Source organism: Camelus bactrianus, chromosome 3, assembly GCF_048773025.1.
Source record: "Camelus bactrianus isolate YW-2024 breed Bactrian camel chromosome 3, ASM4877302v1, whole genome shotgun sequence".
Taxonomy (NCBI): domain Eukaryota; kingdom Metazoa; phylum Chordata; class Mammalia; order Artiodactyla; family Camelidae; genus Camelus; species Camelus bactrianus.
The window spans coordinates 49657977-49946334 of NC_133541.1; the positions used below are offsets into that span (position 1 = coordinate 49657977).

Here is a 288358-nt window from a genome sequence, read left to right on the forward strand (position 1 = left end):
AAAAATAACATACATTTTCTGGACCTAAGTGAAAAAAAAAAAACCTAATTGATGACAGTTTGTTCTTGAAACACTATTTTTAAAAAGCATATCAAGGCAAATATCATCCAGTGCAGTTGCAAGGGTAGAAACAAGATTTTATTTCATCACCTTTGAATCTGATGAGTTTGGCCCAGTCTGGTTGCTTCCCTGAAAACAGTTCATCAGAATTTAGTGGTCTTTCTTAAAGATTTGACAGAGAACATTGCAGTCATGTCTACAGGCTGATTTGGTTGTCTGTTTCCTTCTGCCTGCAAAAGGACTGTTTTTTAGTACAATGACCAGATGTCCTGTTTAGGGTGGGACAGGTCTAGATTTTGATTAGAATCTGAGTTTTTGGACAATTATATTTCTTGCATGTTTCAGAACTGATGGTGAGGAGAGAAAAAACTTTTTAAAATAATAAGATATATGGGATTCTTATTAGTTAGCATTCATATCCATTTGGAACACTTGGGTTAGAGTGACAGTAACCAAAGAAGGGACTTCTATTTTTTTTTTTTTAAATGGCACTGGGTATTGAAGCCAGGATCTAATGCATGTTAAGCACACACTCTACCACTTAGCTATACCTTCACCCATAGAATGGACTTCTTTATGGTCTGATATTAATCATTTAAAAAAACGTTTAAAAAAACATAAAAAAAAAGCTCTTGGTGGATGAGTTTAATTTCACCCTTAACCACTTATCTTCTTTTGACCTCTTCTGTTGCTTACCTTCCTTCATAGCATTTTGTCTATGCCTCTGTTAACAGTACTGTAGTTTACCACTGTCAGTAAGTTTACCACAGGTTAACAGTAGTTTACCCTAACTAGTTTTGTGACTTTGGCAACTTAATCTCCAAGGATATATCTTCTCATTTGTAAAATCAGGATAATAATTGTAGTGACCTCGTAGGGGTTGACATGAGGATTCTGTGAGATGTTACATGAAAGGTACTCTTACCATGCAGAACTAAGATTGCACACACACAGTTATAGTTCTTTTCCAATTAACTGATCAAGAGCCTATTAGACTTTTTAGCTGGAAATCTAGAAACACTCTCTTGAAGTTCTTATTTTGCTCCAGATCTCATGTCCTTTCCTCTATTCAAGGACCACTTTTCCATAATTATCTCCCCTTTCCCTTCTCAGGCTCATCCCCTCTGGCACCCAAACATGACTTACTACTATCCTGCTTAATGCTCCTTCCGTTTCATCCCTTGCTCCCTTCAATATCTGCCTATTTCCCTGCTCCCTTTCACAGTAAATCTTCTTAAACGAGTTGCCTGTACTTGCTGTCTTTACTTTCCCTTCTCTTTTCAACCCACTCCAATCAGGTTTACGTCTCAACACTTGCTAAGGCTGCCTCCATCCTGCTAAATCCAATGGCATTTCTCATATTTATCATCCATTGACCAGTTCTTAAAACATTCTCTTGGCTTCAATGTCATCCTTTTTTGCTAGAGCTGCTTCTATTTTACTACTCTTTTAAAATTTCCAATATTAACTCATCCACTTCTCCTGAGCTGTAAGTGTAGAAGGGCCTCCAGACCTTCTTGTTCAACTCATTCCTCTCTCTTCCCCTCTCCCTTTCTACGTGATTTCATCATCTCATCTGTTTATGTTGATGACCCTCAAATTTATGTCTTAAATCCAACCTCTGTCTTCAGCTTCTAAATCATATATCCAATTGCCCAATAGACGTTTCCACTTGGATTTCCGATAGGCATTTTAAAGCTAATGTGTCCAAAACCACACCCTTGAGTCCTCCTTTTCTCCAAATCAGCTGCTCCCCACATCTTTTCCATCTCCATGGCACCATTATACGCATAGTTACTCAAGCACAGCTCCTAGGACTATCTTAAATTTCTTTCTTCCTTTCACACTCCTTATCCAATCCATTGGCAAATTCTGTCAGCTTTGCATTCAAAATAGATCTTGAGCCTGATCACTCTTACCACTTCCACTGCTGTCACTTTCTTCTCTTGCCAGGGCTATTATATCTATCTATTAAGTGGCCTCCCAATTACCGCCCTTCCTGCCTTTGCACAGAGCAGTCAATGTGCTCTTTTAAAATATAAATCAGATCATATCTCTCTTGTTTTAAAATCCTCCATTGGCTTCCTATGCCACTTAGATGACAACCAGCCTCTCTGCCCTCTGCATCCCTCTCTGACCTCCTTTCTGAACTTCTCTCAGTTTATCACTGCATTCCAACTACACTGCCCTCCTTCCATTTATTTTAACAAATCAAGCTCATTGCTAACTCTGGGCCTGTGCACCGTCTGATTCTTCAACGTGGACCTCTCTGCAGATGTTTGAGTAACTGGTCCTTTGATTCATTCAGGTCTCTGATCAAATGTCACTTCTTCAGAGAGGCCACTGTATGTAAAGAAGTCTCTTCTCCCCACCACAGTCTGTCTCAATTATACTTCACAGCTTGTGTCACTATCCAAAAGGATCTCACTTATTTACATTCTTATGGTTACTCTTCCTACACTAAGTGCCATGAGAGCAGCAAAGTTATTTGTTTCGTTCACTAGTATATCCCCAGTGTTTAGAAGAGGACTTATTTTAATATAGATGTTACATAAGTGTTTGTTACATAAATGGATGGGTAGGGTTCCCTGCTTCTCCCCATTTGACCAAGAAACTCAAGGACCTATGCTCCTTACTGGTACATTGTGTTGTTACTGATACCTGATGCTACATAGTGTGCATGAAGTGCTGTTCCAGTGGTGACTGAGATCTCTGTTCAGGCTTCTGTGAGTCTGTAAGGGAGACCAAGCTCACTCCCTCTATTCTCAGCTTAGCTAAAGGTGCCTCTTTCGTTGGGTTCCTATGGTTACAATTCCTAGTTTTCTGTTCTTCTAGTTGCTTTACACAGCTGCCTCCTAGCTAGCTGGTCCCAGAAGCTCTGAGTTTCAGAATTTACTCTGGACTCTCTTTCTCCCAAGGACCCCAAAAGAGCTCATGGAGAAAAATCCCTGTGAGTCCAGGCTATTTCCTGTCACTTTCCTTGTTAAGAAAAAAAGGAAAGGAAAAGGAAAGAAAGAAAGGAGAGAGAGAGAGAGGAAAAATTACAGATTGAATTTCTTTGGTTATTCTTCTGAACAGTGATTTGTTTATTTATTCATTAAAAAATGTTAATTTGTCGCCAGCCATATACCAGGCACTCTTCTGGGCACATTATTTTGTAATTGTCATCATCTCTATTGTCTTTATCATGAGTCTGTATTAGATTGTTCACTTCTTAAGAACAGAGAGACTTTCATTGTATTAAGTGCTCAGTAATTGTCTATTGCCTGAATAAATGAAAGACAGGAGACAATTAATGAAAGACTTAAGGAAAATTTGGCCAAGTTACATTCATATTCAAATGAAGACAAAGAACAGTGATTACTCTTTAAATTATATTATTACATTAAAACAAGTTTCAAATGTTCAATAATTGCCATACTCTTACCACCCTAACACATAGACATTTTTCTATGTTCTCTTTTTTAATTAAAAATTTTTTATTTTATTGAAGAATATTTAATTTACAATGTTGTGTTAATTCCTGGTGTAGAGCATAGTAATTCAGTTAAACATATATAACTTTTTCATATTCTTTTTCATTATAGGTCATTACAAGGTATTGAATATAGTTCTCTGAGCTATACAGTAGGAACTTGCTCATGTTTTCTTTTGATTTTTGTCCATTTACATGCATACTTTCACATATTTATAATTTTAATGTATTTTCTGTGTCATCTTCTGCATTTCTGCTTATCATTAATGACAAACATTTTTGTATATTTTTACATTATCATCAACTTTCTGACTGTCTGTATTTTAATAGTTTCTCTTTCCGTATTTTTGAAACCCCTTTTGGGTTCCCTGTGGTCACAAGCACTACAAACCCCTGAACAACGTATCAGGTGTTCTGTGCTTCTTTCATAGACAGCAAGGTAAGAGAGTTCCTAGGAAAGTACATCTCACCCTGGAGGAAGAGATGATGTCACACCAAGGAGCAGGCAGTGAATTCCAGGTGCACTCAGGAGAGAGAAAAGGTGTGCCTAAGAAGCTGTTTGAACTGAGAAGAGTGTGCAGAGGGTGATATTTAGCTCTGTTCTGCAATCTGATTAACATGTTTCTACCTCCTGGCCCTTGTATAGCAGCCTGTCTAAATACCATCTGCCAAGCTTTTGCTTTTCTTTCTGTTTTGCATAAAGCTTTTGCTTTCAATATGCTGCTGTTGAGTAGGGGAAAGTGAGAGACCATCAGATTTCAGGGATGTGCCTGTTCCTCTTCTGCCTTTTAATGGAGCTTAGCTTTTTTGCCACTTGTTATTTTCAAGTACAGGATGAGTACAGAGGACTATTGCATCTGACACAGGATGCTGCCCCTTGAAAAAATCAGCAGGAAACAGGAGAGGGGTTTTTGTTGTTGTTGTTTTGTAGCTTTCCCCTGCCACTCTCATCTTGGAAACAAGCAGAAGTTCATTTGCAAAATTATTTTGAAAATAAATGAAAAAATGTGTTTTACTTTATAGCCATCTCTTCTGGAATAGAACTAGTTTTAAATGATGTAATGAAGAATTGGCCCTTGAAACTAAATGTTGATTAATGTGCTATGAGCTGTGAATCCGGTATTGAAAATGGGAGATCAAACTAAGGAATGAAAAGGGGGAAGTTCTCTGGGTGCCTTGCCCTCAAATTGTAGAGATATTTTGTAAGCCAGAGAATTTAAATTTAGGTCATTTTGTGTTAATTTCTCCTCTTTTATTTGCTACCACTTATTAAGTTATGTTTAAACAGTTTAAATGCGCTTTGAGCTGTTAAGAAACAAAAATCCAACTGAGTAAAGACCTAATTGCTTTTATTCAAAGATTCATGCATTCAGCATCCCATCCAACAGAATATAAGGGTGCTCTCAGGAGCTGTACCAAATGGAAGGCTTTTATAAGTAGAAAGAGGGTGGGATAAAGAAATTAAAAGAACAGATTATTTCAGACCAGGCCACCTTCCATTAGGGGAAGATGGAGGGTCTCAGGCTGATTACCTCACTAATGCTGACCAGGAAATTCCAGACTGACTGGTGTAAAATTCCACTCCTGGGAAAGGATGAAACTGTGATTAGTTAGGTATTAAATCTTGGTGGGGATTAGCATAACAATTCTACTTTTGGGCCTGTTACTTCTTTCTAACAATTCCCCCCTTTTGATCAAACTCTTGACCTAATGGAGAGATGTGACCAAAACTTAAGGCATTAGTACCACTCTCAGCCACTGCTCTATAGTTCTCAACGCTTTCCTTGATCCCATTTTTTTGCTGAATCTGTGTGGTATTCACAGGTTGCACTTCTAGCTCATATTATTTAAGTCAATCACTCTCTTTATTTCTTTTTCCATGTTCCAATCTTAGGGAGCTCATTTGCTTAGAGATCATTTGCTTGGTAGTTAGCAGCTATGAGCATACATTTACAGCTCTTGAAAGAACAATGCACCAGAGAGATTATTATGAGCAGGATCATCCCTAATGTCTACTCTAGACTTTGGAGCCATGGCCTTCAAGACTGAAACCAATCAAAATCAAATCAGTCAAAGAAAGACCACTTGATGGAGTCACCTTTTAAAGCCAGCTGCTTGTGATCTGATGTAACTGAGTTTCAACTTCCCCAGAAGTGTGAATCCAGGTGCAGTGGGTGGTATTGGCCACAGCACAGATACCTCCCTTGTTCAGCTAAAAGATAATCAAGGGCTATCCTGTTATCAAGAACAACTTTGGTCAGATTGTCTGTCTTTTTTGTGCATCTGTTCCTTTTGCAGTAGACTCTGCAATATTTTCAAGAGTTAAGGGGGCGTTCCTGATTATAACCTCATTTGTATTCTCTTTTACCCAGGGGAGAAAAGCCCTGCCAAAAGAAATGAACCCTAAATCATGAATGCCTTCTCCTAACTCCTTTCAAATTTGATAATGTAAATTCAGAGAAGTTGTCCAATGAGGTCTCAGTTTGTTTGTAGACAGGGCACAGTTAGATAACCTAAGAGGCATTGCCTGGTTATGTGCCAGCCTTCTAGGTGTTCACAGGCTCAAGGAGAATGATAACCACCACAGACAAAGTTAAATTCTATTGGGGCACAAACCACTCCCACTAAGGTGGTACTGTTAATGGACTTATTTGCAGAGATTGCTGCATTTTCCTATTCAAGCCAGGGATCAGTTAGGTTTTTTCCTAGCCTGAAATAAAAAGTTGTTCTAGATTCCAGAGGTCACCTCGCCTTAGCAATGGCCTGGGAGGTAGGGGTGATATCAGTATTTTTCCAGGCCAATGCCACTGTAAAGGAAAGAGAAGGAAGAAGAGAAATTTTCATATTTAGTTAAAGTATGAAATCTTGATCTAGCATCTTGAGTGGAAGCAGTTTACATTGATGTCAGCTACTTCTTTCCTTGTCAGTTTGATATGGAGGTCTCTGGCATTTATACAAGACCAGATATTAGGGGGAGCCTTCTTCTGCTATAAGGTGTATATCCAAAGTTCAAATCCTTAATGTTTGGCTGACATTTGGGTAGTTAAGAGGGCCTGATATAGTCCTTTCCAGGGAAATCTGAAGGCAGTCTTTGCTCTTAGGGATTTCAAATCAGAAGGGTGGAAGAAAATTGGAAATGTTAGTTTGGAGAGTTGTAGCCAGATATTTGACGAAACTAGAATTCAGTTTGCAGATATATAGCAAAATGTCCTAGACAATTAACAGGATTAGAATCTAATATTTGCAAAGATGTGCACATAATTTTTTCTCTCTGCAATTACTCTTATTTTTTTTTTTACCAAAGATAATCAGTGTAAAACTAACTTACTTGCATTAAGTTTGGCCTGATTATTTAATAAGTGTAGCAAGAATAGTGATTGACCACATAAGCTCTTTTTAAGACTGCTTTGCTCGAACCTTTTATCTCAGATTGAACTCTGAAAAGCCTCTGAGGCTAGGAAGCCAAACCAAGGACTAGCATCAGATTTTACCTTCAATACCATTTCAGTTAAAATCTTGGTAATAGAGCCAATGTTTATAATTGCATCCTGTTACAAGGAAAATAAATTCTTATTGAACTTATACAAATAACTATTGGAAGGATCAGGTAGGGAAAAAGTAAATAATTCCATCTTTGTTGACAATGGTATATTTTACTAAATTGCTGTAGGTCATATATAGCTTAAGCAAAAAAGTCTTCTTCAATCTGGAAAAACAAAACATTAAAGAACCAGCCTAGCGTGAAACAACAATTCAGATAAATTATTGTCATCCTCCTCAATTCATTCCCTCCCATGTTATTAATTCTTGTTCTGCTTGAATTCAGTTTTTCCACGAGTTTTGGAAATTCTTACCCAGTTCAGTTTCAGGACCTTAAAGTTACCGGAAACCTGTACTTGTGAAAAGTCCTTTTTCATGAATCTCCTTGAAGATGAAGTACTTTTGCAGGAACACTTTTGCAAAAGCATCTGAGCAAAACAATAACTGTAAATGACAAAGACTTAAAAATGTCATTGTTGGAGTTCATTTGATAAAGAAATATAGTTATTTTTGTGAGGTACAACATTTTAAAATAACAACCAGAATTATGATAACATTATACCAGGACATATCAGACTTCCAGGAACTTCACAGTTTCTGGAACACTTATAACATACACCCAAACAGACAACATAAAGACAGCTAAGTGTTACTTCTCATTTGACAGTGCTTCCCATGTAATTTAACATATTAAGTAAGTTTAACTAGTTTATCATCTTCCTTTTTATAATGAGAGAGAACAAATCTTTTAAGATCTTCCAGGGGAATCTCTGGAAAAACCCAAAGTTAGTTCGAGGTCAAAAAGACTTTATCTAGAATTTGATTTGGGGAAGTTCATCAAAAATATCAAAAGGTTTTAAAAACACCTGACTAAATAGGATCACAGATCATCATGAAACAACACTTAATTATCTATTTGACCAAAGTAACGATAAAAGATTTCACAGGTAAATACAAAAAATTACACAGTTGTGACCAAAACCAAAGACATGATTCAGCACAGGAGATTATTTTAATAAAACAACAAAACGAAATCTTCACCTTCTGGGTACTTACTTAAAAGAAAAAGAAAAACATTTCATAATATCTTATTATCAAGAGCAGACCAGTAGAACATAAAAACTTTATCCTTTCAGCAGATGAATGAAAATTAAGGTTTAGTTTTATGTACATATACTACTGATTTTAAAGCTTATTTTTTAACACTTATAGTATCAGTCAATTTTAACTAGCTTAATTACACAAGGTAAAAATTCTTTCTTTCTCTCTTCTCAATTTTCTATTTAATTTGTCCTTTATTCTCCCCTTTCCCATTTTGAAATAATCAATTTTTACTTTAGGCCAAATTTAGTTTCTTTTCTCTCAACAAAAGTGCATCTTTATGTCTTACACTTCGTCTTAGCCAAAAGATCCACAACCTACTTTCCTTGCATATAGAGTTGTTTCTCTTATTATTTTTAGTAGCTTTAATTACATATACTAACCAGAATTCTTAACCTTTGGAAAGCTTAATTCCTAATGAAAAGTCAGTAAGCCACTGTGAACTGTCTGTTACCACCATTCTTTAGATTGGCATATTTATGAGAACATTTCATAACTTCTAGAAACATATGCTTCTTCATAGCACAATCTTTCAATAAAGCACAAAACATGTTTACTAATAAACCCAAATACCTTTAGTTTCTCTATATTAAAAAGCCAAAAGTATGTAAATCTGTGGTTAGTAATTAATGTTTCACTATTTCATCTTATTTGGAAATGATCTAGATTTTCAGTGTATTTCCATTATTTAACCTAACTTTGCAAGACTGTAAACTTTTAAGTTACCAAAAACATTTTGGAAACTACTTTTACATACCCATGTTATAAAATATAATTATTGCTAAAAAGTTTATCTATAAACTCTTATCCCACTTACATCTATCTAAATCATTTGCTCCTAACAATTGTTTAGATTACCCACAAAAACTTGATTAGACATTAGACAAAATCAGCCATCATTCTAAGTTATTTTTGCTAGTAAATTTTGCAACAAAGAAAACAAATTTGACTAGGAAATTCAGGTAAAACAAAAGTTGTTCATCTACGTTATATTCAATGTTGGTAACTCTAAAGACTTGCCTGTTTTAATTAAACTAACGAACTTAAACTAGCTTTAATACCAAGTATCTTCCCAGATCACATGAACCTGACATTAATTTAGGCTAGTGTTAATTATATTTCTGAGAGTATAATTTATATAAGCACTTAATTTTCTTTAAGCCAATTAAATATAGAGCTCTTTTACAGATTAATTTTGGCAATACCATCTAGAAGTACAAAATGCCACACATCTACAACACCTATTTATAGACACATAATCATATAGACAGATGCAAACAGAGATCTTATAGCATCATTTAAAAATTTTAGCCATGAGACTGGTATGATAATGTAAGTAGCTATAAAATACCAGTTGCAATAGTTCATCTGCTCAGATGGCTACAGATTTTTCTACTAAAGAGAAGAGAAGACACATGATTTTTCATTCTAAATTCAGATGACCTTCCCCTTACAGTCTTCTTAAGGAGATGGCCTAGATAAGAGTTAATACTTACATCTCAAAGGCAGAGGGAAAGAATGAAAGTTCCCCCCAAAAAGGACTTTGGTTGCCTAAGGCCAATATTTTACAAGCCTTTTGTGATAAGTAGGGGAGGATTTGAGATTATTAAAAAAGATTGGTGGACTTTGAGTTGTTTCAGGAGCCACCCCTCTGGTCGTGCAAAGACTAGATTTGTAAAACAAGGACAGCTGTTTTCAATTCCTCAAAGAATTGGGTTGCCACCTAAGTAAGATGAGAGGACTGTCAACATCCATCCACCTATGTTGGAATGCTTTTCTTTCCCTCTGGGTATGTTTAGCTTTGAGAAGAAGGCCTAAAAAATTCCTATCAGGCTCTGAATATCAGCTTCCAACTTGGCCAGATTTGATTATAGAGTTATTAAATTTTTTCAGAGATCTTATCAGGTTTCGGCTGGGACAACAGTAAATATTTCTGGTGGTATTGAACAACCCCTTGGTTTTAGGAGGCATTCTCAAAGAAGGCACAGAAGATATTACCCCCCAAGATCTTAGAGCCACTCCCAAAGATAGCCAAAAGAAAGACTTAGATAATAACAAAAAAAGAAAATAACAGTTGTCCCTGGGAGAGAAAGGGATAACACGAAATTTTATTTTCCTTTCTCTTCTGGGGTCTACAGAGACTGAGGGAGAGCTAACTCTGGTAAGAATTCTCATCCTTAGCCAGCTTTTGTCAGTTTTCCTAGGATTCCACCTGTAGGCTCCAGTACCTACCAGAATTTGGCAAGGCTTTCCATCAATTTTAAATTTAGTTTTCCCTTGGCTGCTTATCGGAATAACATAGCAATTTACCAGAAAATCCCTTAGAGTCCCAGACAACTTTGGGAAGTGCCCAAATGGGGGCCCTCCCTTAAAGGTCGATATAGGGGTGTTTGTCAGGTCATTAACTTGGCAAACTTTGTGTGTAGTCATGTAGTCTTTTCAGAGTGGAAACACAATTCAGACAGAGAATTACTAGAATGAGTACTCAAAGGAGCATAGAGGGGACAGTAGGAGTTATGTCAGTTTTATAGTTTTTTATTTTAGGTACCTTATAGACCTTTACTTCTTCCTTAGTCTTTTAATGCAGCTATTTTTGGAATCTTAAAGCCTTTTGGAGGCTTCTGCATACCAATTAAATAGGTATCCCATTCTGTTTCTTTGATAATGGGAACCCTTACTTTTAAGTGCACTTTTAAAATGATCTTACCCAATTGGAACATTCCTCACAATAGCGGAAAGAACCTCAGAACATTGCAATTCTAGATTGTAATTCCCTTGAAAGTTAGCAGCAGTTTGGTAGGACTCCAGCCATAGACAGAGTTTAACTCATATTTCTGTCCAGCCATATCCAGTTGCAAATGGGGGTACAACCCACGTCTCTCTCTAGCCATATTTTGGGTCCCCCAACCTGAAGGTTACAAGGTCAAATCCTCAGGAGACAAAATTCTAGGTTGTCTATAAGATTTTGCCAATTTCATAGGTATTTATAGCTTTGAGACTATAGTTCTTGGACATAAAATAAGCAGGTGTGCCAGAAGGTAGCATACTCAACTTGAAACCATGCACTACAAGGTTAACAGAAGCTGATGTCTTAACAGAAATTCTCCAGCATGTCTTACAGAACAGTAGGTAAGGGAACAGCTTGTTAAAAACTCCTATGTTGTAACCTGCCTTTACTGATTAAGCTTACTTTAGTTATTATTTTCTTTCTTTCTTTAATTGTATACCCTCGAAGCTTCACATAGCCTAGGTAATATATTACAAAACTTTTTAACCACCCCTATAGATAATACCTCTGACCTATGGGTCACTATAATAATGTGGCTTAAATTGTTTTCTAGCAACTTGGAGTCAGCTCCTGTTCAGTTCATGCTGACTAAAGCTGATTGGGACCACAGTTTTAGGGAAAACTGAGCCTGTGCAGGTGTCCAATGAATGATCTTTTGATGTCAGAAGGCTGAAAAGCCTACCCTCAAATCATACGAAGCACCTCCATTTTTGAATATGCATCCCATTGAAGCATGTTACCCAGATATGCCTGCCCAGAGTGCTGATTACCTCACCTTTTCCCTGCCTCCAGTCACCTTTCCCCACATCTAAGACCACCTTGCTTCTTTATTCCATAAATATCTCAAGCCCTTTGCCTTCAGGGAGGTGGATCTGAGACTTGTTTTCCTGTCTCCTGCTTGTGAATAAACTCTTTCTCTGCTACAGACTTCCACATCTCAGTGCTAGGCTTGCTGCAAATTGGGCAAATCAGCCTGCTTTGGTAACAAATTCTGGATATAAGGGAAGCCATTTCTTTTAACTAGGACTTTGGGTTTTGTGGAGCCAAACTAATACCTAACAGAGACATGCCTGGGATAGGAAATTGTGGGATGTTTTACAGTGTAACTTGTTGGCACAGAAATTTTCTTGGGGCCTGGTGGGAAGCTTTGTATCAATTGGACTGATCCTGTAGCCAACTTACCCAATCGTGGGAGTACTCTTAATGTGGCCAGCTATATACCATAGTTAAACAGCTTTTAAATGCTCAAACCATAGCCATCAATTTTTTAGACTTTCTGGCTTCCAAGATCCCCATTAGCAATAGCTTTTACTGGACCCAGTCCAGCTCAAGTTGGATCCAGTCCAGTTTTAAAACTGACCCAGTATGATCCCAGCTGGTAACCACCAACAATTCTTGTGGATCTTTGGACTGGGGTAAAGGATTAAACTAGCAGAGGGGCGGAGCATTAACAGCAGACACCCCACCAACCACACCCTCTCCCCCAAAGGAAGGGCTGCAAGCCTGCAAGTGGAGGCCACTACCACCCGAAGTGCACGCAGGCCTAAGTCAGGCACAGAAACCCTCGTACTTCAAAACTCACACAATTTCCAATATCCTTGTCTTACCTCAAAATTCTCAAAGAAATGTGCCATGACTCCATTTGGGGCTTGTTTTTTTTTTTTTTTTTTTTTTTTTTTTTTGACAGAGGTGTAACATATCTGCTAGGGCCAGAGTTTAATGGGGACCAAGAGCATCCCCTAGAAGCCGACATGTGGACAGTAGGTATAATTAGAGAGAGATCCTAAGAGGAAGATGAATCTGGTGGTAGGGTCACCTCAAAATTGAAGGCCAAATCATTTAAGGGGCCCGTTCCCAACAGGAGCTCTCCTGTAACAGCTAATCTTGAATATTATCATTTTGATTTTATTTTTATTACAAAAGGTAGCTTATCCTTTAAGAAATACACTCAAGCCCAAAATAATTCCTTTGAAAAGATTTAAAATAATATGAGAAAAGTAAATCAAGTAGAATTTAAATAATGACATTTTTATAAGCTCTAAGATCTAGTACTAATTAAAAGCATAGAGTTATTGAAAGTCCATAGAGTTATCCAAAGTCCATTCACCCTGAAATTTCAAATAGGCTCAATCATTCATCCATTCTTGCACTGAACAGCTACTGTGTGACTATTAAGTGCCAGGTATTATAGGCAGTGAGAGGACCACTGTCCACTATCTATGCCCATTTTTAATAATTTCAGAATGTGTTTGGATAAACAAGGGCTAAGTGTCTGGGACACAAATACTTTAAGGCATATGAGTGAGGCTATAGGCTCAGAGCTTTATCTTCACTGCGCATCCTTGGAAACCCCACTTGACAGGTCAGAATTTGCCTAATACCATCCACATTCTTCTACTACACCAGCTCATCTGAAGATTGCTCACCTTAATCACTACTTACTACGAAGTCCCACAACTTAAATACTAAGCAATTACAGCACATGATGTTTTGGCCTTGATGAACCTTGTAAATGCCCCAAATCTACAGAATATTTATCTTCATGGCAGGCCTGCCTCTAATATTTATGAGAGCAGAGGTAAGAGTACGAATAGAGGCCAGTGTACCTTGTGTGACTATTTGAATACTATGCTAAATTGTCATACTTGGAACCACAAATTGGAACGCTACAACAAGGAAAATCTGTGGTAGACACCACTGCGTTATGCAAAACAATACTTTGTTATGCAAGAATCTATTGCATTCAAGCTGAAAGGATTCACAAGGTAACTAATTTGTCTTCTCTCTTTCTAAGCACTTCTGCTGCTCAGATTCAGCCTAAATTCCAAAGCAGTCTATCTCTGTTGTGGGCAGCTATAGCACACACAAATTTTCACTGTTTGGAGTTCCACCTTTTGTTTTAAAGATACAGGGCAAGAGATATGAGAAAGCGTTTCCTCAGTGTTCAGCTTCAGATCAGGAGTAGCAGAGACACTCATGTGTTTACTAATAAAGTAATGTGTATGTTTGTGATATGTAAGGTCCTTTAAAGCATGAGGTCCAGAATATGGCCCTCATCTGTCCAGGTGTAAATGGGGTGGTGCTTAGTGATACTCAGAATTTAATGCCAAGCTCATTTGCAGGATGATCTAGATGGCTATATTTTTCTTAAAATTTCTTCAGCATTAAAAAAAAATAGTGCTAGACTAATAATTGGTTAGAGAATTGTGGCAAATTTCTAAGTTTGACTTTCTCCAAAACTAGGTGACTTTTCCCCAAACTAGATAGTTTTATGAAGACTTTTTAAGGAAAGGAAAAAGCAGACATACACAAAAAGAGGGTAATATAGTGAATCACCATGTTTCTATTGCCTAACTCCAAGAATTACCTACTCTCAATCTTGTTTCATCTATACTCCTACTCATTCCCCCCTCCCTTAAGGACTTACTTTAAAACAAATCCTAGATGTTTTATCATTACATCCTCTGTATTTCTAAAAGATATTCTTAAAAAGATACAATCACAATACCATTATCCAGTGATTTCCAACTGAACACTTTACAGTCTCATCCATGTGAAAGGCACTGTGTAGTTTTTACTTTGGGGGATGGAAATAATCTGCTATAAACAGTGGTGTCGTGTTCACCATGTCTGAAGTCATAAGATCTGGGGAGGTGTGACAAGCATGTACAGTCAAAGCTATACTAAATCTATTTGCTGGGCTTGGCTTCAAGAACTGCAGATTTTGGACTTAACTGACCCGGTTTAATTTTTTTCCCCTTAACCTCTGGAAAGCCAGGCGTGGGGAGGGGATTTAGTTTTTGTTATGCCGAGGCGAGTTTAAACTTGTTTCTTTTTCCAAAATGTACAGGTTGCTAAGAGAACCAGGGACTTAAAACGAACAAGTCCTGGAAGACACTTTTTTTTTTTTTTAACTGCCTGGGTTAGGGAGATTCTTTCGTTTCGGGCACGTTCCTGCTGTCGGCAGTCCGGACTGGTTTGCTCCTGGAGTGCTAGAGGGCAGCGGCCTCGGCCTCGGCCTTGGTGCCGGGGTCTCACGCAGCTTCCAGGGCTATCAGGGCGTTTCCTCCTTTTCCGGCTTCGGAAAGTTTTGTTTTGGTTTTTAGCTCCATATCAAGGAAAGGCACCCAGTGGACCAAAGGTTTCTGAGTCTCCTCCAGGTGATAAGAAGCCAAGTCTCCCCCATCTTAAGCTTGTCCGGACCTGGATCCCTTAGAGATCCTCGAAAGCTCAGGGAGCGAGTCTTTTAAGGAGAGCAGACAGCCTGGCTGCTAATTCCATTGTCCCTGGCCCGCTCCTCTCTTGGCTCAGTCCCTGAGCCGGTACGCATCGCACCGCGAAGCGTGCGGGCAGTCTCCCAGGTGAGTGCTCCCAGACCGAGTTCTTCATCATTCCCAAGAGAATACTCATTCTCAACCGCGCCCGTGCTGGGGAGAGAAACCCGACTAAAACCCGGGAATAGGGTCCAGAGCGCATGCGCAACCAAGCAGTGGCGTTGGAGAGTTCGCCGCGCGCGCGCGCGCGCGCGCGGGGCGGCCGCTAGGTGGCGCATGCGCCCTGGAGGGTGCGGGCCGACCTCCGGGACGAAGAAGGCGTCGGCGGCGTCGGCGGCGTTGGCGGCGTCGTGGGGGCCGGGCCGGTGTTTACACGGCGGCGGGAGGGCGCGGACGCGGAACCCGGCGCGGCGGCGGCGGCACGATGGTCATGGCGCATTTCGTTGAGAATTTTTGGGTAAGAGAAGGATGTTGGACACTGTATGGGTTTCGGAGTCCGAGGGTTCTGCTCCTGACCTCGGCCTGCGTGTGCTTCGGGCGGCGGCGGCGGCTCCGCGGGCAGGGCCAGCGTCCTCGGACCGCCGCCTATAGCGTCCCGCCTGGATGAAGCCTGTCGGGCCAGGGGTGGCCGGCCTCCCAGACTCGCAGGCTTGGAGCCCTTGCGGGGGGCGGGGACTGTCAGCGCGGTGCCTTAGCCGGTAGCGGGGACGCCGAGGGGCCGCCCGCCGCCCGCGCTGGGACAAAGCGCCGGGTGGGGCGGGAGACGGGACCCTGCCCCGCAGGAGACTCCCGGAGCCGGGCGCGCTCCTCAGCTGGGACGCGGACGACGGGCCCGCGGCGCGGCCGCCCCCAGCTGCGCGCTGCCGGCGAGTGCCGGCCGGGTCGGGGCGGAGGGGGGCTCTCCTCCTTCCCGCCGGGCAGGCCCCGCCGCCGTTTCCCCACGAATTCCCGTGCGGGTGGGCCGGATCAGCATTTCCTCTCGGCCTCGCAGCTCGGCTCGTTGATCTGCTCCCAGGACTTGCCTCTGGGCCTGTTCACAAAGCGTATAAAAGTTGAATTTAACGTAACAGGACTCCTTCGGCTTAAATGCACCGAGCCTTTCCCTTGTCTCCTGTGCTCCTTCCCCTTCCTCATTCTTTCCACGCGTCTCCTAACTCAGTATTAGTATTAGGTGATTCTGTGAGAATGAGTTCCCAGTCTCCCTGTGGAGTGTTTTTCTGCAGTTATTCTTTGTTGTAATGGGAAGTAGAGTTCAGCCGTGTAGAGAAAAGTAACGAGTTTACTCAGGTGTCTCGGTTGAATCCCATTTATGGCTTGGCAGTTTCAAGTACTAAAATTCCTATTAGTTAAGGTTTAGAAATATTTAAAGGAGTACTCTTTCAGTGAATAAGGAGTGTGCCTTCAATTCTTAATTCTAAGTGTTTCAGGCATGAATTTGCTTAGTAATCAAATCGGTTCATAGTTATTTGTCTTGAATGTTCCTTGTTTTACACAAATACTACACATTAGTTTTTTCTTTAACAGCTTTTTGGAGGTACAAGTTACCTACCATACAATACACCCCCATTTAAATGCAATTCAAGGGTCTTTCATATATTCTTAGAGTTGTGCGAGCCTCACTATGTTTTTAGAATAGTTTTTGTCACCTCAGGAAGAATCCTGGTATCCATTAGCGGACACTACGCATTTCCTTCCTACCTTCGTCTTAGGCAACTAGTCTGTAGATTTCTGCCTATATAGATTTGTCTTTTCTGGATACAATCATATAAATGCGATTGTATATGTGGTCCTTTGTGACTGGCTTCTTTCACTTAGCATGTTTCCAAGGTTTATCCAGGATGTAGCATGCGTCAGTATATCATTCCATTTTATGGCCAAATAGTGTTCCATTGTGGATGTGTGTAGACATGGTCTTCACTTCTTTTGAGAATGGAATTGCTGGATCATATGGTAACTCTTTGTTGAACATTTTGAGGAACAGCCAAACGTTTTCCAAAGTGTTCTAACTATTTTACAATCCCACTAGCAATGTCTGAGGGTTCCAGTTTTTCCATATACTGGACAACACTTGTTATCCGTCTTTTTTTATTGTAGTGGATGGGTGTAAAGTAATATCTCATTGTTTTGATTTGCAGACACATGATTTTGTAAATATTTTCTCCCATTCTGTGGGTTATCTTTTTCACTTTCTTGATGGTGTTCTTTGAAGCACAGAAGTTTTTAATTTTGATGAAGTCTTGAAGTCAAATTTATCTAATTTTTTGTTATGTCTTATGCTTTTGTTGTCATGTCTAAGAAGTGTTTCCTAACCCAAGATTACAAAGGTTTACTTCTATGTTATTTCTGTGGGTTTTGTATGTAGTTTTAGTTCTTACACTTAACCGGTGGTCCATTTGACGTTAACTTTTCTGTATGTTGCCAAGAAGAGGTACAGCTTCATTCTTTTGCATGTGGATAGCTTGTAGTTCCAGGATTATTTGTTGAAAAGGCTGTTCTTCATTGGATAGTCTTGGCATGCTTGTTGAAAATCAGGTGATGATAGATGTTTGAGTTTATTTCTGGATTTTCATTTGATCCCATTGTCTTGTCTTTAAGCTAGTACCACACTGTTTTGATTACTGTATTTTTGTAATAAGTTTGGAATGGAAATGTGAGTGCTCCAAATTTTCTTTTTCAAGATTACTTTGGCTATTCTGGGTCCCTTGATTTTCCATATGAATATTAGGTTTAGCCTATCGATTTTAGACTTTAGGTTTTAGAGTGGCAAGTTATAAAACTTTTATAAGAATCATTTAAAATTTGACATTCTTATAATGTTTTGCATTTTTCTGGATGCGTGAAGGTGTTTTTGAAGTTTGCTAACTTAATTCCAAATTGCACATTAACGTTTTAAAGTTATCTTTTGTTTTTTGTTTATTGAGTTTTGAATATAGCCTTTTTTGGTGTTTTTGGCTATTATGAGTAATACTCCTATAAACATTTTTGTACAGGTTTTTTTGTCCCTTGTTTGTCTCTTTTAGAAGAGGAATGGGAATAAATTTAGATACCTGAAATCTAGAGAAAATCCCAAGTATAATTTATGCTAAGTTTTTGCTTTCACTTCCAGTATTGAGTACAGATAGTTAAAATAGGCTGCAATTTATTTTACTTACAAACCTGATTGGGACTGAAAAGTCTAAATTGAACCTTAAAAAGCTTCAAGGGAGGGCTGAATGAACTGGGAAACTGTAGGAATTAAATAACTCCTCAGAATTTGATAGCTATCTAAGACAACTTAAAAATTTATGTATTTCAGGATCATTTATAAAATAATTTCTTAAAATAGGGAATTTACAATATTATTTTTACTTTTCTCCTGTAATGTTTAAAGTGAGTGTCAAAACAAAATAAAACTTGTCAAAGTGAGGTAATGGGAACCTTTCAAGTTTTAGGTTTCTAACCAAACAAGCTATTTAATTGTTTTTTTCCCTACATATAAAAAGACAAATCTTTTTGTTGTGGCATTTTGTTAGAGGAAAGTTTGAATCATTCAAACTCTCTACAGGCTCTTTTGAAAGCAGTACATCCTGCTTTTTTCTTCATAGTTTTTCTTAACTAAAACTATATGTTATGTTACAAATTCCTTTACTTAATTCTATACTTTGAAGAGAAAAATATATCCAAAACTTCTTACATAGCAGGTGTTTTGTTGCTGATAAGTCAGTTTTTGCCACAAAGTATACTGCCATTGATAATCAAGTTGAAAATGAACAATAAATACCTATTATTTTAGGTATTTTTGCCCTGAAATTTTTCCTTATTTTATTTCTTTTACTATTTAACCAGTACAGAAGTCTCATTCCATTTATCTGTTTATTTCACTGGTATTGTCATGCTTTGCTTTTAAATAAATTCAGAGCACTTGGTTATACAGTTCTTCCTTGATATGCTTTGGGGATTGGTTCCATTTGAGGATACCAAAATCTGCATGATGCCCAAGTCCCTTATATAAAATGATTAGTACTGTATATCCAGAATTTGATCTACCATTACATGGATAAACTCGGAGGATTAAAATATTTTTAAAAATCTGGAATTGCTATTAATAGGACTTTGGAATGCAAAACATTATGATGTTTTTCCTTGGTTATTCATTCTAAATTTAGTATCCTACAAAGAGACTACTAGTCTACTACAACCAGACTACTAGTCTCTTTGTATCCTACAAAGAGACTAGTAACCATAGACACACACACATGCACATATTCTTTGCAGTTAATAATCCATATGAAAATTTTAAAAATATATCTTTAGAAAATTAGTTGAGGTGACCATGGAAACCCAGAATATAGACTTACTTTTTACTAATTCTTGAAATTTCAGAGTATTATAGTTTGGGGTACTTGCTTAGGATATGACCCCATTAGATGATATTCTTAAGCTTTTTAAGTGTTTATATATTTACATGTATACATTAACAGATTTGCAAAATTTACAGGGTTCAGTATTCAAAAGTTGCAAAAGGAAATAAAGTATAAGATCTTCCTCCTTTTATCCACCCATCAGGATCTTCCAAAAGGCAATCACTGTTACCAATTTCTTATGTAGTTTTCCAGAGATAACCTATGTATATATAAGCATATAGCATACACTAAGATAACGTGTTACTGTGTAACTGTTGGCCAGTTAACTATGCCCAAACTATTTCCAACTGCAACAAGCTATGGAAGTGCAAACTGCAGATTCATCTAACTTGGTTCAAGTAGACAACAGATAGATGTTATAAAATTATATTTTAATTTTTTTGGTGGGGGAAGGTTATTAGGTTTATCTGTTTATTTATTTATTTATTTTTAATGGTGGTACTGGGGATTGAACCCAGGACCTCATGCATGTTAAGTGTGCGCTCTACCACTTGAGCTATACCTTCCGCCCTAGTATATAGTGTTTTAGATGGAACCAGATTTTACTGGGAGACTCTTAGAATTTGAGGGGACGTGGAGGGGTGGTATATTTTTACTTTTGCCTTAATCATTGAAATTGAGAAAGTGATACTGATTTAGTCTGTGTAAGTTCAAATTCAGGGGAAGGATTTTAGAACATTGATATGAAATGATAAAAATTTGCTGTTTGGGTTCTTTTCCAGCCCCAGACTAAATCCTAAATGCTCCAGTCCTTTCAGAACTACTTAAATTATTTACACACCCTTCGATAGCTCAGCTGGTAGAGCAGGAAATTACAGAGGTAATTATTTAGGCAAAGGTGTAGGAGAACAGTATGCTTTGTGTCAACCAGCATTTTTGGTTAGCATAAGCCCTTTGGAAGTAGTTTTATTTTGTTTTGTTTTTTGGAGGTAGTTTGTTGAGTCATCGCATAACTCCTGAGATTAACCAGGCTGATTTAATAATTCTGGAACAGTTAACAGAAGCACCCTAAGAAACTTATAGAAATATGGTGATGTGGAGACTTATACAGGGGAAGGGAATAAAGGCTTGTCTTTGAAAAAAATTGGTGTGAAAAAATTAAAGAATACTTGAGTTGAAAGAATTTTAGTAGGTATCTAGTCCACAGAGGTAAGCAAAAAGTGATCAGATGTGAGGAGAAATAAAAACAGCACAACAGTAATGGAAACCTATAATTACAGTTGACCTCTGAACAGTGTGGGGTTTTGGGGTGCTAACCCCTGCACAGTTGAAAATCAGGGTATGACTTGTAGTTTTTATAGTTGGCCCTCCCCATCCACGGTTCCTCTGTAATGGCAACACTGCATCCATGGATTCAACTAACCTGTGGTCATGTAGTGCTGTAGTATTTACTATTGAAAAAAGCCACGTGTAAGTGGACTTGTGCAGTTCAAACCTGTGTTGTACACGGGGTCAACTGTATATCTGTTGGTAAAGAGGCTAGGGAATGTTGCTGGAATGGCCAGAGGCAGAGAGGATTAAATTGGGAAGTGATTAGTGAACTGTGTGATGAAGCTGAGGCACACAATTCCATCAGTTCCATTAGGCACATGCTCCTTGATGAAAATGCAGGAGTGTAAGTTTTGAAATATATGACAAGCATCTTTGCTTGACTTCAGGGAAAAGATAGGAAGGTGCAGGGTAAGTAAAGCAAATTGGTGGTTGGGGCCTTAATTAAGAAGTGTTAGTTTTTGGTTGAAACAACAGCCCATGAAGGTGTTTTTCCTTTTTAATTATAACCATTATTATGTGCTGGTTGAAACATATAAGAAAATAAAAATTATCTATAGCCTTTCTCACTGTCCTCTAAGATTTTCTTTAGAAATATAAAATTCAAAACAGGTTTTACTATGTAGTTCAGTATTTTGGTATTTTCAAATGATACTAATATCAAGCATTTTTCTCACGTGGTTAAGTATTCTTTGAAAATACTTTCAGTGACTGTATAGGTTTCCATGGAATGGCTAAGATGTAATTCTTTTTTAACATTCTCCTTTTGGATATTTAGGTTAGTTCCAATTTTTGTTTTTGCTTTTTCCATTTACGAATTATGAGGACTGGTGATTTAAGTATGTGAACACAGTGCCAGATTAAGAAAGTAGCTTTGTGTCTTTCCAAGCAGATTGAAAAGTTTTTGAGAAAGCTGAAATTGTTGGGGTTTTTTTGAAAATAATGGAAACAACATACATTTACAGAATATTACAGAAAGTTTGAAAAGTATAACAGTGACAAAAAAAAATAGCTCAAAACTGCTTCTGCTGTGTTTGTTGATCTTTTTAGATGGCTTGAAGGACTTAACTAACTGGAGGAACTGAGTTATAATTTAAAAGATTAAGGAGAAGTATTTGAGGGGTGAGAAGGTAATTTTTTTTAAAGTAGTAAGATTTTTTTCCTTCAGTCAGTCAGCAAATGTGTTTGAGTAACTTGAACCGGCACCAAGTGGTTCTGACTGCTGAGTGTGCTCATTATACATTTTAATCAGTGTTTTCTGCTTTAGCAGTATCTTGCCAAGAGCTCTGCGGAGTGGGTTTAGTGATCTTGTATGAGAAGTTTAATATGAGTTTAATATATAAACAGAACATTTATTAGAAGAGATTATAACTTGTGGTTGAATGTCCTGTTTACATATAGAAAAAGTGTGCACTTATTTTACTCTTTTCTTTACAGTTTTCAAGGCAAAAATGGCACTGGAGGGCTATTGTTGCATATTTGTTCAATTCATATAAAAAGTATCTAGAAGAGTCTTCACTAGAGGGGCTATTCTTCAGAGCAAAAAAAAATGTTCAGAACTAGTTAAATGTTTCGTGTTTTCAGAGAAGGCAGGATAAAGTGAGACTATATCAAGCACATGTTAATGCTATATTTTGCAATGACTTGTTTGAGGTTGTCTAATAAATGTCAGAAAGAATAGAGTTAAAGGAGAATGTAGAGAGGTAAGAATTGATGATATTTATTTATTTTTGAGGTAATTTTTAGTTGAGTGGCAGGTTAGGCATGTTATTGCTGTTTATATGACAGTATCTCCTAACCCTTCTCTTCCCTTTCCAAAATTTCTTTTTTTTTTTTACTTAAAAAGGAAACTAGGTAAAGTCAACTTTTAAATTAGTAGCCCGATTATATAGTATACTCTGAATCTTTTGCCTATTTTCCAGCTCTTTGACTTGTCAAAAGTGAAGAATTTCCAGTTTTTATATTTTAGTGTTTAATTTACTGTTGCCCTTAAAAGGTTCTTTGAAGGAGAAGTTCCAAAGCATTAATTAAAATATATGGGATTTATAGCTTTGTGCTTTTCCACTATTCCTTTTTGTGGCTCTTAAAAACCCAGACATATTAACAATTCCATTTTTGTTGAAATTTCATACCATTATTAATAGAGGCGTGCATTTTTTCTTCGAGTGGAAATATATTAGATTGTATTTTGTAGCTATTGGAAATTTTTTAAGTATGAACTTAAGTTATAGGATCAACCAGAAAAAGAGTTGCCAAAATAGATTTGATGACTTATTTAAAACTTTTAACTTGAAATTTCAAGGATATCTCACTTATAGACTCTGTATTACACCAGAAAAAAACCCAACATTTTCAGTGACTTGGTAACCTTACTTACAACTTAGTTATCTTTTCAGCTAAATTTCAGTTTAATTAATAATTTAGATGTAAAACAATATGCATGACATGATCTCATTTTCATATTAAAAATAACATGTATGCAAAAAGGAATCTGAACTGATATATGTATACATCAAGCTGTTAACTGCAGTCATCTTATGTCAATTGCAGTGGTTAGAGGAAACTATAGGTACTGAGAAGTTTGTCTTTTCTTAAAGGACCTGTATGATTCTGGACTTTCAATATTCAAAGGTTGATAAAACTTTTTTTCCCTCTTCATATTAGGAATTACTATAAAAAGATTTTTATGCCTTTGTATATTGGATTACAGCAAGGTTTTATTTGCCTCAGGTCACAATCAGAGGACTTTGTATGAAGATGCTACCTCTTTGCATTGAGATGGATGGAGAAAAGAGCCTCAGTGTAAACTTTCATTGTAATTGTCCTCTTTGGACCAGTAATGGTGTTAGCACCTGTTTCTGTCAGTTAATACTGAAAATGTCCCTGCTAGAATTTATTAAAAATGATCAAAATATTATTCACTTAACTTTTTTAACAACTTTATTGAAATATATTTTGTGTACCTTATAGTTCATGATTTAAACTCTGCAGGTCAGTGGTTTTTGTTAATGTTCACAGATATGTGTGATTATCATCCTAGTCAATTTTAAAACATTTTCATTATCTCAAAAAGAAACCTTGTACCTTTTATCACCCCTTGTCTCATCCCCACCCCACCTCAAGCAACCCATAATCTATCTGTTTTTATAGATATCCCTATTCTGAACTTGAATATGAGTGGAGTCATATAGTATGTGGTCTTTCATGACTGGCTTCTTTTTCTTAGTGTAATGTTTTCAAGGTTCATCAATATAGTAGCATATATTAATACTTCATTCCTTTTATGGCTGAATAATATTCCAGTGCATGGGTGTATCACATTGTTTATCTATTGGTTAGCTGATGGGCATTTGTGTTATTTCTACCTTTTTGTTGTGAGTAATGCTGCTATAAACATTAGTGTACAAAATTTTTTATGGACATATGTATTATCTTAAGTGTTGATTGAACGAATGAATAAGCCAGCAGAAAATAAGCTAATCACAGATGAGTAGATACCTACTCTTAAAAATCTAGCTATTTGAGTTTGGGTTTCTTTTTGTGTTCTAAAATTGTGGTGATGGTGGCACAGCTCTGTAAATATCCTAACTTTTTTTTTGCATTGCACACTTTAAATAGGCAAATTGTATGGTGTGAATTGTATCTCAATAAAATTGTTAAAAAAAGAATAAAAATTTGAGCAGAAGGAAAGAAACTAGCCATTGATAATCAATTTTTTTAATCTACAGTTGGTTGTATACTTGGGAGAAAATTGCATTTTAAAGCTGCTTGTCATGGTAGCTTTTAACTCTAATAACTAACAAAAAACTAATACTTAAAAATCTACTGCATTTTTTTTTACTGCAGTTAAAAAACACTATATTTATTTCATTGTAAGACATATTGTCATTTGTTTAACCATTAGTGTTAATGGATGTTTTTGAGTTGTTTCTGCCTTTTTCACAATTATAAACAGTACTGTAGTGAATACTCTTCCAGAGTTATCTGGGTATATGTGTTTTTGTGGTGTTGATTTCTAAAAGTGGAATTGCTGGATCAAAGGGCATGGATATTTACAGTTTTAGTAAAATACTGAAGACCAGGAAACATCTTTAGTTGTAATCCTATTTTATAATAAAAGTCTGTTGTCGAGTTACTTGTACATTTGTGTATTTGTAGTTAGCCAAGAAAAACCAAGTTCTACCTGCTTGAGTTATCAGAATATGTCAAGAAAAAAATTTTTGTATTGAAAATGATAGGAACATATTCACTTCAATGTCTAGGGTGATAAAATGGATATGCAATTCAGAAATATTTCCTGTTATTTTACTTTTCTTCGAATTAGGACCATCTACTAAAAACATTGATGGCTACTAAAAAATTAATAGAAACTGCATGAGGGTACTTTTAGTTAAAAAAGAAAACTGGGTAATCTCATATGGTGACAATTATAATCAGTTGTGATTGTCGGTTTCAAGAGTGATCTTTCTCCATTTCCCGAGAATTCCCAGTGTTTTGTTCAGGTGAAGACATTGAGCTCCAGTATTGTCTTCTACTGTATTTTTTACATATATATAAATATGTGCATATGTAATACACTGTCTTATCAAAAGCTACAAAGTAACTTTTTGACAAGGTGACAATAAAACCTGGATTCTTGGTTTGACTTTGAAGTTTTTTTTTTTTAAGATACATGTATATTTATTTGTGTGTGTATGTGTTTGTGTGTGTGTGTGTGGAGAGAGAGAGAGAGAGAGCCATGTGAAGTATTAAAATTTTTGCTTAGTTTGTGCCAAAGAAAAAGTTACTGATCAATAAATATTTGTGTTAATAGGTTTGTGAAATTGTTTAAGAAAATAGTGTCTAGAGTCAAACTCATTACATTTTTAGAACTCAGTGAATGAATATCCAGTAGGAAGAAATGACAAATGGATTTGTAATCATGCAGGGTGTTTATGTTTAGTCGTTACTGCTTCTTGAAGCAGACTTTTTCTGTATCACATCCTTATTAGGATGAGTTTTCCTTTTCTTTCCAAGTGAAGGCCTGAGGGATAGGTAGCTAGTACTGTTTCCTAAGGAATATTATATTACTGTCACTGTAGTAATATTATTATATTGAATGGTAAGCAAATTAATAAACCTTACTCCTTCTGTTGGGTCTTTTACATAATATACTGCTTGCATATTTGAATTTCCCAAATAAAGAACTTAGTTCTAGGACTTCTTAATAAGAACTCAGATTTCTGAATGTAATATAACCTTTTCTTGATTGCTTAATGTTTACAGTACTATAACAGTAAAAAAAAATTCTCAGGACATTACTGCCCCGGTTACTAGATGATCTCTAAGTTTTCTTGTCTTCTTTAGGAAAAAAAAAAGAAGATTTTTTCCCTTTCTCTTGTAAGGCTTGTAGTTACTATTTCTTCTAATAGTCTATGTGCCTGTTTGAATGGCCCTTCACTACCAGCTCATTTCTAATTTGAATATGCATAATGAATATGCATAACACATACTGGGAACCTAAGTAACCTGACTTGTTAAGAGTTATGTGCAAATGAGAACTAGTAGGTGTCAGGGGAGAAGTTTGGGGCTTGAGAGCTCCAGACTTTGGAATTTATGGTCCTAGATTGCAGGTTTGTTTTTTTCAAGGTTCATGACTATGTTATGGGAGTTGGTGGGTAGTTTAATCATGCATAGTTTCTGTATTATATTCAAGTATTTGAGTGAATTCCTTGGAGGATTCAGGCCCTTGATTATTTTGTCTGTAATTTTATTTACTAATCTGCATGATGATGTTAATTTTGCTTATGATAGGCTATTGGTAATGGTTACTTCAAGAATATTATTTTGGCTAAAATAAATGTGTGTGAAAAAATCAGAGAAAGTAAAGAACTAAAGTTAGATCATAATTTTTTTCTTTATCTTTAACGTGAACAATTGTAGAAGCTAAATGATGTGTTTGGATTTATAAGAGACTATAGTTTTATATTCTTGATTTATGAAATGGATGTTGAAAATGCTAAGCATGTTATTTATGTTATCTCATTACAAATCTGATGTTTTAATTTGTTGTATGTGTAACAATCTAAGTACTTGCTATATTAGCTGACAAGTTTATTAAGTATCACTTCAGCATAACCGGAAGTTCCTATAATATGTTTCCTGTTTTTGGCAAACTGGAAAAATTAAGTTTCAGATTGCATAACGCTTACGGCATTTCTTTCTGTTTCCAATGAATATATTCAGTTCTTCATTATTTTCACTGAAAAGAAAGAAAAACTGCTAACTGTAAAGAGAGTTGCTGAGCTTAGTTTATGGTCTTTCATTTCACCTATAAAATTTGTATTTCTTTCTTTCTTTTTTTTAACGGAGGTGCTGGGGATTGAACCCAGGACCTTGTGCATCCTAAGCATGCACTCTACTACTGAGCTATTCTCAACCCACTAAAATGGATATTTCTAATGTTTTCTTTGCTACAACTTGCTAATTTAGATTTTATTGGATTAAATTGAAAGATTTTCTAGGATTGTGTAGTAGTCTGGTTTGTTAATTACTCATTAGTTGAGGACTAGCCAATAGACCATTACTTCTTCTGTTAAAACTTTATCTCCTTTTTCACATCTCAAGTTAAGTTTACTGAAAGATTTATATTACTGATTATAAAGTATTTTGTGGTATTCAGTGATTATGTGATTAGTAACGTGCCGTTATTTTAAAGTACAGACTCAGAGTTAAATAATCAAGAATCCCTCAATGCAGGTTGAAGGAATTAACATGGAATTTGGTAGTGCATTTAAAAAGATCCATGTTTATCTTCTCTAAACTATGCTCTGCTTATTTCTTAAAATTTCAGGTGAATTTCTTTAATAATCTACTTATGAATGATTCTAGAGTGTATACATGTGTGTGCTGTGTGCATATGTGTATAATAAATTGTAAACTTTTTTAAAGCATATAGTATTCCTTTAATACAGTTTAAACAATGAGCAGCAATGGTTAAATTGAGGGAAAACAGCTTACTTGAACATTAGAATTGCATGTCAGTTATTCCTAAATTATTTTGATCTCTTTTTGTTAAAATAAGGATCTGTTTAAATTTTAGGGGGAAAAAAATACTGGCTTTGATGTCCTTTACCATAATATGAAATATGGACAGATATCGACAAAAGAACTAGCAGATTTTGTAAGAGAAAGGTATGTATTTTTTAATGTCATTTAACAATTCATTGTTAAGATACATTTCAGAATATAAATAACTGAGAAAATTTTAGTTGGATATGGATAAAAATAATCAAGTACACTTTAAAAAAGTGTACCGTAGTTATGTTTTAAATTAGTGGTGTCTGTCATTTACACACTGAGGGCTGAATTGAATAGTGGCTTTCAGGGGCATTTGATAAACTCCTGGCTTTCAAATTAACATTTGAACATATTATCTATATATTTTTCTTTTAATGTGTTAGCAAGGTGATATAATAGAAAAACTGAGGAATTTTTTAGGATAAAATACTATCTTCTTTTAAACAAGTATATTTTTAAGCGAACATACTAAAATAATTTGAAAAGACTAAGTTTTCTGAACTTGTAGTTAAATTATATATTATTATAACTTTAATTTTTAATAAGTCCAAAGTATATGTTTTTAAATTCTGCTAATTTATAAAACATATTTTTTTAAGACTCTTAGAATATAATAGTCAATTAAAAACTGTCAAAAATCAGTACAATTTGATTTGATTAAAGCAATTTTGTGGCTGGCCCCACTTGGTAATTTTTATGTGAACATATTTAAAATCTTTACCTTGATAATAGGGATACTTTGCCTTTATATACAATCAATACTCCATTCATTCTTTAAGCAATATATATCCCATGTCTGCTGTGTGCCAGGCACTTGTCTGGATTCTGGGAATATGATGGTAAAGATACAGCTTCTGCCTTCATGGAGTTTTTTAACTGGTAGAAATTGGGGAACAAACTATTCTGTGTTAGATTAGTCCTCTTCTGGCTTCCACCTTTCCACTGGAGTTAAAAGGGGTCCATAAGCTCTATTGCTGTGGTTAAAGCTATCCCTCACAGCCTTCCACATCACTGGAAAGAGTAAAAGAGAGGCTCTGGAACTCTGTATCTCCTAGCATGTCCCCTGGTCTCCTTCTCCCTGAATATTTATATCACTACTATAATTATCTATCTTGAGACCAACAGGGCAATTGTCATTATGCCTTTTAACCCTATTTATGTCAGTTACTATAAGAAGTCCAGGACTTCTGGGTCATCCCTTCTTTGCCCAGTATCTAATCCCTTTATGATTCTGTGGGTAGTGAGACACCTCCTTCCACTCCCCCTTCTTTACTTTATTTTTCTTCATAGCACTTAACAATCATCTGATACAAGTGATATTTTACTTTTTTATTTGTTTATCTGTCTCTCCTCACTAGGATATAAACTCCACAAGGGCAGGGATTTTTTTTTGTCTTTGCTTTTTGTTCTTTCTCCTGCACTTGAGATAGTGCTTGGCCCTTAGTAGGCTCTCAGTAAAGACGTTTTGATAGAATGAATTTCTAACTTCACTGTCTTGATCCAAGCTACCATAATTGTTGCCTGGACTGCAACAATTGTTCCTAACTGACCTTTACATACATTCTCTGTACTGTAATTGGAGTGTTTTTTCCACCCAAATGACAGATTAGTTTGCCACTCTTCCTTGTTTAAACCATTTTAAAGACTTCCCCTTGCTCTTAAGATAGGCCTGCATGAACTGACCTCAAATTGCCTCAGGCTTTAGCTCACATCCGACTCCTCCTTATTCTGACTCCTTTTTCCTCTCCTTAGAGATTGGCTATTTTATTGACAGGCTTTTTTTCAGTCCAGATTCTGTACATGCTTATTCCTATTTTTACCTAGTTAATGCCTGCTTATTCTTTAAAGGTTAGCAATGTGGTCACTTCTCCAGGGATTCCTTTCTTAATCTCTCTGACCAGGTCACACTCATCTATTATAATGTCTCTCAACATCATATATCTCTTTGTAGTATTTATAAAATGTTGTAATTATTCATTTTTGTTATTTGTTTCTATGTTCCCCTATAAGGGGAACAATATACAATATTCTGTTGTATCGCAGTGCCTAGCACAGAGCCTGGCATAAGTGGATACTTGTATTGAAGAGTGAAGAAGAAAGAAAAGATAAGATAGACACATAAACATATACTATGCACTAAGGACTTTTCATAAATTATCTCATTTAATTGTCAAAAGTCTAACTCTCATTTTATAGATAAGAAAATTAGGGCCCAGAAAGGTTAAATAACTTCCTAAGTTAGTCATTCAGATTTTCTTTCTCTTATCCCCTCATCTTCTCACTACTTCTATGTTCCTTTCCTTTCTCCTCCCTTTCTCCTTTGCTCCTTTCTTTCCTCTCTTCTTCCCTTGCTTCCTTCCTTCCTCCTTTCCTTCCAAAAGCTTTTTTGAGTATAATTGAGACACAACATACTTCATGTATTTAAAGTATACAATTTGATACATTTCGACATATGCATACACTTGTGAAACCATCACCATAATCAAGAAAGTGAACATACTTGTTAAGTCCTTTGAAATTTCTAATGTCCCTCCCCTCATCATAAGCAGCCACTCATTTGCTTTTGACACTTAAGTTAGTTCTCATTTTCTAGAATTCTGTATAAATGGAACTATATAGTTGTCTGGTGCTTTCACTAAGTATAATATTTTTGAGATTTATCCATGTTGTTGCATATGTCAGTAATTGATTCCTTTTTGCTATTGAACAGTATTCCATTTATGGATATACTGTAATTTGTTTATTCATCTTTCAATGGAAGTTAGTTGTACCTATTTTTTGAACTTGTATTAAGTGTATCAGTTTAATCACATGGTGGGTATTTTTGTCTGACTCCTGTAACTCAGCACTGTTGAGAGATCCTTTTGTATTAAGTTTAGTATAATTTATTTACAGTGCTGTTTAATACTACATTATTTAAATATATCAAATGTGTTTACTACTGTTGGACATTTGGGATGCTTCCAGCTTTTGCTATTACAAGTAATATTGCCTTGAGTATTCTTGCATATGTGTCTCAGTACACACATACACATATTTATATTAGGTATTTACCCTGGAGTAGAATTGCCAGGTCTTAGAGTGTGTGTATGTTCAACTCTAGTAGCGAATGCCAAAGAATTTTCCAAGGTGATTATACCAGTTTACACAAGCAGTAACCTTGTTGGGGAGTTCCAGTTGCTCCATGTCCTCACAACACTTGGTTTTTGTCAGTCCTTTAATTTGAGCAAGTCTGATAAGTGGTTGTGTCTCATTCTAGCTTTAATTTGCATTCTCTGATGCATAATGAAATTGAACATCCTTTTATATGTTTACTGACCATTTGCATCTTCTTTTTTATGAAGTACCTGTTCCTCTTTTGCATTTTTTTTCCTTCCTTTTAAAAAATAAATTGAAGGAATTCTTTATGTATTCTAGGTAAAAACAGTTTGTCAGTTATGTGTTACAAATTTATATAAATGCCCTTGACTTTTATACATTGACTTGCTGTCCAGCAGCCTGGCAGTTCTTGTTTATTCTGTTAGTTTATCTGTAGATTCTTTTAGGTTTTCTGTGTTTATAATCATCTTATGCAAAGGACAGTTTTCTCTCTCCCTTTCCAATCCTTATACCTTTTATTTCTTTTTCTTGACTTACTGCATTGGCTCGTACCTCCAGTGTAATGCTGAATAGAAATGATGATGGCAGGCATCCTTGTCTTGTTTCCAGTCTCACATTTCATTCTCAAATATATTCTAGTTTTTATCCCCAACTATTTATCAGATTATGGAAATTCTTTTTTACATACTATTTTGGTAAGACTTTTGTTTTCCTTTTTTAAAAAGTCCTAAATGGATATTGAAGTTGGTCAGATACTTTTCCTGCATCTATTGAGATGCTGTGTTTTTCTTTTTTTTTTTTTCCCACTTGTTAATCTGAATTACATTGAATTTTGAATGTTAAGCTAACTTCCCATTCCTGGTATAAACCAAACTTGGTGGAGATGTATTTTCATTTTTACATATTAGTAGGTCAGTTAGCTGCTATTTTAGTTAGTATTTTTGCATCTATATTTATGAGTGAGATTGGCGAAAATTTCCTTTCTCTAAATATTCTTAGGTTTGATATCAAGGTTTGCTTGCCTTATAAAATGAGCTTGGGATTATACTCTATTTTTGCATTCTCTGGAACATTTTGTGGGAGATTATAGTTTCTTACGTGTTTTATAAATTTGCTGGTAAAGCCATCTGGGCTTGAAATTGTCTTTGTAGGAAGGTTTTAAATCACATATTTAATTTCTTTAATAGTTGGAGGACTACTCAGAAAATTTTGGCCATCAGTATGTCTTCTTTGGAGAAATGTCTGTTAGATGCCCATTTTTGGATTGGATTGTTTGTTTTTTTGATATTGAACTGTATGATCTGTTTGTATATTTTGGAAATTAATCCCTTGTCAGTCGAATCATTTGTAAATATTTTCTCCCATTCTGTAGGATGTCCTTTCATTTTGTTTATGATTTCCTTTGCTGTGCAAAAGCTTGTAAGTTTGATTAGGTCCCATTTAAAAAAAAAATTTTGCTTTTATTTCTTTTGCCTTGGGAGACTGACCTAAGAAAAGAAAACGTTGCTGCAATTTGTGTCAGAAAACGTTTGCCTGTTTTCTAGGAGTTATATGGTGTCATGTCTTATATTTAATTCTTTAAGATTTGGCCCTTTTTAAAATCACGTTTGTTTTCTTATTGTTGAGTTTTAAGAGTTCTTTGTGTATATGGGATAAAAGTTGTTTTTCTCAGGTGTCTTTTGCAAATAGTTTCTCTCAGTTTGTGGCTTGTCCTTGTATTTTCTTGACATCATCTTTCACAGAGCAGTTTTTAATTTCAGTGAAGTCAGGCTTATCAATGATTTCTTTCATAGATCATGTTTATAGTATTGTATCTAAAAAGACATCCGTACCTAAAGTCATCTAAATTTTCTCCTATATTATTTTCTAGGAGTTTTATACTTTTGTGTTTTACTAGATTAAAAAAATTCTTTGAAGATCATTCCATTATCTACTGTTGAGATGTTACCTGTCAGTCTAATTATTGTTCCTTTGAAGGTAACATTTGGTGGTAGGAAGGGTTTAGCTGCTTTTAAGATTTTGTTTTTGACTTTTAGCAGTTTTACTATGATGTGACTAGGTGTAGGTATCTTTTTATTTATCCTTGTAGGATTTGGGGGGCTACTTGGACCTGTGGTTTGATTGATATCTTTTGTCAGTTTTGGAAAACTGTCCATTGTTATCTCTGCAGATATTTTTTCTGACCCATTCTTATTTTCTTTACTCATTGGTTAGGCTTTTTTTCTTTATCCTTTGTCTTTTATTTCTCTTCTCTCTTTTCTGTTCTTTTGTTTCTCTGAGCTTCTTTTCAGAATAGAGTCTTCTTACCTCTCTGTAATTTACTACTTTTCACTGCAGTGTATTGAATCCATAAACATCATCCATTGAGATACTAATTTTGGTTATTTTATTTTTCAGGTATAGCATTTGTATTTTTTTCAAATTTGCTATGCTTTCCCCCACTTTTAAAAAATGATTTCTAGTTCTCTAGTGAAATTCCTGATTTAATACACTGTCTCCTTGAACGTAATACATAAACTCATAAAGTCTAAGCTTTTATAATCTCAGCCTTTGAAACATCATTAATTTGTTTCTGCTTTGTTTATCTTGTCTTGTTTCCCTATGTGCCTGGTGGTTTTATGAATGTATATAAGACATCCATATAGGATCTAGTATCATGGTTTGAAGAGATATAATTTGCAGTCCCTTTGAGAGCTTGCCTACTTACGGTTCATATTTAACTCCTTATATCCTTACTCTTCAAGTCTTAATTTTAAGGGCTTAAACTTTTACACCCTTTGACTAGTCTGAAACTGGTTTTGTCTCCTTACCTTGTGAGGCTCTGCTTCACTTGTCAGTCTCAGCTGCATCTTCTTGATGCTCCCAAGGGAAAGCTGCCCTACATATCTGACTCTTCTGTGGATATCCTTCTCTTAGATCTTGGCCTGCTGATTCTTAACTCCCTCTTTAGTTCTCTGATGCCTTTTAGTCATACTCCCCACCCCTCCAGCTTTTTCTTATTTTCTCATTTGGAAGGTTTTTGTATCAATTTACTATAACTAGAAATTGAAACATTTTTCCCTTACTGTTAAACTTACTCATTGAGATAGTATTTCTGTATTAACTTTTAAAAATTATCTAAATACTACCCTTGTAATATAGTATATTAAAAAGACACACAAAAGTTTAAAGGAACAGAAAAAAGTCACTGTGCCATCAATAACATCAGTTACTGTTAATAGTTCCTTTTTGTTAAAGAGCTGGTTTTTGTGGGGTTTGGGTTGGGAAAGAGTTTGGAGATAAGCTTAGTTTGAATATTCTAAGTTTGAGGTGATTTAAATATCTAAGTAGAGCTATGCTTGAGGTATTTAGATACTAAACAGATGATTTTGTTCAAGAGCAGTGTGGAGATCTGGATTTGGACATTAAAAACAGAATGTTAGTTGAACCTACAAAGGTAAACGGAAGGCAGTGGTGGTTGTAGGCTGTTCCACTGTTAAGGGTAGCACAAACTGAGAAGGGACAGGGTGATTATGGGAGACGTAATATAGAACTTGACTTTTGTAGTGTGAAGAAGGCCAAGATAGTGTTGTATTTTTCCTTTGTAGGTTATGTGCCTTTGGGAAAACTTTTTTCTATTCCATATTTAATGGCTTTGGTTGAATTTTTTAAGCCTGAAATTCTATATGCTGAATAGCAGTTATATAAAAGCACAGTATTCTAGTGGGAGATACTTGTTTATTAGTGTTTTAGATGTAATCACAAAATAGATTAAGTTCTGAAGCTCAGGGTCTCACACTTGCTAATTATTCATATTTAGTTTTGTGCAGTGACTGTCATCAGTCTCCTATTAAATGTGCATAATAATGAAATCACAATGTTAAAGAATAGTAAAACTATATTAAATACATCAAGGAAATACTAAATACAAGTGACTTTGACACTGAATGACTTTACAGAAAGAGAGTATACAAGAAGCAATACTTTTGTACTTCCTGTTCAAATAACCATTGTACTAAAGATAAAAAATAGGCGTGACTTCACTAAGGTTTTTTTGGTGGTATGAATCATTTTAGTTCTTTATCAGATGAGTTCTTTAATTAAGTAGATGTGCACAGAGGGCATTTAAAGATAGGCCAGAAGTTCATGACCGCATACCTACTTATTTTTAACATATACTTTATGTTATCTTTTTGTTTCTACAGTTTTAATTGTATTTTGATAATTTTGCTATGTATTTGGTCATTTAACAGGAGCTATTATAATATGGAAATTTGATTTAACAGGGCTACAATAGAAGAGGCGTACTCCAGGTCAATGACAAAACTAGCAAAATCCGCAAGCAACTATTCACAACTTGGGTGAGTTAATTTCTTTGAAAAGCTCTTTCAGTGTTGATTTAGGCAAAGTTCTGAGAGTGTTAGGTTCCCATTAAGGATGTAGTAGTTTGTAAATATAATAATATGTAATATATTTATTTAAAATGTGTCTATATATGAATATATTCTTGACTTGATAGAAAATATAATTGAATTTGCTGAATCAGTTAATACAAAGCAAATGAAACTTATTTTTCCCCTTTATTAAACTATACAGTCATTCAGTAGTATAATTTTGAGATTTTAAATGTTACGTGTTGTGCTCATTATATTCTGGTTTTCTCTAACTTTATTTAAATTCTTTTGAACAGTGATCTTTAAAAACTCTTGAACTTTATTGCAATGATTAAAATGCATTGAAAACATTGCTTCTGATTTTATAGACTACTTTTAAATGCTCTTCTTAAAATATGTGCTGAGGAAATGTGTTCTTTGAAAAATGAATGTTAATAATAAGAATGCATTTAAAATGGGGTGTGCTTATAGCCATAACTCTAGGAAGAGTAGTTGTATAATTTGAACAATAACAACTCTGGAAGGCATACTTAATCTGACTTAATTATCTAAAATTGGGGGAGAGGTTATAGTTTAACTAAGATGTTAAAATAATTAGTCTAATTAACATTTATAAAGATTTTTACAGTGATATTCAGTAAGAGATTCCTCTTTTCCTGGCATTCTGATGAATCTATGAATCCCACAAAATTTTATGTAGGATTTTGTGTAGATATTCATGTTTTTCATGAAGATGGTTTATACCAGTTATCAGATTCACATGCCTCAAATTCTGTGATCTCAAAAACTGGTTAATAATGACTATTTTATGAAAGTCTTCTCTAGTGTAGTTGAATGAGTTTAAACAAAAGTCTTCTACAGTTGCTTGCTCCCTCTTGCTTTCCAAGTTGGCCTGTACTCTGTTTTTGGGGTGTGTATCTGCCTTTACTTTAACCTTTACTGTAACCCCCCCTTCTCTCCCTGTTGTACATCTCTCTAAATCTACTTTTACTAAAAAAAAAAAAAAAAAAAAAAAAGTTTTTTCTGTCTTGTGGCTCAGATAAAGGAGAGATGGACGCTTAGTTTATTCTCAGGGTGGTGACACTGCCCATTATGTAAGTGCTGTTGGCCACAGCTAAGAGGATCTTCTGCAGTTCTGTGCACTAGCTAGGAAGGCTGGAGAGCTTCTTCCTTTTTTCCATCTCTGTCCTCACTTTGCTGGCAGCTTCCTGTTTATAACTCTTCCATGTAACTCTAACATGCCTTTTCTAAGACAAATTTTAGAAGGGCCAGAAAGTAACTGAAATAACAGAAGCTAGCTTTAACTAATTGGTCGTGGTTTTAGGAAATTCTACCTTATTTTTAGTTACGAGTTGGGAGAGTGGGAGACAGAAAAAACAGGGATTGACTTCAACTGTGTTTCCCAATAATAAAGTTACTGACAACATTTTTGTCTTTGGATGTGTGCTTCTCATAAATTACAAGTGATATTTTGTTTTTTGTTAGTATCATCAGTTAAGATTATAAAGATTTTAAATATTTATGTTTTTGTTTTCTGATGCATATTTAGGTAAGAAATTGAATTTTATCTTTCCATATTTAGTTCCATTTAAACATATTTTGGATTTGTCAGTTTTCTTTCTTAGTGTTTATTATACATTAATGTGAATTACTTGACCAGAAAAAAGTTGTGTATATCAAACTTTTAAAAATGGAATATTTGGAGGGAAGGGTATAGCTCAGTGGTAGAGCGCATGCTTAGCATTCACGAGGTCCTAGGTTCATTCCCTAGTATCTTCATCAAAAATAAATAAATAAATAACCGAATTACCCCTCTCCCCCAAGTGGAATGATATTTGAAATTCCTTGAAGAAACCTGTATTTAAAGAAATCTTATTTTAAACCCCTTTTCTGTGTAAATAATCCTTGGGTAAAGTAAACTCCTTCTTATCTGCTTTGTGAAATCTAGACTATCATGTATCAGGTATACCTGAAGTGATGTACATGTATTTTGGTGCTAAAGTGAGTGGTTACTTTTCAGGAGTTCTTTTCCAGTTTTTTTTTTAATCTTGAAATTTTCCATCTAACTACTTGCTGGATTTAGTGCTGATTAGATTTTAAGGTGTGAGGTAAGACCTAATCACAACAGTCCTATAAGTATTTTAATTATCCTCTGAACTTTTTTGTTATTGCTTAAAATGATCATTGTCAGTTAGTTTTCCTAATGGGTAGGAAATGCAGTAATTGACACAAAGTACATATTAGGATATGTAATTTCTTTCTCTACCTCTTGTCTTAGTGATAATTGTTGCTGTTTGTTTTTGTTTTATAGAGCAAAGCAAATGAGAAATACTTGAGGAAAACATAGGATAAGATTATCTTTATATCATTCTCTACTGACTAAATTAATTTAAACTAACCATTGGCATGCTAAGTATTATCCAGGATATAATAATGTAGTAATTCTTGGAAGTATTTGAACCTGCTGGAAATACTAAATGCTCAATGTTGAGAAAAACTGGTAGGAAAGTATGTCATACATTCTGTACCAAGAAGCGGGACTCTCTTAGTGTTTTGTTGAAGTACACAGATAAAATCTGAAACAAGATTTCAGATAAAAGGTTTAAAATAATTCTTAAATAAATTTTAATGATGAAGACGCTTAAAAATTATGTGCAAATTTGACTCTTGCATGTTTAAATTCAGAGGAACTTTTATTTTTGATGAAGCATTTTAAATGGAGCACTGAATAGTCTAAAATTGAGATTTGATAATAAGCTAGTTTTAAACAGTAGACAGTGATTAGAAAGGCATCTGATACAAATCTAAATAACCAAATCAATGCAGAAAAATGACACAGTATAATTGAGAGAGGGACATGGCCAGACCTGTAATTTTGACTCATTTCTGTGTATCTGAGGTCTAAAAATATTTTAAATAATTAACCAAGGAACCAAGGATTAAAAAAAAATCAAGGTCAGGCTGTCAGTCATTTAATTTGTGATTTATTTTAATCTTATCTTTTGCCTAATTAAAACTGTTGAATATAACATTATTTCATTGGTTCTATTTTGGAACTTTAACTTTTTTTTCCCTTTTAGTAAATTATTCCCATGTTTTCTTTCCTTTAGAACATTTGCACCAGTGTGGGATGTGTTCAAAACATCTACAGAGAAATTAGCAAATTGCCACTTAGATCTTGTTAGAAAATTACAAGAATTAATAAAAGAAGTTCAGAAGTATGGAGAAGAACAAGTAAAATCGCATAAAAAGGTATCAGTTTTTCCTTGTTAAAGGATTGATTGGTCAGATATTGAATGCTTTGTAGTTCTGTAATTTTGATAAATCATTTCATACCAAACAGACTAAAGAAGAAGTTGCAGGAACTCTGGAAGCTGTTCAAACCATTCAGAGCATAACTCAGGCCCTTCAGAAATCCAAGGAAAATTACAATGCCAAATGTGTAGAACAGGAACGTTTGAAAAAGGAAGGAGCTACACAAAGAGAAACAGAAAAGGTACTCATAATGAAAATATTTCTGTGGTCACAGAGCATTTTCAATTATAAGACTGCATTTCACCTTCAAACACTCAAGAATGATTTCATAATATAGGTAAGGTCACTGTGCCTCTGAGTATTAATGATTTACCTAAGTAAAACAGAAGTAGGTTTGCAAAATGTGTTGTGTATGGTAAATAGGTTGGCAGACAAATAAAAAGGAATGATTTCTTTATGTCAGTAATACATTTATAGGATTTTTTATAAGATAATTGATGAGATACTGCTTGGTATAAGATTTAATAATGAGGTAAACATTTTTTTGAAGCAAGACTGGTTTATTTAGCAAAGCAATAGATACTTGAGGATAAGCTTTAAATACATGTTGTGGGTGATTTATTGCTGACTTTGAGCACATGTATGTAGTGTTGTGGTAAACCACAACCCTTTCCCCCACTCTCATTTTAATTGAAACTAGATTTTTTTTTCCCTTTCAGAACAGTTTAACCATCCACTTCTTTGATGTGGTATATCTCATTTAGGAATCAGCCATAGGGAGTGATAATTTTGAAAGCTTTGTAAAGTATTTGAAATATCCAGTAAAAAAAAAAATTATAACTTTTGCAATTATAGTAATTATAGCAGTGTACAAAATGGGCAAAAACTAGAAGATAATATGGAAAAATCAAAGCAGTTGATGCAATTTAGGGTAATATGTTTCCTTTAACATTTGTGCAATAAATAAAAATTAGGAGGGGGTAAAAGATGAGGCCCAGTAAGCTTATCACTTTAAAACATTCTTCATTCCAGATACAACAATTATGAATAAAATATAAAAGGGGAAGATAAAATAACACAGTCCAAAAAGAAGAATATTATCTTTGTGAACCAGAAAGGAACAGAAACCCAAAGGGGCGTGGAAAGATTGATTATGCAGTTTTGTCAGACTCACAGTCCTAAGTTAGGCAGTGGAATTTAGCTCTTGTGTGGTAAAGGGGACTAAATCTTCCCCACTTGAGATTAGCACAAGGAACTCCACTCACTTTGTGACACTCTAGGTAGCAAAAAAAGACTCTCGGACTGCTAAAGGGCTAAAGCATAATTGGAAGTTGGGGACTTTTGGACACAATTCTGACCAGCAGTCAATCCAAGGAACCAATTCATGACTGTTTTGATCATATCCCCAATGTTCTTTGAGGGAAGTAATTAAAAGCCACCTTTTAAAGACTGATACTAAATTGGGGCCTTGGGGGGCTGGCAGGAGATAAACTGAAAACTCCTTGGAGGGTATTGGTGAGTGTAAAGAATAGAACATAACACATTTCTAAGAGGAATGTTTACCTTGTATTCTGTGGAGTTTTTCAGCAGCGCTGATGGAGGGAGAGAGAGAAGAGAGAGAGGGAAAAATGAGAAACCTCTTATCTGAAATGAGCAAACAATCAAAATTCTAGAGCACATCTTAAGAAATCTAATACAGGTTTCCCCCGCTATCTAGCAGTAGTGTGTTCCTTTGAAATCTTTTGTAAGCCAAATGGCAAAAGCAGAGAAGCAATTACCTGAGAACGTCTTGCTAATGGATGTACAAAGTAAACTGAGATGAAGCACAGATGCTTACAGACACAGTTTAAAACTATGGAGGCTGATCCTGAGATGCTGACTGTGGGTCCCAGGCAGGAGCTTGGTGGTACCACTCTTAACTGCTCTAGGTGCCCGCTGCCTCTATAATGGCTCCTGCAAAATGAATGCTGAATGGATGCTATTTTTGCTTTCTTTTGTAAAAGTGAAAATCTTTGGATTTCTTTTGGTTAGTGAAAACAGGTACTAATGTAATTCTTTTGTAAACGCAAAGTGGTATAAAATAAACTTTTGAAAAGCAGGGGATACCTCCATTAAGGCAGACAGCAATAAAAATTTAATAGTTGGAATAAGAATTCACTCCAGATGAAATTTAGATTTATAAAACATTTGAACAGAAATGTTAATGTGTGTTGACGATGTTCAGAGGTGAACATGAATATAAACTTAAAGAAAATTAAAAGAGGCATTAAACAAGACCTCCTGGGTAGGAAAACAGCTAATTAGGTAAGTTGGCAATGAATATATAGTTATTGAAATTTTTTACAGAAACAATAGAGAAGATGAACTTTAGACTTGATATAGTAAAAGAGTGAATTTGGAAGGTAATACTAAGGGAACTCACCCAGAACATAGTACAGAGAAATAAAGGTTACCAACATTCATCTTCTGTGGATTTCAGAAGAAAAAAAATGGAGAGGAAGGTAACAGGTAATACTGAAGAGTTAACCAATCAGAATTTTTCAGAATTAAAGAAATTCAGGAGTCCTCAGATTAAAAGTATATACTTGATATTAAGCAGGTTAAATAAAGATAAATTCAGACCTAGACACCAGGGAAAAAGAGAATATTAAAAGCTACCAGGTATTTCTTTTTCCTCACATCTCTGAAATCAGCATGCGTCTTCAGTTGATGTTATTATATAATCGCTCTTGGTAAGGTGGCATTTGTGGTGTAGTTTCACTGCATATGTGAACTTGGTTATTATATACCCGGTGGCATGATTGGATAACTGCAACACTTTGATGCTTGAGACCACTTTAAAACCATTTGAGGAAGGAATAGTTCTGATTGTTCTCTGAAAACCTTTTGTTAAGACCTGGTAAGATTAAGAAAATGTGAGCACCAGTACTTGGAAGAAAATCTAGACATAATAGTGGACCAGTTTTACGAAATGCTCTGTTAATAGTGCTCTTGATGACATCAAGGATAATATTATGTGTGGGAAAAAAACAGACCTCAGCAGCCTCTAAATTGGAAGTAATTGAGAAGGGTCAGAATCTGAATATGGAAAAAGATTTGAGAGTATCTCAAACAATTCATTTTGCTTTCCTTTTTATTATGTATCATACAAGAATAAAAATGTACCTCTAAAGTCTAAAAGAGCTCTTTTAATAGTTTAAAATAATTTTAAGTGTTAAGAAAGCATTATTTCATGGTTTAATTGACAGTACTTTTCTATTTTAGTAGTATACAAAATAATGGTGTGTGTTACATTAAGTACTATATTAGAATTAGTAGTAGTCAAAAATGTACATTAAGCATAACTACTAAAAGGAGATGATCTAAAGGGGAAGGGTATAGCTCAGTGGTAGTATGTGTGCTTAGCATGCACGAGGTCCTGGATTCAATCCCCAGAATCTCCACTGAGAATAAAGGAATAAATAAATAAACCTCATGCCCCCCCCCCCCCCAAGAAGATTGTCTAAATCCTCTAAATCAGCAAAAGGAAGAGAAGAGGAAGGGGTGCTTTTTTCTAATTGTTCATCTCAGAAGTACTATCTTTGCTTGTGATACTACATGTGTTAGTGGGTCTCTGATTTATATATATTCAAATCCAAGTCTAAGTAAATAATTTATTTGGTCTGTAATAAGCTTTTTATGAAAATGAATGTAGATTTTTTTTTAAAAACATGGATCTTTGAACCATTTTTCATTTGGTAAACCTGAAAATGTAAATAACTTATTGGCTGTTATGATATAGTATGCTTCTCATCTTCACTCGTAAATCCTTTTATAAAACCATTTAGAAGTTACTTATATTTGTGGACTGTGATGAAGTACTTATTTTATATGTATATATATTTGATTTTACTATAAAAATTATGGACACTTAAACAAATATTTCTGGTAGTATATCAGTAAATTTATTTATAGTGCTAAGGAAATAAATAAAATGTAGGACTTATTTTATTATCAATAGGTAATCCATTAAAGCCAGTCTTTTATTCATGAGAAGAAATACAGCTGTTGCTTTTAGAGCATAATTTCCTCATTCAAGAATAGCTGCTCCAACTTCTCCTTAAATAATGACTTTATAGAAGTGGTCAAGTTTGTTACTACTGGGACATTTAGTTTCTCTAATTCTACCCTAAAAATTTACAGTTTTACTAAGCATATATTCTGTTTAGAAAGTCATGTTTACTTAATTGAATATTGCTGTATGTAGTTTCCTACGAGAGATGTTTGTTGCTTTCAAAAAAGGTAGATGTTCTCAATACAATTATATTCTAAAATGGCCTCTATGGCCTTTTATAGGATATTTTAGTTTTCTTTAAATTAATTTTTGTCATTACTTAAAACACCTTGTGAGTCAATAAACTTTAAAAAAAATTTATTCCTTTATTACTAAATACTACTTTTGTCAGTTTTCCAAGATGCTGCTTTAAGTTGGTATGTAATTTTATTCTCATATATTATTTTCACCTTCAAAGGGTTGGCACTGATATAAAAATATATTAGAACTTATAAAGGATATCTTATTTCTTCTTTTATGCCACCAAATAAGAGAAATGAAATTTTACAGTTTTATGGTATCTAAAAGTATGCTCCAAAAAAGACTTACCAGTTCACAATTCTGAGTTAGATCCAGCTCTTAACCTTTGATATGATGACCATAATTTTATGGTTGGAAATAGTGAACAGATAAGTTTCTATGTTGAATGGCTGGACCAAGATTTATGATGAAAATATTGTGGGATGAAAAAGAAGTTATGAAAATATGCTAGTTTAAAATTCTAAAATTAATATTTCTACTCTTCTTGATTCCGTAAAGATTTGAGTACCAAAACTAGTTCGAGAGAATTCTAGAGACTGAGTATAGGAAGAGGAAATGATGCTTCAGGAACTTCCTTCCATCTCTTAAAGTCCTGTTATTTTAAGTGTAATGAATAATGTTATGAAATAATTACTTTGTTTACATTTTAGAAATCTATCATAGGTCTTCTGTAAGGAGTAATGATCCTCTAGGCAGTCATCTTTTACTTCTGTTAGATTATAAATTCCTTGTAAGTGAGAAACCATTGTATTGTCCACAGTACAGCATATGTTTACTTGGAAAAATAATCATTATAGCAAAACACTGTTTGAATTTTTCCTGTTCATTAATATAATAAAAATTAAAAGTTTATTTTAAATATAGACTATAGACTTAATTCTTGCCTTTTAAAATGGTTTATTCAAACATTTTTTTGATTGTTGGACTACGAATTTGTGTGCCGTAGTAAATAAATATTTTAGTTTCTATCATCTGCCTATCATCATGCCAAATGTTGTGAAGGTAAGTAAGGCTAAATACATATTACCACCTTCTGTCTTTAAGAAGCTTCCTTCTTTTTAGGGAGCCAAGACTTACTGAATAGTACAGAACAAGAAGCTATTAGAGGAGAGTTTTAGTGGTAAGTTTAGAAAGGGAGATACCTTATTTTGTATAGAATGTGTAAAAAGAAAACAGGAAAGATTCCATGAAATAAATTACTTTTAAAATTGTGGACACAGTAGGAGGTATAGCTTGGTGGTAGAGCACGTGCTTGGTGTGCATGGGATCCTGGTTTCAATCCCCAGTGCCTCTGTTCAGGAGGAAAAATGTGCAGACACATAGTTATATTGGAGGGGACTTTACCATTTTTATTAATTTCCTTCCAAATTGCAAATATCTCTAGGAGTGATCACATATCATATCTTTATCAATAGCTGACACATAAATTATAAGGCAGTAGCTTAATAGGCAGCAGAGAAAAACGACAGTGCTAGAATGAAGAATAAGCAAGGAGGAGGGACTACCAGTGGAACTATATCATTTTGCTAGACTGTGTCATTAAAAATCACTCCATGGACTGTGGATTTTTTTTATCACTCTTGTATAGACTGAAAATTATGGTAGCTGGAAAAAGAAATTCTCTTCTTTCAAGTCTCTTGGCATAAATCCTAAAAGAAACCCAGGCAACCATGCCATTAAAATTGATTTTGAAATAAATTCTAGCAAACTTGGTTATCTGGGCTTCCTGTGAAGGTAGTAACTCAAAATATTCATCTCATGAAAGGACTGAGAAGTTAGAGGAAGTTTAGTAACAGTAGTATAAAGTAATGTTGTGTGGCTAGGCAATGGGAAAAGAGTTTAAAAAAAATCCATAGGCGCAAACTAGAAAATCATTATATTATTTTGGACACTTATTGTAGGGATGGCGGGCTCAGTACAACTCTTAGATATGATAAGAGCAAAATATAACAGTAAAATATAATGATGAATGTTCCTGTTGATGTTCCTTTTAAAAACTATTACAATAGCAGATACTATTTATTTTGTAGATTTCACTACAGTCCCTGTCCCAGCACTTATATAAATTCCATTTCATCATTTGCAAAGCTCTAAAAAATAGATGGTATTGTTTCCATTTTAGGAATGAGAGAACCATATAGAACTCAAAGACCAGGTCAACTGGGTAGTAAATGGTAGAGCTAGAATTTGAATCCAGTTTCTTTTGGCTCCAAAACCAGTTTTGATACAAGATAACAGTTTTGATACACTACAAGGGGCATCCTATATTTATTTAAGAAGGCAGGAAAGCATAGAACATATATGTTTAATATAGTATATGAAGTTATATTTTAGAGACAGTAGAGTTGCCTTTTTAGAGAGTAGGACTGTATGTATCTTGCCAATTCCAAATCTCTGGGTAAACCCAACTTCCTGTTTCTAATAATTTTTAGACTCCTGAACATAGGTGGAGATAATTACATATTGGTTCAGGTTGGCTCTGCATAAATTCAGCTTTACTTAGCTCCCAGTGGCTCATAGCAGTACTTCTGCTCATCTAGGTATTACCTGTTGCATTCTTCACAACCATGGTTTGAAGCTCTTTCCATTCTCCTGAAGTTCCCAACCCTGCCCTACTCTTTTTCTCTCTTAGCAGACCATCTCATGAATAAAATGGAGATGTTTGTGTCTTTAAACCTTATAACTTCTCTTTTTTTGATCTTCCTTAAACTCTTACTTACTTTGACATCCCTTCCCTTTCAACTGCCTGTGTCCAAATTGATCAGTCTTTTGGAAATAGTCATGTTTCTTGATAGCCATGTGTCTGCCCCAACCTACAAGTCACACATAATCTTTCCTCTTCTTGAATCTCTCTCTTCCATAGAATTTTTTTTTTTACTTCTTTGCTAGTATCTACCAATTTCTAGTTATTTATGTATAGCTTATACTTCTTTTTTAAAGTCCTTGAGGAAAAGATCCCTATATAATTTATTTTCATATTCCTCACTGCCTAATATTTAACATATTTTTAAGCTTTTATTGAATAAGTAACTTTGTTAAAATTAGAGCTATAATGCAGTAACAATTTTTTAAAAAATAGAAATCTAGAAAAATAGGCAATGATAAAAACAAATGTATAGATTTTCTGGAGCATAATGGAAACTGAAATCAAGGAAAACTGATTTCTTTCAACTTTTTAGCTAGCTTTATAGTCACTGATCAGATATAAAATAGAATATGTTTGTTGTGGGAGGAAGGAAGACTCACAGGTATATAAAGCAGTGTCAAGTATATTCTGAATGGTATTGTCACATTTTTGTTCCTTGAATTCTTAGTAACACTGTACTATTACAATGTGGTTGTGTAATCTTACTGTGAGTTTTAAAATGAGAGTATTTTAACTTTTTAAAGCATGTTCCATCAGAAAGGAGAGGAGAATCAGCATTTAATTTCTGCATTATTGTGTGACCATAACAAAAAATATTACTAAGGAGGACTTGAAAAGAGGTATTAAAGTTAGTTTATATCATCTTCATCTTACCATAGGCCTCATCTCTTAAAATGTATTTAAATTATTTTTTCATATTAACTTATATTAGGAAAGAAAAAACATTTTGTGTAGTTCAGAATGTTTTTCTTTTGTTACAGGCAGCTGTTAAAGCTAAGAAAGCTACAGATACCTATAAACTCTATGTGGAAAAATATGCATTAGCAAAAGCTGATTTTGAACAGAAAATGACAGAAACAGCTCAGGTTGGTATTTTTGAGGCTTTAAATCTAAACTACAGGATATTTCTGTTTACTGATATAAATAGTATAATTTTTCTGTCATAAAATTTTTTAATACTAGAAAATGTTAAAATGCACAACCTCAATGTTTTTACAATGCTGTTTTAAAATTACACATTTTGTTTTGGAGATTGAGGACCAATGATCAATAATTAAAATATCATAAGGGATTATTCAGATAGACTAGAAGAGAATGTTTAAAGAGTACTGAAGGAAATGAAGACACTGGGAGATGGTGAAGACAATACTGATTGTTAGCTTTATGTATGAGTTTTAAAATGGACTTCTACTTAAGAAGAAAATTGGAAGTGACTCAGTGCTGAGGATTTAGCAGTTAACAGAACAAGAATTTCTACTCTTCAGTTTATATTAGCTAAGGCATGGAAGCAACCTAAATGTCCATCCACAGATGAATGGATAAAGAAGATGTTTTATATATGTATGTGTACACCCACCCACCCAGGAATATTACTCAGCCATAAAAAGAATGAAATAATGCCATTTGCAGCAACATGGATGGACGTAGAGGTTATCATACTAAGTTAAATAAGTCAGGCAGAGAAAGACAAATACATGATATTACTTATATGTGGAGTCTAAAAAATGATACAAATGAACTTACTTACAAAGCAAAAACAGACTCACAGAAAGAAAACAAACTTACGGTTAACAAAGGGGAAAGGTAGGGGGAATAAATTAGAAGCTTGGGATTAGCAGATACAAACTTACATATAAAATAAACAGCAAGGTCCACTGTATAGTACAGGAACTACATTCAGTATCTTGTAATAAACTATGATGGAAAATAAAAATAAAAAAGAATCCTTGCTGTCATAGAACTTCCATTTTAGTAAGGGAAGATAGACAATTTAAAAAAAAAGCCTGTCTCTCATAAGCTTGGGATAGATTATATTCAGTGTGATGTTCTTAGAGCCTTAATTAAAGGTGTAGATTTAAGACAGGTGCCTTATATGAATCTTACCTAAAACTTCCACCCCCATCTCTTGTTCTCTTTTCTTACATTGTTTTTCTCCTTAGCGTCTGTCATTATTTAACATACCATGAATTTTATTTACTGTCTCGGCCAGGATAGGATAGGTATGTTGAGGTGACAAAGAACCCCTAGAATCTCAGTTGCTTACAATAGGAAATGATTATTGTTGTCTTGCTATTTGTTCAGCTTGGGTCAGCTGCAGATCTGATGCATTGTCTTCACCCTGGTACTGAGGCTGGTGGAGGAGCTAATTCTTAAAACATTACTGTTTTTTAAAAAAATTTTTATTGAAGTATAGTTGATTTACAACATTGCATTGGTTTCAGGTGTACAGAAAAATGATTCATATATATATATGTAACTGTATGTATACATTCTCTTTCAGATTCTTTTTCAGGTCCTTGTTGTGTATCTATTTTATATATAGTAGTGTGTATTTGTTCATCCCAAACTCCTAATTTATCCCCACTCCCTTCTGCTATGGTAACCGAAGATTTATTTTCTGTCTGTGAGTCTACTTCTGATTTGTAAGCAAGTTTGTTTGAATCTTTTTTTTTTTAGAGTCCACATATAAGTGATATGATAATGATATTTGTCTTTCTCTGACTTACTTCACTTAGTTTGGGTCCATCCATGTTGCTGCAAATGGCATTATTTCATTCTTTTTTACGGCTGAGTATTCCATTTGTGTGTATTTGTGTGTGTGTGTGTGTGTGTATCATCTTCATCCATCTATGGATGGCTATTTAGGTTGCTTCCATGTCTTGGCTATTGAAAACAGTGCTGCTATGAACATTGGGGTGCGTGTATCTTTTCAGATTAGAGTTTTTATCTTTCTTGGTGTATGTCCAACAGTGGGATTGCTGGATCATGTGATAAGTCTGTTTTTAGTTTTGTAAGGAGCCTCCATACTGTTCTCCACAGTGACTGCTCCAGTTTCCATTCCCCAGCAGTATAGGAGGGTCTCCTTTTCGCCACATCCTCTCCAGCATTTATCATTTGTTATTTTTTAATCATGGCCATTCTGACTAGTGTGAGATGATACCTCATTGTAGTTTTAACTTGCATTTCACTAATACTTTGCAATATTAAACATCTTTTCATGTGCCTATTGGCCATCTGTATGTCTTCTTTGGAGAAATGTCTATTTGGGTCTTCTGCTCATTTTTTGATTGTTTTTTGATAATAAGCTTTGTGATCTGTATATTTTGGAAATTAATCCCTTGTTGGTCATATCATTTGCAAATATTTTCTCCCATGTCATACAAAATCCCTTTTCATTTTGTTTATGATTTCCTTTGCTGTGCAAAAGCTTTTAAGTTTAATTAGGTCCCATTTATTTTTGCTTTATTTCCATTACTCTAGGAAACAGAGCCAAAAAAAAAAAATTGCTGCAATTTATGACAAAGAGCTTGTGTTTTCCTCTAGGAGTTTTATAGTATCCAGTCTTACAGTTAGGTCTTTAATCCATTTTGAGTTTATTTTTATATATGGTGATAGAGAATATTCTAATTTCATTCTTTTACATGTAGCTGTGCAGTTTTCCCAGCACTGCTTATTGAAGAGACTGTCTTTTTTCCATTGTATATTCTTACCTCCTTTTTCATAGCTTAATTGACCATGAGTGTATGGGTTTATTTCTAGGCTTCCTATCCTGTTCCATTGATCTGTGTGTCCATTTTTGTGCCAGTACCATAGTGTTTTGATTACTGTAGCTTTGTAGTATAGTCTGAAGTCAGGGAGAATGATTCCTCCAGCTCCATTCTTCTTTCTCAAGATTGTTTTGGTGATTTGGGGGTCTTTTGTGTTTATTTACAAATTCTAAATTTTTTTGTTCCAGTTCTGTGAAAACTGCTGTTGGTAATTTGATAGGGATTGCATTGAATATGTACATTGCCTTGAGTAATATGTCCATTTTAATGATATTAATTCTTCCAATCCAAGAACACAGTATATCTTTCCACCTTTGTCATTTGCAGTTCCTTTTGTCAGTGTCTTACAGTTTTCGGAGTATATCTCTTTTGCCTGCCTGGGTTGGTTTATTCCTAGGTATTTTATTCGTTTTGATGTGATGGTAAATGGGATTGCTTCCTTAATTTCTTTTTCTAAAATTTCGTTGCTAGTGTATAGAAATGCAACAGATTTCTGTATATTATTTTGTATCCTGCAGCTTTACTGAATTCATTGATGAGCTCTAGTAGTTTTCTGGTAGCATCTTTAAGATTTTCTATGTATAGTGTCATGTCACCTGTCAACAGTGATTTTACTTCTTTTCCAATTTGGATTCTTTTTATTTCTTTTTCTTCTCTGATTGCTGTAGGTATGACTTCCAAAACTACGTTGAATAAAAGTGGCAAGAGTAGGCATTCTAGTCTTGTTTCTGACTGTACAGGAAGTGCTTTCAGCCTTTTACCATTCAGTATAATGTTAGCTGTTGGTTTGTCATATATGGCCTTTATTATGTTGAGGTATGTTCTATGTCCACTATCTGGAGAGTTTTTATCATAAGTGGATGCTGAACTTTATCAGAAGCTTTTTTTGCATCTATTGAGATGATCATATGGTTTTTATTTTTCAGTTTGTTAATGTGGTGTATCACATTGATTGATTTGGGGATATTGAAAAATTCTCACATTCCTAGAATAATTCTCACTTGATCATGGAATATGATCTTTTTAATGTTTTGTTGGATTCAACTTGCTAGTATTTTGTTGAGGATTTTTCTTCACGTTCATCAGTGATACTGACCTGTAATTTTCCTTCCTCCCTTTCTTTTTCTTCCTTCCTTTCTTCCTTCCTTCCTTCCTTCCTTCCTTCCTTCCTTCCTTCCTTCCTTCCTTCCTTCCTTCCTTCCTTTCTTTCTTTCTTTCTTTCTTTCTTTCTTTCTTTCTTTCTTTCTTTCTTTCTTTCTCTCTTTCTCTCTTTCTCTCTTTCTCTCTTTCTCTCTTTCTCTCTTTCTCTCTTTCTCTTTCTCTTTCTCTTTCTCTCTTTCTTTCTTCTTCGTCTGGTTTTGGTATCACTGTGATTTTGGCCTCAGAATAAGTTCAAAAATTTCTTCATCTGCAGTTTTTTAGAACATTTTCAGAAGGATGAGTGTTAACTCTTCTCCAGATGTTTGGTAGAATTCACTTGTGAAGCCATCTGGTCCTGGAGTTTTGTTCGTTGGGAGTTTTTTAATAACTGTGATTTGATTTCAGTATTGGTAATTGGTTGGTTCATATTTTCTCTTCTTGGCTGAGTCTTGGGAGATAGTACTTTTCAAAGAATTTGTCCGTTTTTTCTAGGTTGTCCATTTTATTTGCATATAGATGCTCATAGTAGCCTCTTATGATCCTTTGTATTTCTGTGGTGTCAGTTGTATCTTCTCCATTTTCATTTCTGATTTTATTGATCTGGGCCCTCTCCTTTTTTTTCTTGATGAGTCTGGCTCAACGTTTATCAATTTTGTTTATTGTTTCAAAGAACCAAATTTTTTATAAAAAAAAAAAACAAAACACCAAAGGAAAAAAAAATCAAAGAACCAGCTTTTAGTTTCATTGATCTTTTCTGTTTTTTAAAAACCTCTGTTTCATTAATTTCTACTCTGATCTTTATTTCTTTCTTGCTTTCTGCTAACTTTGGGTTTTGTTTGTTCTTTTTTCTCTAGTTGCTTTAGGTGTATGTTTAGGTTGTTTATTTAAGATTTTTGTAGTTTCTGCATGTAAGCTTGTATCACCATAAACTTCTCTCTTAGAACTCCTTTTGCTGTGTCCCATATGTTTTGGATCATGGGGTTTTTGTTTTGATTTCTCACTAGGTATTTTATTTTTTTATTTCTTTTTTGATTTCTTCAGTGATCCATTGGTTATTTAGTAGCATATTGTTTAGCCTCCATGTGTTTGTGTTTTTTGCAGTTTTTCTTGTAGTTGATTTCTCACAGCAGTGTGGTCAGAAAAGATGCTCTTGATATGATTTCAATTTTCTTAAATTTACTGAGGCTTGCTTTGGATCCCGGCATGTGATCTATCCTGAGGAATGTTTCATGTGTGCTTGAAAACAATGTGTATTCCACTGCTTTCAGATGGAATGCTCTATAAATACCAGTTAAGTCCATCTGATCTAATGTGTCATTTAAAGCCTATGTTTCCTTATTGATTTTCTATCTGGATGATCTGTCCATTGATGTTAAGTGGGGTGTTAATGTCCCCCACTATTATTGTGTTACTGTCAGCTTCTCCCTTTACGTCTGTTAGCACATTTGCCTTGTATATAGAGGTGCTCTGATGTTGGGTGCATATATATTTACAATTGTTTTATCTCCTTCATGTATTGATCTCTTGATTATTATGTAGTGTCCTTGTGTCTTGTAACAGTCTTTATTTTAAAATCTATTTTGTCTGATATAAGTATTGCTACTCTGGCTTTCTTTTGATTTCCATTTTCATGGAATACTTTTTTCCATACTCTGTTTCAGTCTCTGTGTGTCTCTAGATCTGAAGTGAGTCACTTGTGGGCAGCAAATATTCAGGTCTTGTTTTTGTATCCATTCAGCCAGTCTAGATCTTTCGGTTGGAGCATTTAGTCCATTTACATTTAAGGTTATTATTGGTATGTTTTTTATTATCATTTTGTTTATTGTTTTGGATTTGTTTTTGTAGGTCTTTTTTTCCTTTTCTTCTTTTGTTCTCTAGTGATTTGGTGACTGTCTTCATTGTTGATGTTTGGATTCCTTTTTCTTTGTGTATCTATGATAGATTTTTGGTTTGTAGCTACCATGAGGTTTTGGTATAGCAGTCTGTATATATACATGATTACTTTTAAGTTGCTGATCTCTTAATTTCAAATGCATTTTAAATACCTTGCATTTGTATTTTCCTCCCCTCATGATTACTGTTTTTGATATATTTTACCTCTATCTTTTTTATGTATCCCTTAACTGCTTATTGTGGATATAGATCGTTTTACTACTTTGATCTTTTAACCTCCATAATAGTTTATGTGTGGATGACTTCTGCCTTTACTGTATGTTTACCTTTACTGGTGAGAATTTCCATTTTATAGTTTTCTTGTTTCTAGTTGTGGCCTTTTCTTTTCTGCTTAGAGAAGTTCCTTTAGCATTCATTGTAGAGGTGGCTTGGTGATGCTGAATTCTTTCAACTTTTGCCCATCTATAAAGCTTTTGATATCTCCATCAAATATTAATGACAGCCTTGCTCGGTAGAGTATTCTCGGTTGTAGGTTTTTCCCTTTCATCATTTTAAATATATTGTGCCATTCCCTTCTGGTCTGCAGAGTTTATGCTGAAAAATCAAGTGACAGTCTAATGGGAGTGCCCGTGTATGTTATTTGTTGCTTTTCTCTTGTTGCTTTTAATATTCACACTTTATTTTTAATTTTTGTCATTTTAATTTCAATGTGTCTTGATTAATTCTGTATGGAACTCTCTGTGCTTCCTGGACTTGAGTAACTGTTTACTTTCTCAGGTTAGGGATGTTTTTACTTACTGTCTATATAGATAAGAGATAGGTGGGGCCAGGTCTTGGTGCTAATGACCCAAGCAAGATGTCAGCCTCTTGGAGAGTTCGTGCAGATGAATACTCCCCATATGTCTGCAACCATATCTGTGTCCCCAGGGTGAGCCACAGCTGCTCCCTGCCTTCCCAGGAGACCCTCCAAGACCAGCAGGTAGGTCTCGCCCATGCTTCTTTGAAATTACTGCTTTTGCCCTTGGTCCCTCTGAGCGTGAGATTTTGTGTGTCTCCTTTAGCAGTGAAATCTTTATTTCCCTCAGTCCTGTGGAGATCCTGCAGTTAAGCCTCGCTGGCCTTCAAAGCCAAGTGCTCTGTGGGCTTGTTTTCCTGGTGCTGAACCCCTAGGCTGGGGAGCCTGATGTGGGTGTCAAGACTCTCACTCCTGTGAAACTGTGTAGTATGATTATTCTTCAGTTTGTGGGTTACCCGCTCTGGGGATATGAGGGTTGATTATACTGCAAATCCACCCTACCTGTCTTGTTGTATTTCCTTCTTTATGTCTTTAGTTATGAAAGCACTTCTCTGGTTGGATCTAATTTTTTTTAATCGATGGTTGTTCTGCAGTTAGTTGTGATTTTGGTGTGTTCATGAGAGGGGTTGAGCTCTGGCTCTTTCTACTCTGCCATCTTGGTCCCCAGCCCAAAACATTATTTTTAGTCATCACATCTGAGGGACTAGTAATGTGGTGAAGCACATTGGGTCTTCTACCCATATTTTTTATTGGCTTTATTCCCCACTAAAATGTAAGTTCTATGAGAATAGTTACTGATTTGTTGACTGCTGTATCTCCTTAGCACTTTAAAACAGTTTCCAGTTCGTGGTAAGCACTCAGTAAATGTGAAGAAGGACTCTATCAATCTGACTATTTAGACTCCAGGGAGTTTTCTCACCTGGAGTTATGAATGATTCACATCTCAGAAACTAAAAGGCTTGCATGCCTGTGTGCAGGCATAATGCATCCATCTTTACTTACCATGTTGTAGGCACTGTGCTAGATGATAGTTGTATACAGTATATATGTAAATAAAACAGAGTTCTCTCTTCTCTAAGTGGAGTGTACAGTATAGAGGAGGGAGGCAGACATTAAATATATGCTTAAATAGAAAGTAATAAATTATTGTAAGTATTACAGAGGGAAAGAACAGGCTTCCATGAGATAGAATAATAGAGGTTACTTAATTTGGATTAGGGAGTTAGAAAAGGCCTTTTTGGAGAAGTGATATCTAAAAGTGGGACTTGAAGAATCAGTAAGAGACTCATTCTAGGGCAAGAGTGTTCCAGGTATTGGGGACCATGAGTATGAAGACCCAGAGGTATAAAAGAGCTGTCACATTCTAGACGGTAAAAAATGCTTACTAAAACTGAGTAAGGAGAGATGGTGGTAAGAAATGGAATTAAAGAGATAGTCAGGGACCAGGCTTTAGTAAGGGTTTACATTTTCTTCTAAGAGCAGTTGGAAGACACTGAATAGCTGTATGCAGGGATATGATCTGATCTGATTTGCATTTTAAAAGAATTCTGGCAGTTTCATGAAGAATGGATTATAGTGAGGCCTAAGGAGAATCAGGAGTCTGGTTTGGAAGGCGGTGTAGTAGTTAGGCAAGAAGGATGTGAAATTCAGTGTGGTGGTCTTGGAGATGGAGAGAACTGAATGCATTTGGAGGTGGCAGGGGTGGGGTGGATGAGGGAATTCTAAGGCAGATGAAGATCTCTTTCAGGTTTTTTCTTGTAAGCCTAGGTGAATAGAGATGAATGGTAATGGCTAGATGAAGAGCTGTTAGTTTGAAGGGTCAGAACTGGATTAGATGTTCAGTTTTGAACATGTTAATTTTAAGCTGCATATACCTAAGTGAAGACATCAAGTAGGCAGTTTTGGAGGATTGAAGTAATCTGGGTTGGGCATAGTGTTCACAGTCCCTTATCTACAATTCTGAATTCCAAAAGCTCTGAAAACCAAGTATTTTTTTTTCCTGTAACTCATTTGGCAGCAAAACTTAACTTGAATTGATGTGAGAATATTTATAGGCTGCCTTTAGACTGAATATACATGTTTTCCTTTAGTGTTTGACAGATACCACTGCAGATCCTGCTGGTAGTATTGTGAGATACATGGTAATATTACCATGTTATCTTTAATTTTAAAAATCCAAAATATTTGAATTCCATAACACTTGGTCCCAAAGATTTTGAATAAAGGATTGGGCCTTTATGAAATAGGGGTTTGTCAGTACACAAAGCCATATGACATTATCTTTGAATACAGTGTGGGGAAGAAAGGGCCCAGCTCAGAGAGTCTCGTGATTGTCAGTTTGGGAGAGGGGAGAGATGCTGAAACTCAAGCAGGAGAAGTCAGAAAGCTGGGAAATGATAATGTTTCAAGATAGATTTTGTTTAGTTTAGCATTAAATGAGCCTCTAACTCTAGTGAGATAAAAAGTTTTCAATTTCTATAGCAACTGAGGTCATTGTAGACTTTAGCAAGTTCCCTTTTAAGTTTTAAATGTTAGAAACACATTTATAGGCAATCATTATTGATGTATTAATTTTTTAACAAAATAGCTTCTATCAGTGAAAATATTTGCCTTTCAGTAATTCAGTTTGAAAAAACAGGAATTAGAGTTTGCTGGAGTCACTGTTTTTTGTTTGTTTATATTACCTTGTAAAAGTATTCTTAAAGAATTTTCAGCCCTCATTTTTCCCTCTCCTTATCCTTTTTTGCTTCCACATTGCTTTTTTTTTTTTTTTTTTTCAAATTGACATTTTAGTTGTTTACCCTGCTATTTCCAAAATGGAAACATTAATTAGTCTGAGCAGATGTTTAACCATGCTGCTTTTAAATAAAGACGATAGTATACTGTGCTAATGTGTGTTCTCTCTTTGGTGCTCTCTCTGTTACAGACGCACAACTGTAGAACAGGTTAATTTTTGTTTCTTAATAGACAATAGACTGTAATTTGGGTTATTTAGAAGTGAAAAGAATTCTTTTACTTCTCTCCTTTTGTTCTAGGCCAAGCAGGTAGACCTAATCCCAGTGAAAAGGGGCCTGTCAATCTAGTGAGAATCAAATTTGGGTGGCAGGACATATATCTACCAGTGGGAAAAGAAATTGAGTCCCTGTGGTGAAAGAATTTAGAATCTACTTGGAGTATTTGTGATTTAAGTTTTTTCATTTGAGTTGACAATAAGCATGATTTTAATTGTACTCTGTGCTTATGTTTTTCACCAGTTAATGACACTTGAAAAACTTGAAACAGTAGGGAGATTTTGTTTACTTTAAATTCTGAAAAAATTCTTGAAGAGTTATACGGCTAGTTCAAGGAAACTTTTGAGATATGCTTAAGCAACACCCTCATATTAAGGAGTATTAGAGTGCTTTTATGTATCTCTAGTGGCTGACAAAATTGTACTTTTTAAAAAAGTTAATGTAACAATACATATGAACACAGTGAATTTGAAATTGCAAGGAGGAAAAATCTGATTTAAGAAAGTTTATTCATTTATATTCAAACATTTGAGATTATATTCCTGTTGCTGAATTGCTCTAAGCTTAGTATTCATTAATTTTGAGGAATTGTGATATTTAGTAGTCCTCCCACCAAAAAAAAAATAAGCACAATTTCAAAATTGCATCTGAATCATGCTTTGAGTTTCTTTGTGGCTTCAAGCTTCAATATTTCTAAGTAATTAAGGATCTTACTTATTCATTGTAGGTATTTTAAAAGAGAAGGAAGGCACACTTTTTTTTGGAATTAGGGGTCATCCAAATGAAATTCAGTGACTGACTAGGCTTTCCTAGATTTGGGTCTGTCTATGAGGAAATATCTTGAGCATGAAACTGCAGAAATTTAAGCTGAGGGTGAATTCTTATAGTATGAACATAAAATATAATCATGCTCCCGCTGAATGTCTCATTTCTTAAGAGTCTTTCAGGAACTTGCAATACTGGTATTCTCATTGGACTTGGTCAGAATCAGTCAAGACAGGCAATTTCTTTTAGCTCTATTATTCCTCATGAATAAAATTGATTTAAGTTTTTGGACTATTGTTATATTATTGCCAAAACTATAATTTCACTATTACTGATTTTTTTTAAAGTTCAGACCCTTTACACAAATATGGATATGATCATTTGGCTTAGTGATTTCTGATCATGTAACTCAGTGCTGAAGAAAACTGGACATTAAATATAGGGTGAGGGAATTTAATTTGATAAACTAACCAGGGAAAAATAACAAACATTAGGCCTGCTCCTTAGAACTGATATAATTTGGCAAGAAAATGGGTAATCAGGTTTGTGCAGCAGAAATGACAAATATATTTTTGTTTGAAAATGACAAGTTCAGCATTTCCCAAATCCTGTTTTGAGGAATATTATTGTTCTTTGAGATATTAATAAGATATTCAGAGAAGAAGAAAAAAAGGGGTTGTGTGGTCAAAGAAATTTGGAAAACATTGGGTTAAGCAGAGTGAAACAAGTTTTGTTACTTTAGTATTTCTCAGTTATTTCAGTTTTTAATATGTTTATTGTGAAGCCAAATCTAGCAGTGGTTTTCTTCCTGGGGAATAAGTATCAGAATAACCTGGGAATTTTTTCCGAACAACATTCTCACCTCGTGGAGGATTTATGTGTTTTATAGATTGAAAATATCCCCCAGGTCATCTGAATCACCCCCACCTTCAGTTGAGAACTGCTGAGATAGAGTATATGTACAGGCTTTCCCAAATTTCTTTGACCACATACTACCTCTTTTGGAGACTGTGTACTAAATAACATTTCAAATGTTAGACATTTTGAGAGTCTGTGGGCTAAATTGTAAAGTCCTAAGAAGTAAACTATAGTTTTAGCTCTGCCGACTAATTGTTTTTAAGTTTTTGAAAAACACTTCTCCTTTGGCTTTTGTGACACTATTCTTTAGTGGGTTTCCTTCTGATTTTCTGACCAAGATTGTAGATTTTAATTTGTAGGATCTTCTAATTCTGAAAAAATTCATATTTGCCTGAGAAATGGCATAACAAAAAGTTAACTTTTTTCAATGCTTTATTTCAGTATGTTTACCAGAGTCATTTGTCTAGAAGCATTGTTAAACATTATATAATAATAGTAACTTGCTAAATTTGGTTAACTGTATTAAGATGACTTCAGAATATATCTGTGTGTGTGTAATTTTTTATATTTGCTACCCAGAAATTTCAAGATATTGAAGAAACTCATCTTATTCACATAAAGGAAATTATAGGATCTTTGTCAAGTGCTATAAAGGAAATTCATTTGCAGATAGGCCAGGTAAGTTTTTACTTTTGTTGAACTGATTCATGAGAATTTTATATTCATTTAAGACTCTTTAAAAATCCAAACTCATAACGTGGTACTGAATTATTTCAGATAAAGAGTGCATTTATGTGTGTTAAATATAAAATAACCTGAATTTTGATTGTTTGCCTATCAAGGATGATAATTTAAATTTAAAAAATTAACTATGCTCAGTCCTCTTTACATTAAAATTCTGAGATTGACAATTTTTGAATATTTCTTTTTTAAAGTTTTACTATTTTAAATTTAGAATAGCAGTTTCAGTAAGTTGTGGAACTTGTGCTTAGAAATTTTCCAAAAATATAAAAGAGGTTTAGTGATGACATTTAGAGTCCATTGAAATACAGTAGAGAAAGATTGTCCCTTACTCCTTGTTACTAAAGATCTAAAACTATTTTCATTGTTATACAAGTTTTATTTATCATAAGATTTATGTCTCTAAAATACTCAAAGATGGAAACAGGGCAGTCCCTTGACTTCTAAGGCCATGAGGCCGTATCTTAAGGGGTTCATGTCCACAGTGGTTTGTAATCACAGATCTACTAACAGTTTAAATGAGGTAACAGAGCCTGTTAGGTAAATGAAAATTTTCAAAGGCACTGGGTCAAAAAACACATATTTTGGTGTAATGATTTTTAACTGTTCTGTGGAAGTTTTGTCTGAAATAGAATAAGAATATTTATGGAAAATTAAAAAACTTATCTATCTCATTTTTAATAGGTCCATGAAGAATTTATAAATAACATGGCTAATACTACAGTTGAAGGCTTGATACAAAAATTTGCTGAGTCTAAGGGCACTGGGAAGGAAAGACCTGGTAAGATGACAAAACTCTACAAAGAAACATACTCAGATTTCCCATCCAGTAACAAATATGTTTGCCTTTAAATTCCAAAATTACAAAATGGAATTTGGGAGATACCTAAAAATCTGTGCAAAATCTCAGATATCATTTACTTTGTGTCTCACGATATATTTGACTTTTGACCTTTAGTAGTTAATAATTTAGCATTAAAGTGGTTATCATAACCATTACTAAATATATTACAATTTATATTTTCAAAAGTTTAGCAACAAAAGGCCTTTTTAATAACAGAAAGAATGGGAGAGAATATTGAGCCCTCAGAGCATTGAGGCCAATGGAGAACCTTTCTTAAAATTTAATAACCTTTTTTTTTTCTCATTCACTTACGTATTCAACAAATATATTTATTGAGTGCTAACAGAATTCCAGGCACTGTTTTAGACACTGGCGATATACCACCGAGTACAGGAATCCTGGTTCCTATTATAAGAACAGATGATGACAGGTTTCCTGAATCTTACTTTTAGTAAGCGTGTTATGATATATCAAACGTAATAAGCAGCCCATTCCCTTCTTCTACTCAGCATACCTACCATCTTCTAGATTTCTTGCATTTATTAGTTACTATACCATCTTCTTGTAAGATATTTGTTTCACTCCACAGGTAAAAATTAACTCAATCCAGTAAATAAGTTAAAATATAGTTTGGAATTCAGGAAAATGAGTAAGTGATTTATAGAGAAGTCTGGGAGCCATCTTTTTTCAGCGCAGTTCACAGAACTAAGACTTAAAACCTAAATCGTCTTCACTTCCTTCTTCCCACATTTCACTGACTTTCAAATTGTATTGATTCAATTATGTTAGTATTTTTTTTTCCCTTGAGACCTTTCCATGCTTTCACTACCCACCTGATTGTATCAGCAGGTTTCTAAATAGTAGAGATGTCTTTTATAGTCTATTTTACATTAATGTTTTGGCTATATAATTATGAACTTATAATTGTATTACTCATAAATCTTTGCCTTTTCATTACAGACAGAATGAAATTTAGATCTGGACTTAGGTTCAAAGCCTTTCGGGATCTGGCCTTGCCCAGTCTTCAGTCTTATTTCCATTATTTCTTTTCTGGCATCCTGCACTGCAGCCAACCTGAACTGCTTGCTGTTTCCTATATATGCCCCCCTTTTGCTCTTGGCACCTAAGTTACCCTTATGTCCTTACTCTAGAAAATGTTAAATCCCACTCTTTTCCTGTCCCACATCTTCCAGTTTTTGCCAAATGAATGAAATCTTAAAGAGCAAGGTCATGTGTTACTTCTACCATCAGAGAACTTTACCTGTACTTTTTTTTTTTTGGCATTGTTGTCTACCTTAAATTTTAGTAATTGTGCTCTTGTGAAGAAAAGTTCTGTATTTGATTCATCTGTTTATCTTCTTAATGTGTTAACACTGCATTTTTTGTTGTAAGAATGAACAGATGGGCATATAATGGTAAGGTTAGGCTATTAAGGAGGTTGGAATGGATGGATTTGCTATTAGAAAAATCTCGGTGAAGGAATAGTAAATAATTATGGTTAAAGGTTAGTGAGTACTTACTTTGTGCCATGTACTGTGCCAGTTGCTTTGCAGGCAAACTTTGATCTTCAGGAACTCTTTGAAATAGGTACTATTGTTCCCATTTTATGGGTGAGGGAAGTATTGAGAGGTTAAATTATTTGCCTAAATTAAGTACAGGGCAGAACACTGAGATTAAATTTTAGGATCTTTGACCCTAAGACCCATGCTTTGGAGAAATTAGAATAAGTGAGTTCACATACGTGGAGAGAATGAGGATACTGAGATACATAACCTATAGGATAGTGAGAAACCCTGAAATTTCTTTTAAAGATTAAATTATAAGTGAAGACCAGTTAAGAGAGGTAAAAACAATTGAAAAAATTTTATCTGGAGTATTTAGAAGTGTTGATAGTAAAGCCAGTGTGTATTGGCTGGTTAAAATCCTTTAGACAGAACCCTAAGTGAGGTTGATAGATTGTACTGTCATCAGTATCCTGTTTGTGACAATATATTGTAGTTTTCCAAAATGTTATCATTGCAGGAAACCAAGCAAAGTGTTTAAGGGATCTTTCTGTACTCTTCTTTTTTTTTTTTTTAAACAACTGTATGCGAATCTACAATTATCTCAAGAGAAAACTCAGTTACTTTCTTATCTATGGTGTAGCACAGTACTTAGCACTGTAGTTTGTGGTCTGTTCTTTACTAGCAGTGAGACTTACAAGCCTCATTGCCCTCATCTATAAAGTAAGGATAATAATAGTACATACTCATGGGGTTGTTGTGAGGTTTACATGAGGTAATGTAGCATTTATTGAGTCCTTTATAAAAGTCATTTTCAAAAATTAATATATTATTGATTAATAGGTAGTTACTATTGGATATTGTTTATTTATAAATTTAAATTTATTGGCCTCAAGATACTCTAAGACATATAGAGAATTTCTGTAACTAAATGGTAAGAGGGAAGCCAAGATTGGTGATGACATGGGCTTTTCCTGGAATTACTAAACCCAGAATTAGGTGACTGTTTCAGGGTGATTGTTGACATTGTGTGTATAGGTGGCCGATTTTCAAAATAAGTGGTCCCAGAACTAACTTGGGGAGGGATGGGAAGGAGTACAGTGGGTGTGGGGGTGGAGTGGAAAGGATGAATATTACTTCTCTAGTTGACTTGCTATGGGTGACTAGTTACAGTTCTTTCATATATATTTGTTCCGTTCATGGGCACTAGAGGGAGCCGATTGCAATGATAAAAACTGTGTTTCTCATGAAAATAACATGGGATTGTATGGAATTCATGGACTTAAAGGATTTTGTTTTCTAAGATGTATTCTAATCTTTGTGTATACTATTTTGCTGTTAACATTTTTTTCTCCTGTTTTGTAAGGGCTCCCTCTGGTGGATGAGTTCCTTTGTAAACTGGTTTTAGTCCTATGAGGTACACATTTTAAAAAGAAAACAAGAGGCTCAGTTCTTTAAAAATTTTTTATAACTAAAAGTTAACCTATTTCTCTTGCAATGAAAAGTGAATGTTTTTTATTTAGTTATCTTTTGAAAGATGTAACCTGTAACTGTACGTCTCCAATTCTCCTATGTAAATCAAACACTTTGAGAGCATTACATTTTTTCCCCTATTCATTGAGGCACTATTTTATACTTCTTATATGTAGTGTCATTTTTTTTATTGAGGTATGATTGACCTATAATATTGTATTAGCTTTTAGGTGTGCTACATAATGATTTGATAAACATATGTATTGTGAAATGATTACCAAAGTGAGTTTAGTTAACATCTGTACGTTTTTTTTCTTGTGATAAGAGCTTTTAAGAATTACAGTTGGCCCACTCTGTCTGAAGATTCTGTACCCATGGATACGAAGGACTGACTGCATTATGCCCTGTAAGGAAGCCTAGTATCTTCGGATTTTGGTATCCGCAGAGGTCTTAGTCTACAACCAGTCATCTTCAGATACTGAGGGATGACTACTTTCTCAGCAACTTTCAAATACATAATATATTATTGTTAACTAAAGTTACCATGCAGTACATTAACATCTAGAGGACATATTTTATCTTATAACTGGAAGTTTGTATGTTTTGACTACCTTTACCCATTTTGCCCATGTGGTTGGGTGGGGGGTGGGCATCTGTTCTCTGTGTATGAGTCCAGTTTTTTTTTAGATTCCACATGTAAGTGGGATCATTCAGTATTTGTCTTTCTCTGTCTTATTTCACTTAGTACAGTGCCCTCAGGGTCCATCCATGTTGTCACAAATGGCAAGATTTCCTTCTTTTTTAAGGCTGAGTATTTCATTGTATGTGTGTGTGTATGTGTGTGTACATATATATATATATACACACATACACACACCACATTTCTTTATCCATTCATCTGTCAGTAGACACTTAGGTTGTTTCCTTTGCTATTGTAAATAAGTAATGCTGCAGTGAACATGGGAGTGCAGATATTTCTTCGAGATAAGGATTTCATTTTCTTCAGATAAATAACTAGAAGTGGAATTCCTAGGTCATATGGTAGTTCTATTTTTAATTTTTTTGAGGAACCTCTATACTGTTTTTGTCATTACATTTTAAGTATAGTACTGCCTTGCTCTTCTGGAATTTGAGTCACTTTAAGGGGATGCTTTGAATATCAAAGCACCTGTGGTCTGAAATGGTCATGAATAAACAGGTGTTTGCTAATTTTGAATATCTTGTTATGGTGTAATGACATTATCCTAGCATTTCTTCCCATTCTCATATGATTTAATTACAAAAGATTAAAATCCATATTTTTTTAAGTTTTCAGTTTTACAGTTATTCTGCTAATATTATTGTATGCTATTTATAATTCATAAAAGTTAAGCAAGTTTCCAAAAATAAGAAACAAGAGGATAAATAACTTAAAAAAATTGGTAGGCTAGTGTGTAATATGTTTAAAAGATTTTGTTGCGAAGCTTATCTATGTTTTCATTATATATATGATAATGCCAGTTTATAGCTTCCATTTGAAGATTTCCAGGGACTATACTGTGTTTAAAGACAAATAGAAAAAGCCCCAGAAAGGTAAACATAAAATATAACCTGTCACAAAGAAAAAGGAAAATGAAATTCTTGTGGTCAGACTACCTAAATGAAATGAATTGATTAGTTTAGATGTTTGGACTATTTTATCTTCTACATTAGGTATATTATTTTAAAGTATAAGGTAAAGCATATAGTTAAAAATTAAAATCTAGTGATCATCTTTCCAGACCCCCCACGGATTTAAAATAATGCCAAACCTATAAATAGAGCCTCCTACCACTCCCACCACAAATTTTTTGTTTTATTATTATTTTTTCTTTTTTTCTCTCTCTATTTTTTATAGAAGTATAGTCAGTTTACAGTATGTCAGTTTCTGGTGTATAGCACAATGCTTCAGTCATACATGAACATACATATATTCATTTTCATATTCTTTTTACCATAAGCTATTACAAGATACCGAATATAGTTCCCTGTGCTATAAAATATGAACTCGTTATCTATTTTATATATATTAGTTAGTATCTGCAAATCTCTAATTGAACTCTTTTTCTTTTTTTTCTTAATAGACTTTATTCTTTTAGAACACTTTCAGGTTCATAACAGAATTGAGCATACAATACAGAGTTTGCACATAGCCCTCCCCACCCACACATATATACTACTCCCCTACCCTCAACATTCCTTATCAGTGTGGCGTATTTGGTACAATCGATGAACCAAAATGGGCACATTATTATCAACCAAAGTCCATAATTTACATTAGGATTCACTCTTGATGTTGTACATTCTATGGGTTTTGACAAATGCATAATGACATGTAGCCACTACTATAGTATTATACAGAATAATTTTATAGTCCTAAAAATCCCTTGTGCTCTGTCTGTTCATCCCGCCCTCCCTCCCTCTCCCCAAACCCCGATCTTTTTATTGTTTCCATAGCTGTGCCTTTTTCAGAATGTGATTTGGCTGGAATCGTACAGTTTTTAGCCTTTTTAGACTGGCTTCTTTCATTTAGTAATATGCCTTTTAAGTTTCTTTCATGGCTTGATCTTTTTTTTTACTGCACAGGTATTTTTAAATTTACATATATGTACTGTTCATTGTTTCTAAGAACATTTAGAGCTTTAGCTTTTTAAACTTACATAGTTAGCAAAGGAATCAAGCCAACCACAAAATAAGAATTAACTCAAAGAGATACATACACCCTGCTATTTACAGCAACATTATTTATAATTGCCAAGATATGGAAGTATCCTAAGTGCATGTCAATAGTTGAATAGATAATGAAGATGCAGTATGTTTATGTATATGTATATGTAGTAGAATACAACTCACCCATTGAAAAAAAAGGGTATTTTGCCAATTGTGGCCCTTCATTTTTTTTTTTTTCCACTTCAAAAATCAGAATTTTACAACTGGCAGAGACATTTCCATTACATCAAAAACAACAAAATACCTAGAAATAAACTTAACCAAGGAGGTTACCTTTACTCTGAAAATGAAAATGACACAAAGAAATGGAAAGATTTCTTGTGCTCTTGGATTGGAAGAATCAACACTATCAAAATGGCTACACTACCCAAAGCAATCCACAGATCCAGTGCAACCCCCATCAAAATGCTCACAACATTCCTCACAGAACTAGAACAAACAATTCCAAAATTTATAAGGAACCACAAAAGACTTCGAACAGCCAAAGCAATCTTTTGTAGGTCTCTCTCTCTCTTTTTTTTTCTTTTTTTTTTCTTTTTCTCTTTCTTCTTTTTTCTTATGGTTTGATGACTAGAGAAGGTCCTTTAACATTTGTTGTAAAGCTGGTTTGGTGGTGCTGAAATCTTTTAGCTTTTGTTTATCTGTGAAGCTTTTGATATCTCCATCAAGTCTGAATGAGAGCCTTGCTGGATAGAGTATTCTTCGTTGTAAGTTTTCCCCTTGCATCACTTTAAATATATTGTGCCACTCCCTTCTGGCCTGTAGAGTTTCTGCTGAAAAATCAGCTGATGACCTGATGGGAGTTCCCTTGTGTGTTATTTGTTGCTGTTCTCTTGCTAGTTTTAGTATTTTCTCCTTATTCTTAATTGTTGTCAATTTGATGAGTATGTGCCTTGGTGTGTTCCTCTTTGGGCTGATTCTATGTGGTACTCTCTGCACTTCCAGGACTTACGTGACTGTTTCCTTTCCCAAGTTGGGGAAGTTTTCGGTTATTATCGCTTCAAAATTTTCTCAGGTCCTTTCTCTCTTCTCTTTCTGGGACTAGTATAATGCGAATATTAGAGCGCTTCATGTTGTCCCAGAGTTCTCTTAAACTATCCTTATTCCTTTTTATTCTTTTTTCTATTTTCTGTTCTGAAGTAGTGATTTCCACTAATATGTCTTCTAGCTCAGTGATCCGTTCTTCTGCCTCAGTCAGTCTATTCTTGGTTCCTTCTAGTGTAGTGTTCATTTCAGTGATTTTATTCTTCAGCTCTGTTTGGGTACTCTTTATATTTTCCAGCTCTTTGCTAAAAACTTCACTCTGTGCATCTATACTCCTCTTGAGTTCTCTGAACATCTTGGCTATCATTACTTTAAACTCTTTCTCAGATAAATTACCTATCTTCTCATCACTTATTTCTTTTTCTGGGATTTTATCCTGTGCCTTGGCCTGGGAGATATTCTTTTGCCACCTCATATCGTCTATCTTTCTATGTGTTTGTAGATTCCTTCCACAGGCTTTGGGATTATTGTTTCTTATGTCTAGTATCTGCCCCTGGTGGATAAGGCTGGACTAGAGGCTTATGCAGGTTTCCTGGCAGGAGGTGCTGGGTGAAGCTTGGTCCTGGATCTCTGGTGGGTAGGGGCTGTGTCTAGAGGCCTTTGTGGCTTAGCAAGTCAGCTGATGGGATGGCTGTGTTCCCACCCTGTATGTTGTTTGGCCTGAGGCTGTTGGGAGGGGCTATGTCTTGGTGCTAATGATCCAATCAAGATGTCAGTCTCCAGGAAAGCTCATGGAGATTAACACTCCCGGAATGTCCACCACCAGCTTGTAAGTCCCCTGAGTGAGCTATAGCTATTCCCTACGTCCCCTGGAGACCCTCCAAATCCAGCAGGCAGGTCTGGCCCAGGTTCCTATGAAATCTCTTCCTCTGTCCTTGGACCTGGTGCATGTGAATTTCCATGTACGCTTCTCAAGCGAATGGAGTCTCTGTTTCCCCCAGTCCCGTGAGACTCCCAGAGCCAAGCTCCCCTGGACTTCAAAACCAGATGTCCTGTGGTCTCCCTCTCTTCCCAATGCCAAGACTCAAGCTGAGGAGCCTCACGTGGGGCTTAGAGCACTCACTCCTGTGGGAGGGCCTCTGTGGCTTAACAAATCTTCAGCTTGTGGGTCGCCCACCTTGGGGGTAGGGGGTCCAAATTACATCACAAGCACGTCCCTCCTACTGTATTGCTGTGGTTCCCTCTTTATGTTTTCAGTTGCAGAAGATCTTTTTTGCTAGGTTCCAGACTTTTTCAGTGGTTGTTTAGCATTCAGTTGTGGTTTCGTTGTAGTCACAAAGAGAGGGAAGCTCGTAGTCCTACCACTCCGCCATCTTGACTGAAACTCCCAAATTTTTTGTTTTAAATCAGAGAAACAGAGTATTATCCAGTGTATAAATATACCACAACTTCTTTATCCAGTCATCTGTTGATGGACATACAGGTTGTTTCCATGTCTTGGCTATTGTAAATAGTGCTGCAGTGAACATTGGGGGGCATGTATCTTTTTGAATGAGAGTTCCCTTGGGATATATGCCCAGGTGTGGGATTGCTGGATCATTGGATAAGTTTATTTTTAGTTTTTTGAGGAATCTCCATATTGTTTTCCATAATGGCTGCATCAAATGGCATTCCCACCAACAGTGTTCCCTTTTTTATACCCTTTCCAGCATTTATCATTTGTGGACTTTTTAATAATGGCCATTCTGACCAGTGTGAGGTGATACCTCATTGTAGTTTTGATTTGCATTTCTCTGATAATTAGTGATATTGAGTATTTTTTTCATGTGCCTGTTGGCCATTTGTATGTCTTCATTGGAGAATTGCTTGTTTAGGTCTTCTGCCCATTTTTGTATTTTTTTTTTTTTAATTAAGTTGTATGAGCTGTTTATATATTCTGGAAATTAAGCCTTTGTCAGTTGCATTATTTGCAAATATTTTCTCCAGTTCTGTAGGTTGTCATTTTGGTTTGCTTATGGTTTCCTTTGCTGTGCAAAAGCTTATATATTTAATTAGATCTCATTTGTTAATTTTTGCTTCTATTTCTGTTGCCTGGGTAAACTGCCCTAGGAGAACATTAGTAAGATTTATTTCAGAGAATGTTTTGCCTATGTTTTCTTCTAGGAGATTTATCATGTCTTGTCTTATATTTAAGTCTTTAAGCCATTTTGAGTTTATTTTTGTGTATGGAGTGAGGGAATGCTCTAACTTCATTGATTTATATGCTGCTATCCAGTTTTCCCAACACTACTTGCTGAAGAGACTGTCTTTTCTTCATTGTATATTCTTGCCTCCTATGTTGAAGATTAATTGACTGTAGATCTGTGGGTTTCTGGGCTCTCTATTCTGTTCCACAGGTGACTGGATAAAGAAGTTACGGTATATTTATACAATGGAATACTACTCAACCATAAAAAGAATATAATAAAGCCATCTGCAGTAACATGGATGGACCTAGAGATCATCATTCTAAATGAAGTAAGCTAGAAAGAGAAAAAAAAATACCATATGATATCACTCATATGTGGAATCTGAAAAAAGAAAAAAAGAGAATACTAACAAACTCATCTATAAAACAGAAACAGACTCACAGACATAGTAAACAATCTTATGGTTACTGGAGGAAAGGGGGTGAGAAGGGATAAATTTGGGAGTTTGAGATTTACAATTGTCAACCACTATATATAAAAATAGATTAAAAAACAAATTTCTTCTGTATAGCACTGGTAACTATATTCAATATCTTCTAATAACCTTTAATGAAAAAATGAAACAAGTATGTGTATGTATATGCATGATTAGGACATTGTGCTATACATCAGAACTCGACACATTGTAACTGACTGTACTTCAATTAAAACAAAACAAAACAAAACAGAGAAGCAGAAAGCAAAATTTAAAATAGCTAAAAAGACCAAAGACCCACAAACCACACCAGATTTGCTGATTTTTTGCGTTTTCTATTCAATAGCAAGTGGGAATGACCAGAGAAAGAGAAAAGAATGTATGATGATTAGTGAAGAGGATAGTGTAGATCAGCACAAATAGCTGAGTAAAGAGGAGAACTCCCAAAGACAGTAACATAGAAAAGCTCCACTTTATGAAGTACACTCCCATCTGTTGTGTCCAAGCCACCTGGACAGAGACATGAACTCCGCCCTGTGGGATGCGTATGCCTCCTGATAGTGATTATCTTGTATATCTTTTAGAGCAGGAGTTTGCAAACTATGGCCATTAAGCCAGATTCAGCCCCCCCCCCCCTTTTGTGAGGCCTACAAGCAAAGAATGATTAGGGGGGAAAAAGCAATATTTTGTGATACATAAAATTATAAAATTAAGCTATCAGTGTCCATGAAAGATTTTTTGAACACACTCACACTTCTTTCTGTATTGTCTATGACTGATTTCATGCTACTACAACAGCAGAGGTCACTAGCTGTGACAGCTCTTCTGGCCCACAGTGTCTAAAATATTTATTACCTGACTTTTCAGAAAACCTTTGCCTACCCTTTTGTTAGAGAATGTACTTCTTGTGTAGTATAGAAGCAGCTTTGCCATAATACTTTAGAATTGGGTAGCTCATAACAATACCTAAATGAGACAGGAGGGAAGGGAACAGAGCACAGCCATTAAAGGAGCACAGCGATTAAGTACAGGACATAAACTGGGTAGAACTAAGATGGTGGAAGATTCAAATCTCAGTAGACCTTGAGCTTCATTATACACTCATTGTAATATATTATCATGCTAAATGGCACTCTCACAGGTTCTGTGACAGTTCCAAGGCTGGCCGCAAAAGGCCAAAAAGTGGGCAGTGGCCCAATCCCTGAGAATCTTTGCTCCTTCCCCAAAGTAGTTGGAAAAATCCTCCAACTTGTTAGCATATGAAGTTACCAAACCCATAAAAACTAACAATCCTGCACTCATGGGTGCTCTCTTTTGCCTTCTGAGACAGCCTGCACTCTGTCTGTAAACTTGCTTTCACTCTGCTATGGCTTGCTCTTGAATTCTTTCCTGCAAAAAGCCAAGAACTCTTACTTGTTGAGGCGCTTCCCAGGGATTCTCCTGTGGAATCCATCCTCTTGTGCCCCATTTCCTGCAACATAATCTTTTTTCAAAAGTTGATTCTGCTGTTCTAGGATTCAGAAATCGTTTAAACTGACATCCTGCACCAGCTACATCTGTAGTCACATTACAGCACAGTAACTGGTTATCATAATAAGAACCCTAATTGTGAAGTAAATATTAAACTGTTTTGAAGTAGGTTTTAAGGAAAGCTTAGTTCACTAATTTGAAATAGCCATTTAAAATGTTCAGTGTATAAGCATTAACAGAATAGAAGTAAAAAAGTAAAATAAGCTAATTATAGTTTTTACATGTCCATAAGTCAGGTTTTTAAAGAGTATATATAGTTTTATTATTCCAGAAACTGTTATTATTTCTATTTTTAATATATATTTCTATATTTAATATATATTTTACAATTTGAAAAGATTTGGCATCTTATATTTCAGAAATGTCATTTATTAAAAAATTTTAACTGTGTTCCATCCGCATACAAGCTTTTCTGTTCAAAATAGAAATAATACATGTCCATAAGTCAGGTTTTCGGTTCTTTTTTTGCCGTGTGTAAAAGAAGTTATCTCAAACCAATTTGAACTTAAAAGGAAATTTATTGGAAAGAAACTGAGGTATCCCAAGGATCCAAAATCAGGAATATAGCCAGGCCACAGGAGAAAATTCAAACCAATAACCACACTAGGTATCATTTTTTTCTTTATTCAATCTCTGCATTTCTACTGCTTAAATTTTTTTATTTTTTGTTTTTTGCAGAATGGTTTTCTTTGTTTCTCCAGGCATGATATAAGATGCTCCTAGTAATTTCTACATATTTTTACTTGTTCCTTAATTGCAAGGCTCAGAATTAACCCAGGTTTTTGTTTTTTTCCTAGACTACAAAGAATCTGGTCTAGGTAATCTTGGTTTGTGGTAATCTGCTTTCTAGTCCAGTCAGTTCTGACTAAGTCATGTGGCTTCTGTAACAGAAGCCAAGAGATTATAGTGAGCAGAGTATAATTCCTGAAGGTTTTATCAGGATCACAGAGAGTGAGATTATGACTCAGACTGGGGATGTGGAGGCAGTGTCAGATTTTGGATGTAGGAGGAGATTATATTTCAGTGCCAAGAATCTGTGTTTGGAGATTTAGAAGATTTTACAGTGACTGAAATTCCATGGTTAAAAACTTATTCCTTTGATTTAAGACCTTGGTCCCTAAATTTGCCTCATCAATGGTTCTTAAGCCTTGGATACATATGAGAATCAACTGTGGAATTTTTTTCCCTTTCCTTTTTATTTCTCTCTCTTAAAAAAAAAAGATGTACAGATGTACAATGCACTATTTGAGAAATTATGATGTCATTGGTGTGGGGTGGGTCCTTGGTACCACTATATTTTAAAACTTGTCTGAGTCTGATGTACAGCCATTGTTGAGAACTTGTAGCATTACATCACTGGATGCTTGTTATAAATGCAGCTTCTCAAACCTTACCCCAGACCTCCTGAATCAGAAGCTGCATTTTAATAAGATCTCCAGGCAGATTGTATGTGCAGTAAAATTGGAGAAGCACTGTCTAGACTTACAGACTATCTGGCAATGGACCCAGGGGTCCCTAGGACTGTAGTTCTCAAACTGATTCTAGGCCCATCCACATCAACTGGGAATTTGTTCAAATATTCTTGAGCACCAACCCAGACCTTCTGTATAGGACACTCTGTGGGTGGGGTCCAGTAATTTGTGGTTTAACAAGCCCTCCAGGTGATTCTGATACATGAAGCATTGCACTAGGAGATTCAACTGGGAGTTGAGATTTGGAACCGCTAGACTGAGGGAATTGTTTCTACAAGCCCTTTATTAAAATAACTAATCCTGAAGTGAAGTAGCATTGCTATTGCAACTTATTTTCAAATAATTTAGCAAGTGAAAAAGAAAAAAATTGTGAGTACTGGTTTGTGTAGAGAGAGTAAGAGAAAGTGAATATAGCAAAAGGTATTATTGTTCTTATCCCCCACATCATTTGTAAAAATGATAAAACTTAGGTTCAAAAAAAGTTAGTAGCTAGTCCAAGGTAATCTGCAACAAGCAAATGGCAAAACCAGAATTTGTGCCTCTGTACCCTTTACACATCATCATAAGCTGGAGTTTGATGCTCTTTTTCGCGTTGTCTTGCCTGGTTCCTCATCCCAGGCACCTAGGAATGTGGCTCTGTTGCATTTCATAGGCCCAGGAGCAAGCTTGAAAATGTCATTGACTCCTATTGTTATGAGTCACCTTCCCCCCACCCTCTTTCCCTTTCTTCCTCCCTCCCTCTTGCTCTTTTCTCTTTTTCTCCCTCTCTCTCCCTCCCTCCCCCTTCCCTCCCTCCTTCTGCCTCCCCTCTCTCCTATTATCACTTTTTGTTAAACTTTGGGGTCTGGACATGTTTGTATGTTTAACTTTGGCTTCTAATTAGAACCAGTGTTCTGTGGTTTCAGTTGGGCATATGCAAAAATATGCTTGATTTGGGAAACTCAGAGACTTCTTATTTGAGTTTTGAGGCCAGTTTATAACTAGGCAGAGTTGCAGATTTGCCCTATTGGTGGCCTAAGATTTAGAATTGATTCCCAAACAATGGAAACTATTAATTAGATATTTCACATTTTTTTATACACTGCCTCTTTCCACAAAATATAGTGACTAAAGATTATTGTTAAATGAATTCTTTCCTCTTGTAACATTTCTTGAAAGTTTTGATAAATTGTTTAGGTTATTGGACTTTTTCTTTTGCTAGCAATAATTTATTCCTGCCCTTATGATTAAAGCATCATGTGTAAGAATTGTTTTGCTTTAGATTGTTGACCTCTTGGAAGTCTGCCTTTAATTTCTTCTGCTTTTAATTGAACTCGTGATGGGATTTTTAGATAATGTGTAAAAGAGCATCAGGAGACAGAGCCAAAATGGTCTTACTTGCTTTTATATAAACTAAATTGCCCTTGTGGCCCAGCATAAAATCTGAGCACTAAGAATAGTTATTTATTTTGACAACAGAATTAATTGAGCCTAAAACAGTTAAAATTCCAGTTGTAGCAAACTATTCTTTCTGACTCTCACTCTGGCTTTGGTACTGTCAGAAAAAGTAACTTGTCTTACGATTAAATAGCAGAATGATGGGCAGTGGACTGCATTTGAGGGAGATGCTGAATAAACTTTGTACTCGTGAAACAGTTCAGAAGTGACATGCTGCAAGGGGGGTCAGAATGTGCATTGATATCCAGCTGAGCTGTCAACTGGCACTGAGCCAGGCACGCAAAGCTTTGCCATGTGAAGCAGCATGCGGAGTGTATGCCATTTGAAAAAGAAAATCTTTCTCATGCATGACTGAATTTTTTTTTAAAGAGTATATATAGTTTTATTATTCCAGAAACTTATTTCTATTTTTAATAGAAAAGCTTATATGCAGATGGAACAGAGTTAAAATTTTTTAATATGTATTTTACAATTTGAGAAGATTTGGCATCTTATATTTCAGAAATGTCATTTTGAATAGCTACTTTTACTGGATATTTTTCTATTTCAAATGGGTTTTAAGGGGATGTTTAAAAAAGATAAAGAGAAGCAATCAAGATACATCTGGTATTGGAAAAGTGTTTTGTGAGAAGAAAATGTAGAATTTTGTGTGAAGGGATTGATGTTTATAGAGTGAAGGGATGCCTTTACAATTTTCACATACATGAAGGCATCCAAAGATCTTAAAAGAGTATATACCGTATTTGCTAAGGTGATTTGTAAAAGTCTTTCTAGATACTACATTGAAAATATTTGTAAGTAATAACACTTCTGGCATTGGTGTTTTATTCTCTGGAATAAGCCTATAGCCTGAATATTAGAAATTCTGTAGTTACTGGGTACAAATGATGTGCTGTGTAACTGTAGGAACATTTTGGATTAACCACATTTCTAGTTGTCTTTTTTTTTTTTTTGACAAGTGGTTATATTCTCTTAAGCTTTTTTTGTATGTAATAAAACTAATAATACTTAATAAGCTGTTAGTAATTTAGGTAGAGATTTTCATTCTTCTTAATTTTTACAGCAAGCAAAAATTTGCTGTTTATCAGATGCACGTACTACTAAAATTCTTTACCTTTACTGATCTTTCAGTTCTCATCTCTTTCTAAACTGTTAATGTAGGCTGTTAAAGAATTCTGAGAAGCAGCTCATCACCCTGTCATTTAATACATTCTTAGCTTCCAGATTTACAGAGAGGAAGTCCTTAAAATGTTAATTGGGCAATTTTCTGACTCCGTAAGAATTTTTTGGATGGAAATAGTGAGTGTATTTTTTTTTTTTCAAGTCTTCTGATATGTGTTGTAAGATTGCCCCAGTAAGGAAGGTATTGCTAATTAATTTATTAGGACCTTGTTTATCAGCTCACTTTTATGACTTTTCTGCTTATCACTAAATGTTAATTTACTCTATGTGAATAGAAACTGGAACTGAAGAAGTAAATCTTCGATTTAGGGGCAAGAAGAAAGACATTTTATTAGCCAATATTTTTTGATGTTCCTACTTGTAGAGAAATCTTTCTTATATATTCGTGGTTTTCTTTCATAATGGAATGATCAGTGAGAACTCTGATCATGAATTTGCACATAGTTATGGTTAAGCTTAACAGCTTATAAGAACCAGTAATGAAATCCTCTATTATCCACTGTTTACTTTGAGCTCTATTTTAAAATTTCTTGATGTAGCAGGCTGTACCAGTTACCCTAAATAAATTAAAAATTATTTCACAAAAATGCTGAACTTGCGTGAATTTATACATTACAAAACAAGGCTAAAATGACAGTTTAGTGGAACATAAATTTTTAGTCTAATATTTAGCTTTGGGTATATTTCAGTAGAAGAGTAATTCATGCTTTTGCTAAATACTTTGATATTTTACACATACGGAATATATATTTTATGGCATTTAAGGCTAGTCTCAGCAGAACTGTCATTTCAGGGCTATTTGAATTGTTTTCCAACTTATTTCCATTTTATCATTGTCTTCCTCTACAGTTGATAACAGTACTGAATTAATTTTTCTGTAAGACTACTCGGCATGGGTGTGTATGTGTGACTTTCTCACTTAAAAACTCTTCCCATTGCCTGCAAACTACAGTTCAAATTCCTTGATCTGCTATACAGTTAGAGAGATCTGGATTATCTAGCATCACCACTTAGTATGTAATTAATTCACTTATTTATTAAGGAAATACTTATGGAAAATCTGTTATTTGCTAGTTCACAGAGGTAAATAAGACGGAGTCCCAAGCTTCCGTCCAAGTAGTATTTTACTGAGTTCGTCCCTCTGTCCTTCCCACAAACACAACCAAGGATTCAGCAACTGCGTCTTACCGTGCTTGTTTTCTTTCAACTATACATACTGTAAGCTCCTTGAAAGCAGAAAGTACATGTTAGATCTCTGTGTCTTCACTTCTGTGGTACCATATATAAAGGGTTTTCAGAAAATTATGATCATGATAATAGGCTAGTGTCAATGTTTTTTCACTGTTAGGCTTATTTGATTTTTTAAATTATTGCTGATACTTTAACACAATCATGTAACACTGGAACACATTTCAGAACAATTAAAAGTAATGGGATCTGATCTAATTGTTTTCTGCCAGCTTTTTTTTTTTTAACTAGTATTTGTTCATACATTTTTTTTAGGCCTTTTTGAATTTGAAGAATGTGACCCTGCTAGTGCAGTTGAGGGTAAGTTGACCAGTTGTAACATGTGGCAACTAGCTAATAGCTTCTGTTTACTGAACAAATAAAGAGGAGCTGCTGTCCAGTGGTGTTAGCATGTCTATAGAGTGATGTAAAAAAAATTTGAGTATGGTTCAAAGACCTGCAGATATTAATGTCTACTTAATAAGCAGTAAGTTTGCCCAAAGGACTATTAGTGTTAGAATACATATATTTTAAAGATTAAATATAACATGTATTTGTTTTCAAATATACATTGAGATTGTTTTCTCCATTGATACCCATCTTTGAACATTCTAATATAAATATGAAGATCATCAACATATATTAATGTATACTGCTTATTCTACAGTGAGTTAACATTTTAATAATTAATAAGGTTATGCATTAATGCTAATGTTATCATTCAAAATAGGTGATGATGTGACTTGGAGAAAGGGTCCACAACCTTTCCTATTATAAATTGATGTTTTTCATAGTATGAAACCCAAGAGACATCCACAATTTTTGTCATGTTTTATGTATCTCACTTTGTAAGCTGCTAGAAATAATTTGGAAGCAGTCTTCTGTTTTTTCCAAGGCCTGTTTAAGAATTTGGAGAAATGGTTTGCTGTTGTGTGTAAGGTTATCAGAGCATCCAGGAGCTCTGGGGCTTAGACTATAGTTCTCACTGTTTGAGAGCAATAATTATTTAAATTCTCTGTACATTAAAATAATTTTTTTTAAAGTTTAAGAGAATTTTAAAAATTCTTTTAAAATGTAGATAATAAATAATACCTACTCCATGAGAATAAAAATGTATTTTGAAAATATTATGCTATACAGATGTATGATTCAGGGAGTTGGTTTTGCATGAAAGCAAGTACATTATTCTAAGACACTTGGATTGTAATCCTGGCTATAGTATTTACTAGATGTATAAAACTGAGTTAAAAAAAAGAAAACCATAATAGCCTGAGTTTCCTCATGTATAAGGTGAGAAGTTAGCTTAGATGTGCTCTGGTTCTCAAAGGGTAAGTAGCAAGGCTTTAAAGCGCTGGATTCTATTAACAATTGATAGCATGACATTTAAAATATAATTTGCCATGCAAAAAGAGGGGGAACTGCCGTATTAGGCAAAACAAAGATGGTATTTGTTAAGGAAATCTGAATAAACTATAACTATAGTTAAAAAAAGATGGTATTCTTCATTTATGGTTTATATTAGAGATAACATGTGGACAATAATGCCATATTGTAAGTTTCCCATGTTATACTATTAATGGATCTGTCATGTTATCTTTTTATTTAAAACAGCGCATTTATATTTTGTGACCCTGTGTACGGGAAACATGATTTGACCTGCAATTGTAACAGAATCTAACGTAGTAAATAATGTACTTTGAAGTTTTAGGAAATCTGCAAATGCTTATTTTGCCTGAGGTGATTTAGGGGAGACTTAGAAGGGGAAGAGAGAATTTCATCTATAAAGTGAATGTTCTATATATAGCCTTTTGGTGAATAACAGGCTTTATTATATTAACATAAGAAAAATCTAAACAGACTATGATTCTAAATTAAATATTAAGGTTCAGCAGTTGATATTTTTATTTCTTTCGTCCAAATTTAGTATCAACAATTATGAGCAAATTGTGTGTCAGGATACCAGATGTATTCATAAGTTTAATATATTTATCAGGAATAGTTATGTTTATATAACAATATACATTTATTTTAAGGTATAAAACCAAGGAAAAGAAAGACTTTTGGTTTGCCAGGCATAATTAAAAAGGAAAAGGATACAGAGTCTGTGTAAGTATATTAAATATTGTCAAAATCCTTTCTGTTGCTATAAATAATTAAGAATAAGGCTTTTGTTATTAATTTGCAAAGAAAAAATCTTTTGCAAATAACTCAAAGTATATATGACTAAAGTATGAAAAATACACACTTTTCTAGAAACATTTGCCAACTTTTCTAGTTTTAGTTTAAAGTATTAACTTTTCTTATTTTAAAATTTCAAGATTAAAGCTTTAGTGTTTTGAAATTGAAACTTTAAAGTTACTTTTATTTTATAAAATGGTAAGGCATATTTTAAAAAATTAAACAAAGATGCAAAGAAAACTAAAACATTTTCTTAGTCTTAATATAAGAAAAAAGCCATGGTCAACAATTTGATGAAGATCCTTCAGGACAACTCTAAGCATATAGGCACACATTGATATATGTATACATAAATGGAAAATCTTAAATGGAGGAAAAAAAGCCCTAACATTTATTAAACATTTACACTAGTTCATCATTTTTAGATGCCAGATGGAGTGTAAATTTCATTTACCTTTTTTTAAAAATAAGAAATTAATATACAAAGAAACATAATTAGCATATAAAGAAATTAAACTAGTATTCGCTAAGTGAAGTTTTCTACCTTGGCTACATATGAGAACTTCTTGGAAAGTTAAAATAAGTATATCTATGCTAGGCCCTGCCTCAGACCAATTAAATGGGATTCTTGGGGCGTGAGTCCCCAGCATATTTTTTGTTTTACTCTAAGCAGCCTATGTGATTCCTGATATACACGCGGGGTTGGGAATCATTGAGCTATGATTAACCAGGGACAAACTGGAATTAAAGGAATTTTTCTTCGCTTAATTATTCGACCCATTTAGATTAGTCAAAAGTCTTGAGTGATTTGTTGACCTAATAACATTGACAGAATATTTGTTTAAAATCCCTATTTCTCTAGCATAATCAGCAAAACTCTCCCGAGATTTAGTATTTTGATGGGCACTCACATTTTTCAATGTAAGAGAACAATTTGTGCTTCGGGTATTCTTGCCTCCTCTCTGGTTATATTCTTGGTATCTGAGTTTCTGAGTTTCTACCATTCTAAATGTCTGTTTCTTACCCCTCCCCTAGTAGTATTTGGTTACAAATTAAGACTGTTTGCAAAGTAATTTATGCATATAGCTATTGTCTCTTCTGCAGATGTTTTTTGAACATTGTGAAGAGGGTATTTTGCTAAGGAGATGGAACCTAGTCTCTTTTTATAATATTGGAAATACATACTGAAATCTAAACAATTGATTTTTTGAAGTAAATTTTTACAGTGTAGCCAGTTTATCTGTTAGTGACTATATTATAAAGAGTTAAAATGTTTTTACAATGTATGGTTTTCACAGCTGTTCATTTAGGGAGCTTATAATATTTTTGTTTATTCCATGTTTTTAAAACAATTTTTCATGACAGTAATTTCCCAGTATGATCATTTAGGCCACTTGGATATTGGAATATTTGACCAATAAGAATACTAGGTCAGAAGACTAATGCTTAAAGCACTGCACCATGATCGTCTTCTTTCAACACTTCCTGGCAGAAAAAAATGTTGAGATTTCACTTTGCTTGAAATGCCCGAGGCTCTTGGCATGCTTCTTCTCATAGCCTGAAGGCTTTAGAAATGCCAGCAGTTGTGGATGAGGGGTCTTGCTCAGAGCATAGTCTTCCTGGGATTTCATCTGCAGGTCTCACACTGTGCACTGTGAAGCAAACAGATGAGTGCTTTACCGCAAAGACTGGAGGGTTCTGGTTTAAGCCAGAGAATTAACAGTTTGGAACTTTTATACTTACTTTAATATTTACATTTTATCTTTAAAAAAAAAGAAGAAAGTAGAAAAGTCTTCTCACATCTTAATTGATTTGATTCTGTACAGGGATTGAACTTATCACTTTTATATTTACATTTTATCTTTAAAAAAAAGAAGAAAGTAGGAAAGTCTTCTCACATCTTAATTGATTTGATTCTGTACAGGGATTGAATTTATTATCATAGTACCTATTTTGGAACATTTCTTCAGAGTATGCATAGGTTTTTTTGATAAAATATTCCTTATAATCTACCAATAATAAGGAAGCTGTTTTTCAAAATTTGCTATTTTAAGTGGATATAAAGACATGTGGGGGTTGCATTCATCCTGTCTCTTTGGTGCTTCCATTTGGATTAAGAACAGTATAGTCATCTCCCTCTTTTTTCACTTTTTCAGTCTATTTCATCCTTTCTTGAACAAAATTCTTTAATTTGTAGATTTTCCTGGTTTGTGCTTAGTCTTTGGATTGATACAGATTACCTGTTTATCCTCTATATTAAGCGCTTTCCCTATATATTTAGTGCCATTTATTATTGTTCATTTGGCTCTTAAGGTATATCTAATGTCTGTGTTTTCAGTTTATTATTAAAGTGGCAAAATCTCACACTATATGCATTAATATCTCAAGCCAAAGACTGTGTAACTAAGCTAGTGCTTTTAAAATATGCACTTTAATTTTTGTTTGTGAATTTGTTTTAGAATGTATACATATAAATTTTTCTAACCTTACTCTTCATGGCTTTAATGTCTTTAATTTTATATGTTTTAGGTCTTTATTTGGCTAGTCGAGAATGTTGGTATTTATGTTTTAGCTTTACATTTAAAGTAATAGTTTTCACTAGATTTTATCCAGATTCTTGTTTGCTTACTAGTTAAATTATAAAATATCAGTGCTCAATTACATATTACATTAGACTAGAAACTATTCTGGCTGAAAGTCTAGCTGCTCATTTAACATTTGGAGAAAGATGGCTTCACTTCCCTATAGGCTAGCTTATGGGAAGGAAACTGAAGTTTAAAAAAATTTTAATTTAAATATGTTATTTACTATTTTTTACCAATAAAAATGTAGATTATTTTTTAAAGCCAGATTTTCTTCTTTGAGGGATTTTTTTTCCCTTTCTCCACCTGAAGGATTAAAAGCCACCAGAAATCCTTGTAGGGCTGACAGCTCCCTTGAGATGATTCTTGTGTATATTCATGGAAAAGAAGTACTTTTGAAAGTAGTTTTTAAAATACTCGTAAGCTGTTTGTTTTATTTTATCTTTTAGTATGGTACAGGGTAATGTCTTTGTGTGAATTTTAAAATCATTTGGTATATTTTAATCTTCATGATTTGATTTATTTAAACTCTAGGAAAATTAGAGAGAAGTTATATTTAAATACCAAAGCCAAAACTTTCAGTTTAGTGTAATTATCAGATAGTTCTAACAGTTGAATATTTCTAATATTTTGTTTATTTTAACAGGGAATGCCCTGATGCAGATTCACTTGTAAGTAGATTTTATTTTGGTATAAACAGTTTAGCTGTTTCCATTAGGAAATACCCAGCATATTTGGGTTGAGCTGTTTACAAACGTTTCCAAGAAAAATACTAACCATGTTATTATAAATTCACTATTAAAATTATTTTAAAAAAATTATTTTACAGATGCATTTTTGGCTTTACATTGCTATAAGCTTTGATACCCTTGGTTTACTAATAATAGAAGGTATTTCTAACTATCTTTGAAAAGTGGGTATTTTACTTTTAAAATTGGAGTGGTGCCATAGAATATTGCTTTTTCTTGGGAAATATGTCAGATTTCAAACCTGCCTACTTTATTTTAAAATGTGGTGCTCTTATTAATTGATTCTTAGATCTGTTAAAATACTGCTTTATCTGTTCATTATATTTGAGTTTTGTTTAGCAGACTGTAGTTTTAGAAAAAAATAGCAACAACCATGGTTAGTACTTTTCTGTGCTTTTTGTTTTGTTTTAAAGAAAGTTTGTTTATATTTCTTTGTTTAAATATATTTCTTTATATGTAATTAAAGAAGACATCAGATGGAGCTCCCTGTGGGTACAGTGGGAGAGTAGATTTACCAAATGATGTAAGTAATGTGTAGACAGACACATTTTTCAAATTGTTCATTAGACACTGCTCATGTTGATAAGTGCAGTAGAGTCAAGCTGGTTCCTTTATTGTTCTTGCTTGCGTTACTGTTGTTTCTTTTGGCCACAACATGTTATGCTCTTTTATAGGATATTGGTGTACCAAAATAAAGAACTAGGTATTCTGTAAAACACTGTGCTTTATGTTACTTAAGATAATACTAGTATTTTTGTTTTATATTTCAGCCTTAAAATAAGAAAATTACTATTTTTTAATAAGTTTATAGTGAAAATAAAGAAATAGACTTCTAATGAGCTCTAGGGTTGAAATCATCAGAGTGTTTTTGGAGTTGTAACATTTACCTGACCACTTGCCTGTTTTGATACCCTTGGTTTACTAATTAATGAAAAAGTCAGCAGATGTGTTTGGCATTTACTTTAGTGATCATCATGCATTTTATTTCTGAATTAATTATTTATAGCATTTATTTGATGATTGTGACATTGAATAAAACTTTTTTTAGTACTTAATGTTTTATTCTGTATACACTCCCTTAAATAAAATATTTTAATTCCTTCAATTCATTGATACTGTTCTATAATAATCAATATTAAACAATTTTGAACGTTAGCCAGTATTTATCTGGAATTAGAAAGGGGTTTTATTTTAATTTGGGGGGGGATAGGAGGTAATTAGGTTTCTTTGTTTATTTGTTTGTTTATTTAATTTATTTAATGGAGGTACTGAAGACTGAACCCAGGACCTTATGCATGCTAAGCAGGCACTCTACCACTGAGCTATAACCTCCCCCAAGAAAGGGCTTTTAAAGAGGGCACAAAATTCTCCTGCCATATAAGGAATGATCGATAAATCTGTTAGAAATGAAAAACTTATAAAATTAGAAAAAATACACCATAGAAGGATTTGAGTCACTAGAGATAAATGAGCAGAGTGTATTTGCAAGACATTTAACAAGGGGCTTATTATTTTCTTCACATTTTTTACACAAATCAGTTTAAAAGATAGGTAAGCATCTCAGCAGGAAAAGGGCATTAGGATAAAAATAGGTAATTTTCATAAGAAGAAATAAAAGTGGTGAATAACTATAAGAAATGTTCAAAATAATAGTCTCATTTTGATGCAAATTAGAATTAAATTACTAAATTCACCCATCATACTGGCGAAAGTTTTGATACACTCATACTGTTGGTAGGAATGTAAATTGGTACAATCTGGCTTATGGATAGTTTGGTAGTATCTCCCCAAGTGAAAAATGCATTTACTTTTTGATCCTGCAATGTTGCTGCTAGGACTTTGCTATTATGGCTTGTATTCATAAACTTTATATATACATACGTGTGTGTGTGTGTGTGTGTGTGTGTGTGTGTGTGTGTGTGTGTGTACTCGCTTGATCAAGATATATACATATATAGAGGGGGAAGAGGAAAGGTTGATAGTTTGTTTCAGCATTGTTCATATTAGCAAAAACTTGGAAACACTGAAGCAGCCATTAAAATGGGGACTGGTTAAATAAATTATTAAACATTTACTTGATGAAGAAATAGATGTTACATAGAGTTAGGTTGCTCTGTGTCTGTTACGGAAAGAAACTAAATAAAAGCACGTATGATGTTTTAAGTAATTGCTTTTTAAAATATATAAATTTATGTGTACTACATGTATTCTCTTTTTTAAAAAGAATGAGTTACAAGACACTGAATTGTGGTTACCTTTGGGGAGAAGGATTACAGTGGTGGTCAGCAGGGAAAGGAAGCTTTTTTTTGTTGCTTCCTTTTATTTATGGCCTGTTATTTATTTATGGCTTATTTAATAACCTTTTTATTTATGGCTAGTCTTGCTATTACTTAAACATCAGTAGGCTACCTTGGTAGAGAAATTACCCATCATTTTCTGTTCCTTTTTCAAAATAGTCTATGTATGTAATTTTAAAAATTAATTTGATGGACTACATCTTTTAAAAGTTGACCAAGGAAGTGTAAATTGTTCTTTTCTTTCAATTTTAGCCAGTTTCCCTACTCCAAACTTAGAGATTGAGAAATATATCATTGACTTGTGAGCTCTATCCCAATGTATTTTTTAAAATTTCTACCACCACTTTCCACCAAAACCACCTTTAAGATTGGTGAGTGAAATTACCTGCTCATTTTTCCTTCATACTGCATTTGACTTAATGCTTTGCTCCAGCAGTGTGGGGGGCCCTAACATAGAAACCATGGATTGAATGGACAAAGGTATAAACAGGTAATGTGTAAGTTTCTTTAATATCAACTTTCTATGAATAGTTCCAGCATTGAAAACCTAGTACACTTTGAAATCATTGTTTTCTTTTTCACACAAAAAAGCGCTTTATTTTGAAATAATTGTCAGTTTACAGAATATTAAAAGGTAGTACAGAGCAGTCCTGTGTACCTTTCTCCTGATGGTAACATCTTGCAAAACCATAATACAGTTTCACAAGTAGGATATTGATACTAATGCAGTCAAACAGAATATTTCCATTAACCAAGGATCTTTCATTTTGATTGCCCTTTTTCAGCCACTTTTGTTTCATTCCCTCCTTCTCCCTGATCTGGCAACCACTAATCTTTTCTCCATTTCTATAATTAAATCATTTCAAGAATGTTATTTAAGTGGAATCATACTGTATGTAAACTTTTGGGATAGGCTTTTTTCACCCAGCACCATTCTCTGGAGATTCTTCAGGTTGTTGCATGTATGAATAGTTCATTCCGTTTTATTGCTGAATAGTATTCCATGATATAGATGTACCAGAGTTTGTTTAACCATTCACCTATTGTGGGACATTTAGTTGTTTCCAATTTTTGGCTGTTAGAAATGTTGTTTTGAACAGTTGTATACAGGTCTTTGTGTGGATATAATGTCTGACACTGGTCATTTTCTTTCTGAAGTCTGTTTTTATCTAATAGTGACTGTCTTTTTTGTTTTTTAAACTAATATTTACATGGTATGTTTTTTCTGTCCTTTTCCTTTCAACCTACCTATGTTTTATATTTGAAGTGAGTTTCTTGTGAGTAGCATATAGTTGGGTCATACTTCCTTAAATTCATTCTGCCAATCTAGATTTTTTTATATTTAGACCATTGATACTTAAAGTGATTATTGACATGTGAGGGTTTAAGTCTGACATCTTATTTTTTGTTTTCTATTTGTTCCTTTCTTTCTTTTTTTTTGAATTTTGGGGTTTTTTTTTCCTCCCTTCCTGTGGATTATTGGAACTTTTTTTAGAATTTCATTTTGATTTATAGTTTTTTGTTTTTTTTTTTTTAAGTGTATCACTTTGTGTATCTTTTTAAGTAGCTGCTGTGGGTCACTCTTCAGTACCTTCAGATAGTTGTTTATTTTGACCGGAGTTTATAGTTGTAATCTACAGGAGATTGATTCAAAAGCAGTTTATTCAGTCTTAACAGAAAACAGCTCAGTATTATTTAAAATTATTACATTGTCCTGTATAAAGTATTGTAAACAAATTTAAAAGTAGTGTCAGTGTCAGTTCCCAGATAGAACCTCTAGGAAACCCAATATCTGGTATGTTTCTAGGGTACTGGGAATAGGAATAAAGTATTTTGAAAAATTTTTTTAATTCTGATTTCTGATGAATCCACATTTGTCAAAGCTTCTTTGTTTTTAAAGTATTTTAAAATTTATTTGCATACTAGCAAGCAACATATAGAACTCAAAGAAAATGCTCTACTTGTAGGGTCATAATTACATCAGTTGTCATCTTTTTATCTATGGAATCTGCTCTTTACCCTATATTAGATTTTTCACTTCTAGGCTTTAATCCAGTCTGTTAAGTCACTGCTGGCTACATTAGACTGTTTTTTCAGCTTGGAGGCTATAGCTGTGTAAACCTTGTGCTGGGCTGTCAGATTAGCGATCCTTCCTATTTCTCTTGCTGAGCTTTAGCAAGTGATTGGAGGAAGAATGGCAAACTGCCAGGAGATGGATAGTGGCTGCCCAATTATATAGAACTAGTAAACCCTGGCATTTCTTGGCAGTCTTTTTTTTTTTTTTTTCTTTCTTTCCCATTTTTAAAACTTACTTGGAAGTAAATTCTAACCTGCAAAAAAATATGAGAATAAAATAGTACAAAGTATATACCTTTAACTTTTTACTACATTTGCTGTAACAGTTGCATTTTCCCTATATATGTGCATGTTTTTATATGTGTATAGTATTTTTTTCTGATCCATTTGAGCATAAATTTTATATTCTATTGTCAAACCACAAAAGCATATTTAGATGTGTCCCTCTCTCCTTTATCCCTTTTGCTCAATTGTCTTCCCTTCTTAGGTAACCAACTTTATTGTGTTCTGATTTATCCTTCCAGCAGTTTTTCTTAATGATAAGCAGATATCTATATGGTTTTTTAATTTCTTACTTAAAAGATAGTATACTATACATGTTCTTTTGTACTTGGTTTTTTTTTCAGTTAGCAGTATTTCCCAGAAGTCACTCCATATCACTTCATGGAAACCTTTCTCATTTTTTTAATAGCTGCATAATACTTCATTTTGTGTATGAGGTTTATTCAACTATGCTTGGACATTTAGTACTTTGCAGTAATTTTGAGTAAAAATATTCTCTGGTAAATAACCTTGTTGCATATGTATTTTTACATTCTTGGGGGTGTATTTTTGGGGTAAATTCCTAGAAACAATTCCTGCATGGATGAGTAAACACATACATATTTTTGTTAGATATTGCTAAATTTCTCTCTGTAGCATTGTACTGTTTTGTACTTATGCCAGCAAAGTGTAAGAGTACATTTCCTCACAGCTTTGCCAACAGAGTATATTTTCAGACTTTTGAATTTTTGCCAGTCTCATGGGTAAGAGATGGTATTTTAGTGTAGTTTAAATTTTCTTGGTAGTCTTTTATTTCTGTTTTTTTGTTCTGTACTTATAATATATATTTCCAGGTACTTAAGCTGTCAGTCCTTTGATATTACCACCTCTCTTCCCTGGACACACACAGCCTTATGCCTTTTTCTTCCACTTTGAAGATTTGGGTGAAAACTTGCTTATCCACAGAACTGCTGGCATGCCTACCCACACACCTATTCTCTTCCTTTCAGTGTTTCTCCTGTTTGTTTTGCAGTGCTTTTCTCTTTCAGATCATCTGAAGCATGGAGTATAATTTGAAGTTGATTAAAAAGATATAATTTTCCCACAGGTTTAATAATTTTGTTAATCTATTGATATCTGATAAATTATAAAGCCCCTCAGTAATAGTTAAGGCTATTTTGCTAACTTTTAAGGTTTTCATAGCTGGAGCTATTGTTATAGTAAAGTTTTTTTTTCTTTCCCCCCAGAACATTCCTGATGTAGATGAAGAGGGCTATAGTATAAAACCAGAAGCAAATCAGAATGATATCCTTTCATCATCTGGATATTCTATGGATTGTGTTGGCATATATGTAGACATTTACAGCAAAATAATCTGTTATTTTATAAAGACTCTTACTCTTCAAATTTTTAATTACAATAAAATTCTTTTGTGTTCTTTATTTGACATGTTATTAATATTAGTAGTTACATTTCTGGTAAAGTCTGTCTTACCTCTTTTTTTTGTTGTTGTTCCTTTTTATAAATATGTGAAAAACTTGTTGTGCATTAAGGTAACTTAAAAACTGAATTCTTTAACTGATACTCACATACCAAAGAGAACCATTTCTACTCATCTAGTGATTCTGATTCTGAAGATGAAGAACCAAAGAAATACCGGATAGAAATCAAACCTATGCATCCAAATAACTCACATCACACAATGGCTTCATTGGATGAATTAAAAGTATCTATAGGAAATATAACGCTCTCCCCAGCAGTATCTGTAAGTAAGAAAATGAGCAAGTCACTTACAATCTTTATACGGAAGCCTTAGTTTGTTTAACGTCATCTGGTTAGTTTTAGAACTAATAAAAAATAAAACATCACTTAGCAATAATTAAGCATGTTGGCTGAGGAAATATTTAATTTATAATTTTTTCAGCTTTATTGAGGTATATCATTTATAATTTTTATACAGGCAAGTGAATTTGTGAATTTTGCTCAGTTTTATTTCCTTTTGAATGTATTTTAAACAAAAATTTAGAAAATCCACTATTTCTGCCATTTGTTGTATCATAAGTAGTGCTGTCTCAGGCAGAATTTTGTGAATGGGCAGTGTTAATCTCTTCCTCATCTAATTTTAAAAGGTTTTCATTCATTTTTTGGGTGAACTTTGTATAAAAGAGAGTTCCATAAAAAAGAATTTAAAGATTAAATTATATCTTTGCATTTTTTTTTGTCTTTCACTGTATTGTTTGTTTTTCCATAGTTTTCATACAAAGAGAGGCACAGATAAGAATTCTTACTGGTTAATTATTCAATTCTGAGATTCTTAATAGCTGTTGAGGGAGAAAAAAATCATAATAGATCTTTCTATTGATGTCATACTCTTAAATTCAGAAATGTTAAACTATGGGAAAAAGTATATCTTAGAATGTCAATTTAGTTTATCTGTACATACTTATCGTAATTGTTTTTAAAACTCTTCTTTTGGGGGGGGGCGGTAATTAGGTTTATTTATTTAATGGAGGTACTGGGGATTGAACCCAGGACCTTGTGCATGCTAAACACATACTCTACCACTGAGCTATACCCTCCCCCCCATTTACTATTTTTTTTAATGGAGGTTCTAGAGATTGAATCCAGGACCTCCTGTATGCTAAGTATGTGCTCTACCACTGAGCCATACCCTCCCCCACCTAAAACTATTCTTGATAATGAAGAATAAAAGTTCACACTATTTTGTATTGTTATGTAATTAAATATTGTAAGTAGTCTATATGTATTTGTTTGGAAAAAATGTTTTTTTCCCTAGTCATGCACTTTTAGAATTTAATTTGAGAACTATTTTTTCCACCAAAAGAGATTTCTGAAGTGAGGTTTTATTCGACCATTACTACTTAGTTTATTAAGATTAATGCCAAGATTAAATTATGGTGTATATATATATGAAGTAGGAAGTTGTGAATCCATTAAAATTTTTTTGTGTAAGAGCATAACTAGTTTAAAATACATACGTAAATAAATAAAAGCCTGGAGGAAATATACATCAAAATGTTAAACATCCATCTTGGGTAGTGAGATAATTGATCGTTTGTGCTCTTCTCTATTTTCAAAAAAACAGTAAACATAATTTTGTACTCAGAAGATAAATAATAATAAAAAATGTAATACTTAAATTGGGTTTGAAAGAGGATCTCACAATTTTATTCCCAGTTTGTTTATCTAGCTTAAGTTCTTTTCCCTCCAAAAGTGTATTTATGTGTTGTTAGGTGTATAGATTTTAGGTATGTTTCAGAAGGGAATAGACGGATGACTAGGGAAATGTGATATTTTAAATTATAAAATGAACACTTTTTCTTTTCTTATTTTTTAACACTATTTTTTCTTTTCCTTTCTATGTACTACTGCTAGAGACACAGCCCAGTAAGTGCAAGATTTTATGTTTTTACCTATTAACTTTAAAAAAAATCATTATGTTTGAACATTGATTTTCACAATATTTGTGTTTTTAAATTAGCAAGCCATGGTATCTTGCTATATAGATAATTAGTATTTTGAAACTTTTTGTTGAATGTTAAAGGTATATGTATTTTTTAAATTATAAGACAAAAAACTACTGAAAGTATTTTCTGTAATCTTTTTATGTAAATACAGTTTACAATTGAGCAGATATATTAAAAATAACTTAAAATTAGTTCTCAGTATTGACATTTTACCAGATATTTTATTACCAAATTATTTGTTTAATGGCACTTATTTTTACATTTCTGTTTTAGGTGCAGATGAATCGGAATTCATCTAGTAAGTCTGATGTTTAAATTGGTTATTTTAAGTCTATTAAAGTTTATCAGGCAATGTGCTAAGCTTGTAGCCTAACATATACAGTTGTAGAAATCGTCTTTTCTCATCATGAGCCTTAATGACAGACTAGAAGGATACTTATTTTACAACAGAAGACAACTTATCTATATTATTTTTTTTTAGTGTTGAGACATACCTTAAACTTTAACATGCTTATTCAGAAGCTACTCTTTGGCTCTGCTGATTTCTGGAAAATGTAGCCATGTATTAAACTGTTTAACTGGCATAACTTCCTCATGACCCAGAACTATAACATCAGTCCCAATGAAAATTCTAGCACAATTACAAAGACCCGTTAAACTCATAACAAATATCAAACTAAAAGTAGGATTTTATTTTTAAAAATAAGTGGTAAGTAGCTTGATAATAAGGTATGTGAGGAAAATGAGTATAAAGGAAGGCTACTGAGTTATGACGATGAGGGAAAAACTCAAAGATGGAGAACACAATAAGCACTTTGAGGCAAAATAACCAACCAAACTGAGTCAAATGAAGGAATGTGGTATGAATGAGTATCAGTGTACACACTGTGGTATTCCTCATAGTTTGTTGCAGTTACCCATGTTGATTTATTAGCCATTGCTTGGTGATGCAAAACATTAAGGTGGAGGGAAAATTGCTTATGAACCAACAGGACTATTGCATTACTGATGCTGTTGCCCTGTGTACCAGTTGCTTTTGATTCATATTAGAAATGCAAAAGGTAGCAAAATAGACTAAGTTGTTGTAAAAATTTTATTTTTCAAAATAGGATGTGTTTCAAGAGTTAATAACTACTTTTGGCCAATAAAATAATCACTAATAATATCATTAGAACTTGAAAAATACCTTCATGATTCTTCAGTTAAAATTCTTAAGTAGTATGTAAGAATTTAAACATTTGTTCTAATTTTATTGCAGCCCATATATTTTTCACAGCAGTTTAATGAATATGATGGTTTAGTTGATTTAAGTCATTTCTTACTAAAGCTATTAGAAGAAATAAAAATTTAGCAGAAATTCAGCTAAATATTCTTAAGCATGGTAGAAAACTTATTAAAGACATGTTCCTTTTCTTTGTAATTGTTTAAATTATATATATATGTTATTAATGCCATATTTTTTAAATTGTTCATGGACTACTATATGTGTAGTATTTCTCTCCATATTAAAATATTTTTATTACTCAGATTATTTTTTTCATAATATTTCAATTTTTTGATCAGATGAAGAATTAACAAAATCGAAGCCATCTGCTGCATCCAATGAGTAAGTTCCACATTAAAAAAAATTTTTTAATAGACTATTTTTTAGAGCAATTTTAGGTTCACAGCTAATTTGAGTGGAAGGTATGGAGATTTTTGCATATACACTTTCCCTCCACATACACCAAACCCCTCCTACACTGTTAGAATCACCCACCAGAATAGCACATTTGTCAAAACTGATGAACCTACATTGACACATCATTATCACCGTTAAGTCCAAGGTTTAGATTAGTGTTCACTCTTGGTGTTGTATAACCTATAAGTTTTGACAAATAGTTAATGACATGTATCCAGCATTATAGTATCATACAGAATAATTTCACTGCCCTAAAAATCCTGTGTCCCTGCCCACTGCAATTTAATTTTTAAAATTTAAATATTAAAAATTTTCTTTTGTCCTTTTTTTCTAGAGAGTTTTATTATCTCTGCAGCTTTAATTCCAGTAGTGTTTTTAATCATCCTTTTTCCTAAGCTGTGAAACATAATGTGGAGTTTTTAGATGTTTTAAATTATTTCTCATTTGATAATATTTCTTTTTATGATAATTAACAAAAAATCCATTCACCTATTTTGGCCTTGATGTCCTCACTACTTCTGAATAAATGATGGTACCCGAAATTCATACACATCTGTATTTCAACTAATTAGTTATTCTCATGGAAATTTTGTTTTCCTTCAGTTTTGTTTGTGACCTTATAAAATAAACTGTATACTTTATGACCCTCAAAATGAAGAAGAATCTCAACTTAGTTGAAAAAAGAGAGGTCTAGAAGACATGTTGCAAGCTCTTCTTAAAAAAAAAAAAATGTGTGTGTGTATAAAGCCAGTGTTGCATGGGTCCTTTTTCACTTCTGTATTTACCAATAAGACTACTTTCTTTTCATGTTTTTTGTATGAGTAAAAATAGACTTAATTAGAGGGATAGTTTAAGATTGAAACTTTTGAAGCTAGGCACTAACTGAGCAGAGTGGTGGTATTCATTTGATTTGTCATTTTTAAAGAGAAGTTTAGTGTTTTAAGACTTTGTTTTGAAGAATCACTTATGCAGTTGTGATTCTAGGTGTTATCATATGACTGTGCTTCCATGTGGGTGCATGCTGAAATACTAGATATATGTTTCTTAGATAACTGTAATGTTTGCATTATAGTGGGCCTGTTTTCTATGATTTTTGAAAAATATTTTAAATAATGGCAGATTGATACATTAATTTTTTTAAAATGGGGATTAATGTTCTTTTATGCTGTAAATATATACAATTTTTATTTGTCAGTCAAATCTCAGTAAAGCTGGATTTAAAAAAAAGAAGTGGTAGCAAAGATCACATGCTCAAGATCCTAGAGATTAGGCATCTTAAAAGGGCTGTGACTAATATGAAAAAGAGAAACATTTATATAAAAGTCTGTATTAAATACAAACTAAAGAGCCAGAAGTTGAATCCTGAGAGTAACTGGGTCCAGTGGATTCCATGAAGTCAGTGGAAGAAAATCTTTGGTTATACATGTTGTTTTTGAAACTAGAGTGCTGATACTCTTAATTTTGTCCATGGTTTTGGTAACCGCTCATAAAAAGGCATAAATGACCCAGACGTTTTGCTAGACCGACTTAGTGGGCCAGGTAGTGGATTGCCTAGGGAAAAACCCCACCTATGCACGATCTACTGCAGTGATCAGACCTTTGAAGTTTATATAGATGGGGCTTAAGCCACCATTTTGTACTTAAAAAGTACTTTAAAAAATTTTTTTACCCTTTTTCTTCACCTATGAAAGTAAGTATGGCCTTTTAAAATTTCTACCTGATTTTCTATCACTTAAGAAATTTTCTGTCCAAGACTGGATGCTAGATGTGAATGAGCAGACCTGACACTACTGTAGAATTAATTAGCTATGCTGCCATAGATAGGCAGGTCATTTAGACTCGGTGCTGCTTTTCATTTGTAAAGCTGAAATTATTTCCATTCTGAGGCCCCCTAAGATTGTTAGAATATGACAAGATTTAATCAGTGGGGATTAATCGTCTCTACTCTCCCTTACCAACCTCACATAATGTTATTGTAGGTTTGCTTATAGCAGTTAATAAATACCAGTTTATGAAATCTGCTAATTAAATTTCTTCACATAGTCAATTGGCAGAATATCTTACTCTTTAATCATATATACTGAGCTGTTATAATTTTTCTATGAAATAAAAATAAGTGACTAGATTTTGTACTAATAAAATACTCGTTTGCGTAAAATCTACTTTTATAATGTTATGGCAGTAAAGGGAACAGTGATTTACTTGCTTGGGACCCCCTGTTTGGACCATCTCTTGATTCATCTTCTTCAGCTTCACTAACTTCATCATCATCAGGTAAATATATATATATGTACTTTTTTTTTTTTAACTGTAAAGGAATGCAGTAGTTACTTTTTTCTAATTCATTTATTCATTACTTGTATGTTGTACTTAATGATCAAAAATTTTTTAACTTGTCCTCTATCATATTGCCAGATCAGAGTGATTTTACACTGTTTTTGTTAACATACCTTAAAGACACCATGGCTTTAAGAATGAAAATTTATCAAACACCAACTTTTTTTCATTTATATATTATATATTTATTTCTAGGTATCATTTATATATCAGTGCCCAAATAATAATTCTTAACATTATTCAACTGCATGTATACATTAATCTAATCAGTCCTATCTTGATGGACACTCAAGTTGCATCTGATTTTCTAGTATTATGAACATCTGTGGATATAATAAATTTTGTGCATTCTCATATCCTTATAATAATTTACCAATGCAAGATTTATGAATCATAAAGTAGGCCCATTGATGCTTATTGCCAAACTGCTCTCCAGAAAGATTTTAGCACTTCCCAAGAAATGCGTGAAAGAACTTGGTGAATGAATTTTAGTTGTTGTTTTTGGCAAGAATATATTAAATTTCTCTTTTCTTCAAAATATTAAAATCCCATCTGTCAAGAATCAAAACATGTTTAATAAAACTGCTTATTTAAAATGAGAAAATAAAATCAGTTTAAGTTGATCTTCAGCCTTCCCTGGGATTTCAGAAATGCCAGTTGGGGTTAAGGGAGTGCTGGAATGGTGGGAAGAGAACTTGAATTGATGGAGTTCCTGCTACATCTCTGCTGAAATCTGCACATTCTGTTTGATTTCACCTCATTAACTGCTATATGGAATCCTTCTTATTGTCTCTATTATATAGATGAAAAATAATAAAGCTCAGAGATGACCAGGAACTTCATATAACTAGGAAATGAAGCATGGACTCAAACCTGGGTCTTACTGATTCTAAAGTCTTTGTTCTATTTATCACACACTGGCAGATTAACAAAATAATAACATAAATACTAATATTTAAAATTGGACTGTTTAGAAACTAAATGTTTTAAAAAGAAATTATAAATGGATTTTAGGCAACCTTACCCTGAAACAATTGGGAATTTTGAAGAGAAAGTATTAGGTGATGTGCACCTAAACTTGTAAAACAGCAAGAAACAGTCACTAGATAATTGAACATATTCTGAAGTGGCATTATAGCCTCTCTCAGTGGGGCTTTGTTACTATTTTGTTTTAGGAAACTAATCTTACTAATAGATTTTGTAAGTAAAATAATTGTACAAGAAAAACTGAAGTTGTAATAACATCTCTTTTTTGTTTAGTGAAAATGTCAGAATAGTGTTTTTGTTTTTAGATTGAAAGGAGTCCTAAGCAGTGTTTTTTAATTTTGTTAATATTCTTTTATGACTTATTTTTTAAATCTTTAATAAGAACTTTCACTTTGTTATCACAGAGTTTTTAGTTATATAGAAATTTCTTCATAACACCCTTTGTTTTTTGCTATTTCCTTCAGCACAGTCTCATTCTTTTCAAAAACATGCCCTTTTCTTGCTCCCTGTCTAAAGAATGTTTTGCCCATATCACTTTCAACCTCAGGTAGAAAATAATACATTTTCATTCAGTTGTCATTTGATGTTTAGTAGGTAGGAAATGATAAAAAATTAACCTTTTGTGTGTTTTAAAATTTATTTTGGTATGCCTTTTAAAACCTTCCTATTTATTCTGAAAAATAATGTAAAATTATTTTTCCCTTCAAAGAATGTTAGTGATGTTGAAAAGACATTCTGCTATGCAGTAATTATGATTATGTCTTCACTTGAGCAGAATATAATTATTGATAAAAACTTATGAATACATTATGATGTTTTATAAGACTGGTTCTAAGTGAAATTGTGAAATAGGTATTTTGTCTTAAATTTTCTTTCACCTCTTTGCAGTGCATCTCTCCCATCTTAACATTATCTACACAGGTACCCATTTTCACATTTTCGCAAGGTGTGGTTTGTCAGATTATTCCCTACTCTCTTCTGTCTCTTTAAGAATCTTAATTCATTAGTGACACCATCTCAGCTAAAGCAGTCTCGAAGAAAATAATTCTAGTTAATAACTGATAAATGTTATATGTTTAAAAAGCATACTTAGAGCTTGGTATAGAAGTAGTTTCAGTTGCTTCTTCCACCATGTAGATACATAAATAAACATTATGTATCATTTACATATAAATAAATTTATATATAATAAAATATTTATATGTAATTTAATGTAAATATGTCACATCTACTTCCTTTTTGATAAAGTGCTAGTATGGACCATCTCTCCTCTACCCGTGGATTAATTGAGCACCTGAGTTCTGTAAAAACCCCACAGGATTATCTTTTGAAAAATATTAGGCTAGTTTTATATATTAACTCCAAAACTGATTAATTCCTCTTACTTCCTAACAGTTTCAACTTTTATTACTAGCCAGACAGGCACTTTGTCGAGTAACGCATGTATACAGCACTATCACTGATACCTTGTCATATCTTTTTAGACTTTTACTGTTAACATTACCTTTTACTCCTCTGGGAAACAGGAATAATACTGGCTTTATATATTTTTGGACCTTAAATATTACTCATCTATATTTTAAGTTTCTTATTTCTCCTATTTATCTTCCTTGGTTAATATAAAGTTGGGTTTCAAGCTCTTTTCCATGTATTAAATTTTTCTAGCTTTGAGTATTAAAGTAACATTAATCTGAAATAAGAATTACTTGGCTATATAGATTTACATTTTATTTCTAGAATTTTTCTGTTACTTCTTGTTTTCAATTGCTTTCCTCTTCTTCTATTGACCTCAGTGAACAGAATACAGCTTTACTTTTCTCTCCCAAACTGACTTGTCTGGGTGTGTAACAATTGAATCTTTACTTGAAACCAGGTCAGATTTTAGGTCTAGAAAACCCATTACCAGACTGTTCCATCAACCCTCTATGTTATCCTGCTGTAACACCACCACCAGCCAGCAAAAGTTTCCTTTTGCTTCATGGTTGTAGTCAGTGGATTTCCTTTACTGATGAACTTGCTAAAATTACTGACTCCAGTGGCACTTATAAGGCTTTCCAGAGATTGCACTATAAAGTTGAAAATACCTTTGGGTTCCTTGATGCTTTGGATGACAGATCTTCTAACAGCTGCATCTCTGAGGATCAAAGTGGCCTTTGCCATACTATTACATATCCTGAAAAACTACTAACAGAAGCAGCTAACAATGCTGCTAATTTCTCTTCTGCATTATCATTACTTCTGGATTCTAGATTAGTCTGTACCTTTGTTCAGGTGAAGAATGCTACAGGAAACATGCTTTGTCCCTTCCCCTTAGGTAATGTCAGAAGGCAGATGTAGATTAGCTCTTATTGCCTATGTTTTTAAACTTTACAAGTCACTTCCTATTTCTTGAAATACTGTATCTAATAGACATTTTTTAGAAGTGAGCTCCACCACCCGCACCACCACCACAAAACACAATTAAGATACTTAAGCCTGTAATCAATTGTAATAATCTCTTTCAGAGGCTCCTAAAAGCAGTACCTAATTGGCATACAGAGATAGATTTATAATTTATAAATTTATTATTAACTTACAATTAATAGATTCATTTGTAAACAGTGATGTTAATAGATACTGTATTAGCTTTTTTCAAAAAGCAAATTCTGATTATTTGAAGGAGCTGAACTTCAACCAGGCTTGATTTGAGTCAATCTAAATGCCATTTGGACAGGCCACATGATCATTAATGAAGCTTCAGGAGTGAATGTCTCTACTATGTTAAACTCTATCACAAGCTTGAAATAAATTGAGTATTGGTCAGTGCTGGTTTCATTGATAGTGAACATATCTTCAAAGGAAATACGTCATGGCTCAGAGAAGTGTTATGGTCCTCAGGTTAGTGCACATTTCTTCCAATGTACAGCTTAAAGCAGGGGTGCAGCATGAAAGAACTGGTGCTGACTGGAAGAAGGATCTAAGCTTGATTTCTTATCAGCTTTTTGATGTTTTCTTCAAGCAGTCTCAACTGTGCTTGCATCCTTTCGCTCTTCATATGATCTGCTTTCTAAATGATTCCTTACCCCCATACATTTACCTTCACTTCTGCGTGTGACTGTTTTTTTTATGTCTTCTCCTGTCACCTCCATGCCCTTTCCTTTCATGCCTCCACTCCTCCACTGCTGCCCAAGCTTACTGTTCTCAGCTTTCCTATTTGCTTCGTCATGTACATGCTTAGGCCTATTCATATATTTTTAACTTTGCACATCTGTAAACTTACAGAGCTTATTGAAATACATTTCTTCCCATCCATATTATAGTCTTCAATCTGAATTATAGCCCCATCTTTTAGAATGGTCCAAAAGGATTTGAAGGTCATTTTAAGAAATTAAAGCTGGTTTAAATGTATTTGCTTCCATTCTTCACACTTGCTTTGATTATGCTAATACATTTGTGACTTTTGATGTATACTTGAATTTCATTAGTTTCTACCATGCTGAGTTATTTTTAATTAGGAATACTGAGGTTAGTATTTCTGATTTATAAAATTGTAAAGTTTGAAAATGGTGTTAAAATATTGAACACTAAATTTATATAGGATTTAGGAAAACTTAAGGTACGATTTTCTGTATTTACCAAAAATTAATTTTAGTGATTTGGGGAAATTTTTTTTGGTAAACCAATGAGGTATTTTTGATTGTCACCAAAAAATGGTACAGTGTGGTTCAACTTAAAAGTGAGATTTCAGATTTAATTAAGGTAATGTTTTATTTAGAGCTCATGTTATTCTGAAGATGTTGCTTCACAGGCTTGGTCTTGCATAACTATAAAGTTAGAAGTATTAGCAATAAACTAAAGATCTTAGACCCTAAACTGGTTTATTTTCACCAGCTAATTTATTAGATTTAATTTTTATGTGCATAAATAATTGAAACAGGAATATAATTTATAGTATGTATGTCAGTTTAACTGAGAATTTAATGATTTTTTTCAGGAATATTATTGGTAGCTTTGAAAAAAGTGTATTTGATAGATTCGCAGCATTTCAATAAATAGCTATAGTTATATTAAAAAAAAAAAACCCTAGAGAAAAAAATGTGACAATGAGTGTGTATATGTCCATGAATAACTGAAAAATTGTGCTGAACACTGGAATTTGACACATTGTAAAAAATAAATCAATAAAAAATGTTAAAAAAAAAAAAAAACCCTGAAAAAAATGAGCTTTGAAACCTAGTCGTTCTATAATAGAATGTTTTTATGTAAGGATTGCTGCATACTAATGATTTTCTTCAAATTCTCTCTTTCCACCCACCAGCCAGGCCCACAACTCCTCTTTCTATAGGCACCATTGTCCCACCTCCAAGGCCTGCTTCCAGACCAAAGCTTACTTCAGGCAAACTCAGTGGGATTAATGAAATAGTATGTACTCAGGTGTTGTTTTTTTTTTTTAATTATAACTGTTTTGATTTAAAATGCAAATGTACAAATGATATTTTTCTATATGCTTCTCAAACTACAGAAAAGTTATCCCAGCTAATACTTTCTTTACTTCCCCATATTATCTTAGTGTTCATACCTGTGGAGCAAAACCATTGTTCAGGAAGAAAGAGCTCTCCTGAGAAAGTTGATAAAAGATAAAAAATACAATTCAGTATCCATTGTTTCATAATTAAATAGCAATTTTCATATAATTCTACTTAAATTCCAATATTGAAGTCAAGTACGCAGGTAGCCCGTTCTTAGGCCTTAGAAGTACACTGCCAGGGGAGTCCTGGTAGGCATCTAGTCCATCTTTATTTTATACATAAGGAATCTGCAGTTCATATCACTTAACTGGCTTGTAAAAGTGCATATTGCTTAAAAAAAAAAAAGGCATTGGTTTTTAAAAGTTGTCAGATAATGAAAATATATTAGTTCTACTCAGAGTCAGACTCTCTCAAGCCAGTCTTCTCTCCTTCAGTCTATTCTGCTTTGCTTCATCTTTTACTTGCCAGTTTAATTGCCACAATTAAATTTCTAAATGTCAGGCCTAATCTTTTTCCCGATATACATCTCCAGTGGTACTCCACAATCCATGTGGTTGAACGTTTTAAGTGAATGTACAAGGCTCTTGATAAAGTTACCTCAGCAATCTGCATTACCAAACTGTCCAGCTTTCTCCTCTTTGCAGCCTAGGTTCCAGCCACTCGAAACTTTCCACTTTTCCCTAAACACATGCTGTTTTATGCATCCATGTCTTCTTATTGTGCTGCTTCTATCTGACATGCCCCTCAGTTTTTATGTAGGAAACTGCTCTCTTTAAGACCCTGCTAGATATCACCACCTAGGTGAAGCCCTCTTTGATTAGTACTCCTCTCCTGTTGGATTTAGTCATTCTCTTCCTTACACCCATATACTTTGCTTATGCTTCTTTTAGTGTGTATATCACCTTGTATACACAGTTGACCCACAGTCGACCTCAGTATCTGTGAGTTCTGCATCCATGGATTCAAATTATTTGGGGGGGGGGAACTCCAGAAATTTCCAAAAAGCAAAACAAATTTGCCACACAACAGCAACTATTTACATAGCATTTACATTGCATGTACAACTATTTACATAGAATTTACATTGTCTTAGGTATTATAAGTAATTTAGAGATGATTCAAAGTACTCTGGAGAATGTGCTTCCTAAAGGTTATATGCAGATACTCTGGATACCAAGGGAGGACTACTTTTGTGTGTGTGTGCTCCCCTCACTAGAGCCTTAGCCAATTTTATATGCTTAATACTTTACTAATGTGTTAATACTTTACATCACGCTTGTCACATGGTTCAGGATAGGAAATGTTTCATAAATAAATGAGAAAGCTAAGAGCACCAAGTGTTGAAACAGTGACATCTTTCTTTGATCTTCTATCCAAGCCGGCTTAGTGGAAGGAAAATGAAAACTCAGTACAAGCTCCCAAGGAGATGGTTATTATTTAAGTAATATGAAAATTACTACATTTTTTTTTTGAAGTATAGCCAGTTACAGTATGTCAGTTTCTGGTTACAGCATTAAAAATTACTACATCTTAATGTGTTTTTTCCTGATTACAAAATCAGTGTGTGATCATGTTGTAAAATTTTGAAAATAGAGAAAACAGAAAACAAAAATTCCTTCTATATATTTCACCATCCAATAATGACCACTGTTAACATTTTTATACATATCCTTTCATTATTTTTTTTTAATGTGTAAGTATTTATCCAGAGTTGGTAAAATGTAGTTATTAAAAGCACAGGCTTGTTAGACACTAATTACCCTAGCACCATTAGACAAGTTTAGAGTCTCAGTTTCCTTATGGGTAAATGAGTATGATAATAGGCTGTTTTGAGACTTAAATGAGTGAATATATGTAAAACACTTAAAGCATTGTCAAGTACAGTGCTCATAAAAGTTAGTTACCATGAATGGTATATATTTTTAAATAAAAGGTCATACCTTATGTATTTTTTAATCTTCACTTGAAAATATTTGGGGAATGTTTTTCTATATCAAATTATTCCATAATTTTCAGACTTCTTTAAAGTGGTAGAATCCTTTGTCAAATAGTCTCAAGTTGTAAGTCTAATTAAGTAAAAATGGGACTTTTATAATTTTTTCACATCATACTTTACTCCCTACCCAAGCCTTGAGAGCCTTTTAGAAACCACCCTCTGAGGGCTTCAGGGAACATCATTTGAAGTGGCTGCAGAGCATAAATGCTGTATCTTCTACCCTGTTATCAGCATTAAATTTTTGAAAGTTTTTAGAAATCTGATTATTTGACATTTAGTTTATTTCCAGGACTTCATTATAAACAATGCCTTAGTGAATATTTTTGTTTCTTTGCAGACACTATTTCCTTAGTAAAAGTTTTAAAAGTAAAATTCATGAACTAAATGGTATACACATTTTTAAGACTCTTAATGATTACTGTTGTAGTGCCCACCAAAAAGGTAGGGCTGATTCGAATTCTCTCCAGCTATATTGGAGTACTCTTCCTTGCATGCTTGTATGTGTATTTTTTGGAGAGAAGGCTCATACCTTTCACTCCATGCGCAAAGGGTCTATAACCACACTCTCCCTACACCTCTACAGAGAAATCCTTATTATTCTAGAGCAGTGGTTCTCAAAGTGTGTTCCCCAGACCAGCAGCATTAGCATCACCTGGGAACTTGGCAGAAACGCAGTTTCTTTGCCCTACCTCAGACAAATCAAATTCTAGAGAGTGGCCCAGCATTTGTGTTTTAACAAGCCCTCAGAGTGACTCTGATGCATGTTAATGTTTAAGAAGTAGTATTCTAAAGTAGTGCTGTCCAATAGAAATAGAAGCAGCATATACTTTAAAATTTTCTAGTACCCACATTAAAAAAAAGTAGAAACAGTAAAATTAATAATTTTACTCAGTATATTAAACGTATTTTAACATATCAATATAAAAATTGGGAGTTTGTATTCTTTTTGTGTATATGCAAAGTCTTCAGAATCCACTGTGTATTTTATACAGCTCAAGTTTGAACTAGCCACAAGTGTTAGTGGTTACTGTACTGGACAGCGCCATTTGAAAGTAAGAGAAAACCACTTGAGAGAAGAGCTGTTTTTGTTTTTTCCTAAAAAATTATGAAATGCACTTTGTAATTATGAATCGTAAAGTGCAACCACTTGATACCGGCCATGAGGCCATGCTGCCACAGGAGAAACAGCCCCAACAGTAGATAAAATTTTTACAAACTTTTAAGTCAGATCAGCTGTTGAATTTAGTATTTGGCCTCATGTACTGCACTACCTCCATCTGTATACATCTGCAGCCACATTTGTATACCTTGCTATATTTTTCCAACCTACTGTACATAATGAGTCATCAAAAGGCCATTCTCTGGAGCTATATTTTAAAAATAGTTGATTTGGGGGGTGTGGGGTTTACTAATTATAAAGCACTTTGGGCAGTATAATCTGATTTTTATAAAAGTACATATCTATACATTTATATTCATGCAATGTAGAGTTGAATAATTTTAATGTGTGAATGCTTCTTATGGAGTCTTTTTGGTTTGTTTTTGCCTTTTGTTTTTCTTGTTCCTCAGATAACTGGGGACAGAAACTATGTTTTTCTGTTCACTGCTTTGTATCTAGTACCCATGACATGACACATATTAGGCACTAAATAAATATTGCATTCACTTAATACTTTTATAAACAGGAAAAGGTTATTTTTAATTAAGCTCAATAGTCCGTATTTTAAAAAGTGAAATAACTCAGGAAGTGTTGCTAACACATTACAGGAACAATTAGGAATTTGGAAGGAAAAAAATCCATTCACCAAAGTAAAAGATAAATGGATTGGAATCATATTTTGTATATTTGTTGTAATTTTTAACTAGAAAATAGGAAGATAGTAGAATTAAGATGTTCTCAAACCTCTGAATGGGGTGAACTTTCTCAATGAGGAAGCATTAACAAGGAATTATGAAAGAAAATGTGGACAGATGTGTAAACGCCGAAAGTAAGGGGCAAGCAACATTTAGGAAGAAAATATTTACATTAAATAAAGAAAAGGGTTAGTGAAAGCTTGGGTAATAAATACTAAGACGTCCCCAGACTCAGTAAGACAAAGCTAATATAGACAATTCATAAAAGGGAAATGCCAATTTTATTTTTATCTATTAAATTAGCTACAAGTTTTAAAATTTTATTTTTTTCCTTCTCCTAAGGCTCATCCATTTATTGCTGGCAAGAATCCAGAGGAATATTTTTTAATAGGCAGTAAAGTGAGTAACCCAAAAGGGAAGCAGTTTTGCAGTGTATATGAGAAGCCTTCATATTGTTTAACTTCTGAGAATGTGTCTTAAGCATACTTCTTGAAATACAGAAAATATTTTACATACCAAGATTCTCTAAACAGCATTATTTTAAAATAGCCTTTTCAGCTTTTAATAAATTCTTGAAAATGACTGACATATGGCATCTCTGTGGGTTGTAAGAAACACAATAAATTTGGTTTAGTATGTTAAAATTAATCTTACTTGATACTTCAGAATCTTTTCTGAGAAGAGGGGAATTGTTTTAGCATTTTGGTACATAATATTTTGTTCTTAAGCCCAGGCCATTCAGCCCACCTGTAACGTCTAGTACCAGCCCACCTCCTGCTGCTCCATTAGCCCGGGCAGAAAGTTCTTCCTCTATCTCGTCTTCTGCTTCATTAAGTGCTGCCAATACTCCAACAGTAGGTAAGTGATTATCATCGATTACATGGGAAAGTTAGCATCCAAAATATGATCAGGCTGAGGCTTTTTTTTTTAATGGGCTAGTGAAGAATTTAACATTAAACATTTTGGTTTTTTGGAAACATACCTGGCATTATCAAACTAGCCACATTTTCCTTTTCTCTTTCACATTGTGTATTATCTGGAGAGAATTTTAACCTTGGTTAGCACTGTTAAGAATGCATTAAATGTATAAACTACTGACCAATATAAATAGTTGAAGGCAAAATACGATGCAGTCCTTTCTACTGTGAATTGATACTTGCATTCCTAAGAAAATTTGTTTTAAAAGCAACTGATTCAATAAAAGGGGTTTTGTGCTTGCAATCAATTTATTTTTTCTATAAGAATTTAAATCATAAAGATTTAAAACTAGATATTAAGGCATAGCTGTGTAAATCTAAACTTCACCAAACAAATTGATTATTTTATATCTAGATTTTGCTCGAGTTTTTTCTGTTATCAGTTTTATTCAATTCTTTACACAAATTCTCACCATTTTTCTTACCCACTGCTAATATAATATACAAAGCACAAAGCCACTTAAACAGAGAAGCTGTATTTCAGGAGCAACAACCTGTCATAAGAATTATAATTGTCCCCATTGCTGCTTCTAAGTAGTAAATAGTTAATCTTTGATAATAAAAATTATTGGTTTGCACTAACTGAGCATAATTCAGCAGTGCAGAAAGTGTGGTCCTTGGACCTGCAGCATCTGTCTGCATCACCTGAGAACTGATTAGAAATGCAGGCCTTATAAGTCAGAAGCTCTGGAGTGAGGCTAGCAGTCTTTGAACAGGCCTTCCAGGCAGTTCTGATGCATGTTAAGTTTGAGCATCACAGCCTTAATTTAGCTGCTTTAATTATACCCAATTTGATTTGTTAGTACACACACAAAGAAACGCATCTTCTGTGTGTAGCCATTGTAAAAATGGCATGAGTAGTATTGGCTAAAATGAGATAAACATGATTTGATTTCTAAATGTCTAAACATGATGTTACTGTCATATACTTTCGTGAACATTACTGGTTTTCCCACCTTTCAACTTTGTGTAAATATATCCAGTAAGTCTTAAAAAACACATGGGTCCTGTTAGAAATCAGGCATGTAGTCTGGGTAAACAAAATTGCTTTAGTCCTTTCCCATTATCTCTAGATTATTTGGAAAGTTTTCTTTTGTGATGGGAACTTTAACTTTGATTGAATTGATAGATACTTGTTTTTAGTTTGGGTCAATGCTGACAATAGGAGACCCACAAGTAGGTGACAGTGATGATACAGGCAGGCAGGATGTAATGTGGATTTTGTACAACAAAGTCTCTTTAAATCTACCTCAAAAGTTCTTTGTTGTGACGTTTATTCAGCTCCCTGTTCAGATTTAAGTTTTTGATTCTTTTTGTTTCTTGAAAGTATTTTCTTTTCCTGCAATATTTTGTTTTATTTAAATGTGATAGAAGATGATAATTTGATTGGGACTCTCTCTGAAATTGAAAAGCACTGTGAAACTTCACAAGGTATTGTATCAAAAGCAAATGTATGTGTTGACTAATGATCCTAAAGTGTATCTAAAATACTTTGTTACCTAATTTTTCTTTTTCCAGCAATGTACAGTATCTCAGAAATAAGAATAACTCTAAGGTTTAACTGTCAATTTTGTACTAATTATGTCCAGTTTCTATACAAGATCCATTGATATCAATGGATAAATTATAAAAATGTACAGTATTTTTGCATTATCTTCCATCTCCCTGCTCTTCTCCCCTCAACATTAAGTATCAATAAATCTTACCTCTAAAGCTATCAGAAGCAGAGTAAAAGTGGTTAGGAAAGAAGAGTATGTCAGTTAAAGAAAAAAAACTATAACACAGAAACCACCAGAGCAAAAGCTGTCATACTAAACCATACATACAGTGATCTGAAGTTAGAGGCACAGAAGTAGAAAATATTTGGGAGTGAGCCCCTCGTTTTTACTCCTGAGTTGAGAGGAATTCCACAGAAATATTCATTGATTGTTACAAAGGAAGTTACCCTATATTTCAGCTTTATCTCTCTGCATTTTCAAAACACATGCAGTGTTTAAATATCAACAATTAAACAAATTAGAATGCATGCTATCCTTATAAAAAAGAATATCCAAGGAATTTATTATTTCTAAGAAATGAGTTATTCTGAATAATACAGTACAAATTTAGACTTTTTTTTTAAGAGACTTAAGTACAGTTTCGTATGTGAAATTTTTTTTTGAAGTATGCGTATGTAATATCTTGGAAACAAAAATGGAAAATAGAAAAGGGGATATGCCAAAATGTTAAGTATGGTAAGTGGATATTTTTTTCTTCTTCCCATGTTTCAATAATGGGCTTAACAGTTTAAAGGGAAACAAATGTCAAGAGTTCGCATTTTATATGCCCAAATTGAATAACAGAAAAGAATAACTCTGTAGGTTTCTTTTGATTTTTAATGTTAAAGCAGTAGCAGACATTAATGTTACCCATAAATGTGTGTAAATACCCATTTGTGTAGGTTAGGGGAGAAGTTTAATTTTATATTTAAGAGAATATAATTTTCTCTAATGAAATATTATATCCTTCATCTTTCTCTGAAAATATGCTTTCCTGAATTTCTAGTGACCCTCTAGAACAGTATATTTTTTAAGTTTATTGAACTAATAGATTTACAGTGAAATTTTCCCAGTGCACAATCGTGTATTTACATAATTGCAATAACATATCCTAGAAACTACTGCCTCTTGATGAAGCTTGTTTTCCACTTAATCATCTCTCACCTGATCAAAACCTGAATCCCTGCCAAGTCATTATTCTCTTCAATCCAGGACCTACTCTGTGTTCAGAGTGATCTTACTAAGTGAAAAACATAATCATGTTTCTCTTAAAAATTTTCAGTGGCTTTTAGTGCCAAAAGGATAAAATTAAAGGTCCTCCATGCCTTGATCTGGGTCGTAAGTACTTCTCCATACTTTTATGTCCTTTCGTCACTACAGCCCATGCCTCACCCACAAAGTATGTTCCCACTTTGCAAAACTACATGTGGTTCCAAAAGGCACCATTTCTTTGACGACTCTTTGGCAAAGTGTCTGACATATACTAGTGGTTAGTAAACAGTTGTGATCTTGTGAATAAATTTTTATATCGAGTTTATTTTCATACGAAATTTTAAGTTGTCTTGAGAGGGTTTACTTTTCCCAGTGGCCTAGAAACAGCAGTTCTGTTTCCATGTGTATTTAATCACTGAGCCCCCCCCCCTTTTTTTTTTTTTTTTTTAACTATGAAGAATCTTCTAAATCAAAATTCTTCAAAATCTTGACTATTACAAAGTCTTCCTGGCCTCTTAAGCTTACAAAAGCTCTTTCTATTTTTAGTATCCCAGGTTTAGTTGTGAAGCCGAGAAGGCTAATACTGATTTTTGTCAGAAGTAGTACTCTAGGTGTCTCAAAAGTAATTCAGTAATTCCCCTATAGGCAGTCATGTCTGAAATGAAAATACCTGATGGCTATGAACCTTGTGTGACATTTACATAACAAAAGCATACATTCAAATTTCAGAGCTATATCTTGACCTAGATTTTTCATTTTTTTCTTTAAGAATGAATAATCATAATTAACTATCCTATTGACTTTTTTTAAACAAAATTTCATCATATATTATATATTAAATGAAATGCTGCACTTTCCAATCAGTAACAGTAATGGTAAGACATAAATGGGAAAAGTACATTTATAAAGAAAAAGAAAGGCAGTGCATTACTTTGAGGGGTTTTTCTGTTATGAAGTAAACCAGATACTTTGTTTAGGTTTTTAAAAAACACACCTGAACACACACATAGATTAAATTTGTTTACATTTTTATTATGCTTTGAAAACATTAATCTGTACATGATTTGACTCTAAAGGTATCTTAGTGAACTTTATGTCAGGAATGTTACGCCAAAATAATCTTACTAGTCATATTTATCAAGGAAAGGTAATATGGGAATATAATACAAGCATTGGACAAAGAAGAGGTAAAAGAATTATAGTAAGAAAGAGCAGTGTATGATTACATTGGAAATAGCTAATGGATAGAAATAGCTTAAATAGAAAAATCCAGTTTAATGACTATAAGTATGTGATTGGTAGAACCTGAAAGAATTTAGTATCTGAATGGTTTTGAAGCCGCATTTTAGTACTTTCAGCTCTTCAAGTGAAGGGCTTTTTCCTTCTGACATTTCCTTAACCCAGCCCTTCTCTGTCATCACATTTAAAACTAAAGTCAGTGTGACATGTTTTCCTGGTTTTTTTCATTTGTCCAGTTTGTTTTATGCTTTATACTTTAACCTCCAGATTTATACTTGGGGCATCTTTGAAACCAGTAATAGAGTCATTTGTGACAAGCTAACATTTTGAATCTACTTGTCTTGGTATTTAATAAATGTCTTTCTATAGGATTTAACAAATGAGTTGTATTTATTCTAGGTGTGTCACGAGGTCCCAGTCCTGTCAGCCTCGGAAATCAGGACACCTTACCTGTGGCAGTCGCCCTTACAGAATCTGTTAATGCCTACTTTAAAGGAGCAGATCCCACCAAGTTAGTTTTTAAAAGATTACATATATGTCTGTGGTGTGTGTGTGTTGTGGGGGGGGGGGGGGATTGGTGGTAAATTTTAAGATTTATATGTTGATTCTCTATAGGTTAGAGCTTTCTATTACTTGTCTGCTTGCTTTTTGCTATCAAATATAGTCATTTAGAGATTGTCTTTCAAATTTAAGAAATCACTGTAATCATCAGTAGTGATGGCTTTTTCTCAGTTTATCTACATTTTTGCCCAGGCTTTATGACCAGTATGACACATCTATTGTTTGACGTATCTGTAGAGCAGGATATGGCAGTTGACCTGGGTGGGGACAGAACTCTGGATCTTGGCCTAAAGTATATCTTTGGTGAAAGTGTGATGTTTGCAAAGAGAGACCTAGAATGCACATTAATGCAGGAGACTCTCAAAGGATTGGTTAACCTTCTTATAAGACATTATATTTGGGTGAAATGATCACCCTTATTTTTCATGTGTAACAGTATTCATCAAATATTTGAATGCTGACTATGTGTAAGACTATTATAAGCTTGCACTGTTGTGAGAGAGTTTTAGTTTTCTCAAGATAATTTAAATTCTGTAGAGAACTTTTGTTTACTTAAGTATTCTCAGCACTTACAACAGTCTTACACATAGTAAGCACTCAGATATTTGATGAATGAATGTATGTTGATGGAATAATGTTACTCATAAAAAGTGAGTATGCCATGAAGAAAATAAACCAGGGTAAGGGGATAGACAGTTACAATAGAGCGCTACTATTTTAGATAGAGTGATCAGAGAAAACTTTCTGAGGTTGATTTAAGCAGATGTTTGAAAGACACTGAGGGAGGACCAAGCCATGCAGATACCTGAGGGAAGAGCATTCCAGCAGGTGTTGTAAAGAATTGAGGTAGAAGCATGCTTGGCATATTTAAGAAACTTCTGAGTGAGGTGGGAAGCCAGTGGAGACTTTTGAGTCGAGGAGGTATGCAGTTACTTACATTTTTGAAGTAGCACTTTGCCTGCTATATGGAGAATAAACTATAATAAATAAGGCGCCAGAGTAGATGCAGAGAGAAAGGATTAACCACTAAGGTCCAGATGCGAGATGATGGTGTGTAAGGGTATTAGCAGAGGAGATGGTGAGTAGTAATGAGATTCTGAAGATATTTTGAAAACAGAGTTGTCAAAATTTGTCAAGAGAGTAGATTGCTAAATTCGAAGTACTTAAGACAACTTAGTGGACATGCTGAGTTGGTAAGTGAGGATATGATTCTGGAATTCGTAGATAGGTCAGGCTAGAAAGAAAATACTTAGTAGTCATTAATTTGTGTGTGATATTTAAAGCTGGGAGCATTAGGGGACAGAGAAGAAATCTGATAAGAACTAAGTCCCTGGCCCCCTTCAGTGTTTAAAAACAGGAAAACGAGAATGATCCAACAATAGAGTCTGGGACAGCATGCAACAAGAGAGATGAGGAGAAGACCAGTAGACTAGTATCCTAGAAACTAAGTGAATAAACCTTTTCATGAAGGAAGGTGTGAAGCTGTCTCTATCTGATGTTGTCAGGTCAAGAAAAATGGATCATTAATGACCTTCACAAGAGCAGTTTTAATGGAGTTGTGATGAAAGCCTGCTTGGAGGGAGCTCAGGAGCAGGAGATGGTGCAAACACAGACAACTGCATTTGGAGAGAGCAAATGTTAGAGCAAAATATCCTAAAATAACTGCCTAAGTGGAAGCAGAGAAATTGGGCTGGTAGCAGGAGAGAGCTGGCAGAATTAGAGGAAGTTTTTTTTAATTAATTTTAGTTTTTGTGTTTTTTTAAGATAATATACATTTCAGCATGTCTGTATGCTAATAGGAAAGATCCAGTATTTATAGAAAAAATTGAATCTGCAGGAAAGGGGACAATTACATGAGTGAAGTCCTTTACTATGTAAGAGATGTGCTTCAGTGCAGAAGGGATAGGATTGGCCTTAGGTGTAGAGACTGATTCTCTGTTGAAATAGGAGGGAAGGCAGAAGGTATGAATGCCTTCTGAGTCAGGGAGATTAGGATTTTACTAGTGAGAGTATGACAAAGTTCTGATTTTATTTTCTCTAAAATTAAAGGAAAGTCATTGGTTGCCAAGGTGGGGAGTGGAGGGGAGGGATTTTGCAGGTTAGAGTTAGACAAGAAAGGAGAAGGTATGCAAAGAGCTAGGGAATGTAGTAGAATTTCCAGGTAATACTAAGGGGTCCCTATTGAGAGTTTTGGCTATATGGTTATGTTTTTCTCTACTCATGTTCAGCTGTATAAGATGTAGGTGAGAAGCTGGGTTTAACCAAGATTGTGTTTAGCCAAGCAAACATAGTGAAGTGAAGGAGAACTAAGGGAGAATTTATGCAAAGGAGTACCTATAATGATGGACCATGAAGTCCCAAGATAGGAGGATGTATGGATTATGAAGGAAGAGTTAGTTAAAAAAAATGGTGGTAGGAACAATGGATTATGGAGGTTTTTGATGAGGTTGGCTGTAGTACTAGACAGAATGAGTTGAAGAAATAGGAAATGACGATTAGAAGAGTGGGGAATCTGAGATTTAAATTATGGAGGGGCTGAAGCATGGCTGAGGTAGGCTGGGAGACAGGATCATTGGAGGAAAGGGACTGAAGAACTGAGTGACCAAAGCATTGAAAGGATATTATCTGTGTGGATAATGAAATCACTAAACATTTATAATAGGTGTAGTGTTGCAGAGACTGACAGTGGGCCAGGAGCTAAAATTTGCAGAAAATGAGAGGGAACATTGAAGATGACTTGAAGGGTTGAGATAATAGTGTAATCTGATGATATGAGTTTCAAAAAGAAGTTGGTGGTTTTCAGAAGGAAGCAGGAATACAGGGCTGTAAGAGGCAGTGAGAAGCAAGGAGGACATCTACCACTGCTACCATCAGGCCAAGTACACTTTGTGGAGTTTGGAGGGAAAAACAGCTGCAGCTACAGGTAGTGGTACCAGGGAAACAGTGTCCTTACGAGGCAGCCAGGGGATGGTTTCAGCAAACAAGTGAAGGAATATTTTCAGTATGCTTGCATTTGTGTTTGGAATTTAATTCTAGGAAAAACTGATATTAGAGGAGTATGTCATTTCACATAGAATCATTTTTAATAATTAAACTGAAAAAATAATTCATCTATAATTATGATAAAAAGGTTATGTATATAAATAAAGCCCTTTTTAAACCAAATATGCTTTAAATGGAGATTAAAATGCCTTATTTAAATGGTTTAAATTTTTCAAAACCCCCACTTTCAGGTGTATTGTGAAGATCACTGGTGACATGACAATATCATTTCCAAGTGGAGTTATTAAAGTCTTCACTAGCAATCCATCTCCAGCTGTGCTCTGCTTCAGGGTGAAAAATATCAGCAGACTAGAGCAAATTCTTCCAAATGCACAACTTGTGTTCAGGTTTGTGTACTTTTGTTTTGAAGGTAAAATTTCTCTTTAAGACATTTTTTCCTTCTTCAAATCAGTAATAATTCAACTTGAAGACAATACCAAAATTATGATTAAATAGGCTTCTGCTGTCTTTTTGTTTTGTTTGTGCTGGTGGTGGTAGTAGTTACTGTTAAGCCCTTCTCTACTGTACATCTCATCTTTTAGGCAACCTTTTGCTGTATTCCATTCTTTATCCTTTAATTTTAGTTTTCCCTCATTTCATCTTTTGGTTAATTTCTACTAGTCTTTCCCACGTCACCAAATTACTACACAGAGGCAGAGGATAAAGATAACTCAAATAAAATAATGAAAATATTTCTTATACATACAGTGATCCATCACAGTGTGATTCTAACACAAAAGATTTTTGGATGAATATGCAAGCTGTTACTGTCTACCTCAAGAAGCTGTCAGAGCAAAATCCAGCTGCTTCTTATTATAATGTAGATGTATTAAAGTATCAGGTGAGTGTTATACCATTATAAAAATCCTTATTAAAATATTAACAAATAGAATCTTGCAGATCATTAAATGAATAATATGTCATGGCCGAATGAAGTTCATTCCAGCAATGCATGGCTGTTTTGAAATAAAAGAAAAATGTTAATAAGCCTATGGAGATTTTGACCAATTTGATCAAATTCACCATCTATTACCGATTAAAATACTGAGTAAATATAAATGTATGAATATGTCCTTAACCTGAAAAGTCCAGCACATTAGTCTTAATAGTGAAACATCTAAAGCATTCAAACTCAGGAATGGCAAAGACACCCTTTATTCCTGTTAGTGTGTATAAGATTTTTCTGGATGTGTTAGTACAGTTAAGACGAGAATAAAATAAATGGTGAGAAATATTGGAAAAGAGGAACAAAAATTATTAATTATAGGTGATATATTTCTAGAAGGCTCAAGAGAATCAACTGAAAAACTGGTAAGAGGGAATTTAGTAAAGTGATCACTTTAAAAATTAATACAAAAATTAACAGCTTTTAAAACAACCAGTTAGGAAAACTAATAGAAAAAATATTCACAAATTTAAAAAAACTAAATTAGAGCTGGAGAGGCTGTCCAAGATGGCAACACAGAGAGATCCTGAACTCACCTTCTTTCATGGACACACCAGATCTACAGCTGCATGTGGAACAGGTCCCTCTGAAAAAGACCTTAAAGTAAAGCTAAACAGCTCCTTCACATCAGCAAACGAGAAAAGGGCCGCACTGAGATGAGGAGTAGGGGCTGAGACAGAGTCTCACTGTAAGCCTCACCCCCAGCATGGCAGCCTAGCGTCTGGATGGAACGCACAAACCCAGACCTTCTCTGGGGAATAAGGGAGTAAAGTCGAGTAAGAAAATTATCAGATAAACAACTTAACTTTACACTTTAAAGGAACTAGAAAAAGAAGAGCAAACAAGGCTGGAAATTAGTAGAAGGGAGGTAATAACAAAGAGCAGAAATAAATAGGGACTGAAAAGATCAATGAAGCTAGGAGCTAGTTCTTTGAAAAGATAAAATTGACAAACTTATGTAGACTCACCAAGAAAAAAAGAAGGCTCAAATAAAATTAGAAATGAAAGAAGAACTGATAAGACTAATATCAGTGAACTACAGAGAATTGTAAGAGACTGCTGTGAACAATTATATGCCAACAAATTGGACAACCTACAATAAATGGATAAATTTCTAGGAACATACAACCAGCTTTCTAATATTGAATCATGAAGTAGTAGAATATCTGAATAGACCAATTACTAGTGAGCAGGGTGAGTCAGCAATCAGAAACCTCCCAACAAACAGAAGTCCATCCTACCAGACATTAAAAGAATACCAGTTCTCAAACTCAAACTCATTCAAAAAAATAGAAAAGGAGGGAACACTTCCAAAGTCATGAGACCAGCATTATTACTCTGATACCAAAACCAGACAAGGACACTACAAGAAAAAATTACTGGCCAATATCCCTGATGAACATAGACACAAAAACCCTTAACAAAATATAAGCAAATCACATTCAATAATACATTGAAAGGCCCATACTCCATGATCAAGTGGGATTTATTCCAGGGATGCAAGGCTTGGTGACATCCAGAAATCAGTCAACATGATATACCACATTAACGAAGATGGAAATCCTATGATCGTCTCATTGGATCCAGGAAAAACATTTGACAAAATTCAACATCCACTTATGATAGAAGCTCCCAACAGGGTGGGTGTAGAGGGGACATACATCAACATAATGTCATTTATGACAAGCCCATAGCTAACATCATGCTCAGTGGTGAAAAGCTTTCAGCTTTTCCTCTAAGATGAGGAATAAGACAAGGATGCCTACTCTCACCACTTTTATTCAACATAGTACTGAAAGTTCTAGCCAGACCAATTAGACAAGAAAAAGAAAAGGCACCCAAATTAGAAAGAAGTAAAATTTTCACTATTTGCAGATGACATATATATGTGGAAAATCTTTAGACTCCCCTACCTCCTCCCCCAAAAACTTAAAGTACTGAATAATAAATGAATAAATGGAATAAAACTGAGTAATAAATGAATTCAGTAATGTTGCAGGATACAAAATACATTAAAAAATCTGTTGTGTTTCTATACAATAGTAATGAACTAGCAGAGAAATAAAAAAAAAAAATCCCATTTACAGTAGCATCAAAAAGAGTAAAATACTTAGGAATAAATTTAACCAAGGAAGTGAAAGACCTGTACACTGAAAACTGTAAGACAGTGATGAAAGAAATTGAAGACACAACTAAATGAAAAAATATTCTTTTCTCATTAATAGAATTAAAATTGTTTAAATGTCCATAGTACCCAAGACAGTCACAGATTTAATGCAATACCTATTAAAATTCCAGTGGCAATTTTGCACAGAAATAAAACTATCCTAAAATTTATATGGAACCACGAAAGACCCCAAATAACTAAAGCAATCTTGAGAAAACAAAGCTAGAAGCATCAAGCTTCCTGATTTCAAACTACATGACACAGGTATAGTAATCAAGACATTATAGTATTGGCAAAAAATAGACAATTGATCAGTGGAACAGAATAGAGAGTTCAGAAGTAAATCCACACATACATGCTCAATTGATTTATGACAAAGGAGCCAATAAATACACATTGGGGAAAAGACAGTCTCTTCAATAAATAGTGTTGGGAAAACTAACCACAATCAAAAGAATGAAGCTAGACTGCTATTTTACACCATACACAAAAATTGACTCAAAATGGATTAAAGACCTGAATGCAAAACCTGAAACCCTAAAATTCGTAGTAGAAAACATAGAAGGTAAGCTGCTTAACATCAACCTTGGTAATGATTTTTTGGATTTGACTCCAGAAGCAAAGACAACAAAAGCAAAAATAAACAAACAGGATCATATCAAACTGAAAAGCTTCTGCACAGCAAAGAACATCATCAACAAAACGCAAAGGCAGTGTACTGAATGGGAGATTATTTGCACATGCTATATCTGATAAGGGGTCGACATCCAAAGTATATAAAGAGTGTACAACTCAATTCCAAAAGAGTCAGATTTTAAAAATGGATGGAGGATCTGAATAGACATTTTTCCAAGAAGACATACAGATGGCTAAAAGGTACATGAAAAGTTGTTCAGCATCACTAATCATCAGGAAATGTGAATCAAAACCACAATAAGCTATCATCTCACACCTGTTAGATGCCTGTTATCAAAAAGACAAGGATGTGGATAAAGGGGAACCCTTGTGTACTGTTGGTGAGAATATAAACTGATGTAACTACTATGGAAACAGTATGGAGGTTCCTCAAAAAGTTAAAAATAGAACTACCATATGATTTCACTTCTGGGTAATTATCCAAAGAAAATGAAAACACTAATTTGAAAAGATACTTGCATCCCCATGTTCATCACAGCATTATTTATAGTAGCCAAGATACAGAACAACTGTAAAAACCTCACCAAGATCTAGGAGGCAACAAAAGACCATTAGGCTCTATTAAAGAAGTTCTTGTTGAACAAGAGTTTGAACATTCTTTCATGCCTGTCCAAAAGAAGAGATGGAAGAAGCAAAAAGCAACTGTAAAATGGACATATATTTATGTACACCTGGGAACCTGTGTCTTGTGTTCAAATTTATTAAAGCTGGATCCTGCAAGTAAAAAAAAAATTGATAAATGAATGGATAAAAATTTCACACACACACACACACACACACACACACACACAAATACTATTCAGTCACGAAAAATGAAATCTTGCTATTTGTGATACTATGGATAGACCTTGAGAACATTATGCTAAGTGAGATGAGATGAGTCAGACGAAGGAAGATAGAGATCACATGATCTCACGTATATGTGGAATCTGAAAATCAAACCAACCGGACCAAGCTCAGAGATACAGAGAACAGTCTACAGCCATACCACCCTGAATGTGCCCGATCTCATCTCATCTTGGAAGCTAAGCAGGGTCGGGCCTGGTTAGTACTTGGATGGAAGAGATACAGAGAACAGACTGGTGATTGCTAGAGGTGCAGGGGGTTAGGGGTGGGTGTTACGTGTGAAAGGGGTCAAGAGTTACAAACTTCCAGTTACAAAGTAAGTAAGTCATGGGGATGTTATGTACAATATGACAATCAAGGTTAATAATACTGTATTACATATTTCAGAGTTGCTAAGAGTATATTTTAAAAGTTCTCATCACAGGAAAAATTTTTGTAGCTATATATGGTGACAGGTAAACTAGACATATTGTGGTGATTATTTCACAATGTATATAAATATCAAATCTGTGCTGTACACCTGAAACTAATATAATGTAATGTCACTTATACTTCACTTCAAAAAAAAAAAAACAAAACTTTTTTTAAAAAAAGATCTGTTACTGCATCCATTCCTGTAGCCACAGTGAACACAAAACAAAAAAATTTTAACTAAGAAGAAACAGCACAATCTCTACTGACTTGAGTATAGTTAGAAAGGCATACTTTATTTAAAAGAAGACTCATGTTGTAATAAAGCTTAGCTGTTTCTAAATTAGCTTATAAATTTAGTGTGATCCTGATCAGAAACTTAGTGGAGGGGTATATGTGTGTCTGGAGACTTGAGAGTAATTTTCAAGTTCTCAGGAAGAGTAAAGCATGGAAAATTAAGTGTTTTAAACAGTAATGTGGATTAATGTTTAGTTTAATGGGAAAACACTATAAGCCAACAGTATTTAAAATAGAGACTGGCACAACAATAGATGGCCAGATGAATGCAATAGATTAGAGCATCCAGAAATAGATCGAAGAATAAATGGAAAATGGATCATATGACAGAGTAACATTTCAAGGCAATGTAGAAATAATGAATTTTTTAATAGATAATATTGGGGCAGCAGGCTAGAGATTTGGGGGAAGATTCAGCTGAATTCCTAACTCATACCTTTAACAAAAACTAAAACCTGCATGTATCAAAGGTTTAATAATAAATGAAGCTGTAAAGATACTAAAATAAAGCATGGTGAATATATTGTATTATCTATAGGAATATATGCACATATGTTGCATATATTTATAATATATATTTATTACATACTTTAATCTTGAAGTGTAGAAGACCTAAGTATAATTAAAAACCCAGAAGCCACACAATAAAATGAGATACTTGAGGCAAAAATAAATACGTGTATATAAGATATTTGGTTAAAACACACAAACCCTTAAAAAGAATCAGTACTTAATCTGAGAGAAAATTATTTGTAATATAAGTTAAACCAAAAGGTTTACTTCAAAAAGCCCGTATAAATTAGTAGCTAAAAGATGAATAACTCAATAGATAGATAACTTACGGAAAGATGCTCCGTGTCAATAGTAATCAGGGTGATGAATATTAAGACAACAATGAGATACCAGTTTTAGCCCACATCAGACTGACAAAAATGAGAAAGATTGTTCTATTAAGAGAGATGTGACCAGTTTTTAATGAGAGTACAAATTAATACAACCTCTTAGAAGGTAAATGCTATTAGATTGTTGAGTAGATGTAACTTTTAATTCAACAATTCCACTTACAGAAATCTGTTCTTCAGAAATCACAAATGGGGGGAAGATAAGGTAGGAAAGGTATTTACTGTATCATTGTTTGGAAACCACCTAATACACATCCACAAAGAGCTTGACTAAATTAATTATTGCAGCCATTTAAAAGAATGAGACAGATCCATGTTAGCATGCCTAGGAAGTTTAGAAGCTTATGTACCATGATGTAGGGAGTAAGGATGCCAAAGGATAAATTTCCCACTTGTGTATTGTTTGAATTTTTAACAGGATAACTATATTAATAGGCTTATGTTTCTAGGAAATAAATACTTTAAAGAATAAAAAAGTGCTGCCACTTAGGTAGACTTAAAATTTATTCCAAGTATTCATTTATCATTCATTCAACAAATATTTACTATTTAGTGCTTGCCAATTGCTGTGAGTAGCATAGGGAGTTAGATAGTAAACTATTAAGTAAATAACGTATGTTGTGGTAAGGTGAAAGGAAAGTCTATAAAGTAAGAAGAGTGAAAATGCAGTTTTCAGTGTAAATTTCAACAGGATGATCAGAGTAGGTCTTACTGAAGTCATTTGAGCAAGGGACTGAAGAACCAGAAGGAACTGCACCACTTTCTGTGGTTTGTGTGATTAAAATTAAACACTTGAGGTTGGAAGTATTCTAACTGCAGACTTGCAGTACTGCATGCAGTTTTTCTAACTTTTAAATCTAAGTTCTTATTTTAAAAAATCTTAGAATTCTGTGTTGAATGTTTTCAAACATTATGTGCATAAATAAGAATCACCTGATAACATGCTGATTTCTTTGTCCTGTACTTTAGCTGTTGAATCAGGTTTCCTGCATTTCGAGTCAGTGGAATGTGCAATTCAAACAAGCACTACAGAAATTTTGATGTACATAGTCCCGGGTCCACATGTTGAGAGTCACGCTTATGCCTTTGAGATGAGCCTGCTTCACTCTGCTTAGCAATAGACAGCTCCCGCATTATTATTTTTGAATGTGTGAGCTTTTGTTCAACTGTATGTCATTAACATGACTTGTTTACTTTTTGGGTCAAAGGCAATTGTTTGTTTTTTCCCTCTCTTTAAAGGTATCATCAAATGGTATTCAGTCCACTCCTCTAAATCTTGCAACATATTGGAAATGTAGTGCTGGCACCACAGATGTTAGAGTGGATTATAAGTACAACCCAGAAGCTATGGTGGCACCAAGTGTACTTTCCAACATACAGGTGGTGGTACCAGTGGATGGAGGAGTCACAAACATGCAGTCCCTTCCCCCTGCAATATGGTAAACTAAGTAGATTTCTGAATTCCTGCTGAGTTTCTGTTATAATCCATGAGTTTAAAAACCTAAATTCTGAAAGTTGTATTACACATTAGAAAAGTTTTAGTGCATTTTCCCAGAGAAACCATGTTATAAAATGTACTGTTCATTTTTAGCCAAGCTACAGGAAGTAGCCTTAATCCAAAATAAACAAAACTAGTTTTGCTGTGAGCACCCAGACTTGAATGATTCAATACAACTTTACCCTTAGGCAAAGCACATAACTTCTTTAAACCTTTTTTCATTTAAAAAATACAGGGTTAAATATAGAATCAGATAGGAAAACCTATCTGATTAGGTATTAGTTACCCTCATCTCTTAACTACCTCTCTTGTTCCCTCTATTTTTTTTTTAACATTTTTTTATTGAGTAATAGTCATTTTACAATGTTGTGTCAAATTCCACTGTAGAGCACAATTTTTCAGTTATACATGAACATACACACACTCATTGTCACACATTTTTTTTTCGCTGTGAGCTACCACAAGATCTTGTATATATTTCCCTCTATTAAAATTAGTATGGGGGGAGGGTATACCTCAAGTAGAGAGCACATGCTTAACATGCACAAGGTCCTAGATTCAATCCCCAGTACCACCTCTAAAAATAAATAAACCTAAATTACCTCCCCCTTCCCAAAATAAAAATAATTTAGTATAATAAATAAATTTTTTTAATTAAAACAATATTAGTATAGACTCTAACCACTACATTTACTTCACCATTTAATAATAAAACTGTGTTTTCCTTGATTAATGAAGGTACTGGGCCACCTACATGTTGTTTTCATTTCTGTGACCAGTAGAAATGAGAAGTTATGTAATTTGGAAAATATCCATTCATTAAGAAAGATACAGTATTTATTTATATTATTCATAATCACATTTTCACCAAGATACTGTTCAGAGTACATTTAGCACTATAGTTGTTCTAGTGAAATATTTAAGATGTATTTATTGAGTGCTCATCTGTGTATAAGGTACTAGACACATTATCTGAAGATATTTGTACTTACAGGAATGCAGAACAGATGAAAGCCTTTTGGAAACTCTCTGGTATTTCAGAAAAATCAGAAAATGGAGGTAAGTGTGTGCCTCCATTTTGTTTATAATGTGGTATCACTGAAAATGGTTTTTTAGGAACATTTATGGAAAACTTTCTCCTGGAATTTCATGCCTTCAGTTCTAGAATTGACCACTAGGTGGAAGTTAATACCTTAAAATAAGTGGACTAGTTGAGATTCAGAACACATTTTTTTCCTTCTAGATTGAATATGCTTTCTCTGTGAGAAAAATATTGTTTTGCTCTAACTTTATAAATATTACGTAAATGCTCCTTATGTTCACATGCTAACTTTAAGAGAAAATACCTAGTTAAGTAAATTTATAGAAGTCAAAGTCTAGATAACCTGATAATTGAAACTGATAACTAATTGAAACTAACACACTCTTTAGCTCATTTTGTTAATGGGGTCCTCCTGGCCTCCTGGAAATTATGCAGAAGCTTCCAGGCTTTAAAAAAAAAAAAACCTTGCTTATTCTCTCTTAAGAGAACCTTTCCTTGGTCATTTCCCCTTATTAAAACTAACCATCAACAGCCTTCAGTTCTATGATCATTATTTTAAAGAGAAGCAAGTTAATTGTCTCCTCCTACCTTGTCTGCATCTGTTCGGGTTCACAATGCAAAGAAAAAGTCTCTGCAAGTTGATCACTCCTAGCATTATATCTATCCCATAGCTCAATTTAGAATATAATTCCCAGGACAGTCAAGTCTGTAATATTTTCTTCGCATTTTGCTCTTCATCAAAAGAGATTTCTCCTGCCCTCTTTTGAATGCCTAATTAATCTCCAGTAACGTTTCTAATTAAGTAGCTATTTTGGCTTTTCAAGTTTTGCTCAGCTTTTTTCCACTGAACATTTTAAGCATAATGTGATCAAAATGTACGATGTATCCTCAGTAGTTTTTCTCATAGGTATTTCTACGTAAAGGACCAGGAACATACCTACACTGCCCATTCATACCTGCTGTGCTGAATCAGACTTTTACTATTAGCGAACCACACCTTGGATGAAATAACTTAGCTAATCTCTGGTCCCTTTGTTGCTGTTTGGTACTTAAAGGTTGCCTGTTTCCAAGGTGGCAAACTGTACTGACTTTTACTTTAGCTGTATGGCTGTGGGAGACAAAACTGAAACTCCTAGTTAAAACTGAGAGTAAACCAGAAATCTACTTGAATTGAGGGTTCATAACCAGTTAGCAAGGCAGAAAGGGTGTATTTCCCCCTATTTAATGAAACAATACTACTGTCAGTGTTTACCAAGAAGGGAATTTGTTCTTTGAAAAATAAGATACAAATTTTCTAACCAGAGTTTAATAGTTTCCCTCTGCTATTCAGGTATCAAGAGTGTCTGTGTGAGGAAATGGGAAAATCTTATAAATGTGGTTCTGCTTTAGTCAGTCAGCTTTTTGAAAGAAATATCCAAATTAGAATATTGTGAAATAGAAAGCTGTTTCTCTTTTGGCTTTATGCACAGAAGAGGGACAGGAAATAATTCTAAAGCTTAAGGATTGCAAAAGTGGCTCCTCTTGGCCTGTGATGGAACTTTCACAGAGTGGAATAGCTTATCAAGAACCATAAAAGTTTAAGGAGGGCTTGGACAGGGGTTAAGAATTAGACAACAGATTCATCTTCCCAATTGACCTCTGCCATCAGGCACAGCAGTGTAGGGTGGGTTAGTGTTATATTTTCTTCCAGATTTCTCTCTGTAGTGTGCATCTTCTGTATGGGGACTTACAGATTGTCACTCCCACTACCCAGCAATTCTGTCTCTTTTCCCCAGCCAGAAACCCGGGAACCCTCCCAGGCTCCTCTTCCTTTTCACCCCTTGGTTTCAACTCCTAAGTATGTTTCAAATTCATTCCCTTCTTTCCTTTCCCTTAGCCTAGTTCAGATCCCCTTTTACTGTCACCTCGAATCCTAATCTATTTTACTGACCTTCAGGTGGTTTCCCTACCTTGCATCTTGTACCTCTCTGCCCTTCTAAGACACTTGTCTGAAATGTTTTGTCTTCCTTGTCTTTGGTGGCTCCCTATAGTTATTTCTTATCATGGTTTGTAAAGATATTTAGAGTGTGTTCCTTGCTACCACTTAGTGTCTTCTGCCACTCTCTTCCACTTGTGTCCTGTTCTCCAGCTCTCCTAGATGCAGTTCCCTTTAAATGCATCATGCTCTCTTAGGTCTGAGATACACACCATCATCCCCACCACCATTTTATGTGCTTTTGTGCCCATAGCTCCTGACAGTTTTTATGGCATTTATCACATTCATAATTTTTTGATTTACTATTTCTGCCAAGCTGTTAGACTGATGTATGTTGAATAAATGGTTATATTGGAAAGAAAGCCCTTCAGAAATATGTGGCATGATGTTAGACCAGGTAGTTTTAAAAAGAAAGGTGAATACAAAATGGTAATGTTGATACAGCTCTTCCCAATTTTAGCTGTCTGTCCTCCTTTACCCTCTTCTGCCCCATGATAATGGTAGTCAGCCTCATTTCCTTTTGACTTTTTCCCACTCATCCCTTCCAGAGCTTCCTTTTGAGCTGCGCTCAGACTTTACTTGTTTTTTGACTCCAGCATGCATATAACATAGGAATCTCTATAGTAAGCACCTCTGAAGATTGCTATTAAGTCAAAGAGAAGCATGGATTAAGATTATTGACTTAGCAAATTCAGATTCAATGAATAAAGACTTATTTGGAAACCAGGTGATGATTTGTTTACTGTACATGTTTCATGAATTTGGCGTAAGACTGACACAGTTTAGCTTACTTGTTCAGTTGACTTTTTTGGTATGAAATATATGTTACTCTGTGTAAGTTCTTTGTTCTTTTCCTTGCAGGTGCTGGGTCCCTCAGAGCAAAATTTGATCTTTCAGAAGGACCCAGTAAACCCACAACACTTGCAGTGCAATTCCTCAGCGAGGGAAATACCCTCTCAGGAGTAGATATTGAACTTGTAGGCACTGGCTATAGGCTTTCCTTAGTAAAGAAGCGGTTTGCCACGGGTAAGTTGGGAGATTTCAAGCTTTTTAATGTACATGGGAAACATTTGCATTCTGACAGTTCCTAAACGACTGTCAAGCAGTTTATAGTCTAAAGACATGGAAATTTTTTCCTTGACCTTTGGTACTAGGTGCCAGGTAGACACACCTGGGAGAGAGAGTATTCATGGTCAGTATAGCTGAACACCTGTGATCTGATTCTAATGTATTGTAAACAGCAGATGGGAACTGGGTTCTGTATCTATAACCACAGTGAAAATGTCCTCCTTTGAGTTCATTTGAAATTATAATTGCAAAGGTCTGCTTGGTGTTTTTTAGGACGATACCTGGCGGATTGTTGATGGACCCTGGAAAGTGGTTGGCTCAAGGGAGTAGTACAAACCTGCCATTCTGCATTATCTGTTCTTTCCAGACACTATTCGAACTCGTATTATGTCTTTGAGAGCTGACTACAAACATTAAATTGCACTTTTGAAGTGAGTCATTGAAAGAAATAGCACTGAAATAATTTTCAACGCTGTAAATGATCAACTTCAATATTCAGGAAGCACATTTATTCAGATTCTCAGTAAAATGAAGTTTTTATAGGCTGAAATTTTAAATTTAAATTATCTTCAGTGTCTGTGTTGAAAAAGGGGTTATAGTGTATCAGGCCTAAAATTTTAGGAGAGCAAGCACAAAGTAATTTAGCTTTCCATAAGTTTTTAGAGTCAGAGATAGCTTTGAAATTTTGTAAGTTTGATATTGAATGAATACAAACAGAACGTGAATTCTAAGTTTTGGATAATGTTAATTTAGAACACTCAATCAAATTGAGTTATGTGCCATAAAGTAATCAGATCAGAGTCCAAGCTGTATGCAAAAATTTATAATTTGATTCTCATAAATGTATTAATAAAGTGTAAATGTTATTTTATGATTTTTTTAAATCCTTAAGTGCAATGTGTTTTAAAATAAGCTTGCAAAAGACAGCAGAGTGATTTACTTCTGCAGTTAACTTTATAGAAGTTGTGATTGTTTTGATGAATTAATGCTGTAGATTTAATTTATTTTTATATGGGTTGCATAATGTGTGCCTTTTAAAACAATAACAAAACCCAGAAATGTGCCTATCCAGTTTGTGTTCATTAATGTGCCTCACTTTTTCTCACAGTCTGGATCTTCTATTCAGAATCATAGAGTGGGCAAACATATTTACAAGATAATTGCAATTTTTAAAAATATCTTTTGCTGCAGTTGGGAAGGGAATTCAGAATAACTAAAGGATAATTTATACTTAAGAACCCTGGCTCACTTCTTTAGTGATACACTGTAGCCACTAGAGAAATGTTAACTAATGGCATATGTTTACAGGGGAAGAAATTACCTTCAGATATTCCACTTTAACCTGATCAAAAAGTTCTGAAAAACTGTAATGGTAAATTGGTAACTGGTATTTTAACTCTCAATTTAACACTTCCCTTCACTCTGATAATTGTTAAAAATATTTACTGAATGTGTTGTGAGCACGAATTTTGTAGTAGTTTGAGAGGAACACACTTTAGAAAAGATTAGTTTTGGCATTTTCAACAACTGGAGAAATTACCAATTTGTATTTTTTTTGTTCCTATTTAATTGCTACCTGGTAAAAGTAGAGAAATTGAAATGATGGATTGGGTTAAACATTTCTTAAATAAACTACTAATTTTTAATAGTAAAAAAACCTAACTTTATAGCAAATCCTGATTAATTGAAGGAATTAAGTATTTTGGACAAAGTTTAATAATTTACAAATGGGGATTTTATTTATAAGTACCAATGTCTTGCATTTTGCATAGAATAAACTGTTGTAGATGATAATTTATATAAAACCACTAATTGTTCTGTTAAGCTTTACAGAAAATAAAACCCCTACTACTAGACATTTATGTAACATCTTGCTATACTAAATACAGCAGAAAATCTACTCATTAGCAATATATATATATATATATACACATATATATATATATAAAAAACACAATGTGCTTTTTAATATATTCAGTGTTAGCCCAGTTCTAAATTTAGGTTTGACTAAAGCAGTACATAAAACAATTTGCTAAAATGTTCATCTTTACTAAATAGTGGGCAGAATTATAATTTCTAACTTACATTGTGCTCTTTTAAATGCCAATTACAGTCCCTTACTGGAATCTTAACTGTAACTGCTTTGCAGTCAGGCTGCTTTTATTGGGCAGTTAATATTTTATTATTGGAATTCAGACACCATTATACTCACCATGTTTGCTTTTAATCAAGTATTACCTAAAAATGTACAAATTAGTGAAGTGGTTAAAGTTCTGCACTTTCTTAATTACCACAGTCTTCATACCAAGTGTTAATACATAAATTTGTTTGGGTGCAGGTTACAATTTTAAAGCCATATGAGTTTATATTGATTTTTTTCATTTAAAAATCCACTAATGGTGTAAAAAAAGACCAATAGATTTTCAATGGGAAATGTATTTAGCAAGCTGGTTCTTGCTTATGTATAGTGATAAACTTTGTAGTTGCCTCTTTAACCAAGAATTTGAAAACACAGAAGAACTCTAACAAATGTGCGTTTTTAAGAATTTGTTATTTACTATTTGAGTTGTAATTAGAACACTGCAAATCTTACAAAATTTTGTAAATATTTTTGATTTTTTCATAAAATGTAAATTTTACATGAAAGTTGTACCCTTAATAAACATGTAATATATAATTTATCAGTTGGTTTGTATGTTTCTCTACTCTTCTTAATAGTAATAATACCTATGTCTTAGTAAAAATACGTATGTCTTAGACATTAGGAAGAGGCAAGCTAGGTAAGTAATAATTGGTTTTGAACTTTGTATCACCATTTAAATAGGCATATGGATTGATCTCTTATTAGCTTTAATTGATCACATAGGAAAACTTCATTCGGAGTACAACCCCAAAATGTAGAAATTGTTTAATAAGGGATTATTTTTTCTTTCTGAGTATGTTTAAATTGATGTTAAGCTTCAGCAAAGACTTTCCTCCTGACAGTTGCTTAGGAACAAAATCTTAACAATTTTAAAGCTATATTCTTCCAAGGAACTAGTCAGGAACATCAAGCCTCTCGAAAACCAGCGGATTTAGAAAAGAGCAAAGAAAGAAACTGAAAAAAGATTTTCATCCAATTTCAAAATATTGAAAATTTTGCCAAATTTGTGTCATTTAAATACGATCTCAGGAGCTTACTACTATAAAACAGTATATTGCTCACATCACAGTTCTAAGGAGATTAGAGGAAGAGCTCTGCACCAAACAGTAATTCAGGGACATAGGCTCCCTCTATTTTTGTGATTCTGCTCAAAATCTCCATTTAGCCAGTGAACAGGGAAAGAGAGAAAATGGGAGTTTATGGGCCAGGCCCAGAATTGGCATCATCACTTCGGTTCACATTCCATTAGTCAGAACTTGATGTGTGTTTCCAACTAACTACAAGGAAAGATGGGAAATATAGTGTGGTTGTGTGCTTAGGAGGAAAAGAAAACATGCTTAGATAAACACAGTAATCCTCTGCCATGAACCCACCCCTTCTCCATTTTGTTAACTTTCTTTATTCCTTTCTCCTAAATGTGCTTTTAATGGTGTCTGTGGCTCTCAGTACTAAAGTTTTGTTTCATCATCTCTTCCTGTATGTAGATATTTTATCCCGGTTTTTTCCCCCTATTTTAAATATATCTGATAATTTCCATATTTCCTCTAGTCATAAATGATACTTACGGTCATTTATGATCATTCAGAAACCATTGCTTAGCATGCAATGTTTTGTCTGTCAGTAATATTTTTAACTGCAACTAACAAAGCAAAACTAGGAATGGTTTAAACAAAGACAAGTTTTTTTCATATCACAAAGTCTGCAAGTTTATCTGTGGCTGGTATTGGTCAGAACAAGTGATTCTCTTGATCTTTTCCTTATGGTTACAACCTGGCTGCCACAGTGCCATACTGTATGTTTACATCCAAAGCTGGGAGAGGGAGCAGTTTGAGCTTTTTGCCAGGAGAGTAAAAGCTTTTTCCAGAAGCTTTCCCAGCACATTTCTGCTTACTTGCTATTGGCCAGAATTGTGTAAGAGGCAGAGAAAGCAAATAGCATTTATTTTTAAAGTGAGTAAAGGAGAAGGGGTTGGGAATGGCTGAAGGTGAGATGGCCAACGGGTCAGCCACAGAATTTCTGACTAGTATGTGCGTATTTCCTTATAGCATATTACCAATTTAAAAATTGGGGATAAGTGCAGAGATTTATTTAACAATTTTAACCCAGCAATAAGCAGGGTGAACTTGAAAGTATTCTCTATCTTTTTTATCTTTAGGAAGACTGAATCAGTACAACTTTCCTAAAGAGCAGTTTGAGTCCAGAACCTTTAAAAATCTTATGTATCACTTAAACTAGTAATTCATCACTGTTGGGAATTTGTCCTAAGAAAATGAGACAAGTAAGTAAAGATTCATCTATAATTTGAAAAAAATTTGAGAGGATTAGTTAATTGAGTTGATAACTCCCAAACAGTGAAATACTATGTAGGTATTTAAAATAAATCATAATCACTATGGTCATTGATATGGAAATACTGCCATGACATTATTAGATGGCAAAAGGTAATCATTCTTCTTTGTTATTACAGTGCAAACATGTAAAGCAAAAGCTTTGCAAAAATGCATACCAAGTTGTAATTTCTAGGTGATGGGATTTTTACTTTCCACAGAATGTTTAATGTCCACATTTCATTTTTTATGAGTAGATATATTTATAATAAAAACTTTCTATTCTGAAAAATAGTTTTAGAGAGTGCAAGTTGAACTTTATGTTGACATAAACAATGCACAAGGGTCTCTTTACATAAGGACCTTCCCATTTTGATAATGCCTTAATCTTCCACTTGGTCCTACTAATATAACCATTTGTTTTGTATTGCTTATTAACGTATGGAAGTAGGTTTCTGCTCTACTTTTTTTTCTTTTGGTCTCAAAGCTAAATGCCCCTATTTCTTTTGCCTAAGTGGATAAAGGATCAGGATTTTTCTGCCCAAATTAGTATCTTTAAACAAGTATGATCCAGAGGCAGGACAGAGGAAATGTATAAGTATGATGTGGTTAAGGTTGTCTTCTGGGTAGTTTTTGGCAAAATTAAGAGCTTTTTTAATTTCAATAAACTTGATGTTACCACCTCAAAATCACCCCAATAAGTTATGTGGTGTATTAGCTCTAATATTTCTATCCTAATTCTAGCAATTAGCCCAACAGTTCATATATCAAAGCAACAAAGCATAATATTCTGACCCCTAAGCCAATGCTTATTCTGACTACTACTAGTAGCAGACCTACTAACATTAATATGAGTTGGAGGACAACCAGTTAAACACTCATTTCTCATCATTGGCCAACTAGCATCAATCTTATATTTTCTTAGTCTTTTACTTAAGCCACCCACAATCTTAATCAGAAATACTCTAAAAAGAAGACTTGATAGTGTATTTATCACTCTGGTCTTATAAACTAGAAAGAGAAAAACCCGCCTAGAACATCAAGGAAGAAGCACCAACTCTACCATCAGCACCCCAAGCTGAAATTCTCCCTAGACTATTCCTGCAAGTTGCACATAAACAGTAAAATACTATTGTCATGGGCAATGTCAGTATTTAAAAATTCTAGATGATTCCATTGCTGTGTACTTTGTATATTAAATGATCTGCCCTGTTACAATGTATCATTATATATATATACTTGATTGTACATGATACATTCTATACGTATGTAATCATACATTGTTTATCCCATCTGTGTAAATGCAAACTATGAATATTAAATAATACAGAGTGGTTTATCATACATAAAATTCTCTTCCACATGGATAATTCACAAACCAAGAGATATGACTGATATTACATAGAACATATTAATTGTTCATATCCCATTAAGTCAAATCAACTCTAGTCACCACGCTTATGACCAACTACTTCCTTAATACCCAAGCTTTGAGAAATCAGCAGCTCATCCCCAAACATGCCCCTCTTCTTGCTTTGGGCCCATAACATGTGGTGGTTTCTAGAAGTGAACTATATCTGGCATCTGGTTCTTCAGGATCATCTCCCCTAAAAATCTCCTAATCTTTCCTCTTAAATAAGACGTTTTGATGAACTAATTAGCCCATGTGCACACATAACTACGGTGTCATATATTTGGTATTTTTTAATTTGGGGGCATGCTGTGACTGAGCTATGGCCATCTAAGGCTTTAATACATTTAAGCAACTTGTAGCTAAGCCTATATTGCATATTATCTTCCAACATCAACAACCCTAAGTTGTTAGTGTTTACAGTACATAAGAAAATTGACATGTGTATGTGCACACAGCCAATAAAAATTAGCTCAGCAAACTCCCCTTAGCTCCTGTAGACCTCAAATTGTATACATTACCGATCTTGACAAATTCCCAAAACAAGATTAAAATATTGCAGGACATAAAAGCCTACTTTCCCCCATCCTATAATAAATTAAATCTCTAAATCATAAATGAAGACATGTTTCAATCAAGATCCTTATTAACTAAATGAAAATTTCAAACACCCAAAATTCTAACTTTAAACCTATGGAATACAAAAACTCACTCCCCAGTAATTTAAGATACTTCCACTAATACTAGCATGCTACTTAAATTCACAAGACTTTGATGGACAGGGATCTCCCTGTATCTAATTTATTACTATAGCTTAGTAAGTAAAGCAAAGCACTAAAAATGCCTGGAGGAGTTTAGTAACTCCATAAACACATAGGTTTGGTCGCAGTCTTATTAATTCTTACGTTACATATGCAATTATTCTACATCCCAGTGAGAAAGCTCTAGATCACCAATGATTAAAAGGAGCAGGCAGTAAGCACACTAACAAGCTCGTGATGCCCAGATTAACCGCATGCCACAGGAAAACAACAGAAAAATTAAGCCATAAACAAAAGTTTAAGTTTTTACTACGTAAATGCCATACCAGCCACCAAGGTCATATGATTAACCCAAATTAACAAAATTTTCAGTGAAAAGAGTGTTAAAGATACTCATAATTAAGTTTTAATTAGGCTGTAACAAGTTGCAACTAAAATAAAAACAAACTACGGAAATGAATTCAATATTCCTGATTACATGATAACTAAGACTCAAAACTGGGATCCAATACTCCACTAATAGCCCTAAACCCAAATAATTATAACAAAACTATTTTCCAGTGTACCACTAGCAATGGCCTAAAACTCAAAAGACTTGGTGAGGTTTTCTATCCCTCTAGAGGAGCTTTTTCTATAATCTATAAACCCCGATAAACCTCACCCATCCTTGCTAATACAGACTATCGCCATCTTCAGCAAAGCCTAAAAAGCAACCATGGGAAGCACAAACACCCACGTAAAACTATTAGTTCAAGGTGTAGGTTATGGGGTGGAACGAAATGGGCTACGTTTTCTACTTAAAGAATATTAAAACTTACACAAAAGTTATTAAAAACTAAGAAGATTTAGTAGTGTATTAAAAAATAGCTGAACTGAATTAGGCCATGAAGCACACACACACAGATGGTCACCCTCCTCAAATATCAAAACCTACATATACAACTTATAACTATTTAACACGTAAGAGACAGGCCAGTCACAAGGTAAGCACACTGGGAAGAGTGCGTGGGCAGATCAAAGTGCAGCTTAAGAGACTCCAGTTTACATGCATGAGATTTCATCTTAAATGACCACTGTGAACCAGAGCTAGCCCAAACTAATCAAGCTCAATGACAGTATATAAATTAAATATTTAAAAATTAAAGCATAGGAGACAGAGATCAATTTTCATTAGTGCTATATAGAAACTACCACAAGAGAATGGTGAAAGAAATATTTCAAGTATTAAATAGCAAAGTTTACTCCTTTACTTCTCCATAATGATTAACTGGAACAATTTAGGAAAGAGATGTTAAATGGTCCCCAGACCAGATGAAACCTATGAACAGGTTCTAAAGAACAAATTCATCTAAGTAGCAAAACTATGAGATTTGTGGACAGAGGTGAAAAGCCTAATGAGCCTGGCAATGGCTGGCTGTCTAGTACAGAATTTTGGTTCAACTTTACCTAAAAAATAATTCTAACCTAAATTTAAATATTAATCTAAAGAGGTACACCCTTTACATGCAGGATACAGACTTCCTTATAAGAAAGTTAGTATATTAATAATGTCATAGTTATTAATATATTAATAATATCATAGTTGCCCTAAAAAAATTAAGAAAGCATTCAAGCTCAACAGTTTACTTACCTTAATTCCACTAACAAAAACTCCTACCTTAATACTGGATCAATCTATTAATAGAAGGAATACTGTTAATATGAGTAACAAGAATTATTTCTCCACACTTAAGATTATATCAGAATAGATAATCACTGGTAGTTAATATAAATTTAATCTAATAATTATTTATTAAGCCAATTGTTAAACCAACACAGGTGTGCACTTAAGATTTTAAGTAAAAGGGGATGTAGCAAAAGCAGTCCTCATAGGGAAGTCCACAGCAACACAGGCCTTCCACAAAAAAACAAGAACAATCTCAAACAACCTAACTTATTACATAAAAGACTTAGAAAAAGAAGAACAAACAAAACTTAAAGACAGCAGCAGAAAAGAAATAAATATCAGGGAGGAAGTAAATAAAATAGAGATTAAAAAAAAATGAATCGAACTAAGAGCTGGTTTTTTGAAAGAGTAAACAAAATTGACAAACCTCTGCTCAGGCTCACCAAGAAGAGAGAGAGGACACAAATAAACAAAACAGGAAATGAAAGAGACAAAATTATATCCAACACCACATAATACAAAAAAAACCCTAAGAGAATACTATGAACAACTATATAGCAATAAATTGGACAACCTAGAAGAAATGGACAAGTTTCTAGAAACATATAGTCCATTAAAACTGAATCAAGAAGAAATAGGTAATTTGAACAGACCAATCACTAGAAGTGAAATAGAATCAGTAATGAAAAAACGTCCTGCAAACGGAAGTCCAAGACTAGAAAGCTTCACTGGGGAATTCTACCAAACATACAAAGAAGAATTTATACCAATCCTTCTCAAACTTCCAAAAGATTGAAGAGGAGGGAATACTCCCAAACTAATTCTGTGAAGCCACCATCACCCTGATAACAAAACCAGACAGACACTACCAACAAAGAAAATTACAGGCCAATATCTTTGATAAACATAAATGCAAAAATTGTCAATAAAATGTTAACAAACTGAATCCAACAATACATAAAAAAGATTATACCATTATGATCAAGTCGGATTTATACACTATGATCAAGTTGGATTCATCCCAGGGACACAAGGATGGTTCAACATATGCAAATCAATCAATGTGATACACCACATCAGCAGAAGAAAGGACAAAAATCACATGGTCATCTTCATAGATGCAGAAAAAGCATTTGATAAAATTCAACATCCATTCACAATAAAAACTCACCAAAATGTGTATAAGGGGAACATATGTCAGCATAATAAAAGCTATTTATGACAAATACATAGTCAACGTAATACTCAAAGGTGAAAAGTTGAAAGCCTTCCCACTAAAATCTGGCACAAGACAAGGATGCCTAATCTCACCACTTCTATTCAAAATAGTATTGGAAGTCCTAGCCATCAGATAAGAAAAAGAAATAAAAGGAATCCAAATTGGAAGATAAGAGGTAAAACTGTCACTATATGCAGATGACATGATACTACATATAGAAAACCCTAAAGGCTCCACACAAAAACTACTAGAGCTGATAAAAGAATTTGGCAAGGTAACAGGATACAAGATTAACATACAGAAATAAGTTCCATTTCTTTGCACTAACAATTAAATATCAGAAAAAGAAAGTTAAGAAACTATCTCTTTTAAAATCACATTAAAAAAATAAAATACTTAGGAATAAACCTGACCAAGGAGGTGAAAGACTTATATGCTGACAACTACAAAACACTGGTTAAGGAAATTAAAGATGATTTAAAGAAACGGAGGAGGGAGGAAGGGATAAACTGGAAGTTCAAGATTTGCAGATACTGACTGGTATATATAAAATAGATAAACAAGTTTATACTGTATAGCACAGAGAAATATATTCAGTATCTTGTAGTAGCGCACGGTGAAAAAATATGAAAATGAATATACGTATATTCATGTATGACTGAAGAATTGTGCTGTACACCAGCAAGTGACACAACATTGTAAACTGACTATACCTCAATAAAAAAAATAAAGAAATGGGAAGATATCCCATGCTCTTGGATTGGAAGAATTAATATTGTTAAAATGGCCATACTACTTAAAATAATCTACAGATTTAATGCTATCCCTATCAAATTATCCAGGACATTTTTCACAGAACAAGAACAAATAATCCCAAAATTTACACGGAATCACAAAAGACCCAGAATTGCCAAAGCAATACTGAAGAAAAAGAACAATGCTGGAGGAATAACCCTCCCAGACTTCAGACAATACTACAGAGCTACATTAATAAAAACAGTGTCCATCAACAGATGACTTGATAAAGAATACATGCTATATATACACACAATGGAATACTACTCAGCCATGAAAAAGAATAAGATAATGCCATTTGCAACAACATGGATAGACCTGGAGATTGTCATTCTAAGTGAACTAAGCCAAAAAGAGAAAGAAAAATACCATATGATATCACTTATATGTGGAATCTAAAAAAATAACACAAATGAACTTACTTACAAAACAGAAACAGATACGGACATAGGAAACAAAATTGTGGTTATTGAGAGGAAAGGAGTAGGTGGAGGGATAAACTGGGAGTTCTGGATTTGCAGATACTAACTACTACATGTAAAGTAGATAAACAGCAAGGTCCTACCATATAGCACAGGGAATTATATTCAATACCATGTAATAGCCTATAATGAATATGAAAAGGAATATTTACATATATGTATAACTGAATCACCACACTGTACACCAGAAATGAATACAACATTGTAAACTGACTATACTTCAATAAAAAAAATTATTTATTTTAAGTAAAAGGAAATCAGCAAACAAAAACCTTGCCTGTTTGACGAAATTATCACCTCTAGCATTTCTAGTATTAGAGGCATTGACAAATGTTTAAGTAGCCAGCTGTGGTATCCTGACTGTGCAAAGGTAGCAAATCATTTGTTCTTTAAATGAGGACTTGTATGAATGGTCACATGAGTGTTTCATTCTCTCTTAATTAGAGAAACTGACCTTCCTGTGAAGAGGCGGTAATGACAGGGTAAGACGAGAACCTACGGAGATTTAATTTAGTAAAAAAACAAAAACAAAAACAAAACTCCCAATAACCCAAAATTAACAAAACCAAGGGATAACAAAACTTTAAGTGGACTAAAATTTTGGTTGGGGTAACCTCAAAGAATAAAACACGTGATTAAAACCTAGACAACTAGTCAAAATATTTGATCACTTAATGATCCTATAACTTGATCAGCAGAACAAGTTATCCTAGGTAGAACAGCACGATCCTATTCTAGAGTTCACACAAACAGGCTTTATAACCTCATTAGATCAGAACATCCCAAAGGTGTAACCACTATTAATGGTTTGTTTGTTCAACAATTAAAGTCCTATGTGATCTGAGTTCAGACCAGAGTAATCCAGATTGCTTTCAATACATTTCATATTTCTACCAGAATGAAAGTACAAGAGAAATAAGACCTACTTTACAAAAGTGCCTTTAAACAGGGTTTGTTAGGGTGGCAGAGCCTGGTACTTGGCATACAACTTACACGTTTATAGTCAGAGGTTTAACTCCTCTCCTTAACAGTTTGGTTAATACAATTAACCTTCTTTCATTAATTAATCTCATTCCAATTGCTGTAATAATTCCTTATACTAAGCCAATGAAAGGTACTGGGCTATATACAACTCCATAAAGGATCAGACATTGTTGGACCTCATGGCCTGCTCCAACACATTGCCAATGCTGTCCACCTATTTATTAAAGTACCATTATGACCGTTAACACCATCAATATCTGTATTATTGCATCAATCCTAGCCCTTATTTTGGCCCTAAAAATATGAATTCCATTACCCATGCCATACCCATTAATCAACATAAACCTACGCAGACTACATTAGCTGTCTCAAGCCTAGCTGTGTATTCTATTGTCTGGTCAGGATGAACCTCATTCAAAATTTAGATTCAAAATTCAAAAATTGATTGGGTTCCTATGAGCAGTAGCACAAATAGTTTCATATTAAGTAACACTAGCAATCATTCTAAGTCCTATTAATTAATGGATCATTTACACCCTCAACATTAAATAGTCTCAAGAATATAACTAATTTTTCCATCTTGGCCATGGGCCATAATATGATTTATTTCAATCCTAGCAGAAACTAACCAAGCTCCATTCAACCTGACAGAAGGAGAATCAGAACTTGTTTTTCAGGCTTCAGTGTTGAAGCACTGAAAAACATGCAGCAGGCCCATTTGCCCTGTTCTTCCTCGCTGAATATGCTAACATCATTACAGTAAGTGTTTCTTTTTTTTTTTTTTTAACAACAGTTCTATTGCTAGGAGCATTTCACAACCCTTACTTACCAGAACTATACTCAATTATATTGTCAAAACCCTTTTCCTAACCATTTATTCCTGTGAATTCATCCTATCGACAGTTCCAATATGACCAGCTTATACATCTACAAAAAAATTTCCTACTACTAACACTAGCTCTTTGAAAACGACTTGTATCATTACCCAACATGATATCAAGTATCTCACCAAACGTAAGAAACATGTCTGACAAAAGAGTTACTTCGATAGAGTAAATTATGGAGGTTTAAATCCTCCTATTTCTAGTATTATAGGAATTGAATCTACCCCTAAGAATTCAAAGCTTTCTATGCTACCATATTACACCATATTCTATAGTAAGGTCAGCAAAATAAGCTATCAGGCTCACACCCTGAAAATGCTGGTTTATATCCTTCCCATAGTAACAATAAGGGGATTTATTAGTATCATCTTACTATCATTTTAGGAACTATAACTGTTACAATAAGGTCACACTGATTAATAACCTGAAGTGGCTTTGAAATAAACATACTCGCTATTATTCTAATTTTAATAGAAAATTCAACCTGCAAGCCAAAGAAGCATCCACTAAATGTTTTTTGACACAAGCCACCACATCTGTACTTCTTAAAACAGCTATTATTGTTAATCTAATATATTCTGGCCAATAATTACCAAAATGTTTACTCCAACAGCATCCATTATCATAATAGCCCTAGTCATAAAACTTGGACTTTCTCCATTCCATTTTTGAGTGCCTGAATCTCCACTAACATCTGTCCTGATTTTATTAGCATGACAGAAACTTGTACCACTATCAGTTTTATATCAAATTTCATCATTCTTTAACCGAAACATGTTATTAATTATAGCTATTTTATCAATCATACTAGGAGGATGAAGAAGACTCAGCCACACCCAACTATGAAAAAACCATAGCTCACTCATCAACTGGTCACATAGGTTGAGTAACAGCTATTGTCATTCACAATCCAACTATGATAATCCTATGCTTGTATCATAATAACACTTACTACATTTATATTATTTATATACAATCCATCCACCACAGCACTATCACTCTCCTAATTTATGAAATAAACACCCTTAACTGCTAGATTTATTCTCACTGTTTATTATCATTAAGAGGCCTCCTGCCACTTTCAGGTTTTTACCTAAATGAATGATTACTCAAGAAATAACAATAGTATTTTACCAACATTAATAGCGATCATAGTGCTGCTCAATCTACATTTCTCTCTATATATAACATGAAAATAAAACAGCAAAATGAAAACATGAAATGAATAATACTGTTACCACCACTAATTGTAATATCAACATTATTTCTTTCCCTAACATCAGTATTATCAGTACTGGACTTGGAATTTAGGGTATCACAGATCAAGAGCCTTCAAAGCCCTAAGCAAGTATTATTTACTTAATTCCTGAAGATGAGGATTGCAAGAGTTTATCCTACATCAGTTGAATGCAAATCAAACACTTACATTAAACTAAATCCTCACCAGATGTGGTAGGATTTCCTGCCACAGAATTTGAGTTAACAGCTCCATACCCTAGTCAACTGGCTTCCGTCTACTTCTCCCTCCATTCAGGGGAGAAACAGGGGAGAAGCCAGGCAGAATTGAAGCTGCTTCTCTGAATTTGCAATTCAGTATGTTACTCACCACAGGGCTTGGCAAAAAGAGGGCTCAACCTCTGTCTTTAGATTTACAGTCCAATGCTTGCTCAGCCATTTTACTATGTTCAGAAACTGCTAATTATTCTCCACAAACCATAAATCTTATGGATACTTAGCATCTGTATTTTGATGCCTGTGCCAGAACAGAAGGTTCTGCCTTAAGCCTTTTAATCCTGCTGAACTAGGTCTGGAGCTTTACTAGAAGACGCTCACATCTACAGTGCAGTTGTACCACCCATGCGTTTGTAATAATTTTTCACAGTTACATTTATGGTAACTGGAGGATTCAGAAACTGACTGGTTCCACTCATAATTGGAGCACCTGATACAACCTTTCCCCAAGTAAATAATTTAAGTTTTTGACTTCTTCCACCATCATTTCTACTCCTACTTGTGTCATCAATAATTGAAGTAGGTGCTGGGACAGACTAAACAGTCTATCTTACGTTTCACTGGCAATCTAGCCTACGCGGGAGCTTCTGTTGACCTATCCATTTTCCTCCTACATTGAGCGGGTGTATACTCAATTCTAGGTGCTATTAATTTTATTACCACAATTATTAACGTCAAACCTCCAGCTATATCTCAGTACCAACCACTGTTTGTTGGATCCATCCTCATTCTGGCCATACGACTGTCACTTCCAGTTCCAGCCGCCAGAATAACTATATTGTTAATAGACCATGATCTATTAATCTTTCTTCGATACTGCAGGAGGAGGCGATCCAATTTTATATCAACATCTATTCTGATTCTTTGGCCACCCAGGTTTTCATATTCTTATTTTATCTGGCTTTGAGATAATTTCACATATTGTCATACATTATTCAGGAAAAAAACAACCTACGGGGTATTTGGGAATAGTCTGAGCCGTAATATCTATTGGCTTCCCAGGCTTTATCAAATGAGCTCAACACATGTTCACAGTAGTAGATGTTGATGTAAGCGTATTTTATGTCAGTTACTCTAATTGTTGCCATCCCTGTAGGAGTGGAAGTATTTATTTAGTTGACTAGCAACCTTCCATGGAGGCGATATTAAATGATCACCAGCCATATTATGAGCCTTAGGTTTTATTTTCTTATGCACAGGAGGCGGTCTAACAGGAATTGTCCTAGCTAATTCGTCCTCATAGATTTTCACAATCCATACTATGCAGCAGTGCACTTTGGTCACTACGTCTTATCACTGGAGCAGTATTCGTCATTATAAGAGGGTTTGTCCACTGACTTCCATTATTTTTAGTCTACGTACTCAACCTGAGCAAAGATTCACTTTACATTTATAAACGTTAATCTCTTTTTGCAGTATTTTCTTGGCCTTTCAGGAATACCAGAATGTTACTGACTGTCCAGAAGCATACACAACATGAAACACTATCTCATTCATACATACATTCACCATTTCATTAACAGCAGTAATACCAGTGATTTTTATCATTTGACAAGACTTTGCATCTAAACAAGGAATGTTGATAGTGGAATTAATAACTAATTTTTTAAAAGACTGAGAGTTCAACCTTTCCTTAAGGATATGCCTCAATTAGATACATTAACAAGATTCATTACTATTATAATTATAGTACTGTTGATTATATTTCAATTTAAAGTTGCAAAACATTCTTATCTTTCAACTCAGAACTAAAAACAATTAAAGTGCCAAAACATTACACCCTCTGAGAAACAAAATAAAGATGTATTCACCTCTTTCACTATCCAAAACATAATAACCTGTTGTTATTCTAGTATTTTTCCAAGTGTTTTATTTCCCATACCTAATGGACTAATTAATAACCACTTAATTTCTATCCAATGATGACAAATTCAACTTACATCAAAACAAATGATGACCATTTGAAGCGGTTCAACTTTTGCCATCAAGGCGGCACTCGTACTGGGAGAAAAGTGCCAGGACCCTTCCATGTTAAGGGTTCTTGTAAGCGCAGGGCTCCTGAAGTGGGCAGGGACTGGGATTTACTACATGATACACGTGAATTTGGTGAGCCATTAAGCATAATCACGCAGGTAAAGGAAATCCTTAGTACTCGTATCACTTATTTATCGGTTCAACAAACCTACGAGGCCTTCTACCACCTTAACTGACACCTGCTACACAGCTCGCGATAAAGCTAGGAATTGCCATTCCCTTATGAGCAGGAACAGTAATCACTGGCTTCCCCCACAAAACAAGAGCATCTTTAGAGCCCATTTCCTGCTCCAATGGACACACACCCCACTTATTCCTATATTAGCAAATTACTGAAACCAATAGCCTCAGCTGTACAACTCACAGCCAGCACTACTGCTGAACACTTATTAATTCATTTAACTTAAGGAGCAACCTTAGCTTTAATGAGCATTAGCCCTACTATGGCTTTTATCACATTTAATATTTTAATCTTAATTGCTATTCTTGAATTCCCAATAGCTTTAATTGAAGTAAACTTCTACTTGCATGGTAACACTTAATGACCCACCAAACTCATGCACATCATAAAGTCAATCCCAGTCCCACAACCTCCAGGAGCCCTGCACTTAAAGGAACCGTCACCTGGATGGGTCCTGGCGCTTTTCCCCCAGTGCCAGAGCTGCCTTGATGGTGGAAGTTGAGTTGCTCTTGCCACCCGCCTCCCTTCCACATAACTTGACCTTACTTATTCCCAATGACCTCCCCCTTTCCTGAGGGACCTCACTTTCCCCTCTTTCTGGGAGACAAGCCGAGTCTCCTCTTTCTCTCAGGAGTTTGTCCTCCCTGAGGGCGAGAGCAAGGGCTCCCTTGCTGCTTTTTGCTTACCTCTGGCTGCCTCCTCCATCCACGTTCCCATCTCTCCTGGTTCGTCCTGACGTCCACCTCCATCACCGTGGGTGACCTCTGGACTGTTTCCATTTTGTCTAGGCTTCGTCGTGATGAGCTCAGACGAGCACTGATTCCTCTGGCTCCCAGTTTCCTCGTGAGTAGAAGAAACGGCAGGTCAAGGTGGACCCATGGTATCAAACTGTGTTCTGAGGGACAAGGTCTGTTTTACACGCTGGGCCTTCCTGGTAGTCCATATTCTAGACTGAGCTTGAGTAAAGAGTCTGGGGCTGAAAAAAGACTTTCTGGTCCTCAGCTCCAGGGCCCTTCCTGCTCCAGGGCCCTTCCTGCCCCAGCGCTCAGTCAGACCGCGGCAGAGTCGGCGTTAGGATTTCTCCATAGCCTCTGCTCCTTCTGCTCCCAGTCTGCGTGACCGGGGCCCCCTGTGCCTTGCCTGCCGCGGGCTCACGTCGTCAGCCGACAGCACCGCGGCCCAAGCACGGGTCAGCACGGCCGCCCTGGCAAGGCCTCTGATCCAGCGAGTGTTTTTCCGCCGCGTGGGCTCCGGCCGCTCCTCCCACACCAGCAAGCGTGCTCCTCTCCCCGGCCTCAGGGGAGGCCCACAAGGAGAGTGACCAGATCACCCTATCTTCCAGATGAGGAAACTGAGGCACAGAAAGATTAAACAATTTGCCTGGCTCCCGCTCAGGGACAGGTTGAGACGCGAGGCCTCTGGGCCCCACCCACGTTCCTCTTTTATTGGCCCGCGAGAGAAACAAGTCCCGCGAGATTAGCTGATGCTCGTCAGCTGGTATCAGACGTAACGGCTTTCACAGGGGAAAACCCTTCTCTCCTCAATTGAAAATGCGAGTAAGATCTTAGCAGGTTAAGATGCAGCTGAGGAGAGCAGGCCCCCCTGGGATAAGCGTCTCCCAGCTCGGGTGGAGAGAGAACGTCTGAAATTAAACTCATTTGCTTGTATAAACGGCTCCTTCTCTATGCCGGGGTCAAGAAAGGTATTTTCCCGCCCCGTCATCTTCAGTGTGCGTGCTCTCTGCTGAGCGTGAGTTTCAGCGTCCCCAAGCCCCACCTCCCCCTAAACTCACACACCCCAGAGCAACCTCCACAAGTCCCAGAAATGTCCTTCCGGAATCCAATCTGAAGAAGTTGTGAGGACCACACTGCCCCATTTTTAAGTCCCTCCTAGGAAAGGGAGTCCACGGCCTCCCTCAGTGACTCCCTCTGCGGCCCTTCTTTGGCCTGCCAAGTCCGCTAAGGTCCGAGCAGGAGAGAGATGGCAGGAGGCTCCGGTCAGACTAGCTCTCCCTTCCTCCATTCAGTCTTAGGCATCCTTCTCCCAATAGGAAGGAGGAAGATACACAAGACGCATTGGTTTGGTCTTCAAAGAATTCAAATCAGATAGGGGAAGGGGGTGGGCAGGATCCCACGCTGTAGCGTAACATTTGTTATTTCACTTTATAAGGTTGGATTATTTATCTTTGTAAACCAGCTTAAATCTTTTTTGAACTATACTGTGTGTGAATAAATCAAACTGTAAGAGTGCGTATGCGTGTGTGGCCGGCAGGGTTGTTTGGTTCCTCATGGCGTCTCTTCTGAGTGTCAGCAACATCTCATCACTAGTCTCTCTGCTGCCGGACGCCTCCTCCACTTTCAACCTGTATTACAAGCTATGACCTGCTAATTCCCCGCCCAGAATCTTTCAATGGTTCTCCTTTGCCTATAGAATTGAGTAAAAGCATCACAATCCGGCAGTGAAGGATCTCCAAAGTATCATCCTTCTGAATTTTGCGAAGTAAATTTCTCTCACATCATGCAGTCCTTTACCCTAATTAATTCCAAAGCACTCTTCAGACCTCTAGCTTTTGTCCATCACGTTCTCTGAGTCCATCTGGGATGCCTGCCTCTCTCCCTCTCCTCCATCCCTGATATTCAAAATCCTATTCATCCCAGGAGATTTCTACTTCACAACAAATGCTGCCCTTTTCTCCCCCTTCAAAATTGTCCCCAAATAGTGACAACGACAATGAGAAACAGAAATGCAAACTACCCCTTTGACAAAGCTAGAGGGCATTTGTAACTGAAAATGATAAAACATAACAAAGAGCTCCCAGGGCAATGACAGCCAAACAGAGGATGAGAATATCTGAGTCGTCCTGTCGGCTGAAATGAGGGAAGGCTAAGTTTGTTTTCTTTGTGAATCTGTTTCTTAGTGCTAGAGGCACCTGAAAAACAGCAAATGCCGTGAGAGGCTTTCTCTGAGCAACCCTTGTCTATCTGAAGACAGATCTTCCAAAAGGAGCTCAACTGCCATCAATCCCTCTTCCCAGGGGGAAGTTTCATCAACCAGGGAAGGTTGACCCAAAAGTTCACATAAGACCCTTGACAAATTTTGCCACAAACTATCATACCTCCATCTGTTCTTCTAAGGGTTCATCCATCTTTCCTAAAAATCATTTACTCTCCCCTAAGAGGCTGCTATTCCCCCCACGCATTTCTCTATTAATATGGTATTTGAGCCTGAATTCTAGGCCACCTGGAGGACTTACTCATTTTCCCCGGGTGTCTCCCATGTACCCACCCATGAGGTATCCATGTTAGTAAACTTCAGTTTGTTTTTCTCTTGTTAAAGCTCTTTTATTACAGGGTTTCAGCCAAGTACTCAGAAGAGTAGAGGGAAAATTATCTTCCTCTCCTACATCTTGCTGAAGGATTAAGGTGGTTCTGGCTTAGGCCTTGGCAAGAAATATCTAGGGTCCTCAAAGAAGAACTCGTCACAAGGGAAGGGAGCCTAGAATGATGACTTGGGTCCAATGACAGGGCAAAGTCAAGTGAAGGAAGACCTGGCATTGTTACAACCAAAGGCTAGGTCTTGAAGCCCCTGATCAGGCTAGAAGCCATTCTGCTTTAGGAACCAAGAACTTCAGAATAAATCCAAGAGCTGTAACCCTGGGACCCCACACCAGGGGCATCCAAGGTGGAGCATGTTCGGCCAAGGGTTTACCTGTGGTTGTCTTCCCTTGAAGAACCCTGCTGGCTGGGCAGGGACTTGGACCACTGAGAGTGTCATCAGAGCAGAGCAAAAGGCTCCCTGGGCCTTGGGCCACCTGCTGAAATAGTCACTGGCAAGTAAATCTAGGAGCAAAAGGGGGTTTGGGTTGTTAGGGTTGCCAGACACAGCTGAGGGCCCTTGGCTTTGGGGACACTGATTTATAGTCACCAGCAGCACTCAGCTCAGAGGTGCAAGCTCAGACAACTGCTGGCAGATGGGGTGACAAAAAGACAAAGGCCTGGAAATTTAGGGCATCAGAAAGAGTGCCACTGACCTGATAGGCCTCAGAATCTGACTAAACAAGAAAGATGTGAAGAAATGAGAAGAATCCGCTGGAGCAGGCGTGGGGTCTGGGTGGGCGTGTAGGACAGTTGTGGCAGGAATGGTCAGGTGAGTGCGATGGAAGGAGATGCTCCAATTCCCGTGAAACAGCAGGAGGAGCTGTTTCAGGTGAACCATGATCCAGGGTGAGCTGGCGGGAGGCGTCCCCTGAGGTGGACAGAGAGGAAGGACCGGAGAGGGAAAGGCCAGGTGTCAGCCATGCAAGGGTCAAAGCATCCAGGATTAAGGCGGGATTTGAAATGGAAGAGAACTGAGCGCCAGGTGGGAAAACCCAAGCTGGACAAGAGGAGATCTGGGAGGTTGGTGATGACAGCGACCGGAAGGGCAGAAGGTGACACAGTGGTTTAAAGAGCAAAGGGTGGGGGAGGAGTGGTTTCAATGGGATAATAAATAACTACGCTTGTGATAAGTGCCCTGAATGAAAAATACCAGGTACTCTGAAAATAACAGGCAGTGTGGGGAACCAGGGCTGATTGAGATGAGGAGGTCTCTGTGGGGAAATGACATTTAATTGGAGAATTAGAGAATGAATGGGAGTTTGATAGCTTGCCCTTGAATGACTCTAAACTGGCATTGAAAAATAGCCACTGCCACCTCCTGTGTGCAGTGAGGAAGGATGCTGTGGGCAGCTCTCCAGGTTCACCCAGGAGGCGGGAGAAGCTTGGTGCTTCAAGCCCAGCTCCACCACTTCCCGGCAAGCAGGAACTGCTCACTAATCTGTGCGTCTGTAAAACGGGGCACGACAACACCAACCTCATCGGCTTATTATGAAATGCAAGTGAGTAAGACGTGTACATCCCTCAGCACACTGAGCAGATTTCATGCAGGGGTTAACTGTTATTATTAATTAGGAGAAAACATTTTGCCCCGAATTGCGCCCAAGCACAAAGTCCCGCAGGTCCTGCTGTATTCATTCAATCCTTTCAATAAACCTGTGAGGTAGGTTAATGAGAAAAGCCCCAAAGAGCAGTTTTCTTTTCCTTCTTTCGGAATCAAGGCTGCCTCAAGCCCTGCATTCTGTGGCTGTGACAAGGGGCCTTTTGTTAAAATCCGGGGCACTTGGGAGGTGGCTTCCTGCCAAACTGCCTTTAATTTGTCAGACACCCAGCTCTCAGGTGTCCAGGTTCTTATTGCTTCACTTTCTAGGCCAGCAGTGGCTGCAGCGGGAGAGGCCAGGGCTCAACTGTGAGACTGTGAGGAGTGACCAGCACCACCTGGGGAGGCTGCACCCACCCACCGGGCCCCCAGCAGGGTGCTGGGGTCCCAACATACAGCATCGCAGCAGTCAGATGGCCTGCTCCCAACTGTCTGGGTTGGGCCATTCGGAGAACCATCTCCAAGTGTCTCAGACAGGTTTCCAAATCTGACCCTAAAACGGGTAAATGACCTGAATGCATAACACCAAAAGGATTCCAGCCCACCCCACATACTAGCAACGGACTGTTCAAATGAGGTAGGAAATACAGTTAAATTTTCCTTGTCTTTTCTTTCTTTTTCTCATTCATTTTCATACTTATTTCATCCGGCTATATTTTTGAAATACCGTAAGCTGATTTGAATCCTTTTTGCAATCATCAGTGGCATCCAGGAAGTGGAGGGCCAGGCCCAAGGGCACAGCACTAGGGCTGAGATGTGCATGTTGACCTGGGAGAGGTCAGGCAGGTAGAACCCTGAACCCTGGCCACTGGCTGGCTAGGGGAGCACCCAGCAGGACCCCTGGCCACTGGCTGGCTAAGGGAGCACCAAGCAGGACCCCACGTATCCCACCAGGGACAGCAGCAAGACGCCTTCCAGCAGCTTGGGTGGCTGCAGACAGTAGTGGAGCAGAGGTAGAACAACAGGGCAGGTAACACAGGGTGACCATCTGGACGGCTAGTTTTTGAGATCATGTGATACACACACGTGAGACGCTGAGAACTAACCTGGAGATAACGCTGCAGGGAGGAGCGGGTTGAGTTGGCAGTAGTTCAATCCATTGCAAACTGCGCCCTGGAGGTCAGATCAGCCTCCCTGCCGTGTGCCAGAAACTTATTCTTCCAGACATCCTTTGAGGTAGGTCTGCTTATTCCCACATTACACATGAGGACACTGAGACACAGAAAAGTTGTTTACTTGCTCAAAGTCACACAGTTAGTAAGTGGCAAAGCCGAGACCTGAACTGAGGTCTGACTCATCCCCTTTTTATATGCTGGGGAGGAATAATTCATTCCTTGGGACCCAGTGAGCTGCAGGTGTTTGATGGAGCCGACGCCAGGAGACAGGAGACCACTACATTTCTGTAAAATTCTTCCTGTCAACACACTGGTCTCCTCTAGTCTGCTGCCCAGATGCTGCCACCACTGTTGATGGAGTCTCTTTCCCTTGACTGAGTGGGGGCTTCTGTGGGTAAGACTAAATAGCAAAGCTTCACATTCATTCTCTTTGAAACAATTCCTTGTGTTCCATACCCCTGGCTCCGTTAACCATTCAAGATGAGCTGTTATCAACTATGCAAAATCAACAGCACCATCTCTGGCAATAAAATGGCTCGGCAATGAATCTGTCTTTGCACTGGGGGTCAGCTAAGGGTCCAAATCGAAACCCTCAACTCAAGCTTGCCAAATTAGTCAATTTCCCCCAGACATAGTTCTCAGGCCCCTGGGTCTACGTCCAACATTGGGGTAAGGGAGGAGGAAAATGCACCAGGAATGTTGGCCTCCCGACTGCAGCATCCTTTGCAGGGTTAGGCAGCTGGAGAGGGGCCAGCTTGGTTTATAGGTGTCACTGGGAGTCCTGGGAATATTGGTTGAAACACAGACAAGACAAAGCACTTGAGGGCTAATTTCTGTACACCAACCCCAGGGGAGGCTCAGGAAATGTCAGGAACTGGAAGAGAGAAAGGCATGCTTCTGGGTGTTGAGGTTAATTTGAGGCAGGACCAGAGAGCAACCAAAAGAGAAAAGAGAAACTAAAAGCTGGCAGACTCAAATGATTGTCTTTGTGCAGTCTTGTGAATCCTGAAAAATGGCGATACTGAATTCTACAATCCAACCCAAGCCAATCACTTATCCTGAGCTGCTTCTCTGGGTTGGCAGTGCCCTGAAGAGTGTCCTGCATCAGTCTGCTCCTTGCTTTCTGTCTGCTTGGAACCCTCAGGAGCCACATACACACGTGTAACTTCCAGAGGACAGGCCCAGCCCTCTTGATTTTGTAATAAATATTGCCGACAGACCATATGAAATTATTTCTTCCAGAAGTCTGGAACTCCAGGCCTATATATTCCATTGCCTACTCAGCTTCTCCACCCAGATATCTAACGGACATCTCAAAGTTAACATGCCCCAAACCCAACTCTGAAGCTTCCCCCTCAAACTTGTCCTGCCTTCAGTCTTCTTGGTCAATGCCAGAACTATCTTTCTAGTCCCTCAGGGCCAAAAAACCACATCTAGTCCATGAAAAACCCTGTTAACTCTACCTTTGAGATATATGAGAGTTCATCTTTCACCACCTCCAAGCATAAGCCATGGTCATCTCTCTCCTGGGTTATTATAATAGCCCCTATATAGCGTCTTCATCTCCACCCTTCCTCCTCCTCTGGCTATTCTCATCCAGAAGTCTCTGTTTTCTTTTTAAAAATAAATCAGAGCACATCACATTCAGCTAAAAAAAAACCCTCCAAAGGCTTCTCGTCTTACTCAAAGCACTTACAACAGCCCACCAAGCCCTACACAGTGTGGTGATGTGGCAAACCCACACCTTTTCTCTCTGACCTCCTCCCCTTCCTCTCCTCCTTGCTCACTTGCTGCAGCCATCGACACTGGCTTCTCATTCTTCCCTGATTATGCTATGCCTGCTCCTACCGCAGGGCCTTTGCACTTGCTATTTTCTCTGCTTGAAGTACTCTTCCCTTCTTCCCCAAAATATCACCACAGTTCTCTGTGATAGTTTTAAAAATATGTTCACAAATTCTTTGATATTCCCTCCTTCAAGAGGGGGAGCCTAATCCCCCTCTCCTTGACTTAGTGACTCTATTCAAAGGAATAAAAGCAGAAGTGATGGTACAGGACTGAAGAGACTACATAAAGGGCACTGAAGTTTCCTTGGGATCTTCTGCTCTCTCTGGGATCACTCACCTGGCGGAAGTCAGCTGCGATGTCTTGAGGACACTCAAGTGGCTCTTTGGAGAGGTTCACATGGTAAGAAACTGAGGCCTCCTGCCAACAGCCATTTGGGAGACACTTCAGCGCCAGTCAGGCCTTCAGATGATGTAGTCCCAGCAAACTGCTCAACTGCAGCCTCATGAGAGATCCTGGGTCAAAACCACCCCTACTAAGCTGCTCCCAGATTCCTGACCCTCAGAAACTGTACGAGATTAAATTTTCATTGTTTAAAGCTCTACCTTCTGGGATAATTTTTTTCTTTTTTTTTTTAAACATTGTTTGCTTTAAAAAATTTTTTTCTTACTCTTTTTAGGGGGTTATTAGGTTTATTTATTTATTTTTTAATAGAGGTACTGAGGATTGAACCCAGGACCCCATGCATGCTAGGCATGCACTCTACCACTGAGCTATACCCTCTCCCCTGGGATAATTTCTTATGCAATAATAAATAACCAATATGCTTGCTTTCTTATTCCCCTCATGTTTTTGCTGCAATGCCACTTTCTCAGCGATGCATTCCTTATCTACCCTATTGAACTTGGAATCTTCCAGGACTCCCTAGTCCTTATCTGTGATTTTTTTTTCTCCATAGCACTGTTAACCTTCTAATACTCTGTATAATTTACACATTTCTTTTATTGCCCTTCTCATTAAAATATAAGTTCCATGAGGCAAAGGATTTTGTCTTTTGTTTACTGGCACTTGGTTGGCACTCAATAAATATTTGCTGAATGAATAAACGAATGTGTTCCTCAGCTTCATCCCCCGATATTCACTTCCTGAATTCAAGGTTCATCCATTTTTTAAGCTTCTTCTGGTGCTATTTTTCTAAGGATTCAGTCTGGGCTTATCTTTTTCCACTACCCCACAGGCTGGAAAAGGCCACTTGACTTTCGATAATGACAAGGTCATCCATTCTCTTTCCTAAGAACCAGTCTGCTACAAAGACTGCACCCTGAAGGCTGGTGGTTATGTCTTTCATACTTGACTGATGATCAGTTTCCAAGGAGTTTAATTTAGTCAAACAGGCTCCAAAAGACACAAACAGTCCAAGTAGCAGACATCCCAAGTGGAGGCTAATCTGATTGTCCTTGGTGCCAGTACATTCAAGTCTGTCATGTGTGGCCAGCCTGCAGTCATGTGGCACCGGAGGGGCAGCTGTATCAACAGGCCCCTTGCAAGTCCACACACGTCGTGGCCAGAGATTGAGTTTCATATAAGGGAGGAGGAAAGAATGCGTAGGGAAAGGAGGAGGAAGCCCCCTTGTCAGCAGGCCTGTGTTGGGATGCAAAGCCTATAGTCAGGGCTACGTTCTTAGAAAGCCACTTGCCCGCTGCTGTTGTGTAATCACTGCTGGTTATTTGTTTGTTAGCTGGGTGTGCTCTGAGGCCCTTCCAGCAGGTGGTATATCCTGACACGTTGACCAGGATAGCTCTACCCGGACATAGATTGCTGCAATGTCCTTGGGTTACAGTGTCTGTAGTGTTATAATGATCAAAAAGCCACATAATTAAAAGCCATTTTCTGAGTTTGTGGCATTGAATGTCCTCTGGGTGACAGGCATATCCAAGAGGAAGAGGCAGGACGTCTGATTTAGGCCCTTGCTCCACATTAACCAGCTGTGGAGGTGACTTTACATCTTTGGGCTGTGATTTCCTCAACTGAAAAATTATCTTTTTAGCTCCCCTATTGCCTTCTGACTGCAGCCTGCTCTGAGTTGCTGGAGACACACAGCCAAGGACAACAGGCTGTATGTAGGTAAAGCAGGTAACACAGAACCTAGCCCAGAACAAGGGGTGGTGATATTCAAGAAAGTAATATTCAGTGGTCCTCCTCTGGCCACTGGGGCAAGTGGCCCAGAAAATCCCTCGGGTTGGGCCCTAATTAGTCTGCCTCCCTGGTGCAGTCTTGTCTCACCCATCCTGCCCTCCAGCCCTCAGATCCCAGGTCACCACCTTTCCCTCTTTGAGAGTCTCCTCACCTATGTTATCAGCTAAGCCTACTCATTCTTTACCACAGTGAGAACTGGGAACAACTTGCTGTATTAGGTATCCGAGGTGTTCGCACTTTCAAAAGGTTAATGCAATTGGTGTTAACTCTTGCCTGGGTTTCTGGCGAAGTGGACACGCCGCCAGGGAGAAGTGGCAGGGATGGGGAAGGTCCCAGGGTTGACGGTGCTCTGGTGTTTTGGCTGAGCCCTTGACTCACCTTCCATAGCGCCCTGACCTCTGGTGTGGAAACTGGCACAGTTGGATCCATGTCACGTGTCACGGGGCAGGTTACAAATAGCAGGGAGATTAGCAAACCCATCCCGAAACTCCTGGTTCAAGGGCAGGGAAAGTTACCAGTTTAATTCCGGCAAATCATTAGCAACTGAGAACCGGGAAGAGGGTTCGATGGCAACGCACGGCTGCGAGCATACATGTGAGTGCCGTAGGGACGGAGCTGGCCCCGCACGGGGTCTGCCCAGGGCCTGCCTCAGTCTCAGAGCTAGGACTTCGTGCCCGAACGGCTCGGGCATGGGAGCCCCCTGTCTCACACTCTAATGGAGCGCACCTTTCTATAACCTGGTGTCTCCGTAACCTGTTCCTGGGGGAGCCCGCGGCGAGGGGCTTGCTCCAGTGACCCCAGTCAAGGTCTCCGGAGGGACAGGAGGGCCACAGGCTCCCGGGTAGATCTATCCTACAGGGCGCAGCGGCGGGAAAGCGGAGGCCCCAGTTTAAACGCTCGGGAGGCGGCCACGCCGGAGAAGGGCAGCATTGCCCTTTCCCCCACACCCTGACCCCCAATTCTGATCTCGGCCACGAAGGGAAACAGCTCCCTTCCCGCCGGCCGGATCTCGACCGTCGCCGCGCGAATTGGGACAGACAGGGCCGCGGGCCAGGGAGGCGGCGGGGGTGCCCATTTTCCCAGATTCCTCGCGCTCACGGTCACGGGCGTGGAAGCAGCCGGGTCCACTCGCCCGGGCCCGAGGCAGCCCCTCGCTCTCCACCCTGGCGCCGGGCGCGCCTCTGGTCCCCGAAGGGCAGCACCCGGCAGCGGCCAGCTCCCGCCAGTCAGGCCTGCCCTGCCCGCGCCCCGCGCCACCTCGCCCTCCCCGCACTGCCTCCTCTATAAACACCGCGCGGCCCGCCCTCCGCGCCCGGACACGCAGGTGGGAGTGCGCGGTGCGGGCCGCGGGCAGAGGCAGGCGCTGCGCTCTGCCGGGTGTCCACGGCCCGCGCTGCCTGCCGAGCGCCGACCCCGAGCCCCGCGCCAGGCTTCCGCCCGCACAGTCAGCGCTCGCAGGACAGAGCCTCAGGTAAGCGCTCCTGGCCCCGCGCTCCTCCGCACCCCGGGAGCCCGAGCTCTGCGGGCGCTGCCGTTTAGGGTCCAGGCTGGGTGCGAGGAGCGGCGCATCTCGGAGGACCCGCGCTAAACCTGCGCGGACAGGAGCGGCGCGCGAGCTCCTCCGGGCTGGTGTGGCCCTCAGGCTCTCTAAACTCACAAAGCTCTCTTCCATGAAGGACTTTGCGTCTCTTTGCGTCGATCCCCCAAAGCACAAAGCTTTGGACGTCGTAAGATGCTGCTGATTTGGAAATGTCCTTTGGGAAACAGTGTTGGGGAGGCGGATTTGTCTTTGGAGAAATTAAGTGTTGGTTGGTATTTGGAAAAGGTTTAGTTTCCTATTAGTGCAGATGGCTGTGTGTGTGTGTGTGTGTGTGTGTGTGAGAGAGAGAGAGAGTAAGAGAGTGAGAGAGAGAGAGAGAGGGAGAGGGAGAGGGAGAGAACCCACATACTATTTTGAAGGGGGATTAACACCTATGCTAGGTGTTTAGTCCACTAGTCCATGGCAGGGAAGCTACAAATCCAGTTTTAGGCTTTACTAGTAATTGGGAATTTGCCTTAAGGCAGTTGAAGGCTTGTGACTCAAGGCAAAGTAAAAAGCACCAGGAATACAATGTATTCCAGATAGGACTTTGTAGCAGAGTCACCTTTCACCCATATCTGCAGACCAGCAAAAGGTATTACAGGGTTCCAACTTTTTTTTTTTTTAACATTTTTTAAACATAACTTTGTTTGCCTCAGCTTAATTGTATCTTCATAAATACAGCTCATCCAAGTTTAAAGTGAAAGCTTGTTTTCCACCTATATTTCCCTCTTTCTCCAACTTTGTACTTTTTTCTGGGAAAAGTTTAAAACCAGCTGTTTCCTTTGTTTACCTAAACTGACCCTTCTTGGACATGAGTTTGTCAAGATGGCTTTGGCTTTCGTGCCTCAATCTTGAGCACCTTCATGTGACGCAAGTGGCACAAAACACTTCATAAGTTTTCTTTCCTGGAGGAAGTGAAAATGTTCTTCACACCTGAGTTGTCTTTCTGAGTGCCCCAACTTGAAGGGTCCTGGGAAAATATTCCATTCATTAGCATAAGACAAGATAACTGGATAATAAAGTCAGTTTGTGTAGACAAGTTTTTACCCACTGCTCGGGGTACATGTAGTATATGATACCCTTGAAGTACAGGGCTTGGATGGTCTTGTGGAAGGTGCTTTCCCATTTGGTTTCCTGCATACTCTTCTTTCAAAGGCGAGTTCTGTTGTTGTTTAGTGTTTTGTAACTGGTGATTTTATCGGCTGCTTATTTTTAACTGAGCCTAAACCTTTTTGGGGAAGTGGGTGGCAATACAGAGGAGGGTGAGCAAGAGGCCACCTGCCCACCTAGGGGACAAGGCTCCACCTGACCCGCTGTGCCAGACCTCCCTGCGTCATCCCAGGCCCAAGCAGCCCAGCCACCAGATTTCAGGGCAGCCCTAATGTGTGCCTGTCTGAGAACTCAAGAATCACATTTTGACAGAATTAACTTTAAATCCACCAAACGCACGGTGTTCCTGAACCGCCTTTCCGTTCAGCTGAAACTGCTGAACTTGGGTCTCCCGTAGATGCAGCCGTAGAATAAGGCACGGAATGGAAAGTTGCCGTCTAAAACAGGAAATGGAAAGTTAGTTACTGAACGAAAATTTACCAACTTGGAAATGCTCAGAGCAGCTGTGATGAAATGTGGGGTGTCTGTAAATCAGAAATAATCCCTATGGTTCTTCCCTCACTCGCCATTGTTTTTTGGGGGGAGGGGGGTTGCTGGGGAAGTGAGTTTGTAAGACTCGTAACAGGGAAAGTCACACCCAGTTACTTTTGTTGTATGGGTTTTGATTTTTCAGTATACTCTTAGGTGCCTGGTAATTGCATTTCCTCTTCTTGCATATCTTTATAAAATTACATATTCAGGCGTTTCTGAATGCCAGTTCTTCTGACTCATGGACCAGCTCATTGTTCTACAGGGCATCGGTTGCATAAAGTTCTATTCCCTGTGATTTCATCCTAGTGTGATTTCTGAAAAAGAACAGGGTGGGTCAGTAACACCTGTGACCACCTTAATTTGGTGTTGGTTATGTTTGCAGAGCTGCTGAAACAACTGGAAGGAAGGAACACACCCTGCCCACTCCTGGGGAAGGGGCCTTTTCTGGCCATGTCTCCTGCAGCGGCTGCCGAGCCAGATGGGTTCCAGCGAGCCAGGAATGTCAGCAAGCTTATATTCTTCCTTTTTGTCATTGGCGCCATCCTGCTGTGTGTGGGAGTCCTGCTCTCCATCTTTGGGTTCCAGGCATGCCAATACGACACCCCCACCAACTGCAGCATGATACTGAAGGTCGCGGGGCCCGTGTGTGCCGTCACTGGGCTTGGGGCCGTGATCCTGGCCCGCTCCCGGGCACGACTTCAGCGCAGTGAGGCGCGCCTGCGAGGCAACCAGGGGGACTCAGACCGAGCCTTCCTCTGTGGGGAGAGCCGCCAGTTTGTCCAGTGCCTCATCTTTGGGTTCCTCTTCCTGACAAGTGGCATGCTTATCAGCATACTGGGCATTTGGGTCCCTGGGTGTGGCTCAGACTGGGCGTCGGAACCACTGAATGAGACAGACGCTGATGACGCGGAGGCCGAGATCTGTGGATTCCTGTCCCTGCAGATCTTGGGACCGTTGATAGTACTAGTGGGACTGTGCTTCTTCGTGGTTGCCCACATTAAGAAGAGAAACAACTTGAACGTGGGCCAGGATGCCTTGGAAAGGGAAGAGAGACAGACCCAGAACGTGGAGGCTGTCCACGTCACTGTAGGTGGGTGGCTGTCATTGCTCTGCTTGTTCATATCACAGTGGCTGTTGTGTCAAGGCTTCACCGAGCTGCTCTCAGATCTGGCCTAGCTTCTCTTCTCCTTTCTTTTTCTCTGTCTCTCTCTCCCTCACACACATACAGACATGGTGCTGCTGCTGTTCTTAGCCCCACAAGAATCCTTGAGCACATCATTTCCTCCCAGCAATTCCTTATTATCTTGCAAAAGCACTGGGATTCTAAGTTTTGACCTTGACTGAGATCACAGAGCAAATAGAGAGGAAAGTGAGAGGAACCTCGATGGTAGCCTGGCAGCCTTCTGTCACCTAAGAGACCCCTGTTATTCTCACAGTGAACACTTATGACACTTCTGGTTTTTGGAAATATGGGTTCTTCTCCTTGGCTGTCCTTGACTGGCCATCCTTGGAAGCCCTCAACCTCTCCTGGACTTACTACATGTATCTGTAAAGTGAGCTCTGCATTTCTAAGATTCCTTCCAGCACTAACATTCTAGGATTCTGAGTCTGTCCCAAATCCATTGGTCTTCCATGTTTTGAAGGAGTCTTCTGCACTGTTTTCCACATTGTTCTTCACTTTCTGTAATTTCACCCCTGACTTCAGGGTTGGGGCAAAGTTTAGAAGCAGTGGCATAGACAAAGATGAAATGTGACAGCACCTGTCACTTCTTTACCCCATGGAATGCCTAGGGATTCCCTTTGGGTCCCCCCAGGGTTCTACAGAAGAGCTGCATCACCATTTCCCAGAGTCAGCCCCACCCCCTGCCTACCCCACAGAACAACGTCAGTAGCTTTGGCCTCAGCTCCACAGCATCAAAGGAAAACCCCGTTGCTGCTCATTTTTGCCAATCACTGTTTTATTTCCGTCTCCTACATTTGAAAGGATAAAGCTCGAAAACTTAACATCTAATAGGCTGGGTAAAGAGGATTACAGAGCAGAAACCATGGTGGAAACAGGGAAGGAGGGTGGCGAGTGAGATGTTTCTCATGGGCGGGGCTGTCTGTCCGGCTGGCAGTACTCACCGCGGGGATTCCCTGGTCTGTGGGACTTCATAGCATTGGCCTCAAAGAGGAAGGGCAGATGTATTTACAGACAATCCTTGTGTTCAGCCAGGGTTGAAGCTCCCAGCGTACTTATTTATGCATTTATATACTTATGATGACAACACCAACACTGGGTGCATATTAATAATGCCTAACACGTATACAGGGCTTATTCTTGGGCCAAATACACATCTTCATGCTTTAGCGTGTGCTCTACAAGAGCCTGTTGTGTGAAATTCATTCACGCTTACAACATCTCACTGAGGCTGATACTCTTAGTGTCTCCATGTTAAAGACGAAGAATCTGAGGCATGGGGTTACCCAGCAATTTGCCCAAGGTCACAAACTAGCAAGTGGCAGAGCCAGGATCCTGACAGGAGGCAGTGGGCATGCATACTCTACAGCCCTCGCGTAGCGCCCTCCCTGGGCACTTGCTGTAATTCTGTTTCTACTGGTTTCATCCCCGACCGAGTGTCCTGGAGAGCTGTTACATGACAAAAGTGCTTGCCCAGTGTTATAGATGTTCTCCGTCCTCTCAAGAAACACAGTGAGATGCAAGTAAATGCACTCCTGAGGTGCTTACAGTCTTCCATTTAGCTGGAAGCATTTCAAGGTGTGCCCTTTGAGTTTACTATTGGGGAGTTTTGGGACCCAGCTTCCCTCCTGGTGGCTGAAATTGGGGGTGGGTAGCAGGGAGCAGGGCTGCTGGTTCCAGGATGCAGTGACTCCTGGGTGGTTCTGTGCTGATGTTGGCACTGCGTAGTTTAGAATCTCCTCCACCTAACCCTTTAAGTCCTATGAAATTGGTGAAAATCTCCTTCTTTTCTCTCCTTTGATATTGTAGAATAGAGTTTAAATTTTTAGAAATCATGTCTTTTAGCAAACTGATAAGACTCCAGACATTGTCTATCAATGGTCAGTTCTGTCTTATGAGGGAAACCAGGGTGACAGGAGGCAGTTCTTGGCTAAGTGCCAGAATCCAGCTCTTCTCAGAGTGGAAAACAATAGATAATCCAAGATGCATGATGCCCGCATTGTGGGCACATCTAGTGCTAGACCCTGGAAGCATGAGCAGATGCATGAGCCAGCCCTCTGCTGTGGGGTGTGTATGGTCAGCTCAGAGAAGACATCAAGTCCTTCAGGACTTAGTGAAAGGGAAACCCCTGGTGGGAGGGGGCTTCTTTCTGAGGAGAGCAGGAGGGCTGGGAGCTGACTGGGCAAAGGGATGGATGAGCCTCGGAGAAAACTGGAGGCCAGAACACTTCCTTGTGTGTGTTTGGTAGGTGATCGGCCTGCTTTAGAGGCTTATTCTCAGATCCTTTGTTCTACAATGTGTAATTGAAGTGAACGCTCAACCGACCTTCCTCTGACCTACCAAGGCCTTCTGAAACAATTCAATGAGAATCCCAAGACAACCACTATGCTTTTTCACGCTTAGGTTAGCGATGTATATTTTAAGCTCTAACTGCGGTCTCCTTGCAGAAAGAGAGATGGAGTTAATGCATTTTCTGCAGGGCTAAGTTACCTCTGGGGAGGTGGCTGAGGCGACAAGGTGGAGAGTGGAACTACTGGCCAGATGGCCAGTTGGGAATATTTCTTCAGACATGCAAATAGGTACCACTTGCTGGTGGGTGTGTAGAAAGCCCCTCTAAGGACGTGCTACACCTGAGAGAGCTTGCTCCATGCTTAGCACTGTCTTAATCCCGCACACATCCTGCCTGCTCTCTGAGGTGGGTACAGTTCCGGCAATTTCCAGATGTGGTTGCGGAGGCCGAGAAAAGGTGAATAACCTGTTGAGGGCCGTGCTGGGGTGGTGACTGGCAAATGGAACCCTGGTAGCTGTAGACAGCCCTGCAGCTCCCTAGGTAAGCGTGAGCTCTGCCACCAGTACGAACCAGTCTCCTCCCTGCCGGGAAATGAAGTCCTCTTTCCTCCTTCACTTTTCCTGAGCTGCCATTTGATACTGCCAACTCATCAGAGGTCACCTTCGACCTCTTTGTAATGCGGCTGCCACATGTCTAGGAGTTTATGGGCATGTGGTGCATCCAGCATTGGAATCAGGATACAAATTAGAGCTTGCATCTGGTCCCCAGTTCTCCTCTCCGAAACACAGGGATGTGTTCTGGAGTGAACAGTAGCAACAGAAATGCAACAAACAAACAAAAAACCAAAAAAAAAAAAAAAAAAAAAAAAAAAACTCTAGCTCTTCTTTGAGTTTGCCGTGCTTTTGTAAAGCTTGGAAGAAATGTTGGTAGATAAAAACACTCTGCAAGAGCGTAAACCACAGCTCTGGAAAGAGAGATGACAGGCTGTTTTGCAGCTGTACTGTCATTTGTTCAGAGGCTGAAACTGTATTTGAGGAACAAAGGCACTTTACCCAAGAGCTAGCTTTGAAAGAATTAACATTGTAAGTTGAAAACAAAAAAAAACTTTATAGCAGTAGACATCATGGGGAGGTAAGGAACAATATTAACAAACGCTTCACAGAAATGCTTTAGCTCAGACTCGCTATGAAATATAGCCCTACTATTTTTTTTAAATGTGGTAAAATATACATAACATACCATTTACCAATTCAAACATTTTTACCTGTATAGTGGCATTAAGCACATACACTACGTTGTACAACCATCACTGCTATCCATTTCAGGAAGTATTTCGTTCTCCCCAACAGACACGCTGCCCTCATTAAACACAGACTCTGACTGCTCTCACCTCCAGCCCCTGGCAACCTCTACTCTCCATCTCTGTAAATCCGATAGCCCCCGCTTTTTTTTTACTTCTGGAGTTAACACCTTTTCTAGAGATGGGCCAAATATCCAATTAATTTCTTTGGCTCTTGCTCAGTTGCTTGCATGTATCACTCCTCTGTCTTCAACAGAATGTTGTGTTCCCTCAGGTGATGCGGTGATCATATTCCCACCCCCGCCTCCGCCTTACTTCCCTGAGTCTTCAGCTTCTACAGCTGCTCGAAGTCCTGGGGCTGACAGCTTGCTTCCAAATGAAAACCCACCTTCATATTACAGTATTTTCAACTATGGGTAAGACTTTCTGTTTGAACTTCAAGAGTAGGAACACTTAACCATCTCAGGCCTACACCTATATTCAGGCCAAATCAGCTCTAAGGCTGTGGTATCCAGGTGTGAGTGTCTTCTTTGCAGACATGATGCCAGAATTATTGCCTTAATATTAATAGTAACTTTTGGAAACTTTGGGCAGCACCTAAGTTAAAAATGATAAGAGTGGTGATGCCAGGTTAACATGAAGCCTTCTCCGGGCATCTTTATGTGCTCCTGGCAGGGCTGATCCTCAAAATGCCGAACAACCTGTCAGCCAGCCCAAGCTCTGGAGCAGAACTTGGGAGGCTCCTGCTAAGTTAGGCTTTGCTGCTTCAGATTGTGGGGAGGTGTGTGGGTCCCAGGGGACCTCCTGCTGGTTCAGAGGGTTTCAGTATCTACTGGAGGTACTTGAGTAACTGGCTAGAATCAGCCTGCACCCTGAATTAACCATACCGGGCGTCTCCCTTCAATGTTAAGTTGCTCCCTGAGCCTCAGAGCCTTCTCAGATCGGCTGAAGAGAAATATGAGATTCACACCCTTATCCTCCATACTCCCCACGTGCCACAAATGAGGAGGCATACCTGGGGTCAGATTACACCGTGTGACTCTAAGTGCTTCTCCTTCCGGCAGAGGGATGCCACAGCAATGGGATCCATACAGCAGTCAGCACAGCTTGTGATGGGGAAAGCCTCGGGGTGGCTAGACTAGTTAGGAGGCCAACTCTCACAAATGGATGGAAGTCACAGGAGCTGGGGGCTGTGGTGGTTAGAAAGGGAGGTGTGGGTAAGGGAATCTGGAAAGGATGATGAGTGAGGAGGGCAGAAATCACGATGTTAAGTGTGAGTGGCATGGACAGTGGAATGTTCCTGACAGAGGAGTGGAGACAGGAGCTCCATGTAAGTGGGGAGAAGATGGTGAGCTAGCTCGCGGTGGAGGGCTGGCAGGGTGTGGGCCTTTGAGGCAGACCGGATAGGCTCGGTCTTGGGAGGGAGATGAGGTGCTGGAGATGGAACGGCAAAGAGGTTGCTGAAACCAGGAGGGCAAGGCGGCAAAGACTTGTGGAGAATCCACAGAAGGGAAGGCTGGATAAGGAGTACAGGGACCAGCAGGGCTGGAAAAGGCTCTGTACCTTCCCAAATGGGAAACCAAGATGCAGGAAGAGAAGGAAGGATGGCTGGAAAATCTCACAGGGCAAAGTGAGAGGGATGAGCAGGACTCAGTGAAAATTGACTTTCACAACACTGAGATATACGTACATTTTCAAAAGCAGTGAGAAGCAGGACCCGAGAGCTACCTTGAGCGTTGGGGGACAGGTGCTGCCTTACCTGGTCATTCATGTCTTAAGGCACATGTTCTTGTGCTTCAAACTGGGTAGTGAGCTGGAGATCCGACCAGGGATGAACGCAAGTGTTGTCCTGCACGGATGAAGAGGAGGTTAGGGTCTGGACATTTGTAGAATTCTGTTAGTGAATTTGTGTATTTTTTTCTGCAATGATGAACTTCCCAGAGCTTTAAAACAAATGTCTATTACTACTCCTATTACTATTTACTATTACTAAAACTACTCCTACTGCTGCTACTATGCCAGGGTCTGTCTGGCTTTTCATACATGACCTCATATAATTCTCATGGCCACTTAGAATGTAGGCACTGTTGTCATCCCCATTTTACAGATAAGGAAACTTAGGTTAAATAAGTTGCTCAAGACCACACAGCTAGAAAGCAGCAGAGTGGAAATTCAGATGCTGGTCTGCTCTTTGCAAGAGCCCAGTCTGTTAACCAGTATGCCTTCTTGCCTCCCTTCATGTTTGTGGCTTAATGATTTAATTTTCTATTTGCATAAGTGGGTCCACCTTATGTTAGCAGTCTCAGAAGATGAAATAGCAGAGAAGAGTAACTGTGTGTGTGCATGTTCTTTTCGGAAGGCATCTATATGTTTGTACTCTACGTATTTTCAGTGACAAGGAAGGTGACAACAAGAGTGAGACTCTTAATGTTACAATCAGCTCTGAGGACAGTAAGAGGCGAGAAATCAAAACATATTTCTAAAAAATGGAATATGGAAGAAATTACTCTTTAGACCCTTGCAGATGCTTCTAGATGCATCTAATTAAACACCTGGAAAAAACCTGGTACTTAAGGCACGTGACTGACTCCCTCTGTCCCCTTTCACATTCTCTCCTTCTTCATAGGACCCCAACTCCTGAGAGCCAAGGCGTGGCCTCCGAGAGAGACTGCGCAACTGTATACACTATTTCTGGGACCGCCTCATCCTCGGAGACCTTACACGCTCCACATCTCTCATCTGAACTGCCTCCCAGATATGAAGAAAAAGAATCTGCTGCCACCCTCTCTGTGTCTCCATCTTCTGAGCCTTCCTCACCATGAACCATGGACTCCAGTTCAATTTTATATAGAATCAATCACTATTTTATTTAATTTGTTTTTTTTTTTAATAAAAAATACAACAGCATCACTCTGTCCTGATTTCCTGGTCTGGCATCAACATCAGTAACAAAGCTTCTGGATTAAGCTGTTAGGACTTCTGACCACGGAAGAGGCAGAGAGCCTCCAGCCCTGAACTTGAGCTGGTTCTCACTGAGACCCGCTACTCTGGGAGGTCAGTGGGATCTTTCATATTGGTGGAGGAGGAAACAAAGGCACAGAGAGGCTAATTAACTTATTCAAGGTCACACTGCCTCTGAATGGTGAGGTTGGGTTTTGAACCCATCTAGCTGGTTTCTGAAAACCAGGTGCATGTTTCTACCCTGTGCTGTCAAAGGCCAACCCAAAGCAGTGGTTAATGTTTAGCTGGGTCCATTGGGTTTCCAATGTTAATTGCTTCTGAGGCAGAGAAACCAGATTGCTCTCCTAATTTCTTTATTATAATTTCTTCTTCCTCTTCTTCCCTTTCCTTTCCCTCTCCTTCTTCCTCATCTTCCTATTCCTTTTTTCTTTTTTTCATTTTGAAAGAAGGTAGTTAGGGTAATTAGGTAATTTACACTGGGGCAGTTACCAGCAAGCATACTGATATCCTAAAGCTTTCTTATAGTGACATGACATTTTTGGAGAAGAAATTTCTTGGGACACTTTGATAACCAGATTCCCTTGGAAAGGTTCAGGAAGGATGTGCCTTTCTGTATTATAAGGTGCCCAGCTTCTGGACCACCAACTCTTATTCTTATAAGGCTACTGCTGAACAGGAACATTCATACAGTTGGGTACAATCAAAATTATTTATTTACTTCTAGATATAAACCTTAAAAAATAATCACTAAGTATTATCAGTTCTACCTGGGAAAAACTGATTTTTAGAATCTGACACCTGTAGGAACTTAGCATTTTTGGTAACAAAATTTGATGTAGCAAAAATGTGAAATCTTTATGCCTTTTACACAAGCCATAATCCTCATAAAAAAAAAATCAGTATTATCCAGCATTTAACTGCTTGAAAACAGAATTTAAGGGCGTTAATACCCCAATAGTTTAACCAAAGTAATGACTGATTTCATGGGAATTGCTCCTGCAGTAAATCACGGGTAACAGTCTATACCAGAAGTACCCATCTATTTCTAAATGGGACATTTATTGGATTGAACTGCTCTTAAAATTCAAGCTTTTTTTTTTTTTTTTCCTGGAAGGTTAATTATTCACATTTTAAAATCAGGACAAATTTTAAATGAAGTGGATTATTGCCACTTCCTTCTGCTGTTACTTGTTTAGTGGATTATTGCCACTTCCTTCTGCTGTTACTTGTTTAAAATGATTAAGCTGAAACTTCAAGGTAGAATTAGTTTTAAACACTTATAAGTTGTCATATATAATCAAGAGCTTTTTTAAGGGCTCAAAGTTAGGGTTTGTAACTGTGCATTTTACTTTTATATGCTAGTAAATTTAAATGGCAGTTAAAAATGCTTACGTATAAGTTTGCCCTTCTGGTTGGGGAAGTCTGCTCTACCTCCACCAGTCTCCATGGTATTCAGCCAACTGGGAACTGACGAAATGAGTTGTTTACTGCAGGACTGAATCACAGGCAGCAGAGCTGGGACGAATCATTTAGTCATAGGGAGAAGCATCCTTTGCCTAGCAAGGTTTTGGCAGACGATGACAGTTTCTGAAAACCCACGTGGTGGAACATTACTCATTTTCTTTATGTGTTAACTTTTTTTTTTAATTGAGGTGAAATTCATATAATATAAAATGAACCATTTAAGGTGAACAATTCAGTGGCATCTAGTACATTCACAATGTTGTATAGCCACCACCACTATCTAATTCCAAAATACTTTCATCATCCCCAAATAAAACCCTATACCCAGTAAACAATCACTCCCCACTCCCTCTCAAACCCCTCCATGGCATCCACCAGTCTGCTTCTGTCTCTGTAGATTTACCTTTTCTGGATATTTCATTTAAGTGGGATCATACAATATGTGAACTTTTGTGTCTGCCTTCTTTCATTTAGCACGCTGTTTTCAAGATTCATCCACATCGCAATATGTATCAGTACTTCATTCCTTTTAGGAGCTAAATTCCATTTCATTGTGTATATATATGCCTCAGTTTATTTATGATGGACATGTGGGTTGCGCCCGCCTTCTGGATGTTGTGAATAGCGCAGCTATGAAAATTCATGTACAAATATTTGTAAGAGTACCTGCTTTCAATTCTTTTGGTTCTATACCTAGGGATGAAATTCTGGATCATATGTGAACTTTGTGTTTAAATTTTTGAGGACACTGTTCCACAGAGGTTGCACATTTTGACATCCCCACCAGCAAAGTACAAAAGTTCAATTCTTTCACATTCTCACCAGCACTTTGTTTTTTCTGTTATTTTTATTATTATTATATTATTACTACTATTATTGTCATCTTAGTATGAAGTATTTCACTATGGTTTTGACTTCAACTTCCCTAATGACTAATAATGTTGAGCATTTTTTCATGTGTTGTGTTTGAACACCAGACATTATCAGGAGCATGAGAAATCTTCATCCAGACTTTCCTCCTACGTTGTTGGGAGCTTTGATGACCCATCTTACAGAAAATAGTGATGAGGTCTGCAACTTCAGGTGGGACTACCCACCCAGGCTGCCTCTACACTATGAAAACCCCTTCTTTTGAGTTCTTTGCCCTCCTTTGGGACCCATTAAGTGGACTAATCCAATCAACAAATACTACTGAAACTGAAGCAATTTTTGACTAAGTTCCCTCTGGGACTTCTACAAGCTATAGAGGCGTGCGGCAGGCCAACAAAGCAGTTTTCAGAGGATGAAAGTTGAAGGGGAGGCAAATCCATCCAGTTTCTACCCGAGAGGTTGGAGTTGGGTGAGGAGAGGGGGAGGAAGAGTTAAGGTGGCCTCTGTGACAACTTGTGTGATGTGACTGTTGGCCATAAGTAGTGGACTGAGGCCAAGTGAGTGGCGGGTCTTTCCTGAAGGGGGTCAATATTCCAGGGCAGGACATAGGAAAGCAATGGATCCAGAGATAAGAAGTAAACCTCAGATGGTCGCCTTAGGTGGGCAGAAGAGAGATGGCGGTCCGGTTGGATCTGTAAGGATCCACAATCTGCAAGAACCAAGATGATTGCTGAAAAAATTAAATTCCTAAGTCCCATTTCAGACTGGTCCCATGAATCAACATCTCTGGAGGGTAAAGTTTATCATCTGGAAATCTGTCCCCTGTGGGGACAACAGAGAGAAACTGCAGAGGCAACACTCTGCAGGCTAGATTGTCTGGGGTTAGGAGCTCCTTGTTTGTGACTTCAAGGCCTTCTGGAGAGTCCTGTTTACACACCCCAGCCTGTGCTAAGGGTCCTGGAGGGGAAGGATGTGGGTTCAGAGTCATCTCCCAGTGCTGACTGGAGCTTCACACAGTCTTCCTGCCCCAGCCTTCTAGGCAACCTGCAGGTGATTCCTGAGGGAGCCCCCAGGGAGTGGGGACACAAAGGGTCACCTGCCCTTTCCTCCTGTATTCCCAGACTGGGGGGCCTTGGACTCATTAAGGAAGGCATAGTTTTATCTTTGCTTCTTTGTGTTGGAAGCGGTCAAGACTGCTACTTGTCTACAACTGGGAGCATCAGTAACATTTATTAAGATGAGGCAGAGTGGAGGAAAACACTAGCTGGGCTGAAATGGAAAAAGCTTGAGATTGTCTAAGTGGGCTGTTGTATGAAAACTGCCTCGGCCAGGGCTCCTTCCTCTCAGTGCCTCCCAGCCCCTGATGGACTGGTCAGTGTGGGGGCTGAGCTCAGCCAGCTGCCACCTTGGACACAGGAAACCCTGATCCCTGAGCCCCTGGTGCAGAAGCTTCCCCAAAGGAAAGAGAAGTCAGGAAGCACACTGCGGGGGTGGTGAGTGTGCTGGAGGGGTGAAATGTCCTCTAACTGTTGGTGGGGAACCATGCATGGCTGGTCTGCTTCATGCCATGAGCCCTCCTGGGACCCTGCATACCTGGGATTCCTGGAGTATCATGCCTGCTGCCACTAACCCAAGTACCCCAACAGGAACAAACTGGAGGGCTTGGATGCAGCTTTCGTGAATAAGGAATGCTTTGTGGGGTGGGAGGAGATTCCAGCTGAGTGAAGCATGTGACTGCTTGGAAATGCTGTCTGCGCCTTACTTCACCCAGCTGGGTGCTCTGGCCCAGGCTGAGTGGGGCCAAGGCTGGGAGTGCAAAGTGACTTCATGTCCTCCCTCCCAGAAGAGGCAGAGTGGCAGACAAAACCTGATGATGAAGGGAGTTGGGCAGTGACTTAACTGCTCGGTGTGTTCTCCCGGAGCCAGCTCAGACCTGAAGGGATGGATGTTGGGCTGGGTGGTTTGGTGGGAGTGGATGAGCCACCAGGGCTGTCATGTGCCAAAAAATCACTCACAGCACATTTCCTTCAAGGCTTTTGAATGAGCAAGGGAATCCCACCTACAGGTGCTGAGCAGACCAAATGGCTCATTTATTAGGGATTTTCACCAAGGAGGAGGGCTGGTTTTTCCATGAGATTGAGGGACTGGGACCCAGCATGATGGAGAATTCTGGGGAAGGCTGGGCCAGTCCCTACAGGGGCTGCAGTGCTTCCTCAAACTCAGGGTCCTCCTGGTGGCCCAGACCCCATGGAGGGAGGAGTCATTTTACCAGCTGTCAAGACTCCTAGGCCCCACCAAACACACTCTGCCTTCCTTCAGGGCCTTAGGTGCTAAGTTGCCACCAAGATTTCCTTGTTCAGGCCCTGAAGCTCTGCTCCTCCCTTGCCCTGCTGCTCTCTCAGCCCTTTTTGTCCGGCTGTAACTTTCCCATAGGAAACTTTGCCTGCAGGGTTGGGATGGGCACACAGTTCTACTGGGGCCAGGCCGGGCTGAACTGCTTCCCTGCTGCATCTCCCCGACTCCTCCCTGCCGCTCTGTGAAAAGTAAGTTATTATCAATCCCATGGGTTGAATCGGCTGAGCCCGATGTGACTCACGAGGCCTGTGTCCTTCATGGCTGTGCACTGGGGCGAGACCTTTGCGTCTGGTTAGATGTGGCCGTGGGCGGGTCACTGCTCTGCTCCCGTCCTGGCCCGCCTCTGGGGTGCCCTTCAGCCCTGGAAAAGAGCTAGAATTGTGGCCCAGCTCCTATAAGGGTCTCCTCCTTCCATAGTAGGTTGCTGGCTTTGGAATTCTTTCTCCCTCTCAATTACAATTCAATATTAAAACTACTGACTAAAGTCAAAGATTTTGTGAAGTTTTAAAATCCTTAAAATAGATCTTGATGCAAATCTTCCTTGATGCAAGCAAAGTAACTTTTCACTTGTACCTCCTTGAGAGATACAAAACACAAAATCAAACCAACAAGGAAACATTGCAGTACTGTACTTTGCTCTCTTACCCCCAAAACTTACTCTGGACCAAAAAATATTGGTGATCCCTTCAATTTTAAACTTTCTTCACTGGTCCTATCGAGTTGACTAGAGTATTTTGGCACCAAAGCAATGTTTTACTATTTTTCAAAATCATGGCCAGTCAGCTGGTTTCATTAGAACATGGTGTTAATGAAACAAAGGCGCCAGTTTTGATACCCACATGTGCTCCTGCCTCTACGTTGAGAAAAGCTGTTCCCCAGCCAGAAGTGGGGCTGCCTAGCTGCCTTCCATTCAGACGAATTCTCAAAAGAACGCTCTGTGGGTAGGAAGGGGCAATGGCGTCATCTCCAGACATAGTTCATGCAGGGGGTGGGAGCCCCAAATCCTGATTTTTTAGAGGCCTGGGACAGGTTTCTGCCTGGAGTTTCACTGTGAGGTCAGCACCAGTCGAGAAGATACATGTGTCCAACAGAAAAGGGTGCAACCCCTGCGCAGTGGTGTTCTCAAGCTGGCTACCTCAAATGGAGTGGCAGATGGGGCTCACTGGCACCATCCCAGAAGTGGTTCTAAAGCTATGTGTGATGTCCTTGAGTTATTGATTGCCTATTGCTGCATAACAAACTATCCCCAAACAAATAAACATGTTATTTGTTTTTATCTCACATGTTTCTGTGGCTTGGAAAATCAGAAGCAGCTCAGTTGGGTCGTTCTGGCTTAAGGTCTCTGATGAGATTGTGGTCAAGATGTCAGCCAGGGTGGCAGTCTTCTGGCTTGGCTTGATGGGGGCTGGAGACCTCCCTTCTCCATGAGTGAGATGGTCACTCACAGGGCTGGCAAGTTGATGCTGGTTGTTGGCAGGAGGCCTCAGCTGCTTTCCATGGGGACAGCCAGCCATAGGGCTGCTGGAGCGTCTTCACAACATGATGCCTGGCTTCCCTCAGGGCAAGAGACTGAGGAGAAAGCAAGGGGAAAGCTGCAGTGCTTTTCAGAATTTGGTCTTAAAGTCATATATTATCAATTCCACCACATTCTATTTGTCAGCAGTGAATCACTGAGCCTGGCCCGCACTCAAGGGGCAAGGATTTAACTTCGACCTTTTGAAGGGAGGTGCCTCAAAGACTTTGTGGTATAGTTCAAAATCACCGCAGAGGCCAGGATGCTTCTCCTCTTACAACTGAAGGACTGCCTGACCGCTGGGCTGTCCTGTATGTCTACCTTTCCAGCAAATCAGAGGAAGATGCAGCCTCCTCCCAGGTGGATGACTTCTCTCCTTAGGAATTGACTTTCATCACAACCTGCTTTCCTTTGGCCTGTTTTAATAATGCAACTGATTAAAACGCAGATTTCTGGACTTTGCCAAGAGATTCTACTTCATTGGGTCTGAAGGGCTGGTGAATCTGTATTTTTAAACTATTTCACATGAAGAGAGCCCTCTGGCTCTGCCCTAGAAAGAAAGAGTGAGGCACTGTACTTTTCTGTCTCCCAGTCACTCAGAGCAGGCTGGACCACATCACTGTATCCCTCAGAGCTCTTAGCATTGTACATGACAGAGAGTGCATCAGAGAATCTTGATGGATGGATGATGGATGGTGAGTGAATGAATTCATCAGTGATTGAATTGCAGTTGCACTGACTTCTTTGATGATGCTTTTTCAAAAGTTAATATTCTCAACATGACCTATGACATTATTCTTGCCCCAAAATATTTAATCTGACTCTCATGAAGCCTCCTGACCTAATTAACCATTTACAGAAAATATAGAGGATGAAGGAATGTTTTATACTATAGTTTGTGAAAATAACTAGATAAACCTAGAATTTGGGGAATTCAATAAGATGACTGGCTTGGACTCTTGAAAAAGCCTATGTCATGAGGGAAGAATGGGTAGAGGTACTATTCTAGATCAAAGGTTGCCAAACTATGACCAGCAGGTCAGTTGTCTACTTTTGTAAAGAAAATTTATTGGAACACAGTCCTGCTTATGAGCTTATGGATTGTCTATGGCTGCTTTTGTGCTACAGTGACATAGTTGAGTGATTGCAACAGAAACATTGTGGCCTGGAAACCTGAAATATTTACTATCTTGCCCTTGAGAAAAAGTTTAGATCCCTGTTCTAAATTAAAAGAGACTAATGACTCTTCTGTTTCCATTGATGACAGAGTAAGTAGTACTGGCCAGCCATTCTGCCGTACACAACTAGAACACTAGATAAAGTATATGGAATAACTGTTTTCAGACATGAAATAATTGGCAGCACAGGGCTGGACTCTGAGGGAAAGGAAACAGACAAGGTAAGCCCTACAATTACCCAGGATCTCTACCAGAGGCATTTGCTGAATCCCCACCACGGAAGGGGATGCAAACAGAACACAGAGTTCTCACTGAGCTGACGAGATAGACATTGAACGGGGATAAGGGGTGGGAGGGTGGGGCTGAGGCAACTGGAATTTGCAGTGTAGAACATTTTAGAGGAAGAAACTCCACAGAGAAGGAGTTCTAGGCCATGGGGTTCCCTTCGAGTCTTTGACTAAATACTAAATTGTGCACATGTAGGGGGAGACAACAAAAATTGGGTTAAAAAAACAACTCTCTGGGGCAGAAAGGCTACCAGGTTGCTATAAACATAACTCCTGGATCCCACCAAGTTGGGAGGTGCTTGAGTTTTGACCAACCAGAATAGAAAGGCCTCAATGAACATGGAAAGTTTTGAGTGTCTACCACAAAGGCCACACCTCAGGACTAGGCCTAACCCACTCTAGCTAAACTGCCTCAACAAAGCTTACAAATAAATCTTTAAAGAATCAAGTTAATCCACATATAAATTAACTGCCTGTGACAAAAAACTCAACAATCTTTAAAGGAAGACAACATAGGTGCCTTTGACTTTTGTTCCCAAGGTTACTAAGAGTTTGCATCATGAATGGATTTTGAATTTTATAAAATGCTAGCATCACACTTTCTGGTAAAAGACTATTTCCCCCTAAAATCAAAGACGAGGAAGGAAGTTCTCTTTCACCATTTCTATTCAACATTTTGCTGTGGTCCTAGCCAGTGTAAAAAAGCAAGGGGGAGAAAAGAAACAATTTATACAAGTTAATAATAAACAAACAAACAAATAACCCAATCCAAAAGGGATACACATTGTAAAGGAAGAAGTAAAACATGGTTGTCACCATAGAAATTCTACAAAAAAGCTTCTAAGACCAAAAAGTGAATCTAGCAAGTACGCAGAACACAAGGTCAATATACAGAAATCAATGTATGTCTGTATTCAGTACAAAGAATTGGAAAATGAAATACTATTTATAATATAAAAAATCAATGTTTTCATAGACAAAACATTCTCTGACATAAATCTTAGCAATGTTCTCCTAGAGCAATCTACCCAGGCAATAGAAATAAAAGCAAAAACTAATAAATGGGACCTAATTTAACCTATAAGCTTTTGCACAGCAAAGGAAACCATAAGCAAAACAAAATGACAACCTATGAAATGGGAGAAAATATTTGCAAATGATGTGACCAACAAAGGCTTAATTTCTAGAATATATAAACAATTTATACAAGTTAATAATAAACAAACAAACAAATAACCCAATCCAAAAGTGGGCAGAAGATCTAAACAAGCAATTCTCCAGTGAAGACATACAAATGGCCAATAGGCACATGAAAACATGCTCAATATCACTAATTATCAGAGAAATGCAAATCAAAACTACAGTGAGGTATCACCTCACAACAGTCAGAATGGCCATCATTAAAAACAGTTCACGAACAATAAATGCTGGAGAGGGTGTGGAGAAAAGGGAACCCTCCTACACTGGTGGTGGGAATGCACTTTGGTGCAGTCATTATGGATAACAGTATGGAGATTCCTCAAAAAACTAAAAATAGACTTGCTATATGATCCAACAATCCCACTGCTGGGCATATATCATGAGAGAGCTCTCATTTGAAAAGATACATGCACCCCAATGTTCACAGCAGCACTATATACAATAGCCAAGACATAGAAACAACTTAAATGTCCAACAACAGATGACTAGATAAAAAAGTTGTGGTGTATGTATACAATGGAATATTACTCAGCTGTTAATAAGAATAAAATAATGCCATCTGCAGCAACATGGATGGACCTACATGGATGGACCTAGAGATCATCATTCTAAGTGAAGTAAGCCAGAAGGAGAAAGAAGAATATCATAACATAAGTGGAATCTAAAAAAAAAAAAGAAATAAAAAAATACTATGAACTCATCTACAAAACAGAAACAGAGTTGCAGACATAGCATACAATTTTATGGTTACCAGGGAAAGGGGGTGGGAAAGGATAAATTTGGGAGTTTGAGATTTGCAGATGTTAGTCACTATACATAAAAATAGATTAAAAAAAAAAACAGGTTTCTTCTTTATAGCACAGGTAACTATATTCAATATCTTGTAATAACCTTTAATGAAAAAGAATATGAAAACAAATATATGTATATATATATGCATGCCTGGGACATTGTGCTGTACACCAGAAATTGACACATTATAACTGACTATACTACAATTAAAATTTTTTAAATTAATGTTTTCAGATAAATTTATATATAAATATACAAACTGTGCACTGAAAACTACAAAAGACTGTTGAAAGAAATTAAATAGTATCCAAATGAATCGATAGATTTACTATGGTCATGGATTGGAAGAATCAGTATTGTTTAAATGTCAGTTCTCCCCAACAGATTTATAGATTCTATACAATCCCAATCAAAATCTCAAAAGACATTTTTAAAAATAGAAAATGGGAAGTTTACTATAAAATTTATATGAAAATGTAAAGAACCAGAAGACTCAAAATAATTTTGAAAAAGAACAAATTTGAAAGACTTACACACTGAATTCAAGACCTACTATAAAGCTATTGTTACCAAAACATTGTGATATTATTACAGGATACACAAAGAACTAGAATAGAGTCCAAGAAGCAGACCCATACATATATGGTCAACTGATTTTTTTTTTTTTTGGCAAAGGTGTCAAGGTAATTAAATAGGAAAAAACAATCTTTTCAACAAATGGTGCTAGAACAACTGATTACATGTAGGAAAAAAATAACAACTCCTAGCTCACACTATATTTAAAAATTAGCTCTAAATGGATTCTAGGCCTACGTGTAAAAGCTAAAACTAAAAAACTTCTAGACTAAAACATAGAACAATCTTGGGGCAGTCAAAGATTTCTCAGATAGCATACATAAAAGCATCAATCTTAAAAGAAAATATTGATAAGCTGGATTGCATCAAAATTGAAAACTTCTCTTCAAAAGACACCATTAAAAAATTTTTAAAAGTCAGTGATTGGAAGAAAACATTTGTAATACATAAACCTGGCAAAGAACTCATAAATAGTCAATAATAAAAAGACAATCTAATTTTTAAAAGGGCAAATATTTGAACAGAGACATCACAAAAGAATATATACATATTATATATATTATATATATGCAATGAACATATGAAAAGATGTAAAACATCTCTAGCCATGAGGGACTTGCAAATTAAAACCACACTGAGGTATCACTACACACCCAGCAAAATGGTAAAAAGTAGAAAGACATAGTATTAAGCACTGGTGAGGATGTGGAGAAACTTGAGTGCACATATATTTCTGGTAAGTGTAAAATGTTATAAACACTTTGGAAAACAGTTTGGCAGTTTCTTATAAATATACACTTACTATATGGTCCAGCAATTTTACATCTAGATTTTTACCCAAGAGAAATGAAAACATATGTCCACAAAGTTATGTGTGAATGTTCACAGTAGCTTGAATAACAATCGCTTAAAACTGGAAACAATCCAGGTGTTCATCATTAGGTGAATGGCTAAACCAACTGGTATATTCATACAGTGGAATATTACTCAGCGATAAGAAGGAACAAACTACTCATATATGCAACAAGATAAATGAATCTCAAAAATAAGCTGAGCAAAAGAAGCCAGACACAAAAGACATAAACTATATTAGATTTACTAAGTTCTCGACCAGGCAACGCTATCTACAGTGATAAAAATAAGCTCAGTGGTTGCCTGAGGCAAGGGGTAAAGGCATGACTGACTGCAAAGGTGGCATGAGGGAACATTTTCTACACTTTGATTTTGGTGCTTGTTGTAAGGTTATACATATATTTTAAAACTCATCAAACTGTACATTTTAAATGGATGTATTAAAATTGAATGTTAATTTTACTTCAGTAAAAAAAAAATTTTTTTTAACAGACTAAAGAGAAATAGTAACAAAATCCAATGAATCCCAAGTGGATCCTGACTTGGTGAAAACAAAGCTATAAAGATAATCTTAGGGTAACTGGGAAGTTTTGAACATGGCCTGGCTATTAGATAATATTACAGAATGATCGTTAATAGCCTTAAGTGTGATAATGTTACCGTGATTGGGTAAAAAAAAAAAATCGGTGTTTATTCTTAGGAGATGCATGCTGAAGAATTTAGGATTGAAATGTTCTGATGTCTGCAACTTACTTTCTTTCAAATGGTTCAATAAGAACAAAAGTATGTACACAAATAACACAGAGAAATGAAACAAATCTGGCAGGCATTATTACTACTTGTTGAAGAAGATGAAGGGTACATGGAGTTTCATTGTACTTTCAACTTTTCTGACTTTCCCAACAACTTTCAATAGTAACAAGTTGTTATTATTATTACTTGGGGAAGAAAAGTTAATGTTGAGGTGTTATGGCTTGCCCCAAAGTCTACAGAGTCTTCTTTAGAGAAGGATGCTTATGAAGACACACAGCTAGAATTGTAATTTTCTCCAAATTGTTCTAAGTACTTGTTTTTGAACAGAATCCCAGAAACAAAGAGCATCATGAATACCTGACTGCAGCTCTGCTGGCTTTCTGGCTTCCCTGGCAGCTTCCTGTGGCTTAAAGGGAGGGTCTCAAAACATGTTGTGTCAGGGACACCCGGGCTGGGGCCACTTCTCCGCTGCTGTTGGTAGACGAAAGGTGAATGGTTAACTAGTTGTCCACCCCTGCACTTTTGAACTGCTCTCAGGAAGCCTGCACAGGCAGTCCCTGGCTGAATCTGCCAGCCAAACTGCTCTCACAGCACCGGCAGAGGAAAAACAAGGTGCAGGTGGCCCTGTATGCTAAACAGTGAAAACCAGATTTACACGGGTGCCTTACAAAAGGCTACATATGCCTTACAAAAGCTACATTTTTGCATAAAAATATCTCTCCTCAGACCTCAAACTCCTTGGTACCCTGAGACAGTGCCCAGAGCCTGGGGCAGGTGAGGTCTGGGAGCTGGCGAGGGAAGGGGAGGAAATCCGGAAGCTCTTCCTTGGGAAGGGGTACCTTTAGCAAGTAGGGGGCGGAGCCAGGGAAGGGAGAAGTCTGATGGGGGAAACGTGCGGTAAACGTGAGAGAGGTTACAGGACCGTCTCTGAGGTTAAGGGCAAAAAAACAGTGCACTGGATCACCTGTTGGGTGGGCTTGGGGAATGACGGCCAAATTAATTACCCCGGATAGGGGTAGGGGCTGAGTTGGAGGGCTAAGGGATCGCACAGGAGGGGAGGAAATGGAGGCACAAGGTGCGAATGATTTTTCAAGAAGTTGAGTGCAACATTGTGACAGCTGTGGTAGAGGGCGTGAGGGAGGGTGGAGAGGGCTTTAGTGTCTGGAGACCTGAGTGTGCCCAGAAAGGCTGGGACAGAGGAGGCAGGATAGTTAAGAGGGAAGAGGGTGAGATCATAACCCACATGGAGGGCAGTTTAGCAAGAAGAGACTCCTTTGAGACCGAGGGAAAGAGAGGGTAAAGATACATTGTCATCCAGCCAGTTTACCCACTACACATTCTACTTTCACATCTTTAGAAATAAGAGTGACTATAGTTAATAATGCTGTACTGCATATTTGGAAGTTGCTAACAGAGTGAATCTTAAAAGTTCTCATCACAAGAAAAAAAAATTGTAACTATGTATGGTGACAGATGTTAACTAGACTTATTGTGGTGATCATTTTGCAATATATGCAAATATCAAATCATTACGTTGGGCACCTGAAACTAACATACTATTCTATGTCAATTACACCTCAATTTAAAAAAACAGAAAAATAAACTTCATTTTATGTGTAGATGTAGATCTAGTTAATCACAGTTAATCCAGGAAGAAAGTCAGAAGGGAAAGAGGGGAATAAAAAAGATAATTGGGAGTCTGAGATGATGAAGAAAATCAAGTCAAGAAGTAACTGGAAAAAAAAAAAGTAACTGAAAGGCATGGAAAAAGTAACAAGGCAGAGAAAGATACAAAGAAAGATCACATAAAAACCCACCAAGAGGGGGCCAGTCGGTCATGCACACAGAACCCTCTAAAAGCAGCAGCCTGGGAGTGTCCCTCTAAGTGCATCATTGATTTCCAGAGGATAACACCCCCCATATTTTATTCCATCTTGGAGCAGAGTTTGTGGTTACATGTTAAGTCCTCCCTGCTGTAATATATACTCCTTGACCACAGGAACCAGGTCTTACTCCACACTGTATTTATATCATGGCTGGTTAATAAATGTTGTTACACAAGAAACTGGGTGAATAAATGAATATGGGATAACCCTTTCTCTTTACATGGAGAGGTCTGGCAGCCAGTATCAGTACTGCACAGTACTAGAAAGAATGTATTCTGACACTAGTAAGCCAACCACAAAAAAATCACACATGGATTTCAATCCACAGTAGCCTACTGTTATTTACTTTCCCCAGAAGTCTGCCCTTAGTTGGGATCCCCAGAAAAAGCCTTGGGGAAGGTTCTTGTCCTTGTGGTATGTTAAGGAAATGCTCTCAAGAGAAAAGGAATGAGGAGAGGAGAAGGGGATGTTGGGGGACACTAAGCAAGAACGCAGTTCTTAGCTGGAGACCACGGCAAGCCTGATTTCACAGCGCACTGTAGCATAACCTCTGTCATTGTATTAGTCCTCCGTAAAGTAAGGAGGCTGGCCTTTTGTACCCCCACATCAGCATGACTTTGGCTGGGACTTCCCTCTGTGTGGGCGGGGGGCGTGGAGGGGAGTGTAATCCTTTGGGAGAGAAGGCTCCCACTGACCGAGGGCAATTCTCCAGACTGGGAACAGCTGTGAGCTGTCAGCAGCCTACATTCACAGCAGCTAGAGGGTAGGTGTCCACGCTTGGCTAAGGAAATGCGGGCCAGGATTTTAAATCCACCTAGAGTTCATTCCTGATGGTCTCCAGGAGGTCTCCTCCCTTAGTCTTCTACTCTCCTTCCCTTTCTCCTTCTTGACTAGCCCTGAAGGGTCCTGGTTCCAACCAGCTGGCACCATGACTGATGCCACTTAAAGGGCCACAGGGAATTCATGCAGCTGGTGGTCCCTTACAGCTCAGGTCAAGTTCTGTGGAGAGGCATGCCCACAAAGAAACATTTAGTCTACTAATACAGTTCACTTTTCACCATGTATCCTTGGAGTGTCCTTCAGCCGAAAGAGCTCTTCCCACTAGTGGTGAGGAGGAGGGGGAATGCAGGGAACAGAGGAAATCAACAACCTCTTACTGCCACCCATGTAAAGACACTACTTTAGAATTTTCCCTGCTTGGTAAAAGAGAGATCATTCCTGCAGCTTTGTGACACTAGGCAGGGTTTAATCTAAGCTGCTATAACAAGCAGACCCCGAGGTTGCTGAGCAAGACAGATGTGTATTTTTCTTTCACAACACAGCCTGGAGGCAGGTAGCTGAGGGCTGGAGAGGTGGCTCTGCCCCATGAGGTTGCCCAGGTACCCGGGATCAGGGATGAACATCAGTCTGTGTTGTTGCATGGCCACCCCTGACATGCAGCTTCACTGCATAGTCTGCGATGGCTGCCCCAGCCCTTGTTGTCATGTCTGCACTGCAGCCAGGGGACGAGGGAAAGCCTTCATTCATGTATTTATTTTTCATTTATTCCTTTGTTCATTGATTCATTGATTCATCATTCATGTTGTGGTAAAATACACATAACAAAACTTATTTTGACCACTTTTAAGTGTACAGTTTAGTGGCACTAAGTCCATTCACATTATTGTGCAGCCATCACCACCATCCATCTCTAGAACTTTGCCCATTTCTATTAGTGGCATAGATCATGTCCACTCACCTCCCTTTAGCCTGAAATTCGTCACATGGCAACACCTGCTGGAAGGGAGCTTGAAATCAGCATATCCTCTACTGAGACAATGATGTGCTCACATGAAACTCGAAACTTCCTTTGTAAAGGAAAAATGTGCGGCCCTAACAGCCCCATTCTATTTCATCCTCCAAGAGGCTCTGCTCCTCTGCCTGTTCATGCAGTCTTGTGTTTGGTCTACTGTCTCTTTGCTCTTCATGTGTCTGCTAGCATCAGGGCTGGCTGTCTGGGGTCTGGTGCCTAGAAGACACAGCTGCTTTAAATTCCTGGTGGTGGGCCATGCATAAGAACTTAGCATATACTGTTATGTTCCCGAAAGGTTGTGAGTCTAGATCAATTTCTGTAAATAAAAATAATTTCCTTTAACTTATTTGAAATACTTGCATTTATAAGGAATGATTTTGTGAATCATTTGGTAAAACAAATAATTATTTGTAACAGATTGGCCACTGCCTACTCTGTCTTTCATGTAAATGTGGAGTCATTTTCCTGGCTTGGTGTGGGGCTACCTACTGCATTTGGTTATGTTCTTCCAGTCCTGCTGTGGTAGCCGTGGTTCTGAGGCGAGATCAGGCCACTGGTTTTATTACCTCTTCAAGGTCAGCTGATCCTGGTATCTACCGCTGTATGAAAATCATCCCCAAACTCAGTGGCTTAAAGTAACAACAGTCAGGGTCCCTCATGTGGTTGTAATCATATGCTAGCTAGAGCTGGAAGAGAGAAGGGATGAGGCCACTGGGGGCTGGCCAGGCACTGGTCTCTCTCTTCACGTAGTCTCAGGACCTCTGTGTGTGCTTTCTCCATGTGGAACTGCTTGGGCTTCCTCACAGCATGGCTGCCACTGGCAATAAGACAGCTCATGTGGTGGCCAAAGGCTTCCAGCACAAGTGCTCCAGTGAACAGCGTGGAAGTTGTGTTTGATGACCTAGCCTTGGAGGGCACATGGTGATGCTTCCACCAGACTCTCTGAGACAGTCACAAAAGCCCAGCAGTTTCAAGAGCAGGGGACCAGATCCCATCTCTTAATCAGAGTAGAGTCAAAATAACAAGGAAGGAGGAGAAGGAGAAATAGAAAATGCTGTCACAGCTATCTTTGGGAAGAACAATCTGCTACACCAACTTTGGCTGACTAAGAGCTCTGTGAGCTCCAGAAGATGTGAGGTGGGGAATAGGAAGTCACTTCTGGGTTTCCCAACTTGAAATTTCTAAGTGTGCTGGATTTTGCTTATTTCTTTTTAGTTTGGAAGATAAGCAGCATTGGTCTGGAGAGAACTGGCTTTATTACAAAAGGGAAGAGTCATCTGCTCTAGTCCTCTCCTTGGCAATGAAAGCAGAAGCAGCAGCAACAGCAAACAGAAGCATCTGGAAAGAGTCTCTGCAAGGATCTGAAATTGGCCACGGTGGTTTTCAAGGAAAAACCTACTGAAAGTCAGTTTTCCTAAAATATACTCGGTGTCCTCTACTTATTCATAGTGTCTGCTCTTGAGATTTATTTACATGTGACCAATATGGCAGCTCCTCAACTCTTCTTGTCCTCTCTTGATGTCATGGCACTTCTATTTCAGCCAATGGCCTCAATCTTTAAGTTTCCCTGATTCTAACTGAGAATCTGATTGCCCATGCTATTGTTTTGAGCCTGGTTACACAGGCCATAAGTCCCTTACTGCTAGAGTGACCAACTTGTCCTAGTTGGCTTAGGAATTTTCTGGTTTTAGCACTGTAAGTTCTGTGTCCTGGGAATCTCCTCAGCCCAGGCAAACCATGATGCTTGGCCACCCTTCCCTCAATCTATGGGAACGTTGCCCTCAGATCAAATGCTCACCTCAAGAGGAGGAGGGCTGGGCCACCTGATGTCCAGCAGGACCACTGTCTTTCAGCAGAGTAGGAAGCTTCCCTGAGGAGGGGGTATGAGTTGGGCCAGCAATAATCAACATCTTTAGTTAAAACTGTAAGAGCAAGAATGACTCACTAGAAGGGGAGGAATGGAGAATTTTAAGTATATGTGCAGCAGTTTGATGTAGTAGAGAGAGCAATAAAGTAGGAGTCAAAATACCTGGTTTCAGCCTTTGAGTGGCAAAAACACTCCAGAGCCCAAGAATTCATCTTTCTGAGCCTCAGTTTCTCCATCTGTAAAATAAAAAGATTAGACAAGGGCTTGTTTCTTTTTATAACTTTTGTTTTGAAACTTCATTCTAGAGGGTTGAATTACTCACACTCCTCAAGACATGGTCTGCTACTACCATCGTCACAGCAAGTTTCTCCCCTCCCCTTTTCTTCTCTCCCTTCCTCTCCTCTCCTCTGCCTTTCCCTCCCCTCCCCTCTTCTTTCTCCCACTTCTCTCCTTCCCCCCTCCCTTCCTGTGTTCTCCATTCCTGCCACTGGTCCCTTTTCTCTCAACAGGCAACCACATCAATATGAAAGACATTTATCTTTGCGTAGGTCTGTAGTTTTATAAGATATGAGTATTGTTTTGTGTATGGATTTTTAACTTACATACATTATATTGTGCTATAGATTTCATTTTATTCTTAACTTTTCTTTTTTTACTCAGCACTATTTAAAAAATATCTCTATGGTGCTGGGTGTTGGTCTCTAAGGCTCCCTCCATGGGGACATTTTACGAACATTGTTTAGTACTGCAGAATGCTGTGTTAGCCAGAATTCTAGCTAACCGGAATCAAGTGATCAGTGGGCTTTCCAGAGTGACAGAAGGGAGAACAAAGTGTCTTTAATCACCCCCAAATTGTACAACTTTGTTCTGCATGAAGGGGACCAAATGGATTAATGTGTAGAGCATATTAACAAGGAATAAATGAAGTGTTAGAAGAGCAGTGGTGACTGCATCTCTGGGCCTCTGCCTTCTGAACTGCCAGGGTTTCCCCAAACCTCCCAGATCCTCTGAGTTCTCACTGTGGGAGCTCACCTCTCCTGTGGGGCTGGTGGGCATTTTCCTAGGGGAGGCGGGCAGAGGAGTTCCTTGGCTCGGGCTCACATTTCACTAGGCACAGAAGAGTAAGGAAGTTTGACTTCAGCCAGAGATCGACCTCAAATCGTGCAGGTATCTGCAAGCTCGAACTCCTCTTTCCTGGGAGAAAAGAACCCGGCTGGCAACCTGCCCCGAGAGTTCCTGTGGTTGTTAGAGGCTATTAGCAGAGCGGTGTCTCGCAGGCTGAGACGCTCTCTTGGTGGCACTGAGGCTCACAGAGCCATGTGGTGCCTGGGAAGAGGCTGCGGGTGGGGAGCAGCTGTGGGGAGCAGCCCCTCATGTCACCGCCTGGAGAATGGATTCCATTTCGGGCAGCAGCGATTCACGCTGGGTGGCCTCTGCCTTTTCTCTCACATCAGCGCCATGGGGAACTACCCAGAAGGTTGAGCAGAGCGTGGTTCCCCTTGGAGGAAACAAGGCCTCTCCTCTCTTCCATGCTTCTGGTTCCACAAGGTCTTAATCTCCACTCCGGCCTCTCAGCCGGCTTGGCAAGATCTCGCGAGGCTTGGCAAGATCTCCCGAGGCTTGGCTGATGCGCACTCGGAAGTCAGGGTGGGACGTGGAGGGGAGGGTGGCTTTGGTTCCCCCAAGTGATACGCTGTCTCACCTAAACTTCATACAGCGGCACATCTTGACTGTTCCAGGCTTAACGATTTCTGCTCCTTTGAAGATACAAAACAAACAAAAACAAAAAAACACAAACTGGCGCGCGCGCGTGCGCGCGCGCACACACACACACACACACACACACAGCAAAGACCTATTGTTTCCAGCCCCTCTCCAAATTTCAGCTAATTCTACATTAAGATATGTGGTTTCCACCTTGTTTTTCAGCTTCCCAGAGAAGATAAATGCAGTCCTAGGATCATGTACATACTTCACCTGTATGTCTTCCTTTGAAGTAATAGGACTTAAGCTGACTCTTAAGAATCAGAGAAGGCTCACCATGGTGGTCAGACCTAGTAGTAGCTAATCCTTAGAGCCCAGGCAATGACTTCAGGACCTCCTGACAATGGCCTGGGTGCTCCAGCCTGACCAGGGGCCCAGCTCCTCAAGTACCCAACGGGGAAGTTTAAAGAAATGTAGCAAGATAAAATAATTGTATCTGGTAGTCGCTAAACTTGCTCTGCTACCTGTTCTTTCCGTATCATCTCACTTGATCCTCGTACCCCCATGAAGTAGGTACTATTTTTAGCCTCTTTCATAAATGAGGAAACTGAGGCTCAGAGAACCTAAGCAGCTGATTCAGTTGCATATTTAGAATTGATGGAGCCAGGATTAGATCTCAGAAAAGACTCCAGGGTGCAGGTTCACTCTCAGCCACTATGCGTGTGTAAGCACACACACACACACACACACACACACACACACCCAACAGTGTATACATATACTCTTTGGTTTATATAGTGTAATCATTTTAATAATATTTACAGAATTATAGATTGTTGGAAGTGGAAGTCATCTTAGAGATGAACCATCTGATCTCTGTCTTTTGATTTCCTCAAAAAAAGAAAGTAGGGACTTGCCTTAGAGAAATAGTTCTTAATTGAGCAAGCATCAGAATTACCCAGTTTGGTGGGAATGTGGTTTGGAGCAGCCATTATGGAAAACAGTATGGAGATTCCTCAAAAAACTAAAAATAGATTTACCATATGATTCAGCAATCCCACTCCTGGGCATATATCTGGAGAAAATTCTAATTTTGAAAAGATACATGCACCCCAATGTTCATAGCAGCACTATTTACAATAGCCAAGACATGGAAGCAACCTAAATGTCCATCGACAGATGAATGGATAAAGAAATGTATGGATTTCTACATTTGAATTGATATATATATATATATGTATACACACACACACACACACATATATACTTGTAGAAATATATATACTTTTTTTGGTAGAAATATATATATTTCTACAAAAGAATGGAGAGAGATATATATGCATATATATATATATATATATATCACAATTTCTTTATATATATATATGGAATACTATATATGTGGTATATATACAATGGAATACTACTCAGCCATAAAAGAGAATAAAATAATGCCATTTGCAGCAACATGGATAGACCTGGAGATTGTCATTCTAAGTTAAGTAAGCCAGAAAAAGAAAGAAAAATACCATATGGTATCACTTATATGTGGAATCTAAAAAAAATGAGACAAATGAACTTATTTACAAAGTAGAAACAGACTTACAGACATAGAAAACAAAACTGTAGTTATGGGGGTGGGGACAGGAGGGGATGGAGGGATAAACTGAGAGTTGGAGATTTTCAGATACTAACTACCATATATAAAATAGACAAACAGCAAGATCCTACTGTATAGCATGGGGAACTATATTTAGTACCTTGTAATATCCTATAATGAAAAAGAATATGAAAAGGAATATATATATATATATATATATATATATATATATATATATATATATATATATACACACACACACATATATGTATAACTGAATCACTATGCTGTACACCAGAAACTAACACAACATTGTAAACTGACATATTTCAATTAAGTAAGTTAAGTAAGTAAGTAATACATAAATAAAAGAATCACCTGGTTAAAATACAGATCTCTTGACCCCAACTCCAGAGCCGCTAATTCAGCAGGTCTAGGGTGGGGCCCCAAATTTGCATTTCTGACAAGGTCCCAGGTGGTGCTGAGGTGCTGGTCCTGGGACAGCACTGTGAGAACCACTGTATGAGAGTAAACTGGACTCCGTAAGGACCATAAGACCCATTGCAGTGTTGCTACTTACACTTTCTTAGCAATGTTCAAGAAACCTAGACAACACACGCCTAGTGGGGTCATTCTTAGCTGAATCACTGGTTCCTAAATAAATCTGTGGCTCCCAGCAATAGAATCAGAATGTGGTAGGGAGAATTCTACAAAAGTCTTACCCTGTAAAAAGAATTCCACACCCCTCACTCCCCAAAACTGTGAATGGGATAACATTCGTGTGATTGTGTTATGTTACATGGCACAGCCCACCTAAAAAGGAATTATCTGGGTATGATTTAATCACACGGGCCTTTCAAAGCAGAGGACTTTCTGTGGCTGTTGCAGCAGAAGAATAAGGCAGAAGGAGGGTGAACAGAAGTCAGAGAGATTTGTAGAAGTGCCTTAGCCACTGTGAAGATGGAAAGGGCCACAAAAGAAGGAAAGTAGTAGAAGCAGAATGTGACTTCCAGCAAGGAACCAGGCCTTACTCCTGCATCTGCACAGGATGGAATTTGCCAGCAGCCTGAAGGAACCTGGAAACAGATTCTTCCCACAACCTCCAGATAAGTCGGGATGTCTGACCTACTATCATATGAGGGTCTTTGTAAGCCTCTAAGTTTGTGGTTGTTATCTCAATAGAAAGTGAATCCATAAATACACAAATTTCTGAGTTTAGAAGGGAGCTACTGCCCCACACAGACCCACCCCATAAGAAGACCCTCAGACCATGAGCTGGGCCCCTGGGAGGCTTAGCTTATTGTTTGCTGAAAATGTCAGTGGCTATGACCTAAATTCCAGCCCCATCAAGGTAACATTCAGTTCAGGCAGAAAAAAAAAATCTAAAGGTTGTCAGAAGAATACCCTGAGAACCGCCTGTCCCGGCGGCCCTAGCAGAGAGCCTGACTCAAGAACTCAGCAGACGGCTAGTCAGCACATGCCTGCCCTTCATGGAAGAGCAGTTTGAAACCAGTGTAGGAAAACAGCTTGTCCCCCTGCGCTGCTACTCGGTCAGATAACATACTTCCCTGTTCCTGAGATTAATCATCTAACAAGATGCCCCTTACTGGAATACTAGGAAGCTCAAGCAAGAGGACAGGATAAATGCACAGAATCTGCACAACAATGCTCCCTGCCCTTCCCCTCCCCCTGCCCCCATACTCTTGTAACAAAGGAAAATACTTGGGGACCATTCTGATTTTCAACATGACTGTGTCTACCTGCGATAGTACAGCTATGATTCAACCACACGTCTTTTGATTGTAAAAGATGAATATAACCATCTGCCCCCACAGACGCAATTCAAGTAAATAAAACAGGTTAGTTAGCAGTAGATAATTCCTGCTATTGAGATTCCCCCAGTACCTCCAACTGACTCACAGACACCTGACACTCATTTAAGTGCAGAGTCATCTCTCAGGACGGAGGTTCTATGTCTGTTCCATCCCAGGCCCTTATTGTGCATCGGTCCTCGCTCCACGAGTCCCTGTTGGGGTGCAGCTGAGTAGCATATGTGGCCTTGCTCGTGTTCCCCAAAGTCTGCAGTTTCGGTCCTGAGGGCAGAGCTGGTTGGGGCATGGCTTCTGCACCCTAGCCATCTCTCTCCATGACAGCTGCCTGCTTTCCATGCTCTAGCTCTAATGACCAGGCATGTCTTGGAGGAGGTACCTGCCTTCTGTGGGACATCAGGACCTGTCTAGATCCTGGATTTCCTAGCAGGATCAGGAGTTTGTGTCCTGACCCTGTTTTCCTCTTCTGGCTCAGTGCAGAGTTGTGCCCGTGGACCAGTTTCTTTGAGAACCCAATCATGCCCTCCAAATCTTTTCTGATTTTGTTAATCTTCTCACGGTTGCGGGATGATGGTGGCAGTGACAGAGTCCTACTGGGCAGAGCAGAGCAACCAGCCTCCATCCTGCTGCTTCTCTGTTCCTCTCCAACCCCCTCTACTCCCCTCCCCCTCCCACAGTGTGCTAGGGGTAGGGGAAGCCACATGGTGTCATTTCTACCCAAATGTTTGGGAAGAAATTCCTTCTGAATTTTGGAAAACTTGAAGGGTTCTGAGACACATATTTGAAAGCAAAACTAGTAGATTGCTGTTTTCCCACGCTGTCCAGGTTCATGGCTTTGTTTTATTTGATTTTGTCTTTTCTGTGCTTTGAGTGGTTGAAATATTTGGGACTTTTTTGTTATTAGAGAACTGGCAGTATTTCATCTATAGTCAAGTCAAAGTGAATGTGGCCCACGCTGCGGCAAAACCAGTTATCCTGCAGGGTCATGGCCTGAGCAGCTAGATTCTTGAAAGAGGAAATTTGTCACTTTACCAAACTTTTTGAAAAAGGCACTTAATCACACACACACAGCTTTCACAAAGCAATTGACTTCCCACCACAATGTGTTCAGTCAAGTGTTTTGTTAAATCTGTGACTGTATTTAGTTTCATTTCCCGTAAGAGTTCTCTGATAAGCTCTGAAAATTGTTTTTGTGGTTTTAGTGTCACTTTTCATTCATCTCTTTGACCTGTAATCATTTCAAAATTACAATTTTTAACTAAGAATGTGGATTGGTGGTTAAAAATCGGAAGTTTGATGTTTAAGTCTGAAAAACAGTGAAAATATACAAGAAACTCAGGGCAAATCAGAACTTGACATTACTGATGACTGCAACAGAGTTCCCCATGTAGGTTCCATCATGAACTTGCCAGTGAAGAAGGATGAGGTTACTAACCAACCATAAGCGAAGGAGTAGACAAATATGCTTGATCTAAAATTGTGGGACATACTTGGATGTCTACATGGACAAAAATTGAAGCAGAAACACAGACAAAACAGTGAAAAGTCTGTTCCCCTGGAAGATTGTATTTTCCAGAGAGTGGCAATAATGTGTGTTATCCCACATGTTCTTCTGCACTGCAACCTTAGCATTCTTCCCCTTGAGAGGAAGAATCTAATTCTCTTCCTTTTGTATCTGGGTTGGCTTGCTTGAGCAACAGAATAAAATGGAAGTGATATTCTGAGACTTCGAAAGCTAGACATAAGACACCTTATGGCTTCCACCGGGGACTCTTGGAACCCTCACTCTTAGGATACTCTCTCTTGAAACCCAGTTGCCATGCTGGGAGAAATCACAAGGAAAGACCACAGGTAGGTGCTCTGGTAGACAACCGCCACTGAATGAACTCCCAGCAACAGCCAGAATAACTCTCAGCCACGTGAGTGAAGCAGCTTGAGCATCCAACTCAGCTGGGCTTATGAATGACTGTAATCCTAGGTGACTACCCAGCAAAACTCAGTCAACCTCCAAAATTGTGTGTTAAGCCACAAAGCTTGGGGGTAGTTTGTTATGTAATTGGAAAATTCTCCCAATTCTCTTTCTCAATTTATTATGTCCTTTCAGTGATATTTTATGCACATTCATTCAATGACAAGTTTACCTCTCTCCCTTTGCAAATGGTAGCACAGTAAATAAATACACTATTCACTTTGCTTTTTTTTTCAATCAACAACATATCTTAGAGATTATCACACCTGTTCATAGAGACCTGCCTTACTCTTAAACAGTGGCAACGTTACCCCGTTATTTATCACCATGACTCATTTATCTAGTCCACTAGGTTTTTCCCCCAAGGATAGTGATTTGTTATCTATTCTGTTAAAATACTCGTTTGTTCAGGTATCTAAAGTATATATATAGGTTATAATCCTATAATTCAATAGAATTCAACTGTATGGACATTCTAAATTTTAATAGACGTTGCCAAATTGCTCCTCTCCAAAAAAAGTTGTATCAAGTTATACTGTCACCGATCAGATTTAAAGTTGACTGTTTTCTTACACTCTTGCCCCAAGAATGCATTACCAAAGTTTAAAATTTGTTTACCCTGGATTCTTACTCAAATTATAAATTTTATTATTGTTGCAAAAAAAATGAACTTAATCCTTGATTTCTATTTGATACCTTGATATCTTTGGTTTAAGAAACTCCCAGCTATAATTGCATCAAACAATTATCTTTGTCAGAATATTAAAAAATAAGTTGTATGGATTTGGGAAATATGAGCTATTAGGTCAAAAGAGAGTTGAAGAATAACGAAGTTCCAGATGATTCCAGTTCTATGAAATATGTAAACTTGTACGAAAAAATAGACTGGAAGCATAGATACAAAGGGTTAATAAGAAGCAAAGTCCATACTAATTAAAAACTGCAGTCAAACCAGCAATAAAACACCATGTGAAATCCTGCAAGATCAGTGTCATGAGTGCTTCAAAAGGAGGTGGCGCTATACTTCAGATGTGGCTGAAAAAAAATTTAGGTCGAAAGAGGCAACCAAACTGAAAAGAGTGCTCATAACAAAACATACATTTTAATGTGCTAAAAAGCCATATTTGAACGATCAATAAGAGACTGAGATTAATTTGAATCAGTAATAATAAAAAAATACCTCCCCCAAAACGGAAGTCCAGGACCGGATGGCTTCATAGGTGATTTCTAGCAAACATTTAGAAAAGAATTAACAGCTTTACTTCTCAAACTATCCCAAAAGTTTGCAGAGGAGGTGTGTCTAAACTCATTCTGCGAGGACAGCATCACTCTGATACCAAAAATATCACAAAAATAAAAGGAAATTAAAGGCCAATATCGCTAATGAACATACATGCAAATATTTTCAACAAAATATTAGCAAACTGAATCCAACAATACGTTAAGAGTACCATACACCCTGATCAAATGAGATTTATCCCAGGGATGCAAGGATTTTTCAATATCCACAAATCAATCAGTGTGATACATCACATTAACAAATTGTAATATAAAAATATTATGATCATCTCAATAGATGCAGAAAAACCTTTTGATAAAATTTATCCTCCAGTTGATAAAAACTCCATGAAATAGGTAGAGGGAACATACCTCCACATATAAGGCCACAGCTAATATCATACTCAACAGTGAAAAGCCGAAAGCATTTCCTGTAAGATCAGGAACAAGACAAGGATGCCCACTCTTGCCACTTATATTCAACATAACATTGGCAGTTCTAACCATAGAAAGCAGTTAAGAAAAGAAATAAAAGGAATCCAAATTCAAAAGGAAGAAGTAAAACTGTCACACTTTGCAGATGACATATTATGCACAGAAAATCCTAAAGACACCACCAAAAAAGTATCAGAGCTCATCAATGAATTTGGTAAAGTTGCAGGACACAAAAATCAATATACAGAAATCTGTTGCATTTCTATATACCAACAACAAACTTACAGAAAGAGAAAATTAGGGTTTACAATTGCATGAAAAAGAATAAAATACCTAGAAATAAATCTAACTAAGGAGGTGAAAGATCTGTACTCAGAACTAAGTATGAGACACTGATGAAATAAACTGAAGACAACACAAACAGAAAAATATTATGGGTCCATGGATTGGAAAAATTAATATTGTTAAAATGACAACACTACTCAAGGCAATCTACATATTCAATTCAATCCCTATCAAAATACCAATGGCATTTTTCACAGATCTAGGACAAATAATTTTAAAACTTGTATGGTAGCACAAAAGACCCCGAATAACCAAAGCAATCTTGAGAAAGAAGTACAGAGGTGAAGGCATCATGCTCCCTAACTTCAGACTATACTACAAAATTACAAAAATCAAAACACTGCAGTACTGGCACAAAAACAGACACACAGATCAATGGAACAGAATAAAAGGCACAGAAATAAACAATACACACTTACGGTCTATTAATTTATGACAAAGGAGGCAAAAATATACAATGGAGAAAAGACAGTCTCTTCAATAAGTGGTGTTGAGAAAACTGAACAGCCACATGTAAATCAATGAAGTTAGAACACTCCCTCACGTCATAAACAAAAATAAACTCAAAATAGTAAATGTAAGACTAAATGTAAGACTAGAAACCTTAATAAAGCTCCTAGAAGGAAACCTAGGCAGAACACTCTTTGACATAAATCACAGCAGTAGTTTTTTAATTTGTCTCCTAAAGCAAAGGAAACAAAAACAAAAATAAAAACAAACAAATGGGACCTAATTAAACTTAAAAGCTTTTGCACAGCAAAGGAAACCATCAACAAAACAGAAAGACAACATACTGCATGGGAGGAAATATTTGCAAATGATATGACTGATAAGGGATTAATATCCAAAATATATAAACAGCTTATACGACTCAATATCAAAAAACAAACAACTCACTTTTTAAAAGGGTAGAAGACCTGAATAGACATTTTTCAAAAGGTCACATGGCCAACAGGCACATGAAAAAATGCTCAACATTGATAACCATCAGAGAAATGAAAATCAAAACCAGAATGAGATATTGCCTCACACCTGTCAGAACGGTTATCATCAAAAAGAACACAGATAACAAATGTTGGCAAAGATGTGGAGAATAAAGAACTCTTGTACACTGTTGGTTGGAAGATAAATTGATACAGCCATTATGGAAAACAGTAGGGAGGTTTCTCAAAAAACTAAAAACAGAATTACCATTTGATCCAGAAATTCCACTCCTAGGTATAAATCTGAAAAAACCAAAAACACTAATTCAAAAAGATACATGTACCCCAATGTTCACAGCAGCATTATTTATAATTGCCAATATATATTTACATACACAGTGGAATATTACTCAGCCATTAAAAAGAATGAAATTTTGTCTTTTGCAACAACATGGATGGACTTGGAGGGTATTATGCTTGGAGAAATAAGTCAGATAGAGAATGACAAGTACTGTATGTTATCACTTATATGTGGAATCTAAAAAATAAAACAAATGAATATAACAAAACAGAAACAGAATCACAGAGAGATCAAACTAATGGTTACCAGTAGGGAGAGGGGAGGGGGAGGGGCAAGACAGGGTAGAGGATTAAGAGGTCTGAACTACTAGGTATAAAGTAAATGAGCTACAAGGATACACTGTATAGGAAAGGGAATCTAGCCGGTGTCTTATAATGATTTTAAATGGAGTATAATCTATAAAATTTTGAATCACTTTGTTGTACACCTGACACTAACATAATATTGTAAATCAACTATACCTAAATAAAAAATACATAAAATAAAAAGAAAGTATAACTTAGCATTTCCTGACCAGTCTTCTCTGAAAGCCATTCCAGTTTTGCACTCATGGGCTGTTGACACGAAGGTGATCTCTCTTCCCTGCTTTTCAGTGTTCCCAGTTGTTTTCTTAATTGCAAGTGAGTGTAGCTGAAGACAGTTTATGCTTCCCATAAACTGAGTGATTTAGAAGAATCATTTTGAGAGCCTAGCTTTTTCTAAATGCCAGGGACTGTTTTAACTGTTAACTCAGGGGTTGAGAGCCTGAAAAGAATGTCAGACCAGTTGATTTAGAATTTTTACAGTTAAAGAGAAAAGCTGGCTCTCCTGGATATCTGGTCTGGCTCCGTGGGGAAAGGGGCAGACCAATCCTACTGTAAGACCACTCCATCCTTGCAGCTCCAGGACACACACAGGGAGATACCTGAGGGGTCACCTGCTTGCTTTCCCATCTGTTTGGCAGTGAAGTTGAAGATCACAAGTCTTGTCCTGTAGCAAGGAGAGGCATTTTGGAGGAGAAGTAAGTCCTCTGGTCTCCCAGAAGCATTTGGGATTAACTTGGAGGAGGGTTTCCAAAGATTCCTGACGATAAGAGACACCTGGGCATTTACTCTCCCTTGGAAATTTTGGTTCTTACTCTCCCTTGGAAATTTTGGTTCTGTTGAGATGAGTTGGGAACTCAGATTTTGCCGTTTAAAAAAAAAAAAATGCCCCAGGTGATTTTTATCATCCGGGAAGTTTGGGAAGCCCTGCCTTAGGGCAAGAGGGCAACTCTTTTCCCAGACCTTGAGCTCACGCCTGCAAAAGGGAGCTGATACAATATTTAACCACTTGTGGAGAGACACCTGTTTGGAGAAAATCTGTCTAGGAAAGAAAGAGGGCTACAGTGACTATAATGTGGAGGAGGCACTTCATGGGGCTGTTCTGAAGTTCTGTAATTACGAATGACAGCTAATGACATTGAAGGGCAAGTTTTCTTCTCTAAATCAGCTTGGGTTTGGTTGCAAAACACAGCAGGCTCGAAAATGCAGCTGCTTGCTTCACTTCGGAAACCAGGGACTGCACTCTCACCACTGGGCAAGGGTCTGAAGTACGTGTCCCTGAGACCCCAGGTCAGACCTTATGCTCTGCCAATGGTGTGGTGCATGGAGAGGCTTCCTAGGCTGTCCTTCCTCTCCTACGGCTGGCATTATTCCCCAGATGTTCAAAGAAAGGGCCCTTGAAGCTGGTCAGGAAAGAAAAGGACCTCAGAGCTTTGCGAGAGTTCCTACGAAAGTTTAAGTGTCATCACAACTAGAGATGCCTGAGGTGCGAAGGAAAACACAGACAGTCATGAAACAGGTATCCGCCTATTTCTAATCGGCTGCCCGGCAGGAAAGCTGGGTTAGATTCTTGAGCATGTGGTGGACATATCAAGGGCCCCTGCACCACCAGAGGCCCTGGAGGTCCTCTGCCTTTCTACAGTCTTGATTTTGGTAGGTTGCAAACAGCCTTAGAACAGTGTCTAAAGCATCTAGAAAAGTGCCACCTAACACAGAAGATGGGGTTTTGAAGGAGCTGAATGAATGAATGTGGATGAGATAGTGCTTGTCATTGAATTGCAAATCTGAGATGTCCAATTATTGACAACATGAGAAAACTTCAGGCTTCATTTCCCAGACCTTTATTCTTCTAAACAAAGTTCAGACCTCTGCATGTTATACTCTGTTAACCACAGAAGCCCAAAGTTCTTCCATAACTAACCTGGACCTGTGATTCCTTTGCTCTGCTCTCAGGAGCTCTCACACTCCCTTTTCCCTCGAGAAGCATGAGGACGATGGAGCAGGGCTGCACCCGTTTGGAGGACTTCCCTCTTAATGTGCTTTCAGTCACTCCTTACACACCCAGTACCGCTGACATCCAGGTGTCGGACGACGACAAGGCAGGGGCCACCTTGCTCTTCTCAGGCATCTTCCTGGGACTGGTGGGGATCACGTTCACCATCATGGGCTGGATCAAATACCAAGGAGTCTCCCACTTTGAATGGACCCAGCTCCTTGGGCCCATCCTGCTGTCGGTGGGGGTGACGTTCATCCTGATTGCTGTGTGCAAGTTCAAAATGCTCTCCTGCCAGTTGTGCAAAGAAAATGAGGAAAGGGTCCTGGACTCGGAGCAGACGGCGGGAGGACAATCGTTCGTTTTCACTGGTATCAACCAACCCATCACCTTCCATGGGGCCACTGTGGTGCAGTATATCCCTCCTCCTTATGGCTCTCAAGAGCCCATTGGGATGAACAGCACCTACCTGCAGCCAGTGGTGAACCCATGTGGTCTCCTACCGTCTGGAGGGTTGGCAGCCGCCATGCCAAGCCCTCCTCAGTACTACACCATCTATCCTCCAGAGAATGCTGCCTTTGTTGACGACCAGGACTACCCTTCCTTTGTGGATGGTGGAAATGACAGGTATGGAGTTTGCAGAGGGGACATTCCCCTTCTACCTGTCGCAGTCACAGTCTATGGCTGTGTTTGGTCTGGAAGGAAGGTGATGAGAGAAGGCAAACCTCTGTGTGGCCCATTGCCAGGATGGTGGCATTGGTTCTGAGAGTGGTGCTGTGGGCTGTAACAAATCTGTGCTTTCTGCCCCCATTTCAGGTCCAGCCCTGATGCTGAGCAGTTGGAAGAGACACAGCTGGGAGATGAGGACTCTGCTTGCTTCTCTCCTCCTCCCTACGAGGAAGTATGCTCCGTCCCTCTCTAGAGACTATGAGGCCAAGGGAACAGCCTTTTAGTATTGTTGCTGACACTAAAGTGTTCTATGCTATGACCTTCAGACGTTAGACAGCAGAGCAGCCCAGGCAGCCTGACAGATACCATTTGGGCCAGGGAAAGGGGAAGTGGGAGGTAGAATCTCTCTGACTGGGAAGAATTAGGCTGGGGTGGGGAAATTCCCTTCCGGTAGAGCTAGAAATCCCCTGCATGTGGTTCAGGATCAGGAATTTCACCTGTTTATCTACCACCCATCCCTTTCCCACTAGAAGGCACTAGTGTCTTAATTGGAACTCCAGCAGCCAAGGGAAAAATCAGTACTGCTGTGACTTTGGGAGTTTCCACTGTGGTGAGAGTAGGGGGTGAGAAGGAAGCAGGGAACGGAAAAAAGAGTCAACCGGAGGTTTCCCAGTGCCTGTTCCCAGGCCCCAAAGGGATTTGCATATTTAAAAGAACTTGCCATCTGGTGTCCCTGGAGGACTCTGGGTATCTTAAAGGCTGCAAATAAATAAATAAGTAAAATGGAATAAAATAAAATAACGTCTCCTATTAGAATAGTATTAGATAGCTAGGTAAAACATACAAAATAAATAGTAATAGGACAACTGTCAATAAGTCCTTACGTTATCACTAAGTCACAGCGACAGTTGGCCGCTGACGTTCTCTTCGGCAAGGCTGAGGCTCGAGGTGGCCACTCCAGGACAGGGCTGGTGCAGGACATGAACTGACTGGGCCCAGTGGCCAACAGAACACAGGCACTTCCCTATGCGCCCACAGATGAGATCTGTTGAATTAGAATAGAGCTGCCATGGAAAATCACAAATCATGGAAACAGTCTTTATCATAAAGATAAGTTCACCTTCTTTATAAAAAAACTTTGGTGCCCTTAATCTCCCTGAATCTGGATTAAATAACCAGAACAGACTCACAGATTTTAGGAGAGACAGGTAAAACCATGGGGGTTTGAAAGGAAATATTTCCCCTAGGCTGCAAAAGTAAGGCTATTCAATTGGTGGCTCATCTCAAAGGAAAATGGGATTTAGCAATCCTTTAAAGTTTTGGTACTGTGTGTGTATTTGGAGTGATTTTTAGTAATTTTTATCAGAAATAACTAGTTTTTCAAGCATATGATTAAAATTAGCTTGGTATATTATTTTGATTTGTATTATACCTTAGGGACAAAATCTCTTTACATGAGAATTCATTTTCAGGTTTAACGATAGAAGGTGATTGAAAAATATGATTCAGTTTACGGAAACTAGCTTTATACTCAATGTATTCATGAAATGCCGGCTTCCTGGCTGAGGCCCATCAGTTTTGGGGAGGAAGTCTGGTGACAGGGACATGGTGGAGCATCACGGTGGCGTGCCCACCAGCAGTGGCTGCACACCTGCTTCCCTCACCCCTTTCCTGCCTCATCCTCACCCACCGCACAACTTTATATTCCTGGATTGGGGTTCCAGTGAGCATCAAGAGTGGCTCAAAAGGGAAAGAGATGTCAGAAAAGGACATTCGAGTGTGAAGATGGGAGGCTAGGACAGCCAGTTAGTCTCAGTGATGCCTGGAGTCTGATATGCAGGGAAGGGGCCTTGGGGGGTTTTAGCTCCAGGAGGCAGAGTCATTTAGCATCAACTGTCCCTGTTCCAAAACAAAGAAAAAGTGCTAACATAGAGGTAATTTATGCTTCTGAAGACTGTGCGTCAGAGCTGACAGCTCAACGTGGGAGGTGGAGCTCAGAAAATAGGAACTCAGCACTGATTTATTGAGCATCTCCTCTGTGTCAAGACCTGGGCATCGAGTGCAGACATAACAGTGAAGAACCAAACCCACAGAAGAGCAGATATGGCTTCCCTGGTGGATCTTCTGGTCTAGAGAGGGAGACAGATACTGACCACTTATTCCCAGATACCCAAGAGGGATCCTGGAGCCAGAAGAGGGATTTGGACTAGTTGGGAGGGTCACCAGGGCTTACTTGGGAAGCTGAAGTCAGGGCCACTACCCTGCTCTACCCCGGGAGCACTGTTACATGGACAGCCGTGCCACTGGACTCTCTGAACCTCTGAGGACTGTGCTGGGAGCTAAAGGACCGGTAGCTGGTGCTAGACAAAGAGGAGGATGGGAGGCCTGGCAAGATCCCAGAGTGGGAGGCGGGGTTAGGACACACCTGGCAGGCTGTGTAAACCTTTTTATTCCACTGCTGCTATAGCCCTTGGAGCTGCCTTCTAGTACCTAGGTACTCATATCCACAAGCTCTCTGGCTTTGAGACAACCCCACCATTCTCTCTTTCTCTCTTAACTTGGGGGTTGCAGGGGCCAACATGACAGGAAGCCCACTGAGTGGCCCCTGGACTCTGACGCCAGGTCTTTGCTGGTCTCTTGGACCAGAGAGGACACACTCCTGGCAGAGTTTCAGGTCTGTTGTCTGGGTATTTGCCTTTTATCATTCTCTCTCTCAGTCTCTTTTCAGGGCTGAATAGAGAACTGTGATGTGGGGATAGTGAGTTGGGGTCTCTGGTCCTGGCTGTGCTACCACCCTGAGATTACTGGTGTGGGATGCGGCCCTGGCTTTCGGCACATGCTCAAAGGTCCAGTGTCCAGGCCAGGACCCATGGGGCATTGTCAAACATCTTATTCTGTGTCTGCAGAGCAATTGGGAAGCCACTGAAATATTTTAATGATGAGGGAGCTGCGATTAGAGTCTGAACACTTGCTAGTTAGGACAAACCAGAGGCTCATAGGCTGTGATATTGACCTTGCTGGTGAAGTCCAGATCTCAGTGACCAGAGTACCAGGAGACATCCGTCTCCTCTACCCACAGTCTTTGCTGGGGTTCTGTGGCTGGGCTCTACACTTAATTCAAAATAAAGCTACAAGGTCTTGTTAAAGGAGACAGATTTCTTAAGAACTTAACGTTAACATCTCTCGGGAGCCAATTTGGGCTGGGCCTTTTGGCTGGAGACATTGATGACAGCTGATGGCCTTGATGGGGCATTCAAGCCCAGGAAAGGAGGCCAAAGCACCAAGGGGAAGAAGCTCTCACAAAGCCCTTACACTCCTTTCTCCTCTTGTGCGGTGTGGCTCTCGTCCACTCCCTCCTGCAGGCCCTGGGAGGTAGGTACCCTGCGGAGATGACAGTCGTCTTCCTTTTTGCTCCATTGAGCCAGGCACAGATCTAAGTTTCAGATGCACCAAGAGGCTCTGCTCCAAAACAGCCCTTTAAATGCTCTCTCCACTTTTTTTTGGAGGGGTGGGGTGGGGTATACGGTGTAAAAATAAACCTCTTGTTTGTGACGAGCTGGCCTTGGGTGTCTGTTTTCAGCTTCTGACCTCTGGGGCTCCTCATCGGCCTTGTTGACTCTTAGGTCAGTGGAGCAGGGCTGAGCTGAAGTCCCACACCTCTGGGCAGCTGGTGTTCCCCCCAAGACAGAAGCGTGCAGATGCCCTCTTACCAACCAAGAGAAGAGAGGTGGGTGCGGCCGAGTTCCCAGCAGTGTCCCCGCCTGCCACACCAGGCACTTCTCCAGAGCCTGCAGCTCACACCTTTTGGCCGTCACCAAGGCCTCTCGCAGAGCCTTCTATATAACCGATGCTCGGTTCCTGTTGAATAACTGTGTGAAATGAATAAACGAAGAACTTTTCGAAGAGATTACCGACAACCACTCTAGTTCAACTTAGCTCTTTTTTTTTTTAATTATGAAAAATTTCAAACCAATACAAGAGTAGAGAGAATAGTATATGAAGCCCTATGTACACTCTATAAAATACAACACCATTATTACACCCCCAAATTTATAATAATTCCTAACATCATCAAATATTTAGTCAAGTGTTCAACTTCCTCAATTTTCTCTATTTATTTTATTTCATTTTTACCTCTTTGTTTGAATCAGGATCCAAATGAAATAAGCTTTTTGCTAAATGCATCCTACATTTCCAGCTCTAATATACTACGTTTTGGCAGGCAGACAGTTGGCAAACTATTCACAGTAGCAGATTTATATTTATTAAATTTCACTTTCCAAACAAAAATGTTTTTCAAGATATTTCACATTATTTCCCTTTCTGTCAGTTACCTGAAACTCTAGGATTCCCCTGGAATTAGAAACTTATTTTTTCTACGTTTAGCATATTATCAGAGATTTTTCTAAACACAGTGCTGGGGAAAAAAATGACATGAAAAGAAAAAGAGATCTTTGAGTGTTTGAGAAATATCCGTTGCATAGTAGTTTCAAGAGTTTCAATAATATCAAAAAACTGATAACCGCCAGCATTTTTGGCTTGGTTGGTGAATCATTTTAGAAAAAAAAAAGTTCTTCCCTCCAGAGACCATAAAAACTCATTTGAACATTTCAAAAGTGAGAACCAGAGTCTCCCTTTTAAGAAATAAAATCTCTTGCACTACTTTAACATATTACCTGGTACAACTGAGCTCTCTGAGGTCACTGACTGTGGGCCTCTTACCAATGAGTTCTCAATTCTCAAATTAAAAATGAATATATTTTCTGGACATGCCTACAACTCTTCCTTTGAAAGTAGATGTGTGTGTGTGTGTGTGTGTGTGAGTTCACCTACACTCTCTTATTATAGAATGTGATTTATGGATTCCTTGCTCACTCACTACTTGTAAATCAACCAGAGTTTTATGTCCCAAGCAGTCAGCAGTTGGTTATAAAATCAACAGAGAGCTGTACTAAATAAACCCTGACTGGATTGCTCTTAAGAATTGATGACATATCAGAAAGTGAAGACAACTCCACGGGAATGATTCTCACCTGCCTCTGGGATACCACAAAGGTCTCAGATATGGGAATTTTATTTGTCTTAAGCTTTTAGGAAGATTAATCACCAGATGAACTGCAAAGGAAATCAGTTTTCTAGGTTCCAGAAGTTTTCTTACAACAAAGAATTTGTCCGCCAGCATAAAACCTACACATGTGTAAATCATAGACACAAATATGTGTGCTGGGGTCTGCGCTTACACACAAGGGGCTGGAAATGAAGCTTATGTGATTTTCCTGTTCTAACCTTCCATTAGTTTAAAAGAACACTTTTTTTTTAAAAGGAGATGTGTATGTCTATACTCTTTTTAAAATATATAGAATATCTCTTGAAGAAGACATAAGAACTGGTAATAATCATTTCCGGGGCAGAGGATGGGAGACATTTTTCACTTTACTTTATGCCCATGAATGATTTTTTTTTTACCAAGTTCATATATTGCCTGTTCAAAAAATTATTTTCAGAGTACAGGAAGAAGAGAAGGAAACGATCTCTCTCCATGTACTTTTACTGTTAACCTCATCTTCTTTAGTCCCAGAGTACATAATTTTCATTGCCGCTGCTGCTTATATATGTAACAGATAAACACACACAAGACACATAGAAACAAATGTGATACGCATACATACATCTTTGTGGACGCAAATGCATTGTAATAGGAATAACACTTCTGCCTGCACACACACACACATAAGGTCTCTGGTAGGGGAAAACAGAACAGTGATTGTGTGTATGAAAGAATTTTCACATAAATATGTTGTTGCTGAAGTCCTCAGCCAGCAAGGTAAACACTGACCAATGTCAATGTAACAGCATCATACAGAGTCATGAATCTGATTCCACATAGTTCTTCCTTTGATGGTTCTTCTCAACCTAGCCTCTACCTTCACACTTGGAAAAAGTGTTCACAGCAGACTGCAATTCACTTACCAAAGAGCCATCACCTTTGGACCTTCAGAGGCGAAACTGAAGTAAACTGATTCCTTATCAGAAGGAGCTACAGGAGTTACCTTTGCACCATTTCCCCCTCCTGGTGGGTGTGGGAGGGAATCACACCCATAGCAGCCGCCCTTTCCCTTCTGCTGTTGGGCTGGGGCTCCTCCCTGAGGCTTGTGGGGCTGGCCTGTTCCCACTTCAGCTAGGAAGGACGCCCTGATCCCTGAACAGGAGCAGCAAAGACATGCTTGGAATTTTTCAGAAGGCAAGCAGATTGCCAAGGGAAAACAAAAAGCTCTGTCTACAAAGCTCAAAGTGGACAGGGTTAGACTAGAGGGTGTCTGTGCCTCATTAGAGGCCCTTGGAAGCCATGGTGGGGGTGACCTTTCTGGTCCCTGTGCTCAAGTGACACCTTGACTGACTTCCCAGCTTACTCTGTGGTCCCCAAAGCCCCATGGCAGGAGGCACTATAGTTACCCACTCACGTATTTGGCAGACATTTTTTCAAAATGGAACAAAGTGAGCCTGTCACTTGCAGGGAAATAACTGACAGGATTTGTTGCCAATGATAACATTCAACCTCTCAAGTGAAAATTAGAATTTCTGAAAACTTATATTTGCCATTGTGAGCTTGACAACTTCTCCAAAAGCAGACTTGCTTTTGAGCTCAGTATTGATATTTTAAAATGTAATTTTTAAAAATTTATATGATGAAACAAGTCACCATTTGAAAGGTCAGCATAACTCAGTGAATGAGTATTTTCCACATGGCCACGACACAATATTACAAAATCATGTGTGGGAAAAGTGCATTCAGTGTGCAGGACAGACCAATGGATTTTAACGTGCTAGAGTACAAAATATTCATTGATATCATTTCAGAGTCCACATCACAACCAGCCTTTGGGAAATTACCATGTGGGTTTTGGTCTCGTAGCCAAGAAGAGTACCCACAACTGTCTGAAAAGCTTTTAAAATGCTTCTATACTTTCCAACTACACATCTGTGTGAGATGAGATTCTCTTCATACAATTCAACCAAAACAACATATGGCAAAGATTCAGTGCAGAAGCAGATATGAGATGTGAGAGTCTGGCTGTCTTCTGCTAAGCCAGGTATTAAAGAAATCTGCAAAAATGGAAAACGATATCATGTCTCACTTTTTTTTTTTTTTTTTTTGCTTTGGAAAAATATGTTAATTAACACAGCAAGGGTTTATAAGTGTAATTGTAATTTTTACATTTAAAAATTTTGAAGGTCCTGGGGCTATTTTAATTTTTTCCCAGCTTTACTGAGGGATAATTCACAAATAAAATTGTAAGATATTTACAATGTATAGTGTGATGATTTGGTATATGTATTATCATTTTTAAATGAATAAAAAAATATTTTATCCTTTTTTGGTTTTAATTTCTAATGTGGTACATGGTAAATACTAAAAGGTATTACATAAACAAAAATTCTTTGAGTTCCTCAATAAATTTTATGGGTATAAAAGGTTTTCAAGATCAAAAAGATTGATAACTGCTGGCCTATATAACATTCAACATACTGGGGGGGTTGGGAGAGGTGGCAGTGTGCCCAGTTCAAAGACTACACTTTCAAGCCTCCTTTGCAGCCAGGTTTGGCCATATGACTAAGTTCTGGCTAACTGGATATAAGCAGAAGTTTTTGGAAGGGGCTTCCTCGAAGACTGCCTAGAGAACAGATAGCTGGGGAAATTCCGTTTCTGACTTTCTGTTTTTCATCCTTGAAGTCTACCGCTTGTGTATGACCCCAGAAGCTTCAGCAGCTACCTTACACCATGAGGTCACCTTGAGGATGCAGGCTACTTGTTGCAAAGATGGAGCAGGAAGATAGAAGAAGGCTAGGCTGCTCATGGCCATGATGCTGCATGACTATTACTTTAGAGTCCTTTTTTTTTTTTTTTTTTAGATTATTAGAGTTCTTTTAAATGAGAGAGAAATAAACTTTGAAATGTTGTTTAAGCCACTATTATTTCAGTTTTTCTGTTATATGTAGCAAAACCTAATTCTGTGACAATGTGCTAAGATCAGCTACAAAAGACCCATTTTTATGGGGATTATATATTTATTTCACAGGTATTTCTAAGATTGGGTTTTATTCCATGTCAACCACTGCCTTAAGGTGTGATGCTGAAAAAGCCTTATTTGGGGTTGGTATTCTAGGCACTCAGAAATTCATTCAGCTCCTTGAGCAATGAACATTGAGGAGCCCATCCTACTGGCAGGCAGTGGGCCAGGCACTGGGGAGCCCTTGTGGTCCCTGGGGGGAACCACCTTACTCCAGGACCCAGCACTGCCCTCACTGCTCTGCTGTGGGCCCCACGTTAGGATAACAGACTATTCTCGGTCTGGAGAGAGAAGCAGACAGCTTGTCACTTAACTGGTATTTCCAGGACATGACTTAAAGTTGTCTTGAATAAATGTCATTGTCACCCACACTCACTGAATCAGAATGTCCCGAATAAACAAAGAGGCTTCTCTCTTCCCTCTCCTTAATTTTGATCGGCTGACATATCCCTGATTAGCCACGTCAGTTGCTGAAGGCTCTCTCCTGCTACATTATCAACATAGTAACTGGCTGGATTTGGAAGACTAGTTGTAGGAGGCCGACAAACCTTGTCCATGGAACCATCTGTAACTAAAATCCTCCAAGCAAAGGCAACTTTCTGTGAAACCTCAATAGTCTCTTCCCTCCTGTTACACAGTCTATCACCATTTATGGGGGGCATCATAGGTGGGGAGTGGATGAAGGAGAGATATACAGAAGCCTTACTCACAAAGGCCAGGAGATTCCAGGAGGGACAGCATCTTTGCAGTAAGCAAATCCCTCCCAGGCTCCTTGGGTTTGGGATGGATTCAGGCCAGACCTGATCACTGCATGGCCTGCTGAGGATTAAACATGATAATATTGTTGATTAAAAACTATAAACTCTAGAGTTAGTTATTAATTCATGCTCCCCTGACAGGGAAAGCAGGTTCAAGTAAAAGCCTTGGCTGAATTAGAAGACTGCCTCTGCCACTTATTGGCTGGGTGACCTCAGGCATAATGCTTAACTTTGCTCAACACAAGAAATAGTTATGTCCATGTTTTTGACTAATGCTGCTCGCTCTAGTAGATGGACTAAAATGGGCAAAAGATGTGCTGACATAATATAAGAGATGACTTTTTAAATTAATTTTACCCTATCCTCAGATATCACTTAGGATTAGATCTGTTTTCATATGACTAAACCCCTCAAATAACTTTAACTTAAAGAAGATAAATTTATTTCTCTCACATACAAAAAATCTGAAGGTAGGTAGTCCAGGACTGATGCCTCCCATCAGTGGCCTATTCTTCTGCCATCTTCATTCAGCACCTGGCTTTCCTCTTCAATTGTCTTGTGATCCCTGATGGCTGCCGAAGCTCCAGCATTATGTCTCTATCCCAGAAGGAAGGATAAAAAGAAAAGATAAAACGACACACCTCATACCTGACTCAACTCTTTTAGAGAAAGCCTTCTTGGAAGTTCCATGTCTTCCACTTCTACCTCTTTGACCAGAATTTGGTCCCGTGGCCATACCATGCTGCAAAGGAGTCAGGGAAATGTAGTTTTTAAAAATTACTGTTGTTCTATTACAAAGGGAAACAAGTAGACTAGATGTTGGGTAAGCAACTAGCAGCCTCTTCCATACTTGGTTCCCTCTCTCTCTCTCTCTCTCTTCAGTTTAGATTCAAATATCTACTCAAGAATTTGGAACTTTTCAGAAAATGTTTGTTTTAAATCCCTCTGCTGAACCAAAAATATTAACTTTGAAATACCAAGCATAAATACACATGCCAGATGCAAGGTTTTAGCCAAAGAAGTTAGACTAGTAATTTTAGAATGACAGATGCACTCATCAGCGGGGGAGCATCAGTGAGTTACAGAGCATCTAAGTTGTAAAATAGGCAAGCCTTTGACTGAACCTCGACCCAAAGGACTTGGCTTGTGTCACATATTTGCCTCATTTCTCCAGGTTTCTGTGGGATTTTTGGTCTCCCCCATCGTCTCATTTGAAGGACATTAGTTGTTATGGAAACAGTGACATTAAATTTCGATGGCAGGATTTGATGCTATTGACATATGCAAAACAAAGTGAGTTTATTCCAGAAGCTGTGACTTAATAAACTCAAATTGTTCAGAGTTTAACTTGCTCCCTGAATTTAGGGTGGTGGGGTGTGGGGTAGGGGTCGGGTAATGTGGGAAGCCAGACACCTCTGGGAGCTGCCACAACTTCTTTGGGACATTAGAGCTATATTTAGTGCAATTAAGTTGCTAATTCAGTAAAAAATTGCACAGTTCCCTTGAGGCCTGGGAGAGTGAAATGCAGCTGCTAACAGTGGCTGATTTATAATCAGGGAATGACCTAGGCACCAGGGGAAATAAGCCAGATTCTTCCGAGGGCCTAAATCACTCTCTCAGCCAGGCGATCAAAACAGCATGCTCACCCTGGGCGGAGCACCGGAGCTGGGCAGCCTCCAAAACCAGGCTTGCAAAATTCCCAGTTTTCAGCGGGATTAGACCCCTGCCTCTACCGCGTCTCTCAGAAGGATGCAGGAAGTGTAAGAGAGCCTTCAAAGGCTCAGAGGTCAGTACCTACGTTCTCCTTAACCTCAATCCCAACCCTCGGGAAAATCAGACTCAAAAGGCAGAAAAGTATGTATTTCATCAGTGATGTCTCCTACTAGCAAGTTCAGGTCATTGAAGATCACGTATGGGAGCGAGCAGGGCCAATCTGAAGTGCGGGTAGGTTGTATACCACATATCCCGAGGGGACGTCATTCACAACATAGTCTGATTCAGGGGTTCTCAAAGATGACTGCATATTAGAATCAACTGAGCAGCTTAAAAAAATCCCAGTGCCCAGATTGCACCACAGACCAATTAAATCAGACTCTGAAGGAGGGAACAAGACATCAATCACCTTTAAGTCCCCCGAGTGATTCCAGTGTGCAGCCAAGTTTACAAACCTGTGTTCTGACTCACGTAGACTTTGATGTGAATGGCTCCTCCTGCAGCTTGCTGGGGACAAACTGCACAGACATATGTCACAGGCCAGGGGGTGGAGAAGTGCAGAGGTGACAGAGGACAGTAGGGAGATGGGTATGTCTTCTGGAAAGAAATAAAAGGAAATCTAGAAATTGGGCCTCAAACCAGCAACCTGTGACTGGGGTGAAAAATGAAGGCCCTGCATGATTTGGGGTTCCTGAATGGCTTACATGATCCCAGATTTCACTTTTAATCTGCCCCAATTCCTGAGCAGCATCTCTTGGATATTTCCTAAGACATGTATTTTATGAAATTAAAACAGCAACCCACATGCAAGTGTCACTTCAGAGTTTGCACAGCACTGTTTCCATACCCGTCATCCTTACCGGGCTGCACACCTCATCCAGACTCTGCCCTGGTTTGTGGAATCGGAGCCTCTTTCCCTCTCAGGTCCTGATGCCATTAGAACCAGGACTGGTGTTCCATTTATGCTTTCTGCTGGGAATTTATTTTCTTTTCGTCTTCTCTGAGTTTTCAGTCCCCGTGGGAAGACTTAGAGGACAAAGTTTAAGGGAGAAACCAGCATTTGTGAGGCTGCCTCATCCTCACTCAACTTCACCCTCGAGCTGAGGCCCCAGGTCAAAGGGCCCTGCCAGCCTCCCCTGCCCTCACTGAAGGCCGGGTGTTTGGACCAAGGGGATCACCCCGTGATACTGTGGGCCTTGTGCACAGGTGAGCGGTGCAGCGGCAAACCCCACTGGGGGGCCAGAGGTCAAGATGAACGTTCTAGGCGCTGAAAGGGAGACAGTGGCCCTGGACGTGTGGTTAAATAGTCGTAAATTTGGCTGAGGGTTCTTCTGGCCTCAGTCCTCCCTCAGCCTTGTCAAAGGCCACAGTCAAGGAGCCTCTGACACTGTCCTGGACGTAGTCCTGGTCCTCAGGTGGTTCTCAAGCTCACCTGCAGCCGCCAGGCCTCTGGCCAGCACACAGGAGAGCACAGGAGTCAAGAGCTGAAGTCTGTAGCCAAAGGCTTGGCCCCTTACTGGCTAGGGGACTCTGAGGACACCCCCGACACTGCCCTGCCTCTGTCTCCCTTAACTGTCCAGGAAGGGTTTGGGCCTCAACGTTGCCATGAGGTTCAGCACAGGCCCAGAGCCCTGGGAGGAGCCCTGTGAGGAGGTGATATCCTGGGCCTGGCCTCCGGGACTATGACTTCACTGCCTTCACCAGGTGAAAGCAGGCAGATGGAGCCTGGCCACACTCCAGGTCTCCCCGGGCCCTGATCTGATGGCTGTGTGTGTTTCATGGCCCTCGTGATAGCTAACACTTTTAGCAGAATGCATTCGAACTCTTATGTTGTGCTTCAGTTTTTTTTCTTTTAGGACACAGAATGGTGTTTAAGAAAGCAGCTTCTGGAGTCAGAACAGACTCATCTCTCTCCATCACTCTGTTATGGCTTTGGCAAGTTCTTGCGCTTCCCAAGTCTCAGTTTCCAGGTCTGCAGGATGGAAGGAAGCAACCCCGCTCTCCAGGTCAGAAGGTTTATTGGGAGAATCAAAGGATATGATGCCTAGAATATAATTAGCACCTGATAAAAAAGAGCTGATATGACTGAGCAGTCTTGTTTACATCTCCCCTCCCCATGGGCACGGTCTAAAGGGTCCTGGGCCCCCCGGTATCCCATGGCAGTTCCTGCCAACTTCACCTCTGCTCAACCCCAAGGATCCCCAGAGAGCCTCATTTTCTCAGAGTTCCCATTCCAAAGTGTCCCTGCCTGATCAAAATTCCTTATCTCCAAAAACAGTTCTTGCTTCCTAAGGCAATACCACTCAAGAAAACATGCTAATAATCATCACTTACCTTAATGTACCCCACGAGGTCCCCTCTCTTTTCTTCCCCACTGCTCCTGCGGGCAGACCACGTCCTGTTTCAGCAGGGCTGGTGTATTCGAAGACACCTTGGACATTTGCTCCCAAGCGTGCCACCCCACCCCCACCCCACCTGGCAGACTGCCCCGCCCAAAACTGAGGGCTTAGGAGGGGGCCTTGCACCAACGGGCAACTCCAAGGCCTAATAATAACTCACCACGGCTGCTGGACTATTTTGTGTTTATTGTTGGCCCCGAGCACCACCTACACCAATTTGGTATCACTGTTTCCATAAACAAATACTAGTCTTCAAGTAGGAGCTGAAAACCCCACAAAAGGCAGCTGAATGAGGCAAACCAGTTCCTTAAACAATGGCGACGATGGTGTGGGGTGGCCACAAGCCCGTGTACTTATGTTCTAGATGACTTCTGTATCTCAGCCACGGCTCCCCTGCTAACGAGGAATGAGGAAGTCTGGCGACTATGAAAACAATACACCACAGCCTCACATATCCTAGGGGAACCTATATTTATACACAGAGACATGACTCTTGCATTAAAAGTTAAGACGTATTAATGCGGTCCTGCATCTGGGGCATGTGTTACTCCTCAACATTTCAAAGAAAGCATTTGGACTGAAGTTCTCTACAGAACTTAGAATAGACCCTGGAGTCCTGCTCTCAGTCACTGTCTGTAGCCCTCATTTGGCACCCAGAATAGGTTCTTCTGCTGGCTGCCTAAATTTTTATGTTCAGGTGTTGAATATAAGCTCCTTAAGGCAGGGGCTCTGTTTTATAACAGAGACTTTCATTCCCCAGAATCCAGCACAAGGTCTTACACACAGAAGTAGGGGTTTATGTTTCCTGATGAACAGGATGACGTAAGACCGCCAGGGAGAGATAAGAATCCACGTGACAGGTAATATTGGAATACATTTAAGAGCATCTTGTTCCTGGACGTCCTAAAAGGACATTAACTCATTCCCACCTTCACATCTCAAAGCGTGGTCCATGGATCAGCAGCGTGACATCATCTGGAGCTCGTGAGAAACGCAGAGTCTCAGGCTCCAGCTCAGACCTGCATTTTAACAAGATTCCTGGGCCACTCATATGCATAATAAAGCCTGAGAAGCCCTGGTTGGTCTACGCTACCTTCATGTGGATGGCTGAGAGCTGTGTTCAAGGAAGACTGTATGTGAGAGTGTGTGTGTGTGAGGGAGAGAGGAGCCAATCGTAACATTTTCTGAGTGCTCAAAAAGAGCCTCAGAGGTAGGTCCTGTCATTATTCTACTTTACTAGCTAGCAAGTTGTGGCAATAGAATCAAATCTACAGAGTGCTAATTCGAAAAGATACAACCCCCCATGTTCATAGTAGCACTATTTACAATTGCCGAGACATGGAAACAACCTAAGTGTCCATTGACAGATGACTGGATAAAGAAGTCGTGGTATCTATACAATGGAATATTACTCAGCCATTAATTCGATGAAATAATGCCATTTGCAGCAACAGAGATGGACCTAGAGATCGTCATACTAAGTTAAGTAAGCCAGAAAGAGAAAGAAAAATACTATAACACTCATATGTGGAATCTAAAAAAATTGACACAAATGAAATTCTTTACAAAACAGAAACAAACTCATAATCATAGAAAACAAACTTATGGTTACTGGAGGGAAAGGAGGCAGGAAGGAATAAATTAAAAGTTCAAGATTTGCAGATACTAACTACTATGTATAAAATAGATAAACAATAAGGTCCTACTGTATAGCCCAGGGAACTATCTCCAATATCTTGTAATAGCCTATAGTGAAAAACAATATGAAAAGGAATATATATAACTGAAACACTATGCTGTACACCAGAAATTAACACAACATTGTAAACTGATTATACTTCAATTAAAAAAAAAACCTACAGAGTGCATGCTCATAAGCTATTATGTTATGTATACTGGTTGCTGTGGAAAACCTGTGGAGTTCACTATTTCAGTAACACCCTGGAAGAATCCCAGCACACTCAGATAGCAGCTTTCTCTCACAGCGCGTATATACACTGACAGGACTTTGGGCAGCCTATATTTTTTACCCTTTAAAACATATTACATGAGTAAAAAGTGCTTACTGCAGAACAATGAGAAAATACAGATAAGGACAAAGAAAGTTAGCACCCAATGACGACAACACAGTTAACAGTTTAATAAATATCCTTCCATGTATCATTCAAGGAATGCATATGAGGGTCTGTATGCATATGTACATGTTCATACACATTTTAACAAAAAAGGAACCAAGCCATATTTTGTGACTTTCTGTTTGAAAATATCTGTTGAACTGTAGCTTTTTCCAGCTCTCACCCTCTTTTCTTCTCTGCACCTGTGTTAATTCCCACCCATCCTTGAAGGATTCACTCAACGTCCATCTCCACCAAGAAGCTTCCCCTGATCACCCAGCCCATGGGTTGCCCATGACAGCTGACACTGCCAGCCTGGCCATCTCCGCCTGTCTGTCGGCATAACCCGCATTCCCAGGTCACGCCAGCTCAGAACAGGATTTGAACGATATTTTCAGAACACAGGGCTTGGCCTCCAGCTCCTACTCAGGGAAGTGCTTCATCCACAGCAAGCTCCTTCCTCTGGGCTCAACGGCTCTCTTGAATATCTCAGGCCCCTTCTGTCCTCTGCCCTGACCCAGCGTGTCTGCCCACCCCATGCCGGCTGCTCCCTGTCTACTATGTTAACCTACCTTCTCCTGGCCACAGCCGACACTCTGCTGGCTGGGTTGAACTAGAATTAACTAGTGCAATTCCCCATAATCTACTGTTTTTTACCTACCTTAATGGCAGCTTCTTGAGGTCCACCCTGATACTCCCTCTCTTGCATTGGATGGGACCAGTCCTCTGTTTAGTTCTGACAGCTGTGTCTATTACCTGGAGCAAAGACTCTTCCCACCTGCCTTACATTTCCTCATTAGGGCACAACGCAAAACAAGCTCTCTCTCAGGTTCCCTCAAGCTTATGGTGAACCAGATATTTCTTTGAACCAGGTTTTCCTTCAGGTGATAGCACCTTCTCCTGGAGAGGCTACCCCAGTGCCCTTGGTGGGGGCTGGACCAAAAGACAGTCTGAGTGACACGCTCTGGGCGGTGCTCAGAATGGTCCCTCTTCACTGACTGCTCACCTGTGCCCCTGGCCTGACTTGGCCCCCAGAGGGGGCCCCATCCTTGTCTGGTCACTGCCTGGGAGTATAACGGTGCCAGTGCCTCCCTAGTGGTTGGCGTTACCATCTCACTAATGCTGCCTCCTGGCCTCACTTGCACCCAGACACCCCAAATTTCTCACTGGGTGTCAGCACGCACCCTTGCTCAGGAGGTTTTGTTATAATTAGCCGCCTCTTTCTCCCTGCTTGCTGGGTAGCACGTGTAGGGTAATACTAGTGGGCTCAGTTGGGTTTTGAATTCTGGCTCCAACACTTGCTGGCTTGCATCAGCTTCCTTTGGTGTCTCACAGTCTCATTTTTCTCACCTGTTACATGGAGATGAGTGCCTGCTTCACTAGGCAGTTTCGAGAGTTAAACAGAATCACTCCCAAGAAACACTTAGAGCAGCGCCTGAAATACAGTAAGCGCTTAAAATCTAGCTTGAAGGCACTGACAACATCTCTCTCCTCTTAGCACTTTGATGCGTGCCTGAATACATACTTGGTGAGTGATTGATGCTACCTATCACAAAACAGAGGGAGCATGTCTGTGTCAATTACAAGGAAAGTAGACTATAGTGAGGGAGGGTGGGGAGCGAAGGCGTGGAGGAGCCTGTGTCATAGGGACACTGCGCCCGGTCTTCTAGCTCCTGGTCGCATCCGTCGCCCCAAACCCCTCATTCCTGAGTACATTTCTGTCCAGCACCTACATACACTCAGGAGACTACAGGGGCTTCTGGAAGCCTCAGGCCAGAGAAGTGTGAATTTCAGAACCTTGGGAAAAAAGTGTCCTCGCTCCTTAAAAAAGTCACATTAAGTCCCAAGAACTGGGAACCAATTGCCGAGACATTCTAAATGTCAGGATCTGATGGCTTCAAAAGTAGATTATTCAGTTCCAAACATATACAAAGACCCCACATTGATGTATAACTTCCGAAGATCTGCACAAATGAAATGCCACAGAACAAGAGGAGCTCTGCCGGGAGAAATGCTCCAAACTGTCAGCACTAGGTGGACTGGGAACAGGCTGGGACGCTTGGGACACACGTGTTACCATTCAGGCCTCTCTGGCGCTTTCAAGCCCTCTCCATTGAAATCCACCCCGAAATGTCCCAGCCCCCTGCAGCTTCACTTCCATCTTGGCTCTCATTTCTATGTGCCACCATGGTTTTCACATTTAATTTTATAATAATACATATTAAGTTTATATTTAGTTCTGTTTTCAGACGTGGGTAACCACCACTTTGGTGAATGATAATTGCTTATAGAAATATAAACGCGTGAGCAAACGCGAGGTGGGCACACTGCGTGGGCACAGAGTGGGTCTGGCCTGTTGGCAACCTCTTTAATCACTCCAACCTTCAGTGAGGACTTTTCCTAATGATGTAATAAGACTTGGAAACTTCTGCTAAGTGCGGATGCAGCGGGCATGCATTTTTGCAGGACCAGCTACATAATTCACACATGAGGGCAAAAATGACAATGTGGGGCTCCTTGTTCAGAAATTGAGAGTTTCAAGATGATGACAGCAGAACATTAAATCAAGTGCAGGGCTCTTCTAAGCGTGAGGCTCTGGGTGACTGCACGAGCCACATGACCACATTGTCCATCAGCCCTGCGCTTCAGGCGACAATATCAAATTCAAGGAATATCACATTCCTCTGTTTCTCCAAAATAAAATTTAGACTCCACCTACACTGTTGGTGGGAGTGCAAATTGGTGAAGCCACTATGAAAAACTGTATGGCAGCTCCTTTAAAAATTAAAAATAGAGTTATCATATGATCCAGCAATCCCACTCCTAGGCACATATCCAGAAAAGATGAAAATTCTAATTTGAAAAGACACATCACCCCAATGTTCATAGCAGCACTATTTCCAATAGCCAAGACATGGAAGCAACCCAGATGCCCATCAATAGACAATTGGTTTAAGAAGATATGATACATATATAATATTGCTCAGCCATTAAAAAAGAACGAACTATTGCCATTGGCAGCAATGTGGATGGACCTAGAGATTATCATACTAAGTGAAGTTAAGTCAGACAGAGAAAGACAAATACTATATGGTTATCACTTATATGTGGAATCTGAAAAATAATACAAATGAATCTATATACAAAACAGAAACAGACTCACAGACACAGGAAACAAACTTAGGGTTCCCAAAGGGGAGAGAAGGCAGGGTGAACAAATTAGGAGCATGAGATTAACAGATACAACTACACATAAAATAGATAAGCAACAAGGACTTAATGTATGACACAGGGAACTATATTCAATATCTTGTAATAATCTATAATGGAAAATAACCTGAAAAAAATATATATACCTGAATCATGTTGCTGTACACCTGAAACTAACACAATATTATAAATCAACTATAGTTCAATTTAAAAAATTTAGCCTCCAAAAAATGAGGGCGCTATAGGAAACCTGGGTTTATGTGGCAGTAAACAATGGCAGGGGATGAGAAGGAGGCTACGCCCTTGGGTGCTGGCAGTGCCTCCTTTCCCGTTGCTCCTTGGGCTACAGGAAGCCACAGCTGACCCCAGTCCTCACAGTCTTCTGGGCCCTCTTGAAGCTAGAGAGGCCCTCACAGCTCACCTCCGTACTGGCCACAGACTTGGCATCTACTAGCTACCAAATCTCTGCCTCTTCATGTTCCCTGACCCTCCCTTCCCCTCTCCAGGTCTGGGAGAAGGGAAAGCAGATGCCTACCTCAGGGGGGGCAGATTTTTTATATTCTCACCATGATTCACCAAGATTGTGGGGAGGCCTGGGCCTTGCACCTTCTGGGTCTTCAAATCCCCATCACCCTTGGCATCCACAGAGGATGTGGGGGAGCCCAGCGGAAGATGGGTAGCAGGTGAGTAGATGGAGTAAATGAAGTGGAGTAAGCGACAACCTTACGGAATGCTGACTCCATTGCCCCCTGTTGCTGAGACCTTAATTTCCCCATCTGTGCAATGGGCAGCAGCACCTGCCTCCCAGAATGGCTGGGACAAGAAAATCAGATGGAGTGTAGATTAAATCCTTCCCCATTGTTAGTTCTCACTTCTCTCTTCCTTTCCTCTCATCTTTTAACCTCAAAGCAACCCCAGGCCAAAGGGAAGGAGATCAAAGGAGCTCTGTCAATTTGGAAAATTACCTCAAGGTGTTCATAACAGACTGTGGAGAGAAGAGGCAGGCAATAAACCAGGATAGCCATTTTCCATTCATGTAATGTCACACACGTTCATTTCCATCAGAAGCATTTGGGAGAATATTCAAAAAAAATTAATGGTGGTTTTCTTTGGATAGTAGGATTTCAGGTATTTTTACCTTGTTCTTCGTACCTTTATGAATTGTTTTATGTATTTATTTATTTATTACAAATGAATATGTCTCAGAAAAAACACTTACAAAGGTCATAAAACACAGCCATCTGGGATAAGAGTAGTTGGTTTAGAAGATCTCTAGAGGTGAAATGCAACATTGTGTTAGGACACAGGGCAAAATTATGAGGATCAAATGTAAGCTTGAAAAATAGCTGCCCTCAGTATAAACTGGTCCAGCCTCTTCAAGAATCATTTGGCAATATCAAGCAGAACTGAAAATGCATATTGCCAACAATTCTGTTTTTTGTCACACTCCCTGGAGAAACACACACATCTGAGCACAGAGAGGCGTGAAAGATACCAACTGCAGCATCGTAAATAATAATGAAAATCTGGAAACGATGCCAATGGCCATCAGCTGAGTCTGTTCGGTCTGCTATAATAGAAATACCTGAAATGGGGTGGCTTATAAACAACAAACATGTATTTCTCACAGTCTGGAGGCGGGGAAGTCCAAGATCATGGCACCTGCTTATCTGGTATCTGCTGGGAGCAGATGATTCACATTCTCTGGCCAGAACTAGTCACAAGTCCCTGCTCACTGCAAGGGGTTCTTTTAAATGAAAATAGAGCTAAATGTATCTTTATGTTGCTACTATTCTTCAAAAGTGGTCCTATGTAGCTTTGTCTAAACATGAGAAATGAGATTCATGGCATGTTTTCAATCAGTTTTTAAAAATGGGTTAAAGGATCTTGTAATAAGTCCTGGGTCTGTTTAGTAAGCTCATTGTTATGCAAAGAAATTACATTCAGAAGCAGGAAACGACTTTATTTGCTTAAGAAATCGGTTCACTATCCCAGACAGTGGCAATGGGCATTTCTGAAACTCCTAGGGACCTGGACCCCTGGGGGAAATAGGCATCTGACTCCACCCTTCCTTCTTCCACATAAGCTTACTTCTGTGTTTATTCCTGCTGTTCTCACAGAGTAAAGTCCATCCCAGCCTGTACATTGCCCCACTTCAGCCTCCACCCAACGTTAAAGATTTCATTTCTGGCTTTGTTTTTTATTATTAATTTTCATATTAACCATAGTTGAACAAATGTTGTTACTAAAACATTTTGCATGTATCTGCAAGGCAGCTTGCCCTGGAGTTGCTGAAATCACTTTTCTGTTTAAAGAACCCACATCTCACATTATGGTGCCATGTTATGGGCAGAGCACACAGCTGGCAAAAGGAGTGCTCCCCTGAATCTGAACACCCTTCAGGTAACAGTGCCAGGAGAGCAGAGGACCCTGCCTGCAGTGTTTGTCTGTTAAGGAACTATCAGGACACTCTTAATGGAAAGAAACGCAGTTGAGATGCCTTATGGGGAAAGTCTCCCTGCCTCCTGCCAGAGGATGAACCAACACTGAGCTTGTGGTCTTCACCCTTCAGACCCCAGGAATTCTGATTCTGTCTGTGGAGCCACCATTGCTCAGTCACCGTCCTGCAAAACCAGAGCTCCTCTTTCTATCTCTCTCCCCCGGTCCCTCGGGCTGCATAATCCTTCCTTCTTGGAATCTGCCCTTCCCTGGCCCTCGTCCAGCCTCTCCTTCTTGCATCTGCCCCTCTGTAATTGTTTCTTGGCCAGTCTGCCAGCCTCCAGTTTCTTGCACACCAAGTCCTCTGCCCTTTGCCTTACTGGGACTCCGGGGACTTCCCTCAAAGCTGCAGCAGCTCCCCCTACAGGACCGAGGAGGAAATTCAGTGGGGGTCCATGGCCTCCAATCCCCTCCAAACCCACACCTCCATTTCCCTCACTTACCCTCTGCAAGGACCTTCAGCCACACCGTGACAGGGTCTATCCCTGGGTGGAGGGTAGGGAGGGTAGGCAGGAGAACCATTTGGCTTAAACTCCATTTTCATTTATGAGCCTCAAGTTTAGACTTCTGAGGTAATCTGCAAAGGAGGTCATGCACAGTCTCCAACAAACTGACATGTTCCTATGCAACTTTATCTTGGGTCCTGTTACTGGACCACACCATGTGGAGAACTGTAAATTAATGTATTTTTTAAAATAAATTCTGTAATTTTTGTAATTGTAATCATAATTGTTTCTATAATTGTAAAGCATAATTATCTAGCATTATGTTTTATGTTAAAATATTTAATTGTTCGATGTAAGCATATTATAAAATGACCACAAAGGTTATCACTCTCTTAAGCATTTCTTTTTTGTATCCTTTTCTTTCTTCCTTCCTTTTTCTGGGGCAGGTGGGGTTGGGATTCATTTCTTAGCATACAGAATCTCTTTTTTTTTTCCCCTTTAATGGCCTGACTTTCCTTGTCTCTGCCCTAGCCTTCTCCCCTCCTCCCCTAAATACCCACCAAGCCTCCCTGCCCAGAACTCTCTCCTTCCTGCCGAGCTCAGGCCAGGCTCCTGCCAGGCTGGGCCTCACCTCCCACCTCTTGGCACTCCTACAGCTCACGATGGTTGATGGTTCAGCTAACTGAGCTGTGGCGTATGGTGCCAGCCCTCGTCTGGGCTTGGCATAAACCACCTTGAACTTCATATTGTCTTTCTTCCTGTGCAGTCTTGTCTTTCCAGCTAAACTGGAAGCAGGGGCTGCATCCCACCCTCACTTCTTGTATCTACAGCTCCCCTCAACGTGCCCTGAAACACTGTCCACCCCATAGTAAGTGCCCCATAAACCCTTCCTCAGGCTGCTGAGGGTCCAGCTTACCTTGCTTGTTTGCAGACTCGTCTTAGGGAATATTCTGTAGGATGGGCATTCTTAAACAGAGGGCCTTGGGCAGGCTTCAAGGGGCTCCACGAACCCTGCAAAACTGTGCAAAATCTGTGTATGTGCTGTTTTTCACTGAGAGGGTTTATAGCTTTAACAGAGTCTTAAAAGGGCCTGTGACCTAAAAAACTTGGTGAACTCCTGCCTTGAGGTGCTTGGGTATCAGCACAGAAATGAACAAAAGAACTCAGTCATCTCGTCCGCAAACTGGGAGTAATGATGGGGGTCTGTGTGGCAGGGTCCTCAGGAAACAGCAATTATTAGCCTCCCTGACCTAGTTCCAGAAATGCCTGGCAGGAAGGAGTCCCCTACCCCCAAGCTGTAGCTCAGGGGTTCCCAAACTTGGGTAGCCAGCAGAATCACCTGAGGAGCTTTAAAAATGCAGATTCCACATATGCCTGTCAGTATCTACAAGTTTTGAACTCCCAGTCTGTCCCTTCCCACCCTCCTCCCCCCTGGCAACCACAAGTTTGTATTCTATGTCTAGGAGTCTGTTTCTGTTTTGTATTTATGTTCATTTGTCTCTTTCTTTCTTTCTTTTTTACTGTATAGCACAGGGAAATATATACAAGATCTTGTGGTAGCTCACAGTGAAAAAGAATGTGACAATGAATATATGTATGTTCATGTATAACTGAAAAATTGTGCTCTACACTGGAAATTGACACAACATTGTAAACTAACTATAACTCAATAAAAATAAAGATAAAAAATAAAAATGCAGATTCTTGCCCTCCATTCCAAGACGCAAGCAAGCCTGGTCTACGGGGAGAAGCAGGAATCCTGCATCTTTATCAAGCCTCCTCCTGGTGCTTCTGAGCAAGGATCGGCCAGGTCTGGGGGTCATCGCTCCTCTGTGCCCCCCAGCCTTGTACCCCAGCCTCCACAAGGAATTCCTGCCCCCGCCTGGCCTCATTCTGGGAAGTACACGTGTTTAAGGAAACTGCCCAAGCCTCTGAGGGAACAGCGGGCTGCAAAATTCTTTCAGAACAAGGAATTAAGTATCTTTATAATTATATCCAGGCCTATGTTTAGGCCATGGCTCATATGGCCTCTTGAACTTCAAATAAATACCTATTTTGTTCCTTGTTTAAACAGGTGTAACCATATCGGTGGATGCTAGATTTATCCAGGCAGGAAGGCAGCTCCCACAGCTGTCAGAAAGCATGCTGCCCCTTCATTCCTCACAGGAGGGAAAGCTAATTATACTGTCATAGAGCGAAATAAATGTACAATGTCTACCCCTGGGCTCACTGAACCACTCAGGGCTGCTCTCTGGTAGTACTCAGGGCCAGCTCGGTTGGCACAAGCTTGGATATGTTAGATGCCACTGCAGTGGGGCGATTCTGGGCTGGTGAGGTCTGCTGTCCCCAAAAAGCCTACACTCTCACACAAACACACCCACCCACATTCATGCACACATGCCCTCATGCCCGTCCTCACACGATGCACACACTCCCGTACACAAATGCACAACTCTCACGTTCTCACAAGCTCTTACACACACGCAGGCACGCACACACTTAACGTATGTACACATACCCTCTCCCTCGCTCCCTCACACACAAGCACAGACACACCCCTCTGATGTCAGACTGCTCCCACCCAAGCAGGAAGAGTTTACTCCCGTGGATTTCAGACTCCTAGTTCTTTGTTCAAAGGCCAGGGACTTTCCTGGTTTTAGCACTTAACATCTCACATATCAGGAACACCCCTCTCCTCTAAAGTCCTGGGCAAAGTGGGATGGCTGGTCACCCTAAGGGTCACCTTCTGCTTTCTCAGCCATGCAGGGTCCTGTGAATGAGATTCCACCTGCTCTTCTGAGAGGGGCACAGGAGTGCTCTGAAGCCCCGGTGCTTACTGACTTGGCAGAGCTGACATGCCCAGACAAGCACTCACCGTGGCGGCAGGAGGCGTCCACACAGCTCAGGTAAAGGATATAACCTGTCTGGTTAGAGGGCCTGCAGTGCCCCTGACTGCACACCAGAATCACCGGGGAGACTCTGACCTGCACGTTGAAGCCCAGGCCTGGCCATACTGAACGTGGTTTACTTGGCTGGGGTGGGGCCCAATGTTAACAGGTTTTTCTAGTTTCTGACGTGGTTTGAACTAGCAGCCAGGATGGAGAATCACTGATTCTGGGCAAAGGGTACGACAGCCAGGTGCCATCCTTACTCCTCCCAAGGGTGTGGGGCTATGAGTAGCTGGGACAGGGCGGAGGTCCTGCCAGGATAGAGAAGCCCTGAATTGCCCGCTCCTGTGCTATGAAATGCACACATTATCCTATAAACTGACACCCAGACGAGTGCATTAACAGAACCTAACACCCAGTGTCACATTAAGACTTCCCACTAGCCAAAGGCTCAACCTCAACCTTATTTGCTTTGCAAGCAGCAGTTTGGACTGTGGCCTGCCACCCACCATGGCAGAAAAAGGCATTTCTCTGACTGTATGAGAGTATTCCTGTAGCTGGAACAGGATGCAGTTGAAAAACAGTGGCTTGTAAACTCCGCTTCAAGAAGGGGCATAAAGATGGGTTGGAGGAAATAGCAAGGAATTAGCTGAAGCAGCGTGTGTATCCCTGTAGGCTCTCCACCTATCGGCCACTGATGTGCGGCCTTGGGGCTGTCACTGTCCTATGCTGAGCCTCAGTTTCCTTCTCTGTAATAAGTGCGTAACAGTACTCACTGCGAAAGGTTCTTGCTGGTCTATCAGTGACTAGCACAGGCCTTGGCTTGGTGTCAGCAGTGAATAAATCACAAACGGAAACAACTGGAGAAAAAAAAAAGTGAATGGGGATGCTGTTTCATTCTTCATGTTGTACCAGAGTGTTCCCGTTAAATCCAAAAGAAGGTATTCTTTTCTCAAGTCACACACACAACTAAGTAAATGGAGAGTACTGATGCTGCTGTAACAAATTACCACAAACTTAGTGGCTTGAAATAATGCAAATTTATAATCTTACAGTTCTAGAAGTCAGAAGTCTGAAATGGGGTTCACTGGACTAAAATTCAGATGTGGGCAGGGCTGCTCCTTCTGGAGGCTCTAGTGGAGGATCTGTTCCCTTGTCTTTTCCATCTTCTAGAGGCTTCCGGCATTCTGTGGCTCTTGGCCTCTTCCTCCATCTTCAAAGCCAGCACTTTAGCATCTTCAAATCTCCCTCCGACTCTGACTCTGACTCTTCAGCCTGCCTCTTTCACTTATGATTACCGTTGTGATTCCAGTGGGCCCATCCAGACAACTCAGGACAATGTCTCCATCGCAAGATCTTTAACTCTATCGCATCTGCAAAGTCCCGTTTGCTATGTAAGGTAAGAGTCACACGGGTTCTGGGGCTTAGGATGTGGACATTTTGGGGAGGCTATTATTCCGCTTACTATATGGGGAGAGCTCTGTCAATTTAAAATTTTTTAACTTCTCTAGGTTTTTCTCCAACCTTTGATAACTGCTCTTGGTTACCTGGTAGCAAATGCTGGCAGAAAGCTAAAACAATTGCTGAACAAATTAAATTAGCATGGCCAGAATATTCAGAAACTGCCAATCAGGGACTTCAATTTAGTTCCCCTTGTGTGTGTGTGTGTGTGTCTGTGTGTGTGTGTGCGTGTGTGAACCTGTTTATGGTAGTTGTGACTTCAAAGTACAGCACATGCCAAAGCAGGGTCAGTTCTTGCTGAATCTGAGGGGACTAATCGGTGACATGGTGTCCTGCAGAGATGACTGCGACTTTGCAGGCACTCTAACCTCTGACAAGTCTGAGGATTGCCCCTGCCAGACTTGGAACTTGACAAGACCACACCTCCCCTGAATTGGGGACCACTGGCAAGCCCAGCCAGGAAGGAAAGACTTGAATTGAATGTGCCGTGAGCTCTTCTTATGTTCTTCAAATGAGCTGAGAACTCAAATCTGGAGTTTGGATAGGAAACTGAAACTCAGTGGGAGGTCTGCGAGGGTGGAGGATAGGGGTGCTTCCAGGCTTTCAAAACACAGAAGAGGTGGTTTTCAGTGGTGCTGGCTGGCTGGGGGAGAAAGGGGGGAGAGGACGGGTGAATACAAAGTAGGAAGGCTTCTGGAAGGGTGGGGCCCAGGGCTGAAGCCTGGGGTTGCTGCCTGAGAGCAGACAGTGACAGGTGATAGCTCTGAACTTCCCTGCACGGCACTCAGGGAAATCCTGGGACCGCCAAGGGGCACAGGGAGGAACCTCGACCCTGGACTGGAAAATGCTTTTCTCAGCCTCTCAGGTAGGGAGGTGCACGAAAGCAGAAGTCCAGCTAAGCCAGAAACCCCCTTTCCCCACAGAAGAGGACCAAGGAGCAGAGTGGTGGGAACCTCGTTCTTCTAATGCAGCAGCAGTGATGTGGGCGACAAGGAATCTGAAGGCGTGAGCCCAGCCAGAGGCAGAATTGGCCAAGTCTGCCAGGCTTTAATTATTTTAGGGTAAGAAATCTGTGCTTTGTAAACACGCCAGACGTCTATGTTTTTGCATATTTTGATTTCCTGTTTGTTTTACTTTTTGTTTATGGTGATGTTGTTTTAGTAAAACACTAAATAGGAAGAGGGTACCAGGGTCCCTGTCCTTGCCCGGAAAGGCCCCGCTGGAGAATCAAGGAATCCTGGTGCAGCCGAGGCCCCTGGTGAGGTGAAGCGTAGAAATGTGACAAATCTCAACCCCAGAAGTGGCTGCTCTTGAATCTCTCGGGGAGTCTTTAATTACCTTTTCCACACGTGGAGTGAGTGAGGGAAATGGTGATTTTAGTGACATGCTGGACAAGGGGACAGAAAGAGCAGGCATTGAAATGGATGACTTAGTCCTGCCCCATCCCACTCACATGGAAGGCTGGACGACAATGCTTTTTAAAGTAGCTTGACCGATAATGCGAAATGCCTCCTGGCTCACCAAAGGGCCGTGGCTGCCCATTTTCCCTTTACCCTCTCTAGCCCTTATACAAACACCAAAATAAATAGAAGGCTACAGTCTTCCCAAAAGAACAGCCTGACATCAATTAACACTAACCTCTGTCAAGTGGCAATCCTCAAAGATGCTCCAAGATGTTTTCAACACGAGGATTTTGATGTGCTCTCTAAATGCATATTCTCATGGCCATTTTCCTGACAAGACAACCTGGCTCAAGATGGTAAATGAGGACACTGGTTAAGTGATCCTGCAAGCAAGGAATAAATCTGTGCACAGAATAAGGTCCAAGGGCCTAGTCCATTAGACAATCAAAATCTCTCAGTCAAGTGTGTAGCAAATGGGTGTCCCAGGACTGGCAACTGACTGATATGTTCCAGAGCTCACATTCCAAGCTATTGTCCAGAGGACATCTCCACTGTTCACATTTGAGGCGGGGGAGGGGAGTGGCAGCAGAGAGAAGGGGCGGGTAATTTATTCAGGAGCTGGAAGCTGAGAAACAGATTTGGTAAGCAAATACTTCAAAGCCCACTAGAGAACTCCCATAAAACACAGACCCTCTGCAGCAACCAGGGAGTGATTTAAATCCACTTGGAATTTCTAGGGGGAAGGAGTAAGACTTATCAACTCTGTTCAGAGCCTCATGAATAATTTCACCTGACACGAGACACTGAACCAGCAGAGATCTGGGATGTACAAAGGAAAATAGGTTTCCAACTAATTTTTGTTACTCAAGTCTTATTCCTAAGTGGGGAAGCGGGGTGGGTGAGGGAAGCCCAGACAGGAAGTTCACCATTTTTAGACACATTATATTTTGTCCTTGGGAAAGAAGCGTTAGATGGGAAACACATTTTCTGGCAGCTGAAACCTGGCTGGCTGGGTTGGCTAAGGGAAAGGCCCCGCACCCACGTACTACCAGGATGTGGAAGTCGTTTGTGACTCCCTCTAGGCTAGTAGAGGCAGCGAAAGGGGCGCCTTAGAATGAAATAAACACCTAAGCCCGGATGTGCAAAGGTGGTGGCTGTCATAGTTCCTTCTGTTGCCCTAAATCCCAGGTTGCACCCCTCCCCCCATCTCCTACCTCCGCACTGCAGACCACCGCCCTCCCGCGATAATCAAGTTATCGTCAACAAGGCGGCCAGCCTGGGCGCTGGGAGAGGGTTTCCCCCGCTTGCCTTCATTGTTCTGGACCGAGGGGGCGTGGGGGGACGGTAACCTGAACCTTCTCGAAGATCCCAGAGGGCCTCGGTTCGGAGGGAATCACCTCTGCCCTCTTCGGAGTGCAGCCTTTCCCGCCCCTCCTAACCGCGGCGCACCCGCGAGCGACCCAGGTGCTCACCGTCAAGGTGGCAGCGGCTGCGACCCCGGCTGGCCCGGGGCGGGGGAGCGGCAGCGCTGCCCTCCCTGCGATGGCCGCAGGGGGGCAGGACAGCGGGACCGAGGACACTGACCCGCCGAAGAGCCGGGCACGCCCGGAGCGCGGGGCTGGCGGGGCACAGCGCAAGCTCCGGGCGGGAGCCCTGGACATGGCCGCGCCCTCCGCCGCTGCCGGAGCCTGCGCGCTGGACGCTCGGGAGCGAGGGCGCTGTGCCCGCGGAGGAGCCCCGCCGCCCCGAGAGCTTGGGCACCATCTCCGCAGCTTTCCAGAGGGAGGCCGCCCTGGGAAGGAAGGTGGCCCGCTGCTCCCCGCATGCCTTCTGTCCTCCGTATCACCTGGCCCTCCCAGCGCCTGGAGACCGGTATTGCCCCCCGTTTTGCAGATACAGAGGCCTGGAGGTGTCGTGAACCTAAAGGACGTAATTGAGACCATAAATCAGTTCTGCTACTCCTGAGCTCTGTGGTACACGAAGTTTAAATTCAGGAGCCCACTTTTTATATCGAATTGGATGAACACCATTGCTTTTCCTGTGTTCTCCGACCGCGGCCCCTCAACGCCAGCTCTTTTATCTCCTAGTACAAACTTTAGCACATTTTCATTATTCCCCCAAGAAGTTCTTGTAAGCCCGGTTCCCTTCATCAGATCGTCCCCATTTCTTTTTCTTCCCGCTTTTAAATTTATTCCTGACGCGTTTAAGCCAAAGCTAGCCAAAAGTTCTAGTCCAGAGAGCTCCGACATAAACGGAAGTGGCCCAGAAAGGAAGGAGGGGGTACAGTAAGTCCATCCAACGTCAAACGGCATCTTTGCAGGTACTGAGTAGGCATTACATTGTTTAATAAAATATTCTTTTTTAAAAAAACTTTATTCTAAAATGACTTGCGTTGATTTCTGTCACGGATGATATTTATTTTGAAATGTCAAATATCCTTAAGGCATGTGTAAAAATTTTACGTTCATGAAAAGTGGACCTGGATTCGAAAGTGAAACGCTACTGCTCTGATGTTAATAAACCATCGAGTTAGAAAAAATAAAAAGCACCAAGAAGGGAAACACCAAGTTGAAGGCCAGTGGGATTTACAAAGTAGTCCTAAAAACAAAATCTTCCTCTTCCTCTTCCTTTCCTCATCCTGTGAGTAAATTGTGTTCGGCTGAGGAGAGCACTTGGCTCAGTCCACCCCTTTGGTGCTTTGAACTGGGAGAGGAATGGCCTGATTACAGTTTGGCTTGTTCATCTTGGGTGAACACACAGATGGTCAAACTGGGCAGAGAGCAATGATCTGAGTGTGGCAGCTTTGTAAAGTAGAAAGGTCCTGCTCCTGGAACCTGTAGCCCAGGACTGCCAGGGCTGGCTGGTGGGTTGCTCCTCTAGGGCAGGGCCCTGGTGCCTTCTAGTTCCTCAGTGTCTGCTTTTCTGGCTTGGCAGTGGCGCAGGACCCTGATTTTCCACTTTGCTTTCTGCTGGCTCTTTTTTCCTGGCTGTTCGGCTGGTTCATTAACATCCCCAGCAGAGGGTAGACAGGAGAACAGGGAGCTTGGAACTCCACGCAGCCTCGCTCTTCTTAATGGTCCTTCTGATGCTGGGCTTGGTGGGGAAAGAGCTGTGCTGTTGGCTAAAATGAGATTTTGGGATTATCTATGGATTTAATCTGGTCTTCTCACATCTCCCACTTCCACATATAATTAGAGGTTACTAGATACATTCAGAAGTTGCATTAGCCTTGAAGAATTCGGAGAAAATCTAAATAGGCTTAAAAACCATCTTGGAGTCCAGAATGTTAAGCTCTATGCTCCAGATAATTAACATTTTTAAGGTCTCCCCTCCTGCTCCCAGAGCTAAAATCTCTCCTAGGTAACAATTTACTGAACACGTTTTAAATATAATGTATTTTGCAGGAAGGGTGAGCTGAGTAGAGAAGCAGTAAGTGCCGTACAGCTGCGTTCAGGGGGAAGGCCAGGCAGCATTGGCGATTTGCAGTTTCTCTTTTCTCCAAAGGTGTATGCTGATCCCGGAGGTCTGAGAAGAGCTTTTATCAGTAACGTGTGGGAGACGCGCAGGTGAGGGTGGTTCACAGAGCGAAGCCCTCCCAGTGAGCGTGGGGAGCAGTGGGTGGTGCTTAGCCAGGGCGCATGGCCCTGCCTTAGTGCTCAGAGGGCTCCCTTCAGAGTGTAGGCAGCTGCATTTCTTTTGATAATTCTCTTCCCAGTGGGAGTCCTACATTAGCACTGACGTGAAAATGGTATCCTATTACTGAGGGATGGTTGAGAATATGATGATAATCTATCTCTTGCTTCTGCAGTATTTGACAGTCTTCAAGGCACTTTTCTATGTGTTCTCTTACTTTATCTTTGTAATAAATGTGAGGCAAGAAGGACAAATATTACCATCTCCATTTCTTTCTGATGAGGAGACTTAGCCATAGTCAGAAAGCTAGTTAAAAAGCAAAACAAAACAAAATCAGAGCACAATTAGAATCCAGGCCTTCTGACACCTCCCCTCCACATACTTAAAGTCCTGTAATAAAGCATCATAGTTTCTTATTCCACTACATTATCACACCTGCTGTATGTTCTTTAAATGTCCACTACACTCCAGCATGCTAATTTCACACTGGTTTAATTATGAAAGTTATACTCATAAAAATTTTTAAGTGTCATTTTTAACACTACATCTCTTTTGGAATACCATTATCGTAATTCTGCCCACTAATTGTATTTCTCCTCTGTATTTATCAGCAAGCAGTTAATCTAGCCGTGTGGACAATTTCCCAAAGTCATTTAAAGTCACTTATAAAATATCATTTAGTATTCACTTTATTCCGTGGATCCTTTTTTCCACCACTAGAGTCCGAATGCATACTGAGATAGTCCTCAAAGAAATGGGTCAAGATCACAATTTACCAAAAAAAAAAAAAATCTCTGGCACAAATAAAATGTTTAGTGTATATAATAACTATAAATTTTTGTCAATATTTTTTAGAATGATTTGTAAAAATTTCTCTGACATACCCCACATATAGTCCAATTCATGTTCAAAAAGACATTTCAGCTTTTTCTATCGCACCATTCACAGTTTAGAAGACTGACTTTGCAGGGGCCTCCCCAAAGTATTTCCTTAAACTTCTGCCAAGCTGAGGGGAGAGGGAGCAGAGATATTACATAAATATCTGCACAAAGTCTTGGATAGAGTTGCACAATGGCCATATATGGTGAAAGGTAGATTTTCCCCTGTGACTGTATTCTTGGAATATGTTAAAAATGCATATGTCTCCATTTCTGCTCCCAAGAAGCTGGTACACAGATGTGCAGTATTGGGGTGGTAGAAACGCTGCTGTCTACAGTTTACGTGATGTCTAATAGGCCTCTAGAATGGGCTTAAAAAGCAGTGTTCAGCATTGGGCGCCTAACCTTCTTTGACGTAATTGCCTTTCTTTGGAGTCACATCTTGAAGGAAAGGATGAAGATTTGAAACGGGAATTAATTTTCTCAACCAGACTTACTATTTTCCCCCTTGCACTTTTAGTAATCCTTTAAACTCCAAAAATTCAGCTAATTATGGATTTCTACCTGAATAATGCTGCCATTCGAGTGGCTGCATGTCACTGTTTCTGGTTTCTGACCCCCTGTCAGGCCAATTCTGCCTGATTTCACTCATGTGCTGCTGCTTTTTATAATCTGAACATTATTTCCACTCAAATGTTCCCGGCTTTGCAGAGGACCTAAGAATTTGAAAGGGAGAAAACCCCTCATAACTACGATTTGGATAATTATCACTTTGAGTTATTCTGATTTTTGCTGCAGAAGGGTTACCCTGAGAGAAACATCTGAAGAAGATTCAAAGTGTTAGTTTAAGACTAAATTTTCTAACTTACATTTTAAAAATAGAGCTTAAGCAGTCTTTCTGGTAATTATAATATAATTTCCCCTTTATTTTCTATGCTCAATAAAGTCTAACTGTTGCAATATATTTTGAAACGTACGTCATTGAGTCTAGGGCATTAAAGAACTTAAAAGGCTTTGAGGGGATTTTTTTTAAAAGATCCAATTTCCTAATATGTAAAATGGAACCAGGAAAGACTCCATGGTGTTTAATATGTTTTTCCCTATCTTCTAAACGCAATAATCTCTAACCACCACTTGATCATTAGAGATTTATATTCATGATAATTTATGTCTACTTTTATCTGGAACTCTTTTTTTTTTTTTTTTTTTAACAGTGTTTGGCAGCCAACTGCTGGTGGAAACTAGAATGTTTCACATTAGTCAGCAGCCCTCTTAAATTATTATTTCTATGAAATAATTTACTGTGGATTACAAATTCTTATATGGCATTTAAAGTTAATGATTAGGCAGAGAGATATATCAAAAAATATGATTAGTCACATATGTACCTGACTTGCATGGTTTTAACACTGCCTGTTTTATAAGAGTTGCTGTTTAAAATGATGTTTTAGGGCTTATACATTTTTCCAATGAAAGACAACACATTTTTAAAGGAAAGGAAAAATAGATGCACACGCTCTTAGAAACTTTCCCTTCTAATTAAACGTCCATAAAATTATTTTCTATTTCATGATGGCCACTTACGGCATAGGAACCGGTGTATGGTCTAAAACTACAAGAACTGACAGAGTGGTAAAGATCTCTTGCAGCATCACTTGAAGTCAAGATGTAGGAATCCTAACAAAACATGAGATTTTTGATGAAAATTGTAATGTCTCGTTTTCGTTGCAAAGAGTTAGTAAAGACCTGATGGGCCCAACAGAAGAAGAAATGAAATGAAACCCAGAGTTCCTCCTTCTAACCTGAGAATGAGCTAGTCCCCAACTCGTTTTCATTCTTCTATATAGTTATGGTTAGGGCTTTTAGATATTTCGTTGTTCAATCTCACTTATCACCCAGGAAAGTAAGACGTCAAAGGATGAAAGATGGGTTACATTTCATTCACATGGGAGCAGCTCCCAGAGTGTATCTTTTGTATCTCAGATATTTCTTTTACTCTTCCCTTCTTCTCTTTTTCTATTTAATAGTGGTTTTCTTACCCCAACTATTTATGAAAGTGGAAAGCCTAGGTCTTCTCCGAGGGTACTAAAAAGCCTTAAAGTGGTTTTAGGACTAGCAGCAACAAGGAACTATTTTCCTTCGTGTTTAAAATAAAGTCATCGTCAACAGCCTACAACCTGCAATAAGCTATTAAAAAAGGAATTTATGGTGGCTGGTTAATATCCTCCTGAAATAATGTTGTTACAAGTCCACCCTTGTCAGTCATCTGCAGGAATCACGTGCTTGATCTCAAACAAAGGGAGGGTCTGGACCCACACGCAGGCTCACGGCAAATTACCCAGGGATGGCCTGGCCTGATAGGCCCTATGCCCTTCGTCACCTTTTCAAAGCAATAGAGTAATAACCACACGTGTATTTTATCCTGAGTGCACTAAAAGGCACCTGTTTGTGATGGGGGATTAGAATTGGGAATTGGAAAAATATTTGCATGGCTGGTAACAGCAAATTATGTGGGAGTGCCCTGGGGGCCCCTGGGGAGAAAGACAGCTGCAGGCATCCTGCACACACTTAAAGCTGCATGTCAACCCTTTTCCTTGTTTTGGATGTTAATGTAAGTCCTCAGTTCTCCCTCTTCCTCTCCTCACCCCGTGAGCACTTTCCTTTGCTGAAGCTGGGTCTGTGTGGCAAGCCCCGTGGGGAGACAGGAAGGGAGAGCATCCTACCTGCTGTGGAGTGTGGTGTGGGTGGGGGAGGTGGAGGGAGCGAGGGGAGGAAGGAACAGAATTCTTCACCAGTGGCTGGATTAGTCTGAGGCTCAGGAACCAGAAGCAGTCAGCTGATGTGATAGGATCACCAAGGTCCACCTTGGAGAGAGACCAATAGACAATGAAGAATGAGATTGTGTGTGGCTGGGGAGGATGTGAAATGGTCAAGGAGGTGAATGAGGAGGAGGGAGGAAGAGGAGGATTAAAGAGGAGGCAAAGGCAAGAAAATGGTTTGATTGGATTCCAAGAACTGAAGATATAAATTTCCACATTCTAAACCTTTATAATATAAATCATCATTCCCTGAAGGCAGTAATAGAATTTCATTGGTAAAATAATGGCTTTCTTTACTTAAAAAAAAAGTATGTTGTGCCTGCAAATGTGAAAAAACAAACAAACAAAACAAAACAAACAAACAAAAAAACCTCTCCAAGGTTTGGGTGAATATTGCTTAATATTCAACGCTAAAGCAAAGAAAATTGGTTTTAAAATTAGAATAAAAATGAGAGACTAAGAACTATCACTTCTTGGACATTAATTTACATAAGCCTACTCTAACATACTGTGCTGTTCATTACTTGTTTTAGAAAGTTATCAGAAGCATATGTTGAGTATGTTTTGAAAGCCGACTTGCTTAGTTCTGTGAAGCAATGTCTGGAGTTAGTGCCTATGGAAAACAGAATAGCACACACATGACTTTAATCCTATTATTTTGGAAACTTGGGAAAGCTTTTGGGATCATCTGAAATGGTTGATTTACTTATTTCGTGTACTTAGACAAACACTAATGATTTTATTTAGGAAAAATATCATGTACATTTAGAAAACTGAAAATCAAAATCTAGAATTAAAATTGTCACCGTAATACAAAGCTCTGAGTTGTAATTGTCTCCATACTAGTGACATCACTTTACCATTCCCTTATAGGACTACCTCTACAGTTTAGCAAGAGCTTTCTAAAACTCGTCTCTAAAGGAAAGTCTAAAATCTACTAAAATATTTTTATAAAAATTTGAAAATGAAAGAACTAATAGAAATAAATATAATGGAACAAGTGGGGAGGGTATAGCTCAGTGGCAGGGTGTGTGACTTACATGCATGGGGTCCTGGGTTCAATCCCCAGGACCTCTAATAAAAATAAATAAATAAGCTTAATTACCCTCCAAAAAATAAATGAAGTTAAAAAATAAAGAAGAATCAAATGCAACAAAACAGTAAGTGCCATCTGCCAAAGTAATGCTAATTTATATTAGTAACCTGCTTAGTTTTTTAATACAAAATGTCAGAGTGGCCACTATCCACTATCATTTATGAAATAATGGCTTGTATAACAGTCCTTGCCCTTCATTTCATCACCCAGTAAGTCCAAAGCTGGAATATTTTCAGCAACATTTATCAAGGGTCACTTTTAAGTGACTGAAACTATCAATGATAGCCTTTTAGTAGACTATCTGCTTTCGGTTAAACTATTGCTATAGAAGTCATCCCTTTTGAAGTACAGTGTATTACATCTGCAACTACGCTCTCAAAATAAAATGTATTTAAGACATAAGGAAAAGAATTTCTTAACTAAGTGTAGAAGAAAAGCACAGAACACTATGTTTATTCTTGTAACATGGTCCTATTCTATGATTATCTGTAAATAGAGTAGAGGTCAAAAGAAGGAAAAATCATTGAAGACTTGTGAGAACTTGTCACTGTACTAGGAAAATAAAATCCAGTCAAAATACAGTTTTCTAAAATAGTTTTCTAATTCGCACTTTGGCTCTCTGTGGTTCTGCAAATACAAATAAATAGAAAGCTAAGTCCTTTATTTCTTCCCAATTTCAAGCTTAGCTACAATACTCCTAAATGAAAACACAGTTTTCTGGTGTTCTTGATGTCAGGACTGGTGAAGAACAGAGATGCAAAGATTCCAGGAAAGACTGGAGGGTGACAGAGGACAGCAGAGGCAATTAGGGGTGTGCTGGAGAGTGTCCCATTGTCTAAGCTTGTCCACACCCTATCCTGACCCTCTCACCACTCTCTGCTAAGAGACCATTTGGGACAAGTGGAGCTGCTAATGCTGGTTCATTATCACATGAACCGCTGACCTAGTGATCACCAATGCTGCTGTTACTCTTTGGTAGCAAAAAAATGCTGAAATGAGCAGTTGTTGAATCACAAAATGTTAGAGCTGGACGGAACATTAAAGTGATCTCTCTGGGTACAGTTTCCGACTAACTGGGGGCTAAAATGGGAAGAGAGTAACTCAACTCTCAATCCACAGCTCTTTAATATGTAAACATCAGAAATTGGCTTAGCCAAAGGATTAGAGATTATAACATATTTTGTAAGATTTATACCTACATATTTCATGGTTATCTATATCATAAATTTGAGTCCATCTCCCTAAAGTCCCAAATTAAACTTGAAGCACTCAGTGGTGCCCAAAGAAATATAATGTGCACCACACAATTTAAAATTGTCTAGTAATCACTTTTTTAAAAGTAAAAAGGAACCAGTGAAATTAATTTAAATAGCAGTGTATTAGTTATTTATTGCTGTGTAACTGACACATTACCCCAAAACTTACCTTAAACTCACCTGTATTATTTTACAGTTGCTATAGGTCAACCCAAGCTGCTTAGCTGGATAGTTCTAGCTCAGGGTTTCTCTTGAGTTTGCAGTCAAGCTGTCGGCCTGGCTACATCTTCTGAACTGACTCGGGCATGATGGTCCACTTCCAAAAATCATGGCTCCCATGGCGGGCAGTTGCTGCTGGCTGTTGACTGAGAAGCCACAGTTCTCTTCCATGTGACCTCTCATCCCCCGGGGTCTCTCTTCTCCATCTGGCATCCTCCCCATGAGAGTCTGTTCTTCCCTGGTGAGTGGGCTCTGAGATAGAAGGGGGGGGGGGGCGGGAAGCAAGCTAGTGAGGGAGAGAAGGAGCCTCTAAGAAAGGTGCTGCAGTCTTTTTGTGATCTCATGTTGGAAGTTACATCCCATCACTCCTGACAAATTCTGTTAGAATTGAACCATTAAGTCCAGCATATGTTCTAGGGGAGGGAATTACACATGGGCATGAATACCAGGAGGCTGGGGTCACAGGGGGTCATCTTCGAGGTAACTACCACAAATATATTTTACCCAGATAGATCTAAAGTATTATTTAACATATAACCAATATAAAATGGTTATTTTACATTCTTCTTTAGTACTAACCTGTGAGAATCCAGTATGTATTTTATGCTTATAGCATCTATCAGTTTGGACAAGCTACGTTCCAAGCAGCAGTGGCCACATGTGACTCATGGCCACTGTAGCCCAGCACACATCTAGATGCTTTGCAGCCACCAAAAGACCCAAAGACCCTAACTAAGGAGATCTTCCATATTAGGAACTTAAATGATTTTAGTCACCTATCACACCTGTTATCAAATGCTTACCATGGTGCCAAATGTGGGGAACCCCAAATCAATAAGTCAGAGTGCCTGCCCTAAAGGAACTCAGCTGGACAAATAAGTTAAATTCCGAATCAAGATCAACCATGCTGGGCCTACCTCAGAGAGCTTTAAGCTGTGATGGGTTCTGGAATTAAACAGACCTCAGTCTCTCCACAGTCCTGGGAAAGGTGAGTGACCCAGAGTCTGTTTGTCTCAGCCAGGGCCTCCAACAATGGCCACACATCATTCACTCTGAGGCCCAACCTGAGGCCAGGTCTCCAGCCCTGAGCTGGAGCCCATATGTTGGCCTGAAATCTGACTTGCCTTGGATATGGAGCAAGTTAAATATTTGTTTAACTCAGTACATTGTACTTTCCACTATTCTCCACAAGCAGGACCTGTAGAGGAAGGAAGATGTAGGGGGTACCTTAACTATTTGAGACTTCTTAGGTGCTTGGAGGGGGCTCTGCAGAAATGCTGCTACATAGCATGGTTGCACCAAGCTTCATATATATGTGACTAAATATATGTAGGGGGGGAAATGTTCATAATTATTTTACCAGCTATAAATGGATTTAGCATCAGGGAGAATTCTTTTTAGTTTATTCTCTGTCCTAATTCTTATAATGCAAATTTCTTTGCTTTTGCAGAATGTACATATGTATTTGACTTGCATCTTTTCTCATAATGTATGTCCTGAAGTGTATTCGTGGTAAGTTATAAGCATCTTGAGAGTATAACGCTACGTACCAGGGCCTACCAGAAGAACTTCCAATCCCCCAGAACAGCACATCAATGCCAGGTGATTCACCTGGCAGTCCAGTTAAAATATTCCAGGCTTCATTTGGGGGAAATGCAAAATACTTTTCATTAGCAGTAGAGGAAAACAGCTTTCTGAGTGGTCTTTCTACCAATGTAAATAGCAGTCACGTATTTTATTTTACATTTTAATTTTTTTCTTCCAGTTTTATTATAATATAATTGACATAAAGCATCATATAAGTTTAAGGTATACAACATAATGATTTGACTTACATATGTCACGAAGTGATTACCACAATAAGTTCCATGAACTTCCATTATTACATAGAGATACAAAATTAAAGAAACAGAAAAAAGTATTTTTTCCTTGTGATGAGAACTCAGGATTTACTCTTTTAACAACTTTCATATATAACAGACAGCAGTGTTAATTATATTTATCATATTGTATTGTATCCCTAGCGCTTATTTATCTTATAACTGGAAGTTTGTACCTTTTGACTGCCTTCATCCAATTCCCTCTCTCCCCAACTCCTACTTGGTAATCACAAATCTGATCTCTTTTTCTATGAGTTTGTTTGTTTGTCTTTGAAGTATAATTGACCTACAAAACTATGTTAGTTCCTGGTACACAACATAGTGATTCAAGATTTCTATATATTTCAAAATGATTACCACAAAGTCTAGTTACCATCTGTTACCATACAAAGATATTACCTAATTATTGAGTATATTCCTCACACTGTACGTTTCATAACTGTGATTCATTTATTTTGCAACTGGAATTTTGTGCTTCTTAATCTCCCTCACCTATTTCTCTCCTCCCCCTACATCCTTCCTATCTGGAAACCACCTATTTGTTCTTTGAATCTATGAGTCTGTTTCTGTTTTGTTATGTGTGTTCATGTGTTTTGTTTTTTAGATTCCACATATAAGTGAAATCATACAGTATTTGTCTTTCTCTGTCTGAATTGTTTCACTTAGTAATACTCTCTAGCTCTGTCCATGTTGTCACAATGGCGTGAGTCCATTCTTTTTATGGCTGAGTAATATTCCATTGTGCATATGTATGTGTATGTATATATTTGTATATATATATATATGTGGGGAGGGATAGATATATAGATATGTCTCATGTCTTCTTTATCCATTCATCTACTGATGGACATTTAGGTTGCTTCCATATCTTGGCTTTTGTAAATAATGCTGCAATGAACATAGGGGTACATATATCTTTTCTAATTAGTGTTTTCATTTTTTTCCCAGTGGAATTGCTGGATTGTATAGTAGTTCTATTTTTAGTTTTTTGAGGCACCTCTGTACTGTTTTCCATAGTGGCTGCACCAATTTACATTACCATCAACAGTGCATGAGGGTTAGTATTCATTTATCTTAAAATTAGAAGATAATCCATGCCTGTCTCAATAGGAAGAAATCAGTTTCATTCAGATGATGTCTGGAAGAATGACCTTGAATACCTTCTTTATTTCTGTCTCTGTAAAATTGTTATTTAGAAAAAATAGAACTGTGTGAAGACAGTTTCAAGTAAAGGACTACAAATAAAATATCCCTCACATGTAAAAGCCCAGCTCCAAATTTTTGTCATATACACATAAAATGTTTCATCAATGTTATAGTAGTTGCATCTTTAAAATAAAATGTCTGTTCCACAGTGTAGACACAATTTTAAAAAAACATCATAACACATCTCATTTCTGTGTCTAATAATGTCATGATTTTGGTTGAGCTGCCATAGGCTAAGGGCTTAACCATACAACCTGGAAAAACATTCAGGAGGTCTGGAACATAGAAAAATTCCCAAAGCTGTTTGGCTGGAATTTGAATAGTGAAATTAAAGCTTCTGTTCTGTGTAAATCTGTCCAGATGTAGTGTTTTATAGCATCAGGCACTGCTCTGGAGCCAAGAACTGACTGTGCCTAAGGGTCCCTCCAAGAGTAGAAGCCCCCATGCCCTGAAGTCAGGTTATATTAGAGAAAGAAATGAATTTTAAACATTCCATTGTAAGTACAATTTATACATGTTATCTTTTCATGTGTGGAGTAGGTACATTCTAGAAACAGAGTCTGATCCTATTTTAGAGGTTCTAAATAAAAACTAAAAGAAAATTGCATTTTACTTGTTGTATAACACAGGGAACTCTATTCAATATCTCGTAGTAACCTATAATGAAAAAGAATATGAAAATGAATATATGTATGCATATGTATGACTGAAACATTATGCTGTACACCAGAATCGACACACTGTAAAGTGACTATACTTCAATCAAAGAAAGAAAGAAAGAAAATAGTATTGTAACTGGCCTTTGAGAAGCACAGCATGTGTGATGTAATACATGACTGTATTTTTGCAGTCTTAGAATGCAAATTTAAGTCCACAGTATACTCTAGCAAATATACACGTATTTAAATATGATTGTATAGATACGCACACATATAATGTGTATAGGAACAATGGTAAAAATATCTATTTCCTCCTTAAAAATTATAGATCTTCGTGTCATTAATTCTAACATAGCCCACAAAATAAATGTTTCATTGCTGTAATAGTGCAGGCAGCTGTGAAGGATGGGGGACATGCAGCTCTTTGGAGAAAGAGGAAGACTCAAAAGTGGATAACACCTTTTAGCTTTTTCCATCCGAACTTGGGTTTGCCTCTTAAAAGGAGAAGCTGAGTCCATCAGCAAAACCTCAACGCCTGAAATCTGTTTTAAAACTGAACTCCCGCCATTTGGCCAGGGCCAGCGACTGCCAGCAATCTCCCTGGACCTTGGGTTCCCAGGAGGATTTGCGTGGCCTGGTACGGCAGAAAGGAGGCCTTGTTATCGGAAGAAAGATCTTGCTTGCTGCCCTCTCCCCCGACCCCGGGGCCCACCTGGCCGAGCGAATCCGGAGACGCGCGTCCTGGGCAGCGGCTGTGAGCCCGCTACGCCCGGCGCCTGCACGGCCGAGGCGGGCGCAGGCCCAGCTTGCGGGCTCGCTGGACCCGCGATCTTGACCTTGCGGGACTCGCAGGGCACAAGCGCACCTCCAGCGGGTCGCGACCCGCGCTGGAAGACCCAGCCCTGGTCTCCCAGCGCTCCCCGGCCGCGGGGCTAAAATCGGAGCGGGGCCCGTCGAAGCGCCGAGGATTCTGGCTGGAGGCGCTCACGCCTGGGTCTCCCCTCTTCGAGGGGGAGCTCCTTAAAAAATTCCCAAGCTCCAGAGGGACATTCGTAAACTATGCCGAGGTTCCTCACCGCCCAAGGGCCGCGTCACGCGGACCCCAAGCCTCGTTGAACCAGCGGGCTTCCAAGCAGGCCTGAGCAGTTTGGACTCGTGGGGCAAACAGATATATTTTTAAAACCCCAAAGCGAATTTACCGCCAAACTCACGAAGCTTAAACTTCTGGGTCCTTCACTTGCACTATCCTTCCAAATCCCTGCGAGGGGCGCTAGCAATTCTGGATTCCGAATCGTGTTCTTTATTTAACGGTACCCCTACCTCCCACCCCCGCCCCGTCCGGTCTAAGCGCAGACACACAACTCCCCGCGGCGGCCCGCCTGCCTCTCGGCCGCCGCTGGCCGGTACCCTCCCTCCCTCCCTCCTGCATCGCGCTCTCTGGTAACCAAGCTGTTTGGGGTGCGGCCCGCTGGCTAACTATGGAGTAACTCTGGAACGCCAAACTGACGTTTTCGGGGCATGGATTCAGACGTATTATGTCATTGTCACACCTCCTTTTTCGGTTTGTCTCGCCTATTTTGAGCCCACCAAGGCAACAGGCAGCGCAAGCAAAAGTGTTATAATTCCGAGGAAGTATAAATTCGATAGTTCTCTTTTCCCCAAGAATCAATTTTTTTTCTTCTTGTATAATAATTTCATCTCTTGGCCAAGGTTCTGAAATTGAATATTAAATTTCATGGCTTTTATATGTTGTCGAAACCAGTGTGGCGTGATGAAATACATGCAGTATTAAATCTCAAAAACAAAACAAAACAAAACCCCAAACCAAAGCCTTCTCTTTAGGGCAGCCTGGTCAAGCAGCTGGAGAGAGAAGAGGGAAGATTTCGGAATCAGGAGAAAGGAGCAGGAAGTTCTCCCTTGCTGTCATCAGAATAGCACCCTCCCCTTCCCCCAAAACAAATAAATAAAGCCGTAATTGCCTCTAAACCTGAGGCCTAACCTGAAAAGTGTGATGTAGTTCGAAAATTTAGATAGCATCACCCATTTCTAGGAAGGAAACTTCGCAAATCAAGGCTTTTAAAAGACGTCCTGACTTTTACACTCCCCAGAGGGAGGTGGGAAAGCTCATCATTTTATGGCATAGAAACACAATACCTTTCCTCATTTAGAATCGTCCCACTATTCTCTGGTCAAGAAAATTATCCGAAGCCTATAATTACAAAAATTTCAAAATCTACTAAAGTTATAAGCTTTATTTTATATTTAATTATCAACAAGCTGAAGGTATTTTAATAAACACTGGCAATTAGAAGGAAAATGAAAATATTCAGCAAATAGCATTTTCTCTATTTCTTGGCAATGTTGCTGTCATTGGATGCCCCCTCACCCTTGCCACGGGGTGAGAGGAAGGACAGAAAAATGTGAGCAAGTACGCGTTTGTCTGGATCTGAACATTTCCATCTTAAATCTCTCTCCAGCATAGTCACGTCTGGTGAACCCAAGCTGGCTTTGCTTGGCCAGGTGAACGTAGGCGACCCCTGTGGGGCCTGTATATAACCCGCTAGTGCTCTAAGGCCACTGTGGAGGACCCAGGTGACTGCAGCAGCCAGGAGATGCCCAGAGATCACTCCAGTCACCTCCTCTAGTCCCAGGCCAACCCAGAAACTTTTCACCTTGAGCTTTATTTAAAGCACACAGTTTTTGCAAGCCGACTCCCAGCAGGCCCCAGCGCGTGTCCTCTAATGCGTGGGGAGGGCCCAGAAGCGGGCGGATCCGTCTGGGCCACAGCTGCAGGGTCAGAGCTCCTCTCGGACTCGGCTTCTTTCTGAAAACTCTTTCCTTGTCGGATGTGGTTTCCCTTTAATTAATCACTCATGCCCTCGTGTCTGCCGCGCCGCTTCCCCACTCTTCCTTCAGTCCCGCATATGATCTGTATTTGGAAGCGGAGCATCTGGGGGTGGCGCATGTGTGGACTCCGCTGGCCGCCGGCCTGCCTGCCGCCATGGAGACCCCAGTTCGTAATACTCTGGGGGACCCGCCTTCTGTAAGATCCACTTGCCGCTACGGACTTTCTAGCCGGTTGGCCACGCAGGCCCCAAGGCTTCGCAGTTCCAGGCCTCGGCCTGGGTGGTCCAGGTGTTGCGGGTGGTCTCGAAGACCGTATTTCCATCAGGTTCTCTCCCTTCTCCACCTTCCTCCCTCTCTTCTCCTCCCCTCGCTTCAGGAGCTGGTATCCAGCTGGCACGAGCCATTTTTTGTCCCCCACCGCCACCCTGCTCCTTCAAAGATCCCTCTAGACCTGGCTTGGTCTTATTGGGCAAGGAAGCTTCCTGGACTACGAAGGACAAACTAGCCAAGTTCCCAGAAACTTCGCCCCTGTTCCCAACACCCCGCCCCGAGATTGTTGGCTGAGGCCTGTTCAGTCCTCCGGAAAGCCCTGGCCCCAAACCCCAACATCAAGCTAGTTTCGGGATTGTGGGCCACGCTGGTGAGCCCTGATGCAACGAGTACATTAAGCTCATTTCCCTAGTTGCGTTTAATTCTCTTGTCACTTCCAAGCTACGAAGGGAGGCCTCCTACGCGGGCTTCAGCTTCAAGGGCTCAGCCGGATGTGGCTGGGACCACCCTGGGATTCGGCTGTCTCCAACTGTGGCGCAGGCCGCCCCAGGCCCAGCGATGTGGGATTGGATATTCATTCCCATCTTGTGAACTTTAGTGCGTCTGAAGAGACCCCTTGGGGCTCCGGGTGCAAATCTGCCTAGAGGAACCACCAGAGCTCTGCTGCACCCGACGCCCTGGGCGGCTCGGGCGCCAAGTCCCTGACCGCCTTCCGCCAACCCGCCGCCGTGAGCTGGGCGCTGGCCTCCGCTTCCCAGCCTCGAGGCCGCAGGCGCCGGGAGGGGAGACAATCCGCTTTTTCCGAGCTCCGGGAAGACTGAGCGCGAAAGCGGGCCCCGCGCGTGGATTCGGTCGGCTCCGGGCCCCGGGGCCTCCGCCCACCCGCGGCCCGGCTCGGCCGCGTTCCCAGCAGCCGGGAGCGCTTCCTCCCTCGGTCACGGATCCAGGCCGCTGGTCCAGCTGTCAAAACAGGGGGTGTCTCTTTCATTCTGGCTCACAAAGTCCCAAAGGGGAACAGGGGGCCTTAATGCTTGTGTTTGGACACAAGCAATTATCCCTAATTATTCTTTTTCTTTTGAGCCTGCCCGTCCCGCCGGCGAGCTCGCCGCGGAACAGGCCCCGTAATCCTCCCCGGTCGGCGGATCGCAGTGGGTTCTGTGCGGCCCGAGGCTCGGGCGCTTTCATGTCACTGCGGGTTTAGAGCTGATTCAAACTCATTGCGATGGGGGAATTAACCCCGGGGCCCGGGCTTTCAGGGGCCTCTGATAAGAGATTATACGTGTTGATGGCAAGCTTTTCTTGGCAAAATGTTTTCAAAGGGCTTGGAGTTGTTAAATCAAAGCGCCATTGAATTGCTCGGGACCGCCCCCTCCCCCTCCTCCTACCCTTCCCCCTCTCCGTCTCTTTTCCCTTCATCCCTCCCGCTCCCCATCGCCGTCCTGGACTGCCCACCGTGAGACGCCCAGCCTTCCTGGAGTTGCAAGTCACTTTCCTTAGTAAGATTTTCCCTCGGTGCCTCATCAAGTGAGGATTGTTTTTGTAGGTGCTCCTGCTGCTGGGCACTTTGGTACCCCCTTCCCTGCCCTCTCTCCCTTCCCCCGTCCCCTCCCACACACAGTTGTTACTAAAGAAAACACATCCAAGATGAAAGACTTTTTTTCCCCCAAACGTACATGTGTTTCGTAGAAAACGGAGGTGACAGGGTGGGATAACAAGGAGTAAAAAGAGGGTAGTTTTCTTGCCTCCCCGCACCCCGCTCCTCAATCAAAGGTCAGCGCAGTCAGAGGGGTAGCCGTAGGGTTAAAAAGTGTTGTGGGCAGAGTTCAGATGTCCCATGAATCTCACGCCCTGCCCTGGGGGCGATCTGGGGCTGCCCAAAGGAAGAAAGCAAGTGTTGGGAAGACTGTGTGGGTGCAGATTCTATACTGTGGAAAGTCTCTTCATTCAGGAAATGGGGGCCAACTTATAAATTATAAAGGCTTATTGGCTACTCTGCTGGGCCCTGCTACAGTGGAGTGGGGAATGCAACATTTAGATGTGGGCTGGAAAGGTCCTACAGGGACCAGATAAACATCTCCCCTTGAAAAAAACAAAACACAACAAGGTATTAAAGAACAAGTGCCAAACATCTAAAACTGTGTCCCTTGTCATCTTCTCCTACCCTGCTCCCTCCAATATATCACATAAACCATACTATATTCACTTCCCACAGCCAGACTTCTTGGCCATCCAGATCCTTCTCCCTCCTCTCCTACCCCTTACCCTGACCCCTACCCCTACCCCTACCCCTGGGCTTCAACCTGCCCTCCACCCATTTGGCTGGTTTGACACCCTGTCTGATCTCTGCCAGGAACCCCTGGGGTAGATGGAACAGAATCCTGTCCTTTACATCTTGGCCAGTGGCTGGGGCCCTGCTGGGAATGGACTGGTAATTGGGAGAGCTGACTGCTTGACTCAATATTCACACCACACACTGAATTGGACCCCATGGCATACCAGCCTAAGCTCACAAGAATTCTGCACTGCATCAAGCCGCTAGGCTATTAGTCCCCCCACCCACTTCCTGTTTAGTTTTTCCTTTCTACTCTAGCTTTGCTAAGACCCAGTGTGCCTGTGCAGAAGCCTGGTTGAGCCTGCCCGAGTTATAACAAAACTTGGTGCCAAGTTGGCATCCATTTGATCTGCTGGCTTCCTGAAGGAAAAACGGGTTCCTTGATTTGTTTTTCTGCTTCTTTCATGGTTAATGAGCTATGGGCCCTGTAGGAAGCAAAATTCAGCTGTGACTTTTTGTTTTACATTGCCATGGACTCGTTGGCCCTGTGTCTCTTCTCCCAGTAGCTGGCTAATATGTAGCTAGCTTTATCTTTTTTAGTTTATATTGTCTGAGGGACACATGGTTTTCATAATCTTAATCTATTTCACTGGTAACATTTTATTTCAATTTGTGACTGCGTTGATACTGAGACACACTCAGACTTCCTTTTCTCTTGCTATTGTCTGGTTTTGGTATCTGTTATACTAAACCCACTCCATTCCAATCCACAAACATTTATTGAGTGCTTCCTATGTTCTAGGCAGTCTCAACAGCAAACAAAATAGATGAAAGAAGCCAAAAATCCCTGCCTTCATGGAGTTTACATTATAGTGGAGAGACAGACAATAAAACATGTAAGAAATAAATGATACAGCATATTGGAAGATGATAAGTGCTATTGTAAAAATAAAGCAAGAATTTAAAAAAGACAATAAAATTTGTTGGAGGAGACATGGAAGAATTCATACACTGTAGGTAGAAATATAAAATGGTCTAGCCACTTTGGAAAACAGTCTGGCAATTACTCAAAAGTTTAAACATGGAGTTACCATATGGTCCAGCAATTCTATTCCTAAGTATATATCCAAGAAAAATGAACACTTATGTCCACACAAAAATGTGTACACAAATGCTTATAGCAGCATTATTCAAAATAGCCCCAAAGTGGAAAAACCCAACTGCCCATCAACAGATGAATGGATAAATGAAATATGATATATTTTATTTGGCCATAAAAATAAATGAAGTACTGATACATGTTACAAGGTGGGTGAAACTTAAAAACTTAATGCTAAGTGAAAGAAGCCAATCACAGAGGATTGCATATTGTATGACTCCATTTATATAAGATGTCAGAAATAGGCAAATCCACAGACACAAAAAGTGGATTAGTGGTTGCCAGGGGCTGAAGGGAGGGAAATTTGAAGGAAATGGGGAATGACTGTAATCAGTACAGGGTGTTTTGGGAGGCAATGAAAATGTCCTAAAATTAATTGCAGCGATTCTGTGAAGATAATAAACACCATTGAATTGTACACTTTAAATGAGTATATTTCATGGTATGTGAATTCTATCTTAAGAAAGCTCATAAGAATAAATCAGGGTATGATGATGGGGAGTGTAGTGGTGGTGGTGGCGTGGTTGCTTGCAATTTTTAGAGAAGACCTGTTTGAGATGCTCTTTGGGCAAAAACTTGGAATGAAGGCATTAGGGCATTACCTATGCAGATATCTGGAGAAGAACATCTCAGGTGGAGGAAACAGTGACAGCACAAGCTCTAAAGTGGGAGCCTGGCTATTCAAGGAACAGAGAGTTGGCTGGTGTGGCTGGAGTGGAGGGATGGAGTAGGAGAGGGGTTGAAGATGAGGTCAGAGGTGAGATGGAAATAAGGGATGGAGGAGGGTGTGTGGGTAGGGTAAGCATTCTCCCTGTAGAGGGCCTGTGGAGGTTTGAACAGAGGAAACACATGAACTTGTTTACTTTTTAAGGGATTTCTGGACAACAGAAGGGGGAGGATGATGCAGGAGACCAGTCAGGAGGCTATTACTGGAGTCCAGGTGAGAGATAGAAGCTCAGAGCAGGGCAGTAGCAGTGGGATAAGTGATAAGTGGTCAGATTTTAGGTATGTTTTGAGGTATAAGCAACAGAATTTCCTGTTGGATATGGAATATTAGGAGAAACAGGGTTTAGACTGTAAGAATGTAGGGTTAAGCTACCAGAATGATGACATCACTAACAACCGAGATGGAAAGACTGGGGTGGAATAGGTTGCTGGGACGTCAGAATTTCAGTATTGGCCATGTTAAGCTTGAGGTGCCTACTGGATATCTAAGTGGAGGTGGCTATTAGGCAGTTGGATATATGAGTCTGGGGCACAGGGGAGAGGTGTGGTCTGGAAAGAGAACATTGGCAATTGTTGCTTATTTACAGCATGTAAAGCTGTGTGACTAAGTGAGAACAATGAAGGGACAAGTATTGGAAGAGAAGAGGACGCCAAAGTCAAGCAGTCAGGAACAAGAGGGAGAACCAGCTGGGGAGACTGAGGAGTGAACAGTGACAGGAGGAAACTGAGAGAGTGAAGTACCCTAGAAGCCAAGTGAAGAAAGGCTAACAGGGAGAAGGGAGTGACCGACCATCTTTAAATGCTGCTGAGACTGGAAAAGGGTGTTTTCAGTGGAGTGGGGCAGGGGAAAACCTGATGGAAATCTCCATTTCAAAGAGAATAGGAGGAAAGGAACAGAAGTAAGTGTAGACAACCCTTTCAAGGAATTTCACCACAATGATGAGCAGAGAAACTGAGTGGAGCTGGTGGGGGTCAGGAGAAAGTTTCTTTTAAGATGGAAGAAATAATCATGTTTATATGCTAATAAAATGATCCAATAGAGAGAGAGAGAGAGAAAGAGAGAAAGAGAGAGAGAGTGCAATTGCTGGAAAGATGTCCTTTACCAGCCCTTCAATCAGAGGAAATGATGTCTAGTTCTGAAATGGAGGGAAGTTCTGATTGTTTTAATTTTCTCACTGAGGTGGAAAGCAAGGTTATCTGTGGGTGAGGACGTGGGGTGAGGTATTGGAAATATGAGAACAAAGGAAAAGGTATGATATAGTCAAGTATGAGAGCAGGAAATAAATGGACTAGGAAATACAGTACGTCTGCCAGGGAGCATTAAAGGGCTCACTTGAGGTTTGTGATCCTGGCTTTAAAATGAATCCTTCATATTGGGCACGTGTTTTTCTTCTGCAGGCTCAGAGTAGGTGGGAAGTTGGATTTAACTACGATCGTGGTTTTGCCAAATGAGTAGGCCTAAGGGGAAAGGGGCAACAGTACTGAGGAATTTCAGCTGGACAAGGTGGGAAGGGAGGAGAGTATCAGGGCAGGAGAGGGAGTGAAAAAGGTGGCAGGACCAGCGGATGGAGGCCCTGGTAGGTCCAAGGGTTTTCAAATTCAGAGTGCTAGAAATAAGGAGCTGGAAAGATATGAGAAGGTGGTTAGAGGTGGTGGTTAGAGGGGACACATGAAATTTAGATTGTGATGGGTTCCAGCCACAGGGGTGAGCAGGTGGAGGACAAGACCACCAGAGTAGAAGAGCTCAAGGAACAGAGTGTTCAAACTATTGGAAGTGTCATCTAAGTGTATACTGGAATCACCAAGAATGAAGATAAGAGAGATCAATAGTGAGGCAGGAGCTAAAATAGTTGAGACACAAGAATGAGGACCCAGAAATCATAGATAAAATAACTTGGGACATTCCCACCTTTCTTTGGAATAGTTTGTATAATACTTGGATTACCAGTTCCTTAAATGACTGGAAGGTTTTTCACTATGAATTCAATTTTTTAATGGCTAATACTCTATTCAGGTTTTTAATTTCATATGTAGCTTGGATAATTTATATTCTTCTGGGATTAATGATCATCTTGTTAAAGTTTTCAAATTTAATGACTTATTGAAAATGATCCTGTAATTTAAAAAAATCTTTAGGTAGGCTCAGTTTCTACATTTGTGCTTTTTTTCTCTTTTTTGATCAGTCTTTAAATCAGTTTGCTTATTTTATTAGTTTTTTTTTTCCAAGAACCTATTATTGACGTTGGTGATTCTTTTTATTTCAAGTGTGACTTATCTTTGATCTATTTCTGCTCTTGTCTTATTATTTCCTTCTTCCTACTTTGGGTTTATTCAGTGGAGGTGCATTAATGGTAAATGATCTCAGACTTTGAGAAGGTCTTTTTTTCACCCTGGCTTTTGACCTAGTGGTTTAGCCAGTGTAGAATTCTAGTTGTCAGTGTTTTGCAGATATTATTCCATTGCCTTCTGGCTTTTGTTGAGAAGTCTGCTAACCTAGCTGCCATTCTTGTATAAATTGTGAAATCTTTTCTTGTGAAAAATTTTCAGCTATTATCTTTTATTAAAAGCATCTTTATTGACATATTATTCACATATCATAAAATTCACCTATTTAAAGTGTACACTTCAGTAGTTCCAGTATATTCACAGAGTTGTGTAACCCTCAACATCCATTATTGTTTTTCTTCCATTCATTTTAAACTCTCTTTCTGGAATTCCTTTTAAACATATATTGGACAGTTCGGGTTTTAGAGGGCCCTTTCCTGCCAATTAAAAGTCAGAATTAATCGAGAGACAGGTAAGGAAATTAGACAGATGGAAATCAAAATCATAGCTTTATTGCTAATAAATGATGTATTGGAGGATGTGGCTTAGATGTGTGACAACCATAGATCTTTCAGAACTAAACCTCAGCATTAGGATGATCCACACCCTTTGCACAGGCAGCACTGAATTACCACATGCCCCCCACACGGAGCTTGTCTTGTGAAATGTGTGGCCAAGAGCCATAGATCAGAAAGCATGTTCTCTGTGGGCAAGCTGGCTCCCAAGAGGAGGGAAGGAGGTAAGGGCCTGCTCTACCCTAAATGCACCAATAAGATAAGTCACTCCAGCAGAAGAAAGCCAAATTGTCACACAGACAGATGTTCCTCTACGTGCACACACATGCAAAGGTACCCAGGCTATTTGTTGGAGCAAACACAATTCTGATAAAACCCAATAAATATAAACAAAAAAACCCTAAAGATATTTTGAAAATGCAAAATTTGGGGAGACAAAATTGAACATTATATGTTGAATACAAAGTACAATACATAAAATATCACATTTACCCCCAATTCAAGGATACTGTAATTTAGGGAAGTTTATGAATATAGTGATATAACTATATATTAATAAAAATCACTAAGAGGGAATGTGATCATTTAATAGAGGTTCACATAAAAACATTAAAAGATAACAGAAAACAGGATACTTTCTTAAGCCAGTATCCAAAATTATGCAAAGATAACTTTAAATGTTCCCTTGAAATAATCCAGAACATGGTTGGCCTTAATAACATTAACATTATTTTGGAAATTTTACATAATACAAGGTGAATAAAAATTTCAAATAACCAGTCAAAATGCAATTTTTTGGAGATGACTGTATAGAAAAGAAAAGACAAAGGAATTAACTGGAAACTGCCTTGGAGTGGAGAGTAAAATAAGAAATATCAATTCTTTCAACTTAATGTGTAGTTTTAACCCAAACCCAGCAAAAATATTCCTTAAAAACTATGACATTTTAATAAAATTGATAAATATTAATGTGTAGGAATATCAAAGACATATTTTGAGAAAGAAGAGCAATGGAGGCTGCCAGCTCTGAAAATATATTTTAAAATGACAGCAATAAAATAGGATTCAAATACTGAAATAACACCAAACATAAGAATTAAGTAGAATATAAAGTCCAGAAATAAATCTTATCATACATAAGAATATGTGATGAAGAAGTTATAAGCAAAGAAAAATAGAATTTAATAAACCCTGCTGGGACAACTGATTATTATATCAGGGGGATTTGTGTGTGTGTGTTCCCACCATACCTCTCCTCCTGGTTTTAACTGTAACTGAAGAATTAAACTAAAAAGAAATACAAATCCCAGAAAAAAATACAAGAAAACATGAAAGAATAGTTCTTCTTTGGAGGGGTGAGCACACTGTATGCTTTGAAGCAACAGAAGAAATCACAGGGGAAACAGTCAACAGATTTAGCTCTATAAAAATACTTTATACTTCTGCAAAAACAAAAATTATTAAAATAAGAAGACATGGGGAAATAGATTTGTAACTAACACACACACACGCCAACCAGAAATAGGGTTAATATATATAATCATACAAAGAGATCCCTTACAGCACAGTAAATAACTTATGGTTTGGTCATACAGTGGAATTCAATTTAGCCATTAAGAAGAAAGAACCAGGCTTGTAGTTTGTCGAAATGGATAAATCTCAGCAATACAATATTGAGCTTAAAAAGAGCAAGTTGCAGAATGCTAAGTTTGGTATACTATCACTCATAAAATTGAAAAACTTGTAACTCAATACTTTGTGTGTATGTGTGTGTCTGTGAGTGTGTATGTGTGTGATGACCAAAGACAAAACAACATGAACAAAAAATTCACAGGAAAGGAAATACACACACAGAAAGATGTATGGCCTCCTTAGTAATCAAATTAAATTTTTAAAAAATGTAATAGGAAAAAATATTGTCCCACTTAGTCCACAGGTTAGTATGATGTTTTAAAGTACTTATACAACATACAGAACCTTAAATTTTCAGAGTAGAAGTTACGGACATCTAGAGCAAGAACTTTAAGCAGTGATTGAGGTTTTTCACTTATCTTTTTCTTGTCTTTACAGTTGACTACAACTCATCTTCACCCCTGAATTTTAGGAGCAAATTTCTCTTTTAAAGAACCTCAAACTTCCTGGAAACAAAGGAGATTTGTGAAAGTAGTTAAGGACAGAGTCTGCCCTAAATATTTCCCAAATAACCAACTCCTTATCCTTAAATGTCCCTCAAATAAAACTTCTAATTCTTAAATATCCACCAAATCCTCCAACTTTTCTCAAAATACTCAAGACAATTCATAATCCTGCAAATCAAATCCAGACTCCGGTGGAAGTCCACCTCCCACCGACCCATGAGTTTGCACGCACACGCACCCCCCCCACCCCGGCATTTTACTTGTGGCTTTTGTTTTTAAGGGCTTGTCAGTCAAGACAGAGCTGTCTCTTGTGAAAGAGCACGCCTCTTCCATATTGGGACATACTCTAACCCCCCAGTGACTGTCATCAACACTCGGCTTTTTCCATTTGTTTTTAAAGCGAATGGTGGGGGGCACCAGTGGAACAGAGATGTTGAAGTGGCAGGAGGCATTTTTATTTTTGTTTTTGTGTTTTCACAAGGGAGCCCTAAGTGTACGGAATTTCTGGCTCCTCTCAGCTCCTAAAGCTATTTCTCTGGGATTCCACTCTTCACCCTCCCACCCCTCCAAGGTGGCGAAAAAGAGAGACAGCAGAGAAAAAGTTACACTTCCTTTGGAATCTAAATATTTGAGTTCATGAGTAAGCAGAGACATGTTTGTGTGACAGTTCTCACCATTCATGCCGCGTAGTGATTTCAAACGAAAATAGAAGAGAAGTTGGCAGTTTGCAGGTTCAAAGATTTCTAACAGAGAACGCCCAGAGCCTGTGTTGATTGAACTGGGGAGGGGTCAGGATCCCAAGAGTAACCACGGAGTTGGCTGGAGTGAAGGTAAGCTGAGCAGAGAGCTCAAAGCAGGTGATTGACTTGGGCAAAACCTTCTCAGTGCAGGTAAGGGGGTGGATGGCTGCAATGCAATAGTAAGGGTCAACTCTTCCACAGGCTGTACCATGTACCAAATAGTATTCCAACCACTTGACATGGCTTTACTCATTTAATCTTCCTAAAAACCTTTGGTGAAGATATCCTTATCCCCCCATTTGCTGTTCAGGACTCCCTGTCATGGTTCAAGCTCATGGAAGTGCATGAGAGCCAGGACAGATGTCTCTCTGAAGACTCTGGAAGTTTCATTTTAAGTCAGGTGACATACACTGACATTTTACTGTCTCATATTCCGGCCCAAAGTCTCCTTTCTTAATAATTTTCGCCCCCCCCCCATGTGAGTGTATTACTAAGGATGCAGAAAATATGACCCCCTTTAGCTTTGTATCTCCACTGACCTCTGTGTCTGAAGCGTCTTTCTGGTTTCATTTGATGCATGATTTTGTTCTTTTCAAACATGATTTTTAAGAAACAGACTTATAAAAACTCAATTCTAGAATTAACCATTAGGCTTTGGTTAGCTCAACAGAACTGAACGATCTATATGCATGCTGAATGAATATATATGTATATACATCACAATATAGTCTGTTAAAAATTCAAACATAAAAATGACTTAGAGTTTAAGTAATATTTAAGTCAAATAATGTTACTTGACCTATTTCCATTTGAGAGAATTTAAAGATATTTTATGATAAATAATCTTAAAGAAGCTTTAGGAGGTTAGAATGGGACCTGCTTGAATCATAAAGAATATTATATTGCTTTAATAAATTTCAGTTACTAGTTTAAACTAAGACTTCATCAGGCTTATTAAGTCTGGGCAAACTTTAGGAAATGTTCTGAAACGATGGTAATGCTATTTTTACTTTCTTCTCACGTCATTGAGGCTGTTTTTAACAGTACAACTAGAGGTTGGAGTGTTACAAGAATTACATTCAAGAAAACTTTGTTTTATTTGGTCCACTTCCCTTTCCCCTCTCCCTCAGCCCCACCCCTGCCCCAGCTCCAGCTGCCTCTTTTACTCAGAGATCTGTCCTGAGATGATTGGACCAAGGAGAGACACCTGACCCATTGGGGAGTCAATTTATAGACCAGCTGAGACAACCCTCCTCCCAAGGGTATTTACATATGGAGACAGAGACTGAGTCAGCCTGTTGATGGATGGTAATGGCCCAAAGGTCATTTGGAGTCAGAACCGAAGTCAATCCATTTGCCAACTGAAGTCATAAGGTGGTCAACCATGGGAAGCAGTAGCAGCTGCTCTGGGGAGAGAGGTGAGGGAGCAGAGCCAAGGCACGGAGAGGAGGAGGAAGGAGCTTCAGCTCTTTATTTCCTGGTGCAGACCACTGTGGCCAGATAACTCTGGTTTTCTAGTTCTGGATGCCTGTGAGGTTGCTTGTTATTCATTTTATTAAGTTCTCTAGGTAGGGTGCTCTCACTTACAACCCAACTGATTCCAGATGATGATAATTCTATACACCAAACATCAAGTCCAGGCTACAATAGTTCCCTACCTCTTCAGCATCATGCCAAGTCACCCAGATTTTAAAGGTCCGTGGAGCAACCCAGGATGAATACAGGGACGGGCGGGATATAGGAAATGGGTCTATTAAGAGCTTTGCCATGTGTTACAGTTCATAAATGTTCACCTTCCAAATTGACATTTTCTGATAGCATTTCCCATTCATTCTTTTCACCAGCAACCTCTGTGGGCCAGTGAGTATGTTCTGCCAAGATCAGGGCTCAGCACCCTCAACATAGTCTCTGCCAAGTCATAACTGGCATCATTCCAACAAGGCAGTCCCTTCCTCTGCTCTCTGACAGGTGATGACAGAATTTTCTAGGGATGCCTGAGACAAAGATTCATTCATTCAATAAATGTTTATTGACTGCCTGCTATGGTTAGGCACTGTGCAAGGTGCTAGGGATACGGGAAGGAGCTAAATGGTCAACATTTTACCTGCACAGGATTCTATCCTGGGAGGTGGGAGGGGGCACTTGTGACGAACACCACGAAGAGCATAAATAGGGCAGTCTTAGAGTATAACTTGTGATGGGAGGGCTGGATGAGGAACCTACCTAGATGGGCTGGTCAGCAAAGGCCTCTCCAAGAATGAGAAAGAGTCAATCGTGAAAAAATCTAAAAACAGAGGAAAAGGTGTGCACCAAGGCTCTATCATCGGACAAAGCTTGGAGAGATCAAGGCACTAAAGGAAGACAGGGTGGTTGGAGCACAATGAGAGGGAGCACAGCCTGGGATGAGGGGGGCAGGGGGCAGACCTCGTAGGCTGGTGGGCCATGGGGGGTAGTTCAGATTTTAGAGTGCGTGCTTGTCAACCTTTTTATCACAAGGGTGATAATAATTATCCTTTTATTATATTTTATTGGACTTCCCAAGGGGCTCATGTTGTGATCCAATTTTACCCTTTCTACTTAATCAGTCATTACTGCTAATTATATTTTATGCTTATATAACTTAGGATATATAATTTAGAATACAACTTAGTTTCCTATAATATCAGCTTTTAAAGGCAAAGAAAATTAAAATTTTAATTGATGGGTTGGATGAAAGATGGCTGCAAATTCTTAATAATCTTCCCATTTCCTCTCCCTGTGAATCTGGGCTGGCCCCTGATGACTCTGACCAATAGAACACACACAAAAGATACAGTGCAAGTTCTGGACTGAAGCTTGAATACCAGCCGTTTCCTCCAGGAGGTCTTTTGGCACTATCAGCTGCCACGTAAGAAGTCAGATTACCCGCCTAAAGAGACCACATGGAGAGGCTCTGATCTCCATGGAGAAGCAGAGAGGCCCAGCTGAGCCCCAGCCCCTAGATGTCCTCATCAAGGTGCTGGGCATGTGAATGAAGCCAGCTTGGAGCCTCCAGACCAGACTGACCACCAGCTGAATTCTGCCTCATGACCCCAGTTAATGCCACATGGAATAGAAATTGCCCCGCCAAGCCCTGCTTAAATTCCACATAATGTGAGGCGCAATAAATGGTTGTTTGTTTAAGTCAGTGGTTGTTACATTTGGGGGCAGTTTGTAACACAGCAACAGCCAGCCAACATAGTTACCATCCACCTTCTTAATAGGAATGACTAAACACACATTCATATTCAGCTTTTTAAAAAGTTGCAACTAGTCCATAATCCTTCCTTATCAGTGGGAGCCTCAGAATTGGAACCACTGATTTGTGGTCTCACCTGTATGCACCGCCTAGGTACCATGGTGTCCTATATAATTTCTCTCTTCTTCTGATACATTCATCTTATCTGGATTATTTTTCCCCAAGTCTGTTGGTTGGACCTCCACAACTTCTTTCCCACTTCATCCCTTCCTCCCCTACTTTACCCCGTTGGTCCTTGCAGGCCTCCCCGTCACATCCCTGGACTACTGGAACCACCTTCTAACTGCAGGCACAGTGACTAGGTCTGTTCACTGCTGTAGATCAGCATCTAGTGTCTGCCATCAGCAGGTGCCCAAAAGATATCTGCTAAATGAGTTAATGAAATTTACACTCCTGTCTTCACCCAGTCTCCTGCCTCCTCATCCTGCATCCCTATCCTGTATTCCTATCAGCATCCGCCAAGCTCTTGTCAAGACTGTTGCTCTAAAACAGAGATCCAGTTATGTCACTTATCAACTGAAAAGTCCTCTGGTGCTGGGTCACTAAAAGACCCAGACCCCAAATATCACCTTCAGAATTTGATCTCAATCTGCCTTTCAGGCTCACCTCCCCAGTACTAAGCCCAGCCACGCTGAAACACCATCTCCTGAGATACCACTCACGCCCCCTGCTCACGTGCTGCTCTCCCCATTGCGATTGCCCACCTGCTACCTTCTGAGTCAGGTTGGATATTTCCCATTCTTCAAACCCCAGCTCCCTTGCATCTCCCTGATACAGCCTTCTGCTAGACATGCTAACTGTTCCTTCTGAGCTCACATGCTTTGTCCATATTGCTCCTGGGGCCCTATCCTACCATCACCCATTAGCTTGCATGTCCGTCTCTCCTAAGAGACAGTAAACTTCCTTAGGGCTCAGGGGTCACATCTTCATCTTTGTGTCCCAGTTCTTAACACGGAGGCACATGTGAAATGAATAATGAAAGCTAAAAGCTACTGAGTGCTTGCAATGTGCCTGGTATTTCACACAATTAGCTCTTTAATCCTCAAAATAATCAGAGGTAAGTCATATCGCAGCTCGTATTTTAGAGTCAGGCGACGGAGGCTTAGAGAAGTTAAGTGAACTGGCTGGGGCTGCACAGGTAGAAGCAGCAGCAGAGCCCAGAGGTGAACCCGGGCAGCCTGACTCCACACCTTGCAAGCACAACCACTACACATGCCAGGTCCCAGAGTCACCTGAGTGCTTCTTACAGTCACCCCAGGAACCCAGTGCCTGGGCCCTGTCCCACAACAGCTGAGCCACTGCACCCCTGCGGCACTGAACTTGGGTATAGGCATTTTTCAAAAGCACCTCGTGGCTGAGAACCCTGATGACAAATATCACCTGAAACATTTGTTAAATACATAGATAACCACATCCCTTTTCCAGAAAATTCTGTCTTGGTACATGAGGATCGAAGCCCAGCAATCTGTGGCTTAAGAAGCAACCCAGGTCATTCTCATCTTAAGGGACATTTGGGAAACACTGCCAGAGGTCAGGGTTTCAGAGACATTTCAATGAGTCTTTGAACATTAACCCATCACCAACGGTATAAAGACTCTGTGGGAAGTATTTGGCTCTGTCTTCACGCAGATGAGACTTAAGACTTCATTGGCACTGCTTCTGACAGGGACTGGGCTGAAGCAGCTGATAGCATGGTACAACTGCATATCTCTAAAGCTGTCCACTGATAGTGCCTGACATCAAAACCCAGAGTTTTGGCAGTACTCATTTGTCTTGAGCATTCTATATACTTTAGTCAAAAACCGGAAGTTGTGTCTCCTTAGCAAGTGAAGGGATCGTGCAGGCACTAGGGAAGCAGGGCCCGAGGCCTTCACCACCTCCCCCTCTTCTCCCAGGACCCCCTGAACTCCATCTGCCAACACACACACACACGCACACACACGCACACGCACACGCACACACACACACACAGGGTAGCAAAGCAGACAATGCCGTGAGACTCTCATCATTGCCTTGACTTCCTTAGAGACCTACACTGTGCTTGATGTAAGGCAGCCATTTTCCCCATCCCTCCCCTCAAACAGCTCACTCGTGTTCCCTCTCCATAGTTTCTTGTCTTATCAATGACTCTCTGGAGCCTCGGTCAGTTTGTGCCTGAGGTATTTCACGATCATCATTTTGACAAACATTCCTAACTGTTGTGTTTACTGACCTTTCTCCTGACTCAGGAAGAAATGCCAGCTCTTTCACACACAATGCATATAATTAATTTAACTCCTGCAACCAAGCCAAGTCCCTCCTTTGCTGCTTTCCTCACCCTGAGAAAAGTCCCAAATCTATTTGTGGACAATGTTCCAGTTCTAGCATTTGCCCTGCCAGAAGAGTCTTCCTAATGGGACAGCTAATGGGGCCTCCCACTGACAGAGGAGACCACCCCATCTGCAGCTAGGGACGAGAGCCACTCCCAGCCCAGATGTAAAGAGATGCAGCAGCAGATCAGGGCTTGATGTATATTCATTGCTTATTTAATATTCGAGCATCTTTTTCTAAAGATATTTCTATTGAACTCACTTGTGGTGTCACCATCTGGAAAATATCAAGCCTCACCCCACTGAGGTAAACCCCTATTGCATACTTTTTCCCTTTTATGTGAGCCCAGTGGGCACGGAGTGTGTATCTCTATGTTTAGCACAGTTCCTTGCCAAGGCAGTGCTCAGGCACATGACATTCTCTAAATAAATCAGTGTTGCATAGACCTATTAACAGCCCTTCCTAATTGATGCTCACAGAAAGTTTAAACAGGGCTCTAAGGAACCTCCATGACTTCTTGATGTGAGGTCCTTTTCACATTTGAAAGCGGTGGATTAGGGTTTTAAGAGAGGGCCAGCTGTCCAAAAATTCATTAATTTCATTACAATCAGCTTTTAAATTGGGCCAAAACTTTTCCCAAAGCTAGAATCTAGACTGTGTCTCATCCTACAAATAAAGGGTTTAGTTAACTCTCAAGGATTCAGGCCATCAGGGCAAGTAGTGAGCTACAGAAAATTCAACCAATGGAAATGGAAAAACTATTCATGTTAGACAAGAGGGATTAAGATAAAAAATTATTATTTGGGTGGGGAGAGTATCCATATTTTTGTCTTTTGAAAAGTGTTAAGAAAATTAATTTCCACTCTCTGGGTATTCACATAGTTGGTTTGGGGAAGTATCTCAGATGTAGTCTAGTTGGCAGATGGAAAATGAGTCTTGATTTTTAAGTTTGTTGCAGACAAGGGAAAAGCAGATAAAATTTATTCATTCAAAAATTTCTGAAACCCTTGCCCTGTACCAGATAATGCAGTACCTGGAGAGAAAAAGGCACCCACCTTCCTCCCAGGCAGGACGTACCACCCAGCACACCGAGTTCACCTCAGATGGAAATGATATGGGGCAATGTATTAGGTCTTAAAATAATGTGCTTCAGGCTATTGCTCTAAAACATTACCCATTCATTTGGTAAAAAACTCGTTTTTCTGTATGCCTAATAAGTATTACATAGGGGTATTGAAAAAAGTGATTCTGGGTAAAAAGGACAAAAGTGAGATTGATTTAGGAAGGAGGAAAGGAGGGGAGGGTATAGCTCAGTGGTAGAGCGCATGCTTAGCATGAAGGAGGTCCTGGGTTCAATCCCCAGTAGCTCCTCTAAAAATAAATAAATAAATAAACCTAATTACCCTCCCCCCAATCAGACAGGAAGGAGGAAAGGAAACAAACTTGTTCTAACTTTGACCTGAATCACCATGGAGAGGAAATCATGAAATGGTTATCAAACAGCTTATTCCCAGAAGAATTATCTCCTTGCAAGCACCCTCCTCCCTCTCCACTAGCGAGGCCTTACATGGCAAAGGTAAATCCTCAAGTGAGTGTAATAGACAGGTCTGCCTACCCAGGACCCTTTCAGGACAGGCCTCAGGACACGGAGTTGTTACGTGGTGCCCTTACACGGTACCCTTGTACCATGTGCTCCCACAGACTTCACTGCCGTATCTTCCCACCTCCCCTCGCAAGGCTCCCCGCACGTCATCACATGCTCGTTATTTTGAAAAGGAGAGCGAAGGAGGCAGAGGCCCCCAGGAACATGAAAGAACTCAACATGTTTGAAATAAGTAATCCTGTTGGCTAGAGTTTGGGCTGTGATAAAAAGGGAAAGAGATTTGTGTGAGGTTGGCCATAGAGGACAGCCAGGGCCAGGATCTAGTGATGTACCTTGTGGGCCATGGGGAAATTTTGGATGGTATCCTGAAAGCAAAGAAGAGCTACTGAGGGGTTTTAAGCACAAGAGTGACATGATTAGATGAGATTAGTTATAGAAGAGGATTCTGGCAGCAGTGTGGAAGACTGAGTAGGGGACAGAGAGTAGAAGTTGGAAGACTAGTGAGGACAGTGTGGCCTCATTAGAGAGAAGATGAGGGCCTGAACCAGGCAAGAGGTGATGCAGAGCGACCAGATCCGGGGGTCCTTTAGGAGGCAGGAGTGACACGACTCAGGTACAGGATAGGAAAATGAAAAATGAGCCCCACACATTTGACTTAGGAGACTCGGGGACGGAGGGAAATGAAGAAGAAAGGGATTACAAGAGGGGAAGCAGGTACGGAGGAGCAAACCAAGAGTTGGGCTGGTTTTGGACAGGTGGCTTCTGAGCTTCGCCTGTCTAGCTGCCATTTGCATACATGGGTCTTGGACTCAGAATTGTTGCCTGGACTAAATAGATTTAGGATGTAGCTTTGGAAGAAAAGGCCAAATACTGAACTCCAGGGAACTCCCCAGTAGAGATGGATGGAAGATGAGGTGTCAGCAGAGGAGACTGAGGAACGCTTAGGTGGGTGGAAAGGATATGTTGAAATCCTAACTCTTGGAACCTCAGAATGTCACCTTATTTGGAAATAGGGTTGTTGCATATTTAAAACATAAATTAAGATGAGGTATACTGGAGTAACATAGGCTCCTAATCTAATATGACTGTTGTCCCTCTAAGAGGGGAAAGGACAGATATGAAAAAAGAACGGAGGCAGAGACTGGAGTTGCATAGTGCAAACCAAGGAACATCAAGGATTGCTGGCAAACACTGAAGCTAAGGGAAAAAGCATGGAACAGATCCTTCCTTAGATCCTTCAAAGAGAGGATGACCCTGCTGACACTTCGATCTAAGACTTCTGGCCTCCAGAACAGTTAGAAAAAACAATTCTATTGTCTTCAGCCACCCCCGTTCGTGGCACTTTGTTACAGGAGCCCCAGGAAATTAATATCATAAAGTTAAAGAGTCATCATTTTGCTCCAAAGCAGATAGGTAAGTCTTCCTTTAAGACTGGAGGAAAGGTAAGTGCAGGTGCAGAATTAATACCTTTAGAGACCAGGAATAATAGAATGGGAGATGGAAAGAGTTACAGCTTGTTGGCATATTTTTTTTTCCTACAAAGTCAGGGGTGGGGATCATCTGCTGAGAGTGAGAGGGGAGCTGAAGGAGGTCACCACTTTAATTACCACCTGCATTATTTCTCTATTGCTGCATAAAAAATCACCAAAAAAAACTTAGTAGCCTAAAACAGCAAATACTCATCTCACATAGTTTCCTTCTAAGAGTCAGAAATCTGAGAACAGCCAAACTGAGTGGTTCAGGATCTCTTGTGAGGTTGGAATCAAGTTGTCAGCCAGGGCTGCAGTCCTCTGAGGTTTGACTGGGCTGGAGGATCTGCTTCCACAATGGCTCACTCATATGGCCCTCTCTCTAAGGTTACTTGAGTGTCCTCACTATAGGGCAGCCACTTTCTCCTACAACAGGTGATCCAAGGGAAAGACCAAGGCATAAACCACAATTTCTTTTGTGACCTAAGTTTGGCGGTCATATACTATCACTTCTGCTGGTGATGCTATATGTACAATCTATTGATTATACAGACCAATTCTCACCCAATGACTACACAAGGGAACAAATATAAGAAGGCAGGGATCATTAGGGGCCATCCTGGGGGCTGACTACCACACCACCTATATGTCGAGGCCTCCCAAGTCTTGGCACCAGTCCTGATATCTCCCTCTGAGCTTCAAACACTTATATTAAGGTGTCTTCTGGTCACCCCCTCTTGGATGTCCCATGAGCACCTCAAAAGCAACATGTATAAAACTGAACTCTTCATTCGACCCCCAAGCCAGACTCCTCCTCTAATACTCTCTTGGTGAGAAGCTCTACTAATGACTCAAGCACTCAAACTAGAAGCGGGGATCATCTACAATCACTTTCGTTTACCAGTTCTTCCAATCCAAACCATCACAGGTCATACCAATGTTACTTTCTAAATACTTCTAGAATCTATTGCCTCCTCTTACACTTACATTCACGGCCCTAGTTAAGGAATTTCTCTCTCACCTGGATCACTGCAACAGCCTCCAAACTACTGGACAAACATACAGCTGTCAAGAACCATGAGAGGTCTAGGATTTACCCTACTTAGCCCAGATGCTAGCAGTTTCATGGATGTTGACAAAATGCACGAGACTCCTAGGTCAGATACAAAGGACTTTGTAACTTCCAGCAGAGCAAGCAGCCTGAACACAATGTTCATCTGAATTCCCCTTGCTTCCTGAGGACCACAGGGGCAACATGGAGTGACCTAGGAAGACGCTACACGTGCAGTGGGGGTTCTTCTCAGTGAGAAACCCTAAGCTTAGGAAACCTGAATCTTTTGTAATGGTCTGCAAGCAAAGCTTCCTGCCCTTTGCCCCAAAGGGAGTCACTATCTCCATCGTCAAGGATGCTTGCTCTACAAACACCCTTGAAAGAATCATCATCATGGGTCAGAAATAACTCAGCCCCTCAACAGTTTGTGTTAATTCTCGCTTCTAGGTCTTTGCTTGGGACATTTTCTTTGCCTGAATTTCTCCCTCTTTCCTAGAAATCGTTCATGTTATGCTCTGGGAAGTAACTTCGGAAGTGCATATGCCTTCTGGGGGGTGCTGGGTTAATGTGTGTCTCTGGTAACATAAGGCCAACCATCCCTACTCTTTAATGGACTAATATTTACCACCTGCAACTGTTTTCTTCTTCCCTTAAACAGAACTGCCTGTTATATGATGGAGGCACAGCTTGTTCCAGTAAAATGACTCTCCACAATTTTCTTCACAATTTCTGTGGCAGGTTCAGGTAAATACCTCATTTCTATCCTTACTTCTGGTTCTAGTTTGCCTCTCAGCTGTGCTGTCTCCCCAGCAAGCCTGAAGCAGCTCCATTAAGGTTCTGTTTCTGATTGTTTTCACTACCCCAAAGTCAAAATCAAATTCATATTCTCATTTACAAAATAGCCATTCACACATAACTTTGTATGTCTCTGACTGGAACTCTGCTGTATGCCTGGGTGGAACAAAAGTAAAATTTAGAAAGGTGCCCAGGACCTACTTGTATGAGACCATCTATTTCCACTTCTCCTCCTAAACAGAGCTGAATAGAGTGTGTTACAGAAGTGGTGTAGCTTTGGATAAGACAGCTTTGAGAAATACTGTGAGAAAGCCATTAATTCATTTAGGAAGTGAACTCTGCTGGTCTTTTTATCATATTTTTGAGAGTCACCAGTTTCAAAAGAATTCTTAGCAACACTGATTTCATCTAACTCCTTTCTATAATTGCCCCCATTTTGTTTGTTTGTTGCTTTTGTTTTTCTGAGAAATGAAGTCACCAGCCTGGCTTAGAGTAGAGAGAACTAAGGAGGAATGATAACAAAAGGCTTATAAAGCACAGGTGAAACTTGAATAAAAAATGCTCTATGAGATCATGCCCATGTGGGTGGGTGGAAAAGGTACAATTTTTCCATTTGGCACTTTCTTTTTGATTGTACGAGCGTCACCTTCTGGGGTATCTGCCCAGCTGACAATGATCCTTCTTAGTGAAGCCTCTGAGGAGATTTATAGGGTTACTTGGCAACCATATTTGTGGAACACAATTCTGGTCCTAACCTCCCACCCTACAGGGACTTTCTTCCTTCCCTCGTGGATCCCAAGAACCAACAACAGTGCCTGGACTATCATAAGTTCAGTAAATATGTGTTGAATTGATGATCTTGCGGATTTAGACCAATGAGGACATCCGTCCTGGGCTTGAGGATTGGATTCTGGAGCTGGGGGCAGCCTCACCCTATCATGGGGACTGAGGAGCAAGGGAAGGAGGAGACCAATGAGACCTGGAGAGAGATCTGGAGATCAAGAACCTGGGCTGGCGCCCACTGATTCTCTTGTCCTGCTACCAGGCTTTCCAAGGCCAAGCAGCAAACCACCATCTTTGAATAAATTCCTTCATCTGTGCTTACACTAGCTCCAGAGTGCTAGCCCGAGGCAATTTAGAAAATTTGGAAGCTGACAAGGCAAAAGTCTAGGTGTGATTAACAGAAAAGTGGATCACTCGCCCACAGCAGCCCTGAAGCTAAGGTGGGTCGTGACCTCTGGGAGATTTTCAGGGAGAGAGCCACGCCTCATCCCTTTCTCTCCCAGCCGTCTGAACTCACCAGTGTGTTCTGACAGTGACAGAAGGACACTGGCTTAACACAGTGGGGATTTGCAATGGTTAAACAATAAAAGCCTAGTTTCTACAGAGATGTTTGATATTATACAGGAAATCTCATGGAGCCCATATTTGGAGACCTAAAGCATGGAAATTTTTCTTTCTCTCTGGCCACAGAGTAGAAGCAAATAAACACCCTTTCTCATTGCCACAACCATGGAGACACTAAGTCCAATCATAGCACGTCTGGAGCAGAAATTTGGACAAGAAGCTGCAATACTGCACATACAGATCGTGGTCCCGCTCATCAGTACTTGGTGAAAGGCCACCTTGCAAAGTATGTCAGAAGGGGAGGGAGCTTCCTAGGTTCTGTGGAGATAGCTGATGAAGTTTTGGTATTTCAACTCTGAACTTCGAGCATTTACAAGATAACTCATAATTTTCTGCAGTTCATGTTAAGTATGCTACTAAAAGGAAGCAAAGACTGGTATAGAACACAAAGAATTCAGATGACAAAAGAAAATTCCAGACAGAATCAGGACCGAGACAATTTCCCTTAGCCATGCCTGGCTTGGTATTTCGCTAATACTAACGAAGAGCTGCATTAGTGGCTGGTTTTGCTGGGATTCGCGGCAGGAGCACACAGCTAGGCAGCCTCCACAGCCAAGCTTTCTCTCTCACTCCTGGAACCTGTTTGCTTCAGGTTCCGCTGTACCTCCAACCCTGAGTGCAGACAAAAGGAGCAGCTCCTACGTGGGACATGCTGCTGTCGGGGTAGAGGGATGAAGGAGGGCAGAGGGATAAGGGAGGGCAGAACCACACCACGGCTCACTTCCTACCCACATTTCATTGGCCAAAATGAGTCACGTGGCCAGGCTCACCTGCAAAAAGCATGTTCAGTCTCCCAGGGACAACCACCAGGGTGGGGCAGAGTCAGGAGGGCAGTGCCGGTTGTGACAATAATAGAATATAGCAGGACTAGGTAAGTTTCCAGAACCACACGTTCTGGTCATGGTTATCTCATCTCGTCTGTATAATTATGCTTAAGTTAATTGTAAACAATTTACAGATTCAATCTATAATGAGGTCATTTCTAATGGCTCCTTTTATGGCCCCCAAACCTGGGTATCAAAGACTCCTGCAGGTGCTAATAAAACCCACTAGAGAGATGAGATGAACCCTAATTGGCAACTGCAGGCTTCTGACAGTGGGGAAATGACTTCAATGGGATCCCTCAGAAGAGTGTTTCTCAACATGTGGTCAGTACTCCACCTGCAGCAGAAAGACTTGGCAGGCTGGTTTCACACTGCAGATTCTTAGGTTCCAACCTCGATACACTGAATCAGAGCTCGTAGGAATGGGCCCGGGAATCTGCATTTAACTGGCACTGTAGGGAATTCTGCTGTAGAGCAACTAGCGAGAATTGCCACCTCAGTGAACCCGCCCTCACCAGGCTCCTGTCGGAAAGCATCACCCTGGAAGGCCCGTCCTGGGTTGCTGCCTGGGGCACAAAGGCTCATGTGCGCACCGGGATCCACATGTTGTGGGTCTAGCCAGGACTTGGAATCTCCTCGGGGGTCAGGGAGAAGGAGGTGCCTTTTTATGGAATGGCTTTTAATGAAGGGCTCTACCTTTCCTTCAAATACATTTTACTTTATATAGTTCACAATTTTGCTCTTAAATCAACATCTGTGAATCATTTTTGTTATTTGTCTATTTTTAGAAATGAAATGTGACTACATTGAACAATGTTCTCATAAAAAAATCCTCTTATAATAGTAACAATTGTTCTAAAATGTATATTTTAACTGCTTCTCAACAGTGTAGGTTTGGAACCCAAGCTGTGATGAAAGCTTAACTGTAAGTTTCCAAACCTGATTTTCTCTGATGTTTGCACGTTTTAAAATGTTTCAGTTATCAATCTCTAAAATGAAAGACAAAATTTAAAAATGTATATTCTGACTGGGCTCTGCCTATGCTTTTCCAGGGCTGCTTTACAGAGAAAGACAGCAGTGTTCCATGTGGGACAATTTGGTTTTAGAGTTCTGTTGCAGTGACCTCTGCTGCTGCCGGGGTCATTAAATTCAATATACTTGTGCTGCCAAGTCCAAGTTTCCTGGCGTCATTCTGCTCTAACGGGGCTGGTGTGGCACCCTGGTGTCATAAGCTGCCCAGGCTGCCAGCAAGGAGTTTTGTGAGGCTGCTCTGCCTCCCTGGAACTCTGAGGCCATCACTATGTTTCAGAAGAGGGGACATTTAGTTACAGACCCCTTTAAGGTCTATTCTGTTATCCGATCCCACACCTCACATGTGAAGTCCTTTCTAAACTTGGCTGAGCAAGAGAATTCTTGACATCAAGATCTCAAAGGTTATTTTTGAGTTGTTTCTTCCTTTTGGAAGTCATGTCTACAGTCAAAGTGAGGAAGAGACAATTTACTACAAAATTCAGTTGAGAGAAAGGAAGGGAGAGAGGGAAAGAAGAAAGGAGGAGGAAAGACTTTGTAAAAACTAATGAAACACTGACTAGATATAATACTAAACAAAATGCATTCCAATGTTTTCTTACAAGAGTCAGTTGTATATGTCTTTATATTCAGGCTAATGACAAACACAAAGGCAGACATGGTTGTTTAACTTAACTGGCTGATTTTATACTGCACTTCTATCTTTTAATCTGCAAGTGTATTCTTGAATGATAGAGAACATCTAATAAAACCATTTCTACAGAACTAGGAAATTAATTTGTAAGAAAGGAAGAGTTTACAGACCCTATCTTTTATACCCACCCCCGGTAAGGGGAGGGGAAAGGAAGGGAAGGGAGGAAGGAAGGAAAGGAGAAAGAAGAAATTTCTGCTTTGTCCACTTTGCCTCCCTTTTGCTTCCACTGTGCTGATCTGGCCTCACAGCACCTCCAACCTTCATATTTCTGTGTCCCTCCAGTGATGGGCTCTTCCCTATGGCTCCCAGATTCTGCAAGTTGAGCACAGCCAGATACATGTCATACGAGGAAAACCATCATGCCCAAAGAACTTCTGGATCTCCAGGAGGCTGGCACAGAAATGGACAGAGGGCGGCATGAAGTCTAAACTCAACCATCATTGTCATGAAACTGTCGTAAGACTCCCTCACTGGAAAGGATCTGCTCCCTTTTACACTGACCGCAGAGCAGCAGCTCCTCAACGTGGCATCACGGCAAACCATGCGAGCGGCAGACCCCGTGCCAGCTTGGGAAACTGTTTCATATTCAGCTAATGGAGACTTAATTTAGTTTCTTGGGATTAGAATGTTTCAATATTGCCTTATGAAAGTATTCCATTCTGGTTCTTGGGCAGAGCATCAGTTCAGAAAAGCTGCAAGGTTTTAGCTGCCAGTTTCCTTGCATTCCTGTTTTTCTCTGTAATTTCTAAAGACTAGTAAGTAGACATGGCACTTTACAAATACACAAAGACAAGGGCCTGGCCTCCGGTCAGAAAAACACAACCCAAATGAAAATAATCCAAGCAGAAGCAGTTACAGACAGTTTTGGGGGGAGGGCATTGGCTTTGGAAAGCAAAGTTTAAAGTATTTCTGTTTTTGTTTTTGTTTTGAAATGGGAGTGATTTGGAGGGAGAGGGGGCGGCCTCGTCCTGAGGTTTGCTCTGTGTTTAATCTACACAGGCTCGTGGTCTCTGGAGGTCAATCAATTCTAAAGCAAAGTTGTGCAAACTGACACCCCCGCCCCCCGCCAAAGAAACTGCTTTCTATGGCAGACAGCGCATTTTTTCCAAAGGCTTTGTGGCTGACCTCAGCTCCCCAGACAAGTGTAGGCTTAAATAAGATAATTGCTTTCCAAGGTATTTTGCCTCCCTCGTAGAAAATCTTCCTGAACACCGAGCACACCTCTACGGGGGGAGACCACACCTGAAGTCACATCCCTAATTGGTTGTTTTATTTGCTTTCATCAGAAAGCTCTGCTGACTACATCAAGCAAAAGTTAGCTGTTTAACTTCCTAGAAACAAGCCAGTTACCCAGCACTGTGGCAGAGTCAGTTAATCCAAGACACATTTTTATGCAAACCTCAAGTTATAACCCACATATGGTGGCAGATCATTATCCTAAGACTCTAAATTGAACCAGTTATATAGTTGGAGGTGGATCTATCATAACCTGGAAAACTTTGCTTTTACTGGTCTATTTTAACAAGTGTAGGGAGGAAATAAAACTCAAAAAGCATAAACTGTTTTACATTTTGAATTGAACTTTGATAAAAATGGAAATACTCCAACATAAAGAAATACTGGCAAAGAAGGAAGGAAAGATGCAGACAGAAATAAAGGAGAAAATGTGGAAATAAAAAGGTTCTGTTACTGCCTGTACATTTCCTGATTTAGTTAAGTGGAAAAGGCAGGATACACAATTATGTAGAGATATGACCCCAATGAGAGAGACAGACAGACAAAGAGAGAGGCGCGGAAAGGCAGAGACAGACAGACAGAGGCAAAAGACTAAAATGAAATGGATCAAGATAGACTTCAGGGATCATCCCTGAGAACTGGGATTACAGATAACTTTCATTTTGTCTTTGGGCCTTTTGTGTTTTCCAGACTCTCTATAATGAGCATATTTTTCTTTAACAATAAAAGTCAATAAAATATTTTTCTTAATATTTCTGATTCAAAATGCAATGATCTTTAAACTTTGAGCACATGAGCTGACAGACTTCAGGGCTGTTAAAGGTAGAGTTTCTACCTGTACTAGTGTGTCCTGCTCCCCGCCCAACACCCCCACAAACCCAAAGGAATGGTGAGCACGCACACACACTCCCACACATTTTGTATACAGCTCACAGATAGATATAAAGACTTTTCCAGCCTAAACATATTTTAACAGTTCCAATGCCCCAGGCTGCAGTAACAGATGGCAAAAAAAAGTGTTCTTTAGTGCTGACCTCTTGCAAATTATTACCATCCCCATCAGCGGACACCGTCTGTAAGGTCAGTTCCAACTTTCCATGATGCGTTGCTTTATACCCTATGTGTGCCACATAATGTGAGCTTTTACACAGTGGGAGCTGATGTGCCGTGTGGAAGCCTGGCTTTGGCTTTAACTGCGCTGGTTGTTTCAGCAGCTCTGATCTCTAGATCCTAAACTATTTCAGTGCCTGGAACAGCTAGGGAGGGGAAAGCATGCAGAAATTTGCTCTGGGCATCTGTTCCCTCCACATCATGAAGCTGGCTTGATCTCCTCCACAAACCTTTTTGTTTCCTTGGCATTTGTCCTTTGGATCACTTTGTGGCTAAAAGATACCCTCCAAGACAGATTCCAGAGAGTTATCCTGGCCTGCTGCCTAAAATTATTCACTCCACTTGTTCCTCTACTTGAAAACCTTTGAATTAGGGGTTTACTTAGAACAAGAGCCTTTCCACAGAAAATCAAATGCCTCTAAAAGGGTTCTGAGCTAACCGTCATTCAGATCTGAACGTAAACCTATTTGATCAGATTGCTTTCCCTCTAACACCTAAGCAGCTAGATTGAGAAATGGAAATTATGATGAAATACAAAGGGAGCTAAGTAGCAGGTAGGGATGGAGGGACGCAGCTTGAAGATAATGGCACAGATGGGCAGGCTGCCCTGAGGGCTGAGGGAAGAGGCACATGCAGGTATTTGGGGAGCAGCAGAGGCAGCCCTCCGCTCTCCTCAAACCTCCAGTCCTCCCTCCCTGCCCCACTCTCAGAGGATGACTTCTTCTTCCACGTGAATTCCTCAACTTCTTGCCACCAACCCCACCAGCTCTGAACCCCCTGCACTGCTCCAAGCCTCCTCTCCTCCCATCTGGGCTCCTTCCTCCTCTGCCTGCTGGACCCCACTTCTGCTGCCTACCCAGCTGCATTCCCTACCCATCCCCCCAGCATCTTCAACTTTTCTCTCTTCTTTGGCTCCTTCAATCTGTCTTCCCACCTCAGCTAATCAACCCACCCACCAACCACCCAACCAACCAATCAACACTAAACGCTTTCCCAAAACCCACCGCCCACTCCTGCTGTGCCTCTGCTCAGCCACGTCTGGGAAGAGCTGCTTGCACCCCTGCTGTCCACATCCTTGCCTTCCCTCTCTCCTAGCCTGTCGTTTCTCTTCTGCTCATTTCCCACTATGAAACTGCTCAAATCGCTGGTGACATTGTGACGAAAGCAATGGTTCTTGGCTGGCTTACCCAGGCAGCGCCCTTTGTCCCACACCTCAACCGAAACACCAGCCACACAGCCTTGTGTGCACCCATCCTTGTGTGCACCCATCCTGGCATCCTTTCCACCATGGATAATGATATTTTTCTATGAGAAAATATATTCTTTCTTCTTAACACTGATTTTAAAATGAGGTTTTGAAACGTTTTAAGTTGAGGACTATCTCTACCTATGTAAATACGGGTCACTCAGCACAAATACATGCTAGGTTGGTTCTCCCAAGTCAAATAAATAACCTTGCCACAGGATCACTCTTAAAAGCAATTTGGTTTTGTCTTAGTTTTTGTTTTCCCTTTTGGAGTCTAACTTCGCAAAAGAGAAATGTTCAATTCCAATATTGTCATTTTGAAAAATTGTTTCTAAAGCTCTGAAATGCTCAATAGTTTTTCCTTTTGCTTTGGCTGAGTATGCTGATTTTATAGGTCCAAATACATATTCTTTGATCCTTTAATTAATGCTTGTGGCTAAATTATGAGCGAAAGAAATATTTTAATAAGTTTATACAAATGAGTCATATGATCCCCCCAACTGCAGCCACGATACACAACACCCTGTGCTGTAGGACATCTGTTTGTCTCCTTCCAAAAGTTCAGAAAAGGATTTTAAGAGCAAGTTGGAAATAGCAGAGCTACACTCACCACTGTGTTGGCAAGAGGGCTGGGCCCTTTCCTCCGGGGCCACGGCATCACAGGACAGCAGCTCTCCTCTGCTAAGCTGTATCGTGCCTCTTCAAATCAGCAATAGGGACAGAGGACAGCATGGCATCTTTTCACCGAAGAAAGGTATTCACTGTGGGAATAAGAGAAGTGTAAAGAGACTGGAGGGAGTAAGTGGCCTGTGGGTAGACAAATTATTCTGGCTCTGTCCCCACCATTGGGTAAGGTTTGTTCTTGGCATCACATTTGTTCTCTTCCTCCCAACAGAACTTTCAAGAAAGTGCCTCATCACATTGTGCAGATGAACATGGCCGGTTCGCCCCAACTTTGGGGCTGCTCTGTGAGCACTTTTGTTTCTCCTTTATTTTTCATGCTCATTTTGCATGGGCTTGCTCTTGACCTGACCTTGCTTCCCATCTTCATTTTGTCCTCTGGGGGGACAACTCTCTGGAATACAGGTTGGAGTCTGGGACTCTGCCTATTTCTCTGTGTCCCTGGGATTTCCCTCCTTCATTCCGTAGATCTGTGCTAGAGGTTTCTCTGTAACCCCCACCATCCACGGATCCCGAAGGAAAGCATCCTGTCCCCTTTATTCTAGGGAGGAGTGGCTCTTCCTGTCTTCCGCAGCACCCCCACCCCCGCATGGTGCTGAGGACATATTATGTGTCCCATCAATATTTCAGTCAGTTCTACTCTGTCTTGGTCAGGGACCAGCAGCCTCAGTCTCACCTTTGAGCTGATGAGAAATGCAAATTCTCAGGCCTTGTGTTTAACCTATGGAAGCAGGATCCCTGAGGGTGGGGCCCAGGAGTCCGTGTTAACAAGCTCTCCAGGTGATTCCTATACAGAATGAGGCCCACTCAGCTGACAGCTGTGCGAAAGAAGGGCCATGAAAAAAGATTATTCATTCGCCTTCCAGGGGAAGGGAATCAAACACCCAGGCAGCAGGTTACAAGGCTCTCCTGAGGCCCTCAAAGACAATTTTCTGAAATCAGCAGCAAGGATTAAAGACCAAGATTTCCCAGCTGTGAGTTTTCTCTTGAAAGTCCCCAAGTTTCGTTTTTGTTCCTCCACTGCACTCCTTGCTCCGTAACTACTCTGCAGAAACCAGTCTGATATGCTCATTGTCTGGCCAAGCCATGTTCTCATTCTCTGCCTTTGCCCATTTGTGGGTTCCCGACTCTCCAGCCATGGAGAGCTGACCACACCCTATTCCAAGGCTTGGCTCTACCAGCAAACAGATATTTACTGAGCACTTGATCATGATATGTGCAAGGTTTCATTAACCATCCTGCTCCCCTCCCAAACCTCTTCTGCCCACTGTGGAACCATGGCCTGCTGATCGCCTGACCCACGGCAGGGCACTCAGGCACCGAAACTTAGGTGAGAGCTGAGGCCCCTGAGAAGTCTCTGCTCTCGTGACTTTCAAACCGTTTAGTAAAGTAACCAGATTAGAACACCTACACAGAAAATGAGACAGGGCAGTATTTTATTAGCATGAATGCATTTTGAAGTTAAAATGAAGTTAAATTGTAGGTTAAGCAATGAGTATAATAAGGCTATTTTGACCCCCCAAACTGAAGTTAGGTGGATAAGAGCAGTCTGGTCTGCTTCTGCATCCAGTTTATTTCTGGATTAGTTGTACAATATAGAGGGGGAAAAATATCCTCATTCAGATAAGTAGTTGCACATGGTAACAGTTGTTTTTCTTAAAGATAACTTTCCTTGCAACCTCAAGATACTCTTCAATTAGACAGATGGCAGAACGGCTTTATCCCAAGGTTTACCCACAAAGTGGTGTTTAGATGGCATTATAATGAACACTTTGGCAGTCTTAGGTCAAAAATTGGCACATGTCATATTTGATTGTCTCTTTTTTATATAAGTTGGAAAAAATTTTAATGCAATTTAAATCAAATGTCAGTGGAAATCCTAAGAACATTTGCAGTCCTCAAGGCTCTATAAAGCACGAGTCAGTCACTTCACAGATGAGACACCAGGATGAGAGCGTGAAGTCACGAACTCAGGTCCCCGTGGCCTTTTGATGTCAGAGCTGGCTGCATCTCATGTCACCCGACTCCTGCTTTTCTTCTTTTTTTTTTTTTTTTTTCTGCTTTTCTTCTGTGTTTTGAATGGGACATCCAAGTTCCTGCATGTAGATTCCAAGTGCCTTTTGCTCAGAGCTGAATCTTCCAGAGCAGGGGCTCTGTTTATCCTGCCTAAATGGATTACAGGATGGAAATTCCCCAGAGCCATCTCTCATCTTCTTTTGGACGGTGCCGGGCAAGAATGAAGATCTGCTAAGTGACTCTTCCTCCTCTTCCTGGGGTCTGCCGTGGGTTGGCACACGCAGTCCTCTTAGAATAATACGGTTTGCCTTTCAGCGTCGGCCAGGGTTTGGCACGCTGACCGAGCTCTGCACAGCTTTTCTTTCATCAGGCCTAGTCCCAGAAAGCACTTGCTCATTTAGATGAACTGCATCTGGCATGTGCTCAGCCTAGCTAACAAAGATATTATTTTAGCAGTGCAGGGGCCAGGGAGACGGGGCAAAGAAATGGCGGGGCCTTGGAGGAAAAGCAGATCACTCCTGGCCTCTACAGATGGCCTCAGATGTCACAGGTGGCAGCTCCCAGAGCCCTTCTAGCTCCCAGAGCTTCTCCTAGCAGCTCACTGTTTCAAGACCAGCACCCTGGGGAGAAAGCCACAACAGGGTGAGGGCAGAGGTTTCTTGGAGAAAAATGGAACTGCTTTAGCAGGCGTACGGCTTCACGAAGAAATGTGGAGAGACTTTTTCTCTCTCCTTTTACCTCAGAGAACGGGCAGCAGCTCTTCCTGCAGAACCTGCCGTGACCTGGGGATGGGGTCTCCCTCTGCTTGGAGCTGAAACTCTGCCCACGCCACACAACTGTGGAAATTAAACAGGTGTCAGGCGTGTCTGTCATCAGGCGAGAGAAATTCAGTCATGTAGGCTCCAAACAGCTCACCCAGTAAAGTGCCTCCCCTCTCCTAGCAACTTGCCGTGCTTGGACTTTCCACCTACTTTTGCAAGGTGGAATTTAATTTATATATATATACACACACACACACACATATATACACATATATATATGTATATACATACACACACACACACATATATATATATGAGGGCCCTGTCAGTAAAACCAAAAGAGCTGGAACACAGAGGTTTAGCTGACATTAATCCCTCTAACTGCCCCACTTTATGAGGAAAACCGGCCCAGGACTGATTGTGATTTATTCTTTACTTCCTCTTAGAATTATAATCAAATGGAATGCTTTAATATTTTTGTCTCTCACAAAAAAAGTCATAAATCTAAGAAGGCTGCATGCTGTTATGTTCAGGCCTAAAATATTCATCCCGCAGAAGGCACAGCTTGTTGCTTCCCCAGGATCCATCCTCTTCCTCCTTGCCAGAAGAAGCGACCGGCAGTGTGCTCAGGTGAAAACACTCCTACCCCGACCCTCTTGGGTGCGTGGAGCAGCCATGCCACCCAGTTCTGGCTCGTGATCTGTAAGCAAAGTCTATGGGATGCGGCTTTTGGCAAAAGTGGACAGACTCGGATGATATGGGAAATTTGCACGTCCCTTTTTCTGTCTTCCTCTTGGTCGGAATGATGACTGGAGGCAGAGCAGCCACTGCAATCATGAGGATGAAACACTCATGCTAAGATTGGTGACATAAGCAGCTCCAGGGGGTGTGGGTCCTTGATGACTACCTTAAACAGTTGAACAGCCACTGACTGCCTGCCTCAAAACTTTTTCTAAGCTGAGCAAAATAAAACCCATTTGGTTAAGACTTCGGGTTTCTCTTAAAGGCAGCTAAATGCAATTCTAACCAATACCCTTTCAAAACACAAACTTCACACCATCACTTTAGGCTAAGGAATGCTGCTGTCCAGCTGGTAGACAGAACAGAAATCTCTTTTTCCATTTCATACCGTGAGGAAACTGGGGGCAGTGGGAAAGGATAAAGTGAGTAACTTTCCTCTTGCTGAATCAAATTCTACCTTGCAGCCCTTAACTCCTTGTAGCATTTGGGCCATTGGCTACTTCTTCCTCCTTGAAATTTCCTCCTTCCTCACATCTGTGATACCCCTTCCATGCTTTTCCCTCATCTTGTTGGCCCATTTTCTGGTCTCTCATGGGTCCCTCTTCTTCTGCCTGCCCCTTAAATGCAGTTGTCTCCCAGGGTTTTCCTTTTCTTAGCATCTCACACTCACATGAGGGGTGACCTTATGTCTACCCACGCCATGGACATTGGAACAAGGTGTCTACTATGGACTACTAAGAGGAAGACAGCAGCTCCCAAGACAAGATGTGCTATTTGATTCCACTTCTGAATGTGGAAGAGAAGACTATATGCATAGAAAAAATATCTGAAAGGCTATATAAACAATATGTTAACAGTGGACAGGAGGTGGAGTTATGGATTTAAAATCTTTAATTCAAATACAAAATTAACCCTTTAGAACCCTCCTACACTGTTGGTGGGAATGTAGCCATTATGGGAAACTATGAAGATTCCTCAAAAAACTAAAAATAGACTTATTCTATGACCCATCAATCACATTCCTGGACATATATCTGGAGGGAACTCTAATTTGAAGATACATGCACCCCAATGTTCATAGAAGCACTATTAATAATAGCCAAGACATAGAAACAACCTAAATGCCCATCGACTGATGACTGGATAAAGAAGTTGTGCTATATTTACACAATGGAATACTACTCACCCATAAAAAAGAATAAAAGAATGCCATTGCAGCAACACAGATAGACATGGAGATCATCATTCTAAGTGAAGGAAGCCAGAAAGAAAAAGAAAAATACCATACAATATCACTCATATGTGGAATCTAAAAAAAGATGAAAAAGACACTAATGAACTTATCTACAAAACAGAAACAGACTTATAGACATAGAAAACAAACTTATGGTTACCAGAGGGGAAGGGGGCAGGAAGGGATAAATTGGGAGTTCAAGATTTGCAGATACTACTATATATAAAATAGATATACAAGTTTCTTTTATATAGCACAGGGAACTATATCCAATATCTTGTAGTAACTTACAATGAAAAAGAATATGAAAACGAATATCTATATCTGTATATATGACTGAAACATTATGCTGTACACCAGAAATTGACACAACATTGTAAACTGGCTATACTGCAATTAAAAAAAGATACCTGGTTACAAACTAAAAAAATAAAAATAAAATAAAATAAACCCTTTACTTCCTCAGGCTTGAGAGGGAGTAGAAATTGTTTCAATAGATTTTCAGTAACTTCCAAATTATTTTTCCATTTTTACTCCACAGGTACTTTCTCATTCTTTAGGTAGTCATTTATTCATTCGGTGAGTATCACGTGTGTGAGGTGCATTGGAAAATCAAGCCCTAATAAACAAAAAACAAGAGTAAGATGGTAGCTTTAAACTTAATCATATCTATAACTACATTAATTGTCACAAGTCGGAATAGACCACAGAGAGGCTCAAGGGAAACTTCTAGGGAAATGAAACCATCCTATATTATGATTGCTATGGTAGTTATATGACTGCATACATTTTGTAAAGATCATCAATTTGTAAACTTAAAAGTGGTTTATTGTAAGTGAATTATGTCTCAAAGATGCTGAGCAGAAAAAGAAATACATCTTTCAGTTGAGAATTCGGCAAGAAGGGGATGTCAAAGGAAGTCGTCCTGAGATCTATTTAAAACAGATGTTCAACATCTCAGAATAGGTTTTTAATTAGCATCTTTCCCACTTTTAATAAAGTATCCATATTTTCTTTTAAAAACAAACAAAATAACCAAAAACCAAACCCTAAGTGTGAGGTACTCTCCTTTAAAACAAATGGGGTATGTACTATTTCATTTTTAAGTTGGCAGAGAAAGGGCCGAATCACATTGAAGGGATGTTCCGGGTAGAGCACAATACATGCTACACGGCAGCTCCCCCTGGCCCCTTTCCTGACTAAGCACCAGGCATTACATCCAGACCCCAGGCTGATTGCTGCTCTGGTCCCAGGAGACTTCCCTGGACTGGGTCTCTGCCCCCAGCATCTGCTGGACCTGTCTTCTTTGGACACTATGAAGTGACAGCCTCAGGATGTTTTCCAGCTTCTCTGATTAGCTCTAAGCATTCCAAAGTGAAAAGTTTATAAAAAATTAAAAACAAAAAGCCCACCATACAAATGTATGCTCTAATTAGAGCTTTTCTAGCTCTAACTTTGCACTTGCAAAAATAACCAAATGACGTAAGACAACTCTTGTCTACACACAGAGTTGGATGTGATGGTGAGCAGCCTCACTCCCATCACCAAACCTACAAACCCCATGGCTTCTGAGCTGGTGCCTCCCAACTCCCCTCCCAGGACAGCGAAAGAAGCTGCCTTCTCCTTTTATGACAAATCCTGCTCTTGTTCTCTGGATTCTGGCTTCTTGCCTCTTCACAAATCTCTCTCTCCTTGATCAACCTCTTTCTCTCCTATGTCTTCAACCTGTTTCTCTATACTTCTTTCTCATCAGCATTTACATTGACACTCTCTGAAAGTCTCTTCTGATTGGGGAAGCATACTAAATGGATTGATTGTGCTATAAATTTTGGATGAGGTTGGAGCTCTGGGCTGTTCAGGCTGCATCTTCTCCCTCTAAAAAAGCGCCGGGTCTTCTGGGGATCGTAGGCCCATTAGCAGATTGCCTTTTTACTGAACATTCTGAAACATGTTTTCAATTCTGAGGTCTCCCTTCAGTTGCTGGCACCGGACCACTCCCTTGTGGATAAGCACTTGGCTTCTCTGTAAAGGCCTTTGGTTCCTCACATTTGCAATGCAGTTCCCCACCCGCGGTTGAGCAGTTGCTGATGGACCCAATGGATGGGAACAGAAGCTGCGGGCAGGCACTGTGTGTGGCACAGCGTGTCCTCCACCCGGACGTTTCCTTAAAACTGTGTCTTCAAGACATGTTGGCTCCATCCACTGCCAATCCTTCAATGGGGGCAGGTGGGGCGTGGGTCTGTGTTATCTCATTCCCTTTAAATGGGGGCCTCTTATATCTGTGTTTATGTCTAAAAAACTAGAACACATCCATGGTGCATAAGTGGGAAGTATTTGGAAAACTTCATACAAGTTATTTCCATGTTCTGAATATAAATGTCCATTAGCATTTTTCTTATCCATCCTTTGGAATTAAAGACTAATTTTTTTCACTTGATGAGTGTGAAGGAAGTCAGATACATGTCCACAAAATCTCTTTCATTTACCTGGAATCAGAATCACAGGCCGGCAGGAACTCATCAGCCATTGAACAGTGTGAAACTGTGGCACCTAAGGAGGGCTTGACTCAGGGGATTCGTTTGGGGGCTTTCGGGTGGGCAGGAGTAAGAATTTGGGTTAGAAGTTGGCCAAGCTACAGGGCTTTTAAAGAATCTAGCATGACCTCAATTTCCCAGCGGCCTGTTTTCAAGTGTCATCCAAAAGCTGGAAACTTAAATGTAACTGTTGAGCCTCCCAGCCACCATGACCACGGGCTGTTCCCCATCCCGCCCACCCTGTGCCCAAGGCTGAGGTCACCACAGCAAGAGGCGGCCAGCTTCCATGGGGCTTCCGTGATTTTGGTTCCTGAGGTTGGCACCAAGGTTTTCAAAAGTGTGAGTGCTCATTCCCCTGTCCCCTCGTCGGCACAGTACCCCCTACCCCGCACTGTACCGGATCTCCTGGGCACCACTGCCCTGCCCCCACTGAAGGATGCCAACCCCACAGTCCTGGCAAATCCTGCCTGAGCTGTTCTGCTAACGTGTTTAGTTGTGTTGACTGTCAAGGCAGAGGTCTGAGAAAACAATTAGCTTTGAAAGACACCAGGAGAGGCCTGAGTGAAGACCCCTGCAGTCTGTTACAGAGAGGTGACAGCTTTGGACAGCATGCTTGTTTATCTGTGCCTCAGGTCAGTGTGTGCGTGTGTGTCTGTGTGTGATCTTATTACATTTGCCCAGAGGTGAGTATGGGCTTTGCTGATAAGTGATTTTGACTTTGCGGGTATTTGACTTTGAGGGTGTGTGCATAATAACCTCTGGTATCTGTTTGTCCAGGTTAAAGGGAACATATCAGTGTCTGATTGCACACATCATTGTTTTTTGCTTTTATTGAGGAGGTATAGTTGATTTACGCTGTTGTGTTGATCTCTGATGTACAGCATAGTGATTCATTCACACATATTTTCGTATTCTTTTTCCTTATAGGCTGTTACAAGGTATTGACTATATGTCCGTGTGCTATACAGTAGGACCTTGCTGTTAATCTGTTTTATATAGAGTAGTTAGTATCTACGAATCCCGACCTCCAAATTTATTTGACCCCTTCCTGAGGCAGCTCTGTTTATTGGGAAGGGAAAGCAGCTCCTGGTGTCTTTTACTGGGCGCTCTCTGATCTTTGCAAATTCTCCCTTCTGCTTCAAACTGCCAAAGTCCTCTTTTGTTCTGACTCCAGCAGGGGGATGGACGTGCTCTGTTTCAATAGTGAAAAACCCTGTTGGTTCTAGCGCTCCCTACTGCCTGTTTCCCAGATGAAATTTCCTTGGGGCAGAAGGAAAGAAGAATCAGCCTCCCCTGGCTACATGTATCAACATGACACTTAAACCCAGAGCTAAAAGGAATCCTTGAACGCTTGCAGGCTTGTGCACTGACCTACAAAGTCAAACCCACGCACATTTTCTGATTAATCACTTGTGTGGAGTAACTTTAATACTTTAAAAACATGAAAGAAACAAAGAAATAAAATCCTTTGCAGTCCTGGCTACCTACAGAGATTTTACTAAGATTCTGGTGAGAGTTACCTTCCTCTAATCACATTGAGGGTTTTTGTTTGTTTGTTTTTCTTTTTTGGTAAAGAAATGCTGGCAACTGAGGATTTTTGCAGACAGAATTCAGAAGGAGGGAAGTATTTAGTGATGGCACGACTCTGAGTCCAGCATAGCATTCATGGAACGACTGCCCCATTGGGTCAGCATGGAGACAGAGGGGCAGCATTTATCAAATCTGAAAGCTGAGGGTGAGGGGGGGTCCCAAGCAGAGGAGGCTGACACCACTGGTCTACGCAAGTGACAGCCACTCTGCAAATATTAGGTGGTAAGTGGGCTGCTCTAGAACTGAAGGAGGAAGAATATGAGGAAACACAAGGGTGGCTGAGAGTGTTGCACATTCCAGAAGAGGGCTGGGGAGGGAAGGGTTTTTGGCAGAACCATAGGTCCTAACCCAGTCCTGCTGGTTTAGATGAGAAGTGGGTTTTCTATAGAAGCTGGCCTTCCAGGGGTGGGAGACAAGAGAGAGAACAGAATCCTTAGCAAAAAGCGGTACCTGACCTCAGTGCTGCTCAGTCTAGGGGGAGCTGCAGAGCAGGGGTGGGACGTGGTCCCTGAAATGAAAAACTGCCCAGTAGCCACAGCCTGGGTGGAACCCAAGAAGCCACTTGGCCCATGAAACGGTTCCTCTTCCTGCCTGCCACGCCAAGGGGATTCTCTTCCTATGTAACATAGTAAATTCCCCTGTAATCTCACAATGCAGGTAACAGCCTGGCCCCAGTGAGAAATAGCTGGCTTCATGTTTTCCCCAGTACGATTTCCTGTACATCCAGCGAGGAGCCCTGCCCACTCCCCTGCAGGGCTCGGGAGCCGAGCCGAGAAGGAAAAAACAAGGCTGATTCATGTTTGTGATTAACTTCTCACCTAATGCTGTAATCCCATACGTAGCACTGGCCCAGCTGTCAGTGCTGGGCTGGGAACCCAGCTCTCAGCGGAAGGGCGGGGGACTGCGGGTTCTGCACCATCCTGGGCTCCAGCCACCCTGCCATCCCCATGCTCTGCAGGCTGCATCTCAGATGTCACCTCCTTCAGGGATCCCTTTTTCAACCTCCACCATCAGACCTTTCCCTCCAGATTACCCTGTGCCATTTAAACATTTTTTGCAGCTCGGTAGTACTTGCCTTCTCTGTAAACTTTCTCAGGTGCCAAGCCCGATGCCAGGCAAAGGTTGAGGACTCAGTGACACACAATGAAATGAACCGAACACCGCAGGATGACTGGCCTTGCTTGGAAAACTGCACTGGACAGAAAAGAAGCCCAAAGCAAATTCTGGCCACTCTCGTCTGCAACTCAGCCAGCCTAGCGGGCAGCACAGATGTGACCTCCCCCTGCTTTTCTCAACAATAATCCCAGCCCCTTGTTATGATAAACTACTTGCTCCTTGCTCGGCAGTACATTCAGGAACTGGATTGCCGCCAAGGAAAACTCAGGAGCAGTGGTAGGACTATTGAAATAAATTCATGGCCTATGATAAATACAGGAAAAACAGGGCTGGTTAATAAGCCTATCTGCCAACAAAATCACATGGTTATTTAATAGGAGGAGTTTTTACATAAATGTGTATAATTTTAAGTAATAAGGCTGATTTTTTTTTTCAAACAAGCAATTCACAGTCTATTTAGCCAAGTAGATATCAAGCCAAGTGCCTCCAAAGCTGATATCAATACTGAGGGAAGCTCTGACTGCTTGAAACAGCTCTATTCCTCTTTTCAGACGTCTTCAGAGCTAGTCCAGGAGGAATACTAGATACATTACTTGATAACTATGCTTTTTGGTTTCAAGTCCCAAATGGTTTCACCCAACTTGATAGCTGGCCTGATCCACCAGACTTGGCTCTGAATTATTTTTGACAATTTCCCAAACTTAAATCCACCCTCAAAAAAGTAAATCTTTGCTACTCCTCAGGCACGCAAAAGAAGGTACTCTAAGTTCTGGAGTTCCAGAGAGTGATTTCAAAACTGTTCTGAGCAAGAAAAATGTCAGTGTCAACCTCACAGGTGACCACTGCAAATATGCATGTTCCGACTTCTTTTTGAAGATCTGTCATGTCATTTTAGAATCAGAGTTCATACTTACCCATTCTGTGCAAAATGTCATCAGGTTCGGTTTGCACAACATAGTTGACCTGGATCAAGGAATTTAAACTTTGAATACCAGACCAGCTATGACATTTGGATCAGTGGGAGCCTTTGCAAATCCATATGAAAACCTGAGTGGCCCACACGGGTGTTTCACCAGCTGGCCACCCTGCAGGAGGCGCATGGAGTGAAATAACTAAAAGCAGCCTCTTTACTTCTAACCTGGCATAAATCACCCTGATTCAATTTCAAGGGGGCGGGGTGGGTTCATGGGAGTGACGACTGGGCCAGCCCCAGCATTAAGTGGCCAGCTGAGAACCTTGGTGTCCTCTGTGTAGTGTTTAGGGCTGGTTTTTGCCAGGACAGTGGAATGCATGACCCACTTCCAGATGAGAGTCCAAACACTCCCAGCACTAACTCTGTGCTTAATGCAAATCAAACCCCAAAAGCCTGGTTAGGAGGGAGAAGAGCTCTGCTGGGCTACACACCTTGGAGATGAGCTGGGCAGAAATTTCTGTTACCCAGGACTTAATTCCTGTTGCCTGAGGAAGTCCATCTCTTTTTTTCCTTCTCCCTCTTCCTCCTAAGAGCGGTAAGTGAATGAAAGGACAGTGATTTACTGTGTAAATCCCCATTTGTTTGGGAAGCTTGTAAAGCTGAAGATCTGCTTCCCCAACCCTCAGCTACACCTAAGGCCACGGAGTGAACTCTCATTTCTCAGGCAAGCCCAGGACACCCCCAGCCCGTCAAGCCTGCCGGTGCCCTGTTTCAGGTGTCCACTTTCTAGACTGAAGGAGACATGGGGTTGACCTGCCTCTGGACTTTCTGGCTCCAGCTTGTACAGCCTGGATGTGTCATTGCCAAAGAGCAAGGACCACCCCCCAGAGGAAGGAGCCAGCTGGGTTCTTCCCTCGCTGCAGGGGGCTGTGTCAGCACAGAGCTGCAGAAAGGGCAAGGCAGAGGAGAGAAGAGGAGAGAGTTGTGGTCTACACCCAAAGTGGCCTTGGCCATGAAACCCATAAAAGGGAATAAGAGCTTTTTGGAAGCTCCAGTGGCCCATAACTTGCACTATAACACAGCCAGGTCCATGGCAGGTCTGAGGTAGCAATCCTGTTGCCTCAGGATCTTTAGGGATGATCTTCAGGGATGTTACTGAGATTCTTACCTCTGTGCGGAGTCCATGGGTCACTGGGGAACGGAAGGGACTGTGGCCCTTGAGGGGCTCCCATTAGCCTTAGGATGGTTTTAAGAGCTTGGATTCTGAAGCCAAACTGCCTGGGTTAGAATCTGGGCCCTGACACAGACAGCTGTGTGGCTTTGGGCAGCTTAACTTTTCTGTGCTCAATTCCTTTTCTTTAGAAGGGTATAAAAACAGTACCTTCCATGTAGGGTCACCGTGAGGATTCAATGATTGAATATATATCCAGGCTTAGAACAGTGTTGGCCACAAAGACTGTACTATATGAGGGAAGGTTAACCATTATTACTTGGAGACATAAGACCCATGTCAGAAGTCAGAACCCATAAGGACAAGGCCGTCTGTGAGGCTGTGCCGGGAAGATGTTTTGGGGTTGGAGAAAAACCAAGATGCTCTGTGGGGTTGATGCAGGCAGGATGGGCTTCTAGGGAGAGGTGGGGCCTGAGTCAGGACACTGAGGCATGGTTTACTTTGACCCTTTTCCTCGAACCTAGGCTGATCACCCATGAATATGGGGCCACTACCCCCAATAAGGGCCTCCGGTATCTTTTCCTAAGTCCTCAATGAAAGCCGGGGACCTCCCCGCTCTGCTGCTCACCTCCTGGCCTGGTCTTTTGGCTTCCTCTGTGATTTCTGTGCTTGTCCACATACTGTTGAATCAGATGAGAGATTTCAGTTCAGGCCAACAAAGTTTAGGACAGTTCTATTCCACGTAAGAAGCTGGGGCAACACAAGTGAGCATCCAACAATGTCCACGTTGTCCTCAAGGAGCTGCCCAGTCTATTGACAGACAAAGAAACAGTTTTCTAAGTCAGTGTGTTGAGACTGGTTGTTCTGGGAGGAGGAGGAGGAGGGGGGCTTGGTCCAGGGGCAGAGAGTCAGCACCTCTTCAAGGGTGACTTCAAAGGAAGAGTCAGAGCCAGGGGGCCGAGGTGGGGTGCAGAGGCACCAGCAGTCCGAACAGAAGGAAGGGCGTGAAGTTTGGTTTGGACCCTTACACTCTGCAAGCACCACGTGGGACTTTCTCTTTGTCTCCCTCTTCCTCCAGCTGCTCTGAAATGCCCCAGGATCTGCCCAGGGCCTGAGGAAGAGTGCCTGGAGTTGGCCTGAGCTCACGGGGCCTCTGGTTGGGCCTGCTCCTGACCGGGTGGGTGGATGGGAGCAAAGTCTGCAACAGGAAGGTGAGTGGAGCTGTGGGCACAGCACTAGCTTTCAAGCCGGGTCCCTCCTGTCCGTTAGTTCTGTCATCTGGAGCAGGATGCTTTGCTTTTCTCAAATTTCGATGACAAAACAGGCAGACTAATACCTAGTAGAGTGGTTATGAGAACTGACCGAGGAATACATACCTGAGGAATACCTAATAAGCCCCTACTGTGTGACGGCCAGAAGGGATTGTCAAGGTCCCAGCCCCACTCTCTCCTTCTGCTGTCTCTGTTTATGATACCGAATGGCTAGCAAAGAAATCAAGGAACTCAAAACTCCTCCCTTTAAAATAGCTTTCAAAAAGAAGGCACTGTCTGTCAAAGTTTAGGCATGATGGTGTTGGTCTTTACCCGGGTAAGAGCCCGGCTGGGCTTAGCTGCACAGGCTTTGCCAGAGGGTCCCACTGCCATGGGAGGCTGGCCCCTGGCGTAGAGAAGGGGCCTGCAAGCTGGGGGTTAGATTTCCTGCTTAGATAGAGAAGGTGGCCAATTAGGGCTAATTGTGAAGAAGATTTTGTGATATGGACGTCTGCTTGGGAGATGCTGTATGCAGTCCACAGAGTCACTTCACAGAGGTCATGGACCAGCCTTTGGACAAGAGCCACCAACCTGTCCCCTTCAATGACCCCAATGAAATGCTCCCTATCCCAGTACCAGCCCTCGACCACCCACATTCCCTAATACTGCAGCTTGAATCAGCCTAAACAGAGATGCAGAAGTTGAGCCTAAAAATTGCCCAAGGAGAAGAGGAGAGAAAGAGAAAGAGTAAGAATGCTATTTTTGCTGTGTTTATGACATAGTTTATAACATTTCTAAAGTGTGAGCTACTTATATTAAAAATAATAAAAATGAATGATTCAACATATACGCAAAGGTGTGAAGAAACAAACACACTTGGCTGATGGGGGTAGAAATAGATGCAACCCCTATGGAAGGCAGTTGGCAATGTCTATCACAACCTCACATTTTGACAAATAAACATTTGATGAAGTAGTTTCACTTCTAAGAATTTACCCTTCAGATAGTCTCACTTGTGCAAAATGACAAATGTAATGTTACTTGTTCATTGCAAAATTATTTGCAAAATATTTTTAAACAACCTAAACATCCATCAATAGAGGATGTAACAAGTAAATTATGGAGTAAAACACTGGGCAGACATGTAGTGGTGTGTGTGTATACACCTGCATTTTTACTTTCCATGTATGTACACACGTCCTAGAAACATTGTTAAGTCAAAAAAGCAGAACAGCATTATAGTATGCTACCATTTGTACATGCAGGTATAAACAACTCTGGAAGGATCTTGAAGAAATGAGTTACACTGGTGGCTTTTGGAGAAAGGAACTAGGTGACTGGGGGACAAAAAACAGAAGAGAAACTCAACATTTACCTTTTTATACAGTTTGAATTTGGAACCATGTGACTATGTAACCCACACACTGAATAAAAAAATAGTTACCTTAAAAATAAATGAACACATTGCCCATTGGATGAATAGGTAAACAAAATGTGGTATATACATACAATGGGATATTATTTAGCCTTGAAAAGGAATGAAATTCTGACACATGCTATACCATGGATGAGCCTTAAGGTCATTATGCTAAGTGAAATAAGCCAGTCACAAAAAGATAAATGCTGTATGAGGCCACTCACTTGAGATACTGAGAGTAGTCAAAATCATAGAGACAGAAAGTAGTAGGTGGTTGCCAGGGGCTGGGAGGAGAGGGGAATAGGGAGTTATTAAAGAATGGGTACAGAGTTTTAGTGTTGCAAGATCAAAAGGATTATGGAGATTGTGTGCATAAAATGTGAATGCACTCCATGTGCTGAACCATACACCTAAAGGTAGTTAAGATGGTAAAGGTAACACTATATGTACTGTACCACCACTTGATCAGATTGGTTTCATCATCCCACCTATGACTGCTCAGACCGCAGCCAGGTAGTAGTGTGATGTGTTGGAGGATTTCAGGGATCTGCTTCTCTGTCTGGCCTTTTCCTTGGCCAGATTTTCTGATTATCCGGTTGCAAATCCAGATGATCTGATTGCTCTCTGCTTTCATTTTTTAATCTGAAAAGTAGGAACATGATTTCCCAACCCTGATACCTTAATTGGATTATTACATATTGGTGCTTTTTCCACTCAAGTTCCCAGCCATTATGATAAAATCAATCCTCTGGGATTGTCTAACCTTGTTTTGTGACCATCCCCCATACCCAGGCTTTGAAGAAAGCTACGGAGTTAATATGTGGGCAGTTCTTCAAGTTCCCTAGATTTAAATAAGGCTGAATATAAAGGATCTTTCTGCCTACTGGGTGTGTGGCATTGTACGTCTTCAGAACACTATTTGTGATGGTCATTCGTCCACCAAGGGTGAAGCAAGAAGAAGAAATCACGAAATCCTCAGGCAAAACTGTGAAGCTGTCCTTGAAGTGCAGAAGCAGTGTCAACACCCTGAGCCCCATCAGCTCTGTGAGAAAGGTGGCAGAGAGGTGAGAAAGATGCACAAAAGGCTCGTGTTTGTTCTCTTGATGCCCTTGCCAAATACTCTTATCACATTCTGCTCCAAACTGGCAAACCAAACAAGTCCATGCCATCCTTGTGGACTAGAACTTGTAGGTTACATTTTACCCTGAAATTAGCATTAAAAACCAAACTGCTTATTTTTGAAGTGCCTTTCACAAGCCAGCTAACTTAATCCCTGACTCGTGTGGTGAGGACTTGTCAAGAAAGTCTTACATCTCCCCATGCCAGCCCTAATTAAGAGCTCCCCACCATGACCCCCTAACTAGCCTTCCCTCCTCAGGATGAGGGCTCAGAATGAAAGAGAGAAGTATTCTCTCCTCTTTTGACCTAGATTGACCCGAGTGGGATTTTTAAGGCTGGTCTCTATACCTTCTTTACATATCCCATCTAAATTCCGTGGCCTGCCTTTCCACGCCCATCATGACTGGACACTACCTTTCCAGACAGCCGACTTCTTGCTCACTCCCACCTTGTCCCCCGGGGACCTGGAGGGACCTTCTGAATCCTCCTTTATCCCTCTTCTGCAAAGCCAGATACCAGTCCAACCTCCACCAGCCCAAATCCATCTTTTCCTCCTCTGAATTCCTATGGCATTTATAGTTAACACGCTGCAATTTACTGAACCACTTAATTATATCCTCTTGGGGCTGCTTAGTGATTATTTCTTGCCTTTTAGTCTAGCCTCCTAAGTAGATATTGAACCCCAGTGGGGCAGAAACCATACTTCATACATTTTTATTACATCCATAGAGCACATGATAATAGTAATGGTGGCTGTTTATTAAGCACTTAGTGTGTATCAGAAAGAGTACTTTACATATGCTATCTATCTAATACTCACAATTCCTCTAGTGAGGGATTATCCAGTTTATTTTTCAGATGAGAAACCAATGCTCAGAGGACAAGGAGTGAGTCTGGAGTCAGATCAGTGGTCTCCAAAAGCTTTCATCAAACTTTCTGACAGATAAAAGAAAACTGAAGTAAAGAAAATGCTTTCCAAGGATCATCCTCTTGTGAAGGGAGTAAACTGGAACTACTCTCAATGTGTCTAAAAAAATGTAAGCTCTGCTATAAAGGAAGCTCCCAGGAGCAGAGATTTTTGTCTGTCTTGTTCACTGGTGTATCCCCAGCCCTAGGAGAGTGCCTGGCTCACAGTAGGTACTCAGTAAAATATCTGCTGAGTGAACAAATGAAATACAGTCAGCAACACTCAGCCAAGCGTCCAACAAGTATAAAGAATGGTGCACCCCAATGTTCATAGCAGCACTGTTTACAATAGCCAGGACATGGAAGCAACTTAAATGTCCTTCGACAGATGAATGGATAAAGAAATTGTGGTATATATATAATGGAATATTATTTTTAAAAAGGATAAAATAATGCCATTTGCAGCAACATGGATAGACCTAGAGATTATCAAGCTAAGTGAAGTAAGTCAGACAGAGAAAAACAAATATCATATGATATCACTTATAGGTGGAATCTAAAAAATGATACAAATGTTATTTACAAAACAGAAACAGATTCACAGACGAAGGAAAGAAACTTATGGTTACCAAAGGGAAAAGGGGGTCGGGGAGGGATAGATTAGGAATATGGGATTAGCAGATACCAACTACTATACATAAAATAAATAAACAACAAGGACCTATACATAACACAGGGAACCCGTTTCAATATCTTGTAATGAATTATAATGGAAAAGAATCTGAAAAAGAATATATATGTGTATATATATGTATGCCTGTATCACTATGCTATATCCCAGAAACTAGTGCAATATTGTAAATGTTATACTATGAGAAAAATAATGTAAAAACACTCTAACTTGCCTGACCTAACTTCATTCACAGCAGGATACTCGCACAGGACCCTCTAGAAAAAGAAATGTGATGTGAGCCCAGCTCCTCAACTTGATGCCAGATTTGTCCTTTTCTACTTGGGAGGCTGGGAGTTTCCTGTTCCCTGTCTGTTCCTCTCCTTCAATCCTCCCTCCATTAAAACAGTCTGATACCAAACAAAACACAAAATCCCAAAATGATTATTTGAAATTATTTAGTTTCCCCCACCTCTAGATGGTAACCTTACAGGAGTATGAGGCAGTAAGGATGGGCGTATGGTAGTGACAGCAGAAATGGGAAAGAACAGATGGTAGAGATTTAGGGGTTAGCTGGATGTGGGGTCAGAAGGAAAGGAGAAGACAAAGTGGGTGGGGGAGGGATAAATTAGGAGTTTATTAGTGAGGGTTCCTGATGGGGATTCCAGTAGGCTCATCTCATCACCAAGAGGGTCAGAGAAATGGGAGGTCAAGTTGAGTTGGAAGGAAAGATGACAAATTTCACTTTTCTATAAACTCATCAGGCTCCAGCTGCACCAACCACATCACCCCCATCTCATCTATTCAAAGGAAAGAATATTCCTTCTGGAATATTTTCCTCCCAGATCTCCCCACAACGGGCTTAGTGTCAATCTCACCTCTTCAGGAAGTCCCTCCTGACCACTCAGTGACTGAAGTGGCCATCTAGTCTCTTGTCTCTTGTCCAGGTTTTGTTTTCATCATGGTCCTCTGCACTACGTGAAGTTTTCTTGCTTGTTTATCCATTTACGGTCTAAGTCTCCTCTATTACTGTGTGGGTTCCAAGAGAGCAGAAGCTTCCTTCATCTACTCGACCACGCTATGTTTGCAGAGATCAGATCACTGTCGGTGCAGAAAAGCACTCAGGTGGAAACCTCTAGGGGCCACGTCCAGCTCACAGTGGAAAACGTGGGCTTTCAATTCAAGGAAGTGGGGTAGTTTGAAGATGTGACTCTGGAGTGGGACTGATGATGCCGAAAGCAGTCACAAACTCTATTTTTATGACCAGTTTTGGATAATGAGCTTAAGCCAGTATAAGAAAATGCCTCCCCCAAAAGCATTTTTCTAGAAAAGCGAGAAGAAACAGCTAAAGTGATCCATGTTCCTTTCTTTGAGGAAGGTTAGCACAGCTTCTGTGCTTCCAGTAAGATTGTGTACACATGTAAAACTGGAAAAACATGAATGAGGGGGAAAACTAAAAAGCAGTGAGGACCTATATGCATAGACAGTCACTCTAGGAAACAGTTCTCATAAATGTTAACAATGCTTACCTTAAAGTCAGATATTGAGTTTTGTTTTGCTTTGAATTTTTATACTTTTCTGTATTTGTTTGCATTTTTATACAGCACATGCATCATTTTATACTCAGAAAATGGTTTTTATTTTTTAAAAACTCCTCCTTGATCAAAAAGAAAATTAAAACATGCTTTTTATTTCCCTGAGAAGCAAACCAGTGAATACCAAAGCCTATTGGCCAGGGACAGAACCTATGCTGTGTGCCTCGAACACACTTTGCAATTGCCCCAGTTTGTAAGCACTTCCAAGGCTGCTATGAACAGAGCAGCCCCCGTCTTCCATGTCAACGGACAATACACACCTGGGGTAAAATCCGAGAATGGACGAAGGGGAGCAGCCAGAGTCCCCGGGAGTTCAGGGGAAATCCTACGGAAATTGTATGCGATCTGTTCTTCCTTCCTTTGAAGCAGAGAGCAGACAGGTACGGTTATTAAAGGAAAATAATCTCGATTTATCTTTCTCCTGCCCCTAATCCACACGCTCGCCACCGTGCTACCTTACCTCTCTTCTGTTCTGATGGAGGGGACTCCACCAGTTTTTTCCCAGCCCTGCCCTATGGAGCTTAGGACTATTTCTCCCTCAACTCCCTTTCCCACTCAGAGACCCCTCCACATGTTCACATACTCAGAATTCTTTTAATAGGGGATAAATTACTTTCTTTTACAATCAAAGCCCAAGCTTAAAATGTAAATAATCCCAGGTGAGTTAACACATGGCCTTAATATTCACCCTAAGGTGTAAATGTCTAATATGATTTCTAAAGAGTAAAATTTGGTTTGGCTGGGGGATAGGGAAAGAAAGGCCCCAATTTTGCACAGAACTGGCCAGGTTGCTGATGGTACCTGCTTTCCCTCCACCACCGCCCTCGGCCCCCACCTAGGCCTGTGCAGAAGATCCCAAACCACCCAGAAGCAGAAGGCAGCTGCTGTCACCCTGAACAGATCTATATCCATTCCAGACTCAGGATTACAATAATTTGGGAGAGGGTCAACCAAGTCAGAGCCCCAGATGGCAGAAGAGCTGCTTTAGCTTAAGACTCTTAACTCTTTTCCCTCAGGGCAGGAAAGGTTTGAGACAATGAAGGATGAGGCTTTCCAGGCCTGGGACACAACCTTGATCCAAAGCCTAGTCATGGCTTTAATTTTTGTAAATCAAATCCTCAAGTTTTTCTTCACTCTTTCAGCTGAAGACATGTTTCCCAGGATGCACGAAAAAAATAAAAAATAAAAGGTACCAAATTGGAGATTGTGTGACATCCTGTGTCACTTAAGCCCTTTGCAAGCAGGCAGAAAACACTGCTTTACTAAATTCCATTTCCTAAGCTTTTTTTCCCCCTCCTCCCAACCATTGTCTTCACAAGATCATCCCATACTTGGAAAACATTTGTCTAATTATCATCACACACGATGGGCTTATTGCCAGCTGCTTTTTATTTTAACTTCAGATTCTTTCCAGGGTGTTTGTTTTTTTTTCCTTGGGGGTGGGGAGGGGGAGAGAGGAGTGTGTGTCTGTTTTTGCTATTACACAGAACTGATCAGATTTCCTTTTATAATCACAATTAAACTTCCAGATCCCATCATGTGAATACTTCACGTTTACAGGATTTGAATGCCCATTGTGATTTGGTCAATCTCACAAAACTTGCCAAGTCTGGAGGTGAGAAACTGACTTATGAGGTTGACCAAATCATTCTTGGGACACAAAGATCACAGATGGACACGAGGTGCCCAAGGCTGACTTCCAGCTCAGTGTTGTCTCCATCAGCTGAGATAGGGTACCAAGGAGTAAAGCCCCAAATACATTTGCTATAGTCCCTCCAATAGGAAGGTAAGCTCCACAAGAATGGGGTCTTTTTATATCTTGTTCATCACGGTAGCCCCACCACCTGCTTGGTTGGCATAATAAAGGATGGGCAGCAAATACTTGCTGAATAATGAATTACCCTTTGCCAGGCCCCCTGCAGTGATGGAGATGGAGGTGGAGGAAGGGCATACTTTATAGAATCTCTACAGAAAGCAGGACTGTCAAGCATTAAAACTGATCAGACCAGAGACAGCTCTGCAAGGAGCTTAAGGACAGCAATGTGGCTGTGGGGGAAGGTGTTGGGGCTTCAGGATGCCCGGGCATAGCCAACACAGTTTTACTTTCAATGCATTTTATTTCAGGGTTCCTGATGGAGTCCAAGGGGGTGGGGTTCAAACTTCTTCCCCTACTCCCAGGCACCCCACTCAGACCAGACTGGAGGTATGAAGCTGTGCTAATGAGAATCTGGAGTCAAGAGACCAAAAAGATTCAAAGGACTTGGGAAAGAATTCCCCTCCTGCTCCCAGCTTTCCTAGCCCTAAAGAACAAGAGAGGGTGAGGAGAAACATCTGTGAAATTGAATCTGGCTAGTTGTCTTAACCCAGAACTTCAGTTATAATACTTATACATTCTTATGTGAGAGCATCTTCACCAAGCATTTTCAGCCTTTCACAAGTGGAGCCCTAAGTTATCACATACTGTTCTGCTGCAAGCAATGGCCCAACATGACCCAAAGCACCTCTCTAATGTGGAGATTCACTGGAATAACCATTTCTCTTAAAATGCGTCTGTATTCTAGAGGGGTTTATCTTGTAAACTGGTCATACCTCGGTGAGATGTACTTTAATAAGATGATCTAACAGCTAATGTTAACTAATATTTAAGAAAGAGAAAGGTATTTTGTTTATTGGAGATTCTTTTTTTGGTGGGGAAGGAAGAAGGGAAAAGAAGAATAGTGAGGGAAATACTGTAACTACAAAAAGTTATCACTTGCTTTGTATGTACTGCTTTATCATCTAGGAGAGGAAACAGGACAAACATCCAAATGATCATTCAGCACCCCTATACAAGTGGTATCAAACAAATTACGGTGAGGTCAGGAGAGGGAATGATAGCAAATGGCTGGGGAAGGAGTAGTTTTTGAGCAAGGCTTTGAAGGATTGTGACCCGTGGAAATGGGACAAGGGTCTGCCAGGGATTGGAAGGTTTGAGAAAAGATCTGGGGGCAGGAGAACCAGAGGGATCAGGAGCTGGAGGAGAGGGTGAGACAAATGCTCACAGGAGAGGGCTGGCCAGAGGGCAGGGAGGGGAGCTGAGGTCATCCCAAGGAGACAGGAGTCAGCCAAGCTGACACATGATCACCTGCCATGGGTCTGATGGGTTCTTGATCTAAGCAGCTGTCTGCAGCCTGGCAACTTAGTGGCAGTGAAAAGCCACAGAGGCTTTTGGTCAGATAAAGGACAATTAAAGTCAGCCTTAGATGATCAATGTGGTGGCGAGTGCAAGATGGATTCGGAGGAAAGGGGATGGAAAAACAGCAGGCTCGTGGACAGGCTGTCCCAATGGTCCCAAGAGGACCTGGAGTAGAGGCAGAGGAAATGCAAGGAAAAGGCCAAAGTCATGCTGTAGAAGAGGAAACACATGAGCTTGGTGAACTCTAGGAAGAGATGACTGGGTTTCTCCTCTGGGAAGAAGATCACAAGTAAATTCCTTCCAATGCTCAGTTTGACAGGCTCATAGGACTCTAGGCAGATGTGCTGGTGGGACTAGGGAATTGGAAGGCAACAAGCAACAACCTCTAAGGTGGGGTCGTCCCTCTTAGAGGCATTGAACAGCCAGCAAGTGCACAGGGAGGGCCAGAAGGTGGAAGTAGAGCAAGGAAAGGAGTGTATAGGCCCTTAGGCCTTTAGCAAAAGCTTGCAATTTTCTCCAGAATAGTTCACAAGAATCTAACGGGGTGGTTGCCTCCAGGAGAAAGAGTGGGGTGGCTGAGAGACATGAGAGACTTTTCCTGTTATACCCTTTTGTATATGTGAAGTTTGAACTTCTTGTATGCACTACCTCTTATAATTAAATTTGAAAATGTCGGGGTTCAGGGCCCTGGTGGCTGCAAGCTGTAGGGAGAAACCCTGCTTTTCACCTGTGTGAAGTTCAACCTGCTCTACCAGCTAAGGAATCTCAGTGTTTCATTTCCTTAACTGCCCCCTCATCCCTTCCCAGCTAGTTGAAGGTTTTTTTCTGTGTTCCCACTGGCTTCCACGTCATTACCTCCACTCAAGAAACATAGCAAAGTTCTCAGTTTCCTCTGAGAAGCCTAGGGGTCAAGGACGTTTTAGCTGGGCCACCTCTTACTGGGCATCACTGTGCCAAAATCTGGCGCAGGATGAGAGAATGCGTGAGAAGTGGGAGAAGCGGTTAGCTAGGAAAGGAAGCTGTGGAGAGAGTTCCTTGTCATCGCCCAGGCTGGACGGCTATACCCACCCGGGAAGCACTGACAGTATCTCCCTCTTCACCATTTCTACTCCCTTAAGCCAAGCAAACGGTAGGATGGCGCAGCTCCGTCCCGGGAACGGCCGCTTTTCAGAGTAGGTGTGTGTATCCAGCTCCCTGGGCTCCCTCAGGTCTTCCCTGGGCTTGGGACAAAGCCCCCACAGTCTCCAGGAGGGCTGGGGGTTCATCCTCGCCTACTCCCCGCCCACCTCGGACGTTTGCCCACTGTGTCCAATCTTTCTGGCAGATTCCACAACAACCACTTTTCCCTAGACCATCCCACCAGGAGGGCCACAGAGCTCTGCCGCCGCCGGCTCCCAACAAACACTTGGCAGGTGACAACCTGCAGAAAGCTCGGGAGCCCGGCAGGAGTCGCGCAGCCCCGCCCCTCTTTGGTCCCCCAGTGCCGGGCGGGCGGCTGGTTCCCGCGGGGCGCTGCAGCAGGGCCGGAATGTGGTGCGGCGCGGTTGGCTCGGGCGCGCGCCTGGGGAGCCGGGTCCGCGGGCGGAGAGGCCGGGTCCCGGGGCCCCGGGCGCGCGCTTTGCTGTAGCGGGAAGCGCGCCCTGACAGTCCCGGCGCGCTGTTCGCGCCAGTGCGGCCCCAACCCCCAGGGTTCGCGAGCTGCTTCCGCCCAGTGGGTACGAGCCCGGACCGTCCTAAATTCGTTTTTTTCCATTCCCTTATAGTCTGTTAAATTGACTAATAAACTCAACACAGTGTTCTCTGTGCGGCTTCAAAAAACTCGGTAATTTCGTTAGAAAACGTTGAAATTCAACCCCAAAGTATTCAGCCCAAATGTTTAGTTAAAGTAACCCCGTGGGTTAATAAACTAAACAAAGGCAACCCATGCAAAACTGGAGCAATGAAAACCAGGCTAAATAAACGAAGGGAAGTTTATAAGAACCCTTTCGGAGGAAAAAAAAGAGAAAAGGCACCGGGCACGGAGGTTTAATGTGAAGCATGTGAGCGTGGCTCAGCTTACAGGTACGCGGGCCGACGGCGAAGAGCGCTGTCAAGCGGCCTCGCGGATTGCGGGTTAGTTTGCACCGCCGGGAAACCCTACCCGGGAGGGCGCCGCGAGCAGCCTGGCGGCGCGGGTGGCTGCGAGCTTCCCGCTCCGCGGCTGGGTGCCCCCGCCGGCCGGCGGCTGAGCGGTGCGCCCAGGGCACCCTGAGCGCCGAGGGCAGGGCGAGGCGAGCCACCCTGCGGTGGTGCTCTTCCTTCCCGGGAAGGGGAGCCTTAGCTCCCTTTAAAACAGTGAGGCGCACTTTGCAGTTTGGAGGTGCAGAGATAGCAGGTCCCGCGCTCACAGAAGTTCTCCTTCCCGCCTCTCTCGCTTCCTGGTGCTGGCAGTGGAGTAACAAAGATGCTGCTGCGCCGCTGACCCC

General features: G+C 39.6%; 3 protein-coding genes, 5 long non-coding RNA genes and 1 pseudogene across 14 annotated transcripts; 5 read left to right on the forward strand and 4 right to left on the reverse strand.

Annotated features, from left to right (window-relative positions):
* Window positions 1–15422: 15422 nt before the first annotated feature.
* On the forward strand, window positions 15423–125823 carry FCHO2 (FCH and mu domain containing endocytic adaptor 2). 5 transcript variants are annotated; one of them, XM_074359664.1, is made up of 28 exons: window positions 15423–15695; window positions 27992–28083; window positions 35334–35408; window positions 38552–38693; window positions 38785–38937; window positions 46678–46782; window positions 58507–58605; window positions 59353–59449; window positions 76008–76052; window positions 77765–77837; window positions 81138–81162; window positions 81707–81763; window positions 87122–87179; window positions 87464–87639; window positions 89271–89282; window positions 89636–89660; window positions 90926–90968; window positions 93226–93317; window positions 98665–98768; window positions 103068–103124; window positions 103454–103583; window positions 108091–108202; window positions 111486–111641; window positions 112003–112135; window positions 118799–118998; window positions 120052–120116; window positions 122936–123100; window positions 123416–125823. In XM_074359664.1, exons 1-28 carry the CDS (start codon window positions 15663–15665, stop codon window positions 123436–123438), a joined length of 2547 nt encoding a protein of 848 aa, XP_074215765.1. In that variant the 5' UTR covers window positions 15423–15662; the 3' UTR covers window positions 123439–125823. The 5 variants fall into 5 exon arrangements, with proteins under 5 accessions (XP_074215765.1, XP_074215772.1, XP_074215762.1 ...); XM_074359661.1 differs by lacking the exon at window positions 46678–46782 and having other exon boundaries at window positions 15538–15695; XM_074359657.1 differs by lacking the exon at window positions 81707–81763 and having other exon boundaries at window positions 15539–15695.
* A 9207-nt stretch (window positions 125824–135030) lies between these two features.
* LOC141575245 (NADH-ubiquinone oxidoreductase chain 1-like) lies at window positions 135031–135982 on the forward strand (annotated as a pseudogene).
* Window positions 135983–150050: 14068 nt separating this feature from the next.
* TMEM171 (transmembrane protein 171) lies at window positions 150051–160508 on the forward strand. 2 transcript variants are annotated; one of them, XM_010949301.3, is made up of 4 exons: window positions 150051–150202; window positions 153214–153921; window positions 157876–158017; window positions 160228–160508. In XM_010949301.3, the coding sequence occupies exons 2-4, from the start codon at window positions 153282–153284 to the stop codon at window positions 160421–160423; spliced, it is 978 nt and encodes a 325-aa protein (XP_010947603.2). In that variant the 5' UTR covers window positions 150051–150202; window positions 153214–153281; the 3' UTR covers window positions 160424–160508. The 2 variants fall into 2 exon arrangements, with proteins under 2 accessions (XP_010947603.2, XP_074215778.1); XM_074359677.1 differs by lacking the exon at window positions 150051–150202 and adding an exon at window positions 150220–151079.
* Window positions 160509–166039: 5531 nt separating this feature from the next.
* Window positions 166040–180757, reverse strand: LOC141576421 (uncharacterized). The gene is made up of 4 exons (XR_012504807.1): window positions 178980–180757; window positions 178110–178183; window positions 172760–172873; window positions 166040–166820 (listed from the first exon to the last, which is right to left on the reverse strand). It is a non-coding gene; the product is annotated as an uncharacterized LOC141576421 (long non-coding RNA).
* Window positions 180758–190594: 9837 nt separating this feature from the next.
* Window positions 190595–194907, forward strand: TMEM174 (transmembrane protein 174). The gene is made up of 2 exons (XM_010949299.3): window positions 190595–191313; window positions 191503–194907. The coding sequence occupies exons 1-2, from the start codon at window positions 190679–190681 to the stop codon at window positions 191606–191608; spliced, it is 741 nt and encodes a 246-aa protein (XP_010947601.1). The 5' UTR covers window positions 190595–190678; the 3' UTR covers window positions 191609–194907.
* Window positions 194908–195034: 127 nt separating this feature from the next.
* Window positions 195035–205309, reverse strand: LOC123615126 (uncharacterized). Of its 2 annotated transcripts, XR_012504823.1 has the most exons (5): window positions 204230–205309; window positions 202756–203939; window positions 202351–202492; window positions 200640–200779; window positions 195035–195213 (listed from the first exon to the last, which is right to left on the reverse strand). It is a non-coding gene; the product is annotated as an uncharacterized LOC123615126 (long non-coding RNA). The 2 variants fall into 2 exon arrangements; XR_006722687.2 differs by having other exon boundaries at window positions 202756–205309.
* A 4791-nt stretch (window positions 205310–210100) lies between these two features.
* On the reverse strand, window positions 210101–216451 carry LOC123615111 (uncharacterized). The gene is made up of 3 exons (XR_006722660.2): window positions 215439–216451; window positions 213480–213582; window positions 210101–212694 (listed from the first exon to the last, which is right to left on the reverse strand). It is a non-coding gene; the product is annotated as an uncharacterized LOC123615111 (long non-coding RNA).
* LOC123615109 (uncharacterized) lies at window positions 215104–218023 on the forward strand. The gene is made up of 3 exons (XR_006722658.2): window positions 215104–215469; window positions 216764–216850; window positions 217836–218023. It is a non-coding gene; the product is annotated as an uncharacterized LOC123615109 (long non-coding RNA).
* Window positions 216483–220227, reverse strand: LOC123615110 (uncharacterized). The gene is made up of 3 exons (XR_012504821.1): window positions 219788–220227; window positions 218551–218658; window positions 216483–217555 (listed from the first exon to the last, which is right to left on the reverse strand). It is a non-coding gene; the product is annotated as an uncharacterized LOC123615110 (long non-coding RNA).
* Window positions 220228–288358: the final 68131 nt, after the last annotated feature.

Excerpts from the sequence above, each read along its gene's own strand:
- TMEM174 (XM_010949299.3), top strand. The coding sequence starts at position 190,679 with ATGAGGACGATGGAGCAGGGCTGCACCCGTTTGGAGGACTTCCCTCTT. Across the intron at positions 191,314-191,502 it reads GTGGATGGTGGAAATGACAG|GTCCAGCCCTGATGCTGAGC; the intron begins GTATGGAGTTTG and ends CCCCCATTTCAG.
- TMEM171 (XM_010949301.3), top strand. The coding sequence starts at position 153,282 with ATGTCTCCTGCAGCGGCTGCCGAGCCAGATGGGTTCCAGCGAGCCAGG. Across the intron at positions 153,922-157,875 it reads GGCTGTCCACGTCACTGTAG|GTGATGCGGTGATCATATTC; the intron begins GTGGGTGGCTGT and ends GTGTTCCCTCAG. Across the intron at positions 158,018-160,227 it reads TACAGTATTTTCAACTATGG|GACCCCAACTCCTGAGAGCC; the intron begins GTAAGACTTTCT and ends CCTTCTTCATAG.
- FCHO2 (XM_074359664.1), top strand. The coding sequence starts at position 15,663 with ATGGTCATGGCGCATTTCGTTGAGAATTTTTGG. Across the intron at positions 35,409-38,551 it reads AGCAACTATTCACAACTTGG|AACATTTGCACCAGTGTGGG; the intron begins GTGAGTTAATTT and ends TCTTTCCTTTAG. Across the intron at positions 46,783-58,506 it reads AAATGACAGAAACAGCTCAG|AAATTTCAAGATATTGAAGA; the intron begins GTTGGTATTTTT and ends TTTGCTACCCAG.